At 38.1% G+C, this 288358-nt stretch overlaps 4 protein-coding genes across 7 annotated transcripts in view; 2 read left to right on the top strand and 2 right to left on the bottom strand.

The window, feature by feature from the left end:
* The window catches only part of IGFBP2 (insulin like growth factor binding protein 2), a 61405-nt gene extending 17035 nt beyond the window's left edge, over nucleotides 1-44370 (top strand). Inside the window, exons 2-4 of the mRNA XM_026707876.2 lie at nucleotides 32890-33077; nucleotides 38554-38694; nucleotides 41677-44370. Coding sequence (XP_026563661.1) covers nucleotides 32890-33077; nucleotides 38554-38694; nucleotides 41677-41844 — 497 coding nt within the window. The 3' untranslated portion in view covers nucleotides 41845-44370. The remainder of the gene's footprint in view (nucleotides 1-32889; nucleotides 33078-38553; nucleotides 38695-41676) is intronic.
* Nucleotides 44371-50891: 6521 nt separating this feature from the next.
* RPL37A (ribosomal protein L37a) lies at nucleotides 50892-54029 on the bottom strand. Its single transcript, XM_026707878.2, has 4 exons — nucleotides 53957-54029; nucleotides 52463-52591; nucleotides 51364-51446; nucleotides 50892-51032 (listed from the first exon to the last, which is right to left on the bottom strand). Exons 1-4 carry the CDS (start codon nucleotides 53957-53959, stop codon nucleotides 50969-50971), a joined length of 279 nt encoding a protein of 92 aa, XP_026563663.1. The 5' UTR covers nucleotides 53960-54029; the 3' UTR covers nucleotides 50892-50968.
* A 4560-nt stretch (nucleotides 54030-58589) lies between these two features.
* On the bottom strand, nucleotides 58590-99341 carry SMARCAL1 (SNF2 related chromatin remodeling annealing helicase 1). 3 transcript variants are annotated; one of them, XM_087920514.1, is made up of 18 exons: nucleotides 99154-99341; nucleotides 98539-98662; nucleotides 96348-97331; nucleotides 87502-87552; nucleotides 86609-86869; nucleotides 86330-86380; nucleotides 83854-84037; nucleotides 83596-83746; nucleotides 81844-82002; nucleotides 79862-79927; nucleotides 73417-73557; nucleotides 66975-67193; nucleotides 65228-65298; nucleotides 64090-64192; nucleotides 63480-63662; nucleotides 62336-62436; nucleotides 60751-60850; nucleotides 58590-58961 (listed from the first exon to the last, which is right to left on the bottom strand). In XM_087920514.1, the coding sequence occupies exons 3-18, from the start codon at nucleotides 97285-97287 to the stop codon at nucleotides 58770-58772; spliced, it is 2973 nt and encodes a 990-aa protein (XP_087776640.1). In that variant the 5' UTR covers nucleotides 97288-97331; nucleotides 98539-98662; nucleotides 99154-99341; the 3' UTR covers nucleotides 58590-58769. The 3 variants fall into 3 exon arrangements, with proteins under 3 accessions (XP_087776640.1, XP_026563817.2, XP_026563818.2); XM_026708032.2 differs by having other exon boundaries at nucleotides 96348-97313; XM_026708033.2 differs by lacking the exon at nucleotides 98539-98662 and having other exon boundaries at nucleotides 96348-97313; nucleotides 99154-99340.
* Nucleotides 99342-116854: 17513 nt separating this feature from the next.
* Nucleotides 116855-261278, top strand: MARCHF4 (membrane associated ring-CH-type finger 4). Of its 2 annotated transcripts, none has more exons than XM_026707992.2 (4): nucleotides 116855-119429; nucleotides 229859-230014; nucleotides 237091-237283; nucleotides 260119-261278. In XM_026707992.2, exons 1-4 carry the CDS (start codon nucleotides 118914-118916, stop codon nucleotides 260478-260480), a joined length of 1227 nt encoding a protein of 408 aa, XP_026563777.1. In that variant the 5' UTR covers nucleotides 116855-118913; the 3' UTR covers nucleotides 260481-261278. The 2 variants fall into 2 exon arrangements, with proteins under 2 accessions (XP_026563777.1, XP_087776641.1); XM_087920515.1 differs by having other exon boundaries at nucleotides 229859-230020.
* Nucleotides 261279-288358: the final 27080 nt, after the last annotated feature.

The raw sequence follows: 288358 nt of genomic DNA, 5'->3' as shown, positions 1-288358 counted from the left end.
TTAGAATAAAGAAAAAGTTCTCACCAAACCGGCACACTCTCTCTTTCTGTTGTCTTCCATTTTGGAGCTGTCCCAACTTCGACAGCTTTAATGGCTGCCTCTTTGCCACTGGCAAGAAGAGCTTCTCCTGGATCTACCAGGGACTTTGCAGTATCCCTGGGATCGACAGGATGTGCTCTTCACTTTCACCATCTCTTCAGGATGGTTTAGATCCGATAGGATCATCCAGGAGCAAAGATATCAGCAGCAATCTCAGACCTCCAAGATCGCATGTCGTATCATCGTGATGCCAGCTCCGCCCAAGTTCACCCTTTTCATTCAATAACTCCCCATATCTAACTGTTTGTTCCTTTTTATATATTATTGGATAAGAAAAAGCTTCAATAGTTGATATCCATGTTGGAATTTTTAAATAATATTGTCTTTTTATCCTCTCCCAGCTCAAAAACAATGCCTCACGAATATAATGTCTTCTAAAATACCCCTGTGTTTTAGTTCCCTTATACCAGAGAAAGGCATGCCATCCCAACAGCAAGTCATGGCTTTCTAAAGTCAGTAATCTACTGTTCCTTAGTGTTATCCATTCCTTTACCCACATCAAACTTGTCGCCTGGTAATACAGTTCCCAATTGAGCAAGGCAAACCCTCCTCTCATCTTGTAACAGCTTTAATTTTATTCTTGCTTTTTTACCCTGCCAAATATATTTCAACACAATTCTATTTAAATCTTCAAAAAACTCTTTCCCTAATCAAATAGGAATTGTCTGGAATAAATATAAAACACTAGGCAATATAGTCATCTTAATTGTGGATATTCTCCCAATCAATGATAGTTGCAATTTTTCCCATTTCATCAAGTCTGTTGCAATCTGCTGTTTGAGTTTAACATAGTTATCTTCCTTCAGGGTACTGCATCTTGGTGTAATATAAATCCCTAAGTATTTAACCTTGTTTAATGACCTGTATTTTTAAAGTTTCTTCCAACTCTTTCTTTCATCTTGTTAACATATTCTTTGTTAATACCTTTGTTTTGTCTTTATTTATTCTCAAACCTGCTACTTTTCCACTATTCTTTCTATTCTACTATTTTTTCTATTAATTTGGGTGCTGTTTCCATAAATACCAGGTCATCTGCAAAAGTTTGCAATATATACTCTTTTTTAATTTTCATTCCTTTTATTTCTTTTTCTTCACTGATATTCCTGTTCAACACTTCCAACGTTAACACAAACAGCAGAGGTGACAATGGACAGCCTTGCCTTGTCCCTTTTCTTATATCTATGGATTCTGTTAATTCTCCATTCACCATCACTTTTGCAATTTGTTCATGATATATTGTTTCAATGGCTTGGATAAATTTCTTACCAAAGCCCATTTGTATCAGTTCAGTAAAATAAATTGCCAACTCACATTGTCAAAGGCTTTTTGAGCATCTAGAAACATCAAGGCCATTTGTTTCTCAGGGTGTGCTTCATAATATTCCAGAGTATCTAAAATGATTCTCACATTGTCTTTGATTTGTCTCTTTGGCAGAAATCCATTTTGATCAGTATGAATAAAATTATTTAAGTATATTTTTAGTCTTTCTGCCAAAATTGAAGCAAAGATTTTAGTCTGAGTTCAATAGTCTGAGTTCAATAAAGATATAGGTCTATACTTTTTAACTTGCTGCAGGTCTGTACCTTCCTTCGGTATAAGTGTAATGTATGCTTCTCACCATGGTTTTGGTATTCTTTTCTTCAACCTAACTTCAACAATTCATGACTTCTAGAAGATGAAAATTCAATATTTCCTGAAAAGTCTTATAGAATTCCACTGGCAACCCATCTGGACCTGGAGCTTTCCCAGCATTTTGTTTTTTTAAGGCTTCTGTTAGTTCCATCATTGTTATACTTCTTTCTTACATTGTTTCAATATATTTGGGTATCTGAGGTAAGTTTGCTTTCTGAAGATATTGCTTGATATTTTCTTCTTGAATATTCTCTTGAAAGTATAGTTTTCCATAGTAATCTTGTATAATTTTTTTCTTCTCATTTCCATAACAAACCTGTCCTTCTTTATTTATCAATTGGCTAATTCTTCTTGCTTCTCTTTCCTTTATCAGTTTATAAACTAGCCATCTGCCTGGTTTATTTGCATCTTCAAAGTAATTCTGTTTGACACTTTTAATTTTTTGTGCTAATTCCCCTTTTTCCATTAGTCCCATTTTATGTTTAATTATATCCATTTTATTTTTAATGTCTTTTTTGTGGGGTCTTCTGTAAGTCTTTTTCCAGTGTTTTATAGTCATCCTCTAATGTCTTAAATGTCTTTTTCTGTTTTCTGTTTCTTCTCCTAGTATAATCCATTATCCAGCCACTTGTGTAGGCCTTCAGCATGTCCCAGAGATTGTAAAGATGTATCCTCTTTTCTATTTTCTTTGAAGAAGAAAACAAGTTCTTTCTCTATTTCTGTTTAAAATATTTTTCTCTCAAAATCATATTATTTAGAGTCCATCTAGATCTCTTCTTGTATCCTTTCCAGATAACTGATACTGGATTATGATCTGTGTTTGTTTCTATTTCAATCTGTCGTACATTAGTCAATAATTCTGCTGACATCCATATCATATCTATTCTAGACCAAGATGTGTGTCTATTTGAATAGATAGTATATTGCTTACTTTCCGCATTTCTCTCTCTCCATGAATCTTTTAAAGTAAATTCTTCTGTTATTCGAAGGAAGGATTTTGACAGTATCTTTCTAACTTTCTTTGTTGTTTTCTGTTTTTTATTAGTCCAACCAGTCATTAATTATTCCATTAAAATCACCCAACATACAGATATTAACATAGTCCAAATCAATTATTTTTGTATGTAACTTCCTATAGAATTCTTCTTGTTTATCATTCGCGGCATAAATTGCAATTAAAAGTGTTTTAACACTGTTATCTCCACCATCAAAATCCTTCCATCATCATCTGTATAAATTAATTCTGCCAAAATTGTTTCTTTAATATATAATGCCACACCTCTTTTTTTCGATTGTGCCAGCGATGTAAATAATTTCCCTAATTTTCCTTGTTTTAGTATATATTCATGTTGCTTTTTAATATGTACCTCTTATAAGCAGATTATATCAAATTTTAATTTATCTAATTTGTGAAATACTTTCCTTCTTTTAATAGCCAAATTAAGTCAATTTATGTTAACCGTAATCAATTTTCTGTCATCCATGTTAAGCTTTATAAGAGGGTTTTATTGCTCTAGTAGATCTCAATTCTCGTTGTTCTCTGGGTTCACCACCTACTGCACCTTCTTTTTCTTTTCCAATTACTGCTATACACTCCTCTTGGAATTCAATTAGGAATTCAACTCTTCCTTTCTTTCTTCTTCCTCCTTTTCTCTAAAGTATTCTAAGTAGAATAGCTCAGCTTTTCCAACTATGTCAATTCTGTGTCTTTGTTCCTGCCAAGTGAACAAAAGGAAGAGGGCAGAGCTGGCATTGTGGTGGTTGGATGGGCGGTCTTGATTCTCCAAGATCACCGTCGATATTTCAGCTGCTGGTCAGTCCCCATGGACTTAAACCGTCCCGTAGAGATGGTGATTGACAAGGGCACGTCCTGTTGATCCTAGAGACATCGCAAAGTCCCTGGTTGATCCAGGGAAAGCCCTTTTTGCCAGCAGCAGAGAGGCAGCCTTCCAAGCTGCTGAAGCTGGGACAGCTCCGGAATGGAAAAGATTGGAAGAAAGTGTGTCAGTTTGGTGAGATGAACTTTTACTTATTATTTCTTGGAGAGAACACCCTGAAAAAATGAAAGTGGACTAAAAGTGAAGAGGAAAGAGTTTAAGCAGCGTCATTAATTGTCAAAGTGAAAATTTTGTGGTTTTTTTTCCTTTTTATTGGAATTTTGAACTTGGCAAAGCTGTTTTACTTTAAGCTGGACTGGTACTTTTTAATCTTTTTATTTCTGTTTGTATTTCTTTCTCCTTTTTTAACAATCCTTTTGAAAATTCTTTTTTGATTAAGACACTTCTGCTTGATTTAAGATTTATTTTTCTCCCTTTAAAAAAAAACGGGGGGGGAGGTTTTAATTTTTTTTTCTTTTAGTTCCTGGTTGTAGATTGAGGAGGAGGAAGTGAAAGTGAAGGAAAGTAAGTAGCACTGCCACCCAGAGGCTTGGATACATTGTTTCTTTCTTCTTTCACTAGTTTGTGTTACAATCAAGGACTCTGAGCTGTGTATTGGAAAAGATAGAGATGAGCATGGCAGTTTGTTTATTCAGGTGCTCATTTCTGAACAGATAGCTGGAGTCTGGAGTTGAAGTTGAAAGAAAGAAGATTGAAGTGACCTTGAAAAACTCTGAGCTGATTTATCAAAGAGCCTTGGATATTTGACAGCAAAGGCTTGTTTTATATTAGAATTGCTTTTTTTTACCTTTTGCCTCCCTTTCTCTCCCCCCGACCCCCACTAGTGGGGCTCTCTTTTTCTCTTTAATTCGATTTTAACTTTTTAAACCAGGAACTCGAATGTAAACCTTTTATTTTGGTTTTATTTTTGTTTATTAAGAGGAACATATAGAATATTTTTCTTTTTTCCTTTTTTCTTTTTGATTTTTTTACATCTACCATTGCAAATAATTGGATTAAGGTATACAAGTGCCTGAAGAGTTTCTTTTTTCTTTTTTCCTTTGGAGTGGCAACTGTTTGCCTTCATTTTTGTTTTGTTTTTCCTTTTTCCTCTTTTTTTTCCCCTCTCTCTTTCTTTACAGTTAAGCATTACAAGATGAGTAGAAAGACAACAGCCCTAGCTTCTTCGATACCAAGTCGCTCACCATCTGGAGGACAATGCTCTATACAGACAATATTACAACAGGAAAAACAGAAAGAGAAAGAGAAGGAAGTGACATTACAGATGATCATGCAAGAAATTCAGAAAATTGAGCAAAAAATTGAAAAGACAGATGAGAAAGTGGAAAAAATTCAACAGATGATGAAATATGAAGACAGATTCAAAAAATTGAAGAAGATATACAAAGAGATAAGAAAATTGGAGATATTGATATTTGTTTGAACGATATCAAGAAGGGCAGGAGTGAGTCATTAGGATGGGAAATAGACAAATCAGAATTTTACTGAAGGTTTCAAAATATAGAAGAAGGGAAAGGTGAAAACATATCTGAAATAATGGCAGAAATATTGGCAGAAGCACTGGAAATAACTAAAGAAAAGATGATGGATGGGATGATGAAGTGTTTCGTGTCCACACAAGATATGCAATGAGGAATAGACTACCAAGAGAAGTGCACATCAGATTTACTAAGAAGATTATTAAGACACAGATACTCCAGGTGACGAGAGAGAAAACCCTAAAATATAAAAATAAAGAAATTGTGGTGCTGAAACAGATACCAAGAAGAGTACGAGAGATGAGAAGAGATTATTTATTCTTGACTAAAGAGCTACTTAAAAGAGGAGTAAACTACAGATGGTTGATGCAAGAATGGAGATTTTTGACAGATACCTCAACACTTCAATTCTTCTTCTACTTTTGAATAAATACTCCAGTTCTCTATTCCAGTCATGGGGGACTTCCAGCTATGTGTTATACATATTAAATTATATTTGTTGTTCTGTACTAGAAGCAGAGAATCATTTTTACTTATATTCTGAGTATTGGTGTATAAACAGTTAAGTTCATACAGTGTTATTTGGAAGTGATCTCAGAAGTCATGTCGTCTACCTCCTTGTTTGTTGCAAGACCCAATACAGCATCTTTGACAGAGGTCCATCTGGTCTTTGACTGAAGACTTCTAACAAAGGAGAACTCACCACTTACTGTAGCAACCTGTTCTTAAAATGAGGACGGTCCTTATGTCTAATTTGAGCTTGCTTTCTTACAAGTTCAACCCATTCATTTTGACACTGCCTTCTGAGACAATATAAATTAAATCTAACCCCTCTTCATTTTGGCAACCCTTCCAAGAGTTGTAGATTACTATCATATCTCTCTTTGGTTGTTTCTTCTGTAAGCTAAATATTCACAGATTCTCTAATGGTTTCTGGATCCTTCAACTTTGTGGTAGCCCACTTCTGAACCTGCTCTAGTTTTCCAAATTTAATCTGACCAAGATGAATAAAGAATAGAATTGAACAATTAGATAGAACAGAATATGAAAGAACATTTTTTATTGTAAATCTCCCAGAGTCATTTAGATGAGACAGGTGGTATAAACAATGAGATAGATAGATAGATAGATAGATAGATAGATAGATAGATAGATAGATAGATAGATAGATAGATAGATAGATAGATAGATAGATAGGCGGGCGGGCAGGCGGGCGGGCAGGCAGGCAGGCAGGCAAGTAGACAGATAGATAGGTAGAAGATGATGATATGAGTGGATGGAATAGAATGGAATGGAATGGACAGACACACCCATGATTTGGGTTGATTAAGTACCCTAAGACAGCATTTTCCACTGCAGCAGTTACATCACAAGGCTGTTTATAAGCAAATGTTATTTCTGATTTAATTGTGTGATTTAGGAGGACCACTTTCAGCAGTACTCCAACTTTATATAATGCACGAGTCTAATGCACATTTCCTGGGGTTTAAGTTAAAGGCAGAGTTAAAAATGTTTTTAAACATTTTATAATATGTGTATATTATTTGTGAATCCCTCACCCTATCTGATTGTGAATCTGTCCAATTGAATGGTATGATCCTACCCTGTCCAATTGAATGATACCCTAATGGATTTATAGGAAAACAATCTTTTTTTAATGCATAACTGCTTCTTGTTAGTGGGCCAGATTCAGCCATACTTTGAATAGATTCATGAATAGATTTAAGTCCATCAGATTTTGATGGGTTAATTTTAGACATGACAAAATCTTTATCCAACCTACTGTTTTCTGTACTTGTTAATATGGTAATAAATTAAAATTTCCCACATATTTCCCACTATCTTACTCTTCTCAAACAATTGCTAAATTAAGACATTAATTAAGTAAAGACATTTATTTTACCTGTTACATCCAGGGGAAACTTTCTCTAAATACTTGTGACCATAGCTGCATGTATGTTTTAAAAAACTACTCTCCCATCAGTTCTTAACCAATTCATCTTTTCATTTTTCTCACAATACATGTTAGAACAGGATTTAAGGGTTTAGTCAGTGCTGCATGACTGCCTATGTAGAATGAAGATACAACTGGCGAAGTTTTAGATCATGTGGTTAATTTACAGCAAGGGCAAGTAGCTTCACCTTGCCTTCAGGCTACATCTTACCTTGAAATAGAAAAAAGGCAAACAATATCCACTGTGAATCTGAAGCTGAGAAACATGATTCAGTGTGCAGATATGCCTCTAATGAAATTATTTTTAACTTCTGATAGAACTACTTTAGTAGTTCATGGAGAGTAAAAAAAGCCCAAAGGCAGTTTTAGACAAAATACATATATGCTAAACTTTTGGTCTTCTTATAAATGAATGCCTTATGGTAAGTTTTGGGTTTTACAGTTTCAGCATATAGTATATATTCTCCTTTACAGCATCCATCAATTTTGTTGTTTTCAAATAAGTTAGTGGACTGTGTTTGTTTGTTTGTTTGTTAGATTTATATGGCCGCCCATTCATTCTTAGAGACTCTGGGTGGCTTACAAACAATAAGTCCTTCAAAATTTAATTCTGTGTATCTTAATTCTGAAATGTGTTATCCTACATCCATCACATTCTCAGTTTCCCTAGCTTTATTTACAATTCCCATTAGAAATTACCCAATGGATAGATTAAGGATGGCACTGTTTATGTTAGTATTCTCAATAGGAGAAAGAGGTAGGAGGAGGAACTCAGCCTTCCTAATATTTTTCTTTCTTAACAACCCGGTGGGTTTAATTTCAACTTCCACAATTCAAAAAGCCATGCCAGCTAGAAATTGTATTTAAAGCTATCCAGTTCAATGATCCACCAAATAATTTTCTCATACAAACATTTACAGAAGGATTCCTAAACAAGCTTTCAAATATACAATGCAATATGTCACATCACAAGTCTATTAAATGCCAATTAAGTTGCCTTTTTCTGCTCTTTTGATGAAACTGTCCAGAATCTATTAATTGAGATATATTTATTTTTGTTTTGATAATCTAGGTTTGATTTGAATCAAACTGATGCTTTATATATAAAGCAAAATATGTTGCAGTGTGCTCCATACAATATTTGATAAAATGCATTTAGAGTTGTTCCTTTTCAATGTTATATCTTAAGTTAAGCAAAATAATCCACAACCCAATATGCTGTCCTAGTACTGTGAATTTCAACCATTGATTTGTTGTTGATGTATTTAATTCTGCGAAGAGTTTGCTTAAATTATGAGGTTTTCCTCATCAATCCCCACCCCAGTAGCAATGGGGTGGAAATAGCATGGAAGTAAAGAGAAAAGAAGTAAATGTTTAACTTCCATCTTTGAATAACTTTTTCTTCATGAGGAGAACACAGTAGCAATTCAGCCTAAACTATGGCTGTTTTTCCTTCTTTTGTTATAATCAGCAAAGCTTAGTTTACAGTGATAAAGTTATGAAATCTATTATGATCCCATTAGAAAAGCTGAAAGAGTATAAAGAGCAATTCAGCTTTTATTAGAAATATGTAATACTCTGCGTCTGTGTGTGTATGTGCCCACCACACATGTGCATGCGCACACAAAATGTCCTACAGAACATTCAGCCTAAGAAAAATTGTTGAATACCATATGACTTTAATAGACACAAGTTACAGAACTTTGGCTGGTATCCAATCTCATGCAAGTGGATATCTGGTTGTGCAACCAGAATATCTCTTGTTTTTCATGTATTTTCCAGGAAATCCCTCAGCTCTACAAAGGAGGCATAGAGATATGCAGAGTTGAGAAGCAGGAATCCTTTCTTTCTAAAGGTTTCCATTTTGCTGGTGAAGAAAAAATACTAAATATAGTCCATCATTATGTATTGCTAAATACAGCACATACTATTTGAAGGGAATACAACTTCTTAAAATGCACCTCTCCTAATACACTTTGGAAAGAGGTGCAAAATATGTTTATCAGACTTGCAGATAATACAGAATTGGGTGGGAATGATCATTATTCTACAAATAGAATTCTGAATGAACATTCAAGTAAATAAGTTGAGAATAATAGGACATTTTTAAAAGATAAAAACACCATATATAGAATATGAGATATTTGGTTTGGTAATGGTATCTTTGAATAAGGCTTTAGATTAGTAGGTGTGTGTGTGTGTGTGTGTGTGTGTGTGTGTGTGTGTGTATGATTGTGTATAATAAAGTTTATATGAAGTCATAAAGCAGCTATAGTTGCTTTCCATACTTCTCTCATATTCACCCTTAATAAAAAGTATATTATATATGTGCTCCATAGCTGCTAATTTAACAGCAAGTGATATGACTTACTTCCACATAAGAACATGCAAGTTCAAACAGACAATATTTGATTGATACCTTGACGGTCAAGTTAATTATATAAAGGTGCTTAAGGGTGAAATTTGTTATGTCTATTCTCTCCCTCCTCCTCCTCTTCCTTCTTCTTCTCCTTCTGAATGCCATTTGTTCAAAGATTTGTGCACCAATAAGAGTCCTATTATACACTTAGTTGTGAATAAATGGATAGCTAAACGTTTCCAGACTTATTACCCATCCTGGTGAATTGCACTAAGAAACCTTATACAAAAAATGAAGCATATGCTAGCCTAGCCTTCTTCACAGAATTGTTGTGAACCTAAAGGCTACTATAAGGTGGAATTTCTTGAACAATACCCCATCTTCTTGTAGGGAAAGTGGGATTGAAAAAATGTTACAACTATACAAATAACATTTCCTTGTTTATTGGTGTTTTTGTAGCATCTTCTCTTACTTTGCACTAATATTTAAAGCATCATGCACATGCTTTCATTAGATAAGATTATAACCTTTTGTGTTCAGGTTGTTTATAGTCCCATTTGTGTTGTTTTCCTGTTTGGAATCTTTGTTGGGTAAAATTGTTTCTTTTTACTAGTGGTGAATGATTTAGAGACATGGATGTGATGAGTTTCCCTTGGTTTTGAAAAAAAGATAACGTATTTCCCTTTGTACTAAACAAAATCAGGAAATAATAAAAATAATAATGAGGAAACAAGGATCTCTATTTCCACAAAGGCTCATGAAGTATTGCATTGTGAAACTTATTCAAAAGTACCTTATTAACCCTAAAAAATCCATTTTTCTCTCCACCCCATACACTGATAGTAATTTTCTTCCTTCTTAGTTTCTGTATTCCCTTAATAGCTGTATGCAATATGTCCTTTATAATATGACTGTACATTCTTACTTTCTGCTGAAGATACTTGTGTTCCCAACATATACATAATAGCCTTGAGATGCAGTAAGCAGTGGTTCTGGGGAAATTTGATGAAACTGAACTATTTTCCCTGCCACATCTCTACCATATCAGCATGGAAATGGGGGGAGCTTCTTTTGCCACCACATCTTAGTAAGTCCTGAGAAAGATTTTTCTGCAGTTCCACTGAGACTCTGTAGTGAGGAAAATTATTCCATTGAACTTTATCAATGGAACATTTAAGGACTCACCAAAGTGATGGTGACACAGGAGGTTGCACATATGTGATTATAATTTTAAATTTTAGTCTAAAAATATTGGATAGAAGCTTTTTTCAATTGAAGCACATGCTGTCAGTATCAGCTGTGGTCTGATTGGGACAAGCTAATTTTACTGACAAGCTTCATTTACTGCAGAAATGTGGCATGCATTAACAAAGAATATAAACTAAAGGTGGAATTCTAATTGCAATTCCAAAACAAAGGACTCTTCCTCACAGTCATGTTAATGTGCTTTCCTCCTATCCTTGAATCATAGCATAAAATTTCATTACAAACTCCCTTTAGCATATTGTAACAGTGAGGCTGGGCAGTATTAATTACTACAGGGTTGCTTCAGGACAGGGAGGGTAACTGATTCAAAATACAAAACAGAGAAACTCTTGGGTATATTGAGCCTCTGGGTTTTTCTCTCCTTTCTTCCTTCTGAAGTCAATTTCCCTTGTGAATCAATTTTAACCAGATAAACAGTTTCTTCTCCATCCCCCATTCCACATTTGTATCTATGTTTGAGAAAATCTCAGGTGTTTTTCCTACTTTACAGTATACCCAGTACACACCAGTATACCCAGTACACATAACATGCATGCTTACCAATAGCAAGATTCATGAGTGACAGACCTACTGATCTTTGGGCATTGTCCCTTCCAGTATAAAGAGAGAGAAAGACCTGGTGTCCAGTCTCTCTTTCAGCTGAAGTCAAAATGGAAGTGCAGTACCAAACAACTGAATTGAAGGGGGCATTTTACAGGAGATTGCTAGGCCAATTGGAGTTGAGCAGATTACTGACCATGTCATCTCCAAGCTTATTGCTGAGGTGCCCTAGAAGTTTGTCCTGAGAGAAAAATGGAAACAACACTTCCAATTTAGAATATCTGAAGATAGCTTTAGGCTGCCTGAGCAATAGATTGTGGATAAAATGGAGGTGATGTCCCTCAAAAAATAGTTTAACTAAAGTATCAGAAGCAACTACATGGATATTTCTGCAGTAAGGAAACTAAACATGGAATCCTTGATGCTCTCTGAATCTAAAAAAACAAATTAAGGTTAGTTTCTTTCCCAAGCCCATACAATTTCTCTTCTACACAGATAGCCTCTTATACATGAAGAGCTGCTTTCTACTAGACCAGATTATTTGTCCATGAACTTCCAAATTATTTCTGGTTGCTTTTGGCTTTCCAAAATTTCTGACTGGAATATATGTTTAAGAGGAGTAAATATCATCCAGTGGAATTTAATTCTGAAGGGTTTGGGATTGTACTGTCAGTGCTGATTTTAATGATATTTGGCTTTGACTTCTTCCAAGTTCCCTGCTTTGCCAAAAAGGATTCAAAAAGATTTCCACTACCAGAACTACAGGTTGGAGTCCACAAACATCAACTTAGATGAAAAGAGTGAGAAAAGGATAAATACAGCCAAAAAAGTCAAAAGGTTTAACACATATGGCTGATATAAGTGTAGTTAGAAGCCAGGATGTCCCAGAACTACCTTGAAGCTTCTATGGAGTTCTGAATACAAGTTGGACTAGATGAAGGGAGAAGAGTCTCCTCATGCATTCAGTTTATTAAAAGGCTATTAAGAGGCTATTGTGCCATGACTGTTAAACTTAATATATAGAATGAAATGAATAAGTGTATTGATATAAGGCAACAGGCTTGTATTTACATTTTATTAAGATTCTTGGATACAGAATTTGCTTGCTCTTTTTTTTTCATCTTCCAAAAACCTTTGTGCCTTAATTTTTGCAGAATCTTACATAGAAAAAATATTGAACTAAGTATGTGAAAAAACATACCTACAATGAGGTTGTTATCCATATGATACAAGTTTCTAATAAGATGGAAAAAGTTTGGAGCAGAATAGATTTCTAATCTGGAATGTTAATTGTATTTATTTCTAAACACAGGACAATCAGCTATTTTGTATTGCAAAACAAACTGGAAGTTAACAGCATCATCACCACCATTGTGCAATGCTTCCCTGAACTTTGCACTTTTGTATTTTCTTTTTCTTGCCTGATTATCAAATCTTACAAAATTAACTGAATTTAGGGGTGGGGTTGCATAAAATCATTTGGGGTTAAAGGGCAATAGAAACATTGCTTTGGAAATCACAACAGTTCCTGGGATTGTGAAGTTCTGAGAATACAGAAATTTTGCTTAATCTCAGTAGTTGTTTTGTGGATGACCTTGAGTCTGGTTAATTATTTCATTCAGCATTTATTTTTCTTAGATGGCTGTAGAATAAGCAAACAATAACAACCTCATAGGAGCTGGTGATCTTCATATGAGCCAATTTTTTTTCTGTTGGTATCTCAGATATCACTGTGATATTTGCAATGTTCTTTCAATGGGAATCATAATTACAGAAATGATTTAGAAGTACACATTTTATTAGTAGCTGGATGTACCTTCTATCTATTAAGATTTTCCATGTCTTGCTTTCATTAGTCTCTCCCAATTGCCATGGTTCTAGCTGTGGTCTAAACTGAAAATGAGGTATGTTTCTATATCCAGAATTTACTATAGTGACAGTCTTTTTTTCAAGTTACAGAAAATCCAGGAACATTGGTCCGCCGCCACCCACTACCCACAAATGTACAAATCCAGTATTTCTGAGATGCAAAAATAAAAGGCTTAACTCTTAGGTATATTTGTTGAAACTGACTGCTAAGTTTTGCAAAACTGGCTAAATGCAAACCCTAAGAATTTTGATATTGTCCATGAAAGACACAGCATATACAATGTACAGAATGGAATTTTGTTTTAAAAGGCCAATGTTAGGTCTATGTTTTTATCTTTCATTCATTAAAAAGCTAATTGGTATAGCATTCATCTACCAGTTACGTGTGGTTATTTATATTGTGTTCACATAGCAATAAGATAATATTTTTCTCTTTATGTTTAAGAGTTTACGCTAGCAATTTAGAGCAGATTCTCAAATCATTTATAGCAAACTCTTAACTATTTTTATGGCAAGAACTCTTAAAATTATGTACTATCAGGAACTGGCTGCTATATCATAAAATGTTAAACATAAACCATTGCTGTTTATATTCTATCACCACTGCTTAAGGCTAAGAAATTTAGTCTTCACTGATCAGAAATAAATACTGCCTTGTTTTGCACGGTTACTTATATTCAAAATATTTTTCTACATTTATATGAGATATTTTATAAATTCTCACTCCTTTGATTTTCTGGTAATCTTTAATTAAAATAGAGGGCAATAATTGAAAAGATTATTTTTTTAAAAAAAAATGCTACTTTACATAGACAAGATTCCCCGTCTACAGGTCACTAATAATATGAAGAACTACCAACACAGCACTACATTGGCAACTTTAGGAGAGGAGATACCTCAAACCAGCCATTGGCCATTTCAGACAGATTATTCTTTTTAAAAATTAATATTTTAACTATCTCACACTATAGAAAAATGATAAGTGTAACTTCCTTTCCATTTAAATGGAATAATCTTGAGAATCATAGTGTCTGTTATACATATATATTACAATCGTAATAGTACCATATTATTTGCATAAAGTAATATTTTAATGTAAATCAGCCTTAGAATATGACTAAATCTCTTTTACTAATTCCAGCATACACAGACATGCATATTATGGATATTAGAAATCTAACTATTGTTATTTTCTTCGGGTTTATACCATATAAACTATATGAGCATCAGGAAATGATGTTTTAGGGTTTGACTTCAGGAAGGCCAACTTGCCCAGACAAATCAAAATATTAAATCTGCTTATTGAAAGAATGACTATATACCGGTAGATGCTTTAATTAGGATCTGTGTTTGTAATTCTTTTCTCCTTTGTTTGATAATGGATGAGCCAAGTAAAAGCTTGTATATGATCTATGATTAATTCTGCACTTTCTTTCTTTCTTTCTTTTTCTTTCTTTTGCTATATGAGAAAGAGATGACAGAAAGATTCTTGAGTTGAAAATTGTGCAATTTACTTTAAAGGTTGTCTAGTTTATCCTTCTCAGTTGCTCCTTGTTGCTTTCCAGTTCTGACTTCAATTATCTGCCCGCCTGCCCTTTCATAGTTAAAATCCACTGCAAGAATTAAGCCAGAATTTTCTAGACTGGAAACTTAATTCTAACTGAGTAGTACTTTTTAGTGTCACTATCCACTTCTACATCTAGGAGGAGAAAGGTATGTTGGATATGTTCACTGCCTTGAGTTATTCATAAAAATAATAAAGGTGGGATCCAAATAAATAAAAATTAATTGGACAGTGAGACACTCTTTCTGAATCCCTTTTAAGATAATCAAGGAATTAGCTCATTATGCGTGTTCACCCTGCAAAGAAAAAATATATTATCCAGTAGGGGCGGTAAGGAGAAAAAGTCTTGAAATTTTTAAAAACATTGTTCAACCTGCTATCTGCAAATTTTAGAAGTTACACCCAAACATTTTGGGGTGGCATCAGATTAAGGAGGAATAGTACATGTATGATTGAGCTAGACGGATAGGTAAGAGACAGTTTTTACCTGCTTAAGACACTAGTGATTTTGCACCATTTAGTGCAGACAGCATAGAATTCTTGGCATTTGTTCATGATACCTCTTGATCTCCATGGAGATAAACACAAGATGCTTTCCTAAAGACAACAATAAATGTACAAGATTTCGATAAAGGAAGAATAGATTAATCTTATAGAATCAAAGAGTAGCATGTTCCCTTATTTCAACATTGTGAACTGTACTTTTTTAAATAGAGGCATATTTCCAGTGTGATTGGGACTACATGCTTGACTAGACACAAGTTAAGAATTTTGAATTGCCTGTATCTGACAGACTTGTCATGATTTTTGAGGGATTCAAAATAGTTATCAGATGTATCCTTAACATCTTAATATGAGATCATTTGTGACTTCTCCAGCAATGAGACTGTTGAACAATAGGGTGGGAAAAGACTTCAGACTGAATTTGGTCTTCCCAATTTGCAATAGCGGAGATATCTTCAACTGTAGTATGTTCTAACAGATCAGTGTGGACCAGATGCTTTAACTATTTCAAAGCACTTGTTTTGCTCTCTTATTTGATTGAATCCATAACAGAATTAAAACCCACCGAAAGCTCAAATATGTTTTCAAAGTAGAGAATTATGGTATATCCCACGCATGGATTAAAAAACTGGAATTTCCAATAAAGCCACATCATTTCCTTCCATAAAATGTCAAATGGTATTAACAAATCTGGTATTAACATTGATTCATCAAAAAAGTTGTATTTGGGGTATAATAGACTCACCAGAGAAGATAGTTGAAAGGATGGATATGAAATTTTATGTGCTGATAGTGTAACAAAATATTAAATATTCACTGATCCCTATAATATGGTGATGTGATCATTTAGTATTTTTTTAGAATAGCGTATTAACCTATGTATTTAGATTTATGGGGAAATCTTGAAATGTTAAATATGTTAATATTGAACTATATATCTCCCCAAGCTTTGTAAACTGATAATTTATCAGGAATCATGGTTGCATCAAGTATGAGGGGGACTGAAAGAATCATATTGAGAAATTGGAAATATGTTACTATGCCAAATATCCAAATATTGGAAATGTGTGATCTATCTGTTTTGGAAAAGGCAATATTTTCTCTTAATCAAAAGATGTAACAATGTTTGTTACATAGTAGAGATTTTGTAATACTTTATAATATTTTATACTGGTTATATTTCAGTTGTGTATTTATTAGTAATTCAACTACTATAAATATAAAACATAAGAGAGATTGAGAGCTCTTGCTGTTGTGTTCTCACCTCTGGCAGGACATGAAAGTACAAGAGGAAACAGATGGGCGAGTCTTCTGCAATGTTGGCTATTTTACTCCTTTCCATTTTAAAAAATGCGAACTTTTAATATGTTCAATTTGCAAGAAGTTAGATGGGACAATTTGTACAAATATGACATCTGTTTACTTACCTGCTAAGAATGCATCATATCCCATCTTTAATGAACTCTGTGTTAAAGAAACATGTAATCAATATTGAAATCTTGGCTGCTATGCATGTCTCAGCTCATTTCTTCTTCGTTCATAAAAATGCAGGCAGGAATTTGTAGGCCTAGCAGCTTTGCTGGTGTCTTTTGACAATTGCCGAAACACTTGGCTAGAAAATGACTTGGAGCAGGTAATACACTGGGCTGGTTTGATGGCCTCTTGGATAAATGTCATGGTATGTAGGAATGACCTTGAGGGAGAAGGAAAAGAGATAGTTCTGCCTAGGAAATGATCAGACAAAATAGGCAGGAACCCTCCGTTTTTAATAGCCGGAGGATGAAACTTAGGAAGGTCGCACCCTAATTGATCAGGGGGTTAAAAGTGATTGTAGTATCTTAAGACTTGCAAAGATTCTGTTAAATTTGAGGAAGCTCACAATAAACGTGATAAGGTGGTCAGCAGAGCCTTATTGATAGCAGCTCCTTGGATGTGGAGACATCTTTGAACTGTTCATGGCATTCTGCTTTGAATTAGATCTCGTTTTGTTAATTAAATCCCTCTTTGGTTTATTCATGAGAAAGAGGACTATTTTATTTCTCATCCTTTTGGAGCAGGGGTGTCAAACTCACGTCGTCACAACGGTGTCATGTGCCATATCAGGACTTTTTCCCACTTCACTAAACCAGGCGTGGGCCTGGCCAATGTGTGACACATACAGCCCACAGGGCCAGGAATTTGACAGCCTGTTCTAGAGCAGCCATGCCAATGGAGATTTTCTGCATGGATACTGATAAGAATTGTGGAAAATGCTGAAATACTTTTTGAAAGAAGTGGGAAAACCCTTCTGTGTACAGCCTGTTTTATTGGGAAAAGTAAAGTGATAATTCGTTTTTACTCTTTACTTTTCCTCTTGAGCTCTGACTTTGATGGTCATGCTGGAAAATTTCCGTTGTCATGTTCATGTCCTTGTACAGTACAAGGAAGAATAATAGTTCCTGTAAAATTTATTAGAAGTAATACTGATCAAGAGGTAAAACACAAAGATGAAGATAATTTGAAAATCTTCGTAAAGGAGTCTGCCTTATCTTGGAACCTAAAGACAAATTAAAACCACATGTTTTTATTTTTCAGAGTTTGTTTGAATGACTAGTTGGTCCAAGTCTGTATTACAGATAAATATAAAAATGACACCTAGGAGCTTCTCAGGTGTCCATCCACCATCAATACCCAGATACTGGATCATGCATGTACAGTATATTGGTCACCTGGATTCTATTTCCTCTAATATGTATAAAGTACAATATTTCTGCTTTAAGTTTGAATGATTTTCCCTAAGTAGGCATCTATATGTATGATTTGCAGGTATGGTGTGATTCCTCTTTTTTTTTTTTGACAATGTAAGCATTGTTGGGATGTCTGAAGGAAAGAAATTCCTCAGGTCTCATGTCATCTTTTAAAAAGACCTATTTAATTTTGGTCGGTAGGGGAATAAGAAGCAGAACTACAATGAAGAAGAATCCATAGACAGGCAATTTCACACAATTTTTACCCTGAAAGTACAGAGGCAAAACTTACCTGTATTCAGTATTTGAAAATCAACTATTGCACTTTAAATTAGATCTGTATATCATCAGGAACCGGTGAAGTTATGAAAGTTGTGGAAGTGATATGCATTCTTGAACTCCAATAGGGCAATCACAAAAAAGATTGCTTCTGGACTTAAGTATGCTTGCTTATTCATCAAGTCAAAACTGCAAAAGCAACAGGGAATTAGTATAGAGAATGTGCAAAGGAGATAGTCTCAAGTATCTTGAAAGTCAGTAAGGAATGAGTTAAATAAATATTCTGCTTAGAAGAAATGTTTTTTTTAAAGTTGTTCCATTATGTGCGCATTCGTTTATTTAATTTTATTTATTAACAGCCCCAATCAAAGACCAGAATGGGCGAAGGCAAAACAACAGCGAAACCATAGAAAAATAAATTGTATGAACAGATATGTGTGTATATAAATGTGAAAATTAGTACACATAGCTAATAAAATAGTGCTGAATTTGTGATGAAATAAAAGAAGTTTCCTTATGGTGGGATTCAATGTTATCAATTATATTATAGAGACTAATTGTGCTTTGCTGAACTAAGATTTCCTGAATGAATTATTGTTGGTTGTGTTCTTTCAACATGCCAAATTATAAAACAAATTGCAAAGGTCATATTCAGACAGCATGCTAAGCCAAAATCAAATACATTTTATAATGTATGAACTCAGGCATCTTTTTAATCATAATATTTGGCATCCAGCATAAATAATTCTGATAACGTGTCTTCTCTGGATCTTTCTGGAGCTCATGGCAGAGATCTTTTATACCCCCTAATACCCACTGGAGTAGCTAGTGTTTGAATCTGGGGCAGCATATGTGTCATATCATTGAATTACAAACCCTTCTGACTTTCTACCTTGCAAATTGTAAGGCACATCTTTTACTATGAGCTTTGTCCACACATGTCTGCATTAGTCATTTATGGTTTATTATCTGTATGAAAGAGTGCAATGTATAGTTCACTGCTGATTGACATAATCCCTTGTGACAGCTTGCATACACTTCAGGACAAGAAGAACATGAGGCTGTCAGAACTATTTCTATGACAGCTGATCTCCAACTCATCCAGCTGGTTTTGGTGGGCAGAATAGGGGGAGGGTCATGAAGCACCTAAAGAATAGCTGTGAAGCACTGTCCAAAATTACATTCTAGCTTACAAACCACTCCCCTTGCTGGTTCTCTGTATGGGAATTTCACCTTCAAGAGCTGGTTGGACAAGGTGGTAGTTTACCATCAAAGGAGATCCTGATGGTTTCATATAGGGAATGAATGCAAAATTACTTTGCAACAGGACAAAGAATGCATACTGCCAACCAATGGTGCCCCAACAAGAGTTGTCCTGTTGTGGAGATAGGCAGCATATAAATTTAATAAATAAATTAAATAAATGACATGTTACCTGAAAAATATTTGTAATGATAGTTTTCTGTGTCAAAAAACAAGATTCAAAACACTTGACTAAGTACTAAGGGAGCTGTGCTGATCTGTAGGCAGGTGTGGGGGAAGGGGAGTGGAGACCGATGACAAAATCGTGATACATATTCTTGGACCAGCCACCAGTCTGTCCAGCCTTCCTTCCAAGCCATAGAGTATATGGTACTTGCCTAGATTTCCAGTGTGCAAACACTTAAAAATATTGCTTGGCAAATAGTAGCAAGGTTTCTTCTGTGAAAGTACTGGAGTTCTATTCTCCTGGCTTATTGCTTCATTACACTATTGATAATCAACAATAATGTATTTTGAAATGTAAAAGCAATAACATCACCATTTTAAAAACACATACAAAAAGACATGTTAGATTACTGTATTGAAAGAATCTTGCTATGAAACCCAGTGGAACAGAGATAATGACAGTCCCTTGAGGAACAGTGTGCCAGGTCTAGGGGATGTTGGCCTAAGTTTGGAGTAATGGTGTTTGTTTATTAGTTGATCTTAATGTGATTATTTCATGGTAGTGTACCATGGAAACTGAGTGTTTCAATTTCCCTGTCAGCTGTCTCACCAAATGGAGCCAAGGATAGTTTCTGCTTAGAGCAGGGACGTCATGTGACATATCGGGACTTTTTTTCCCTTCGCTAAACCGGGCGTGGGTGTGGCCAGCACATGACACATCTGGCCCGTGGAGCTTACCAGGCTTGGCATAGCAGTTTAGGTGGTGGCAGGTCTGACATTCCCCTAGCATAGTGTTCTACATTGTTGTAACATACACATATTATTTCTTATCTCAGTGTATTATTTGAATGATATTCTAATACTGTGCAAAAATCTGCCTTACAATTTCTCAGAGGGGTTCTTCTTTCATAGACGAGGAATCTTCTTTATTCTTAGGGAGCATGAGAACACCTTTTGACTTTCTTTTGGTGCTTTTGCTCTTACTGCGTTATTAGGGGCAGCAGGCTTTGCTTTTGGTATTGTTTTCTCCTAGACGTCTTTCTGTCCCTCGTATTTGGCTACTCACAATTCCCAGTCTGAAAAGATGGAGGTGATGGGACAGTAAAAGGAGCTGATATTTAAAGGAAAGGAAGAAAGCCAAGGAAGTACTGAGAGGAAAATTGCACAGTGAAAAGCTGGCCATCTGAAACTTTTTTGCAGCTTACCAAGGTTTTTACTTTCTGATTATTGGACAAGAATTTCACAGTTAATCACTGACTGAGCAAAGGGTGGCCTTAATATTTTTTAGGAATAAGAGTGAAATTGCATGGTAGCATAATAAAGCCAGTCTGATTTAGTGTTTAAAGTGTTGGCCTGGAAATCAGGAGATTGTGAGTTCTAGTTCTGTCTTAGGCCTGAAAGCCAGCTGGATGACTTTGGATCAGTCACACACTTTCAGCTCAATCTACTTAACAGGGTTGCTGTTTTGGGGAAAATAGGAGGAGGAAAGAGTATTAGGTAAATTTGCATCTTAAGTTACTTATACAGTAATAAAGGCAGCTGGGATAAAAATCTAATATATAACAATAATTTCAGTAGCAGAAAAACAATACCCTCTAACAAGCAAGCAACAAAAAACCCCACAACCATTCAATTGTTACTGATTATTTTTTCATCCTCTTAATTTATTTCCATGGCATTTTATTATATTGTCAGAAATTAAAGGATTACCGTTTTGTATTTTGTACCAATTTTGTATTGATGAAGTGATGGAATGACTGCAAGATCATTTTCAAATCAGTAAAAGCATGTTGTGTGACACAGCATGCACAGCTATTTTTAATGCTTCATTGAAGTCAATGTGTATTAAATGAAAAGGACAAATATAGGTGCTCAAACCATATAATGTTGGCAATCTTTTTAAAAAGGAGTCCACAATGTTTGCTCTCTGTTCACATAAATCTTGTTACTTAAAAATAAAGAAGTGCTTATTTTAATAGAAATCTATTGTTGGGTTGAATTCTTAAGTTGAATATTGATATAGCTTTGGTCCCTTAGGAGCTTAGTCACTGCTTTAGTTTAGGTGACCATTCTAGCTGTACAGAGGCAAATTTTGGCATGCAAAATGAAGTTTCAAAACACACTATTTGTTCACTGATTATAAAATCACCTGTCCTGACCAAAGGGCAGTCATGGGTACTTAACATTTAGTAACAGTCATTTATTGCAATTTGTTTGTGTAAAACATGTATGTGGAAAGTGAAATTATTGTGGAAAGTGAAATTACTGTGTTACTGGGAACACAAATGCTCAGTTTAAAAGATGTCATTGAAGCAATGAATGTAGAAATACCCTCCCTCCACAACCCTTCACACACATTAAAATATTACTACATAATTTCTTACATTGAAGAACTATATTGAAAAAAGCTTTTTTGTTCTAATGGAAAATACTTCTTTGACTAGATATAGGATCTCTGGCTTTCTTCTATGCTAGTGACATCTACAATAGTAAAGTGCCATTTTAGTTGGGCTCCACTAGTGATGTTTATATAGTTACCTCCATATAGGTTTCTTTCAAATAATTAGTGGTTCACCCTGGCATCTTCTGGGATGTTTTTTCAACATTATTGTCTACCCAAGTACTAATCAGGCCAACCTTCTAAAACTACATTATTGGATGCTACTCCGGAAAGGTCTCTGGTGCTCAGGACAGGCTTTTAAAGGATGAGTGAAAGTTCTGATATTCAGAAATTATTTGGAGCATCACAGGTAGCTTTCTGAATCTCAGGTACAGAGAGTAAATCTCTCTTTACTTTCTCATAATTTGTGGACATCTTAATATTCAGCCTTTTCTAGAGGTAGAAATTTTAACTCATTCAACTCAGGATTACAGTTACGAAGATGTATTTGGAGCCTGTAGAGCAGAGCTTCACAACTTTGGCAGCCTGAAAATGTGTGGACCTCTGGCTGGCTGGAGAATTCTGGAAGCTGAAATTAATACTTCTTTAAGCTGCCTAAGTTGAGAAACATTGCTATAGAGAGTTAATAATGTTAGTTCATTTGTTTTCCACTCATGTACCTGTATGTTTTGGTACTATGCAATTACTCCAGAAACGGTTCATAGTTGATATATAACCAATGAACCCTGTATCTTGCCAAAAGTTGATGACCTATTTTTTGTTTACAAAGGTTATTATCATATATATAGAGAGGGTTTTTTAAAAAGTTTTAATGGTATTGATTTTTGCAACCCTGAAGCTATTTTGTGTATCCTGATTGGGGGTGGGGAGGAGGAGAGCAAAGAGACAGAGCAAATATTCATCATTCAGCACATCTATTTTTCAGCAAAATCTTAGAGGGGGAATGTCCAAATTAATGTATCTAGCTTCTTGTTCCTCTGAGAAGAAAACTAAACATAATTTTAGCATAATATGTGAACTCTTAACATTACATAACCAAGGTGTAAACAAACAGTGTTGGGAGATAGCTAAATGTGCTATGGAAATGTCTTACATAAATCCCTAATTCTTGCAGAGGTGAAACTCATTAAGGTGGAAGGTTGTGATTCTCCAAACTGGCTTCTAATACTACCAGTCAAAAGACATTGTGTGGAAACTCCTGTTTTCCATTTTAATGGGTTTGTTGTAAAAAGGCCTAGGCGGGGGTGGGGGGGGAGAGACCAAAGAAGTGGTGGTGGGATGACAAGGGAGGTTACAAATGAATGGTGACATCTGTCCTGAGGTAAAATTATATGCAAAGGCAGAGCTATTGCACCATAAAAAAGACTCATCCGGAAGGAGCCCATGTTACTCATGAATTGTAGGTACTATTTATTAGTTGGCATTGAAATCTATTCAACCTCTGACCTTCTGCATATTGCTCACACAAGCAAGGGATGTGCTTAAAAACTGAAAAACCTTTTCTGCCAAAACACAATGCATTTTGAAAATTAGAAATATGTATTTCAGAAACAACAGTATGATTGGAGTAACAACATCCATATTTACTGTATTTATCAATAAAATAGCAAGAGTGTGCAAAAGATACTCTATTGTCAATACCTCAATTTTGCTCATAAATTATAGCTAGATTAAGTGGGCAGAATTTGTATTTTTTCTGACTCCATTTTAAAGTATTCTTACAAATATAAAACTTGCCTCTCAGTTTATATACCACAGCTGTTGTCCATTTATGCATCAATTTCCTTTATAGTTATTTTAATGTTTTAAGTTTTAAGTAAAGTAAATGTATGTTTGCAAAAGCTCATGCTACCAGTAAATATTTTTGCCTTAGTTTTTAATTTACTAAAGCAAAACAAACAATTCTACCTGGGTAAAAATTTTGCTATTATCTGGATATATTTAAGTTATATTTCAGCATATGGAATATTTGTAGAGAAAGAAAGTCAATTATTACAGGAAACATTTTCAGATTTATGTTACCCAAGTTATCACTTGATTATATCTGGAGCACAATGGATAACTGGAGCACAATGCTATACATACAGTAGGTCTACAAAGAAGTATTTTTATTACGGTCATCAAGCAAAACAGCAATCAGAAGCAAATTAAAAAATAAAAATAAAGTAAAAATGAAACAAGATAAAATATCTTGGTGCTATGTGCATCAGTGGACAATTGAAGTCTCCCTAATTTTATAGACAGTACAACAAAATTTAGCTGTGGTCAAGGAGAGTGAATCATATTGATCTAAAACAACTGGACATAAAAAATATAAGAATTTCCTGGGAGATTTACTAGATAAGAAGTAAAAGGTGAGTGCTTGAGCCCCTATGGAGGACTCAGTATAGCAGAACATGAGGCATAGTTTCAACAGTCACTTGTCCACAGAGGCAGTCTCAGTTCATAGGGGACTATTTTGTATCAACTTTCCAAAACTGTTGTAGGGAGAACATTGATGCATGCTAAAATTAGTGTTTAGAATTTGAAAGCAGTTCTGTAGTATATGCTTCTTGCTGGTTTGTAAAAAGGGACTTGACTGTTCAGAAAAAGAATGTTCTTAAGTAGAACAAGACTGGTCCTATTGGGCTTCCAGGTCTCTAATATATTGTTTAAATGCTTTGAATGCATTTAAAGAAATATGGTCAGTGAGATTAATGGATTTACTTCAAGTAAATAGAGGATTATTGCTTTAATAGTATGAGGAAACAACATTGTTTGCATTAATTTACTTGGTCGACATTGAACTGATGCAATAGGATGATTATTATCGGTGTTGGGAAATTAACTGTTTATCTATCTCTAACAATGAACAAGATTCCACTGAATAGCATTTTTGAATTTCATCTTAAATATTTTAATCTTTTATATTCATTGATATTTTAAAACTTGAACTATCCAATTTGAAAGTTCCTTTACTAAGACAAAAGCTACTCAGAAGAATGATAACATGCAGGATAAGGATGATGGTTTCAAGACATGGAGGCATATAACACAGATGTTTTATGTTTTTTCCATTTATTACATCACCTTTCAGCTCTGTTTTAACATCCAGACCACTCTTCCGGGTAAGTACTTTTTTTTTTTTGTCTGCATCATTTTTTTTCCCATGGCATCTTGGCCAGAGTCATTCCCATGTTGGGTAAAAGGAAGAACACTTGAAAGCATTATTTAAGGGTTTAATGGATGAAGACTTGGCCCAGAACCCAAGAATGACTGCGCAAGAGTTTTCAGCCACACAAGAGAGATGTGTGTGAAATTTGAATAGCAGCAATTCCACTTCAACTAGCAGAAACTAACACTGCATCTGAGCATAGAAATATAGTGATATGTAGCTTCAGCAAATGAGAGCTACTAAAGAGATAATTTTTCTGTTTGTACCTTTGGCTGCATTCTTCAACATGACATTTTCAATAACATGCCACCTGCTGAACAACATTGTGTGCATGAGATAAGGCTGCCATGGAGTCATGGATATTTCATGTCTCCTCAAGTTTTTTGTATTCAGAAGACCAGTGTCTGGAGAGCACGCCGAGTCATATCAAAAGTTTCAGCTTACTGTACTTCTGGTTTATAGCTATATATAAAAATTTTTAAAATGTTAACAGTGGGTCTAAAAGAGCAGAATGAACTTTCTTTCATTCCTTTGATTCAGTTGGTTTGCACAAGTACTAGGAATATAGTTATGTGTACATTATCTAAAGTATGTTTTGTGATTTTGTGCCATTCAGTTCTTTCTTTTAAGCTAATGGCAGGCTCTAGATAATTGGAGTTTTTTAAAAAAAAAATTGCAAAAGAATACTGAGCAGGAAATTTAAACAATTGAAATGAGGAAAGGAAAAGAAAGTAGAATTGCTTGTATTCACTGGCTGAAAGACCTTTAGTTTCAGCATCTCCTTTCCTTCCGGAAGCTAATGTTGGTGTGCTTCCAACTGTTAGCAACTTGGATCATGCACTACAGTTATTTGGGGTCTATTTCAGCGTTTAGATGGGACAGGAGGAGTTATTTGAATGGCTGACTCGAGATGTGACAAATGATCACAGCTTAAGCTTTTCATTCCTGCCTGGGGTGGAGTTTACCATAAAAGAAACTAATAAACCTGTCCGGCAGATGGAAATAGAGAAGTTACAAGCTTAGCAGTCTAACCCAGACATGCATATTTTTGAAACAGCTGCAGATGTAGGGATGGTCACAACAGCTGTAACACTGTGTAGCAGAGCAGTTTTCTTATTAACTGAGAGCAGTGGAAACTAATAAACCTGTTAAGAACATTGCTTTATTTCAAGTAGCCAGGAGAAATTTATATGGTAGCTGCAAGTGTTCATACTTCAAGCAGTTTATTCAGTCATTTTGCTGCTTAACATTTGCTATCACTTGGATATACACATCTATAGAGAACTTAATAGTTCCGGATTAGGATCATATTGTGATAGTGAAGGTTTAGAATTTCCATAGTAGTTTATATATCCCTTTACTCTTTCATTCATCCTCAAACATTGTCCCTTGCTTATGTGAAATTTTAAATCAGGTTGACTTGTTGGATTTGGGTTTAATATAACAAAGAACAATTCAGAGTATTAATTTATCTTTTTTTATTAAATTTGATGTGGATTGGCTGAAGAATGTCTCTTACTTTTTTCTTGTTCCCTCCCTTTCTGCATCTCCTTTTTATTATCATATTACTGATGTTCTCCAACAGCACATTCATTTTCTTTCTTTCAGATGGAATAAAACTTCCCATCTTTTAAAGGCTGATCCCTCCCCTTATGTTTTAAACAAAAAGTTTGATTAATTAAATTGGTTGAAAATTGGATGTAGAGTTTGCAAATGCGCAAAAATAAATTGTTCTGAAACCTAAGCATGCCAGGTTTTAAACAGTGCCATATTAAATGGTGTCTCATAGAAACCCTGTGTGCCATTACACATACCATTAGGATACCTTTAAAAAACAACTTTCACACATGGAGGAGGGGTTAATTCTGGAGGTGATCCTGTTGAGATGTCATAGCTGTAACATTTTGCCTTCTGCTGCAGTTTTAATCTGAGTTAATGATCTCAAGCCTATTTCAGCTGGAATGTCTTCCATTGGTACCTTATTAACATTATATCTATTAAATGGGTTAATAAACTTTTATAAAAGAATACATACCAAGTTTGACTATTGAACTGAAAGAGAGAAAAAAGGAGGCTTCTAAAAATAATAAGTGGGATTAATATTTGTTATGGCTTCTCAATGTAAAATATTCCCTTAATTATTTTAGATGAAACTGCTTCTCTGTTAAATATTTGGCTAAATGTTCTCCTGAGCTGTTATTTATTTTTAGGTCTATATTTTATATTTTATCTCTTTCCCGAAGCATTTATTTGGCTTTAGGAAATCAATCATTAGTAGGAACAAGATGTGGTAGTTGTATATCTGCCTGGTAGGGCTCAGCATGAAGGATATTTAGTTAGATATTTACATATCTCAGTCGATGTTTGTTTTGGATGTTTTCCTAACAATGTTGAAGCTTTCTTTGTGCTTGTGGAATCTGTCACTATGTATGATGACACTGGAGTCCATCAGCATCTTTCATCTTTCCATATTTTCTCCTTAAATATTTTTTTATTTAGGACAGAAATTAAGGAATCTGTCTAATAGAGATATATTAAATGGGATTACTAATTCTTTCCTTAGTAGCTGAGATGAGAAATGCCTGAGTAGCAAAATATTGCAGTAGCTAAAATGGCAGAGTTCTCTAGGGATTCAGCACAAGCATGAGAGACCTGAAACTGACATTCTCTGAAGGTAGGTTGTTATTTTTTTTTACCTCTAGAGACCAATGATTGATTCACAATCATTTTGATAACTTAAGTGATGGGAGTGCTGAATATGCACTATCTACAGCCTGATTGGTGATGGTGGTGATTAAGACTGTGATCTCAAAAATTGTTTGTTTATTTTTATTTACTTACTTAAAACATTTATATAGCTGCCTATCTTACAACAAACTCTTGGTGGCTCCTAATCAAAAACTAAAATAACATTAAAAACCCATATTTAAATTATTCAGTCCAAATACCTAAAAACAAAAACTTGGTACCAAGCCAAAGCTTCCAATGTGAATCACCTCGTCTTTTCCCAGTAGTTGAGGGGACAGTCAGATCTTCAGTTCTTTTCAGAAGGTTGCGAGGGGGGGTAGAAGCCTGACAAACTTCAGGGGAAGGGGAATTCCATAGGTCAGGGGCTGGCATGGAAAAGGCACTTTTCCTAGTTCCCATAAGATGGCAATTTTTAAAGGAAGGGGCTAGGAGCATGCCCACCTATCTATCCTGGTAGGATGGGTAGCTATCCTTAGGGAAAGGCAGTACTGCAGATAACCTGGCCCTGTGCCATGTAGGCCTTAAAAGTGATGGTCCACACCTTAAATTGCACCCAGAAAAAAACTGGAAGCCAATGCAGCTCATGCAACAGAGGTATTATTGGAAAAACCTAAGGGCACTCTCCATAGTGCAGGCAGCCACATTCCAGTTGTTCTCTAGGTCTGATATAAATGCAAAATCCCATAAATGGTGAAATGCAATTGATTTCAAATTTTATGGAAGATAAAATTAGAATAACATCACAATAGTTGTTTATGATCTTAGAAAAGGCAAGCTAAGAAAAATAAGACTGAAATGAGAAAAGAAACATAACGCCCTGGGTGGAGTTACTGTTTGGAAAATACAGAATAAAGAAGTGTAATGTGGCTTCAAAGCCAATCACATTTAGACATGTTGGCTTGAAGCCATAGGATTAAAAAGCAAAGACAGACATGTAGATAGCTCTAAAGGGGAGAGTAAAACTCATATTTGATCCTTTTGTGTTTTTATTTTATTTGCTTGATGTGGAGCATTGGCATTTCTTCCCTTAGGGGTTTAGCTTTTTAATGTAAAGGCAAACTTTTGGTTGCAGTACATGTATTTACTTCCCCAAACCTTCAAAAAAAGTCAGTTGGGTGTAACTGAGGTCAGACTGTATTACTGAAGGCATGAAAACCCTTCACTTTTTATTTGTTTTTCCCCAAAGCTGATTGTTTCCTCTCAGAAGCGTAACAGAAGTAACAAAATGACTATTAATATACTTGTAATTTGATTGATTTGATTATGTTCCATTAAATCAATTTCATCATTTAGTAACCACATAGATTTTTCTCCGGGACACTCTGTTCTCAACCAATTCTGCTTGTAACTTAGATGTTTGTAACAGACCTTATGCCAAACCATCCAAAGGAGATTCTTTCTAATCTCCTTTATGGGACGTCTGCAACTAGTTGCACATCACAAAATGAAAATGATAATAATCCACTTTAAAGGTGAACTGAAATAGAACTCCCTTTCATTTTATAGGTGGAGTGGAGGGAACAATAAATTTTAAATGTGGATTTTAAGCACATAGATAGTATGACATGTTTCTGGAAATGTTTGACTGTAGAAAGCTGTTTAAAAAGGCATATATGTGCATACATGCATGTATGCTTACCATGCACTGATTCCACCAGTAAACTTCACCCACCTGTGATCCCTGAATCAGAAAGGGCTGGACATCTCTTCACATAAAATCCTGAAAAACTATTCAATGTTTATAAAGCCATTTCTATGTCAAGGTTAGAATCAAAGTTCTAAAAATCCAAGTAGCTGAAATCCAAATCACAATGTGAGGATACCATGAATTGCATTTAAAACATACTAAGATATTTTCCTGATTTAGGGGGTCTTGCTAAGTAAAGTAAGAATATCATTGTGAAACATGAGTTTCTTCGATTTACTCATTATATTGCGCCAGAGTGGGAATTACAAAAATGTCCACTTGGTGTTTATCTCTCCAAGCAAATGTAAGTTTTTATGTCTCCAGCAGAAATTTAGGAGAGGGTGATGCAGCAATTTTGCCACAACAAGGGCATACACGCAGCTGAGACCTTTATCCTGCGCTATAAGTTGAATAAATGATGAGGATTGCATGACATTGACCTAGAGGAAGGATGGGGAAGAATGAATCAATTGTTCAGCCCCCAATCTGTACCTTCAGCAATGGAAAGAAAGCAAAATGAACAAGTAGGGCAGGCTGCTAAAGCTGGACTTACTCAGGCTGAAGAGGGATTGTCAAGCCACTGTTTCCATGTGCTTTTGAAGGGCTTGAAAGCACTTCCTGGGGAAGGTTACAGCCAAAGGAGGTCACTGGATGCCCATTTGGATCATCCCCTTGCCAGCAGCAGTCCAGGAGAATAAGAGGCTCTCGCTAAGCAACCACGCATCAGAACACACTGTTCATTAGCCTGTTTAGCAATCCTTTCCTTACTCCTACTGTCCTGCTAAAAAGATTGGATAAGGGCAGAAGATAATGTATTGGGGGAGTAGGGTTAATAATGACCCCAATTATCTGAAAGGCTATCCATACTCTTGGATCAGGCTAAAAATCTAGTTTTCCAACCTAGCAGTGATTAAACCACAAATTCTAAAACTAAAACTTGTTGCAACCGACTCCTTTTTGGTTTCAACTGTCACAGTATGCGCTAGTGATGTGTTCTTGACAAAGCTGCTCTGACTTTTAGGGAACTCAACATCCCTTTTATAGTATGGATACTTCAATTACTTTATAATCTGTTGTAAAATTCTCTTGGAATCAGTAGGAAGCTGACAGAGACCAGTTCCCCAGGATTCCTTTTTTCCCCATTTTTCAAAATGGCTACAACCTGGTAAGGATTTCCCAAAAATAATAGAGCAAGTTCTGGCAATGGCTTAGAATACAAACTACCTGGCCTAGACATATGAATTTATTTGAAGTCTTTATCCTATGTTTATGCCATGATCAAGTAGGAATCTCATTCCTTCAACCTTCAGTAACCAAGAATGTTCCATGCCAAAATTGCAAATGTTAGCTATGTAGTAGATGTGTTGTATGATCAATAGCCTGGAATGACAAGAACAGAGCATTTTATTTTTCTAAGAAAGCCAACGTTTGCATAAGGAATTCAAGTTGTCAATCTACTTAGTCATTGGCTTTAAGAATTCTGTAGACACAGAAGGATGTAAGTGTGGTTGATTTAACTCTGTGAGGACTTGATTGGCCAAATATTAAATAAAACAAAACTACAATTTTGTCCTAGCTTTATGGTTTACAGAGCTGTGCCTACTATCAGTCCTATCTCAATACAAGAATTCCAGAATACACTGTCAGTCTCATAGCAAGTATAGTCACTAACAGCAGTAACTCTTTTCTGAGAGGGGGAGTGAGCTTATTAGCTGGTGAAAAAGATGCTACCTCATCACAAAAATAATAGGTAATATGTTTTAAAAAAAACCCTTTGAAATGTATCAAATACAGGCTTACTAATATAGTTCATTTAATGTCCGGTCAAAGTTACAGTGGCACTGAAAAAAGTGACTTATGACCATTTTTCACAGTAATGACTTTTTGAAACTTCCCCATGATCATGTGATCAAAATTCAGATGTTTGGCAAGTGGTTAATACTTATGACCATTGCGGTGTCCCAAGGTTATGTGAATAGCTTTTGCATTCTTTTGGCAAGCAAAGTCAATTGGGAAGCCAGATTCACTTAACAACCGGGTTACTAAACTTATCAACTGCAGTGATTCACTTAACAACTGTGGCAAGGAAGGTTGTAAAATGGGGGCAAACCTCGCTTAACAAATATCTCACTTAACAACAGAAATTTTGGGGTCAAATGTGGTCATAAGTAAAGGACTTGAGTGCAAATTTGATTGACTTCTGTTGCTACCAGACCTATTATATTAACAGTTGCTATGTTGTCAACCAGAGGGTTTTTTTAAAAAAAAAATCATTGTGTTACTGTTAGGATGATGCCAAAAGTTCATGTGTTCTATGGATCAGTTTGTAACCTCAGTGGAATGAAAATCTACACATGCACATGCATACACACACACATATATAATAATATAATATATATATATTATACACACACATACACACACACACACATTATTATGATAGCCTAGTCATTGGGACTTTTCTCCTTGAAGAAATATTCTGTTTCTATTTCACTGTTTCTGTTTTCCAACCTTTTACCTCCTTGAAAGTATGTCAATAAGTTTGGTTATAAAGAATGCAGATCCTTTTATTGCTTTTTTATTTATTTATTTAGCATTATTTATATACAATTACAGGTGCTGTATTTCTTTTTAGATTTTATTATTTTCCCAAAGAGTTTTTATGTGACCATGAAGACAATCTGTCTTGTTCCTTTATTTGTTCACACACACACACACACACACACACACACACACACACACGCTCACTCACACTCCCTTTCACTTTGTTCTGCTTTAAATACAATGATAGTTTGAGAATGATGGGTCAGGAGGTAACTTGGTCCGCTATATCTTAGGAGAAATGGATCCACAACAAGCACCATGTTAAGACCAGGCACTTAACAATTTCTGCGATACTTTTCTTTCTCTTCTTAGTACAGATGGTACATTATATTTTGTGTCTTTAGCTAAATTTCCCCCTGTAATTCAGTCATGCATGGCTTTTGATTTGAAATTAATGCATTATTAAAAACCTTGTCAATTTGTTACAACCAAGCATTTGAAATGGAATGATGAGTTTGTCGCCACAGAAACCTATTTGGCAGCAAGGAATTGTCTCATCAAAAACAGAAACAAACCCTTTATGATTTCCATATAAGGATGAGGATATTTCCTCAAACTATCATAGTTGGTTTTCCCCACCCCACCCACCCCATATTTTAATTAGAGGTAGTGTTCCACAAATGAATCTATAGGAACTTTTTCTGAGGCTGGGTAACTAATGGCTTTTCTTTATTTTAACATATTTCTTTTCTCTGTTAGATAACGAAGAACATCCTGAAGTATCTGTTGTGGAAAACGTTGTAGATGGTGCCTCTACTGTGGTGTTTGGAAGGTTAAAGCCTCCTGTGAAAAATGGCAAGGAAATAGCCATACTTCGTGACAAAACGAATGAGCAGCAAAAGCTGATGACCAAGCATAAGCCTGACATACGTCTACAACCTGTTAGGGTGAGTTGATAAATAGTAATATGAAATTAACTAGTATTACTATGAGGTAGTTTCAAGGATCTAATAGTTCCATTTAAGATTCTAATCTTCTCTGAGTGGCACCGTATAAGATTTGACTGAAGGTTTTTCTAGAATTATGTCCCACTCTTTTCTAATTTAGGGATGCTTGCGTTAAAAGATGGTATGTAATTTTTTACTGAAGATTTTAAGTACAATAGTAAAATCTAAAATAAACTAAAAAATAATAAAAAGAATGAAAGATGCAAAGAAGAAGAAAAAATACAAAAAGCACAAAAAAGAAAGAAAATAATGTAGTAAAGAAATTAATAATATAGTAATTAAAGAAAATATATAAAGAAGTGACTTCCAATTTTGATGACATGTATAAATAATTTTAGTAATTCTTTGCCACCTCATAGTTTACAGCCAATTATATCTTCATTCCATATCTATAAACAAATCCATAAAGCACCATTTTTTCAGTTGTGATGCCAGCAGGAAATCCATTAATATTTACCAGAAATAATAATGTTTTATTTTAACCTTGATCAATTAAGCCAACTTCTTTTAATTCAACTCATCTAAAGCTTTAGTCCATTCAAATAATGTCATAGAATTTGATTTCTTATCATTTTTTCCTCACAAGATTCTTCAAAGCTTTAATAAGCTTATTTTGTAAATCCAACATAAAAAATAAATAAAATATGCAGGTCACTGTTTTGGTTTATGATTTGTATTACCCTTTTAATTTTTGAAACATCATATTTCTTTTGAATATGCAGTGAGGCGATCTTTTCTATATCATTCTCATAGCCTGATCCATTTTTGATGCCATCTCTGCCATCTCTATCTATGGAAGCAAACATCACTATTAATATTGTTGATACTAAATTCTGATTTCGATTTTCAAGAACATCCTTCAGTATTTGAAAATCTTATTCCAAATTTATCTATGTCCTTAATCCCTTTATAACTTTCTAGAATCAGAGTGGTATTTAGCTTTTTGCTGTTTATTTTAATTTTTAAAAATTCTTAAATTTATTATTAATTTTTTCTTTCATTGAAGATGTATGGCAAACTCATCTAGTATTTTTGGACTTATCAATCCAAAAGTCTCTAATACCCATGGTTTAAAAGTAGTTAATTGCCAATTACTGAACATGAATAGAAGAGGAAGATTGTGAACTTACTGTCCTTTGAAAGGCACTAACAGCAACTGTGAGCCAGATAGGTATTTCTGTCGTTTCTGAGTGCTCAAAACCCACCATGGATCACTGATGTGCAGTCTCAGAGTGGAGGGGAGGGGAGAGGAGCAGAACGGAACAGAGCAGAAGAATAGAATAGAATAGAATAGAATAGAATAGAATAGAATAGAATAGAATAGAATAGAATAGAATAGAATAGAATAGAATAGAATAGAATGAGTTGGAACCTTGGAGGGATCTTGGAGGTCTTCTACTCCAACCCCCTTCCTAGGCAGGAAACCCTACACCATTTCAGACAAATGGTTATCCAACATCTTTTTAAAAACTTCCAGTGTTTGAGCATTCACAATTTCTGGAGGCAAGTTGTTCCAACTGTCAGGAAATTTCTCCTTAGTTCTAAGTTGCTTGTCTCCTTGATTATTTCTACCCATTGCTTCTTGTCCTGCCCTCAAGTGCTTTGGAGAATAGCTTGACTCCCTCTTCTTTGTGGCAGTCCCTGAGATATCGGAACATTGCTATCATGTCTCCCCTAGTCCTTCTCTTCATTAGACTTGACATACCCAGTTCCTGCAACCATTTTTCATATGTTTTGGCCTCCAATCCCCTAATCATTTGTGTTGCTCTTCTCTTTACAAGGAGCAACTGATCTTCCCTTGTCCGTGTGTCCACACTTATAACCATTGCAGCATCCCCATGGTCATGTGATCAAAATTTGAACACTTGGCAACTGGTTCATATCTATTCATGGTTGCAGTGACCTGGGGTCATGTGATCCCCTTTTGTGACTTTCTGACAAGCAAAGTCAATGGGGAAGCCAGATTCACTTAACAACCATGCTACTAAGTTAACCACTGCAGTGATTCACTTAGCCACTGTGGCAATAAATAACCAGATCTTTACAGCTATTTTTCACTTAAAAATGGTCTTGTTTAGCAAGAGAAATTTTGGACTCAGTTGTGGCTGAAGGTCAAGGATGGCCTGTATTCTTGGGATTAGGCTAAAAAGTAATTTGGTTGGTAGTGACATATGATGGTAACAATAGAATTAAAAAGTGTTGTTGAATTGGGTGGATAAAATGATGATTAAGTTATAGGTGAGGGTTTTGTTGTGCAATCAGTCTACCTATTTCCCAGAATATTATTGGGCAAGCAGAGAACCAGGTGATTTTTGTCTTTAAGAAAGCTGTAAAGATCTGGCTATTTACCCAGGCATTTTTTTTTTAAGTTTTGGAATCTGAGATAAAATTCTGATCTGTCCATCTCCCATCTCAGCATCCCACTTTTATCTTGTTCAACCGCTGTTTCCCCAGGCATTGAGTCATCAAGGGAATGAGCCCAGCCAGTGTAGGGATGTTGTGACAGTGTCATAGGAAGTGATGTTCCCTGTGAAATTATTGTTTTATCTTTTGTTTTTGTTTGCTGTTGTTTTGAATGCCTACAATTATTGTCTGTAAGCTAGGCTGACATATATATGTTCAATAAATAAAGTAGATAAAAATAAAATATTGACATTCATTTATAGCCGACTTTTCTATCTGTTTACAAGTGTGCATTAACATCACTGGAGCCATATCAAAAGTAATCAGACAGAATAATTGTTTTCACTTCTGATCATCTCTTTTTTTAATTAGATTCTGTTTGTGAACAACAACAACAACAGCAACATATTTTATTATATTATTCAGCTGGTAGCAATAGTTTTTCACCTAGATGCATGTTATTCTTTAAACAAGTTTATGGAGGATATCAGTGAAGAAAGATATGTTCATTTAGATGGCAAAATATGGACTGTACAACTCTAGAATTCTAACCACGTAATGCCTACTGGTTACTGAGATTTTTTGCAGAAAATGATGGATTAAGTGGGTGCTATCAAGTGTCTTAGATGGAGGCTAACCTGTTTTTGATTATCTACCTTTACTGTTAAAAAAAACTTAATATACATGTGCTCTGAAAATTTAATATGCTTTGTAACTCAGCAGAAATTCTATCAGAAACTACAATAGGTCTCTCAATTTGCCTTAATTAGATAAGGTAGGGAATTTTAGAGAAGACTGTCAGGGGGAAAGAGAAAATAATACTTAACAGATCAGAACAGAACATCTCTTTCCATAAATTTGAAGAATTTTGGCATGGCCCAGAAAGATTTTGGCACACGGGATTGTCAATTAGGATTACAGGTGGTGTAGTGTGGTGTAAAGGGATTATTTCTAGTTGTAGATTTTCTCATTCAGCCTTTGCTCTTTTCCCTCAGGTAAAATTGATACCAGCTAGCTGTGCTTTACACCATCCCTTTTGGTTTTGCTATACTAGCAATGCATGAGGTTTTCCCCTCTCTTACTCTGTCGTTCATAGTGCCATATTTAGGCTGGTCTAATTGGCTTCACTGTTTTGTAACTGGCCCAAATCCAGGCAAAGTCTGAGTAGCTGAAGACTATTCAGGATGTTTCTTGGACAGAAACTGACAGGCTCTGAAATTGGTTTTCACAGTCTCTCGAAAGCTTTTGAGGCTTCTGTCTGTGTGTGGGTTAAACAATTGGCATGTGGTGCTTTATTTTCTTGAAAGCTCAAGATGGATTGAAGAATAAGCACTGATAAAACAGGCAAGCTCCGATTATAATTTATTGAAGTGATAGTGGTAGAGTCTTTGCTATATAAAAAAAAACATCTCCTTGCTACCTAAAGATAAAAGAATCATGGCAAATTATTTTCAAGTGATCATGGGAGGTTAAGTAGTTAGTTATTACTCAAATTCAAATATCCATCCATCTAACAAAAGAAACTTGTGAGTGAAGAACAGAGGTAAAGGCATAATACAATTATCAAAATGTGTTTTTAAAAAAACCCAAGTCAAGGCCTCTGTGAAAATCTCAGTAGCAACATATTACACACACCGGTGCCAGAACTTGTTAACATCCTGGCTGACGTGTTTGGTGGAAGAACCCACTAGTTTTACTTCATCAAAGAAACCCAAGCCCACTCTGACAGACCTGGTGGGATGGACAAAACATTAAAGATAAGCAGGCCAACAAGTAATCTTGCCCCATGCCAGGTGGGTTTTTTAAACTGACAGCCAGCACATTGAATTACACCCAGAAACCTGCTGGGAGTAATTGCACTTCCTGTGGTAGCAATGTTATATGAGAGTGCCATGGCATGGTTGATCTTAGCCAGTGGTGGGCAGCTGCCAGTTTGGACCGACTTGCCCATACCAGTAGTTCTGACCACCAGCTGGGCCTGCCCACCCGCCCAGTGGTGGGATTCAATTTTTTTACTACTGGTTCTACGGGCATGGCTTGGTGGGCATGGCAGGGGAAGGATACTGTAAAATCTGCAGTCAGAGGTGGCATTTGCTGGTTCTCCGAACTATTCAAAATTTCTGCTTGCTACCAGTTCTCCAGAACTGGTCAGAACCTGCTGAATACCACCTCTGCACCCGCCCCAGTGCTATCCCATCCTATATATCTGGCTCGCTCATCCCGCCCATGCAGCCCAGCTGCTTTCTGCGCCTCACCCAATCTACTCACCGCAACTGCCACGTGCAGGAAATCTCTGTGTTTTTGCAGCTGTGCACAAGCAAATGGGGCGTGCGCGCACACTCACATTTTTGGTTCTGCACTAGGCGAACCAGTTGTTACAGTATGTGCAGCCCACCTCTGATCTTAGTCAAAGAGAAAGGCTACAAGTGAAATACATCCCACAGGGCACTGTATTAAAAAAAGCTTATATTAAGTGAAAAGAGCTATGGTAATATACTTTTCTGAGGCGGAGGCAGACAGTGGTCACATTTTAAAATTATATCTATATTATTAGATTCAAATCTATAAAGTTATGTTAAGCAAGCATCAACACCATCTCCCCAGCAATCCATATGGCTCTCATTGTGAGGGTGTTCCATAAGTATTTGAAACTTTGGTTTTACTCTCAGGTGTGGCAAGTCCTAGCCAGTATATAGGATTGCATCCTGTTCTCCTTTGAGAGGTATTGGGTTGTTCTGGATGTTCATTATCTTTTCCTTTGGTTTTTATAATTCATTACTTTTAATATATAAACTCCACAGAGTTGTTTGGAGTTGGGCAGCTTCTAAATTGTAATATTTTTTTAAAATAATAATGCAAACTGAGCATACCAATGACAAACCTTGACATACGTATCTCAGAAGCCAAATGCAATTGTAGTCTCTTTCTTAAACAAAAACCCAGAACATGAACTTTGATATGCTCTGAACTTTTCTGTTCTGTTTTCTCTTTCTGCCTTGTTCGTGCATTGCAGACACCCTGTCAACAGGAATTGGACCAGGTTTTGGAACGTATATCAACCATGCGCCTGCCAGATGAACGTGGTCCATTAGAACATCTTTATTCCCTGAACATCCCAAATTGTGATAAGCAAGGACTTTACAATCTCAAACAGGTAAGAAGAGTACTTGGGAGACTGCGGAAAACATAGTAAAAAATTCAATGCATAATTCCACTCTAAGAAGATTCATGTAAAACTGAACACACGATCATGCAGTGGTGTATCATTCAGTTGTTATTGGTGTATTAATAAACAATTATTTTAAATAGAATGAATTTATTATAGACATTCAAAGGAAAATCATAGAAGAGAGAATATTTTCGTACTTGTATTGTTTTCACATCCCCATTGACATGCAATGCCTGCTTTGCATTAAATATTTTAATTTTATGCCCATTGTAGATGTGGTAAACTATTTCTGGAGCCTCGAGGTTTTGCTGCTTCTATGTAATTAGTGAGTTGCCCAGATTAGAGTCTACCTCTTATCTTCTGAGTTGTGATTTTATTGCCTTTTATTTCATTGTCAAGCTTTAAAAAACTGAGTGGAATTAATTAATTTTAAAAATAGCCAAAAAAAAACCCTGTGTAGAACACAAAAATGTTGCTAGTCCACATCTTTGACTGTCTCCATGCTCACTTGGGATTCTTGGAGTAGGAAATTCCACAATATACAGACTTTTCATTCTGCTATTTTCTTAAAGCATTCCTCTTCTGATTTCCCATCAATTTTGGAATCCTATTTTCCTCTTTTTTGTCATCCTTATACACTGGAATCTGAAAAATAGCTAAGGGTCATGACATGGCAGGCATATTTGATTTGTACATTGTACATATTTGTTCTTCATTTAGAAAATTCACCACATTGGTGACACCTTGCTAGATCTCCATATCCAGAAAGAACAATATTATGTCAAATGTTTACTTTTCTCATGAAATTACTGGGGATATCAATACATCAAAAGTAGTGAGTTTGTAAAGGGACAGGTGTTCTTATCATGAGACAGGAACCATGTCCTAATTTTGATTGCTGGCATGAACTATATGGAGATTGTTCAAAAATGCATACTCTGTTTTTTAGAAAATGTTCTTAAAGTCCCTAGGGAGAACATCAGCTACTTGTCAAAAGGACTCTGGATTCTTGAATTTAAATGCCAAGCAAAATATCTTGTTCCTGAGAAAATATAGTTTCTAGATTAAGTCCTAGAGCAGAGGTCCCCAACCCCAGGCCACAGCTTATTAGGAACCAGGCCTTACAAGTGGCAAGTGCATGTGTGCCCTGCCGCTTGTATGGAACCATCCTCCCCCCACTGGTCCATCACATTGGAAAGGTAGGGACCACTACCTTAGAGGAACAAAGGATGGATCCATGTCCACAAATAACCCAGGCAACAAGGTTCCTTGGCAGGATCATAGAGCCAGAATCTTTTTCTCATTTCAGATATCTCTAGGTGCCATTTTCTTGCCATTTTCTAATGATGCATCAATAATCCATCCAGTTTTTCCTTTCTAAAATACATTTTCTTTCCTTACAACCTCCTGTTAGACATACAGAGTATGAACATCAATGTAGGGTGTGGTTTCTTTGATGTAACTTTCTTTTTTGTAAGACAAAGGGCTAGGGTTCCAATGTCTTCAGAGGTCTAATTATTTTGGCAGGCCCACACCCATGGCTGTGGACAATGTCCCTTCAATTGTTTAGTGCCCTGAAGGAACTATTACGTGATTACAAACAGATACATATGGAGTAGGGATTCACTACTTGATCTGCAAAAGAAAATAAGCATTGCTAGAGAGTTTTAATCATATTTGAATTAGAAATACAGAAAAATGCAAGCTGTATGGGCAAGAAGAAGTAGTGTGTGGTTGACTGCTTTGCTCATTTGATTCCCATTGACCATACATTTTCTATCTGGGAGGTGTGATTAATACTGGATCTAGATTCGAATAAATTTTATTTGCAATCAAGCCATTAAGACTGATTTGAACAAATCTTTGATGACTTACTCCTCCAATCCTTAAATCAGAAAGGCAGGGGTGTATTTACAATGTTCTGCTAGTTGATCCAAGCAAAAATGCCCGTTTTTTGCATTATTGACTCTGGAAGGCTCTAACAATTTTTTTTATGGATTAAGTAATCAAACCCGCACTACGGAATTTCTTTATGTTCTCAAATTCAACATACTAATGACATAATTCTGTCATATTAGATGTTCCAACCAATGCATGGCAGAGGATGAAAACAAAGATTACTGAAAAACACAGTAACTCTCATTAATTTATTGTATGAGGACAAGATTTATTGAATTGACTGAAATTATACTACATGCTAAGCCATGAAACCTAGTTTGGAAACAACAATGCTTGGTTCACATAATAAGCTAAGCCATAGTCTGAGAACAATATAAAATACTGTAAGTGGTTGAGTCTCATGGACCTAAAAATATTGTTGCCACCCCCCACTCCAAATATCTGCTTTTCTATCCCTATTCATTTCCCAATGCTCGCTGGGGAATGGCTTTTATAGTTGCTTTGAATAAACATAAATATTACCCATGATGAACTCTATTGAGTGTTGCAAAATCTTGTCAGAATTCACAGTTCTCATTGAAAGCAAAATCTATTATTCTAATTTTACTTCTTGCTGCAAAACATGACATTTTTCTACTATTTTTAAATCAAATAGAAGAAAGTAGTCTCTAATGGATAGAACTAGAATTTCATCAGCATCATTTTCTTAATTACATGTGATTGTGACATGTAATTTAAATAGGAAGTGTCCAAGTTGCAAATTTGGCAGGCTGACTTTTTATTATTACACTGTTAATCTCGGACAAAATGACTGCTTGATCCTCCAAATCTTGTAATAAATCAACTTCTTCCAGTTTGATGTTCTAGTCTATCGAATTGGCTAGCTTTAAACATCCTAAGAAAACAGAATGGTTTGAATAGTTTCACTATTCAGCAGATACTATGGTTGAATAATAAATCCTAGTGATTTTGGAAGAATGAGCAATCATTTGTCATGACTGTCAACTATAGTAGGGTCTATTTAGCCAACTGAATTATCAATTCTTCTGCTTCCCCTCTCTGTTTTAGTGCAAAATGTCAGTGAATGGCCAGCGAGGAGAATGTTGGTGTGTTAATCCCAACACTGGGAAAACCATCTTGGGGTCGCCTACCATCCGTGGAGATCCTGAATGCCACCTCTTCTATGCTGACTATGAGCAGGACGACAGGGGAACACCAGCCTTTCAAGTGCAATAGTTGGACACATTCCTACTGTCTGTCATGTGGCTTGGCCTATTCTCAGTGCTGGATTTTACATGGGTTTTAATGCATTCTGATTTTTTTTCCCCTTCGTGTTGATGTTCCAGCAAATCCCCAGTGATTTTTGGGATAGGGGTGGGGGAAATCTGGGCTATACATTTATCTCAGTTGCTTGCACCATTGGGCAAATACAATAAAGGTGGTGGATAGAAAGGTTTGGTATCTCAGGCGTTCTCTTATCCTGCTCCCAACTCTACCCAAACTCTTCTAAATCACTTTTACTCTTGCCAGAAGGAGCAAAGAAAACAAGGTCAGGACAAAGAGTTAACCTGACCTCTTCACTCATATGTGCTCCTGCTCCCACCAGGCTGAATGAGATAATCCTTACCCTAATTCTTTCTCACCACCCAAGCCAAAGACCAAAGATTGTAAATACTACATTGTGCCTGCTACACAGAGTCCTGCATTCTGTCCATGTTGGTCCCATTTTAGGTGTGTTATAGCTAAAGGACTAAAGAGAATCTTTGCTTAGGGATCAATATTTCTTGGAAGGCATGGCCAGCAAGGAGCTACACACTGCCACCATGTTGTCCTAGAAGGCACTGTATTTAATAGAAGGTTTACAAAAGTGCAAAACCCTGCTACCACCACCCCACCATTAAATGTTAAAACATCAATGTGTAGCCTTATTCACTGAGAATTCAATGCCACGGATTATTATTCAGCATCCTGCTGCCTCTTAGACTTAGACTTCATAACTCTTAAGAAGCAAAAACCCATTTAAAACCCATGAGTAGACCAGTCATTCTCCCTACCCTAAATGACGTAGGTCCAAGATGAGCAGTGCCTGTGTCTCTGTAAGTAAACGACACTAAATATAGTGCTTTGTAAACCTTGAAAGTGGACAGATTATATGTATATGTTCATTGATATGCATACAAGCCTGTATAGAATAATCAAATCTGGGAGCTAGGAGAGATATGGTGTTGAACTTTCAGTTCCCAGTAATGAATTAAGTTTCTCAGATAACCATTTCACCCTCTTGAGTTTGATTTTGCTTCTGGGTGGATCATGGAAATGTTGAAAATAATGAGAAGCAGTTGCATGTATTATGTCTTCTTGTATTATATATGCCAATTTATATTTACTGAATAGTTGCTATTAGTATAATTGTTGAAGACAGGAGGTTTTGTGTATGTTCTTTTTTTTTAATGCCATATATATTGGAGGAGAAAAAAAATGAAACATTTCCATCTTTTTTTTCTGTAAGAACACAGCAGAAAAATGACGTTAGAAAAATGACTGGGCTTCTCTCTGGTAACAGAGTTCTCCTTTGGCCAGCTTGCCATTTCACTGTGTCCTTTTCATGCACACAATGCCTGTTGTTCCATTATGCTTGATGCCTTGAAAGAATCTCCTTCCTTCTCTACCTGCCTCCCCTCCCAAAACTGCAGCACTCCCTCTATGGCATAATGTGAGGCATATAGCCATATTTCCACAATCTCTGGTGAAAATGAGGGGGAAAATTGTGAATTACTGAGAATGTCAGTACCTCAGATCCATAGGCAGGTATATATACACACTTGCTTCAAGAGAGAATATAAAACAAATATCAATGTTTCATGTTGCAAGACAGAAACTGGTAGAGGAAATGAGTTGAAATTTAAATATTAACTTTGATATTTAAATTTAAATCTATTATTATTAAATTTGAATTTAAACAAATATTTTTCCGGAGCAAATTGTAGACGGTGGATTATTCCTAGTAGGAAAGCATATATGCTAAAGAATTAATATGCTTTTGGTGACAAGATTCTGTGAAGAAAAAAAGGCAATGCTGTAAGTGAATGTGATAAAGTAAATCTCAAATTGCACTGGAGAAGTTTTCCCAGCAGGCACAGTACATAAAGGAATAAAACCATTGTGATAACAGATCATTGCAGTGAATGAAAACCATTATTTTCTTATCAGGCAAAACCTTGATTATTTGTGCTTTTTAAACATTTATGTTTGGTATATTCCAAATCCAAATTCATCCAACAAATATTCTTCTCATTGGGAAGAAAATATTTGTTCCTTTTTATTTACTTTCCACTTCCATTCTAGCAATTTAGAAACTAGTATCGGTGCCTTAAAGAGGAATATCACCTACCCCTTAAGTTTATACTCTTAACTGTAGATACTTCTTCAGGAATAAACCTAGAACTATAGTGATAAAAATACTGAAAACACTTCATGTTCTGGGAATATAAATCAACATTTTTGTTTTGTTTTATTTTTCCTGTGGGAGGCATCCAGTTTTCCTACTGCAACATTTAGTAATTAATAATAATTGGTGCTATCTATTTTCTTTCAATACCCATCAAAGAAAAATTCAGATACTTTCCATGTAAATACTGCCATTGGAAGCTGATGCTTACAATTTACTCCTGTTTAGAAATCAGAATGCTGTTTTCTTTATTTTGTTTGATTGCTAAACTGTAAGAAATTTGAAATAAATTAAATGGGATGCCAGAAAAAAAACACGTTGTGATGGTCTGGTTATTTGTAACATGCATACCTGAAGGCTTTTTCCAAGTCTTTTTCTACAACCCACAATTTTTTTCCTTCTCACATATATACACATACAGACACCTGTTTCACCAGTTACCATTGTTTCCTTAATCTTAAAGCACAAAGTACATCTGGTTGTCATTTTTGCGCACCTAAGAGTTTCTGCATCATTGTATAGAAACTTCATCTGTCTGCTGGGATCACTCCACAGCATACAAGGGCCTTCAAACAAAGTAAGTTGGATTGAGCTCCAAACTCTTAAACACTCCTGAACCCATTCAATTCTGACACATCTTTGAGAATTGTAGTACAAAGGTTGCCTTGCTGAGAAAATATCCATTATTCCTTGGAATGCTGCATATTCTTATTTAACAGATTTAAATCCTTCCTCCAGGACTGGCTCTAGACATTGTAGCGCTCTGGGCAAAATCATTTTCTGGTACCCCCTATGATTACTCCATATTTAACCCTCAAGTGGGCATACTGATGTGCAGAGGGCAGTTGCCGCTTTTTGAGGTATAACTTTAATAAGCTGAGTCATGTGATTCATTCAGTTCCTTCGTATCAGATATTGGTCTTGGTTCAGCAATATTACCAACTTCTTTAATTAAAATAATCATTTCTTTTTTTGTGACTTGAACATCCAGTTAAAGGTACTGTTCACTGCCATGATTCAACCAACTTTATGGGTGTTTTTGAAAAGCATAAGAGTTATAAAGCAATAATGAAAGATTTATATTCCTATGAGCAACTTGGTGCCAAGCAATTAATGGCTTCTTGAGTTAAAACCAACAATTTAACTTGTACTCAGAAGCTATCAATAGAAGAGAATATTTGTAGTACAGGGTTGAACTGCGGGGTCGTTGATGCTGTCTGAGCTTAGCTGTTTTCTTGCAAACGTTTCATTGCCAAACTAAACAACACCATTAGTGTTAATAGGGAGTGGGATTTGTTCTCCTTTGATTTATTCACCTGGAAGCTAAATAGAAGCTCATGCTGGCCTGCAAAGGAATAGGATATATATGGTGACCTAGATACTATACTCACAGGTGCTTGAGTAGGATATAGGTCACTGTATTTTACACCAATTGAAGCTTCCAGGTAATCTTTAATGGCAATCTCATGTAGCATGTGTTGCAATAGTCCAATGAAGAGGGCAGATGCCTATTATATTGTAATCAGAGAAAAACATTCCTTGGAATTAAAGGTATCTTGTTTATTTTTTTCTCATCTTTATTATTTTTATAAATAAGTCAATGCAGAAAACTATCTAATGGTCCTCCCTCCATTTAGTTTCCTCACATTAACACTGTGCAATGAACTGGGCCCTGAATAACTTTCCTTTGTGTGTGCTTTATGTCATTCCTAAGTTTCCTAATCAAATCAACTAAATTTCTTTGCTCAAAAAGCCATTTAGAAAGTGTGCTTTGTTGTTTTATCTATTTAAACTTACCATTTCTGAATTAAAGCATTTGTTAATAGATTAAATGTAGATGTATGTGGTCAACTGCTATCTGCTTCCGAACTGGATTTCATGTAGGATTTGTAAGTAATTTAGAATAGGGTTGATTTTGTTCAAAATATATAATGTTACCCATTAAGCTGGGGGGTTTTTTGGACACATTAGAGACTTTTGTAGCAACTCACAAAAAGCCTTCAGTCTTGCAGTTCCTGGGATAATAAACTAGCTCAGGATTTGTGATATTAGTGTTTGGGACCCCTAACTTAACTCTTGCAAAAGTAAACCACATTGGCCAAAAGTATCAACTTCATGATCTCAACAGTGGATTGATTACCCAGCCAGGTTTGATTCTGTTTGGATGGTTTAGTCTTAGGGTCTTTTAATAGACTATAAATATGCCATTATATGAGATTTAAAACACTTTGCTTTAAGGACCCACAATTGCATTAAAAGTTGCGCTACAATAGGCAGAAAAGTAAACCCTGAGTAGTCCAGGTTAGGATTTGTTCAAACCTAGTAAAGGGCGACTGCATTTTACTTTTAAAAGTTAGGTCTGTATGTACATTAAAGTTCTAGGCAAGCCATATATGCCTTTTTCCACGCAGAGGGATGGAAGCAGTGAGCAAAATCTCTAGGTCCTCTTTAGCATCTTCCCAAGAAACTCCCAGCTGCAGTGTTAGAATTCGCATTATATATTATCCATGTTCATGAAACCAGATGCCACACCTGAAAGCAGGGACAGAACTACAGCTAGAGAGAAATGGATTTGGTAGAACTACAGCACCGACATGAGGCCGCTTGCAAAATTGTAGCCTGTTACTGCAACTCAGCATTGCCTTGCATTTTTTCATGTACAATTGATCATTATGAAAACGATACTACTCCGTAACTACCTTCAGTATGCACTACTTACAAAAAAAAATCAAATGTCAACACATTAAACACACAATCCTAATATAATCACAACATAGCACTGTTCATCATCGTAGCAATCATAGTAGACACTTCTGCCTAGTCCTGCCACAATCCCCAAATATATGCCTTAAAAGCATTTTTAGAGCACTATTTTTGAATTCCCAAATTAAAAGTGAGAGCACAATCTTTTTTATTGTTCCTGGTGGGAGGGCATACCACTGGTGGGGAGCTGCTGAAGAAAACACTTCCTTTACACTGTACCTCACAAGGGAGAGTGATTCGTAGCAAGCACCCTCCACAGGCATTTTTTGGCTGGGTAAATGGCTGGCTGGTATTGAGTGGGCTGAGCTCCTGGCCACAACCTCCACCTTTCATTCATGTATGTCAGGAGTGTCAAACTTGCAATGACAATTTTTTGTCACGTGATGTATCGCAACTTTACCCCCCCTTTGATAAACTGGGGGTGGGCATGGCCAGTCTGTGACGCATCCAGTCTGCAGGCCATGAGTTGACACCCTGATGTATGTAATCAGTGTTTGTTACGTAATATATCTAGGGGTTTTTTTATGTAGCAATAGCACTTATATATACTGCTTCATAGAGCTTTACAGCATTCTTGAAGCGGTTGAGTTTAGCATCAGCATATTTCCCCCAACAAACTGGGCCATCATTTTATTGACCTCATAAGAATAGAAGACTGAGTCTATTCCTAACATTTTTATAAATCTTTGTAAGACTAGCTAGCACATTGTCAACATGTATTTATTTTATTTATTGACATTTGTCAAACAAAAGTGAGAACAAGAATACGAGAATAAAAATACAACAGGGACAATAAGCACATTAGTGCACTTAACACTGTTACAGTGAACTTTGGAGCATTGATCATCAGAGATAAGTACACCTAGGTCCATAACAAAGTGAGGGTCATCTGCTAGATCAATGCCACCTAGGTTAAATGCCACCTAGATCAATGTCACCTTGACATGTTTGATTATGTTTACCAATATGTAAGACCGAGCATTTATTAATCAAAATTTAAAGTTGCCAAATAGATGACCAATTCAGACACATAGTCGAGATCACTTTGCAAAACAACAGAATTATCTGTAGAATTGAATAATTTTACATCATCGGCAAAAAGAACACAGTTGCTTTTAAGATGATCATCACATAAATCTTTGATATACAGCAAAAAATCCGTGGGACCTAAAACACTCTTGCAGACCACTGTTAACTGATGTAGGATTAGACAGCATGTCCCTATTTTGACTTTCTGCAGTGTATTAGACAGGAAAGCAGAAATCCATTTGTGCAAAGGTCCAGAAATGCCATAAGATTTTAATTTCAACAGCAGTTTATCATGTACTACTGTATCAAAAGCCTTACAAAAATCAATGTAAATTGCATCAACAGCTTTACCTTGATCAAGACATGTAGTCCAGATGCTTTTACAGTGCAAAAGTTGTAAATTACAGGACGAGTTTTTCCTAAAGCCAAACTGCTTGTTGGCTAACAAATTATTTGTCTGTAAGTGGTGAACAATGGATTGGTTTATAATTGATTCCAAAACTTTGCATGTAACACAACACAAAATTGGTCTATAATTTTCAACTGATCTAGAGCCATCCTTTAAAAAAAATGGTATAACTATAGCTGATGATCATAGATGACTCAGGCAACTAGTTTTAAACAATACTTCAAAACTTGTACACGAAGGTTCAGCTAGGATGGTAGCAAGGTTTTTCAGGAAAAAAGCACATAATCTACATAATCAAAAAAAAAATATTCCGGTCTTTTAAAAGTGAAGCTATTGTTAAAATGGCAACCCAAGGAAGTAATTAGCACTCATTCTCTTGCAGGCCAGGTAAATGTATTTCTTTTGGGGTGCGTGAACTGGATGATTTCAGGTAGCCTGTGGGTTGCTAATCCATGCTAGATCAACAGCTGTAGCTACTATACACAACTGCAGGCTTAAAAAGATATTTTGTTAACAGCATTTTCTCATTAAACATCAGAAATGATTAAGCCTTACATCCTGAAACTATCTACTATGGTGGAAACAAATGCCTTCTATCAGGAAGACTCATAGGTGCTTTTTCAAGAGGCAACTGGACTTTCTGGTTTTTCTTTGAAGACATTTCACTTCTCATCCAAGAAGCTTCTTCAGCTCTGAGCTTCTTGGAGAAGTGAAGTGACTTCAAAGAAAAAACAAAGTCCAGTTCTCTTGAAAAAGCACCTTTGGGACAACCATGACCTGGATGATTGAGAATCTCCATAGATTATCTAACACACTTATCAGTTTAGAAGTTGAGCAAAACTGGAATATGCCTTAATCTTAGAACTGAGCTGACTGTTATTTGAGGATCTTCAGTAGTCAGGGACTATTTGATACTTGTTTTAAGGTCAGATTTCTATAAGAAACCTTTGGGAAAGCATAATGAAACCTGTTTGAGGATTTCTTCCCAGCCCTTTGTACAAGCAGCAGCCACGGAAGGTTTTGCATTTTTTGTTTCTGATCTCCCTTCCTGTTATTGAATCATGTATATACAGTAACCTTCATTTAATATCTACTTGCTCAGTTTGAAGTTGCCACAGCCGTGAACAAGTAATTACTGGGTCCTCATGATTGCAGTTGTTACAGCATCCCATCACAATTTCAATTCAGGCAACTGTTATATCCCAGTCGCATCATCGCCTTTTGTAACCTTTACTGCCAGCTAGCAAGCAGGATCAATGGGGAAGTCAGCAGGCAGTTGGAAACATTGATTGTGCAACTATGGGATGCTGCAACTGCATGGGATTGACCTAATGGCAATTAGTAGTGCCAGAATTCCCAATGTAAGCCACTATAGCCCTGCAACATATGACTGTGTTGCTTAGTGTCACTGTTCACAGCCCTGATTATCACAAGTGAAAACTATCTGTAGTATATGCGTGCACCAGGAAAAGCACAAGATGTATATGGTGTACTTTAGGTTATGTAATCAGTAGAGAGAAACTTAAAAGCAGTGGATAGCATCCAAGCTAGTACTGATCTTTCTTACTATTTTTTTCTCTACATCCTCCTCCCTCCCACAAAACCAAACCCAGCCAATTTTCAATTTTTTTCATGCCCCCAGGCTTTCCCTGCTACATATTTCACTTAATGCTGCTCTTTTGATGATGGGCAAAGTTCTGAGCCATTTTATATAATTTCTTTCCAGCATTCCATTTACTTGGAAAAACAACTGCAGGCCAAATACAAATAGCACTTCTAGATTTTTGCTGAAAACTCAAAATCATCCTTTTGAAACAAGAGACTTCTTTACATACTACACTACCTGTATCCACTTTTCTCCCACTTTCCTCCTTTGTTCCTCAAAATAGCAACATTAAATGAGAAAATCTTTATTCATCTCTCTTCAAAAGCAAATAGTTAATAGGTACCTGTTTCCAAATATAAAGGACTGCAAATTAATGATCCTGAAAATTATAGTCCTTGATTTACAACCACAAGAGTCTAAAATTTGTTAAGTGAGACATTTGTTAAGGGAATTCTACCACCCATTCTACCACCTTTCTTGCCATAGTAGTTAAGGTGTAAAGTTAGTAACACGGTTAAGTGAATTTACTTTCCCCATTTATTTTTTCAGGTTGTAAAAGGACATCACATGACCCTGGGACAAGGCAACTGCCATAAATACAAGTCAGTTGCTAAGTGACTGAATTTTGATCACACGGCCATTGAGATGCTGCAATGGTCATAAATGTGAAAAACAGTCTTAAATCATATATGTGCCATTGTAACCTCGAATGGTCACTAAATGAAGTGTTGTAAGTCAAAAACTATCTGTATTCTGCAGGTATTTCCTCATTCTTTTTGAAAAATTACTTCTAAGGATTCACAGATTATAAATAAAACTGAAGGATCAGTATTAAACATTGATTTCAACATAATAGTTTAATTCAGCATGATGTGAGAGTCCTTAAAATTTTAATTCTGCATTTATATTACTACGACAACATTTATGTGCTGCCTTCCTATTTTTGTATAAATGGATCTGGAATGATGGGAAGGAACGTGTATACTCTAGGCTTGCAGAAAACCAGTACTGACACAACTGCATACAGATACATTTTCACAGCCATGTTTAATTGGGAGATAGTGAGGCATGAGATAAAAGATAGCATTCAAACAAGAACATATTTCTACTGGTCTTTTAACTCCTTCAGTCTTCTAATGGCAGATTTCACTGTCACTGCTGAAGTGGTGCTGGAAGAAACAAAAGTATTTTTATTAGAGCCAAGAATTTGGCCACAATTCAGAAATGTACCTACCATAGAATACTACTACTCATCCCAGAAAGGGGCAAGAGGACTAACCCAACAGTGCCCTTAATCAACTAAAAATAGAATAATTAAAAGTATATACTTCTACCATGGCCCCAAATACCCTCCATCACGTCATTTCAATCCCAATAACCAAAGAAAAATCTATCAATTGCATTTGAGTATTTCCCTCAGTTTATAACAGCATACCCCACCATAGATAACAATGGAACATTCACTCAAAACTTAAGTCTAAACATGTGCTGTTCTCTTACTTGTAGGTCCAAGCTCCACCAGCCACTGTTTTCATACATGAGCCACAATGCCAAATGCCCACTGCTTTCCTCTTCATTTTGGTCTGTAAGAAAAAAATATTTCCCCATTTGGGTAAGTATTCAAACTACATATTCAATTGTTCTAATGCACATTTCCTAACTGCACACATTTATGTTTTAATAAATTGAACCATGTGAACCAACTGGCAATACTTGCATACAGAAGCATGCGTCATATGCCATAGCACATCCCAGAGTGCAGCAAGTAAGTGATAGGAGTCACATAATGACTCCTACCGATGCCTTGGGAGCAAAGAAGTTACCAGGATTACTGCTCCTCTCTTTTAGCAACTATTTTTAAAGCTCTCTTGTAGAACTGCTCCAATAAGAAACACTACAATGCCTTGTTTTTTTATATAGTTCATATGGATCAGTTTTATTAACAAAGCAGAAAGGATTTTGCTAACTCCACTTTGAAGAACGTAAAATTTCCTCAAGCAGATAGCCAATGTAAAAATTCCAAGCACAATAAATGGTATGGCTAAGCAAGCTAGTTCCTACAATATTATGACAGCACCCTACTAAGTTTTAGAAGCATTCTGTACACTGAGCAGAAGACTGAAGGTAAAGACTGACGGTAAAGCATTTTTCCAGATTCTTCCTTTTCCATAGGAATTTTAGTTCTCAATTACCAAGACAAGTCTTAATAAACTGCAGTCCCAAGACATATGGGAGGAACCAATATGAAAGAATGATTTAGATTGAATGGATTAGGTCCAACTCAGACTTCTTTCTTGTAACTGAAATCCCTATATAAAACACAAACTATCCATACATTCTCAAGGTTTTACACAGAAATGGCCTTATTATTTCATTCTGGAGGATTCAGAACATCTTCAAACACCTCAGAGAACTAAAAACTACCCAAACTGTGGCACATTAGTGTAGGCATTTTTAAAAAATCAGTTCCTAAATATCATAAATTTATATCTAAAACAAGTCTCCCAGGAATAACTAATCTCTTTAAAAAGCTAAAAAGACATGGACACCCTCTAATTAAAAACAATATTTTCATACATTTGCTGCTATAGAGTCTTACCTTTCCACAGAAGGAGCATGTATACTTAGCGTGTTGGCTAATTTCAATTTTCTTCACCATCTTCCTGAGGGAAGCTCCATATCGGGTACCATATTTACCTACAATCCCAACCTTCTTAGTACGCTTGGCCTATTACAACAGAGCAACAAAAGTGTCACATTTTTCATTTCTATTACCATCATCTGTTCTCATCAAGGTAAGTACATAGAATGAAAGATGGTGTAAGTGTTATTGCAAGTATGGATTGTAGGAAAAGCCAAGGTCTTCACTTGATCATTAATTTCACAATATAACTGTGCATTTGCATGCCACATTGAATTACAAACTGTTTTTGTTTAATCTGTTCAAACCATAGCTTGTCCGCATGTAAATCTTTTACAAACCAACATTTTCAACTTAATCCACTTCAGAGTTGAGGGGGGGGGAAATGAGGCAAGAACTCAATGTGCAATTTGAAAGAAACAAACAATTACCAAGCTAAGCACATTTAAATATTGGGGGAAACATATCTGACCAGCCTAACTCGATATTTGCTTGCTTCCATCTCAGTAAGTTTAACATAATTTTCATTCAAATCAATATGAGATACTAATCACAGTACTTCACCCAAATAACCAAGAGGCACAGCTAACAGGATAACTTTTTGTTGATTTAAGATGACAAATGCATAATAGCAGTAACATAATTATATAATTTTATTGCATATTAACTATTACATAACAGAATATTCATACTTGCTGCCTCATTACCCAAAATGTACTAAATATTGTATGTCAGTTCAACTATTATCCCTAACTCCAGACCCCAATACAAATTGCTTCTGGATAGTGACTGATCTCTCAGTATTACAAATTAAGACTGGTAGAGGGCTCAGAGTATTTACAAACCTATTTCTTTCTCCCTATAGAAACCTTAAAAAAAAGATTTAAAACTTGATGGAAAATTTATGAGGAAAAAAAGGGGAAGAGCGAAGAAGGATATAACGAACAACAGAATGGCTGCTAAAGCACTTAATCTGTACTTGAAATTGGAAAGCTTCAGCCACAAATAATGAACGATTTTTTTTAAAAAAGTGTTAAGCGGCGGTAATGTCAATAGCAGCTACCTCCTGCAACAAGAGTGCTTTTGCACCAAAATCAACACTTACTTGCATGCGAAGGAAGAAATCAATTACCCCCAAATTAAGTGCTTTCCATTCAAGCGCCGTTTTGCAGAAAGGAGAGAGGAGCAAAGGCGAAAGTTTGATGTTTTAGCGTCTACAGTCCCGCCTGATTCACATACTCAACGCGATTCTCACCGAAGCCGACTCTACCCGGCAGTTTCTGACGAGTCGGCCCCAGGATCATCCCCAAATATTCCTCCAGTATCCCCCGATATCGTTTCCCCATGTATTTCATCCCACATATTCTCAGACGCCGGCCCCGCAAACGCGAGGAACAGGAAAGATGGCAGCGGATGAAAACGAACATAAATACAAAGTGCAATTCCACTCACCATCTTGCTCCTCCAAGGGGCCGCAGAGAGAAAGGAGGAAATGCCTTCTGCGCCTGCGCATTGGCCGAGCCGACACCGGAAGGAAAAGCGCACACACACGTGAACAACGATAGAGTCTGGCTTTTCCTTTGCGGTCCGTTTGATGTTTGGTGGAACTACTTTGGTAGACCGCCTTTTTTTCTTCTTTGATACTTGCAAAAATTAGCCTCCCGTGTTTTCGGTTTTTTTTTTCCACCCCGCAATGCCCTCTTCATGCAAGTGTAATAAAAAGTATTGTTGAAATGCGATTTTTTTTTGTTTTGAAAAAACACGATAGAACACACCGTATTTATTTATAAACAATACTTTTAGTATAGAAAAATGGCTAGGATTGTGCTTATCTTTGTGGACGCCGATACATTTTTCAGAGCCCTGTTTCTTAAACGTTTTGCTTTCTCACTTTTAAAAATTGTAGAGGGCCCCCCAAAGAGCTTTGGCATATACACACACACTGCTCAAAAAAATAAAGGGAACACTTAAACAACACAATGTAACTCCAAGTCAATCACACTTCTGTGAAATCAAACTGTCCACTTAGGTAGCAACACTGATTGACAATCAATTTCACATGCCGCTGTGCAAATGGAATAGACAACTGGTGGAAAGCAAAGGCAGTTAGAAAGACATCCCCAATAAAGGAGTGGTTCTGCAGGTGGTGACCACAGACCACTTCTCCGTTCCTATGCTTTCTGGCTGATGGTTTGGTCACTTTTGAATGCTGGCGGTGCTTTCACTCTAGTGGTAGCATGAGACGAGTCAACAACCCACACAAGTGGCTCAGGTAGTGCAGCTCATCCAGGATGGTATGTCAATTCGAGCTGTGGCAAGGAGGTTTGCTGTGTCTGTAAGTGTAGTGTCCAGAGCATGGAGGCGCTACCAGGAGACAGGCCAGTACATCAGGAGATGTGGAGGAGGCCGTAGGAGGACAACAACCCAGCATCAGAACTGCTACCTCCGCCTTTGTGCAAGGAGGGACAGGAGGAGCACTGCCAGAACCCTGCAAAATGACCTCCAGAGGGCTACAAATGTGCATGTGGCTGCTCAGTCAGAAACAGACTCCATGAGGGTGGTATGAAGGCCTGACGTCCACAGGTGGGGGTTGTGCTTACAGCCCAACACCATGCAGGACGGTTGGCATTTGCCAGAGAACACTAAGATTGGCAAATTTGCCACTGGTGCCCTGTGCTCTTCACAGATGAAAGCAGGTTCACACTGAGCACATGTAACAGACGTGACAGGGTCTGGAGATGCTGTGGAGAACGTTCTGCTGCCTACAACATCCTCCAGCATGACTAGTTTGGCAGTGGATCAGTAATGGTGTCGGGTGGCATTTCTTTATGGGACCGCACAGCCCTCCATATGCTCCCCAGAGGTAGCCTGACCACCATTAGGTACCGAGATGAGATCCTCAGACCCCTTGTGAGACCATATGCTGGTGCGGTTGGCCCAGGGTTCCTCCTAATGCAAGACAATGCTAGACCTCATGTGGCTGGAGTGTCAGCAGTTCTGCAAGACAAAGGCATTGATGCTATGGACTGGCCCACCCGTTCCCCAGACCTGAATCCAATTGAGCACCTCTGGAACATCATGTCTCGCTCCATCCACCAAAGCCACGTTGCACCACAGACTGTCCAGGAGTTGGGAAATGCTTTAGTCCAGGTGTGGGAGGATATCACTCAGGAGTCTATCCGCCACCTCATCAGGAGCATGCCCAGGCATTTTAGGGAGGTCATACAGGCACGTGGAGGCCACACACACTACTGAGCCTCATTTTGACTTGCTTGAAGGACATTACATCAAAGTTGGATCAGCCTGTAGTGTTATTTTCCACTTTAATTTTGAGTGTAAGTCCAAATCCAGACCTCCATGGGTTGCTAAATTTGATTTTCATTGATAACTTTTGTGTGATTTTGTTGTCAGCACATTCAACTATGTAATGAATAACATATTTAATAAGAATATTTCATTCATTCAGATCTAGGATGTCTTATTTTTGTGTTCCCTTTATTTTTTTGAGCAGTGTATTTTATCATGTAAAAATAACAAGCCCATAGATGTCTATAGAGATTCTCAGTCATCCACCCAGTTCATAAAAGAGAAAGTATTATTTCAATGGTGGTACAGCTCAGAATGATTTAAGCCTGTCACTCACAAGCCGAAGCCAAGATGAAGGCAACATCACAAGAGTCACAGCAATTGACTGTGCCAGTAATATTTTATTTTATGCCAAGTTTGTCTGGTTGGGCAAGCGGTCACGTATCTAATTGAAACTATTATAAGATAATAGCAGAGGCGGTCTTGGACTACCAGAATGGGAGCTTTATTACCAGGCAGCGGTGTTGAATTGGATTAAGGATTGGGTTAAATTAAAAGACAAGAGAATCATAACATTAGAAGGACATGACCTCCTGATAGGTTGGCATGCATTTTTGTGGGAAAACAAAAGTAATGTACATACCTATTTCAATCACCACCGAATAAAAGATTCATTGATTACACTGGAAAAATATCAAAGGCAAACACTATATGGAAATCCCATGATGGCTGTCAACCATGGAAGCCATAATCCATCTAAATAGATTAGACCTACGGAAAATGGTAAGCTATGAAGAATTATTAGATAGTCAAGGAAAATTAAAACCAAACCAAGAACTGAAGGAAAATGGAATCATAATCGATTGGTGGTCATATTTGCAAATTCAAAATAAATATAAAAAAGACTTAAAAGATTTTGGATTTGACAAAGGGCAGAACCAATTAGATAAAATATTAATGGGACTGGAACAAAAACTTATAACTAAAATATACAAATATTTATTAGATTTTAAAATGGAAAAGGAAATAGTCAAAAGCACAATGATTGCATGGGCACAGAATTTTGGATACGCTATAGAATTAGAGGAATGGAAGAAAATATGGAACATAAATTATAAGTTAATGGTATCTGCAACATACAAAGAAAATACGTACAAAATGTTTTATAGATGGTATTTAGCTCCAACGAGATTGGCAAAAATCTACCCCAACGTGAGTCCCAAATGTTGGAAATGTAAAAAAGTTGATGGTGCATATTATCATATGTGGTGGTTGTGCCCCAAGGCCAGGACATAATGGATTCAAATAAAAAATTGGTTACAAGAGATCACTGGTTATCAGATTGAGCTCAGACCGGAAACCTTCCCCTTAGGAATCATCAAAGAAAGATTACCGAAAGAAGTAAAATACTTATTGTTACATATTACAACAGCCACCAGAATAGCCTTTGCGCAGGTATGGAAAACACCAAATACCCCTAATGAAGAACTAATAATACACAAAGTAACAGAAAGTGCTGAGATGAATATGTTAACAATGAAGTTGAAAGAAAAAGATGACTCTGAATTCTTTTCAATTTGGAACAATTGGTATAAATGGATAACAAACAGAACTAAGAAGTGAGACAAAAATGTTAATTGAAACAATCCTTAAGAAAGTAAAATAAAATTTTGTAAATTGTATAAAGATATAAGAATAGTAATCATAGTTAAAGCTATTATTTAATAGTAGACAAATGTAATATAATGTATTATGATATTTAAACCCAAAACCTGTATAGATGCCAAGAATGTTGTTGATTCCATGATGATTTACGATGTAACAAAAGAAAATTAATAAAAATATTTTTTAAAAAAATATTTCATTGTATGTAGGGAAAGGATCTAAACTATCAGCTATATATCGGTTTTGGCTAATTGTTCAGTTAAACTCGAGATTTATACCTTTTAAATGAAGTTTTAATTAAGGGCTTAACTGCAAACTTGTGCTCAATTTTCAAAGAAGCCCATTAAAATATGTTTCCCCTTCCGTTCACTCCTGATTCTTCTTGGACTTCGCTTGCACAAGTCCCTACAGTTTTCTTGGCAAGGTTTTTCAGAAGTGATTTGCCATTGCTCCCTTTCTAGGGGTGAGAAAGAGTGAATGGCCCAAGCCATAGAGCTATATTTGAGCCCAAGTCAGGACTAGAATTCACAGCCTTCTGATTTCTAGCCTTAACTATGACTACGAACTGGCTCTTCTATTCAATTTAATATGAATTAATAATAGGAATACTCTTTTTTTCTTGGATGTTTATTAAGAATAATTATTTATTTTTAATTGTATATTTATTTGCTTGATATTTATAATTCTTAATATTAACTTTTTCTCCCATCATATATTCCTTCAAAAAAATTTACGGATCCACTAATTGTTCTGAAAACACCTAAAAAAAATTCACATATTGCTTACTTTACTGAACACCCAATATTTAAAATTTGAACAAAAATCAATCAGTGAAATTATCTGACAAATTGTAGTGTTCAAATTTTGGCCAAATTCCGGTTTGCACTGGCAAAAGATTTTATTTATGTTGATCCTCTGGGGTATCCTGAGGAAAAAAATATTGCTTTAAAGTAAATATTTGGATAGACGATCCAGGAACTTTTGGAACTCTTATGATTAAAGTTTGTTTTTCAATAGTTGATAGGATTAGAATTTCAATCTGAAAATACAGTTACCTGAGATTCAAATTCCATTATGTTACAGCATGCAGAGCTTTGAACTACAAATGACTGAGTAAAATAGAGATTTGTTTTATTATATAAATATGTATATATTCTACATTTAAACATAGTTTATTTGAGAAACCAAATAATTCCCTGATGGCACTGATTTTTTTTCTCTTTAAATAACAATTTAACTAATAAAAATAAGCATAATTATATAATGTTCTATAATACACTTGTATCAATGGAGATTATTGAGTACGCTTTTTTTTGCATGGACTTGCTGAGAAAAAATATCCTGCTCTATTGTTCAATGAGTTTTCCTGCCCAGAATCTTCACATGTCTCCACTGCCTCCCCAAAGAAGGCTTCGTCCATTTCCTCTATATCCTCTGAGAAAATCTTCTGGAAAAGGTCCAACATGGTCTGCTGCTTGGTGTCCTCCTATGGAATTAAAGATAAAGCCTTTGTCAAACTCCTGTTGACTTGTTTCTTTATAACAAAACAGCTCCAATCATCAGTAAAACATAAATTCAGAAAAGTAACACGGAAATGCATAGAGATACCAAAAAACCTCCAGATATTAGAAAGAGAACTGAACCATATATTTATTTCTCCCTGCCATCTGAAAAAAAATAAGAGAGGCACAAGAAACTGGTGGTCATATTCTCAGTAACAAAGGAACACATTTGTCAAAAAGCAATGCAGCCAGTGGGTGCCTTCCTTTGATCCAAACATGGGCCCTAACTTCCCCCAAATAATCCTAATGGTACAGATCATCCTCAACTTAAGACTGGTCGCTTGATGACTCATTTAAAGTTATGACTGACCCAAATTGAGGACTTATGTCACGGATTCAAAGTTCCAATGGGGAGGCTCCCTCTGCAGTCATGCGACCAAACTTAGGCACTGGACATCACGGCCACATTTATGACAGTTTGCAGCAATTCGTGGTCATGTGAACCCCATTTTATGATGGTTTTGCAAAAAATTGGCACTTAATTCCAGTTTTCAGCAAAACTGTGCCGACAGCAAACCACTGCTTTTAATGATTACAGATTTAATTACCACAGCTTTCACTTTATGATTGCTGCAGCTGCTTAACATATGCCACAAAAAAGTTGTAAAATCTTTGCCCTTATGACCTGTGAACATAATGGGCATGCTCCATTACTTCATATGTCAAGGACTACCTGTAACTACCTTTCTAACTAGGATGTATTCTGAGGAAAAGATCAACTCACTGGCATTATACATACAAACTGAGAAGTTTTATTTGAGTAAACTTTACATAGTCCTAGATAGGAGATTAGCTGCTGGAAGTCAAATGAGTGGGTATGGCTAAAGAAAGAACTGAATAGTTCTATTTATAAACATGGATGAGTGTGTTCCTTCTTTCTCTGGAGTACACTTTCTTTCCTGGCCTCTCTCTTCTCTCCTCCTCAAGCATTAGCATGAGCCATGGTGGTGCAATGGTTAGAATGCAGTACTGCAGGCTACTTCTGCTGGCTGCTGACTGCCTGCAATTTGGCAGTTCAAATCTCATCAGGCTCACAGTTGACTCAGCCTTCCATCCTTCTGAGGTGGGTAAAATGAGGAGCCAGATTGTTGGGGGCAATATGCTGACTCTGTAAACTGTTTACAGAGGGCTGTAAAGCACCGTGAAGTGGTATATAAATCTAAGTGCTATATTGCTATTAGGCTGTGGGAAAGAGAGAGAATTCTTAATAGAGGTTTGAATTTATTGCCTGGACAAGTCTTCTGAAATTAGACTGAAGTGCACTTGTGCCCACAGATCTGCAAACCGCTCAGTAAATGGTTAGTGTCTGTAAGCAGACTTTACTTCAAAATTGTCCCGCATCATTTTGGTCACATCAGAAATTTTTACTGTTGTTATTTTAATTACAGCCCTCACATCTCTGTTCTTTCTCCCATAATTAATTTTGCTTCTCTAAAGCTAGATTAGGGAACCAGTGGCCTTCTGGATTTATCCATCAATCATAGCCAGCTCAGGCAAGGATGAAGGATTCTGGGAGAGCCTCGGGTTCCCCAATCCTGCTCTAAAGGGCTGTCATTAATGTCTAAATGTCATACTTATATCTAAATGTCTTAAATACATTTGTATGTATTATAATCCCCATTTGCTTCCTTCTTTTGCTGCTCAAAGTATTACATGTTTTAAGAACTATCATGCATTAAATTGTGAAACATTGTTTGCAATACAGTAGTTTACCTTGCAGGTATAGTAATTTGTAGTTTCCGCTGTCTCAGAGAACTTGACTTCTGATAAACCAGCTTCACCTAACACCCTGATCTTCTTTTCAATCAGTGGCCTATGAAAAATACAGTTGTCAGGATTCTGGCAGTTACCCTAATTATATCATGAGTCTCAAGCCAAACTTCTAAAATTTCAAAAGGATTTATTGGGAGTTAACATGTCTGGCACTGCCTGGGTGTAGCCAACTCTGAGACATATAATTCATTGTCACCCTTGACGCTGGTTTTCCCCTACCCCTGGGTGTATAATAATTCATATTCTCCAATGAGACATATCCATAGCCAAGAGTCATCAATCATGTTCTCCAATTAGAATTTTGTGCACAGAAACTTCAGTCATCTAGCTACTATTTTTGAAAAACTATTTATGGAGTGCACTTTCGCTTTCCAAGCTGCCGCACTGCCCTTTCCCCCTCCCTTGGCAACTCTAAAAAGACCATAGAAATATTTTATGAGTTGACAACAGTAACTTCAATTATCAAAACATACTAAGGGACAGTCCTTCAGTACTTTTTGCATACTGAAAATGGCTATTATAATGAAGCTAATACATCTAGTTACTATTATAATCATGCAGGTCATGAAAACTATTAAAAATTATTTGTTTGTAATAAAACAATAGATGGCATGCATTAGATGTGTTCAATTTTTCTTATGTAATACAATCATTAATACTGGATTGGGACCAGGAGTATTCTAATATCCTCACTCAGCCATAAAACCTGTTGATCGATTTGAGGCAATCTCTAAACTTCAACCTATACTGTCTCACACAGTTGCTTTGAAGATAATATTGGATGGTGGTTCCATCTACATGCCTTAAGTTCCTGAAGCAAAAGTAGCACATAAATGCAGTGCACAACTCTGAAATTTACAGCATATGAATTGCTGAAGAGTGTAAGGTAATTGTTGAGAATTGTCCAGAGTTGCTTATGATGGACAGCCATATAAATCTTGTACATAAATAAATAAAAGTCACAAAACATTTTTGGCAAGAATAGGTCCATCCCTTCTCAACACTCAGGTTTTAAATTCTCTATTCGATGTGTTACAGAGTTAGAATACAGCAGTAGTTTGTATTTATTATCTATCAATAACTCATGGTGGTGAACATACCTAATACTCTTTCCTCTTATTTTGCCTACCACAAACCTGTGCGGTGGACTGAGCTGATAAACAGTGACTGGTCCAAAGTCACCCAGCTGGCTTTCATGCCTAAGGTGGGACTAGAACTCATGATTTCCCAGTTTCTAGCCTGATTCCTTAACAACTAGATCACCTGGCTCTTAGTAACCACATTAAAGCTATTTCAATTTCTGCAATAAAATTCTGCAATTGCATGTTTCTAGAATCCAAGTACTTTATCATTATTTGTCATACTGATAGAGACAGCAAGAGGAAGATCAGGAAACAGCGCTGATGTGCCATTTTATCACAATAGAAGTACTATTGAACTCAAGATTCCTATTGAAGTATTATTTATTTTCTCAGGATCATAAGTCGTAATCTATAGAGGTATAAAAACATTTTATTCTCCCTACCATAAGTAATCATCTGCTGTGCCCTTTGCTACCAAATAATGGATATCCACAGAACTCGTCTGTCCAATTCGGTGTGCCCGATCTTCCGCTTGCATCAAAACCTATATTTAAAAGTAGAATATATAAATTAGAAAAAAACAAAGAAAACTGCTGTGATCAATGAACCAATAAACAATACTACAATACATAATAAACTAGTGATATAATGTATTTGGAATAATGTGATGGTAGTTCCGTTTCAAGTGGGTGACAAAAATATATTTAAAAATAAGAGAACTGGTGGATGGGATTCCTAATGTACCCGTTTTAGAGACAAGATTCAGAGAGTATGTAGCTGTTCTTATAATAATGTTTAAGTGGATTAGTTGATTATTTGGTGTATTCCCATTTATATTAGAAAAATGATTCATTAACCTTCTTCAGACATTGCAAAAATAGATGTTTTACATGCAAGAAAGAGAAGCAGAAACAGATCTTTTCCTCTTTATCTTGTCCTTCTTCCTCTTTCTTCCATATTCAAAGAATCTCTATCAGTGAAGACTAACATGATAATTTCCAGCATATTTTCCATCCTTTAAGTCACATGGGGAGACTCTTAAATTTTTGCTCTTCTCTATGCTAAGGGAAGCAGACTTGGCATGCTTACCACTATTTCCAATGGCCTTTTTTTAATAATAGGAAAGCTTATAAAGGTTCTAACTCTTTTTGACAAGAGACTAACATAAAATAAATCGAAGAGTGTGAGACAAAATAATCCTATACACAATACTTGCCTCCAGGCAATACTTTTCCCTTATGTTTCACCAATGACCATAGCTATGAAGCAATCCTGTTAGAAGGCTAAGATCGGCATAAAAGAATTGGAGTTACTAGTTTATGTAGAAAATTATGTGAAGCAAAATTACTTCTTCTTTGCCAAATTCTTCCTTCTCTATGTGAAATTCAATTCCCTCTAAATTTTCTACTTTAAACAGAATGATGATATTGTTTTAATTTTGAGCTGTTTTATCTTATGTTTTTTTTTTTAAAGTGATAGCTGTACACAGTCATGTATATAAGTTGAGTGGCAATGTAAATTTATTGGATGGATGGATGAATGGAAAACGTATTTTAGCAGGAGCAATATTGGACAAAGTCTTCTTACCCCGGGGTTCCAGAACAATTCAGTAAATACAACCAAGTCGGCAGAAGAGAGGGTAAGGCCCATATTAGCAGCGGTCAAGGAGAGGATGGCCACTGACAGCTTATCAGAGAACTGGAATTCTTGACTGAGAGACTGACGCTCAGCTGAGGGGGTGGAACCATCAATACGAATGAAGCCAATGTTCTGAAAGAGAAGGAGAAGAAACAAAGAGTAACATCACCAAAGTTTGCTTTTTTCTTAGCTCCTGTCCAAAAATGTAAAGATTTGCTCTCACTATGCCAAGCTGAGCTTTTCAGAACCGAGACATTACAAGTTACATTCCTATTCTTATATCTAAGTAAGTTCCATTCGTGTCTCAAGATGTATAAACTCAAGGAAAGAAAGTTTCTGGATGTCCCCACAATTAAATATTAGGCAAAATCTATATATGCTCATTTTCAGTTATTACATCACCTAGTAACCAAAATAATTATAAGCTATTGGACTCAGTTTCATAAATAGAATTAAAACGTGAAGAATTCATGTGTAAAGTAGATTATTTAGACTAGTGATTCCAACCTCCTAACCCTAACCTTGACCTCACTATGGAGTTATGCAGCAGCAATTGTACCTTTTTCTCCAATTCTTCACAGATTGCATCCAAAATTAGCTTGTGATGAGCAAATACCAGAAATTTCTGTCTTCCACTTTCCAATAAATCTAGGATATATTCTCTGCAATTAGGGAGAATAAACATAAATAGTATTGTTTTTGCATACACTTGAGATTTGTGAAATCAAGATAATTTAGACTAGAGCTTTTGGCACCACGAGGCAAAAAAATGGGTCAAAAGCACTAGCTAAAAAACTATTATTTGCCTTCAATCTACACTAAGGTAGTGTTGAACAAAGTCAAACTGAGAGTATGGTCAGGTACCCTATCCTTAAAGCAAAATTTTGTCTCCAAAGCCTTGATCAACAGCTAACTCTGGCCAATTGCTATCGATCTTCCAAAAATTGAAGCAACTACAATACTATGGATACCATCTTTTAAACTCATGAGCAGGCCATGGCAAAATTTAAACAAAGCTTTTATATATAGAATTCACATGGAACTTAGTTACATTTCTATAAAGAATGCACAGAAAATCAGATTTTTAAGATGCCTTGAGGAATTCACCCTTCACAAATACCATATTTATGCCAACAGAGTTTGACATCTTACTATTAGCAGTTCTTGAGGGTACATATAGAAACATTCCTTCACAAAGAGAAGTCTGGGTGCTGCTGGGTCCTGGGCTCACATCTTACTCTATTATGATCTCTACAAAGTTCCCTGTAATAGCTAGCATCTCTTCTTATGCCACTTCCCAAATTCACAACTTGGAAGATTCAAAGCCTATTAGCCATAACTTAGCAAAGCAAAGAAAGACTGAGTACCTTTTGCTCTAAGATAAGGAAACAGTTACTTCAGTTGATTGGTAGTTTATCTTACTGTTGGCAATCTCTACCTAAAAATTTGCCTGATCAAAATGATTAATATTAAGTAAAAATAATGGGAACAATTGGTGTTTGTATCACTGAACACAATTCTAATAAAATTCATCAGACTGTCTCACTACAGATATTTCCATTATAATTCTTAAGTCTTTTAACAGATATTTCTCTAGGATCCAAGCAAACCACGCTTACAGTATGTTGCATCTTTCCATTATAGTCAGGATTGATCTGATAACTAGCTGCATTACACGCCAAAAAAAAGCAACTTACAGGATACAGTGAATTTTGGCTTCTGAAGTCTTGTTGTAGAAGACAATGAGTGCTTCCTTCTGTTCTTGCTTCTGGAAAAATTATTTGAAAAACTCTTTGGTTATACCTACAAACTCAGAGGGTAAGAAAAATTCACAACTTTTTAAAAGTACTTTTTAAAAATCCTATAACCTCTGAATTGCATATTCAACCCAATGCAAATTAATTCTACCCTGACCTAGTCTCCTTTTGGTTTTTACTTTTAGGTGAGTTAGGATTAAGAATGCAAAAAACTAGTGTCATTAAACTGAGAACAAAAAGGCAGAGTTTTTAAAAGGCAAAAATTTATAAACCCAAATTCTTTGCCCCCAAACTAGCACTATTTGCTAAATTTGACAACAGTGAAATTCTGAAAACACTTGGCACCAATTTATTTATTGTTAAATTTATATGCTGCCCATCTCACTATCAAAGAGACTCTAGGAGATTAATTTCTTAGTCCCTAGGAATGGGAAGCTACCAGAAGTTGAAACAGTGATCTGTTTGGAAATCCCTTAGTAACTTCCTTTTTCCCCTATGGCTAATGTCTATCTCATGGCTAATATATAACTTATATATATATAAAATGTATATAAAGTATATATCCCAAGTTTAATGATACATGTATAATGTATCAAAATGTATACATTATTTGGAATAAAATTATTACATATACACAGTTCTATAATTTAACACAGTTTCAACAAAATGAATATCAGTGGATTTCACATCATCTATGTATTATTTATCAGTTTTGCAACTCAAAACATTTTAGAAATCATAAGACTTTGAAACACCAAAGAAGTCCTGGGACCATTAAATAACTCTAATAGGAAAAGAAATCCTTATTTGACTATTTATGAAACTCTTTGATTTTCTTTTATTCTAAAGTAGCGGTGACCAAGCACATGGAGACTTGCAAATAATTTCATTATTTAAGTTTCTTAGGTGCCTTCCTCCCTACCCGTGTGCTTTACCCTAGAATCCATTTGAAGATGCATTCAATGCACAACATGTGAAGTGGGCCTGACTTAAGATTTTCCACCCATGACATTTATCTTCTAGTAGTTGCCTCTCAAACAAAGGCACAGCTTAAACAAAGTTACTCTGCCTCCTCTCCAATCTGCTGAATGGGCAAACCTTCATTAAAACCTGCAGTCAGTGATCTTGCCTCATAACAAACCTACACAAATAGAACCACCTCTCTCACCTGAGAAACACAAGCATATCATGCCAAAGCCTACTTTACGCTAACCTTCATTATGAATCAATACTATGGTTTGAGCTTTCAAACATACCACAGAGAAAACCCAGAATGGATTTGTTTGGTTTTAAAGTGCTCAGCTTTAGAAACTTATTAGATATGTCCTTTCTTCATGGGTTAGTACAATTCTGAGATGTGGCATTCTAGAATTCTAGATTCTAGAATTTGAAAAAATAAATTACAATTATAATTCATTTAGAAGACAAACAAAACAGAACAATCAACCAATGGAACAGCTTGCCTTTAGCAGTTGTGGGAGCTTCATCACTGGAAGCTTTCAAGAAGAGACTGGACTTCCATCTGTCAAAAATGGTGTAGGGTCTGCTTGGGCAGGGGGTTGGGCTAGATAACCCACAAGCTCCCTTCCAACTCTGTTAATCAGTATCTATGTTTTGCACTTTAAAACAGTTATTTTAGCATTCTAATTAAATACCGCCATATTCCAGACTAATATTTTTGACTTACGCTTTTAAAACCCTTTGCCATTTCCTTTGCAGCTGCTGCCAACTCAGCCTTGGTTCTTGAATTAATGCCTTCTGGAGTTACCACTACCATTTTGCGTTGCTTTGCAGGAAGCTGAGAAAGCACATCAGATTTCAGGCGACGGATCATGACTGTTTCTTCTAACAGGAGCTTCAGTTCCCCAAGGTTGGAAGATCCAGAATAATCCCATCCCCAGGGCCCCTGAAATTCATGCAGGACATTAATGTGAGTTGCAATGCAAAGCGAGAACCTTTCCCTCATCAGCACAATAAACATTTTAAAACACCCAACTCAGCCTCTTAGGAACCATTCGCATAAAAACGAAAAAAACAATGAACTTGTGATTTATGGGTTTGATTATTAGGGTAGATTATATAAAGGCAATATGAAGTAAGTTTAGAGAAAGATCAAAATATATCTGTATTTGTAACTGTTGTGAAGAATATAAGTAGCCACTTCCTTATACTTGTTTCTTTCTTGTTTTTTTTCAACTTTTCTTCTTTTCTTGTATTTTTGGCTTTTTTCTTCTTCATATTACTTTGTTAGTTTTTATCTTCTAGTTTAAAACTTCTAAAAAAAATTATATATACCACCCCCCTTTCCTTATTGTAAAGACTTGCATTTTAATTGTAAGAAGAACTTCAGTACTCATTGGTCCTTTATGGCATTCTAAGGATATCAGTCTCTTTTTTGTAGTCCCGTTGACAAGTCTAATTCAAATAAATCTCTGGATAAAAGTAATGGGATTACTGGCTCTTTACAACCAGCAACAACAACAAAAAAGCTTCTTACTTAAAACAAATAGCTGAGGAGAATGAAGGAGGAACAGTTTGTATGCCAGAATCAGGTCACAGATACCTGGGCATCAGCTTAAAGGTACCCAATGCCCCACTGAATGCACCTTCACCACTACACCAAACTGGCTCTCTTCCAGGGGTGGGCTTCAAATTTTTTAACAACCGGTTCTGTGGGCGTGGCTTAGTTGGTGGGCATGGCTTGGTGGTCATGTGACTGGGTAGGCATGGCTCGGTGGTCATGTTATTGGCTGGGCGTGGCCAACTCAATTTCATTCACATCGAGGCACGCAACTCCTCGCCTGGCCTCTCATGACTGTGGGGATATTGCAACAGTTGTAAGTGTGAAAAATCGTCATAAGTCACTTTTTTCAGTGCCATTGTAACTTTGAACTCCACACAAGCAAAGTACCAGCAAAGGAGGGGAAAAAAACTCCAGAGAAGTTCCTGAGACAGGACGTCTAGTCCTGCCAAGAATGTAATAAGGGTTAACGGAGAGGCAGTTTCTGTAAGCAACACCAGAATGTTTCCTTCCTGTCTTCCTTACAGGATTAGGCTAGAATTTTTTTTCTAACAACCAGTTCTCTGAACTGCTTAGAATGTTAACAACCGGTTCTAGCAAATAGGTGCAAACTGGTAGAATCCCACCCCTGCTCTTTTCTAAGAATGTATCTATGGATGTTGACATAATGTCTAGATTCTAATATCCTTAAAACACTACCCCTTTAACTGTGCTTAAAATTTAGCCAAAAATTCAGTAACAATATACCCTTGTCTATTCAGGGTATATAATTCACATATCTTTTTGCTAATATAAGCTAATATAACCACAAACATTTCCATGCCTAGAGAAAGAGGGTTAAATCAATGAACTCTGGTGTTGCAGAAAACTAGTGGAGCAAATTAGCTGCACTGAGCACGCATAGTAATTTCTTCTTAATGTTTTGTTTTTCAGGATGTGCCTTGTAGTATTCCAAGGTGTCCAAGATTACTCTCATATTATCTTTAATTTGTCTCTTTGGCAGAAATCCATTTTGATCAGGATGAATAAAATTATTTAGATATTTTTTAAGTCTTTCTGCCAATATTGAAGCAAAGATTTCATAATCTGCATTTAGTAGAGATATAGGTCTATAGTTCTTAATTTGTAATGGATCAGCCTCCTCTTTTGGAATAAGTGTAATATAGGCTTCTGACCATGATTTAGGTATCTTCTTCTTTAACATAACTTCATTCATAAATTCTAGCAATGGAAGATTCAACGATTCTTGTAATGTTTTGTAAAATTCTGCCGGAAGTCCATCTGAGCCTGGTGTCTTTTCATTGTTTTGCTTCTTGAGTGCTTCAGTTAACTCCATCGTCATTATATTGCTTTCTAATATTGTTTCAATCTCTTTAGGTATCTGAGGTAAATTAGCATTCTGTAAGTACTGTTTAACTCTTTCCTCATCAATATTCTCTTGCATATATAGTTTCCCATAGAAGTCTCAAATGATTTCCTTCTTCTTTTTACTACCATAGCAAACTTGGCCTTGGTCATCTGTTAATTGCAATATTTTCCTTGATTCTTTCTCCTTTCTCAATTTGTATGCTAACCATCTACCTGGTTTGTTTGTGTCTTCAAAGTAGTTCTGTTTAGCACCTCTAATTTTCTGTGCTAATTCTTCTTTTTCTATTTGACCCATTTTATGTTTAACTATATCCATTTTTAGCTTGATGTCCTTTTTCTGTGGCATTTTCTGTAGCTCTTTTTCAAGTCTTTTATACTCATCCTCTAAGGCCTTAGAGGCTAATCTTTTCAGAGTATTTCTTTTCCTTGTATAGTCTATTATCAAGCCTCTAACATATGCCTTCATTGTATCCCATACATTCTGAATTGATGTATCTTCTTTTTTGTTTTCTCTAAAGAAAAAAGCCAATTCTTTCTCCATCCACTGTGTAAAGTCTTTTCCCTTTAAAATAGTATTATTTAACATCCATCTAGATTTTGTCCTTTCCATTTAATTGTCATTGGATTGTGATCCAATGTACTTGTTTCAATATTTATTTCTTGAATATTAGTTATTAATTCTGTTGACATCCATATCATATCTATTCTGGACCATGATAAGTGTCTATCTGAATAGAAGGTGTATTGTTTAGTTTTAGCATTTCTTTCTCTCCATGTATCTTTTAAGTTTATTTCATCTACCATTTTAAAAAAAGATTTAGGGAGAGTCTTTCTGTTTTGCTTTACTGTTTTCTGTGCTGTATAGTCCAATTTATTGTCTACAATTCCATTAAAATCTCCCATCATAACTATATCAGCATAGTCTAGTTCAATTATTTTCATATGTAATTTTTGGTAGAATTCTTCTTGTTTGTCATTCGGAGCATAGATTGCAACCAGGAGTGTTTTCGTATTATTGTCCATTATTTCCACCATTAGTGTTCTTCCGTCATCATTGGTATAAATCAATTTTGCTGGGATGGTCTCTTTAATATATAAAACCACTCCTCTTTTCTTACATTGTGTCAAGGAAGTAAATATTTTCCCTAGTTTTGGCTGTATCAACAATTGTTCATATTGTTTTTTAATATGTACTTCTTGTAGACAAATTATATCAAATTTTAATTTCTCTAATTTATGAAAGGTTTTCCTTCTTTTAACGGCTGAGTTAAGTCCATTTATATTGATTGTAATCAGTTTTTTTCTCTTCCATGGTTATATTTTGTAGTTTGGTTTAGCAGCTCTTGTAGATCTTAGTTCACGTTGTTCTTTGGCTTCCACCTTTCCACCTACTGCACCTTCTTTTTCAATCGCCATTTGGCAATCCTCTTGGAATTCAATTAGTGAGATTTCTTTTTCTGCCTCTTCCCCTTTCCCTCCAAAAAATTCTGTATAAAATAATTCCGCTTTCTCAATTGAGTCAATTCTATGTCTTTGTTCTTGCCATGTGAATATTAAACCTTCTGGAATCAGCCATCTATAGTTCACCTCCTTTTTAAGTAGCATTTTAGTCAGGAATCGGTATTCTCTTCTCATCTCTCTCACTCTCCTGCGTATTTGTTTCAAGACCACAATCTCCTTGTTTTTATATTTCAATGTTTTCTCTTTTGCCACTTGCAATATTTGTGTTTTAATGGCTTTCTTTGTAAATCTAATGTGAACTTCTCTTGGTAAGCTATTTCTCATCGCATATCTTGTGAAAACTCGATAAATCTCATCTATTCCATCCATCATCTTCTCTTCAGTTATTTCCAAAGCTTCAGCCAGTATTTCTATCATTATCTCAGCTAAGTTTTGTCCTTTTTCTTCATCTACGTTTTGGAATCTAAGATAGAATTCTGATCTACCCATCTCCCATCTCAACATACCACTTTTATCTTGTTCAGCCACTGTTAATCTATTATCAATATCTCCAATCTTCTTGTCTCTTTGTTTATCATCTTCTTCAATTTTTTGGAACCTCTCATCATACTTCAACATCATTTGTTGGATGTTCTCCACGTTTTCATCGGTTTTCCCTGTTCTTTGTTCAATGATCTCTGTTCTTTGTTCAATGTTCTCTAGTCTCTTTTCAATATTCTCTGATCTTGCTTGAATATTTTGAATTCCTTGCACAATCATCTGCAGAGTCACTTTTTCTTGTTCTTTTTCTTGCTTTAACATTGTCTGTATTGAACGTTGTCCTCCAGATGGTGGAGAGGAAGAAGTAGAAGTTGAAGAACCAGGAGCTGTACATTTCCTACTCATTTTAAGCAATTCAAAATCTTCAGGTTCTTCTAAACCTTAATCCAATTGTGAAATAACCAATTGTAGTTCAAAATAAAAATAGTAGAAAAACAGAAGCCAAATAGTAATGATAAAAAAAGGGGGGGAGGACAAAATTTCCTCAGGTTCTTGTATACCTTAATCCAATTAGTAGTTAGATGAAGAAAAAGGCTTGAAAAAAGAAAAAGAAAAGGACAAATTCTTCAGGTTCTTTAACACCTTAATCCAATTGAGAGGTCTCAAATAGAAAAGAGTGCATCAAAATAAACCAGAAAGGTAGATGAAAAAGCAAAAATACCAGGAAAGGAGAAAAAAAGGCTATTTCCTTAAAAAAAAAAAGGAAACATTAATACTAAAGCTTTCCCTTTAAAATAAAAAACAAGTGTAGAGATTGGACTTCCAAAGAAAAAAAAGAAAAACAAAGACAAGCTCCAACAAAGGCAAAGATCCAAATAGCTATTGCAAAAAAAAAGAACAACTAGAAAATCCTAGCTAATAATTCTGTGAACCATGCCTTATATGTCTATAAATTACATAGGAAGTTGTTACAGTTAATTTTGGAATGAAACTTTTCTGTAGAGTAAACAAATGAATCTTTATATGAATATGAATGGACAAAGAACTTTGGAAAAACCTGTGGCATTTTATAAAACAAAATGGCAGATTCTTTAGGGATGCTATTAAAGAGTCATTCTGGATAAAAGGAAGATTTTGGACAAAGAATTTAACACTAAAGTCCATAGACAAGATGTACGACAACAGAAGATCAGATTCTCCTAAGGCTTCTCAGCTTTTATAAGACATAAGACATAAAACATAAGAATTTATTTGTCATTACACTCGCAAGCGGGTGCAACGAAATGAGGTGCTCTTCCACAAGTAAAACTGGACAACACCATTGAAAGAAAAATAAAATTAAACACAACAGACCATACAATAATCTCTATACAATTTAAAAATGTAAATATCCCATTACTCTCAGCCATTAAATTCCACAAAAATCTTATGACCCTGCATTCAAACTCAAAACTGCACTTGGATAAAAACTGTTCTTAAATCTAGTCGTCCTTGTTCTTAATACCCTGAATCTCCTTCTTGATGGTAATAGTTCAAAGAGCTGATGTCCCGGATGAGAGGACTCATTCAATATATTAAATATCTTCCTCTTACATCTATTCCTATACCGTTCTTCCAAAGAGGGGAGTGAGCAGCCAATGATGTTTTGGGCCATCTTAATCACCCTCTGAATTGCCTTTTTCTCTGCCACTGTGCAGCTCGAGAACCATACACAGAGACAGTAGGATAATATACTCTCAATTGAACTCCAATAGAAGGTAGTCAGTAGACTCTCAGCCAGTTGTTGTTTCCTAAGAATCCTTAGTAAATACAACCGTTGTTGTGCCTTCTTAATTAAAGCAGCGGTGTTTGCACTCCAGGTCAGGTCATTTGTAATGATGGTCCCGAGATACTTACATTCAACCACCTGTTCCACACGAACTCCCTCTATATACAGTGGCTGAATGTCTGCTCTTTTTTTCCTATAGTCCACTATAACCTCCTTGGTGGTCTTAATGTTAAATAGAAGATTATTATTTTTGCACCAGTGGGATAGCTGTAATACCTCATCCCGATATATCATTTGCTCAAGAAGGACTAAATTTTATTTCCATTAAGAGCTTCATTTTAAAAAAAGCAAGACAATTACAGGTGCATGCATTCTACAGCCAGTTAGTGCTGTACAGTTATTTTCTCTACAGAAAGGAATCTGCAAACCAAATTTGCTAAATCTATATATAGCATGAAATGCTCTCCAGTCTGAAAATTATTCCCAAATAGCCTTTTTTTCCTGGCAGACATGTAAGTATACCTAGATTACCTGTTTAGCATCACAGTAGCGGACCCCAAAATCATGGAACTGAGGGAAGAAGGTTGGTCGGACCACTGCAATCTGCGTGTACAGCTCTGCGGGACGTGACATGGCAGGAGTTCCTGATAATAAAATTACTCGTTTGGCAGCCTGCATGGGAATAATATCAAAAAAGTGAATTATACCAAGCAATGAGGAGGAGGGGAAAACTTTCTTGGTCAGAAATGGTGGATTTAGGTGCCAACTTGCTTTAATCCCACCTCTACTGGCAACTCAACAGGTGGCCGTAGGCAAGGCACTCTTACTCAGATATGGAAGCAATTTGTGCAGAAGAACAGTTTTAAGTTTCTTTGTAGCACTGTACTTTGGACATTCAAATAGCATGCTAGATAGCAGACAAAACAGAGTACTTTACAACATTTTTTCCTGTTAGCTGATGCTTGATTCCAGTTAAATAAAGGGAACCCCAATTGATTAGTGTTATTCTTAGTCCAGCCCTTCCCTGTAGGAGCTTCCCTCTAAAAGGTTTCTGATGAAAAAGGGCACTTGTCAGATCAACAAAAGCAAATCCAAGAAAATGGAAATGGTCTTCTTCTGGTTTTTGAATATTTTTATTCCTGTGTACAGGTAGCCCTCGCTTACTGACTGCCTTGTTCAATAATCATTCAAAGTCACGGTGATGCTGAAAAAATAAATTTACAATTTACATGATCTTCACATGCCTCAATCATGAGCTCACTATTACAGCCCATATGTATTGTCCTGTGCCTGAGCTGTTTTCTCCTCCCTCCCTCCCTTTGCGGAGTGAAGAGGAAAGGTTTACAAAAAAAAGCAAGCAGGCACATGGGGAGTACATCAGTTGTTATAGTGTGCTCAAGGCTGTCACTGCCACTGCATTACTTTCCATGTGTATTCCCGACTATGAATCTGTTTACTCTCTTATAATCCCTTCCGCTCCAATGAATGTAAGTAGGATCAATTGCTAGTTATCCTAGGGCTGAGATAAACATTCCAGAGAGCTGGGGAGTAGAGAAAAGGAAAACACAGCTATGGTCATGTGATTTTCCACCTAGCGACCGCTTTGCTTAATGACAGAACTGCTAGTCCCAATTGTAGACACTACACAAAGATTACCTATATATAAGAAAAAACCTGATTTACTTGTCCTAGGGAGGGGGAAAACAACATGGTGACTTTCTGGTATCTTGGTTTGTAACTCTATCCAGTAGCCAGGCTAATCACAAATGCTGGTAAATGAAGTCCAAAGCACTTACAAAGTTCCTCATTGCTTATCTCATTTATATTGAAATAAGGCAGCCACTGCCAGCAGGTGATGGCATATACTGCACTGAAAGAAGAACTTGGGGGGGGGGGGATTTTAAGCTACATAAATCGACAACAAAAATTAGGAATTGGATAGAATCTTTGTGTTTTTTTTAACCTGTTTTGCAAATAGGTTGGCTATAATATTAGTGGTAAGAGATGGCATAAATACTAGAATATCTTATTTTCACATAACTTTTCTATCAACCTATAGTGAAAGAACTAAATGAAGAGCATACGAAGGACATTTTAAGAAGTAAAACCACCGAAGGTGCAAAAAATGCCCTATTTCCATGCAGTGATTTTAAAAGATTTCCATAGCCTGTGGTTACTATGCTCTTTGCTGTGCTTTGCACCATGGTGATTATTCAAATCCATATTGCACTGGAGCTACAATTATAGCCATCTTCCAGATGCCAATCTCTCCTGCCTTAATCAGCTGCTTGGCTGCTTAAGTCAAGGGTGTTGTAACCAAATAGCTGATAATGATTTTAATACAGACACTTTTTTAAAAAGAAAGACCGATTGGGAGACTGGATCTGGTTTTCATTTCTGTCATAAAAGAGAATAGATACAAAGTTACAGTGTTAACTTTGAAAGAAGCCCAAGGTTAGAATCCAAAATCTATTGTGTCCCATCATCATCACAAGGCATCCAAATTCGACCTGAAACTGAACAGATGCAAAAATAACTGTTTGATTTTTGACAGCAACATATATTCCAACTTTAAACAGAATAAAGAGCATTGAGAGTATATAAAAAGAGTGAACACTTAACCGTAGGTAAGGAAAAAAGAAAGCCATGAGGAGTAGATCTATGAATACATTGGCTAAAAAAAAAATCTGACAGAATCTGCCCTTAAAAATATTAAAGCCCTAATTATCCAATTATAGTGAGTGGTATTCTGATAGATAAAACTGAGCATTAGGTTCTCCAAGTTTCCAGACTAGTAAAGAATACTTTTTGAAGCCCGCACACACGAAAATCAGATTCATGGTAGCTCTTATTTTCAGGGGTAAACGAATGATGCAAACACACTTTCAGAAGCCATATTAACAGTTTCTATAGTCGCATAGCGCAAAGGGTTTATATTTTCCAAAGCCATGCAGAGAAAAACTAATTCAGCAGCCATTGTTTCCTGTATTTCAGTGGATGGATGTTAGTCATTATATACTGGAAAGTTGCATAATATGGCATTTCAGCATTAAAAATAAAACTTAATGTTTTATTAGTATGCATCTTCATACAAATTTAATTCATTGTTTGCCACTGAAAAATTTGAGACTTGTAATTCATCAAACATATTCCATATTCACCACTATTGTAGGTAATTCAACCCACATGATTATAGCTCAATGATAAATGATTACAGAGTAAGAATTTCAGAACTTCTACCACTTCTGTGTACCAATGCAACAGAATCCTATATTCCTCTGGTCTATTTTATACTTTGTCCTAGGAACAAAGGAGGAAGTCAATGCATTGGCTTTAGATATGCCATTAAACAGATTGCATTCAAGAAGGATCACTATTATCTAGAGAATTTTGAGTAGGTATATTTGTGGAGAATGATTTAAAGTTTAACACACTACAGGAAAAATCAGTTACAGAAAGGTTGAATATTAAAAAAAAGAGTTATTTTGGATATCCTGTTGTAAAATGATGATGATGATATCATATCATAGTACATATTAGTCCTTCCCAGTATGTTGTGATACAATTATTGTTGTATATATTATTGTAAATATGCTACCAAGAGTTATTTTTATGTGAATTGGAAGGACATATACTGTTAAGTCTTGAAATAAATAAAATAAAACAGGATACAGAAGTAGAGTCTGAATCTAGATGATCTGGAAGCTACATACCGGTAATTACTTTTGATAGTAACTGTTCTAGAGATAGAAAAGTAGGTAATCTATGCATGGTCTAGATGTGCACTTTAGAGCAGCGGCCGCCAACCGGTGGGCTGAAGCCCACTTGTGGGCTGTAAGAAAATTTTGGTGGGCCGCAGAGAAATCTCACCTCCCCCAAAGCAATTAATCCAGGCTGCACAGAAACACAAGGCTGCGCAGCCCACATGGCCCGCGGGAACCTTCCCCACCCACTCACTCCTTACCCAGCAAACTTGCCTGCTAAATTGCTGTTTTTCCTTTTTCCAACCATCATCTGTTCTGCTGTGCCAGGAGATTTAGATTAGCTAGGAAGCAGGAAATGGTTGGATTTCTTGCTTTCTAGCTAGTCTTTAGCTCTTTGGCTCTGCTTTTAAGCACAGCCGGACCTCCCTTAGGACTGAAGCTTCTATTATTCAGTGCAGACTCATGGCAAACGAATTTGAGAGACTGAGTTAGCTGATGACAGATAGATAGCTCACTGAATGATTCTGTGAGCAACTCAATCTGCTTGCCTGCTTTGCCTGATTTTGGGTAAATGTTGCCCATTTTTTATATAAAAAATTCAATATTTATATAAATATTTATAATATTTACATACAAGCCATGCCCAGCCAGTCACATGACCACCAAGCCACACCCACAAATTAGGCCATGCCCACAGAATCGGTTAGTGGTCCCTGAGATTTAAAATTGTGAGTTTGGTGGTCCCTGAGTTCCAAAAGGTTGGCGACCCCTGCTTTAGAGCATTTGAGCTATTGCCAGCCCCAAACTGTGCAAGTTGTATTTTCAATTATGAGAGTGCATTTATTTATTTTATTCAATTTGGATCCTGTTCAAACTGTTTTTGATTCATATTCCAATTTGGGATATGAAACCAACTCAGGAGATGATATTATACATTCATAACTTTCATATAGCTGCCTAAATTTTTAGCAAGTGAGCATCAATACTTTATCATGGATGAATGAGAAATCTACAGTGGATATGCCAAGAATATTTCTGTTCATAATTGCTTTTGAAACTTATGGAATCTTAGACTTTAAGCCCATGTTTCATACATGGGCCTATTTGAAGTGTCTATATATATCACTGCTCAAAAGTCCTTTCCTTAGCAAATTATATTTAAAATGGATGGTAAAAAACAGCACTTTATCTTAAGAAGTTATCAATGTGTAACTGATACTAAAATTAAGATAAGCTTTAAATGTTACAATGGTGCCAATTTTCCTTTGCTCAATGCAATTTTCATATCAGTTTCAATTTGAAACTTCAACCTCACTTTTTAATCAGGTTTTGATTACATGTCATCATTTTCACATTACTTTTGATACTTATAAAGCCTATATTAAACAGTCCTAGAAGAGGAACGTGGTGTTTTCATTTTAATTGGTGAATAACAACATTGTGAATACTAACATATCAACATTTATAGAAAATAAAGAGGAAAAGATAAAGATCCTCTCAGGTCAAATTTAATTTCTAGTGACTACATAGACACAACAAAGAAAATTTGCTTGCAAACATTTTTATGGACCATAGTAACCCTAATCTTAGCCCTAATACTAACCCTAGTTTCATTTTCATTTGCAATGGAATTTTACCATGTATTTTACTGTGGTCCATAAAAAGTTCTGAACGTAAACCTGTCACTTACCCTAACCCTAACCCTAATCCCAATCTTACTTTCATTTTCATTGGCAGTTTGATTTTCCCATGTATTTTACTGTGCTCCATAGAAAGCTGTCATTTCCCACTTGTGGGATCAGTACTCACCAGTGCTCACAGCTCCACAGATGAAGCTGCCTCTTGCATAAAACCATCTCCACAACACACACATCCCAGGCCAGGCCACCAACTCAGAAAGGCTGGGGAACACTGGTCTAAGGAGATGTAATCCTAGCCCTGGTTTTAACCCTGGTTGAATTTTCATTGGCCATATTTTACAATGGTTCAAAAAAGGTCCAAACAAAAAGCTGTCACTTCCACTTTCCTGACTAAGAATCTATCCTAGACATTACAGCCCTGAGTCTAAGGAGACCTAATCCTAACCCTAATCCTAGGTTCATTTTCATTGCCAATGGAACTTTCACAATAACATTGGAAAGTCCCATGACTAGTTAAAATTAAACAAGGACTAGTATTAGGGTTAGGGTGACGTTTCCTTGGAGTCAGTACTGAAAATTGCCATCAGGGTAAGATTTGCAGAGGTTCCCAAAAAGAAAGAGAGAGAGTGACAGCTTTTCTTTCAGACTTATTTGGTGATCACAGTAAAATGCTTGGCAAAATCCCATTAGCAGTGGACATTAAGCAAGGGCTAGGCTTTGGGTTAGGGTTAGATTTCCTCCGAGTCAGGGCTGAAAACTGACATCTGGTTTGATTCCTGGATGTTCACTATAGAAAGGGAGGATGAGAGACTTTCATTTGGACTTATATGTGGAACATATGGTACTAAAATGCATGGGAAAATCCCACTGCCAGCGAAAATTAAACAGAAGTTAGACTAGGATTAGTGTTAGGGACAGGGTTAGGTTTTCTTGGAACCAGGGATGAAAACTGACTTGGGGTTTACATTCATAGAAGTAAGGGTTTTTTTAGAGAACCTCTTCGAATGTGTCCCTGATGTCAGGTTTCGGCCCTTACTCCAAGGAAATCTAAACCTAACCCTAACTCTAGTTTTATTTTCACTGGCAGTGGGATTTTTCCACCCCCATCTCTCCTTCACACTCAGATTTCTTTTATCAGACTGTGGTCTGTGCTTCTTTCTTCTGTCTGCCAAAGTCATTCTCATACAGTATACCATTACATCATCTATCTAAAACCTTTCCATATCAGATACCTCTGGAAAAAAAAATGCTGTTGTGTTAATCACAACATAAAAACCAGAGCTTAGACCTAAGAGTGCTTGCCCACAAGAAATAACCTTTGATTCTTTTCTTTTGAGCCACAAAGTCACAATGGGCATCTGTAAACAGAAAAGAAAAAAATAAATCTGGTGTTCTATTTATGTTAGTTCACAGGGAGAAAGTATAAGGTAAGGCTTTAGAGTCAAGGCCATTTCACTATATTCTTCAGGACGGATGTTTAAACTCCAACTCTATAACTCCAACTCAACTTGTCTCTGTATTGCTGCTCTTTAATATCTATAGCTTTCTCATAAGTTTCTAACCAACACACACACCAAGGCTTCTGAACACACAGGGCCTAGCTGTCTCTATGTTCACAATTCATATACTCACCTTTAAGAGAGGCATTGCAGTCCGACATCGAGCTGTTTTACTGTTCTTAAGAAAATGGGACTCATCCTGAAATTGGAGAAATGGAAACACAATAAATTTTGAATGGCAGGAAAACTGCTTTGGGGCCTGGTTTTGAATAAATAGTTCTGAAGTATTTTATGTGTTTTGAGCCCAGAAATGGATCAATCTCAATGGGCCCAGCAATACGCTGAATGAAAAACCAACACAAGATGATTTATTGAAATGTAAATTATTGATAACAATCACCAAGTCTATGTTTTCCAATCAACAATCGCAGCCAGACATACATGGGAAGTAGAAGAAAAATCCTTCTAAACGATTACTATTCTTTTGTTATCACAAACTTCCTCTTATATGCAGATAACTGTCAGTCCCCTACTATACCAACCTTTCCAAATGAAGGGGTTAATGAGAAATATCAGAAAGGAGGAAATCTAATTAGGAACCAACTGGTTTGCTGTTAAAGGCTCACCAGGTAGATAATAACCTACCATTTGAGAGCCCCCTTTCAGTAATGAACTCTCTCCTGAGTGCTGTTAGGAGACGGAGCTTCAGGACAAGGAGGAAATTGGAAATGTCTCTGAAAGTATACTCATCTTATCTGCATTTCGGCAAGTAAGCAGCCATGCAGAGAAAGGATAATAGACCCCCCCCTTCAACTCTAAGACGCTGCTTTCTCCAGCTTGATTAGTGATAAGATTATGCTAATAACAAGTCACCAGCAGAGGGAGGATTGAAGACAGAGATGACAGAGCAGAACACCTCGTGGGAGCTAATTCACAGTGAAATACAAACTCGGAACTCTGCAAAATAGTCAGCAAGGACACCATGAAACCATATTTGTTTGTAAGGGGGATTCATACATTGTCCTAATTACAGGTAGTCCTTGGCTAACAACCATTCACTCAGTGACTGTTTGATGTTATTAATAGAGCTGAATGAGGAGAGAGCTGGTCCTCAAAGTTGCAGCCGTTGCAGGGTCCCCACAGTCACATGATCATGATTTGAGTGCATGGCAACCATCCTGCAATTATGATGGTTACAGTGTTCTGTGATCACTATTTATGACTTTCACTGGTGGCTTCCAACAAGTGAAGACAATGGGGAGGACAATAGGAAGTTGCAAATAGTGATTGTGTAATGTTGTGCCTAATAAACCGTACCAGATTAACAACTGCAACAGGGGACTGCTCTAACTGCTGCCATAAGTTGGTGTGGTCATGTGACGTCACACTTTATGACCATGTCGCTTAGCAACGGAGTTCCCAGTCACAACTACCATTGGGGACTACCTATATTTATTCTGTATTAACATGAAGATACTGACCAGGGGAAGGCAATCAGTTTCTAAGAAGTTATTATTTGATTGTAAGACAGAATAATTCCTGTGGCACATCTTGCAAGAATCAGGACACACTTCTAACATGCAAGGTCAACAATACACGAACAGAGTTCATGGTCACCCTTTATCTACAGTAGACTAGAGCACGGGTGTCAAATTCACCGCATCACATTGCCATCATGTGACAAATCTCAATGGTTTTTCCCTTCACGGAGCTGGGGTGGGCGTGGCCTGCTGGTGACACTTCCGGACCGCGGGCCACCAGTTTGACACCCCTGGACTAGAGATAAACTTTTTTATTTCTAAAGATACAAAAAGAGTTGTTTACAGTTAATTTTGTTCAGCAATAAATTTAAGCCTTTTGTCGCAATTATTTACCTGAAATGGTGATTACACAAGAGATCGGAATCTTAACATAAAGCATTAATGTATCCTATGCAAATATTAGGTTGCAGGTAGGTTATCCTAACAGGCCAACAGCTGAGACAAGTTTTAAATCCGGAATGCATTTAAATGCATAAGAAGCAATTGCATGTTATTCCCATTATGCTGAAACAGGTTTCCCACCTCTATCTTTAAGATTCCACCAAAATTAGGTCACCTCCTGAAGGCTACTTACAACAATCACAACTTGGAAGGTGGTTTTGAGCTGTTTCTCAACCTTGCTTAGAAGGTCAAAACTGACAATGTTAATCGGTTTTGCCGAGACTTGGTCTTTGCCTGTTGCTATGACTCTGATGGTATCTGGGCTGAGAGAAGGAAGCCATCTATGGAAAGCCTAAAGAAGTAGGGGAAAAATAAAAGCGAAGATTTTTTTTTCATCTGAATAGCTTAAAGATTATAGCTAATAAAAACCTTGTTATAATTTATATAGCTCACTTTTAAGCCTACAGATTGCTATGCAATTCTTAACTGTATTTACTTTCCACCATACAGAGATCATTGCTTCTTATTGTTTTTTACATTAGGTTTTATCTTTGTAAGTTGCCTGGAGTCACCAAGAGTGACTTAGGCCACCATATAAATTTTCTTATATAAATAAAATAAATACCTGAACCTAGTCAAAATATAAAGTGTAATTGAAAGCAGAAAAAAAAATAGAAATAATAATACACTTGTATTACTTTTCAGGTAGTAAGCTGCTTTTGAGACTTTGTTCCTTGTTTTTCCCACCCATCTAGAAATAAGTATTTCCTTAAAATATCGCATTGTAAAATGCAGACATTTTCACAGAAATGGCCCAATCTGCATCAGGGTTGAAAAGATGTAGTAGGGAGCCCCCACTGCCATAAGACATTCCATGCAAAATGTTCAACCTGATAAGGATGGTCTGCATAACAACACAGTTTGTTTTAATCATGATTCGTTGCACAAGTCACAGTGGTCCTATTTACACACGATACTAAGCCATAAGCCAAGGGTATGTAACTTAACACTTAAGACTTATAAAGCACTTCGCACTACTTTACAGCCCCCGCTGAGCAGTTTACAGAGTCAGCATATTGCCCCCAACAATCTGAGTCCTCATTTTACCAGCCTTGGAAGGATGGAAGGCTGAGTCAACCTTCAGCCAGTCAGGATTGAACTCCTGGCAATGGGCAGAGTTAGCCTGTAATACTGCATTCTAACTACTGCACCACCTCGGCTTCTATAACACGTAACATTTTTCAGATCACTCTTCTAAAAGCAGGTGAGTCCAAAATGCAGAATGGAAAGGTCAGGAATAAAAGAAAAAAAACTCTGAGCTGCTCTTAAAACATACCCCAAAAGGTGAAATAGTTTTCCCCTTACTTTTCAGACATCTATTTCGAAAACCCAAAATAAAATTACTGCCCTTTTCAAATAATTAATGAAAACAAAACAGCAATAAAGGGACAGTCTTCAAGGATAGCACTTTCCTATCAGAGGTGGTATTCAGCAGGTTCTTCTGACCAGTTCTGGAGAACTGGTAGCGGAAATTTTGAGTAGTTCAGGCAAATACCACTTCTGACTAGACCTGCCCCCTCTATTCTCTGCCTCCTGAGTGCCAGCTGATCAGCTGGGTCTTCTTTTGTTGCCCTGCACAGGAGAACGGAGCTGGAAAGCAGGTTAGTGGGGTGGAGAGAAAATGGGGATTTTACAGCATCCTTTCCCTGGACTGGGTGGGAATGGAGATTTTATAGTATCCCACCAAGTAGTACACCCACCAAGCCCTGTCTATCAAGCCACACCACGTTCACCAAGCCACAGAACCAGTAGTAAATAAATTTGGATCCCACCACTGTTTCCTATGGTTTTATCAGATTTGAAGCTAGTGAAAAAAATTCCACCATCTTTCAGAATATAGAAGCTAAGCACCGCTGATAAACAAAGCTCTCCAAATAGAGATTACCTCAGCCCATGTATATCTCACAGAAGAAGGAGCCACCACCAGCAAGGGCCACTCTTTTTGATAATAGGCAGCGATGCAGATTGCCTGGATAGTTTTCCCTAAGCCCATGTCATCTGCAAGGAGCAAACGACCTTCCCTGGAGATAGCAAAACTGTAGGGGATAAAACAAAAAGGCAAGGCTGTTGCTTGTAAGTCCGTCAGGACCAACATGTCCAGCATAGGTTGTGCTTTCTCAAGAGGACTGAGGACTTGACTCACTCTACGCCTTTTCTCTGGAATGGCAGAAGGCTTGTCACAAGTTTAGGATCCACTTCTACAAGGTCTGCTTCCGGGGGATCTGCTGCTTTTGACAGAGATTTCTCAAACTGTGTCACAAAGGCCATTATTACTGGTTTTGGTAATGGTTTCAGCTGAACATCTGGAAGGCTCTTTACTAGTTCCACTGAAAAGAATATAGACAGAACAGATTGGTCAATTTAGAAAATCTATATAGTCACCTATTTTATTTATCAACTCTGGTTAGCTAACAACCTGAGCTTAAAGTTTGCTATAATTTAAGAACTGAAAATCAGCACACAGATTATGTCTGTTCACCTTAATTCCTAGAAACTGATACGTGTGTGTGTGTTTTATGAAGTGTAAGTGTATAGGTGTATAGGTGTAAGTGAATACTCAATTAAGAAAAGATTCCAAATCACTCCAAATTATTTCATGAATAATATTCCTAACTTCAGCAGGGCAGCTACAAATAGGGAAGAAAACACAATTCACCAGGAAGTTACCAAAATATAAGCATTATTTTATGCCGAGCCCTAATTCTAGCAATTCACTTCTAAGCAATGAAAATGTTGCTGCACTGTCTTAGGCCTTTCAATCAATGAACATTTCTCAATCTTTTTTGAAAAAAAAAATGAAAGTCCTAAAATACAGAAACTGAAAAGTAAAAAGTAATTCTGACAATTTACTCAGGAATTCAAACCTGTACTCACTTTGTCCATCATAAGAGCTTTAGTACTGACAGCAAACTACAGGCTGTTTATTTCTCCAAAGTAGCCAGATTAGACCTCCTACTATGAGATAAAATCCTTCATTCCGAAAGCACATAAATATATGAAAGGATTTATATTTGTAATTGTAGGATACATATGCTAAGCATTAAGTATGCTTTCCTTGCTTTGATCTATACTATACTAACAAGACAAATAGCTTGACTTTGCTGAAACAGAGACCCCATAGGGTTGTGCTGCTCAGAAAGTCACACATTAGAATTATACGCTGGCAAACTGCAGCTATTACACTCTTTTTACTGCTTTGAAAAAGAGGAGGAAATAAGAATGTCTCTGTAGCTGGAGTGATTCATTCAGGAGATGTTTTATTTCTTGTTCCAAGTCATCTTTTATCTTAATACAATGAAGCAATTTAGGTAATAGCTAAATGTGCATAGCTGAATATAGAGATGGAATGGAGAGAGGGAGAGGATGGGTGGATAGATAGATAGATAGATAGATAGATAGAGATGAGATACTCATAGTAAAAGGATGTAACATATCCAAGACAATGCATTGAAGCAACCAAAAGAATATCAAACCAATTTCCCATATTCACATCCCTAGCCACAAAGAAAACTGCTTGTTTAAATGGGTGATGTTCATGCAGTTCCTTACTTAAACACAGCAGCGAAAGCAAAGTGTGCACTGGATTTGAACTAATTCTAAATAATTGGGTAGATAACATTTACAAGAAAACAAGGAGAGCCTGAATAGTTTGTTGTGTTTTCTTCCACATCAAAGCAATAGCTTGAATATTTCTATCAAATTCAGCAGTTTGACTGCTCCAGAATATTACTATATTCTATTAATATAATAGAATTAATTAATAACTATTAATCTTCTCATCACTCCTTATCGCCCATCCCCTCCCATTTGTGACTGTATGACGGTAACTTTGTCACTTGTATCCTTACGATTTATATGGACTGTTCCCTAGTATGATTTGATTGCTTATTGTACCCTATGACTATTATTAAGTGTTGTACCTGATGATTCTTGATTCTTGATGAATGTATCTTTTCTTTTATGTACACTGAAAGCATTTGGCCAATAAAGAATTCTATTCTATTTTATTCTATTCTATTCTATTTCTATTCTACCCTACCCTACTCCAAGAAGAAGACTTAGACGAAGAAGGAGAAGGAGAAGGAGAAGGAGAAGGAGAAGGAGAAGGAGAAGAAGAAGAAGAAGAAGAAGATTAGAGCAACTGTGCCAACTTTGGCAGGCAACTGCATTGTTTTCAAGACATGTTTTAAGGTAATACACAGCCTTGCTTCAAACTGAACTGAAAAGAAGAAGAGAAGCAGAACAAACTTTGGAATGACTTCAGAATAAAATTTAGTCAAAATATCCCAATCAAAATCTTCCTACACAGGACTCCTATGTTATAAAAAGTGGCTTTTAAAAATTAACCTATCAATCAGAGTAATTGCTTCCACTGGCATCGTGTGAAAGCTGTAAGCAATCTTTTTCAGCTAAAGAATCAGAGAATTCCAGCAAAATGCATTACTATGTCAGTTATCTCTACTTTAGAGGCAAATGCTAGAAGGTATATTTTGTGATCTGTTTTGTGAATTGACCAGCGTTATGGTACATAGGATGGGTGGCTAGATATGCCATTTTAATCAATAAAATAAACAAGTCTTTCAAAAATATGTGGACACTAAGAAGAGAGCATTTCTTACTTAGTTTTAGGTAATCCTCCAGTAAGAAATTCCATTTTCTGGTCTTCATATCTGCAAGGATCATAGTAAAGAATCTGGGTAAGTATAGGAATGAGCAAACATCAGGCTTCAAAGCAATAAAATGAAACAAAAACCATGAGAAATAACCAGACTTCAAAAAGAGTATCACAAATGCAAACTTAAATTAGAATTTTCATATGGTTTTAATCAATTCTAGTAGTTTTCTAAGTATCAGAAGCAAAGACTAAATCAAGATATAGTAACTACTATCTCAATTACCATAAATCCTGGAATTCACTTGCTTGAACACTCCTACAATGTTGGCAGCATAGCCAATATCTACTTCAAACCGAGAATAGGAAATCAGAACGCATCTTCCTTTGAGGGTTGCTGATGGTTTCTGCCAGCCGGTACATGTCTTCAAGAGGGATCTCAGCTGAGAACTTTGACCAGCAGAAGATGACACTCCACCTCTGGTCATTTTCTCCATTCCTTCCAGGGATGTCAAAGAGACAGAGGGAAATTGCTCTACTGTTTCCACTGGGGATAAAATGCAGATTTCAAAGAAGAGAAAAAGAAAGGCAAAACAGATAATCAGAATAAAACCATCAACTCCCAGGAAGAATGAAAAAGAGAAGGATCAAAGAAACACAAGAGACTTTCAAACGCAGAAGAAAAACAGAACAGGTCTGAGATTACTATCAGTGCCCACCTGAGCCCACTAAGGAAGCTAAGAAAATGTATTACAATCAGTTATTCCTCTCTGAATTCAGCATTGTTTTATTATGTGAATAGCACTTAAAAAAATAAAACTTTACAGCTAGTTGAAGCTTTCCAATATGGCAGAGCCACCTCTTTGAAATATTAAGCTATAACCTGTTTTTTTTTAAATAAGCCTGGTAAATTTCTAATAGGTTAAACAAAATGGTTGAAGTCTTTTTAAATTATCCATTTTTCAAAACTATGGTTCTGTTTCTTTAAAGGTAACTCCTTTACGGAGAAAAATTATTTGTATATATCCTTGAATAAATTTATGAATATAAACTGTTTCCACCACTAATTAAGCAAATAGTATTAATCGTCTCATAGGCTTTTCCAAACCACATTTCTCTGCCGAATTCTTCCGAATTTAGATGATTTCAAAACACAATTCCAACTGACTAATTACTTACTGAGATGGCCATAGTCTTCAAGACTGAAATTCCACATCCTTGTTTCTGGATCTGAAATAAAAGAAAGTTAAAAAATAATAATTTGAAGTCAGGAATATTCTACTATATTTAGAAAGGCTAAAACATACCAAAGAAGGTCAGTTTGGTGTACTAGTTAGGATACCAGGCGAGACATTGGAAGACTGCAAGCTCTTGTCCCACCTTAGACATGAAACCAATGGATGACCTTTTTTTTTTATTAAATTTTTTATTGTTTTTTAACATACAAACACAACAACAAAACATAAAAGCATCAGCTCCCCCATATTTTTATACAAACAGTAAGTCGGTTGGTCCATCAGTTTTGTGCATTCATCTCATAGTCACAATTACAATTACCTTATATAATACTCTTATTATCAATACAAATTTATAAATCATAGTATCACTATTAAAAAAAAAAGAAATTTGACTAAACTTTTATTCGATCATGCCTTTATGAGATAACTATATTTTAAATAATTTATTCTAAAACAAGTCTTATAATCATGCCAATTCTCTCCTAAATAGGGAAAAAAAAAACAGAAAACTATTATATAAATATAGTATCAAACACCAATAAGAAGAAAAGAAAAATAAAATCAATATTATTTCTTATTGTCTAACCTTTATATTTTAGTATTTCATCATTCAACCATTGATAGAAGAGATCCCAAACTATATAAAATTGTTTATCTTCTTGCTCTCTAATTTCAAAAGTCAATCTACTCATCTCAGCACATTCCAATATTTTCTTTACAACTTCTTCTTGCAATGGAATTTTCTCATTTTTCCAATTTTTTGCAAATACAATCCTAGCAGCAGTCAATACATTTACAATCAAATATTTCAACTCTTTACTATAGGTATCTGGTAGGATTCCCAATAAAAAAAACTCCGGTTTCAAGTCTATATGCTTCTTTGTCATTTTTTCCAACCACAAGTGGATTTTAGTCCAATATTTTCTAGCATCCTCACAAGTCCACCACATATGGTAGTATGAACCAGGTTTCTGATGACACTTCCAGCATTTTTCAGATTTGTTCTTGAACATTCTTGCTATCCTTGTCGGGGGAAAATGCCACCTGTAAAACATCTTATACAAATTTTCTTTATAGGCTGTAGACATTGTCATTTTATAATTTTGCAACCATAAATTCTGCCATTTCTCTAAATCAATCCCATATCCAAAATTCCTCCCCCACGCAATCATAGTTTCTTTAACTTGTTCCTCCTCCAGCTTAATTTCCAATAAATAACCATACAGCTTTTTAATCACCTTTTCATCAGTACCCATCAAAATCTTATCTAAATCAGTTTGCTTATCATAAAATCCCTCTGCTTTGGAATCCTCATAGTACTTTGAATGTATTTGCAGATATGAAAACCAATTCATCTGTATACCTTGTTCTTCTAGTTTTTGCATCGATTTAAGTTCACCCTTTTCATCTAGTAATTCCCCATAGCTAACTGTTTGTTCCTTTTTATAGATTATAGGATAAGAGAACGCTTCTATCGTCGATAACCAAACTGGAATTTTCAAATAACACTGTTTTTTTGTCTTCTCCCAATTTAACCACAGAGACTCCCGTATATAATGTCTTCTAAAATACCCCTGTGTTTTGGTTCCCTTGTACCATAAAAAAGCATGCCAGCCCAACAGCAAATCATGACCTTCTAATGTCAACAATCTGGTTTTCCTTAATGTTATCCATTCTTTAACCCACGTCAAATTTGCAGCTTGGTAGTACAACTCCCAATTAGGCAGACCAAACCCTCCTCTAAATCTAGCATCCTGTAAAAGCTTTAACTTTATTCTTGCTTTCTTGCCTTGCCATATATACTTCAAAACAATTTTATTTAAATCCTCAAAGTATTCTTTTCCAAGCCTAATTGGTATTGTTTGAAACAAAAATAAGATTCTGGGTAAAATGTTCATCTTAATTGTTGAAATCCTTCCTATTAGTGACAGTTGTAAGTTTTCCCATTTTTTCAAATCTTGGGCTATCTGTTGTTTAAGTTTAATATAATTGTTCTCCTTCAATGTACTACATCTTGACGTCAAGTATATCCCCAAATACTTAACCTTGTTTGTAACTTGAATTTTTAACAGTTCTGCCAGCTCTTCTCTTTGTTTCAGCAACATATTCTTTGACAAAATCTTTGTTTTATCTTTATTTATTTTCAAACCAGCCACCTCCCCATAGGCCTCTATCTTTTCCAACAGCTTCGAGGCTGTTTCTATAGGATCTTCCAGGATGAAGACTAGGTGATCTGCAAAAGCTTGTAGTTTGAATTCTTCCTTTTTGATTTTCATTCCTTTTATAGTTTTATCTTCTCTGATATTTCTATTCAACACTTCCAAAGTCAATACAAATAACAAAGGCGAAAGAGGACAACCTTGTCTTGTACCTTTTCTTATATTAATAGAATCTGTAAATTCTCCCTCCATCATTACCTTAGCTGTTTGTTCACTATAAATTGCTTCTATTGCTTGAATAAATCTTCTAGCAAAGCCCATCTGTTCCATTAAAAGTACCATAAACCTCCAATTTACATTATCAAATGCCTTTTGAGCATCTAAAAATATCAAAGCCATTTGCTTTTCAGGGTGTGCCTCATAATATTCCAAGGTGTCCAAAATTACTCTCATATTATCTCTAATTTGTCGCTTTGGCAGAAACCCATTTTGATCTGGGTGAATAAAGTTATTCAAATACTTTTTAAGTCTTTCTGCTAATATTGAAGCAAAAATTTTATAATCTGCGTTTAATAAGGAAATCGGTCTATAATTCTTGATTTGAAGTAGATCCGCCTCCTCTTTTGGAATAAGTGTAATATAAGCCTCTGACCATGTTTTAGGAATTATCTTTTTTACCATAACTTCATTCATAACTTCTAACAGTGGAATACACAATAATTCTTGAAAGGTTTTATAAAATTCTATAGGAAATCCATCTGGACCTGGTGCCTTTCCATTATTTTGTTTCTTAAGTGCTTGACTTAACTCCATCATTGTTATATTGCTTTCTAGCATTTCTTCAATCTCTTTAGGTATCTTAGGTAGATTTACATTCTGCAGGTATTGTTTAACTTTCTCCTCATCAATATCTTCTTTCTTATACAAATGTTTATAAAAATCATAAATAATTTCTTTTTTCTCTTTGCTGCCATGACAAGTTTTACCTTGGTCATCTATTAACTGCAGTATTTTCCTCGATTCTTTCTCCTTTCTCAGTTTGTATGCTAGCCATCTACCTGGCTTATTTGCATCCTCGAAATAATTCTGTTTAGCATTCCTAATTTTCTGTGCCAGTTCATCTTTCTCTATTAAGTCCATTTTATGTTTAGTTATATCCAGTTTCAGTTTGACATCTTTTCTGTGTGGTATTTTCTGTAATTCTTTTTCAAGTCTTTTATATTCATCATCCAAGGCTTTAAGAGTTTGCCTTTTCCTAATATTCTTTTTTTCTTGTATAGTCTATTATCAAGCGTCTAGCATAAGCCTTCATTGTGTCCCAAACATTCTGTATTGAAGTGTCTTCTTTTCTATTCTCTTTAAAGAAAAGGGCAATTCTTTCTCCATCCATTGTATAAATTCCTTATCCTTTAAAATAGTATTATTTAATGTCCATCTCGATCTTTTCCTTTGTCCCTTCCATTTAATTGTCAATGGGTTGTGGTCAGCCCAAGTACTTGTTTCAATATTTACTTCTTGAATACTAGACATTAAATCTGTTGAGATCCAAATCATATCCAGTCTGGACCATGATAGATGCCTATTTGAATAAAACGTAAATTGCTTAAGTTTATTATTTCTTTCTCTCCATATGTCTTTTAAAGTTAATTCATCTATCATTTTAAAAAAGGATTTAGGAAGAGTTTTTCTATTATGTTTTACTGCTGTTGCAATATAATCAAGTTTATTATCCACAATTCCATTAAAGTCTCCCATCATAATTGTATTAGCATAATCCAGTTCAGCCATCTTAGTATGTAGTTTTTATAGAATTCTTCCTGTTTATCATTCGGAGCATAAATTGCAGTCAAAAGTATCTTTCTATTATTGTCCATTATTTCTACCATTAATATTCTCCCATCATCATCTGTATAAATCATTTTTGCTGGGATGGCCTCTTTAATATATAAGACCACCCCTCTTTTCTTAGATTGGGTCAAAGAGGTAAACAATTTCCCTAATTTTGGTTGTGATAACAATTGTTCATGTTGCTTTTTAATATGAACTTCTTGTAAGCAAATTATGTCAAACTTTAGTTTCATTAATTTATGGAAAATCTTCCTTCTCTTAGCAGCTGAATTCAGTCCATTTATATTCATTGTAATCAGTTTTTTCTCTTCCATGATTATGTTTTATATTTAGATTTAACCACTCTCGTGGGTCTTGCTTCACGTTGATCTTTAATATCCACTTGTCCACCTACTGCACCTTCTTCTTTTCCAATCTCCGTTTGTTCCTCTTGGGATTCAATTGGTGGAACCTCCTTTCCTGCCCCTTCTTCTCTCCCTCCAAAAACTTCTGCATAAAACAGTTCTGCTTTCTCAATTGAGTCAATTCTATGTCTCTGTTCCTGCCACGTAAACATCAATCCTTCTGGGATCAACCATCTGTAAGACACCTCTTTTTCCAATAACCTTTTGGTCAGGAATCGATATTCTCTTCTCATCTCTCTCACTCTTCTAGGTATTTGTTTTAAAACCAAAATTTCTTTACCTTTGTATTTCAATGTCTTCTCTCTTGCCACTTGTAATACTTGTGTCTTCACAGATTTTTTAATAAATCTAATATGAACTTCTCTGGGTAGGTTATTTCTCATCGGATATCTTGTAAAAACTCGATATATCTCATCTATTCCATCCATCATCTTCTCTTCTGTTATCTCCAGCGCATCCGCCAAGATTCCTACCATTATCGCAGCCAGATCTTGTCCTTTTTCTTCTTCTATATTTTGAAATCTGAGATAAAATTCTGATCTATCCAACTCCCACTTCAACATCTCACTTTTTTCTTGTTCAATCACTGTTAATCTATTATCAATATTTCCAATCTTCTCCTCTCTTTGTTTGCCCCCCTCTTCAACTTTTTGAAGTCTCTCCTCATATTTTCCCATCATCTGTTGGATACTTTCCACTTTTTCCTCCATCCTACCTGTTCTTTGTTCAATAGTATCTATTTTTACCTTAAGATCTTGAATTCCTTGCATAATCATCTGAAAGGATACTCTTTCTTGTTCTTTTTCTTTATCTTGCTTTAACAATGTCTGAATTGAGCGCTGTCCAGATGGTGGGGAGGCAGAAGCAGACATAGAGGCACCGAAGATATAAATTTCTTACTCATTTTAGGTGGTTCCAGCTCTTCAAATTCTTTCAAATTTTAATCCAAAAAAAAGTATGAAGTTATAATCCAAGATAAAAGGGCCAACAATAAAAAAGCCAATAATGAGAGAAAAAGAAGAAAAATTCTTCCTGACCTTAATCCAATTAAGAAAAATAATCCATAAAAGAGAGTAAAATAAGAGTAAAAACCCAGTGATAATAATAATGAACAAGACAAAGCCAAAAAAGAAAAAGGAAAAAAGAAAAAAAGAAAAAAAAAAAAACCAAGAAAAATAAATTTCTTCAAATTCCACACCTTAGTCCAGCCAAAAAAAAAAAACCTCAATTGAAAAAGGAAAATAGTCCACTGATGTACATTAAAAAAAAAAAAACAGGATCCAAATAGAAAGGAGAAAAAATAAAGCAAAATAAATAAAAATAGAATAAAAATAAAGGAAAAATTCAGAGGCTTCCTTTGCAAATAAATCAAACTTAAAAATAAAGACCTTGATGTTAGTGGAGGGGTGTATGGAACTAAAAAAAAGAATTAAAAAAAAGGAATAAGCAACAATATACTGCACTCTATTTAATTGTCCAAGGCTCTAATTATAACTCCCTTCTCTTTCCCACAAGCTTCAAAGCTAAGCCATAAATATCCAGAAAGACACCTGTAATAATATTCAACAAAGTGCTTTCCTCTATCTTATCAGAGGGTGTCCTTGAGAAGAAGAGTTTGTTTTTTCCAGTTCAAGTAAAATATTTCCGAGCCTCTAGTTGGCAGTGTTACAAAGTTTCTTAGTTCTCACTTTCCCCCCTCCTCTCTGAAGAGCATAAAAAAAAAGGGGAAAGGGAAAAGCCGATATGGAATACACAAAAGCAAAAAAAAACAAAATCAAAGGGAACCTCTAGCCTAAAAATGAAAAATCCAGAAGAAGCGTAAAACATATAAATATAAAAAGAAACAGTCCAGTTATCCAGTAAATAACAATAAAGTCCGGAAGCAAAGAAAAAAAAAAAAGTAAATGGATTCTCTCTTTGACGTTTCCCTTAAAAAAACGCCGCTTAGTCAGTTTTGTCAAAATGGATGACCTTATGCCAGTCACCCCCTCTGTGTCATAGGAAGTAGCCAAGGGCAAACCTTTCAAAATCTTGGCAAGAAAGCTGCATGGACTTGTTCAGGTAGTCACGAGGAGTGAATACTGACTCAAAGGAACAATAAAAGTAAGACCCCTGGCATAAGAAATCCTTGAACCAAGATAACTGATTTAATTATAAAGAATGTACAGTTTATACAGCAATAGCACTTAGACTTATATACCACTTTATAGCCCTCTCTAAGCAGTTTACATATTGCCCCCAACAATCTGGCTCCTCATTTCACCCACCTCGGAAGGATGGAAGGCTGAGTCAACCTTGAGCCTGGTGAGATTTGAACTGCCAAATTGCAGGCAGCCAGCAGCCAGCAGTAGCCTGCAGTACTGTACTCTAACCACTGCGCCACCGTGGCTCATAGATCCACCATGTATCAGAGTTGCACAGAGCCAGAGACTAATTCTTATATTTATGAGATCTCTGTAAAGAGATTATTTGAATAAATGTAGATGGTCCTTGGCACATGAATTCACAACTGGTGTGCCAAAGTACAGAAAGTCATCCATGTTCCACATATCAAATATATACTAAGACCAAATATAATATAATGATAAATAAGATCTCTTGTATATGAGACCTTATTTTACTTTATTATATATGGACCTTTAATTATAGTTAAGTTGAATAAAATATTTTTTTAATTCCACATAGCACTCACCATCATAAAAAAATTCAGATATAATAGTGTTTTACACTTTCAAAAAGGATATACATGACAGAAAATGACAACATGCATTTTCATATGAACAGTCTAATTTTATGAGTAGAAGTGCCATTTAGAAAGGACTACTATACTTAGAAATACGCATGTATCTCCTTAGTGGAGATGTCAATGAATCATCATTATGCCAGCTATGTTCTCTGTCAAAGTGTTCCCTCTTGATGGGCAACCCCCAGACCTCTTCACCCCAATCATAATTCTTTGTTAAGAAAGTTGTCCTATTACACCAAAAATATAATTCTATTTTTTTCCTTTTTTTACAGATACCAAGAATGCTAAGCAGAACAGATCTTTAAAAAAAAAAAAAAAAGCTAAAGATACCTCAAGCCTTGGTGATTATAAACAAACACCACGAGTCCATGTACATTTTTTTGGCAACAGTACAGAATTTATTTGCCATCTATTTGGGATGGTTTTTTTTTTATTTCCTAATCCAACCTACAGTCCTGCTTGCTCCCAGGTAGAGTTGCAAGAATAAGAAATAAGATGTGCATAGATATATACATAGATAAATAAATAAAAAGATTGTGCATTAAAACTAATAGCAGTGATATTTCTAATAAAATGGGCATTTTGAAATGGGGGATTCACAGATGTTGGGTATCGTCCCCATTAAGGAATCAGAAATATGCTGTTTAATCTAGCATGAAACTGAATTTAAGAGTTTATTACATCCAACATATGAAGCTGATAGGTACTGCTTCTTCATCACTGCTGTATGGTGCTCATTTACTCAACAAGGTTGTTCAACTTTCATTGTATGGCTGCTTTTCTTCTTTAGCTACTGTTCTACACCTGATGGTGAGTATGGTATAGATAGTCCTTGATTTACCACAATTTGTTAGTAATAAGTTACAACTGAAAAAAAATGACTTATGACCATTTTTTCACACTTAAGACTGTTGCAGCACCCATGGTCACACGATCAAAAGTTGGATACTTGACAACTGGCATGTATTTATGTTGATTTCAATGTTATGATCCCTTTTTGCAACCTTCTGACAAGCACATTCAACGAAGAAGCCAGTTCCACTTAACAACCGTATTACTAACTTAATAACTGCAGGGATTAAATTAACAACTGTGACATGAAAGGCCGTAAAATGATTAGCAACAGAAATGTTGGGCTCAATTGTAATTATAAATCAAGTGTGTGTGGTAAAGGAAGAGTTTGTTTTTTGTGCCTTTAAAGTTTCTATATGCCCTCAAACTATCTCATCCGCAATACGCCATTTTTGGAACCTTTTCAACACAAGTAGCAATAGCACTGAGACTTATATACAACTTCAAAGTGCTTTACAGCCCTCTCTAAGGGTTTGCAGAATCAGCATATTCAACAATCGGGCTCCCCATTTTACTGACCTTGGAAGGATGGAAGGCTGAGCCAATCTTGAGCTGGTCAGGATCAAACTACTGGCAGTTGCCAGAATTATCCTGCAATACTGCATTCTAATCACTGTGTCTCCATGGCCAAAATCAAGATAAAAACTTGATTTTTTAAAAAAGAAAAGGTAAAACCTAAAAATAAAGCTATTTTTGCATGGTTTACAATATTTAGAACAATCTCAATTGGAAAGGTCTTTAAAAACACAGTGAACTGAACAATAAGAGCTACACTTACCATATTTTTTGCTTGGTAAGTTTCTGAATATCTCAATGAGTTCTGTGTTGTATCCAATCTCAACTCTGAATCGACCTTCCGAATGTTTTACACATTTTCCTTTGAGAATTCTGTGATTTTTCTGTGCCGACATCTCAGGTGCATTGCTTGAAACCCTAGAAACAGTAGAATTTTGTTCTCTGCCCCCTTTTACAGGAGCCAAAATAGGTTTTGTACCATAAAATTGCAATGCATTACTCCCTTCCTTCTTGGCACAGTCTAGATTTCTGGTACCTGCCTGTATTGGACAATCCCTTGCAGTGGTTCCACCTGCATCCAGCCATGTTGCCTGTTTAAGGAGATCCTGCTTGCCAACAAATTTGTTCTCAATCCGTACATTCTTAACAGGGTATAAGTTCATATTAGCATCCAAGGTAGTCTGATGCTGTTCTCCAATATTCCGGCCTGCTGCACCACACGTAGGTGACTGCAATGGATCAGAATTACACTGGATTAGCTGAGTTTGTCTGCAAGAACTCTCAGGAGAATGGCAGTGAGAATTGCTCAGAGAGCCTTGCACTGCTGATGAGGGCTTCTTATTGCTATCCAACTGTCTGTATAAATTTGGGCTAGAGGCCACTGAATCACCTTTGTGTTGGCCTCCAGATGAAACAGTTGCCTGCTGATTTGAACTACAGTGATCAGAACGGATCGGATGACTTCTCTGCATTAAATGGCTGCCAGGGCCCTGGAGGTGATGGTTACCAAGGATGGTGTGATAGCTTTGCTTCTTCAAAGGCTGCTGCAAGTTTTTCTGACAGCTTTCAAGATTCTGCATGTCAGAGTGCTTCATAGCAACACCGCCCTGCTGAGCTGCCAGTCGCTCTGCTCTCCTTGCCAAAGCCTTTTGCCTGTTCTCCTCAATCTTCCTTTTCTGCTCTTCGGTAAGCCCAGGTGACATTTTCTGTGGGTGCTCACCGAAAGTTGCTAGAAGTGGAGATGAAACTACAGTAAAAACCAGTTCTTTTAATGAATTAGAGAAACCTTAATTAACTATGTGTTTATAGCATCTATTAAGTGATTCATTGTGTGATAAAATAAAACCAACATTTCTGAAGCAAATAGCACACTTCATTAAATAGACAACGTATGTGGGCAATGCAGCTAGCCACATCTTTAAAGAAGTAGCCTGTCCTTTTTATTAGAAAACGGGAAATACTTCTGAGATGGTGCTTAACACATTTCTTTTCCATTTATTTATTAATTCATTCTTGCAAAAATGTATGAAATGAAACAGAAAAACAAAAAGACATTGAAAATGTAAAATAGATACAAATAAATAACAAGAGGGAAAAGCACCGTATTTTAACTGAATCCACCTTTTTTTTCCTTTTTACAACCCTGTAATCTCTTAATTTGAGGTAGATTTGGGATGATTGAATGAACCTGAACATTTACTAGCCGGATGCCCTTCCTAATGCCTATGTGGAGTTCACAACAGAAGTTTTCTCTTTGCACTCTCAACCTTTCCAAATAGGAAGTGAGCATCTTCACACTAGGCTACCACACTGATCACAACTGAATCCAACAATAAAAACATTTAAGTTGCAATCCTATAATTTATGAAGGGATTTCAGAGACTCTAGTATATTTTAAGTCCCCCCCTCCAAAGACTTAGAGGGAGGCCTCAATTCTAGAATAGGAATGTCAGCAGACCACAAAATCTACCCTGCATGAAAGCTAAAATTAATTTTATTAAGATTGGCTATAATAACCAAATCTTTCATGTCAGATTATGCTGTACTTTCTCCCCCTTCTCATACTCCAGTGAATCTCCACTGCTGGCAACAGGAAGGAACTATTTACTAAATAAGATAAGCTACAATATGGCCTGATATAATGCTCCTTACAACTAAGGATAGTTGTAAGGAACTAAGGAACTCCTTACAACTAAGATAGATAACTAGGTAAATTTGGCTAAAAGCCACAACCCATTTTCTCAAATATGGAATTAAGAAAAAAATTGACTCCAAATCCAAAGGAGGCAAGAATCAACTTTAATTTTTGACATTTTGGCATATAAGAAATTTGCTATAATTGACCTACATATTCTGTTAAGAATCTCAACTGTGTTTCAAAAATTGAACATTTATTGGAATATTAGCAACCCAGGCCACAAAACACAGAAGTATTTGTAAATATTAAAATGTACCTTATGCGAATCTTAAAAGGATGGAAAAAGCTAGCAGTTCTTCAGACGATTTAAAGTGATCTTAGTAAGGCTCAGTCTTTCTTGGAATAGTGCAATCTTTATTTTTTTCCCCTCCAGTATCACCCTGCAAGCCAACAAAGCAGAATAAATTTTGGAACAATATAAGACTTACAATACCAACATGCCAAAGGGAAGAGCCGAGAAGCAATTTCAAGCCACTTTGAAGTGTCAATGGGCTTTGCTAGGTTTTAGCTTTGGTGAACCAGCTACTGTGGCGTTATGGGTTGTGCACAAATCATGGTTTATTCTGCAAAACTTAATTCAAGAGCCGCTACTTAGCTCAATATGCAAATATAATAGCTTATTTTCAGGGTTTTATTTTCAGCGCACTACTTCACGGAAAGTGCAATCCAATTGTACCCAAGAAGACAGCTTATTATCCTGACGACCGAAGCGAAGGCAAAACGATTTAAGACTCTAAAAGTCAACTTTTAAGGGTTTACTCTGGACTTTGCTTGGGTTCCGGTGACTCTTATCTAAAGCATTAATCCCGATTCCCCCCCAACCCGTCCACCCTTTTAAGCAATTAAGCAGCATCCAGCTGCTACTTCCCACCAGAAAGCAGAAGCTGTGCTCCCCGAGAAATATCCGGCAACTCTTCATGAACTCATCTCCAGGAACCATCTCCAGGAACCACCTCCCGGGCTGAAGCCTTTCAAGCCTCCTACTAGCCGTTGACTACAATTCCCAACCGAACCTTAAAGTCACAAATCGCCAACCCCCTTGCGGCGGCGTCCATTAAGAAAAAGCGTCACGGGAAGAAAAAGCCTCAATGCATCATGGGAAATGAAGTTTGGTTTCAGCTCAGGCGCTATGGTGAGCCACGTCCTGATAAAGTTTAGGTACCGAACATGGAGAGAAATTGATCGTTAATCTACGTAGAGAAATCAAGTCAGGACTAAAGTCAGAGTTGGTTCCTGAAAAATCGCATTCAAAGGAGCGACATCTGAGGTTCTTAATCTGCACCACGTTCGTGGAATAAAACCTATTGGATGTCCATTTATTTTGCGTTGTACAACTGAATAACAGTTACAAGGAATAGGGCAAATAATTTGTACAAATATAATATAAATTGTAGAGATGGGGAAGCATTGTGTTTTGCTTTGCTGTTTTTATTTTATGAAAAATGTCTATCACCTTTTGCAAAGGACAAGGCATTAATTATAAAAGTTAACTTTTATAAGTGAAGGAAGGAAGAGATATGAGCCTCCATTTAGCGATCTAATTGTTCACATTTCAACTTAAAATGCTTGACTTAAAAATGCTCATTCTGCACTGTCAGCAAGGCTGTATGTGATGGAAATTTATGTGTTTGGATTATCCTGTGCAGGAGAAATAAAATAATAAATCTGTAGTATATATATTTTATGAATGTGTTTTATCCATAGAATGATGGGTTTTCTCCCACTAAATCAGGGAGAAAACTCAGAGCTTATATCTGACATAGCATATCTGGCAAAGTTTGTTTTTTTTATTTGCAGATAATTACAGTACTATATGAAACTATAACATTCAACCAAGTGAAATCCCACTATATGAACACGAATAGAATAGAATAGAATAGAATAGAATAGAATAGAATAGAATAGAATAGAATAGAAATTCTTTTATTGGCCAAGTGTGATTGGACACACAAGGAATTTGTCTTGGTGCAAATGCTCTCTGTATACATAAAAGAAAAGATACATTCGTCGAGTGTCAAGAATCATAAGGTACAACACTTAATAATAATCATAGGGTACAATAAGCAATCAAATCATACTAGGAAACAGTCCATATAAATCATAAGGATACAAGCGACAAAGTTAACAGTCATACAGTCACAAGTGGGAGGAGATGGGTGATAAGGATTGATGAGAAGATTAATAGTAATAGTGCAGACTTTGTAAATAGTTGGACAGGGTTGAGGGAATTATTTGTTTAGCAGAATGATGGCATTTGGGAAAAAACTGTCTTTGTGTCTAGTTCTGGTGTGTAGTGCTCTATAGCATCGTTTTGAGGGAAGGAGTTGAAACAGTTTATGTCTGGGATGGGAGGGGTCTGTAAATATTTTCACAGCCCTCTTTTTGACTTGTGCAGTATACAGGTCATTGATGGAAGGCAGGCTGGTAGCAATTGCTTTTTTTCTGCAGTCCTAATTATCCTCTGAAGTCTGTGTCTGTCCTGTTGGGTTGTAGAACCAAACCAGACAGTTATAGAGGTGCAGATGATAGACTCAATAATTCCTCTGTAGAAATGTTCAGGAAACAATTATGTTTCAACAAATTCTTAAACTTTATTATACACATGTACCATAATATTTATAATTTTCATTTAGGATAATTTGTATTTAAAATATGATCCTGTATTATATATTTGTAAATGAATCTGTGAAACATATAGTTATCTTTTTAAAAATGTATAGGAGAAAATCCCACAGTTGATTGGAAGGAAATAACCAGCCAGATCCACTACTGAAAGTATCAGACTTTATAATAACCTTTTCTCTACACTCACAAATATGGAGCTTTGGATCATTTTCATCAATAGATGAATGAACAAGTAAATGTTTCAACCATTTGTTTAATTGTGTGTAATTCTTGTGAGAAGAACAGATCATTTTTAAGACAGGTTTATGCAGAAAAATTAAAAATTCAAAAATATTCACAAACTTTTAAGCACTACTGAATTTCATTGAATTTCATACGGTTGATCTTTTCTTTCTTCTTGAAATGACCTAGTCACCCCAAAGTGACACATAATTAGAATTATTCACTTCAGCTTTGGAGAGCTTTTCTTTTCATTCTTCATTAGCTTCCACTTTACATTCTTACACAGTTTAAATTGCTTGCCAAGTGTTAAAATTAGTCTAAATAACATTATTCATTTCCTAGCTGACTTTTCATTGCCCAAAGCAAAAAGTCATGTCAGCTAAGATTTTTTGTTTATTTATGTGTATCCCACCTTTTTTATTTTGACAAATAACTCAAGGCAGCAAACATATCAAACATAGCTTTCTTCTCCTAATTTTGTCGCAAAAACAACCCTGTGTAGTGGATTGGCCCGAGACAGAGAGACTGGCCCAAAGTGAATGTGGCTTCTCCTGTTGATTTTGCTCGTTGGAAACCAACTGAAATCACTATTGCACAACTAGAGGATGCTATAATGCAAGTCAGTAGTCAAGCACCCAAATCCCAATCACGCAACCACAGACATTGTATGATGGGAAGAGGTCATAAATCACATTTTTTGTAGCTATTATAACTTTAAACCATCATGAAATGAATGATTGTAACTTGAGGGCAAGCATATACCTTTTTAAAAATTAGCATTCAGCTAGAAAAAAGAACCGTTCAAACAAGTCCACAGGAATGGTACCAAGCTTTCCCCTTCCTTTTTTTTTGGTCTTACAATGGGGTTAGGGATGCTTTGAGCTTATAGGGAGGGGGGCATCCTAAAAGGGCTGGTTGAATAACCACATTTGCTTACTTTATAGGCCCCATTGATTGGGTTCATGCAACAGCCTTAATTAGAACATTAAGAACAGCCAAAAAACATCATTATGCCTGAACAGGATGTGTGAATTCAATCTATTTGTTTTTTTCCAAGGAAAAGATTATGCCTTCCCTTCAGCTGCTGCCGCATCTTTGAATTGCCAAGGATTAAACCAAAGTCTCCTATGCATGCACGTTCTGAATTCAGGACCCACTCATGCAGTCTATCTGATAGCATTTACATTCACTATATTTCTGTATTCCTGCTAGAGGAGCCAGAGTTACGCCATGCTTTTTATGTGAAATGAGACACTTATCTGCTTCTCTTCTGCACATAGGATATTTTCAGTAATGAGTTTGCATTAACTTAGCTTCCCTGTGTGGTTCAAAGCACATTTTTGTCTTTGTATGCAAAGTAGAGTCTTGCTAACCAGATTGGACCCCACTTAACTTTTGAGGAGGGATTAGTTGAGTGCTTTCACCTGCGGAGTCCATCTAAGATATTTGCTATGATCTCACTAAGATTTTGCTAAGCTAACTCTGTTTTGCCTTCCCTGCCATTCCTTGTTACTAGCCCGTAAGATCAATGTTGCCTACAGCAGATAAAACTCAGTGGGAGTCCAAATCTTTCTACTCACTGGTTTTGGTCTGATATGCTCAGCTTAATTATCACACTCAGGATTTTCCTTAAGAGCATCCTTATCCATTGAAAACACTGAAAATCTTGCTGTGACACAACATGAGCCGGAATCCTGATGGGGTCTCAATGATCAGGAGCCTTCACAGGAGTAACTTTCATGATGACATGCCAGGGGGACGTAGCTGAGAACAAAGCAATCAAGGTTACCTCTCTCCCATTAAGGGAAACTTAAGTGGAACAGAAACTCTCTGGGTTGTTGAAAGTCAGGAGACAGCACAAAGGCCTGAAAGAAATGTTTGTGGTATAACAAATGGAAGACTCAAGAAACAGCATTCTTGAGAGAGTTCATCTCACAGTCAGCCCCTGGATCATCAAATTAGACCATGTTTAATTTGGCAATGGGTACATTCTTTCAAATAGTTGATTTTAAATAATAACCATCTAGAGCAGGGATGTTAAACTCATGGCCCAGGGGCCGGATGCGTCATGCACTGGCTGTGCCCATTCCAATATAGCAAAGAGGGGGGGGGGAATTGTGATAGGTCACATGATGATGTGATGCCACGAGCTTGACACCCCTGATTTAGGAGGATCAGTATATTTATAAAAAGGCTCAGTACCTAAAGAACTATGAGTTTTAATCAGAGTTTGTTGAACACACCTCCAACGTTCAGTTCATATAAGTGTCTAAGCCAGGGGACTTCAAACTTGACAGCTTTAAGACTTGTGGTCTTCAACTCCCAGAATTCCTCCTCCAGTCATGTTAGCTCAGGAATTCTGGGAGTTGAAGCCCACAAGTCTTAAACTTGCCAAGTTTGAAGACCCTTGGTCTAAACTATAACAAACCATGTTATTGTTCAGTATAATGTCTTCAGATAAACATATTAAGCTCATCTGAATAATAGTGTCCCTTTTTCCATCTTACTCCATGCAGCTCTTTAACTAAGGCCAGTGATTTTCATCACTTGGACTGAGAGAAAATGTTTATTTAGGAAAGTGTCCATGAAGGGGATGCAAATCTTTACATCTAGCCTAAGATTTATGGAACTATAGAGCTTTACATACTATTGAAAGGATGGAGGGAGAATTTGCCAGGAAGAATCTGGACCAGTAAGGATGACAGTTGTTAGAACAATAATATTAGAAGCAGCTCATTAATATCTCCTTTTTTGTTGCCCTTTCAAGTTGATCACTCTTCAAATCAGTCTATCTAGAACATTTGCATTTAAAGGAGTTCATCTAATTAAAGTCAGTGGGATTAAAGGAACTTCATTCCAAGCTGTTAGTTATATAACGGTGAAGCAAGCTGTGTTAGCACAATTGAAAGAGAGACCCTCAGCAGGTGGCAGCACTTGCTGATTTTGGTTCATCTGGGAGCTAAGCAGGCTTAACTCCGATTAATACTTGGAAGGGGCTACCTGAGAATTCCACAATTATGATGGAGGACAAAAAATAAATAAATCCAAAAGGCAGCAATTGAAAACCTGTAATGCGGTGAAGTAGAATGCACAGATGCAGTCTCCAGGATTCTGCTCAATTTGAAGGCAACTTTAGCATTGTTCTTTGTTACTACAAATTAACTACTACAGAAATTCATGATACCTGACATTTCTCATCCTATAAATAACATTTATGGGAGTCTCCATATTTTGAAAAATGTAATTTTAGGTGTACATCCAAAAATTACTTCCTACACTAAAGTGTAGCTTATCAATGTTGCAATAGATACACACTTCTTGGATGCAAATAGGTGGGACTCCCACCTATTTGCATCCAAGAAGTGTGCATCTATTGTAACCCTTAGGTAGAACCTTAGGCAGAGCTTCATTGGGTAGAAGATGCAGGACTTCTTGACTGCGGAATCAAAAATCTGAAAACAAAGTGCTGTTGAGTAAAAAAGGACATGGTTGAGTCCCACCAAAGGCTAATGTGACCAGCATGCTGTTACTAACAGGCCAGAGAGATACTTTTTCAAAGTAATGCAAGAAATCAATAGCTCTTCCCTGCTGTTTTTCTCTCAGCAGCAGTGACTGAAAGAGAGATGGCTAATAGATGTTCATAAGCTGATCCTTCATTAATACTCTATTATTAGTCTAATCCTCTTTTGAACTCAGCCAAGGTGGTGAATAACTATTTCCACATCTATACAGTTAGCAAATTATACTTCTGGGAAAATTGCTAACAATACACAAAACCAATTATTCTCCCCCCTCCTCTTGTTCTTCTATATAAAGATGTAGGCAACCTTTGGGAAAGACCACCTAATATTTGGACGAACAAACTCACTGGATTTAGAAGAATTTGGAGTTCCTATTTTAAGCTATGTATTAGAGGCTTAATACATTGTTATCATTAGATTCATACCATGCCTTTATTAATACAACTCAAGGTGATGTACATAGTAAAATGGTGTCTCCAATTTTCCGTACAAGAGAAGCCCTTTAAGGTGGGCTTTGATTAAGATAAAGCTACTGACTCAAAATCACCCAACCAGCCTTCATGCCTGAATATCAGCCTTGTGAGGTAGTCCAGGCAAGAAGCACATCAAGAAAAACTAGCTCTATCTTATTGTAATATTACAATAACAGAAACTTGCAAGGATGAAAGTACATCTCTCCTATCTTGCCTGTATTGTCCAAGAAACAAGAGAGATATTCTTTGCTGCACCCTTCTGTAAGTTCAACTGCCTGTCATGTAACTCAAGGGCATTCTACATATCATTATACTGAAGGAGGGCTATAAGTCTCAGTCTCCTGATTTCTAACTGAGCACCTTAGCCACCACAGGCAACTGATTTCCACTTCATAAGGATAGAAGATCACACTGTGATATGAAGGTGGGACTCAAGGACTGTAAAAAAAAAAAAAGCTTGGAGATAGACACTTTCTGTTATCCATTCTACAACAAAGACTGCTTCCCTTTCCTATAGCCAACATAATGAGTGCGGTGATGTTGGCCCAGGGCCCTGATGTTACAGTATACGTGCAGATGGCTCCCCTTGCCTCAGGTACTTGCAGAGGGATTCAGATCATGAGAGCTCACCAGAAAAGGCACCCAAGATCCTGAGTCATCCGAGAACATGTGGTGTCTTTAGGGAAACACCCAAAAGAACATCTTTGGCTATGTCTAGAAATTTGTATTTCCTCTTACCTATGGTGCACCAGCCTCTCTGGGTAACTTCCTTATTTAATGTGTGTCAGCTTTACTGGGTGGTTTGCTTATATCAGGTCTGCAACATGCAGCTCTGGAGCCACATGCGGCTCTTTCAGCCTTCTGCTGCAGCTCCCTGTTGGCTGATCCCACCACTGGCTGGCCCCTCCCCTCCCCGTCACTCTTCGCCTGGCCTGAGAAGGTAAGGGTGATGGCAGGAGATGGAGACTCGCTCCATATTCCAGAGGAAGTGACTGGGTGGGAGCGAGTGACGTCGAGTTAGCCACACCCACCCAGTCACACTAGTTGTTAAATTATTGGCTCCCATTTTTTTCTTTTCTGTGGGAAACAGGTCTCAATGGCTCTTTGAGTGTTCAAGGTTGCAGACCCTGCCTTATATAATCAAACAGTATAAATATAAAGATTTCTTGTCATTTGGAGCTTCCTTCTCTTTAAAAGGGCCCTGTCTTCGTTCAGCTGAACAAAAGTATAATCTTAAAGGCAATCTCTGGTTCTTTTGTGTATTTTTACCAAAAGTGGCTCATGTGGTTAGAACCCTGGGCTGATGATCAGCAGCCTCATGTTTGAAATCCGTTGCTGCTGTGGGGCCGGCTGAGCTCCATCACACCTTCTAGCTCACACCAATCCAGTGGTTTGAAAGTAGGTGACTGCAAGTAGATAAATGGGTACCATTTCAGTGGGCAATTTCACAGGGATGCAAAAGGAACCCCCCAAATGGGTGTCTCCCAAGCAATGGTGATGTTACCAGCAAATCCTTTCACTACGGAATTATTAGTATTAACCAACATGATGCACATAGCTTTCATGTCTAATGGCCAAACAGGCTGAATGTCAATAGGGAAAGCTGAGTATCCAGGTTTAAAACATGTGCACATCTTTCACACACACAAAATGTTATGTTCCTACTTCAAGCCCTGTAGAAGACACTTGGTCAGTAAAGATCACAGTAGTTCCAACTTAGCGAAGAAACATCTTGCACCTTCCAGATTCATGTATTATTTTTTATCCCTCCATGGTTCAGTGCACTTACATCTCTCCTAGAAAGAGAAAGTCCATCCAAAATTCTTTTAAGTTTTACTTTTCTTTAAACAACTCCATTAAAACAGAGAATTTATAGAGTCCTTGATGTATGTTCAGTGTGAACCACAGGCTGCCATGATAATCTATTACAGACCCAATGGCTAATTATCGCTTTCTAATTACATAGATTGTGGTAGCACTGTTTGGTCAACTTTCAACTATTTGTGTCAAAAAGTGGATTTGGGAATGAAACCAATGTTTCAGTCAGAATTCCATCAAAGAGGCAGGCCCCTCACGGTCCATATTGGGTTGCCAGACCCAATATGCTATTTTCTGATAAGCAGCCTCAGAACAGATTTTGCAACATTTCTTATGTAAAGAATAAGTTGGATTCTTAGGCTGAGAAATTCTGATGGTCTCTCCTTTTTTGTAATGTTTTTATATGAAGGAATCTTTCTTTTATCCATTTTGCACACATGAAGATAGGTGAGTACAGGCTGAAATATTCATATCTAAAACTCCAGCGATAGCCTGGTAACCTCAGCTGCACATATGTACTAACCTTGCATTAACTGAATATTGATTTGCATTAAATGCAACCTGTTATCATTATACAATTTACATAATTCAAGTATTGTCTTATTGGAACATGCATTAACTGTGACACAGCTATATTTATCCTACTGAGATTTCTCCAGATTTAAATATGAACTCTATTTCATTTAAGGCCATAAACTAGCAGGCATCCTGCAATTTAGTGCCAGTACAGGCAGAACACCAACCCTTAGCAGAAGAGACAACAGTTAATTATTCTACCAACTCCATTACAATGTTGCCCAAAGATGAAAGGTTGGCAGCTGAAGTTACTGTCTAGAATTCAAGGCCTTATACAGACTATGAAATTAGTTCATGAGACAACTCTACTGCTTAGAAACCTCCTGAACCTCAGAGAAAATCCTAAATCTGCTTAGGCTTGCAAGCTGTTCTCAAAACTTCCAGAAGACAAATAACCAAAAAGCACATCTTCTTTGTAAACAGACTATCCCAGATAATCTATGGTGCACGCTGTGGTTCATATTAATGCATTCCTGATCTCATCACTGCTAGGTCTCAGTTTCAGAAAACATAGCTTTAAACCCACATCTGTCTTTGACAATGGCATTTCTTCAGAACAGCCAGATAAACAACTCTGCTAATAGTCCACACTTCTGCCAGCCTCAGGAAATATGTGGGGTTTCCTACATTAGATACCCAACAGCATGTCTCATATCAGAGTTTCAGTTAGCTGTTCATTATTTTTTAGATGCCAGAGACCCTCATTCTACTCCTCTCCTTGAAGTGGTTGTCAACCTGCCCTATAGGTGACAAGTCACTGCCTGGCACACTTTGTACTGTAGATTGAACAGGAACAAATCATGATGGATTGTCCCTAGTTTCCTTGAATATTATGGGATGGCAGATCAAATTGAATGACCCCTCATTCTTGGGTTTAATTTGTACCTGTGGCTCAATTCTGATGCAGAAAGCACTGCAGAAAGCAGAAAGAGACAATGGTGCTACAGAATTTCATTGTATATTCTCTTGAAGTCACAACAGAAGGTCTCAGAGGTCATCGCCAAGGGATTTTGCCCATTGATTTCAAACAACACTGAGCCCATAAATATACAGCCTGAATGTTGTGAGAACTTAGCATCTATTTTTAAATTACCCCTCAAGAGTTTCTAATCGTTAATGTCTATCTTCTATCTGTAGGCTGCCTTGCTTGCTCATCCCATTGGGATGAACTGGAAAATTATATTTCCAAGCTCAGCCACCCAAAGGTGACCATATAATACTAGGTAATATTAATAGATTAGCCCTAATGACTCAGTTCTCTTTTCCTGTTGTGGCAGTTATTTTTCCCTTCCCAAAGGGTATTCGGATAGTAGGCTTTATCATTCCAAAGACCCCAGAATCAATATGGCAAATTGTTGATTAATACAGGACAGCTTGCCAGGAGTTTCCACTTCTGAATATTAAATGGTGTGGCAAAACATTTCTGACATTGAGCTCATGGGCTGGAGATCTGAGGATTGAATACAATTGATTTTGGGCTGACTTCACCCAATCTGTTTAATAAAATAGTCACATTTAAAGTTGGACTTTGGCCATATGGTGACCCTCTCTTTCTGCTTCTCCCGAGCTTCAGCCCCTGCTCACTTTGCCGTGGCAATGTTAAGCGTAATGAGGAGAATCAGCCACTAAATTCAATGGACCACAAAGTGGGCGCAGGTGATATAACAATCACTAACTTAAGATGAGTTCTCCCTGCTTTCAGGATTGCCGGTAATCAACCTCAAATCCAATAGTAGCCCTAGCCATGAATAAAGACCTCATAAACACTATCCAGCCCTTATAAATATCCTTCCAACAGGCTAGGAAAGGACCTGCAGGGGTGGTATTCATCAGGTTCTGACCAGTTCTGGAGAACAGGTAGAGGAAATTTTGAATAGTTCGGAGAACCGGCAAATACCACCTCTGACTGGAGATTTTACAGTATCCTTCCCCTGCCACGCCCACCAAGCCACGCCCACAGAACCGTTAGTAAAAAAATTTGAATCCCACCACTGAGGACCTGCTTATATTCCCCAAATCCTTGCTCTGATCAGGATGTATAGGACAGGATTAATGACAGATTTTAAAGCTTATAGACTGAGCAATTGTTTCCATGCCAGAAATCAGTTAATTGTCCAGAAGAAGCTTTATAAAATTTTAATTAAAAGAGTGGGGGGGGGGGGAATCAAAACTTTTACTCAAGCAAATTAAGAGTGAGTTTTCAGGCTGTGGAAGGTAAGAGTACCTTCCTATATTGGAAGCTAATTGCTTGCTTATTGCATGAGGAGAAGCAGTATTTGGAGACTAGGACTCCAGCAGCTAGATGGGAAGAGTTCTTCTGTGGTACAGTATACAGCTTCTCTCTTTCTATTTGCCAATCAGCACATGATATACCACAGACATTTTTCCTTGTACCTACCCTCTGTCCTGGTCTCCCACACATCAATTCTTAAACTAATTAATCAACCAAAAAGCTGGAAAGCCCCAGGTTTTTGACCTAATACCACCAGTTATTAAAGGGAAATATTAATCAATGGGCCCCTGTCTTTTCCTTCCTTTTTCACACATATCAATAACACACTCCAAATGCCAGATGGCTGGATTTGATCTATAACTAAGAATGGCAACAGCACAAGTCCTTGATATTATTATCCAGTTAGCTTATTAAGCATGCCTAATATGCAATATGCTATTTGTCAAGAGTGAGAAATCAGGAAATCCAGGCAGTTCAAATGAATACAAAGGTTTATTGCAAGCTTAAGCTCTCTATAAGAATCTGAACTACTAACAGACAAAGCAAATTGTTGGTAGATGGTGGTAGAATTCAAGGTGGCCTGGACTTAGATTTTTTGTGGGTGTGAAGAGAGTTGAGACTGATGATGCATTTGACCCCTCCCTCAGGCTCAGCCTGGTCATCTCCTATTGCAAAAGCAACAGCAACAGCTCTTATATACTTCAGCACTTCACAGTGCTTTACGGCTGCCTCTAAGCGGTTTACAGAGTCAGCCTATTGCCCCTAACAATCTGGGTCCTCATTTTACTGACCTTGGAAGGATGGAAGGCTGAGTCAGCCTTGAGGCTGGTGAGAGTTTGAACTGACAAATTTCAGGCAGCTGGCAGTCAGTCAACCACTGCAGCTCTCAACTACTTCTTATATTATAAATTATTGGTTTGGCTGGGTTAGAAGAAACTCCTAGCTTATGAGCAAGCAGGATTTAGGGAGACCAGTTCAGCAGTAGATCAGTGTGTCATGTTACTATTTTTTAACAGGGAAATACACATGGGCAATGCCATCTCTTATAAGTTTGTTGATTTAAAATCAGCATTTAGTGCTATTTTATAACCAGCATTTGAGACTAAGCAATAAATTCTGGTGAAAGCTGTGCCGCACAGCTATTGATTGGCAGTTACTGTTTCCAAATTGAATGCTGTCTGAAAATAGTTACCCAAGTTAGATGGGATAGAGCTGGTCATCTTACTGCAGACATAATAGTCCATTAAAGTGTGAAACAGGATTGTAGCTTGGCCCCCATTTTGCTTAACAGCTATGTGAATTTGGTAGTAGCTGCTTAACCAAAATTAATTTCATCCTCCTAAATTTAGTGACAGGCATTGGAAAATATTGCTATAGGCTAAAGATGCATCAGTTATTTTGCTTAGATAACTGGGCCTCAAGAGAAGTCTGAGCCAGATTTCTTAGAAGAAAAGAAGAGTTTACGATCATCCTAAGATCAAAATGATAGTTTTCTTGAAAAGACTCTACAAACACCAACAGCAAATTGCAAATAATAAAACTGAACGATTTCCAGCTTTCTAAAAAATGTTGATGGAATTTTTCAAACCTCTGCAGCTTGATGGGGGCAAATTAGAGCCATTTCTGCCAAAGCTAACAATAGCATCAAATGCTTTTTTTTCTTTCATTGTAAAAGGAAAAGGTTATTTGCCACCATCACATTTTTCAAAACTCAGGGTATATATCTCAGATGCCCTATGTTTCACAGTTGTACACATACAGTGATTTAAAGCCCTCAGATATTGTCCAATTTAGGTCTTTATGAGCATTCTCCCACATCTCATGCTATGTTTCAAATGCCCTAATCCGCATGGAAATTGGCATCATTCCATGGCAAGTGAGAGTCAGCATTTGCGCTTGACTTACTGGCTTAGTATAAGTCCTGTTTTCCCAATGGCTCCCTGGTCTCTTTGATTCTTCATTGGCTTTTCATCAAACTGGAAAGAAAAGAGTCTTAGCTGAGCAGCCTTCCTGTTGTCTTTCTACTTTCTGCTGTTTGTAGGTTTACAGAAAGTTGAAGCCGAAATCCATTGAAGAGTCTTTGACATTGTACAACAGACAGATTTGAATATAGATCATCAACTTTCAGATGTGGAAATCCAATTGGAAATCATTTATACCCATGAACCACTTATACAACTTTGTTTGCCTAGGAAACTGTAGAGCCACCCTTGGGAATGAGGGTGGTGAGTTGTTTCAATGCCCTTACTCTCTGCAATATTTGTACAGAGGTATAGTATGATCCCATTTATGAGAGATGCTGTCTTTTTGGTCAAAATGAATCTAATGCATGTATTTTTCCACTGCCTTTTTAACACCAACATACATGTAAACACACACCTTCTGACAAAACCCGAATGTGCTATGTGGAAGAAGCAGTTTGTTTCCAAATCACAGATCTGATTTCTACAATCACGGGCAGAGTTGCTATATTTCTCTCTGCAGTAATTTCCATAAGAAGGTATAAGATGGCCAAATCTTGAAATAATTATATTATAAAATATTTCTTCTTTTCCCTTTTAGTCTATTATATTTTTCTTTTCTTTTACTTCTGTTTTACTTTATATTTTAAGTTGTTGTATTCTAGTCCGTTTCTCCCTTTATTTTTAAACTTTAATTTTTAGCTTTCCCATTACTTTTATTCTGCTTTTGTTGTATTTAGTTATTGTTTTTGTGCTTTTTTTTAAACCTTACTAGTAATTTACCAAAATTAAATATATTTGAAATACTTCCAGATGGTTTTTTGGCAAAACAACAGTCAAATGAAGATAAGAGTTGGATTTTCAATGTTTCTAACATTCTGAATGATGAAGCATTTCAAATTTTTCAGCATTTTAGCATATAGCACACTTGCAATAAATTAATAGCAAATGTAGTTAGTTAACTGTGCCAAGCAATTGGTGGTGGTGTTTTTAAAATCTATTTAACCATGCATCCGTGCAGAAGCCTCAATGGTTTTCATGGTTTTCCTCATCAAAGCCTACTTATTTTTTTTCTTAAATCACAAAAGAAAATACAAATTCTAAGTGATACTTGAATCCTGTCTGTCTTGTTCAGCTCTCTGTGATATGCATGTTAATGGCACCCATTATACATTAGTTATTGAATTCACTTTGGAAAGCTGCTTCTCATATTGAGAATGTTTGTTCAAAACAGTGTACAACTAATTAAATACAAAATAAACTGATTAAACAGTCAAAGCATTCAAACTTTCCATCGCTCCCAGAATAAAAATGCCACTCATATCCAACACTTAGATAAAGAGTTTCTTGATGAATCCTAGAGATACTCAGATTGGTGCATCCCAAATAATCAAACTTCAAGAGCAAGGCCACATAATATCCAAATGCAGCTGACAGAAATAAAATAAAAAATAAAGCTGATTTGGTCTCATCTTGCTTTACTTATATAAAGAGAATCACATTACTTCGAAAGAGGGTAACAACTATTCTTCTATTTAGCCAAGGGACGGATACATTTTTCTTTAGCCTGTCTTTTAAAGCTTTTTGCTATATTTCTCTGCTCTTGCTTCCTCCCTCCCTCCCTCCCTTCATGCTCTTAATCAAATGAACTTTTGTTCAGTTTTTCTAGTCACAATATTGAAGAGGGTAAACATCTATGAAAGATTTATGACTACCTTTCATCCTCAACTTATTGCCTCTTCTGGATGGACAGGGAGATAATTTGATATATTTGGTTTGGGTAGAATGTTGATTTTATTGATTCTTCATTAACTTGCATCCTTGCACACCCATTGTAAAAACGGCATTGTAAAGCAACTGCATGACATATTTTGTTACCATATTTTTTCATATATGTTTTTCATATATGTGATCAGATCATACATCTATTTTTTCATATATTCTCATCACCAAAATCAGTATCATCGGATTCTGTGATAAGGAAATAAAGTTTAAAAGGACAGCATCTTTCTAACCAAATAAATGCCTTTATTAATGGCCAAAGTATTTCCTGTCTTTAAATGAAAATTATTAAATCATATAAATAAATATTTTTGAAATCTTCTAAATTACAAAATTGAGTCATGTGATTTAGCAGAATCCTAAAGTACTATCACTTACTGGGATTCCACTGTTAGAAATTAAGAAAATATCTTAAATTCTAGCAGTATAATTTTTTTTCAAGTATAATAACATATCCATCAAATAATTTGTAGCAATCTTCATGACAGGAGTGTCAATCTTTTCCTTTTTTGGAAAAAATATTTCTGATGTACTATGAAGCATCACTAGCCAAATCAAGAACAGGGGACACAATCACACAAAAATAAATACAAGATCAATATACTCTCATAGTGGATGCACTAAGCCCTCCTGGCCTCATTAATGTCCACTTATCCCATCCAAGCATAATTTGTGCTCTTTGACAGGACAATAACCTCTATTTTGCCTGAGTGATGAGGCTGACAATTGGTGTGCTACACTTAACATGTTAAACAAGGACAGTTTAAGGACGATGACTGCTAGATTCCTGGATTCTGTTTCCTATCACAGGGCATTAGATACCAGGAGGAAAACAACCATCAATTACTAGTTGCTGTGCTTCATCTGGATTTAAGGGGTACTATATACCCCTTTTTTCCTTTCTACTTCTACAAATGTTTCTGGATCTCATACTGGAGTATGACTGTTTCACCCAGCATGGAATAATAGCATGTTTAATCTCTTGGGCCTTTCAGGTGGTTCTGCTCTCTGGAAATGTCACTGTTAAAATGGAGCTGAAGAATTATGGAGATGTTGCCATCAGTTCACCCCCAAAATATCACAGGCACACTTCTAGTATCCAGTCTTCTATTCTCATAATATTAGAGCTACATTCCCATCTGATTTGCCATAAGATGCACCATTTAAGTATCTTAATGACATGCTTCATTCTCTTTCTGTCCTGGCTATGCCACAACATTCAAGTTACACCCCTTTATATTATTGATGTAAGTGGTGTGCATGAGGCTTAAGATTCAGACCATATTTCTTGTTTCTTTCTACTGAATAAGAGATCACAAAACTGAGCATTTGAAGTTGGACATTTGATTAAAAATCAGCACCCCCATCTAAGGAACAGGAAATGAAAAGAAGAGAAAGTGGGATAGTAGTAAGGCATGGGGAAATAAGATAAGAGTCAGGTTTTGTTGTATTTTAGGATTGTCTCTCAAGCGTCATCACTTGAGACTTTCAAGAAGAGATTGGACTGCCATTTGTCAGAAATGGTGTAGGGTCTCCTGCTTGGGTAGGGGACTGGACTAGACGACCTACAAGGTCCCTTCCAACTCTGATTATGTTATCTGATTACAAGAACCATTTATTTCTTTTTTCTTTTAAATCCATCTTCCTTTATAGGGCTGGACTCTCCCAAAAGTGCAGTAGTCCATTATTTTTAGACACCAGGACCTCTTTCCCACTTCATCCTATATCAGGAGTGTCAAACTCATGGCACCACAGCAGGATCACATGACATATCGGGACTTTTTTCCCTTTCACTAAACCGGGCGTGGATGTGGCTGCGTGTGATGCATCCAGCCCATGGGTCAGGAGTTTGACAGCCCTGCCCTACATCCTTCTTTGGTTAGCTGGGCTATTTCTGGTCAGGGCTTTATGACTCTTGATCACTAAATCTGTGTTCAGCAGCAGCCTTAGAGTGAGGTCACAGATGCAGTGGAAGTATTGCATTGGATGTACCCCATTCTACTTCAGTCCATCTTATTTATTTATTTAGTTTAGTTTGTCAAGCATGTATGAGAAAACAAGTATAAGTACGAACATAACATATAAACATATAAATATAAACAGGTATAAGTATATACATAATACATGAGTATGAATAAATGGGAACAGTAGGACAGGGATGGTAGGCACATTGGTACTCTTATGCACACACTCTAGAACGAGTGCAAAGAAGAGCAACAAAGATGTTTAGGGGACTGGACGCTAAAATGTATGAACGGTTCCATGAACTGGGTATGGCTAGTCTAGTGAAGAGAAGGACCAGGGGAGGCATGGTAGCAATGTTCCAATATTTGAAGGGCTGTCACAGAGAGGAGGGGGGGTCAACCTATTTTCCAAAGCAAACAACCAATGGAACAGCTTACCCTCGGAAGTTGTGGGAGCTTCACTACTGGAAGCTTTCAAGAAGACACTGGACTGCCACCTGTCAGAAATGGTGTAGGGTTTCCTGCTTGGGCGGGGGTGGGTGGGTGTTGGACTAGATGACCAATAAGGTCCCTTCCAACTCTGTTATTCTGTCAAATCAAATATCAGTAAGTAAAGAGCCATGGTGGGCAGTGGTTAGAATGTGGTATTGCTGATCTCCCATATATCCCGAAACCCTAAGAACTGCGGGAGAAGAGCAGCCTTCCCACTCACGCCGCAATCAGTTTTTGCCCAATCGCCTGTTCCTCAAGTTAACCACAGCCAAGTAGTTAGCAGAACTCGTAACTTTCTGAAGACACACGCGTACAAAATGCACACCTTTTACGGATACACGAGTGAGAAAACGATGAGAAACATCATTGCGAAGCCGGAGGCCGAAAGAAGGACTGTAAGTCCCGCCACACGTAAGTTAGCAACAGGCAGAAAGCGGATTTAAAGAGCCGTAAGGCACCGCCGCGGAGAAAACTCCATCCCACATGTAGGCAAATACTTGCCTATATATCCCAAAGGTGCTTCCCCCCACCCCCCCAAGAGGCAACTGGACTCAAGAGGCAACAGAAAGTCCAGTTGCCTCTTAGGTGGAGGAAGCATCTTTGGGACAACCATGACCTGGATCACTCAAAATCTCCGCACACACTTGCCTCTATATTTGCCATCCAAACAAATACTGGCCACCTCTGCCTTCTAACCAAAAAAAAAAAAAAGGACCCGTTCCGTCACGCTATATAAGCAGGCGGAAATGTGAAGTGTAAACAACGTACGTTTAGCTTGGACACGAGCGACTCGCCGAGCGGAGGGTCACTCGGGAAGGTTTGGCCTCTGCGTGGCCCTGCCCCTTCCTTCTGGCTCCGCCTGGGCCGGTTGCGTCAGCTCCCCATAGCTGGAGGTGCTGAGCGAGGAGGGGAGCTGTCCAGAGGCGTTGAGTGCTGAAACCGTGGCCGCTCGGATCAGCGGCGCCCTCTTCCCTCTCTTCCCGTCCCTTCCCCAATTCTTTCCGCCACTGCCGCCAATTTCCCAGGCACATTTTCTATCGGAAAAAAAGATGTTTCTTCCCCGCGCACACCACAAACGGCTTATTGACAGCGATAGCCGGCCGTGGAGATGGCGTGGGGCGGGAGACCAAGCCTGGGTTGCAACTTGAATTTATCCTCCTCCCCTTTCCTTTCCTGTCTTAGCTTTATTTATTTAAGGATTGGACAAGAGGTGGAGGAGGACAAGGAGGCGGAGGCGGAGAAAGAACCGCGTCCCACCCAGCCTCCCTCACTCCCGCCCTTCTTCAACATCCCCATTTGCACCGCAAAACTATCCTTCTTTCCCATTGCATCCCAAGGAGGTAGCAACAGCCACATCATCACGGAAAGCCGGATGGAGAGTTGAGGGAGGCTGCCGACCAAGAGAAGCCAAACTGCCGAGACGGGGAGGGGAGGTAGACAAGCTGCAAGCGAAACACCCCCCCCGCCCCCCGCCACTTCTTTTGTCGCGGAGCTTTGAGTCTGGCGCGTCGTTTTTCTAGCTAACCTTCGCCTTCTTTTTGGCAATCCTCCCTAGCAAAGCGAGGATCCGATCTACGGCTGTTGGTTTGTGTGTTTCCTCCTTTTATTTTAAAGACTTGCAATGGTTGAGCGTCAATGCCATTGAGCGAAAACAAGCATCAGAGAAGGAGGAGGAGGAGGAGGAGAAAGAGGAAGAGGAGGAGGAGGAAGAGGAGGATAGGAGAGAACGAGGCAGATGCAACGGGAGAGAGTTGTTGCGGCGCCTTATTCATCAAAAGGAGATCCCTGCATCTGCTAAATGCACCTTTTCTTCCGCGTCAGCCACAATGGTCTGTAAGGACTGTCACTGCGTTTGATGACGTTCCTGTTTTGTGAAAAGGGGAAAGGAAACATGACAATGTAAGATCTACGTTTCGCTGAATCAATTTCATGCAAAAGGATCTCTTAGATCTCGACGGATGTGTGTTTGTTTCAAACCCAAGGCGGAAAGCAATTATGGAATAACTCAGCTTTAGGTTCCCCCCAATCTCCGGGTTTTGTTTTGTTGGGTTTTTTTTCCCTCCCAGTGGTTGCGTGTGGTCCAGACAGTTCCTCGAACGCGGGAGGTAAAGCAAAATCCAGTCAATCTTGGAATCAAAATTAACCTTCTCTGATACTCACTTCCTTTTAGGACTTTTTCTATTTCTATTCAGAATATTTTAATAAAGTAGTGAATGGAACATCCTATGAGGAATTAAAATTAAGCATGTGTTTCTCCCTCACTTCGTGAAAAATGTGCTTTTTTTCCCATTGGGTCAATGCAATCCAGTTTTGATATTTCTATTCTTAATGATGGCGATAGCAACAGAAACTATTTTTGCATTTTAATAATTATCGTCTCTACTGTTGTTCTAGCAAAAGCACATTTTTAAACGTTCCTACTAAGTTTAAAAACTAGTAATAAGGAGATTATTTGATATGTCAAATACTTTTGAACGAACCGTTTCCTCCCTTCTCTCCGCACTTCCTAGTGACTTGAATTCTCTCTGTCTCTCATCCACTTTCTGCTTCTGGAATTATCAGTCCCCTTCTCGATATTTCTTTGAACGAGCTTACCCAGCACGTAAAGGGTAGAACGCTTGTTCCTATTTTATTTTATTCTTTCTGTTACAAAAATTTCTCGGATTTATTTCTTTTTTTTAAAGGTGGGTGGAAAGGGGACTGAAATTCAATACTTTGCTTTTTAAAAGGGAGAGAGTTGGGAGGAAAAAAGTCATTATCTTTGCCCGCATGCTATGAAATATACAAAAAAAAAAAATCCTGCCAATTTTCCAGTATTATTAGTAAACTAGTCTGTCTCGCTGAGGGGTACGTTGGGAGCCAAGGGAAAGGAAGCGGAAGTGAACCAATTCAGCCCTCTTGTTCTTGTGCGCCCTCTACCGGTCTGCATTTTTCTTGCCCGCGACTGTCTGAAAGAGAGGGCACATGTTAATATCAACTCGCGTGATCGTTTTCTGGTGCTGTTGCTCTGGACTGTTGATTCCCAGACAGATGTTGCACCATCAGGGTCTCCTCAAGTGCCGCTGCCGCATGTTGTTCAATGACTTGAAGGTCTTCCTTCTGCGGAGACCCCCGGCCCCTCCTCCGCCCTCGCCGCTGCCTCTCCCTCCCATGAGTAGAACAGACCAAGCCTTGAGTTTACAGGCGTCTAATAACAACACGCTGAATACGCTATATGGAGGGCGATGGGCACCTCGGAGAGCGCCAACTGACGGGGGTGATGGTGGCGGAGGAGGAGGAGGAGGGGGCATCACGAGCCCTCCCGAAGAAGAGTGGGAAAGCCCTGGGGGAGAGGGGGAGCTTCCCACGACTGTGATGAGCAGCGCTTCCTCCGACGACTTCTGCAAAGGGAAGGCGGAGGATGGGTATTCGCTGGGGAGCAGTTTGGATAGTGGAATGAGAACGCCTCTCTGCAGGATCTGCTTTCAGGGCCCAGAGCAGGTGAGTGTACATATGAAACCAGTGGGGTCCCAGGTAAAGTATGTCTGGTAGGTGTGAACTGGCACCTTCACACCTTTCTGGCTGAACTCTTCTCTCTACTTTCTCTTCCCCTATCCCCACTTCACTTGGGACATCTCCAACTTCATTCCTTCCCAAAGTGCTCTTAAGGTTTTGACATTAAGACACCAACTGGTGGGGATTGCCAAGCTTGTCTGTACTCTAAAGTTTGGGGAGAAAGAACTAGGGAGCAGAATGTTTTCAACTTTTTAAATAGAAAGAACAGGTCCATGGCATAGCAACAAGAAAAGCTCAGGACACCCATGAAGAAATGAAGGAAGGCTGTAACCCCAAGGCCAAGCATTTGTGGGATTGCCTGTATACACAAAGCTAAAATCAAGGAGCTTATAGTAGAAGGGTTCAAGGACCATTTTGATAGGTGATTTGGTAATGGAACTTGTTCTCTGTCACTTCAACTTTTCCATTACACTTCTCCTTCTCCCTCCACTTGGTGTTCTCTTTTAAGTTATGTTAGTCAATGATATCCATTATCCACAACCTTCAAAATGCTGCCAGGGGGTGATAACATATATATTCCTATACAACTGGAGAGTGCTGGATGAAGAAATTAATGCTACAGTAGTTTACAGCAAGTTAAGGGATATACTTCCCTCTGACAGGTCTGGGTGAAAGAAAAGGCCTATTCTTTTGTGGATTTTTTTTGCAAACTGATACCCTTTATTCTAAGAAGTTTTAAATACTCCTTTTTAAAAGTTAATATGCTTGTGTTATCTCTCTAGATCAATGATATAAAAATATCAACTTTATTTCAACTTTGAACTCCCTTGGATACAACCAAGCATTCCAATTTAAGTCCTATTTGTGTTGTTTGCTGTTTTCATGTTGTCTGGATATTTTCATAACTTTTGCTGAACTGATGGGTGTGTATCTTGATGGAGAAAGGCACGGTTTTCTGCTACTCCTAATTGTACTGAAACAATTGCAAACAGCATGCCATTTTATGAGTTGAAAATCTGTCCACAATGAAATGTAATTTTTATAATATTTAACTATAAATTTACATCTCTTGTTCAGTTAATTGTTCAGAATAGAATACCTAATAACTATTTAAATGCTAAAAAAGGAAGCACGGAAAGTCTGCATTTCAACAATAATCAATTCCCCTTTAACTCATATTTGAAGTCTACAGAATAAAATAAAAACAAGGAAATAGCCAAATAAATGTTCCATGAGAAGAAAATTAATGAATTAAATATTAAATTAAAATATTAATATTAAAATATTAATATTAAAATATTAAAATTAAATATTTAGGGGTCACATTTTCAGAAATTATGAATAATTAAGATTGTGCAAAAGAAGCTCCCAATTTTCATATCAGGTATCAGAGCTTACAATCAGAGATCTACAGTCTAGGAAGATTCATATATCTGTGTGATTTGCATTGAATTTCAAAGTGCTCTATGTAGGAGAATTCTTCGTTAGACTATGTACCTTGTTGGCAATGTGGCACATACTTGCATATGAATTCTTGAAATCAATGGAGCCTGTTGTGTCTTGCAGTCATACTTGACTTTCTTTTATTTGTATTAAATGGCAGTCCAATCTCTTCTTGAAAGTCTCAAGTGATGGCGTTCCCACAACTTCCGAGGACAAGCTGTTCCGTTGGTTGATTGTTCTCACTGTCAGAAAGTTTCTCCTTATTTCCAGGTTAAATCTCTCCTTGTTCAGTCTCCATCCATTATTCCTTGTCTGGCCTACAGGCGCTTTAGAAAATAGCTTGACTTCTTCCTCTGTGTGGCAGCCCCTCAAATATTGGAAGACCTCTATCATGTCTCCCCTGGTCCTTCTCTTCACTAGACTAGCCAAGCCCAGTTTGTGCAACCATTCGTTGTAGGTTTTAGCCTACAGTCCCCTGATCATCCTGGTTGCTCTTCTCTGTACTTTTTCTAGAGTCTCAACATCTTTTTTATAATGTGGTGAACAAAACTGGATGCAGTACTCTAGGTGTGTTCTTACTAAGGCTTTATAGAGTGTTATTAGCACTTCCCTTGATCTTGATTGTATCCCTCTGTTAATACAATTTAAGATTGCATCAGCTTTTTTGGCTGCTGCTGCACACTGCTGGCTCATATTTAGCTGGTTTTCCACTAAGACTCCAAGATCCCTCTCACAGTTACTGCTATTGAGCCTGGTTTCACCCAGCCTATATGTGTACTTTTGGTTTTCTTGCCTAAGTGTCGGACTTTACTTTTCTCTACATTGAATTTCATTTTGTTAGATATGGCCCAGTGTTCTAGTCTGTCAAGATCCATCTGGATCTTGAGCCTATCTTCTTGGATGTTAGCTATTCCTGCCAGCTTAGTATCATCTGCAAATTTGATAAGTTCCCCTTCTATTCCATCATCTAAGTCGTTAATGAAGATATTGAAGAGTACTGGGCCTAAGACAGAATCTTGTGGCACCCCACTGCTTACTTCCCTCCATATAGACTTAGACCCATTAAGGACTACTCGTTGAGTACGGTTTGCCAGCTAGTTGTGAATCCATCTAGTGGTGGTGCTATCTATTCCACTTTTTTCTAGCTTACTAAGAAGTAGGTTATGGTCTACTTTATCGAATGCCTTGCTGTAATCTAAATATATTATGTCCACATTATTTTGCTGGTCTACTAATTTAATCACTATGTTGAAGAATGAAATAAGATTGGATTGGCATGATCTGTTCTTAACAAACCCGTGCCGACTGCTAGTTATTACTTTACTTGTTCCTAGATGTTGGCAGATCTGTTTTTTTATTATCTTTTCCCATATTTCCCCGGGTATTGATGTTAGGCTAATTGGTCTGTAGTTCCCTGGGTCTGATTTTTCCCCCTTTTTTGAAGAGGGGAATCACATCAGCTCTTCCAGTCCTCTGGTAGTTCCCCGGTGCTCCAGGATTTTTGAAAGATATGGTGCAGTGGTTCTGAGATGACGTCTGCCAGCTCCTTTAAAACTCTGGGATGTAATCCATCAGGCCCCCGTGATTTGTTTTCATCAAGATCAGACAGGTGTTCTCTTACTATTTTTTTGCTTATTTTAACTTTTATTTCTGGTCTGTTTTTTACAGTTATGTTTTGGGTGGGTTGAGCTATAGTTTCTTTTTGCGTGAAGACGGATGCAAAGAATGAGTTAAGCAGTTCTGCTTTCTCTCTGTTGCCTGTTATTTCCTTGCCATCTTCTCTCTTTAGTGGACTGATTGTTTCCTTGATTTTTTTTCTTGTTATTTATATGTTGGAAGAAACTTTTTTTATTATCTTTGACTTTTGTTGCAAGTCTTTGTTCGTTCTGAGTCTTTGCTATCCTGACTTCGTCTTTGCAGATTCTGGCTATCTGCTGATATTCTTCCTTAGTTGTATGTCCTTCTTTCCATTTTTTGTACTTGTCCTTTTTTTCTTTCAATTTGACAGAGAGATCTTTGCTCAGCCATGCTGGTTTCTTCTTGGATTTCTTGTTTTTCTTTCTCAGTCATATTGTGCTGGTCTGGGCTTCTATGTTCATACTTTTTAGAGTTTCTATGTTCATACCTTTTAGAGTTTCCCAAGATTCTTGAGTTGTTTTCCCCATTAGGATTTTCATCCATGGAATCTTTCCCAAGTTCTCTCTGAGTTTATTGAAATCAACTCTTTTAAAATCCAAGACTCTGGTGTCATTATGTTCTGTTGCTTGTGTTTGTGTTATGTTGAATTCTAGTATGACATGGTCACTCTCATCCAAGGTTCCGTCTTCTTTCTCTTCTTTCTTCTTCTTCTTCTTCTTCTTCTTCTTCTTCTTCTTCTTCTTCTTCTTCTTCTTCTTCTTCTTCTTTCTTCTCTTCTTCTCCTCCTCCTCCTCCTCCTCCTCCTCCTCCTCCTCCTCCTCCTCCTCCTCCTCCTCCTCCTCCTCCTCCTCCTTCTCTGTTTGTAAGAATTAAGTCCAGTATGGCTGTCCCTCTAGTTTCACCCTCTACCTTTTGGACAACTTATTTGATTTCTTACTTGGTGCAGAATTACTTTTCCAATTGATATCAGGATAATTTGAATGGCAACAGCCTGGATTTTCTTCTGTTCTTAGGTAGTATTTCACTCATGGTTGACTGAGTTTCAGTTTTTTGTTAGTAAAGAGTGCCTGTTGAATATTTTATACCACATTTTTAAAATAAAGATATTTTAAAAGTTTTAAAAATCAGCAATGCAGCAATGTAACTTCATAAAATGAATACAATTATTGACAGTCTGAGAAGTTTTTAGCCAGTGCGCTTTGTACATTAGTATCCCAGAATCACCATGAAAGAATTAACTTGTGTTGCAATGACTTTATTCTGTTTAAGCTGATAGATGCACATTGTAGGCTTGCTCTATAAAATACTAACAAGTAGATGGTTCAGCAGGATATTTGTGTATTTAATATATTTTCATATCTTAAAAATGGCAGTGAACTAACTATGCAAGTTTTCCCATATATTTTAATTAGAACAAATTAAAATATATACATGGGTAGTCCCTGACTCACAACCACATTGGGACCACAATTTCTGTGGCTAAAAGAGATAGTTGTTAAATGAGTTGTATTAGATTTTATGACCTTTTCTGCCACAGTCATTAAGTGAATCGTATGGTTGTTAAGCAAATCCAGTTTCTCCATTGACACTGCTTGTTGGTAGTTGGCTGGAAAGATCACAAATGGCAAACACACAAATTTAGGATGCTGCAACTGTCATGAATACATCTTGGTTGCCAAGCATCTTGGTTGCCAAGCCCTCAAATTGTGATCACGAGGCCATGGGAATGCTGTTAAGTGAAAAAACTGGTTGTAAATAACTTTTTCCAGTGCTGTGGTAACTTTGAACGATCGCTAAGCAAATAGTTGTAAGCGGGGAACTAACTACCTTTAGGCAGGTATAGTAGGCAAATATGCAGCAGTAGGCACAATAGTTGATAGATGCCAATGTTACATAAAACAGTTGACTACTAAATCACCCTTTTCTCATCAAGTAGTTACATTTTACAGCAGAATGGGGAATTCACCATTTTTCTGTCATGGCTGAACTACAATTCACACGATCTCAGGCAATAATAAATAATAAATGTAGGAATGCTGAGAATTGTTGTTCAACAGCACCAGAAGGGCCATAGGCTTCCCACCTCTATACAGATTCAGTTGTACAGTGGAATTTTTTTTTAACCCTGGCCAAGTAAGTCTTTTTGTTTCATCAAATCACATCCCATTGCTTTACAAGACAATTTACACATTGACTAATAACCAAATGCAGGTGTTTGGACTAATATGGAAATGAAGAAAACGTTTTCCTGATATTTGTATATAGTATAGTAGTATACTCTGTAATATAAATAAATATATCATATCAAATATATGAAACTCCTTGTCCTTGTACTTTTCCTTACATTGTTTTAATTAAAAAATCAATGGGAAGCTGGGGTGTGGCAAATTTGCTAGTATCATCTTTATTACTAATAATGCTTCCGAGTTTATATTAGCCTCACACTTAGAAAATTAAACTACTGGGTGGCTGCAACCCAGAGTTTTATTTGAAAATGTTACCTCCCCCTTCCACTTTGTAAAAAGATTACAAGATGTGTTAAAAATCATTCAAGGGACTAAAGAAGACTTATAAATGTGTCACTAATCCAAAAAGATTGTTTAACACCCAAACAAGGGAATAATACAGAAGTTCTTGACCAGGGAGCCACAGATCCCTGGAAAGTTCATAGATAAATTTCAGGGGATCCATGAACTTTGATAGGGGTAGGAATCAGCTTTATTTTCACTAACCTTTAGCTGAAATTTGGGTTTTCATTCAAAACCTTTTAGTCTCCAAAAATGATTTCACTATCTAAAATTATAATACCCCTCCTCCCAAAAACGTATTGTCTTGTTATTGAGTCAATGGATTAATAAAGAAGAATATCATGATATTACATATGCTATTTTTTCATATTTTGATAATTATATTTGAGCATAATCAGCTGTCCTTGTACTACAGTCTCTGTCCGTGGATTTTAATATATTTGTAGACTGGAGACCAGGGATGTCAAACTGGATTTCATTAAGGGTTGCATCAGGGTTGTATTTGACCTTGGGGGGCTGGGATGGGTGTGGCCAGGGGGGGCATGGCCAGCTTGATGTCTTTCATGTTGGGGGACCTGTGGTGGCCCAAGCACTCTGCTATCAAAAAAGGGTTCCCGATCTCTGTTTTTAGCTGGGATGGCCTCTTTTAACCCTCTGCCAGTGAAAACTGAGCTTGGGAGGGCCGCGCATGGCCCTTGTGAGCTCCATTTTCGGCTGGGATGAACTCCTGCCTATGCCAGAGAAAACAGAGCTTTGGGAGGGCCCTGTGCGGCCCTTGTGAGCTCAGTTTTTACTGGCAGAGGCACCATGGGCTGGTCCTTCGCTGTTTCCAGGGCAGCCCTGCAGGCCAGATCTAAGCATCCCACAGGCCAGATCCATCCCACAGGCCTTGAGTTTGACACCCCTACTGTAGACTATAGATTTCACCAGTCTGTATAAAGAATTCATGACACGAAACGGTTAAAAGCCAATTTGTTTTAGTGGTTTAGGCACCAATGTAGAATCTGGGAGACTTGGAGTTCTATTCCCACTTTAGACATGAAAACCCACTGGGTAACTTTGGACCACTTTCTCTCTCTTAGCCCAACTCATTCACACAGTTGTTGTCCTAGGTAAAATAGGAGAAGGGAGGATTATGATATGTTAGATATGTTTGCTGCTTTTCTGTCCTGTTTTATTGTATTTATAAATAACTGCCTTGAATTATTTATAAAAATAATAAAGGCAGGACAAAAGATATCTTTAAAAAAAGACCCATTGAGATAGTAGAATGCTGGTATTTAGAAGAGAAATCAATTGCATCTTAAATAGATTGATTCAGAAATTGACGAAAGTCTTCTTGACTAACTTGCTTCAGTGAAAGATGCTTTAACGTGGGGCGTTAGGCAAACTCAATCTTAGGCATAGCAAACATAGCATTTGATAGTAAAGCTCTTCAAGGTGCAGCAGATAAAATTAGCCTGAACTTGAATAGGTTAATCCTATTAATTGTTAATGCAGCAGTAAACAGATTTCTATCAGAAGTTATAGACTTTTTAGTTGGACATAGAATAGATTAAATTTGAGATTTTAGCAGTTTTCTTCCCCACTGTAAGGAATTGATTTGTCATGCTAAATCCTAAATGGTTTCTATAACAAAATGGAAACGTGTTAAACAAAAAAACCTTAATAATGGTGCATCCAAATTTGTAATCATTTGGGGTAGACTGGGCTTTATAGCTGAAAAAAAATCTGAAAAGATCCTGCATTTTGTGTTAAATTATAATTTACGGCTATAATTGAAGACAAGGGGCTTCTTTTGTTTTGTGTAGTTTGTGGGTAAACCCAGGTAAGTTCCCGAAGATACAGCCATATGGCAGAGCTTTGCAGGATTTATGCATGGGCTGAAGAAAGGGAGACAAATTTATTATAGCTCGGTAGCTAAGTACATTGTTTGTATGTGTAGTCTCCATGCAAATCACTAATTAAAAACAATGAATCTAGTAGTCGATCAATGGTGGGTATTCTACCGGTTTGGCCTGGTTCGCCTGAACTGATAGCTCCGAGGATCATCTGTGAGTGAACTGGTTCACTCTGACGATCAGCTGCTGGGCCCTCCTGCCCGCCCCAGCTCTTTATTTACTGGTTTTGAAGCTCAGCTGCTTTGTGTGTCACAGCGGATTGCCGTGCGTCAGCTGTTGAAGACACAGGGAGAGTGCAGGATTGCAGGAGAAGGTTAGTAGCAAACCTTCTGTGCATGCACAAAGCGCGCATTTAACACGTTTGTGCACACAAAGCGCACCCACCAAGCCACACCCACAGAACTGATGGTAATTTGAAACCCACCACTGTAGTTGATGGTTGGAAAGATCTCTGCCTGAAACTGAAGTGGCTGTTACTCAAAGAGACGAGACAATGGAATTTGCACAGACAACTTTGTAGCTTCGTCTCACTGCATACTGAAGTGGCACAGACATTTGCATACATATGCATAGGCATGTAGTTGGTTGGATCTCTGGATTCTTTCTTGAGCATGGGGAAAGATGTGGAGGGTCTCTAAGCCTGTCCATTATAGTTTTGACTATTGTCCTTCTTTCCCTTGATGGGTAAGTGGTGGGTCCTTGCCATCATCAATTTTTGCTGAAAAGAAATTTTCTTCTTAGAAAGACACAGGTAGGTTCTTTTCTCTGACTGCTTCTTGATCTTCTGTAGCTAGCAAAGTGGCTGGGGTGCAGGCAGGCACCGTTCCCCATCAGAATGAGACTACTGAATTTCAGAAGAAGATAACAGGCAGCCCTCAACTTACAACCCCAATTGGGACCAGAATTTCTCTTGCTAAGCAAGGTATTTGTTAAATGAGTTATGCCTGATTTTATGACCGTTTTGCCAGTAGTTCAATAAATCCCCACAGTTGTTCAGTGAACCCTGCTTCCCCCATGGTCTTTGTCTGTTTGAAGTTGGCTGGGCAAGGTCATAAATGATGACCATGTGACCCCAGGATGCTGAAACCTTTGTAAATACATGCTGGTTGCCAAGCACCCAACTTCTGATCACATCATGACTCTGGGGGGTGCTATTATAGTTGTCTGATTATTAAGTCACTTTTTTGAGCACTGTTACAACTTTGAAGGGTCACTAAATGAAAGATTGTAAATCAAGGGCTACCTGTACTAATTATTTATTATAGAGATTGTGACTCAGGAACTAATCGAAGATTGGAGACATTAGGAGAACAGAAAGTAGAAAAGATTCCAATTCCTTAACCTTATAGGCTCACAACTAATCTTCCAGGCTTGAGTTGATTTATTACCTGCTGAAGCCAAGGCTGCAAAGGCATGGTAGAGCTGGTCTCCCCCTTCTATTTCTTAAAACTTACCTGAGAGAGAGGTAAGCTGATTGGTTACTTAGATTTTCAATTTCCTGGACTTTGCTGGGCCCTGCCCTCTATCTAAATTGACAAATTTAGTTTTGATTTATTATCTCTTTTCTATCTGAACCTCATGGAATATTTTCTGTCTCTTCACTACATAAGACAATGACCTCCATAAATAGGAGTCAAGGCAAGAGTCTGCCTATTGGTTCTGATATTAATACCAAGACCTCAATCCTGTCTCTAAATAAGTCATGAAGAGCAAATGCTAACATTCTGACCTTGTACAAAAAAAAAGAGTCAATTCACATTCTCATATACGTTTATACCCGTCACGCTAAGCCATCATGTCATTGTTTAGCTTTGACTTACTACGTGCTGTGAGCCCAAATATTATATTTTAGCAGATATAGTTTTTTGGTTTAACATACTGTACAAACTCAACCAATTGTGTGGTATTCAAGTCAAGCAAGGTTAAGGGATGTGTTAGTCCAGTGACAATGAACTTGGGGCAGTCAATCTCTTTCAGCTTATCCTGTCTCACTAGATTTTTTAATAGGGAAGAGGAAGATAAAAATGGAGTTAGGAAGTCTGCTGAGTTTGTGGTGAAGGGTCATGATCAAGAAAAAACAGACATTCTGAGAATTGCTTGCTATTCTAAATACCCTTGCTTTGTTTCCTTCTTCAGTATGCTTACCTAGGGTTTCTCTCATATCCCTAGATGGCTCGTGCCACTATCCATTCAAAAAAAGGTGGGGAAATTGAATTATACTTTTTCCTCTCTATTTTGGCTAGCTAAGAGGAACTGTCAGAACTTGAAGAACTGCTTGGCTCCCTATGCATTAGTCTCACGTGGTGAACTGCACAGTTTACAGTTTTCAGCATTTTCTCAGATATCACAGATTTGCAGATTTGGATTTTGTTCCCATTCAGTGAGGTTGGCTGTTGAGATCTTCCAGAATATAGATGGGAGGGGTAGGAGAGTTGCTGATTGATAATTGTTTGATGAATGATCAAACTTTCTCCCCATTCTGCTGCTGAAAACATTGGACACCACATCCATGGCTGATACTCCTTTGAATACCGATAAGAGCAATAGAACTGCTGCTGTCACAGTTCTTGTTTAGTAACCCTGCTCTAGCCATGTGCAAATGGTTCCCTGCCAGATGTACATGTCATCCTGTGTAGCCCAACACAACACAAGGATGTTGCCATTTTACATCTTCTATGGAATGGTGGAAATCATTGATGGCTGATCAATGTAAGCACCCCCATCAGAAGTTGCAAGCGTTCAGTTGAAAGTTGGTGCAGCTGTGTGATTTCTGTAAACATTGTTGATCTTGTACAACGCTAAGATTGTGAAGCAATTTGATCGAACTCTTGTTATTCTCTGCCTCCCAAATGGACATGGAAGAAAGTGGACTCAGTGTTTGGGAAAGGACAGGAAAGGAAAGGGGCGGGGGGTGGAAGGAAAGAAGAAAAAGGAAAAGAAATCCTGAACAAAAAGGTTGGTTGTGACTCAGCATTCTTTGTGACTCTAATTTCTTTTTACCTTTATTCAACATGGCTTATGACAGAAAGAGGAACAGGTAATCCTCAACTTACAATCATTTGTTTAATGGCCGTTCAAAGTTACAATGGCACTGAAAAAAACTGATTATTATTATCTTTTTTCAACACTTACGATTTTTGCACACTTAAGATTGTTGTCCCCGTGATCACATAATTAAAATTCAGATACTTGGCAACAGGCATGTATTTATGATGGGTCATGTGTCCTGGGATCATGTGATCAGCTTTGGCAACCTTCTGACAAGCAACGTCAATGGGGGAGCCAGATTCTCTTAATCTGGCTCTTGTTACCAACTTCACAATTGCGATGATTCACTTAAATAAGTCTGGCAAGAAAAGTTGTAAAATCGGACAAAACTCACTTAACACCAGAGGTGGTATTTAGCAGGTTCTGTCTAACCAGTTCTGGAGAGCCGGTAGTGGAAATTTTGAGTAGTTTGGAGAAGCGGCAAATACCGCCTCTGACTGGCCCCGCCCCCATCTATTCTCCTCTTCCCGAGTCCCAGCTGATTGGCTGGGTCTTCTTTTGTTGCCCTGGACAGGAGAACAGAGCTGGAAAGCAGGTTAGTGGGGTGGGGAGGGAATGGAGATTTTGCAGTAGCCTTCCCCCAGGAGTGGGGAGGGAATGGGGAATTTACAGTAATCCTTCCCTGGAGTGGGATAGGAATGGAGATTTTGCAGTATCCTACCCCTGCCATGCCCACCAAGCCATATCCACAGAACCGGTAGTAAAAAAAATTGAATCCCACCACTGCTTAACATCTGTCTTGCTTAGTAAGGAAAAATTTGGACTCAATTGTGGCCATATGTTGAGGATCACCTGTATAGGAAGAGTGGCACAGGGAGGAACCAAAACAAAAAAACAAAAAAAGATGTGCAGACCCCTGCAGCCAGTCTAACCTCAATCTTGCAGGTATTCGCAGCTGCTTTTCCTATTGGCTAATGAGTTACTTAAAAAAGAAGGGCAGCAAAGCCAGAGGAATCAACCAGTTGTTTTGTTTGCATGTGGACAATCAGGACAGCATCATTCAGATTAGATGCAGCAGATGCAGAATGAAAATCAGCAATGGAGCAGCCAATTTCATTTTTAACCTAGTTACACTAAACCATACACTAATTAAATGCCCTGGGTTTGTACAACATGACAAACTGAAATGTGGCTAGCTAATTTGTAGTTCAATGTTTCTACAAAAACAGCCTCTTAATATCCAAGGTGAGCTGAGTTAATTTGGCATAACGAGATAGAAAATCCCACTGGTTTTTTTTCCTAATCCCTGACAGTAAAAATCCAAGAACAACAAATGAAAAAAAGCCAACCATTTATACTTCTATTTCATGGTATCAAAAGCACCTGCCAGTACTAACTGCTTTTGGGGCGTAGTGGTGCAGTGGTTAGAATGCAGTACTGCAGGCTCCTTCTGCTGACTGCCGGCTGCCAGCAGTTCGGCAGTTCGAGTCTCACCAGGCTCAAGGTTAACTCAGCCTTCCATCCTTCTGAGTTTGGTAAAATGAGGACCCAGATTGTTGGGGGCAATACACTGACTCTGTAAACCACTTAGAGAGGTCTGTAAAGCATCGTGAAGCGGTATGTAAGTCTAAATGCTACTGCTATTGCTTTACCTTAAATGATGCTAGTCCTAATTTTACTTTGACAGCAACAAATAGTAGAATAAGATTTTATTAAGTGAATAAGAGTCTTTGAAGATGCTGCACAATCATACATCTGTTGCACTTAGGTCTTTTGGAGGGAGTCTTCTTCATGGTGGTACCTGCTATGTTGTTGGGAGTGGGTACTGAGGACTCCTAATACCACATCTGAAGCTTATCCATGTACAGAAATAGAATGATGATTCGCATGACCAGGAAGTTAACTGAAGATGTATGATTGTTGATGTACAGATTTTTGTGATGATAGTTTCCATACCGATAGCTCAAGCAAAATATCTTTAAAAAATGGAAGTGTACATATACATATAAACTTTCTTTATATAACCTTGTAATCCCTTAATTTGGGATAGAGTCAAGGTGACTGGCTGGGGCTGAATGTTTACTGGCCGGATGCTCTTCCTGACACCACATGGAGTTTGCAGCAGATATATTTTCTCTGCGCCCTGAGAGCAAAATATCTGCTGCTACCTAGGATTGAACTCTCAACCTTCTGAGTGGGAAGTAAGCATTTTCACCACTAGAACACCACGCTCCTCAGTGTACATACTGTATACATCAGAGGTGGTATTCAGTAGGTTCTGACCAGTTCTGGAGAACTGGTAGCAAAAATTTTGAGTAGTTCAGAGAACTGGCAAATCCCACCTCTGACTGGAGATTTTACAGTGTCCTTCCCCTGCCACGCCCACCAAGCCATACCCACAGAACTGGTAGTAAAAAAAATTGAATCCTACCACTGGTATACATATCACTGCATTAAACACACACACACACACACACACATACAGCCTTTTTTGTCCAAGATAAGTGATACCTCATGGAATTTTATTATGCTTTCATGTGTTTAGAAAGTGTGTGTGTGTGTGTGTGTGTGTGTGTGTGTGTATGTATGTAAACTCCACAACAGAAAAAAACATTTTTTAAAGAGAAACTAATCCTCTACTGAAGAGTGAGTACCATTATTTCAACAAGCTTGTCTTCAGAAACTATTCTGTCACCTTAAAACACCGACCTGCATGTTTAAAAAACCTGTCCCAGTCAAATAAAATTATATTAAGACCACAAGTGACTTGGTCAAGCTTTTAAAATCCTAACTAGCCCAGAGTTAACATAGGTATTTCTCCTTGAAGGAATTCTTCATTGCTCTCAGATCAAGGGATGACATTGTATTACAAATGCACAGCTCAAGAGAGCTGTTGCAGCTGAACAGAAATTTAATATTTGTAGATTCAACACTATGGAAACTTCTCCCCAGCGTAGATGTGTAATATAGTTTAATAAGAGCCTTTCGATCGTCTCTGAAATAAAGCAATCATTTTTTGTGTTGACATGGAATGTACTGATCGTAAAGCATGAGCGTGTTCTTAGTTATATGTATTGTGATTTATGTGACAGTTGATGAGTAAGATCTGAAAAACACACAAATTATTTTTTTTTAAAAAACTATAATCTCAAATAAGATGAGATGTTGACAAAGAGATTTAAAGTAAATATCTGTAACTGAAATATAATATTCCATGACATTATATTCCTAATATAAATATACTAACAAAGACTTTGCCACTTTGCCATTTATTAGGTAAACTTTTCTCAACAAAAACAAAAACTGCAAGCTTTTTATTTCTGAAGCTCCTTCAACAAAGAAAAAGCTTCATTATATAACAAGGCTTTACTGTGTTTCCCCCAAAATAAGACCCTATCTTATATATTTTTTGCCACCAAAAAAGGCACCAGGTCTTATTTTCAGGGGAAGTCATCCACTGACTAACCTCACTTGCGTGCGTCGCCCCTGGCCTCCTTTTCGCTGTCAGTTGCCTTCAGGAACTTCTTCTGCAGCCAGCAAGGCTTTCCTGAAGACCTCTGCAACTGATAATAGAGCTCCAGACTGATCCAGAACTTTGTTATCAGCAACATAGGCCTTTAGGAAAGCCTTGCCAGCCTTGCTGGCTGCAGAAGAAATAGGCCAGCAAGGCAGGTGTCAGCTGTGCAAGACCTGGCTGCAACTGTCCAAAGATAAGTAATAGGGCAGCTCTACTCCCCCATCCCCACCCTAGCTTAATTTTTACCCATCCACTCTGGAGTAGGTGGGATCTTAATTAGGGCTTATTTTGGGGGTAGGGCTTATATTGGGCACATATGTAAAATCAAGCTAGGACTTACTTTCAGGGTAGGTCATATTTCCAGGGAAACAGGGTATTCGAAAATAAAGAAAGGTTGGACTTGTTCCTCCTTCCTCCTCCCATTGAAGGATTGATGATTGTAAAGAAAAACATATCTTAAAGAAAGTTGAAAGAAAACACCAGCATTCTTGATTAGAAATGCAAACTTTCAGGGAGGAATTATCTATCCATTGAAAAGGCTGACAGGAAAAGATGTAATTGTGTTTTGATTTTCTTTATGAACCACTCAAATAAGATCTCTGGCTGTTTCTTCCTAATCTGTCTTCTAAAGGAATTATTATATAATGAGACAAGGATTTTGTAGGAATTTTAAGCTTTATGACAGTTGAAAAATATTCAAGACTTGAAGCTACTGACTTGTTTATATCATAAGCTCTGCACATGGGTTTAAAGCTTTTATACGTAAGCCACTGGTTTCAACCAAACTAAAGACAGTGTTGGGTAAAATGAGTAAGGGGGAAAAAAGATCTTTAGTACCCTTGCCTAATGCCAGTTTATAATATTGCTTTGAGTTTTCCTTTCCCTAAGCAGTTAAAAGCTATTATATAACAAAGTGAGTGTAGGGTCAATATCCAAGTAGTGCACCTGTGCTTTAGGAACATTTGGAAATAGGTACCTCAGAAGAGATGGTAATACAAAGTCAGATTCTGTATGTAATGTTTTAAAATAGCTGCATCACTTTCTAGGATCTCATAGCACTTGCAGAAGACGGCGACTTCATTCTGAGGAGAGACGTAGTTGCTTTAAAGAGCTGCAGACTGATTCTGTGCTTGCGCTCCCCTATCTCTTTCTATTTTTCTTTTTAAATATGGCATTTTATTTTAATAGATTTGAAAGCCGGATCAAGATAAATATTTTGAAGAAAGCAAAAGGAAAGTGCAAAAGAATTTATATGCTATTATAAAGTCAAATAAGAATTTTCAAATGATATTTTATTAGTATTACATATAAAAATGATCTTATAGCAATTTGGCACTTCAAAACCATTATAAAAATTAAATAAATAATTAACAAAAACAGCCAGTGTAATAAGAAACATCAAACAGAATGAACAATTGATAAGTTCGGGAATTGTATGATTTCTAATAAGAGATGTAAAATATCCTGTTATTGTGTACAAAGCAAACTGTATCTTTTTAGAGATACAAGGTTTAATGATGTTTAGCTGCCAAGAAAAACTATTCAGTCTTTACAATTTGTTTCATTCTAAAACGAACTATATTCCAGAACTGTTGAACTTTATAACTTTGGGACCAAATATGGAAGAATGGTTTAAACAGATTATTACATTTTTGAATTATGTATTTTGGCTATTTCCATGTTCTGTATTCTTTGGCTTGTTTGCCTTGGTTTCTTAGCCCCAAATAATAACTTATTTATTAGAGTTGTGTATGCTTTGAAAATGATTCAGAAATGCTTGAAATCTCTTCCGATGGGCATGAAAAGATGTTCTACGCTTGTTATGATATCTAAGCATTTTTTTTCCAAACTATTTTCAAACTGTGCATAGCCCATTTATAATTTCTGCAAATCTTGTGGTTTTCCTAATCTGAGGATCATAATGCAGACTTCAAAAGACATTGATATATATATAAAATGTTTGAATATATAAATGTTTGAATATATAAAATCAATATTTTTTCCAAAATAATATACCTAGACTTGAAAGATTTGGTGCTTGTGAACAGTAGAATGCACCCTTTATTAGTCCATCTGCCAATCTCCTTTCTTTCTACATATGTTATATAGCATAAAGCATCTTGTGGAACATTTACCGTTTTGAAGAATTTCCAGCCTAGGCTTTACATATTATCTTCTAGTTCACACAAATATGACGTGAAATAATATTGCTAACCTTTAAAATGCGGTATTTCTTCTGTAATCAACCAACACAGCTACCTCTCTGGAAATATATGAGTAGTTTTTTCACTAAAAATATGATAGATCTATTTGTCTGAAAATGTTTCCCATGAAGCAATTGTAACTGGAGATTCTGAAGAGGTAGTCTCTTTGTGGAAACATTGGTAAGAATAGGCAGTGCATATAGAACTATCACGGATTTTTATAGTCACACAGAATCTGTCACCTGGATGTCAAATGACTTTACGTCACTCTGTTCTGTAACATACAGATATTAAAGACTCAGGACACCCATATGGGATCTTTGCACCAGTTTAGAATCAAGTTCAGTTAGTCCGATTACATGACAAAAGTTCTAATCAGGAGTTTGTTTGTTTATTAAATTTGTATGTTGCCTGTCTCATTGATACAGAGACTCTGGGCAGCTTACAATATAATAAACAGTAAATACATAATACAAGGAAATTAAAATTAGGAGAGTTAAATAGAAAAGCTAAAAACCAAGATGGTGGCCATTTGAGGGCAGGAACCTTCTCTACCACTGTCAACCACCATCAACATAGCACATCCCTGTTGGGGCCCAGGTCAAATGGCAGAATCAAGTTTTGAGGCTTTTCTGGAAGGTCAGAAATGTGGGAGTGGACCTCACCCAGCAGGAGAATATTCCAGAGGGTACGGGCCACAGCAGAGAAGTCTCTTCTGATTCTGGCCAGCCAAAATTCTTTGGCAGACTGGATGCAAAGTAGACTTCTTCTGCAGAAACAAGTGAGGCAGACTAGTCCCAATGGGGTAAGATGGCTTCTCAGAGTTGACTCAGTTTATTGTTGGGTTGGTAGCAATGTCTTTGGAATTGCAATATAGCTGGTCCTTTCACCTGAAATACTACATCTTTGCAAGGCATAGGAATAGTTTCCTACTGGCAAGAAGTCTGGCCTAATCCCACATTTCTTTCACCTGAAATACTACATCTTTGCAAGGCATAGGAATAGTTTCCTACTGGCAAGAAGTCTGGCCTAATCCCACATTTTCTCTTGATTCATCTTCCCACAGAGATTCAGCATCAATAGCTTTCTGAGTATATCAAAGTTGGAAAAAGTTGGCACCACTGCAGGTCCACTTCAAATTGTTTACGGTGATTGTATGGAAGTTTTCTCATTTTTTCCCCAATGCAGGCATTCTGGAGCTTCTGCATTTTGGCAGCAGAATTCATGGGAAAGTTTGATTCATTAATAGCAATGCTATTTGTTGTTATTATTATTATCTTCTCATATTATTGGCTGATATCCATTCTCAAAGCTTTGCCTGCCATGTTGGCAAAGTTTAGCTTGGATTAAAAAAAGAAATTAAGACGCTTTGACAAGTGTAACTCTGTACTCAATAGGTCTGCATCTCATCTGGAAGGAAGCCAAAGAGGTCATCAGAAAAGTAACAAGGAAAAAAAAGAAAAAAAGCTTCCTTCACTTCAGCGGGTGGCAAAATTGCAAATGTAGCAGTGCATAAACTTTCCTTCTACAGTTAATGCCCTCTGGTTGGTTCTCATTTATGTTGAAAGGGCAAGTCCATCAAAGCTGTCTTCAAGTCTGGAAGCCAGCAGAGCATAAAATAGGGATGTCTTCCTATACATTTTGTCAAATTCATACAATACACTTGAGTGTGAAGTCTTTCTTACTCTCGGTCCTGCCCTTTTCTCTTCTCTGGTTTCATCTGAATGGCATTCAAAGACTAAAACAAGAAAAGGACTTGTAAAAATGGAATGTATATTAGCAGGGAATGTCAAACCTCTAATCGTATATACCTGGTTAGGAGCACCAGCGTATCATGGATCTACATGGCACTACATTTAGCGGGAAATATGATCTAAGAATTCAAGTGGGACATGTGGAATAGAAGAGGCCGGCTGAGGAATTCTGGGAATTGAAATCCACAAGTCTTAAAGTTGCCAAGTTTGGAGATTTCTGTTCTAAAGAAAGAGAACAATTTCTATCATTGAGATGTTCCTCTTCTCAACTTTTTTGGAATATACTGAAATTAATGTTGAGTAATACCCATGTTCAATACTATTATCATCACCATCATCACCATCAGTTTCAGCTTTGGAAGCCATATTAGCACCAGAAGCTTCCACGCTGCCACATTCCTGAGCATGGGAAGTTGGGAGGGGGGATTTCATGGAGCATATGTGGTTAGACATAACAGCATTCTTCTTTAAAGTCAAGGTCATGTTATTCCTGCACCTGGCTGAGGAATAGTAGAGGGTATGTCTCAAGTTGGAATGGATGGTGATTGAGGCATGTGATGGGTGCAGGGGGTGGATTTCTAATTTCTTACTTTTTGGAGGAAAACCCGGAACTTTCAGATTCAGGTTTTCCCAGATATGTCAGTGTAACTACTCTAATGAAAGGAAACTTTGAGAAAATGCTTGTCTCTGAGTTTTTAATTGGAGTTATTTTTTTCTGGAACCCTCACAGTCAGTCTAATAATATCCTTAATAGTTCAGAAACTGAAAGTAAATCTGGAAGTGTAAAGTATTATTAAATCTTTGTCACCGACAGATTTCTTGTAATTCCCAGACTGAAAAAAACAACCAAAAAACAGGAAAGCAAGCAGTAAAGAAAACAATAATCCCTCATTATATTGCTTTTTTTAAATCATTCGGCACAATTTTTAAACAAGGCACAGAAGAAACAAAATAGAAATTATGGTGCTTTGTGTGGGTAGTTGTGGCAATTTTTTTTTCTTTTTTTTTCTTTTTTTTTAAACCATTCCCAGGATTTCTAAGGCAACACTTGCAATTTCCCCAAGATCTTGCTTTAGACTGCTTGCTCTCGATTCAAAATAGTAACACATTTAATTCTAGTTGATTGATATTCTTGAGAATCCATGTGGGTGGCATAAGTGATAACTCTGCAAAAGAAGCAAAGTTTGCAAATGTATGCAAAGTTCGCTCTCTCCCAGCCAAGTGACTTATATGGAGGTTTGCTTGGTATTTATGGAATTTACCTATTGGCTTTTGCTAATATTCAAGCTGGGTAGAAGAGAAGAAAAGTAAAAACTGAAAGCTCTGTGAAGATTCAACAGAGACTTCAAGTTTGACATGTGGAGCTGTCTTAGTGGCTGCCAACTTATTACCCATAAGAGACACTTGGGTACAGATGAAGAATTAGGGATTTGGTCCATGTTCCTTTCTTATTTCTTATTCTGCCTACTCTTTGTGTTGATTATGTTCCATCAAGTGTCGATTCTTAGTGACCACACAGATTAGTGCATGATTCTGATCTTCATAGACATCTCTAAGCATTTAAGTATCTCTTCCAAGATCTTCAAGTACTAGCATGTGGTCTATTTCTTGTTGTTGGTTGATCCTAAAGAGCAAACAGTTTGATATCTTCGTTGTTAATTCCAAGACTGGTTACCATCATGACCATGACCATTGTATTATTGTTATTATTACTACTGTTAGAATCATTTTGGTTTATGAGAGCATTAATCTTGGGGTCTCTTGTTTCTTGGCTTTGTTCCCTGGCCATGTGGTTAGAGCAACATTATCCACAAGACCCTCCTCCTGGCAAGATGTAGCTTTCTATATGCTCAGCTCTTCTGTCTACTTGTGTCTTTCCTGTGCGTAAACCTTTCAGTTGTATTACAACAGGGGTGTTAAACTCAATTTCATTGAGGGCCGCATCAGGGTTGTGTTTGACCTCAGGGTGGGAGGCATGGCCAAGGTGGGCATGGCCAGTTCAGTGTCACTCGTGTCGGGGTACCTGAGGCCTGGGTAGGGCTGGGGGGGATGGAATTGCACTTTTGTTAGTAGTTTGTTTTGCTAGCACTCTGCCAATGAAAATGGAGCTCAGCTCCATTTTCACTGCCAGAGGCACCATGGGCCAGTCATTTGCTGTTTCCAGGGTGGCCCCACGGGATCGCAGGCCTTGAGTTTGATACCCCTGTATTACAGTAACAACAACAAAGTTTCACTAAGCCTTGGTTACCTCTCCAAGTGCAGACCCTCAAATCTCTTCCATTCCAATACACTAGGCTAGGTCTTGAGTCTAGGTTCCCACATTAGGCTATCCCATAATTTAATACTAGTTTGTCAAATAAGCCATAGTTGGCTAGTCTTACACAAAATGATGAGCCATTAGCTGTAATTTACAAGGCAGAGTGGTCAGATTCTCATCACATGCAGAGCTCTGGAACATAGTGTAGGTGGGCAACCTTCTGACTATGGGAAAGTCCTTTTTAAACATATATACATATAGTCACCAAAAGTGAGATTTTTTTTTAAAAAATGGCCCATTTTAAGAGTTTTTTAAAAAGTGAAGTGAATGCTCCAAATTGCCCCCCCCCCCAAAAAAAAAGTCTCATAATTTTGGGTCTCACCAGCCATGGCTTCAGCTGCCCCTGTGCAAGGCAAATATGGAGAGACAAAAATATATATAATCCCTAGGATGAAAAAGAAGACCCACCTCTGATATAAATCATGGTGTATGAACCACTTAGTGGGTGGAGGATGATGGGACAGATTTGCAATTAAGCCAAAAGCAAACAAGACATATTAAAGCTAGCATGTTATGTGAATCAGATCAAAGGCTGGTACAGCATGATACCTCCCAATCTTAATCTTTTTAAGCGTGTTTTGTTGCATAGTCCCTTTCATATGAAATCATTTCATATTCATTAAGTTAGGGTCTTGTACTTTTGCTTACAGTCATTTATCAATGCCAGCTTCCCATTTTTAAAAATTCTGTACCCAATTCAAATGCCATGTTTTACGCAATAATTGAAGACTAATCTCTCATGTAGCTATTCTGATCCTGTGTGATAGCAGAGCAGCCCGCTCTTCAGTGATGTCTGCTTGGCAAGGCTGCTGTGCTCACAGCTTTCTTATGCTGGCAGGGTGCACCAGACAGAGAGGAAAAAAGCTAATCCTGATACAGCCGTGGCAAGAGATCCTTGCTGGTGTAAGCCTTAACTCTGTCAGAGAATCATCACCATTGGGAGGGAAGGTGGAGGAGGAAGAAGAGCTTATGTAAGAGGCTTGTCTGAAGGAGGCTGTGGTGCTGTACAAACTGCTGATTTCACTCAGAGATGAAAGTTGTGTGCTGAAATGTGTCCTCAGAAATGCAGAATCATGATGTGGATGCAGTTGCTTTCATCACCTTGGACTTGAATATTGTGTTGATTTTGCGCATTGTACAAGCAAAGCTACTTGTTTACTGCTAGGAGTAAGCTTGATCTTAGATGCAGTTAGTTATGACGTGAACACACAAGAGTTGATAGTTGTAGGATAAACTTGGTTTCTGGAATTCTCTGTCTTATATTGTGCCTTTCTTGAAAGAGATAAATGGGAGACAGAACAATTGTTACTGGCTATGGTATATATAATGTTTCTCTTACAACAGCAAATATCTCTCTCCTCGTAAGAACTTACTAGGCCTAACTACCCCTTCTTTCAAATTAGAACATCTGATTAAAGAAGCCTGGTTTCTTTAAGCAAAATTTACCAAGCTAGTTACAATTGATTGGGTTAACACATTATGATACATTTTGTGTAAAATAAAATGGTTTGGGTTCACACAACACGCCAGACTGAAATATTTTACGCTGCAGGTTAGGATAATCTATGAACGCAGGTCATTTCCATATTGGCAATTTTTATGTGGTCTGAAGTCATCCAACCAATTTTAGCAAAACAATAGTTGGTGATACTATCAAGTGACTAAGTCACAGGTGAGCAACTGGTAGCGTTGACAATGAAGGAGAGGTGCAACATATTGTACTCTACAGGCAAAAAATAAATAAATAGCTGAATGGATTATTTAGCCTGGTAGAGAAAATAATCCAAAACGTCTTTTGTTCCCGAATTTCATATTCTGAAGCAACTTTATATTTAAAAAAATATTATTGGGTATACTTAGTTTTAATTAGTTTGAAAAACAATTAATTTGATAAACAATAAAATATATTATTGCACAAGAATCAGCTATTTGAACTAATGTTTTCAAGGCCAGAATTGAAAAACCATCAAATGATTCATTGTGCAAAGATGCAGAAGAAAAAATAGATTATATACTTAGCTGGAGCAAGAAGATCATATAAACTAATTTTAAACAATGACATAACACAGTTGCCAAAATGATTTACTGGAGTGGAGTAAAAATTATGTACCAGTAATGAAAAATGGATGGGAACTTAGAATTAAAAAACTGAAATGTTAAAAATTATGGAATTTCCAAATAGAGGTTGATAAAATCTTGGTTCATAACACATCAGATATATAGTAACTGTTGTTGAAAAGAAGATAGTGTGGATAATTTATGTGACAATACCAGAGGATATTTTAATAGCAAACAAAGAGTTGGAGAGGATCACAAAGTATGAAGATCTAAAAATCAAAATTGAAAGATTATGGCATAAACCAGCCAAGGTAATCCCAGTAGTTATGACTACACTGGGTGCAATGCCAAGAAAGGTTTGGCACTGCTGTCAAACAACACCTACCTATTCTAAGTCCTTAGAAACAAGATGATAGGCAGATAAAAATGCCAAATCCAGTCTAAACATCTGCAATGAACCATATAATAATTTTTAAAAACCCAGTCTAAACATCTGGTTGCCTGTGCAACAAACCATAATAAGAATATTACTATGTGTGCAGCCATCAATGTAAAATAATTGGACCTTACTGACAAGGTGGAGTCTTTCATCTTAATTTGATACAGAAAGGGGCTGCAGCAAGGTAATAAGTTACACTACCATAGTTTGCAGCACAAGGCAGCCGTCGGGCAGTATTTTTTCACCTTTGGATAAACACAGGCACAACCAAGCTTTAAGCACAGGGGGAAAAAAGATTGATTTTGAGTAGATTATACCCTGAAAATTTGTCAGATTATTGACATCACTCCCAATTTTACCAGTGTGATTACTTGTGATTATAACAGTGTAAATACTTGTGAACTCTAAAAAAGTCCACTCTTTTGGAGAAAAACTCATGTTTCAAAGACAAGAGGTGAGATATATTCCTTTCTCCAAACCATTGCCTAATATCTGGATGAATATTTTAAGATATCATCTCACAATCCATATCTGTAACTATGATCAGAAAATGTCAGAAACAAACAAACCCCAATATGACAATTACAGGGAGAAGGTTAAAAGGTAAAGGTTCCCCTCGCACATATATACAAGTCATTTCTGGCCCTAGGGGGCGGTGCTCATCTCCATTACAAAGCTGAAGAGCCAGTACTGTCTGAAGACGTCTCAGTCATGTGGTCAGCATGACTAAACACCGAAGGAGAACGGAACATTGTTACCTTCCCACCAAAGTGGTCCCTATTCTTCTACTTGCATTTTTACATGCTTTTGAACTGCTGGGTTGGCAGAAGCTGGAACAAATAACGGGAGCTCACCCCATTACGCGGTGCTAGGGATTCAAACCACTGAACTGCCAACCTTTCTGATTGACAAGCTCAGCATCTTAGCCACTGAGCCACTGCAGTGAAGAAGAGAAGGCCTGTCCCTTTAACTTGGGTTACTGGAGTTGAGAATATCTGGAAATCTCTCTTGTATGCAAAATAAACCAATGTACTTTAGCCATATTATTTAATAGCCTCGCTTCCTTTCATATCTTGAGTCAGGGCTAGAAAGAAAAAGCATCGTTGTTCAGTCAGTCAAAAATTAAATTCCTCAAAGGATTAATACCAGAGAAACTTCTAGAAGTGTCTAGAAGTCAAAAACTAAAGCCCTAATTAAAGGTTCAGCAAATCAAGACAAAAAAACCCTACAGTCCAGGAGCCCAAAAATAAATGCTTCAGGTGTAAGTATGATCAAGTTCACATATCATAGACTTCTTTTCTAATAATAAGTTACCCTTCAAGAGAACTCTGTATATTAGAGGGTATAATGACCCCTCCCTTAGTTAGCTGGCATTTTTTCCTTGTTATTTTTAAGTTTATTATAAATGAATGCTTTATAATATTGATTTAGAACAGTACTTCTCAACTTTTTCTTCACCATGGACCCCTCCCCCCCTTTAAGTACCTTTTGTGGCCACAGACCATTGTCACCGACCTCCTTGATTTAACTCAAGATGTACAACATAACATTTCTTCAAGCCTTCGCAGACCTCTGTGGTGACATCCCTAGGGGTCTGGGGACCATAGGTTGAGAACCACTGATTTAGAGTATATGGATATTTATAGTACATAACACTGAGATCTGTAGCTTCTGTTTATATTTTTATTTATTTGCTTCAATTTCTATGCTTTGAAGTCAGAAAATTCTGAGGTGAGCAGCTCATAATAAACCAAGTGCTGAGTTAGGATTAAAATAGTGAAACAATTACAAATGACAAATAACATCCAGCCCAACATGTTTACACTTTAGGGGCAACATGTATTTTTAAAATTATTGTTATTTGTTATTTAATAGAGGACTTCAAATATGCAAAGACATTGATAACAGATTGTTAGAGTTAACATACACTAAGATTTTATGTGGTCTTTAGGACTCAGTAGAGAGTGACACTTTTGTCTTTTACCATCATTTGTGAATCCAGCTGTGAGTTTTCTTTTTTGCTTAAGCCTCCTCCCCAAATCTTTAAATTGGGAGCTGACCAGAGTTGTGTTTTACAAGGAGCAATGAATGAATGAATAAATAAATATTTAAGTAGCTATATTAAACATCTGCTAAACCTTACAGTATTGGTTTTCTTTAAAAAAAAAAAAACCAGATAATCAAATTTAATTCAACCTATTCCCCAAAGCATTTGAGGGCAGTACAACAAGTAATGGATAGAAACTTATCAAAGAGAGATCCAACATAGAACTAAAGAGAAATTTCCTAACAGTCAGAACAAGTGATCGACAGAACAGTTTTTGCCTCCAGAAGTTGTGAATCACTGGAGGATTCTAAGAAGAAATTGGACAGCCTTTTGTCCAGAATGCTTGAGCAGGGGGGTGGTCTAGGAGACCTCTGAGGTCTCTTCCAACTCTGTTATTCCATATTCTACAAAACCAAGGGACAGAGTGAAAAGTTGAACATTTTAATTCCTTTCTTCCTAGTCAGGTCATCCCCTGGTTCCAGCAGCATCCAGAAACTGAAAATAAGGTTTTAAAAACTGTATTCTTCTCCCAATTGTTGCAAAAAATTGATCATTTCTGCTTTAGATTCCCTATTGTGGAATAAATCCCGCATTGTAGTAAGCTACTTTGTTGTCCAATATTGGACAATAATATTTTTGTGTCTTTTTTTTTCTTTTTTCTTTCCTTTATAATCTTCACATAATTAGCATGTAAACCACAACAGATATACCTTTCGAAGTATCTGATTCATCTCTTTCAATAATATTTATTTAAGGATATTTTAGAAAGTTGTGTGCAAAAAGGAACATTTAATGGAAAATTGCTTTTTAGAGGCATTCGGTTTTAAAAAGTATATGTTGTAAAATAATAGTAAACAAAATAATTAGAGCAAGTCATGTAAACATTACATTCAAATTTTGTGACTTTTAAAAAACATCTGTAGAAAATGTGACATAGTAATAATAAATACATATGAGATGTAGACAGGAGAGAAAGAAAGGAAGAATTGAGATTATTATAGTCATTTGTAATATTACAGTCATTTGACCACAGTAATGTTTAGCCACAAAAGAATATATTTATGATAAACATTCAACATATTTTCCTCAGCAAGCCAACCCAGCGATACTTAAAGTTATTCAGCCCTCAAATAGAAGACAGCAGGTAGAACAAGCAGCTGTGAAGAATTTGGTCACCCTCGAGTCATTGCTCTTTTATCGATTTGCTAAAAGATAACCTGTATAAAATTTATTCTCTCTTTCTGGAAGATACCTTAAACTAAGCATTGTAAGCAGGGCATGAGAGTCTCTAAAAAGAGTGGTACACTCTTTTAAGGACGTATGTCAGGCCCAGAATCAAAATTGACAGTTCTTCGAAGCTGAGTTCTTTATTGTTTCACATGGACAAAATCTTGCCAGATTGAAGGTTCCACTAGCTACATACAATATACTCTGTGATATATTAGAGAGGGGCTGAATCCCACCACTGATTCTTCCCCATCCAATTAAAAAAACTACACTTGGTCAAATGTAACTTGAACACACAACAGAAGAAATTATCTTCAGTGTCATCCTGAATATCATCAGGGAGGGACCATCTGAACACTTCTAGGAGATTGTTTCAGTGAGTGGCACAGCTCTGGCTTTTACTTTGCAAAGATGGGAGTTTAAGAATAGTTTCTCCTAAAACCTTTTGTCATTGTTGTGCTCATTCTGCATTTGCCAGGCAATTCTCAATGTATCTTGTTGCCAATCGATAAAAGACTTTGTAGGTCAAAACTAGCTCTTTAAGTTTCACTTGGGAGCCACCGAGAAGTTTGTTTTATACCAATTGTTAATTTACTTCTTGCATATGCAATAATATAGTGCATCAGCCTTGCACTGCTTCTACACTATTATTATGTTTACTTTTTTAAAAAAAAAGGAATATATAATTTCAATTCCAAATTTATAGTTACAAAATCCCTGAAGTCATTAAGGTAATTTCAAAATTTAATAGCTGATTTCTTTTTACCTTCAAACCGTAATGAAACTATTTTGTTGTATTTCCATGTATTGACTCCAACAAATTAAAAAGGCTTGAAAACTCTTAATATTGTAAATTACTGGTGTTGTTTTCACACTGATTGTTTTCAGTTTGAGCATAAAATAATTTTCTGACAAAAGTCAGGCTGTCAAATTGACATTTAGATACTGTATATGTTTCCCCCACCTCAGGAAAGACAAAGTTTTCATTGAATAGTTATTTTTGAGTGGCCCTCGGTTAAAATTCTACATTTGACCAACTAGAAAACTTGTCTTTGGGGTTTATCATAACTTTCCTTAAAAGTCTGCATGGCATTAATTATGGCTCTTTTAGATGTGTCAGCTTTTAAACTTGTAAGATTTGATTCAAAACTATTTGACTGTGCAGAAATTTCCAAACAATTAGTCATTAGGAGCCATGGTGGCACAGTAGTTAGAATTCAGTATTGTAGGCTAATGCTGCTGACTCCTGATTGCCAGCAGTTCAGCAGTTCAGTTCTCACCGGCTCAGGGTTGACTCAACCTTCCATCCTTCCAAGGTTGATAAAATGAGGAGCCAAATTGTTGCAAGCAATATGCTGACTCTGTAAACCACTTAGAGAGGTCTGTAAAGCATTGTGAAGCAGTATGTAAGTCTAAATGCTATTGCTTTACCTTAATTCTATATAACATATAATATATTATAAAGTATATAATTCTAAGTGGTATTGCTATTGCTATGGCTCTTAATCAACTAAAAACTCAATTTTGCCATTATTTCTTATATTGCAGAGATTTTATTGTTTATCTCAGTGCATGTATAGAATTAGATATACAAGTAGTCTTTAGTTAGCAAGCACATTTGTGACCGACAACTCTGTCACTAAGCACCATGACTGCTAAGCAAAACATTACATGACCGCAACAGGCATTCAACTTCATTTGTATGCTTTTGGTAGCTAAGCGAAGCATCATGATTGTCAAGTGAAACATCATGTGACTACAATTTAGGATTTTATTTTCAACCTCTATATCACGGGTGTCAAACTCACCACATCACGTTGATGTCACGTGATGTATCACATATTTTTTCACCTTCGTGGAACTGGGGTGGTCGTGCCTTGCGCGTGACGTATCTGGCCCATGGGCCACCAGTTTGACACCCCTGCTCTATATCAGCGGTCACCAACTGGTGGGCTGCGGCCCACTGGTAGGCCATGAGAAAATTTTGGTGGGCCGCAAAGAAATCTCACCCCCAGAGCACCCCCAAAAAGCAATTAATCCAGGCTGCGCAGAAACACATGGCTGCGCTGCCCACATGGCCTGCAGGAACTCTCCCCGCCCACTCACTCCTTACCCTGTAAACCTGCTTGCTAAATTGCTATTTTTCCTTTTTCTGACCATCATCTGTTCTGCTGTGCCAGGAGATTTAGATTAGCTAGGAAGCAGGAAATGGTTGGATTTCTTGCTTTCTAGCTAGTCTTTAGATCTTCGGCTCAGCACAGCCAAACCTCCCTTAGGACTGAAGGTTTGCTTGCAAGCAAATTCAGTGCAGACTCACGGCAAGCAAATTTGAGAGACTGAGCTAGCTGATGGCAGATAGATAGATCACTGAATGATTCTGTGAGCAACTCAATGTGCCTGCTTTGCCTGATTTTGGGTAAAAGTTGCTCTTTTTTATAAAAAATTCAATATTTATATATTTATATTTACATACAAGCCATGCCCAGCCAGTTACATGACCAAGCTACACCCACAAATTAGGCCACGCCCACAGAAAGTGGTCCCTGGGATCTAAAATTATGAGCTTGGTGGTCCCTGAGGACCAAAAGCTTGGTGACCACTGCTCTATATTAACTCTGCTTGGTGCAAGCCAGATGTGAAGTTCAAAAATGGTGATCACAGGACCATAAAATCTTTCAACAGCAAGCCAGGTGCAAAGAACCCAAAGAACCCAAATGGCGATCACATGTCTGTAGGATGCTATGACAGTTGTAAATGTGGGAATTGGTCACAAAGCTATTTTTTTTCTATTTCAGATGGTCACTAAGTGAGGCAGTAAATATGTGAGGTCTATCTACAGCAAGTTCTTGTCTTCTCCTTTATGCTGACTAAAACTAATCTAGAATCTGTCTAATGAAATTCATTTTAACCTTTGAATCTGCAATTTGCTGGACTCTTAATTGACATAAGATTGAAGATCAATGGAATATACTGTATTTTCTCAAGAAACATTTGGGCGCTTTTAAAATATATTGTTGATGGCATCATCCAGAGCCAATTGCAAATGCTGGTTCAAGCAAGGCTATATGGTGATATCTGGAAGATGTTCAACAAGCCTTTTGTAAAGCAACCGATATTGTACTAGCATCTTCAGAGCAAAGTCTGATGAGATTTTTAACATAAATATTGTTCATCAAAACTGCAGTTTTAAACATTGAATTAAAACCCTGATTATATCCTCAGCTGTTATAGAAATCAACTAGATTCCATAAAAATAAATTTTAGTTCAGCGGCTGAGTCAATTCTAAGCCCTAAAAACATACTTTTTAAGGCTTTATGAATTATGATGAAGTCTTTTGCATTTTTATTTATTCATAGCTTTTTATTATTTGGCAAAAATATAAATTCAACAATATCAAAACTGTGAGGGAAGACAGTAGTCAATATCAATTCCTACTTTTTCTTTTTCAGTTCAAAGGGGTCATCAATATTATAGCTTGAAAACTATATTAAAATATGAATTGTAATGTCTTATTGAAGGCAAGAACACTTTCATCCTTCTGAAACTTTTATTATTGGTAAATGCTCACTTAATAGTAAACAGTAAATGCTCACTTAATAGTTTATGTTTTTCCTTTCCCTCTCTCCCTTCATTAAACTTTTTAAGGCTTTATTATTTGCACCCATCAAATTGTTTATTCATCCACTAAAACAAGTGGACATTTTTGGCCTTTTTATGAACTCAAAATCATCAATGTTGCAATATATTATTATCCAATTTTTCTTCTTAACAACTAACATTTATATCTTCTCTTGAAATATTGTGGGCGGATTTGATACCCACAAAGTGGAATTTTGGGTGAGTTGCTTTTTGTAGTGAGACTTCTGTATTCATCACTATCAATGGTCCATCACTCTATTCTGTAGTGATAAATTGGTTGGTTTCGATTCGATTCGCTTCACTTTAAGAAAATACAAGAGGGTGGGGTGGTCCTTTTGTTTCAAAATCACTAGGATCAACAAAAAGTGTTGTAAATAACCTTTTGTTATCTCCTTGTCCTTCCACAATGCAACTATCTTCCCAGTCCACATTTATTCTGCCAGCCAGTCCATCTTATTTCTCAGCAATAGCTCTCTTATTCATTCTTCTCTTTCCCCTTTCTTCTTCTACATCCCTCCAATAGTTTCCCACCATAGATACCCACAAGGAGCTCCAAGCTTGACAATTTGGTTGCAAATATTTCATCACCATTCGAGGAGACACAACATCCAAACAAAGAACACTTGGACTAATTTGGATCTCATAGGTATTTAAAGGCCTATGACTCAAACGAATAGCATAATTCATTAATCACAGAGTAGGAAATAGCATGTTCTATTAACAGTTGATGATACAAATTTCTCCCAGCACCAATACCTAGGAATGGAACTAAATGCAGTTTTGAAATCTATAAAGGTTGTACACACTACCTCTCTAGTGGAGTTGGCATATTTTCCAGGAAAGTAGTTTAGACTTGGGCATTGATTCAATGTCTTGCCTGTTCAACTTCAAGAGTATTCTCTGTAGCAGCCATTATAAGAATTTTCAATACAGAACCCTGATACAAAGCTTGATTATGGTGTTTAATAGACACTGGTTTTTCAAACTGAAAATGTGTTTTATTTTTAAATTTGAAAAATTTATTCTTTTTAAAAATAAAAAAGCAATATTTTAAAAAAATTAAAATGTATTCTATTTTTAAATTTTAACATTTATTTTATTTATTAAATCAATTTATATGGCTGCCCAGCCAACAGATGGCACAGGGCACCATACACTCTGCACTGTCACACTATCTATTAGAAGCTGGTCAACATTGTGGCATGTGCCTTAACCCATTGGTGCCATTAGTCTTTTTGGTAGATGAAACAGCCACCTGCCCTCCCTTTGCCACCCCTGGAGCCCGATCTGCAAATGGATAACAGAATGGTCCAATAAAAGTCCTTGCAGAAAAAAACGGATGGTGGATGGAGATAGATAGATAGATAGATAGATAGATAGATAGATAGATAGATAGATTTGATTGATTTCTGGTCTGCTGCAAGGACTCATCATTTTAATTAGATTTTAATTAGATTTCAGTGATTTTGGGGAAGATGGTCTCCTCTCCTTCTGGAGCTTTCCTCAGCTTCAGTTGTGGAACAAGTTTATATATCCCTGAAGATGTAACAGAGAGCCATGTGGTAATAGATTTACCCTAGGTTTATCCCAGAAGTTACAGTAAAGATGTAACAGAGAGCCATCTGGTAATAGATTTACCCTAGGTTTATCTCAGAAGTTACAGTAAAGATGTAACAGAGAGCCATCTGGTAATAGATTTACCCTAGGTTTATCCCAGAAGTTACAGTAAAGATGAAGCTAAAATATTCCTTCAAAGTATCTGTTGAACTCCCACAGTGAATGCTGTGTCCGTTGTCTAATGAACCTCTTCTAATCAGATGCCAGAAAACTGCAGAACTTTTCAGCTTAACAGATGAAGCTATTTGTTGCCAATCCTCTTTGGGGATGGTCATCTTTTCCTTTTAATTAAAATTTGATATTGTATTTAAGGATGGGCCTGGTTTTTCCTCCCTCTGTTCCTTACAGATTAATTTTGTTTTCTACCAATTATGATTCCAACCACTTGCATTTGCAGCCTCCTTGAATATTCTCTCAACAGGAGAATGCTAAGTTTTGAATTATAATCTATAATTGCTCAAAAAGCATTTGTGTTGAATCCTGATATGAATTGAGAACTGAAGTTGGTGTAATCTGTGTACAATATTTTTCTGTATAAATGAAGATCGCCTAACCCTCATATGTCTCTTCTCTGACCAGCTAACCCTCATATGTCTCTTCTCTGACCATCATGCTATCATGATCCTAAAGTTAGGATCATGATAGCATGCAGCTTTAAATTCTGAACTACTTGGTTAAACAAATTTTGTGAGACTGACATATCAACGACATTGGCTCTTTACCCAAACTAAAGTATATTTTCTGGTTTTGTCTGATTACCTGAGCAACATGATTATATTCTTTGATTATGTTATATTATATTTGATTATACTCTGTGGTTTCTTCCCCAAACCCCCAAAACTTTAACCTTAGACTGTCTACTATTGACCTCACCCCTTTCCTAAGCGGTCTGTAGGAGGCATGCATAAGTGCACCAACGTGCCTACCAACCCTGTCCTATTGTGTTTTTTTTCTTATATGTATCCATTTCATGTATTCATAACTATGCTTATACTTATACCTGTTATCTTATAATTGCTTGACAAAATAAAATAAATAAAAATAAATAAAATATTCAGTTTATAAGCCATTTAGGCAAGACATAATCCAGCTGTATTACAAAATTCATCTTGAGTTCTGACCTAAAGTGCAGTTACCACATCACAATCTGTTTGTATATTGTTAAGCCAAGCACACAGTTTGATGTCATTTCAGCTGATTAGAGCATTAAGGTCTGCATCTATAAGTACTTCTCAATCAACTCTCGCTATACTTATAGCATATCATTCTGAATTAACCCAAAGCTCTTTCTTATTTATTATTAGTGTCAATGTAAAGATTGACAATGAGGAGTATAGATACCAAAGAATTTAACTTTAATTTGACTAAGTAGCCAGAGCCAAACTGGCTTAAGAGTCTCACAAGCTTGAATATATAATTGAGATAAATGGGTCTAAACCAGTTGTCCCCAACTTTTCTGGCTTTGTGGGCCAGCAGTGGTGGTGGAGGTGGGCAGGGGATGGAGAGATGGTTCTGGTGAGCCCTGGCATTTCATGTGAGCTTCATGTGCAGAGGTGGCATTCAGCTGATTCTGACCAGTTCTGGAGAATGAGTAGCAGAAATTTTGAGTAGTTCAGAGAACCGGTGGTAACCTTCCCCCTGGAGTGGGGTGGGAATGGAGATTTTACAGTATCCTTCCCCTGCCACACCCATCAAGCCACATCCACCAAGCCATGCCATGCCCACAAAGCCATGCCCAGAGAACCAGTAGTAATTTTTTTTTAACCCCACCACTGTTCATGTTCATGCACCACTCATGCCAATAGAGGTGCGTGCACTCTCCACCTGCTTGTGCGGCCCAATTCTAAACAGGATGTGGCCTGGTACCAGGATATGGCCTGGGGGTTGGGACTGACCACATTTAGTTATGCTAGGACTGGCTTTTAGCACATGGGAAATATAACTCTTTAATACCCTAATATCTAAAGAGCCCAGATATGTATGTAATACAATCTGAAATGTAATTTTTAATTATGACTTCATAACATTTTGGATATCAGCTGGCAATATTGGAAGAAAATAATGAAATGCTGCCCATTCCATTGTGTTAGACTTTGGATTAGTTTTTATCCTTCTATAAGCCTCATAAAATGCCTTCGGGTAGGAATAAACTACTGCATAGATTTTCGGCCACCGCTGTGTTTTTTTGGTATACTTGGATTTTCATTAACTAGGGTTTCTTTCCCATAATAGGAACTTTTCCTTCTGCATTCTTCATAATGCATCATTAAGGATTGTGAAGTTTGTAGACATTTCTGCCAGCATCATGGCTTTTGCAACTGTTTACAATGAATTGAATAATTCAATGTATTGAGCAGGAATATCTGCAACAAAAGGGATTTGAGAAAGTCAAAATGGTTACTGTAACCAAAGATTTTTTTTATATGTTTTCAATTTGCATGTGTAAAAAAAATAGGATTCACTGCCATTTTGTTGACTTTTTGGGAGACACACAGATTTCCTTGCTACTCAGTGATATTCTTTGTTTCAATCCTTTGCATGCAGAAGTCTCAAACATTTTTTAAAAAAACCTAATAGTGTAGGCTTGATGTCCAGATATTTTCATCATTAATATTTGATTTTGTGCCGTCATGGTCTGCTCAGTCCAATTTTCTGTTTATGTTGACCAATAAACTGCCAACACAGACTGTATTTTCACAGCACTTTAGATTATGTTGGTTGATTATTTCATGATATGTTTCTAAGCTGGTCTTTCTCGTCCAAACCTATCTTGCTTTATAAGTCTCTTTCTTCTGATTCAAATCCTCCATCCCTACAGTACATGAGAGATTCCTGCCTAAAAGAAACCTGCTTAAAGTATCATTTTATGGTGAGCTTTGGGGAAGAGAAATTCGTTTTGATAAAGGGGAAGAATTGGTTGGTTCTTGCCAGACTGTTCACTCAGTGTGACAAAGCAGGTCACTTCCATAACAATCAGTAGAGCTGAATGGGCAGAAATTAAAAGTTCTTGTGTATCAAGGAGCAAGGAGTTTATCTAGATCAGGGGTCACCAACCTTTTGGACCTCAGGGGCCACCAAACTCATCATTTTAAATCCCGTGGACCAGACACCCTGGGAAAATCCCCAAAAAAGTCTGCAGGAAAATTCCCCACCCCGGTTTCCTACCGATCGATCGTTCTTTATTTGGGATTGCAGGATACCATCTCCAGCTCCATTCTCAGAGAGAGAGAGAGAGAAAGAGAGAGAGAGATTGATTTTGTCTTCATGCAAGGAAAACAGCAGAAGCCTTTCTTTCTCTCCCCCCAAACTCCATCAGAAATGAGTCTTTGCTGGCGCAGCCTCTTGGAGCAGGATGCCTTGCAGGGTCCCAAAGACTCATATCTGGTGGAGTTTGGGGGAGATAAAGAAAGACTTTTGCTGCTTTCCTTGCGTGTACCAAAAGCAGAAGAAGAAAGAAGTGGAAAGAAGCAGCCCGGTGGCCAGGCCAGGCATGTGAGGCAAGTGGGGCAAGTTCCCCCCCTCCGCCCTTTCCCCCCTCTCCTCACTACCTTGTGTTGTGCACAATGCAAGCGATGCAAGCCTTGTGTTCCCGCAGGCCATGTGGGCAGCGCAGCCTTGTGTTCCCATGCAACCTGGATTAATTACTTTGGGGGGATATTTCTCTGCGGACCACCAAAATTTTCTTGTGGACCACCAGTGGCCCCCGGCCCACTGGTTGGCAACCCCTGATCTAGATCAGAGGTCTCCAAATTTGGCAACTTTAAGACTTATGGACTTCAACTCCCTGCATTCTCCAGCCACTATAGCTGACCAATATAAAACATAGCGAACTGCTATTCACTACAGGTAAACCTTGACTTCCAACCACAATTGGGACCAGAATTTTTGTTGCTGAGTAAGATGTTGTTAAGTAAACGACACCCGAACTTTACGACCTTTTTGCCAAGTTGTTAGGTGAACCAGTGCAACTATTAAGTGAATCGTGCAGATTTACTAAATGAACCTAGCTTCCCCTATTGACTTTGCTTGTCAGAAGTCAGCTGGGAAAGGCGCAGAGGGTGATCACATGACCCTGGGATGATGCTGTTGTTGAAAATACGTGCCAGTTGCCAAGCACCCAAATTTTGATCATGTAACTGTGGGGATGCTGCCATGGTTATAAGCGTGAGTCACTTTTTTTGGTGGTGTTATGACTTCAAACAGTTGCTAAACAAATAGTTGTTAAGCCTGTATGTGGATGCAGCCATAGAAACACAGAAGTGGATTGTCACCGATTCCCTCCCTACTACACCTTTCTGGCCTTCTAGCCTATAGCTCTTGAATTTCTTGCTCCTATCGTATCCAACTACTAATCAGGTCCAACCTTGTTTATTTCCAAGCCCAGATCAGGTTGATCAGTGCAGCTACAGCTATTTAAAAAACCCTAATGGATTTCTTCTTTCCCAGTAATGTCTTGGAGAAGCAGGGCTGGTGGATTTCTGGAGGGCTGAGATGATTTTATACTCCCAGATTGTGTCTGGTACAAATGGATTTTTAATATGTTTTCTGATGGGCACTGGCATGTTTACTTGGCAGCCGCCGTGATGGTCAAAATGTGTAGGAAATTGTCATTTTAACATCCCGAAATGCCCTGGATACATCATCACATAGGGCACGTTGGGAAATTCAGATAGATGCACCAGGATCAGGTTTTTATTTTTGGTTTGAGAAAAAGCAGGAAGAAAGTGTTTGTAACAAGCCCAGCTGGAACTACGGGACCTAGAATATTTTATCTTGACTAGATTGGGGTTTTTCCATCTCTTTCTTGATTCCACTTTAAATAGTACAGAAATCAGGAGACAGATAAGTTCTTGAGGTAGAGGGAAATTTCTACACAGGTTGTAGTTTTTAATATGTAGCAAATATTGGTTGTTTGATCTTATATTTGCTGGGCACAATGAGAATATATCTGCTGAATAAAACTCTGCACTGACACAAGAAGGGCATCCAGCCAGTAAACATTCAACTCCAGACTCCAGGCTCCTCCCTGCAAGGTATTATGGAGTTATTAAAAGGAGATGATGACTGTTTGTTTGATCTTATATTGCTTCTGGTTTGCAGGGCTTCGGTGGCGGCAGGAATCCGCAATCATGCGTGGTTTCTGCTGTGCTCGCCACTGGAGTGCCCCGATCCAGCCAGATTTGGGGATATAGTTACCCCGTAGAGGTAACTGAAGACAGGGGAGAACCGGCAGGGGTCCGGGGGAATCGCAACCCCCCTCCTCAGCTGGCTTAACTCCCTTTTCCGAAAGCGGTGGAGCGGCGGTCAGCAATGTCTGCCACAAAGAAGCTCTCATCCGGATAAGAATTGTGCAGGAGGAAGCTGGAAGTGAAAGCTTTTGGCTGACCGGGATAAAAAGCAATAACTAAGGTACCCTGGAATTTAAAATTTGCAAAAGATACATCGCATCCCAGAGACTCGTAAGCGGCGAATGAAAGTTAAAAGGGAAAGTTCTTTTTTTTTACTCTCCTTCCTAACGTTGACAGCGAATAGAGAGAAATCGGAAAAACCCGCTTTGGCATCAATAGGTAACTAAACTGGATAACTAAATGTCAAGGGGATAATAAGGATTTCTGAACATTTAAAAAAATCTTTTTCTGCTGTAAATGGGAAGGGAGAAGAAAAGAATTGGAGCAAAATTTGGAAGGAAGGAGGAGATTGCCTAGAACTTGAAAGAATCATTAAATACTAACAAGACTTCTAAAAGATACATTTTAACTGGAATTTTATAACTAAACAATAACCCCAGAAAGAGAAAGTGAAGAAAAAAGAAAGTGTTAAAAGAAACAGCTTATTTGAATTGTTTGGTGACTTTGGGACTTTTGGAAATTATATTTGAAGGACTAAAAACACTTAGGTGGTTGTTTGGAAAAAAAATTTCTTTTTTCTACAATGGCATCACTTGTGGATGAACTGAAAATTGAATTCAAAAAATACAAAGAGGAACAAGAAGGGAAGGGTTCCCTTGGCTCTCTTTTTCAATTCTTAGAAATGGTGATTTGTACTTATAAGAAACTGACTGTGCAACAAGATGATTGGGACAAAGAAGAAGCCATCTTTGATGAACAAGTAACTTTACTTGGGGAAGAAAGGGGAAAGGAGGAAAAGAAAATGGAAACTTTAAGATCTAAAAAAACAACCAAAAAAGGGAAAAATAAGGTGAAAAGTGGATATAATGTTAGAAAACAACAGAAAGGGGGAATACAGAAAAGGGAAATGGAGGTGGAGAGACAAGGGGGTAAAAAGGGCAGGGAGAACAAGCAAGAGAGGAAGGAAGGGACGAGAAGTTTCAATGGTGTAGAGCAAGATGTAAAGAAACACGATTTATTTAGAGATAATGGGTAAAATCTTAATTGAAAAAGGGATTGTATTGTTATATTTGTATTAGAAATAATGTTAGAAAAATGTGAAACAATATGTGATTAAAAAGTGGGATAAAATATTCAGTGTAATCCAGTGAAATTTTTGTGAACAAAAGGAAGGTAATGAAATAAATGAGAGAATTGAAGTAGGAAGGAATGGGAACATTTTAATGACACAATGTTTTAAAATATAAGTGAAGTGGCGGGGGGGAAATAATTATGGAAAGTTTATAAGTGTTCCCATAAAAGTATCATATTTAAGTGAAAAGTAACGTGCAAAATGTTTAAGATTTAAATGAATTAATATTAATCATATTAATGATAGATTTGAATTGGTATGGATTGTTGTTTTAATTATATTATATATTTATAACTTTTTCTTTTTAAAAAAAATATAATGTGTAACTTTAGAATGTACTAACGCAGAATCCAAATGGAAGTTATGTACTATACTAAGTGTTATAAATTTAGGGGAAAGAGATAAAGGCGTCATACTCCAATTAGTGTACAGGAGAAATTTTGTTTAAAGAGAAAAGATAATAGATAGCTGGCAACAGGACAGACAAAGAATAATAAGCATAATGATCTGAACTGAGATGAGACAAATAAAATAAAACTAAGAAAGTTAAAAGAGGGAAGCTATATAGAAAATGTAAAATGGCAATAAGATATGGAATGGTATATAAAATGAGCATGAATTTGAATTTGTGTCTGTATGAAGAGATGTAACCCGGGATCAAGCTGCTTTCAGAAAAAATGTTTTATGTTTTTATGTTTTGTTTGTGTATTGTTTTTGAAAATCAATAAAATTTGTTTAAAAAAAAAAAAGAAGGGCATCTGGCCAGTAAACACTCAACTCCAGACTCCAGGCTCCTCCCTGCAAGGTATTATGGAGTTATTAAAAGGAGATGATGACTGGTTGTTTGATCTTATATTTGATTGTGCTTTTGTGCCTTTATTTCTATGTATGTGTAATTTTAATCTTTTTAAATGTTTAAAATGTGGACTGTGGAGGCCTTTGTGAGCAAAAAACACAAAACAGAACCCCTCTTATATTATATACAAATAATTTAGGCCCCATTTTATACAATATTCTTCTTCAGGGATGGCCCCTGCACTACAAAAATACCAGGACAAAGCAATAGATTCCAGTGAAAATAGATGGATAGTGCCTTTGCTTTAATAGTTTTTGATTAAATCCTGATTGTTATATTTTATTGGATTTTTTTTTTGCTTTGTTGTACTTCACTCAGAGTCTCTTAAAATTGGTATAAATTTAGTTTAAATAATCTGAAGAGAGAGCAAGAACAAAATTAGTGCAGGATTATCATTGTTCCTAACAGCTCTGTTTTTCTGGTATGCAGTTCCATTCTCTTATTGATAATGTGCTATCAAATTGACTCCTAGAAACCACAATAGACTTTTTTTTTTCCCCAGGGCGATCTGTGCCCAGTCTGGCTCTTCTGGTCTTCCAATGGTGTCCCCATCCCCATTGCAGTCAAGGCCCTCCACCTTGCTGCTTGTGATTCTCTTCTCTCTCCTTCTATCTTACCCAACACCATAGACATCTCAAATTAGACAGGTCTTTGTGTAATGTGTCCAAAAATGATGATCTTGAGCTCAATTAATTGTGCTTTAAATGAGAACTTGAATTCCGTGGTGGGATTCACATTTTTTTTACTATTGGTTTTATGGGGTAGCTTGGTGGGCATGGCATGGCTTGGTGGGCATGGCAGGGGAAGGTTACTGTAAAATGTCCATTCCCTCCCCACTTCTGGGGGAAGATTACTGCAAAATAACCTGCTTTCCTGCTCTGTTTTGCTGTGCAGGGCAGCAAAAGAAGATGCAGCCGATTAGCTGGGACTCAGGAGGCAGAGAATAGATGGGGGCGGAACCAATCAGAGGTGGTATTTTCCAGTTCTCTAAACTACTCAAAATTTCCACTGCCAGTTCTCCAGAACTGGTCAGAACCTGCTGAATACCACCTCTGCTTGATTTGTTTAGTGATCCATTTTTATTGGCTATCAGCAGTATTTTCAGGAGTTAATATAGGCTGAGTCGGAGAGAGGGTTGGTTATGCCTGGTCATTTCATACAGTCTTCTCCAACACCATTTTTTTTTAAAAAAATCACTACTCTTTCTCTCCTGTTTCTTCAAAACTGAAAGTGAGGGTTGACCTGTTGCTGTTATTCTGTAACATTTAGACATGTATTAAATTATTAAAATTTAATTATTATACTATCCCCAGATAACCTTAGCAATGAGCTGTAGCTCTCTTTGGAGATTCCCCCAAGGAATTAAACTTGGTTTACCCAGTGTATTTTTTTAGTTAATAAATAAAATCCTGTTCTAAAGTTAATTTATTTAACAAAAATGGATGCATTCCAGCTTAGGTCTTTACCATGCATAAAACTGGAAAGAACAAAATAACTCCTGAGGATATTTAATCTTGCAGGCACTAGGGTATTGTAAATGAAGGGGGAAAATATATGAAAGAAAATTCTATACAAAATGCTGTTTACTTTGAACTGTCCTGGAGCTGTCAACCTAGAATAACTATGAATAATATGACTATCACAATGGATGCTCTCTGTGTTTTTCATTCAGCTTCTGAATGCCTTCTCAGTGACTTTACATTCAGGGTCATATACCAACCAGTTTCCAGATCTCGGATCATAATTCTGAAAATGTTGGTTTCAAGCACCCCCAAAAAACCCTGCAGGTGTCTTTAAGTTGTAATATTTGGATAGCAAATTTCATCAAAACATTGGGACCTTGGAAAAACAATTATTGTGATTTGGGTTTTATAATGTCTTTGCTTGGCATACAAGCGTCCTCAAGTTATGATCGCAACTGGGACCAGAATTTCTGTTGCTAAGCAAGGCAGTTGTGTCCTATTTTACAACCTTTTGCCATAGTTGTTAAAAAGAATCACTGCCATTGTAAGTGAACCATACCATTAAGCAAATCCAGCTTTTTTCATTGACCTACTGTCAACTTTGAAACGGATCGGGCCTGTCGCAGTCATTTTCTCCCTTTCTCAGTTTGACATACTTTGAGGGAGGAGAAGAGAGCTCTGGAATGTCAAACCATACATCAACAACCTCCTATTCCGTGTGAACCAAGGTCATCCCAACAGGTGCTGGGGGAAGGATGGAAGAGGTTACCAAGGAGACGCCAGAACACCTAATTGGACAGTGTGACTTGTGACAGGGAGGGAAGGAGCTGTCTATTCTTCAATTATACTGAAAGCACAGGAAATAGCCAGAGCTGGTTTTTCGTTTCAAATGTGCCGAAAGGATGTACTCAATAAAGCAGTTCTTTGAGAAAGCAAAGTCTCTGAAGCTACTGAATTGGTTGGGTTCATTACTCAGAACCTTGACACCTACCTTATCAGAAATCGACAGGGAGAGTTGCAAATGGCTGTCACATGATCCTGAGATACTGTAAGTGTCATAAATGCATGCCAGTTGTCAACTGCTTAAATTTTGACCATGGGGAATGCTGCAGTGCTTGTTAAGTGTAGGGACTGGATATAAGTCACTTTTTTCAAAGCCATTGTAACTTCACATGGTTGCTAAATCAATGTTGAAAGACAGGGACTACCTGTATGCTGTTCCATTCATTTTGGACCCACAGCTTTCTTGTCCTGTTCTGTAAGTAAGATTAAAAATATATGTAACAACAAGTAAATCAATGAATGCAAGTTCTCCCTCTTTTTAAATCCACTTCCAATTCTTGATATGTGCCAGGCTAATAATGAGAGTTGAACACGAAGATGGATTATAGATCTTTGATAAGCTCTTCGAGAATGCATGAAAGGTGTTGTCCTTTTTACACACACAATTATTCTTTTGCTTACCCAGAATCAAAACAAATGCAGTTCAGGATTTCAGCAGATATTAAATCAAGATGCAGTTGTATATTTCAGTAAGTTGAACTTTAAGCACTGTTGACTTCAGTAGGGCATAGAACTGTTATCTTAACCCCCACTTCAGAGTAGCATAATTGAGGATGGAGTTGCATAGCCTTAACTCTGTCTATGTGTTAAGCAGTATGTATTTGTAAGATAAGAGCCATTCGAAAGCCAGATGAGCATAATTTTAACCAAGAATTCATTGCAGTGAAAAGCTTCTGAGCCAGCCATAGGGAATTTTGTCATGCTGTCTCCTCCTTGAATTAATTAAAATGATTACAAGTATTGTAGTTTCCTACATGCCAGTTTGGTCCAGTGGTTAAAGCACCAGGCTAGAAAGTAGGAGGGCATGAATTCAAGTCCTGCCTTATCCTTGAAAGCCAGCTGGGTGACTTTAGACCAGTCAATCTCTCTCAGTCCAGCCCACTTCATAGGGTTGATATTGTAGGGAATATAAGAGGAGGAAGGTGTGTTGGATATGTTTGCTGCCTTCAGTTATTTGTAAAAATAATAAAGGTAGGATGCAAATTAAATAAATACAACTAAATATCCCATAACGAAAAGGGTGTCACAGCTACTGTCTCTGTGGTTTCTTCCGCTGTAGTCTAACTTTAAGAGTTTTGTGCATTTGATGTGCCAGGCTTTCTGAAAAAATCTATATAGTTAAGTGATCTTTTGAGAGTGTATTAGTTACATAATCTCTTGATATGTCTTAGGGTCCTAGTATTGAAAGAAGACATTCAGGTTATGAAATCCAACTTCTTGCTTCATGTAAAATCCAGATGAAAGCCTCTCCGGTACAGAACTGTCCATCTCCTGAACACATTCAGTGATGGGAATATACCATCTCTACCAGTATTTTTTCCTATTGCCAAAATGCTCTGACCATAAGAAGTTTTCAATTGGGATCTTTCTTCCCATATTTTAAAAACCGTTATCCATTGCCTTGCAGTCCTATTTCTTTCACACAGTAATGGTCTTCTGCCTTTGATAAAATTGAAACCTTAAAGCAGGGATGTCCAACCTTGGTAACTTTTAAGACTTGTGGACTGCGGCTGGAGAATTCTGGAAGTCGAAAAGTTGCCAAGGTTGGACATTCCTGCTTTAGAGCATATCTTTCTGAGGTTGAGATTTTATAAACATTGTGCTTCAATGAATCCAGGCCTTAATAGATTGACTGCCTGGTAGTTTGGACCAATGGAATTTAGTTTTTTTCCTTAAAAGAGAAGTACCCTGAAATAACTTATACAATTGCTGGATTCTGTACCCAAGCCTTAATACTTTGCCATGTTCACACCCAACATCAGGAGCAGGTACTTTATTTAATTTATGAGATTTTGCTGTATTCTCAGTTTGTATTTGGTTGTTTTAACTTTATTGACCTGATTTTGGACAGTAATAAAATGTTTGTTCATCATAAGGTTAGAATATAAGGATGTAACGAACGTTGAAGATCACATAATCCAACCCTTTGCCTAGTACAGGAAGCTGCTACGATAGCTCCCTTGACAGATGACCAGGAATCTATCAGCTTCTGAGATGGTCTGTTCCATTGCTGAAAAGCTTATTTTGTTAGTGAAGTTTTTTCAGAGTCCAACTGAAATCTACTCCCCCCCCTCCCCCCCCAAGGCTAAATTTATTTAGTCTCTCCTATTTAGCACTTAATTTCCAGAGCCTGGATTATATTTTGGAGGTTTTTCTGAAATTTCTCTGATATGTCTGTATCATTCTTTAAATGCTAAGAGAAAAGCACTTGACAACAAGCTGACATTTGACCAGCATAGAATTGAACAGAATTATTATAACTTTGTATCATTTGGAAATGTTGCTGCTAACAATGTGGCCCAAAATAGGCTGCATCTTTCATTTTCAAGAGAAACAGCTGGAGCCAAATAGCTTGGGAAGAAGGCAATTTTAATCAGGATTGCAGGAGGGAAAGTGAAGATTAAGCCTTATTTTCCGGCATGAGGCAGTCTCAGTGAAGTGGGAGGAAGGCTTCGTGTCAGCCTTTTTATAAAATGAACATGTAATTACTAGCAATTTTGGCCTTTAGTGTAATCATAGGCCCAGTCCTCTCTACACTTGGGCTCTACAGGTTGAATTCACAAATCAGCTTCAATGCTTCCTCCTCATTGCCTCTGTCACAAGTAGAATTATGAAAACTGAAAAATCTCTCCCCTCCCCCTCCCCAGTTTACTGATTGGGAAAACCCTAACAGAACATCAAAACATGAATGTTATTTTCCCTTAAAGCTCTGCCAGTCAATGGAATTTTTAAACACCCTGACCTATTTTTTTAAAAAATCTGTGTAATTATGGTTACCACCAGAATGCAGCACAAGGCCTGTTGGAATTGATCAGACACTGATGGCCTGATGTTATTCTTTGGGGTTCAAGCCTTGGCTAAGAATTGAACTCAGAGACACACACCTGTGTCTCTCTGCTCTGAAGGCTTAAGGCAGGGCTGTCAAACACCCAGCCCGTGGGCTGCCCACGCTCAGTTTAGCGAAGGGGGAAAAAGTCCCAATACGTGATGCCACCTTGACAACATGAGTTTGACACCCCTGGCTTAAGGGGAGGTAGTGGTGCAGTACATGTATATTAATCTTTATAAGTGTTACTCTTAAGGTATTTTCATTAAAAGATTTTATATATAGATAATACGGTAAATACATTCAAAGAAAAATGTAGTAACTGAAAAAAAGAAAGAAAAGGAGAAGTCAAAGCAAAAAGGAGATAAAGAAAACATAAATGTATACATACACATAAGCATACGTAAACCTCATATACAGGTAGTTCTCGACTTACAACAGTTTGTTTAATGTCTCAGTTCTGGTCGTAAGTCGAGCATTACCTGTACATACACATGTACATACAGTTCCCAGTCTTCCTCTCAGCACTTATACATGCAATTCTAATAAAACCCCTCTCTGTAAGATTACATCATAATTCCCTTCCTTCTATAGCCTATTCTCTCTAATCATCAAAACCATAAGTCATAAAATCTTTTTGCACAAAGTCCATAAGAGGTTTCCTCTCATTAATGAATGTCAATAAGGATCTTCCTCTGATCAAAGAGGTCAATTTGACCATCTCAGCAAGTTCTGTCCATTCTAACATTCATTCCTCTACAGTGAGTAATGCCAAACCTTTCCATCTTTGTGCATACAATATTCTCACAGCAGCAATCAACCTATTGAAAAAAAAATCTTTCAAGACTTTTTTTCTAACTATGTATCCCTTAGTCCTAAAAAGAAAGATATAACTTCAACTGAATATTAATCTTTAAAATCTTCTGTATCTATGTATGTATTTCTATCCATTTGAATAGCTTTTTTTACATATCTACTAAGCCTAACGCCAGGGCTCCAACAAATCCACCCTCATTCAAATCAAAAGTCTCTAGCCGCATCTCAGAGAAAAGAGAATTGGTCTTTTTAGCTGCCACCTCATTCATTGGCATCATGACCAATGATACATCGTTTTATAAAAATTACCTTTAAGACCATAACACAATATGAATTTAAAATTGGCCTGAAGGAAGACGTTCTTAGTGGTGGGTTGCCCGGCGATACAAAGCAATGTGTGTTGGAAAGTTACTCAATTTATTTGCCATCCATCTCGTATCCAATGACATTGTGGCTGCTTCATCACTGGAGGTTTTTAAGAAGAGACTGGAAAGTCACTTGTTAGCAATAGTATTAGGTTCTCCTGCTTGAGCAGGAGGGTGGACTAGAAGACCTCCAACATCCCTTCCAGCTTTATTCTGGTTCTGATCTCCTTTAGCATTGACTGATTTGATCCCCTTGCAGTCCAAGTGAGTCTCCCAAATCTTCCCTAGCACCACAATTTGAAAGCATCAATTTTTTTGGTGCTCAGCCTTCCTTATGGTCCATCTCTCACAGCCATACTTTAGTATTGGGAAAAACCATAGCTTTGACTATACAGACCTTTGCCAGCAAGATGGTGACTCTGCTTTTGAATAGGCTGTCTAGGTTTGTTGTAGCTTTTCTCTCAAGGAACAAGTGTCTTTTAATTTGATGGCTGCAGTGATCTTGGAGCCCAAGAAAATGAAATATGTCACTGCTTCATTTTCTTCCTCTTCTATTTGCCAGGAAGTGATGAGACTGGATGCTATGTTCTTTGTTTTTTTTTAAACTAATGCTCCCCAACTGTGTTGGATTATAAACTATATAATCTGCCCCCCATGCAGCCAATGACTATTGCTGTTGGGATGATTAGATTTGTAATCCGGCACTATTTGAGATTGTCAGGGAAGGAAAAATTGACAAAAGACAGTATCTTGCTGAGATTTATCTTGGAGACTGAGTTTATTCCACTCTACCGCTTAAAAGTTACACAGCCATTGTAGGCATCTGTTACATTTGCCATATATACACAATTATCAACAAAACAAAGTGCATAGAAAGATATTTTGCTACCAGTTTATTCTTTTCTATCCACTCGAGTTGGATGTTAGCCTTTATAAAATTGTTTCTTTTTAACATTATTTTAAATATACTCTGTGTATGTCTGTGTATGTGTGTATGTGCAGGGGTGGGCTTCAAATTTTTAGCAAGGGGGTCTCTACCCTAATGACTGGCTGGGTGGGCGTGGCTGGGTGGTCATCTGACTGGGTGGGTGTGGCCAACTCAACATCGCTTCTTTGCCCTAATTACCTAAAAAAAGATAATATACTAAAAAGTTGTTCATTATTTCGTGCGTTTAATACTTAAATAAAAGACTGGGTGAAACCAGGCTTAATAGCAGTGACTGTGAGAAGGATCTTGGAGTCTTAGTGGAGTTTCTGGTCAGTTACGTAATTCTTATTATTTGGGAATTAATCCCCTCGGGGGCTAGTGGCTATGTTATCTGATTTTCTCAATGGCTCTCCCTCGCAAGCTCTGAGTGGATTGTTTATCTAGCTTGCAACACTTTTATGAGGTGTGAAATGCTCTTGGCTGAATGCCCAGAAGTTCAATTAAACCTATTAAGAGCTTTCCCTTGCTGCTTGTCTTTCTGAGATTATTGGGGGCTCTCTGAGCCCTGCAGAGTCTTAGCTAGGAGGTCTCCCAAGCTGAGCCCCCAGCAGCCCACTCCTGTGTATGTGTACACACACACACAAATATATGTGTGTGTGTTTTTTTCCCTGAAGTTTTTGTGGGTATTTATATATATGATATTCAGCTTTGTTCAGGTATTTTCCCACGTCATTATAGTTGTGCTTTTAAAATTGTATTGATGTTTTGGCAGAATCTCATCTGCCATTGTCAGGCTTGTGTATTGGGTTCATCTGTGTGTCAGGCTTTCACAGCCGTTTCTGTTTTAAATTTGGTGCTAACCTCGTGCTTTGTTAGAATGTTTTTTTCTTCATCCTGATTGGTTGGAACCCTAGATATTATCAAAAACAAATACCAACCACCCAAACACCTCATGGACTAGCAGAACACTGCTTAACCAACACATATACAAAGGACAAAGATACAAGCAAATTGAAGGAGCCCCCATGGGATCACCACTGTCACCCGTTATTGCAAACCTGTTCGTGGAAGAATTTGAATCCAGAGCCTTGGCAAATGCAACCCACAAACCCAAACTATGGTTAAGATATATCGATGAAACATTTGTTATTTGGCCCCATGGAAAAGGAAACCTAAACAATTTCCTAACACACCTAAATAGCACACATCCCAAAATCAAATTCACCATGGAAATGGAAACAGACAAACAACTACCATTCCTAGATGTACTAATCTACAAAAAAACAGATGGCACACTAGGACACACCATATACCAGAAGAAAACACACACCAACCACTACCTCAATGCCCAATCCCACCACCACCCAGCACAGACAAACTCCGTGGCCAAAACACTAATTGCCAGAACCAAACACCTGGCAGACAAGACACACTTAAAGACTGAACTATGCACCCTGACCAAATTACTGACAGCCAACGGCTTCAACAAAAGCAAAATCACAGGCCTGATCCACAAAAACACACTGAGACATAACAGAGACCTAGAAGATGAACAGGCCTATGGAACAGCTGTCCTGCCCTACATAAGAGGTACAACAGACAAAATCAGTAAGATACTACACAGGCACCACATCAAGACTGCCTTCAAAACAGACAGAAAAATAGCAGCCATCCTAAGAAACCCCAAAGATAAAATTGACCTGGAAAACCAAGGCATATATGAAGTTCTCTGCTCATCATTCCCTGCCACATACATCGGATAGACCAACAGAAGAATAAGTACCCACCTGGATGAACACAAAAATGCAGTAAAAAAGCTGGAACACACTTCCTCACTAGTCCAACACATGAAAGCCACAGGTCCTAGCATTGACTTCAATGGCACCAAAACCCTAGCCACTATAGAAAACCCCAGCTACAGAATTATCAGAGAAGCCATAGAGATCAAAAAACAACCTGAAAGCATGAATAGAAGAGATGACTCCACCAGACTGTCAATTATCTGGAAGCCTGCACTCACAAACAAAAAAATCTCCACACTACAAGCCAAGCAAACACCTGGGCACAAACAGACCCCCCCACCCCCGCAAGTCGAAAGCACCAGCCTGAAGATGGCAAGTGGGACCTCGTCAAAATGTTGCCAAGATACTCTCACTCTTACACGGGAAAAGACCCAAACACGCCAAGACCTGCATATATATATCTATGTATGTATGTATGTATGTATGTATGTATGTGTATACACACACACATACTCATATATATTCATTCTTAAAAGGGAAAGAGAGAAAAATCCTACATGATATTGGCCAATAATTAGCTTGTTTAACATGGCAGAAAAAATATATTTAAGACTCTTCTCTAATTAGGCTCAGATAGAGCTCAGATAAAGAGGATTGTTTAACAGCTGCCACTGTTTGGGGAAGTGGCTTTGGCTAACCATTTTGTCATCTTCCTTCAAGCACTAATTACCATTCTCAAGAAGGGCAAGTTGTTTACTGATCTAAATATAATGGTGCCATTAGAGAAGGAAGACTGTGGGTTCAAATGATTAATGTAGACCTCAGTTTGAGGTGTTTGCATATATTGAGTATCTTACAACTAATCATGGAAATAAAGAAGTTACATTGTATATTTTGACTCACAATCTGTCACCAGAAGCATTCATTGATTATATACACTAGGTCAGTGATAGCTAACCTTTTCGTCCTCACGTGCTGAACATGCACATGCGTGCCTGCACCCACAATGCAATGTGCGCGCGACCCAACCTCCACCCCCTGCGCATGCACACATGACCCCCATGTATGCAGTGCATCTCTGTGCATGCATGAGCAAACCCCATCACACACCTCCACGTATGCGCATGTATCTCCCACACACGCCCCTCTGCTCACGCATGTGCAGCAGATACCTGACAATCAACTGGCTGGCGGGAGGCGTGCGCTCATGCTCAGTGGACCTGATCTGGGGTGACAGCTCGCATGCCAGCAGAAATGGCTCTGCGTGTCACTTCTGGCACACACACCATAGGTTTGCTATCATGGCACTAGGTCCTTTATTTCTCAGGTAAGAGATAATTTCTTTTAGAAGAGGGATAATACAGAATGCTCAAATCACGATTGTTCCTGGTATATATCAGTAACACTTCTTCACTCCAGATGTGACAGGGCTGGTAGGTGAATAAGGGGAGAAATGCTCCTAAATGCACCCAGATGCCCACATTTGCCAGATAGAAGTTTGTATTAATAAAGCTGAAAATACTTTACATTAAGAAGAACAGACATAATACAGCATGGTTGCTTAGAACATCCCCCTTGAACTGGAGGAACTTTTAGAGTACCGTATAACAGGAGGAAAAAAAAGAAGGCCTCAGCAACTTCCTCCTTTACCCAAGCAGAGCAATAGAGCTGCAGGGCAATTGGGAGGAGATGAGCCAGTAAAAAAGGCTTTGCTGACTATGCACTTAGATCTTCAAGGCTCTTAGGAGGCCCTGTGGTGGTACTTGCTTTGCTGGTTTTTTTTGCCCACTTAATGGCCCAGGATGCAGTTGTTCCCACTTTTTCCTCCACTTTCCCACCCATCCAATGGCAGCTTCCTAACTTCAGTTGGAGAGGAACGTACTGCTAATATGGCTCGTTTTCTTACTTACTTCTTAAATCACAGAGTCTCTTTTGTTCTCTTCTAGCTTTACAGCACTCAATTTTTTCACTGGATCACTTGGTATCTCTATTTATTGTTTCTGTGCTTTTGAGCTCTACTCCCAATGGGGTTTCAAGGTGATTTTTTTCCAAGATTGTTATAGGAACCTGGAGCACTATACTTCTCTGCTCACAACAGAATACCCTAATATCACCAGGCTGTATTTGTATTTATTTGATTATTGTATTTTTATTATTTGATTTATTGTATTTTGTATTTGTATTTGTATTTATTTGATTTGTCAATCGCTTACAAGATACAGGTATAAGAATAAATATAGTTTTGAATACATGAGATAGATACTTATAAGAAAAATAAAAAACAATAGGACAGGGATGGTAGGTACGATTGGTGCGCTTATGCATGCCCCTTACAGGCCTCTTAGGAAGGGGGTGAGGTCAATAGTAGACAGTTTAAGGTTAAAGTTTTGGGGGTTTGGACAACCTTGAACTACGCCGCCTATGGTTAGACTTAAGTGTAGCACACAAAATTATCTGCTACAATGTCCTACCAGTCAATGACTACTTTAGCTTCAACCACAACAATACAAGAGCACACAACAGATTAAAACTCAATGTAAACCACTTCAAATTCGATTGCAGAAAGTACGACTTCAGCAACAGAGTGGTCAATGCCTGGAATGCACTACCTGACTCTGTTGTTACATACTCTAACTCCCACTCCTTTAACCTCAAACTATCCACTATTGACCTCACCCCATTCCTAACAGGTCTGTAAGGGGCGTGCATAAGTGCACCATCATGCCTACCGTCCCTCTCCTATTGTCCCCATTTATTCGTGCCTATTTCCTGTATTCTTTACTCATGTTTATACTTATAACTATTATCTTGTAAGTGATTGACAAATCAAATAAATAAAAAAATAAAAATAAAATGTACTTATGGTGGAGTTAAAAACGGCATGCAGAAGAGAAGCTGTAGCTGTATAGAAGTAGTATATGTAGGAGAAGGAGTGACAGAACTTGAAGGCGGAGTCAAAAGAGAATCTCTATGTAGCCACATGCAGACTTAAGTCCAGCTCCCCTTGAATTCCCTTGACCCTTATCTAACTCCTAGCAGATGCTAACCCTTAGTTCCTGCACTAGTACCAATAAATCAGTTTAATTAGATCTTCCTGTGTGGACCTGATCTTTTGCACCTGATAGTATACCTCATTAGTATTGTAAAGCTACAAGAGAACCAGATGCTCATTTTCAGGTCTTGGCTTTTGCATTGTCAGCATCAGCTTTTATATAAATAAGAACATCAATGTTCTCTCAATTTATTACCCAAAAGTAAAGATGCCTTTCATGGATTGTTACCTTTTAATGCTAGAAGGCCTTGTACATCTCAATGGCCATATGAGCTAAACCATTGGGAATGTATGCTTCTGGAACAGTCATTTATGATGGGCAGATTGTAGTAAAAGGATCAGCTGAAAATAATCTACCAGAGAAAGAAATACGACCTATCATAGCATTTTTGCCAAAACAAAAAACAAAATAAAAATCCCACCTCCAAACAAATGGATTTTTATAGAATAAAGTCAAGAAGATGAACTGCCCTAGGTGGAAGGTTTTTAATGAGATCCTGCAGGAGAGGAATGAGCTAGTATAAAGAGACATCTGCTATGTGGGAGAAAGACTATGAGAAGCGTAGATGAAATAAGGAAGTGCGGAAACATCATATTGACAACAAAGACACAGCCTGTCAAGGTCATGGATTTCCCAGTTGTAACCCATAGCCATGAAAGCTAGACCATCAGAAAGCTTGGACAAAGAAAACAGATGCCTTTGAACACCTCTGACTGGAGAAAATTGTTCAGAATTGCACCAGAAGACCAGATTGTTGAGCATGAGATGAAGGAAAATCAAATTGCTCACTGGAAGAACTAGTTATGAAGTTCTTACATTCATACAAAGCTTACAGATGTTGGACACATAATGGGATAGCAAGGGTTGGAGCGCACACTGATATGTAGAAAAATCAAAGGCAGTTGAAAAATCGTTGTTTGGGGATAGGGTCTCCTGAACAGTGCAAGTCATAGGTTCAGAACTAATCCAAATGACCATGCACTGTTGCAGAGCATCTCCATGCCAGTGGGTGTGGCCTAATTTGTGGGTGTGGCTTGGTGGTCACGTGACTAGCTGGTCATGGCTTCTATGTAAATATTATAAATATTTATATAAATATTGAATTTTTTTTTTTAAAAAAAGAACTTTTACCCAAAATCAGGCAAAGTAGACAAGCAGATTTAGTTGCTCACAGAATTACAGATTCATTCAGAAATCTATCTGCCATCGGCTGGCTCAGTCTCTCAAATTTGCTTGCCGTGAGTCTGCACTGAATGTGCTTGCAAGCAAACCTTCCGTCCTAAGGGAGTTTCTGCTGTGCTTAGCTAGAAAGCAAGAAATCCACCCATTTCCTGCTTCCTAGCTAATCTAAATCTCCCGGCACAGCAGAACAGATGATGGTCAGAGAAAGGAAAAATAGCAACTTAGTAGACAAATTTGCCGGGTAAGGAGTGAGTGGGCGGGGAGGGTTCCCATAGGCCATGTGGGCTGAGCAGGGTTGTGTTTCTGCGCAGCCTGGATTAATTGCTTTGTGGGGGTGTTCTGGGGGTAAAATTTCTCTGTGGCCCACCAAAATTGTCTCATGGCCCACCAGTGGGCCGCAGCCCACCAATTGGCGACCGGATGGCTGAGCCTTTTTGCCTTCCTTTATCTTCTGAAGGAGAAAGTTGTCAGCAAGACTTCTCAGGAATTTCCCATGAGGACCATGCATTTATATCTCCCAACAGATGTTAGAGCAATTAAAATCTCTTATCATTACAACTTCATAACACTTTAAAAAATGTGCAATCTGCTTGTGGACAGCATAATCCATATCTTCTCCATTGGCCTGCTAACAGAAGACACCAGCGATATTATGTTTAATTGTTCTTCCACTTATTTTAACTCAGATGATGATGTTCTCTATGGCATTCCCAAATGCAAACATTCCCAAATATATAAGATTCCCATAAGGTATATTGTATGAGTTATCAAAACTTCTTTGATCTTCTGTACTAAGAGCTCAAGTTCATGTTGCTTATTTTTCCACTTCCCAGTCTGGCCCTAAGATTTCATAGTGTTATTCTATCTAAATGGTCTTCCATTTTAATCCTTCTTAGCATTGGGGGGAGGGCGTGTTAGCTAAAGAAAGTTAGGTGCTGCCACTGGGGAGGGGGGGAAATCAGGCTTGGAGGAGACTTGGGAGGACAAGATGAGACTGAGCAGGGATTAGGAAATGGATCAAAACTGAGTTGAGAAAAAGCAAAGGATCAAGGAGAAGGAGATGATGGGGGAGAAGAATTGTTCTCCTCTCTGTACTTCTAAGCAATTGATGGATGAGGGAGAGAATGAGGGAGGGAGGGGAGGTGAAGGAACAGTGGTTAGAATCTGTGCCTGATCACAAAGAAAAAGCTGGAGTAAGGCATATGCACAGCAACAACTGGAATGAATATTGTCTTCTGAGCTCTACCGCCGTTATGAAAGAAACTCCGACATATTTCTTACAATGTCAACCCAAACAATTGAGCAATGGAAAAAGCTGTCATTAATCAGGTCTTTCTCAACATGCCTCCAACTAATTGATTTAATCGTTGGCTTTAAAAACAAACTAGAGATTGAAGCAAATTAAAGGATTTCTTAACTTGAGATATAATTTCCATACATAAACTATGTGACTTGTCCTTTACCTTTGTGAACTGTACTATCTCAACACTGATACCGTGACTGTTGTTATTAAATACTTTTTCTTTCTGAACAACAACTCTGCTTGGTGCTTTGTTTCTTCAACCGATAATTAGATTGACTAGTAATGATAGATCCTTTATATAATAAGAAACTTTAAAATGTAAGGAAACTTTCAAAAAGTCTTTCAAAAAATCTGCAAGCTGATTTAAAGCGGGAGTGGGGAAATCTATGGTTCCCCCAAATATTGTTGAACTACCAGTCCCAGCAGACCTCAATTGCTAGAAATGTTTGCCAGTGCTGAATCACTTTCCTGTGAGATAGATGGCTATATAAATTAGGAAAGTAGGTAGGTAGGTAAGTAGATAGATAAATAGATGGATAAGATATAGATAGATAGACAGACAGACAGACAGACAGACAGACAGACAGATAGATCTTACTTTGAAGAAACTTAAACTATATATTTTGAAGTATATATTTTCAAACTATGTTAACTAACGGAGAAGCAAAACATTTGGGCTATGTACTTAATTGGGTCATAGCGGTAGGTAGGAAGAATGTCATGTGAACTTCAGGATTAAGTTAACTGGCCTAATCAATTAATCCAGAACTGACTTGGCTTTTGTAGGTATAAGCTCTTCTGAAGCTTAACTATTGTTCCTGATGCTTTGTGTGTAATAATTTATGTATGCAATTTAGTGGCCACCCATTTCTCAATCACTCTGGGCAGCGCACATTTTAAAAAGCAACAGCAATGTCATTAAAAAATTGTAGATGGTTCAGAGACAAACCTATAAACAAAAACTTCAACCAACCCCAAGGTCTGGGACAAAGTTCTAGTGACATCTATCAAAAATAGAGTTTCCAGGGAGGAGGATGAGAAGGAAATAAGAAGGTATATGACCATTCCCTAAGCCTATCAGTAGCAACAGTCTTAATTATGCTACTTCAAGATTTTTTAAAAATATTTTCATAGGGGAAAAAAATGAACCTGTCAGAAGGGGGACAAACGTGGCAGTCTTCTTGGAATGGAAGAAGTCCTATGGTCATTCAATTAATAACTGGGCCATCCCAGTTCATTTCCTACCAAAACTAACTGGAAAGAGAAAAAATGGCTGAGTCATTTTCACTGTGTGAATAATCAGTGAAAATCACACTATTTGTGATTTTTAATTTTGGGGGGTAGTCATTGAAACATCAGGTTAGAAATTGGGAGACTGGGAGTTCTAGTCCCACCTTAGGCACAAGGCCATTTGTGTGATTTTAGGCCAATTACTCTCACCTCTTAGACCAGTTATTCTCACTTACCTCTACAATCTTGTCAAAAAAAAAACCTTCATAAACCTTTGGACAAATTAAATAAAGCTTGATACACTTTAATCTGTAGCAATTCACACTTGTATATAATAAAGATATGGGAAAGCGTTCCATGATTTTTTAATATACAAGAATGTTTTCTAACCATTAAAAATGAGAAGGAAAAGAATTATGGCCTGCCAGCTGCCGGCCCCTCCAGCAGCCAAATCAGATCAGGAGGAGGCGTGGAAGTCAGGGTCAGAATCAAGACAACCTGAGAGCTCTGAGTGGGAAGAGGAAATGGAGCTGGCAGGGAGACAGAGATGGAGATGGAGCCTGGGCCGCCCATCAGCCCTCAGATGGAGAGTCAACAGCCCCCTGGTCTGGAGATGGCTGATGAGGAAGAGGAGGAACAGCTGAGCCCAGTGCCTGATGTGCGGATGCACAGAAGGCAGAGGAGAGGAGAGCAGTGGAAATCCATAGACCGATCCTTGGGAACGAAGAGCCATCTTTGCTAGCAAAGCCCCACCCTAGCTCTGGGCATAAAAGGCAGGGGGCGGAGATGAATAGATGTGGGAGACAACTATTCATCTCCCTGCTGTATACACTTGTTAGCCTGCGGTGAGAGAGAACCTTTTTCCCGGGGCTGCTGACGCTCCTAATAAAGAAATCATTGATTTAACTTCAGAGTGTTTGTTGTGTTTGGGGAGCTGGTTCAGAATAAGAATACTAATCATATTCCTATATCACGTCCATGGTGGAGATGAGTAGTAAGCAATAAGCAAGGTAGACAGGATGCATTTTTCAGATTGCATACATGAGGTGAAGGGAGGTCTTGCCAGTAGCAAAACCAATTTATCTATTTATTTGAAAGAAGGTATATAATTCTATATGACTTGTTATGGGCCAGTCTGATTAATCATATTTGGAACTGGAGGAACAGGGAGTGACGAGTACTGACTTCGCAGGTCCAGAACTGGTAGGCTCTCATATATCTGTAGATAAGACTCAGAAAGAATAGGACTTGTTGTAAGACAGTTTGCAAATCTGGAACAGTCAAGTAATCAGTCCCTTGTTGCAAAAGCATAGCAGTGGGCTGGGTCAGTTATTTCAGAGAACAGTGGGAAAAGATTATTAACTCTTGCACATGCCAAAAGATCCATCAAATGGAACAAGGACGTTCAGTGAGACCCCCGTGAAGCAATACGTCTCCCTCAAAACGAGGAAAATTGGTCTGCTTGAGTCAGGACTATAAAAGAAGACTTTGGTTGGCAAACAACTTTCTAACCTTGGAAATGAGTTTCTGATCGCGTGCAGTTTCTGATTCTCTGACTGAGTGGTAGAAGACTATACTTAGCTCTGATTCCTGCATCTTGGATTTCTCTGTCTGGAACTTCATCTTCTGAAGCAAGCGTATTTGTTTCTTGTATTACTGCACTGTGGTGAGATTTATAGCTACCATAAAGACTTCTGATCCCTTCCACTGGCACAAGACAATATTGCCCTCTGTTATTAGGCTTTGTCCTTGGAGTACATTGCATAGGTCAGGTGTAACTGATTTGGGGTACTTGTATTATTTCATATAGACCGAAAAATTTATAATGCCTAATTGGGATGCTAGTCTAGAGGAAACAGCTGTTATAGGGGATTAATTAGCACATAATGCTAAAGTTGAAGTCACAAGAAAGCTGCTACAATTTTAAAGAACAATATTCCCCGCACATGGGTTCCTAAAATCTTGAAAATTAAACCCCCTGGATGGCTCCTGGGATTAATTTTTTTTAAAAATTTTTTTCCCAAAATCAAAACTAAGCAGAGCGTCTGCTGGTCTAGTGACATCACTCCTCCTTCCTTTGGCCAGGTGTGAGAACGTCCTTTGTTCCCAAGAAAAAATATTTTACTTTGACTACACAAACCCAGCTACCTCTGATCCCCACTCCCTATCCCTCACCCCAATGTGGCAGCACTGAAGTTCCAAGATGGCTTTGCCCAAGTCAGCTTTAGGATTGACACATACATAGACTTCTGTAAAGCCTTTGATTCAGTGGTACACGACAAACTACTCCTAAAAATAAAATCTTATGGTATCTCTGGACACCTGCATAACTGGATAGAAGCATTCCTGTCAAACAGACAACAAATGGTCAAAATTGGGAGCGTCCTATCAAATTCTGTACTTGTCAACAGTGGTGTCCCCCAAGGCAGTGTTCTAGGACCAACTCTCTTCATACTCTACATAAATGACCTCTGTGATCATATTAAGAGCAAATGCGTTCTCTTTGCTGATGATGTAAAGCTACTCAACACCACAAACAACACTGCTCCTTTCAAAAAGACCTTGAGTATATATCAGAATGGTCAAACAAATGGATAAAATACTGGCCAAATAGTCAAGACCTTGTTGATGATCCAAACTCTGTCAAGGATCTTGGAGTACTCATCTCTAATGATCTAAGTGCTAGAGTCCACTGTAACTACATAGCTAAAAAGGCATTAAGAGTTGTTAACCTAATCTTACGTAGCTTTTTCTCTGGTAATATTACACTACTAACTAGAGCATACAAAACATTTGATAGACCAATACTCGAATACAGCTCATCAGTCTGGAACCCACATTATGTATCTGATATTAACACAGTTGAGAAAGTCCAGAAATATTTCACAAGAAGAGTTCTCCACTCCTCTACTTGTTGCAGAATACCTTATGCCACCAGACTTGAAATTCTAGACCTAGAAAAGCTAGAACTATGCCGCCTTTGGTCCAATCTAAGTATAGTAAATAAAAGCATACATTGCAATGTCCTACCTGTCAATGAATACTTCAGCTTCAACCATAACAATACAAGAGCAAACAATAGATACAAACTCAAGGTTAATTGCACCAAACTTGATTGCAGGAAATACGACTTCAGCAACAGAGTGGTCAATGTCTGGAATATTCTATCTGACTCTGTGGTTTCTTCCCCAAACCCCAAAAACTTTAATCTTAGACTTTCTACTATTGACCTCACCCCTTTCCTAAGAGGTTTGTAAGGGGCGTGCATAAGTGCACCAACGTGCCTACCATCCCTATCCTATTGTTTTATTTTATTTTTTTTATATGTATCCATGTATTCATAACTATGTTTTTACTTATACCTATTATCTTGTAAGCAATTGACAAACCAAATAAAATAAATAAGTTTTGATGGGACATCCTTGTTGTGCTTTTTTGAAAAATTAGAAGCTCCTGATGGAAAAAAATCCATATCTTTAGCCATTCCCTTACACAAATTGTAAATAGCCACTCTTCCAAGACAAGACAAAGTTTGTGTTTGGTGCTTGTTGCGTATGCATTTAAAGATTGCATAAAGGAGAGGGATGTGCTAAAAAGGAAAAATAAATGCTACTGAGCAAGGACAAGGACAGTCTTCCTCCCAGTTCTATTTTATATGAGGAAATAACCTACAGCATTTATACAATATACTTACATGTTCCTTCTCCAGGAATAGGTTGCTTAAATCTGTCTAAATAAACAACTTTGTTAGACAAAATTAAGTAACTTTAAATAGCCCTTTGTGCCTTGAAATGATAATGAGATACAGAAATCAACTGGTGGGGTATTTCAAAATCCAGTAAGAAGTTGATGACTGCCTAAAGAACAGCTATAATGGACATTTTAATGTTGACAATCGTAGTGCTGAATATCAGTTCTCCACCTCTAATGTTTCTGATGTAGCCCCTATCCAGGAAAAATTTAAGTTTCCTTAATGAAGATAACCACCAGCAAAATTTAAAGACAAATGCAGGAACTTGTTTCTTGACTACAGTTTCAATTCTGTTCAGTCTACACGACAGTAAGCCTTTAGCCTGTTTTATGTAGATATTCCCCAGATAGCTGCATCTTTGCTTCCCAAGCATGTGCTGCATAATCTATGCATTATTTCCAAACAACAGTAGTCAAACAATTTAACAAGCTATTTTTGTTCTCAGCAGAATTTGTCTTTTCATAGATTTTTTTCTCTCTGCTCCAGGGAGTAAATTATGCATTTTATTCTATTTTTCATTAGGATAGCCGTTATTTGAATTATGCCTGTCAGTAGCAACAAATTTGACTCTCGGCAGCTAAAACAGATATTTTAAAGGAATTATAGATATAGACTAGATACAGACATAGGCATAAACATAGATATAGACATAAATGTGTGTGTGTTTGTGTGTGCACGCACATACACATATACACATTAGATTATTGTCTAATATATATTGTCTAACACATTATTGGTGGAGTTGCTTTGTCAGAGTACTAGACGATGAATCTCTGCCTAAAAACTGGATAATATTCAATGCAGAGGAAACAGACGAAGAGGAGACAAAAGTGAGATAATCAGGAAATCAAGATGTGGTTGTTCTAGCTATTCATATTTTGTTATAGGCAAAACTGCATGAGAAATAAAAGTGAAAATATAATAGCCCTGAGCAGTGGTGGGATTCAAAAATTTTTACTACCGATTCTGTGGGCATGGTGTGGCTAGGTGGACATGGTTTGGTGGGCATGGATACTGTAAAATCTCCATTCCCTCCCCACTACTGGGGGAAGGCTACTGCAAAATCCCATTCCCTCCCCACCCCACTAACCTGCTTTCCAACTCCGTTCTCCTGTGCAGAGCAACAAAAGAAGACCCAGCCGATCAGCTGGGACTTCAAAGGCAGAGAATAGATGGGGGCGGGGCCAGTCAGAAGTGGTATTCTCTGAACTACTCAAAATTTCCACTATTGGTTCTCCAGAACTGGTCAGAACCTGCTGAATACCACTTCTGCCTAGCTCCCAATTCATCTCTGGCCCTGAGGAAATCATCGGCTTGGAAGAAAGATTTGTAAAGGTTTCCCTATCTAGTCATGTCCAACTTTAGGGCATAGTCCTCATTTCATTTCTTAGCTGAAGGAGCCAGTGTTGTCCGAAGATGGTCACATGGTCAGCATGGTCACGTGGCCAGCATGGCCAAAGACATACAGAATGCTGTATTTTCCCACCGAAGTGGTACCTATTAATCTATTTATATTTGCATGGTTTCAAATTGCTAGGTGGGCAGGAGCTGGAGCAAGGAACAGGAGCTCATCCTGTTGCGCGATGGTCAGGTCTCAAATCTGGGCTGTCAGCTTTTCAGCTGATAAACTCAGTGTCTTTAACCACTGAACCATGATGCCCTCAAGAAGGATCTATAAATCAAAGGAATTTGTGACATGCTTTGGAAGATAGACTGAATTTAGGGGCCAGCTTGAGATGCAACAGGATAAAAAAAGTATTGGAAACCATAATGACATAAACAGGATTTAATAATGTTTAGGGTGTACTCACAAATTGTCAACTACCTAGTCTTGAGAAAATGCCTGTCACAATATATATTGCCTCTCCCATAACCTCCATTTATAAGAACCTGAATTTGTGGTGATGTTCCTTGAAATCTATATAACCTCCTAGATCTAAAAGCTGTAATATCTTATTTCAGACTTTTTCGAGTGGCAGTTTTCTGATCAAAGCAGCCTGCAGCAACTCCTGGCCATGTTTATTTTTTAAGAATACAATGGACCTATGTACATAAAGATGATTGATGATGATGATTATTATGATGATGTCCAGTTTTTCAGTTAATTCTGTGGGGTACGAAAGCTGGCAGGTACTAAGGAATATACAGACACCAGATTGTTCTGGGATGTAAGTAAGAATATTTTCAAGGAACAGATCTTCAAACAGTAGGTTGTGCTGGAGACGCAAACATAAACAGTTATGTCTTGGGATATTAGAGCAAAAATAAAAGTGGGGACAATCCAAAGAAGGCTTTAAAGAAGACAAATATGTGGGTGGGCAGGAAGAGGAATTTAAATAGTGGTGTTATATAAGATGATATGAAGTACTTTGGCAGCAGAATGCTGAACAGATGCAAGGAGATAGACATGAGATGATCAAAACCCCAAGAAATGAGGAAACTACATAGAAGTCTATGTAGAATTGGACATAAAGACTTAGAGATTACGTTAAAATTTTCACAAGATCTATTAAAGAGACAGCTAGAAAGTCCAGAATTGCAATTCAGGAGAATCATTCCGAACATAATATTGGGAGACATCTATAGTTGGATTTGATCAAGTCACCCTTATAAAGCAGAAGAGGAGTCACAGGATTTAAAAAGAATCAAGTAAGAGGGAGGATTCACCTAAACCAGGATATATAAAAATGCTACTAGGTTAATTCTATAATATATTGCTTTGCATTTATGATTATTTTATTTGTCTTTTAAAATTACTCTATTCCTATTAATAATGTAGTAGATGTCTTAGACATTGTTTGTAGCCTTGGTGTGTATTATTTCAGCTGTACTCAGGGGTGGGTTGCTACCAGTTGGCACGGGTTCGGGCAAACCGGATGTTAATTTTATATCTGGTTCACCGAACTGGTAGTTGCAATGATTAGCTGGCCCCACTCCCCCCGCCCCGCTCAGGAGTCTCCATGAGGCCCATTTTGGATCTCAGTGCAGGGCCTGCATGGAGACTCAGGGAGGGCAAAAAAACAGGCCTCCCGGAGGCTCTAGGAAGCCAGAAACGAGCCCATTTCCAGCATCCAGAGGGCCTCCAGAGCCCAGGGAGGCCGTTTTTGTCCTCCCCAGGAGTCCAGGGATGGTGAAAAACAGGCCTCCTGGAAGTTTTGGAAGGCCAGAAACGGCCCATTTCTGGCCTCCAGAGGCCCCCGGAGCCCGGGGAGGCCGTTTTTGCTCTCCCAGAGGCTCAAGGAAAGCCTCCAGAGTCTGGGGAGGGTGAAAACACCTCCCTGTCATTGTGCAGGAGGCCAGCTAGGCCACACTCATCATGGCCATGCCCACCCAGCAAACTGGCAGAGAACCGGTTGCTAAATTTTTTGAAGCCCACCCCTGGCTGTCCTTCAACCTTCAGACATTCAGAAATTATTTGTTTGGGAACAAGGCAATCCTCCCTCTCCTTCCTTCCTTCCTTCCTTCCTTCTTTCCTTCTTTCCTCCCTTCCTTCCTGTTAAAGGTTCTGGAGGAGATTGAAGAAAATGTGTCCTATGGAAAGTTAGCAGATTTGTATGTTCAGTCTTCTCTGTAAGTTATTATTCCTTCCAATGATGAAAGCTCACTTTACAGGGATTAGAAAGGAAACAAGCAATCAAGTCTTAAGTTAAGGCAAGGGAGGGGACAGGAGGGGTCAACATAACTCCTTTTTTGTTCCTGATCAAGAGAGCACTTAAGTCCTCATTACCAATTCATGAAGTGAGATTTTTCTTGGATAAATGTCAGGAGATTAAGACTAGCAGATGCTTAGAAATAAAGAGCTATTTGGGGGTTCTGTTTAGCTTTTAACCAAGTGCAGTATCCTGCAAATATTAAGTGTGCTGAGATTACAGAACTGCTCTCTGTAATCTCAGCATATAGAATACTAAGGATCATAGAGAGTTGCGAGCTGAACACACTTAAAATAGGTTTAGCTGACAAACAGACATGATTTGTTGGAGCCAGTAAAAATTATATGAGAACAAGCAACTTGTGACAGCACTATTCAAGACTCTGGGATTTCACTTACCATGATACAAATATGTCTCTACAACATTGTCTTCATTATATTCCAAGCCCATTGGTACTGTTGCAAGAAATGTCCGTCTGGGTTCAATTCCAAGTGGGGAAAAAGACACTGGAAATAGGGAGACTGCTTGGAAGGATGGTTTAATGGAGCAGAACCATTAAGTACGTGATCCTGGTATAGCTAACACATGAAGTGGAGGGTGAGATAGTTATACCCTCTCTTAGGCCTTGCAACAAATGTATCCTATTGGTTGTCAGACTCTGATGGTGTCAGATCCATGTATCTGCCATTCTTCAGTGGAAGAAGAAGGAGGGGGGGAAGTTGGTACAAGTAATCCTTTTTGATGTAACCTGAATGTATTAAATCTTGTATTGAATCTATATAACTTGCACATGATATACAACTGGAGGACTGGATCCAGATGGCTAGAAACTTGTCACCTCTTGGAGAGATAGCAAGAGGAGAAGGGACCATAAAAATTCCAGCTGTGGAAGATAATCCCTGGGAAACTCTTCTAAGATACGTTCCCAGAAAAGGGGAGGGGGGAATTAACACGTTTGTTTTTTGTTTGACAAAATCCACATCAAAATAAGGGGAGGGGCTCTAACTCCCTTTATCTGTTACTATATGCCTGGAAGCATCTTAGACTCTGCTTTGACTAGTACTGGAATCATTTCCTTTCAATAAAGAATTCCTTTTGAAGTGCCTAGCTTTCAGAAGTTCATTCTTTTTCGGTTGAAGAGGAAAAAGTCCATTGCTTACAGATGGGGCTATGCAGTCATAGCTGAGGCTGTCTGTGTCCCAGGCTTGGTTGAATCTTGCTGGGTGATGCAATGAAGGGCAATTTCCTATTGTTGCTGAATGTCTTTGCCCTGAAGGATAATCCCATCATCCTGGAGCTGAGGTCTTTTGTTTTGTAGATAAACTGGCACCAAAATATTTGCTGGGGGCAGGGACCTGGGATCTTTTGTTTCTGTTTCCTTTAAAAATTTTATTTCTCTTTTAGGGGAAATATTCCACCTTTTTAATATTTCCTAGAATATTTCATTCTTCTAAGACGGGTGGGTGCTAACTTTCTACAGTACGACAGGTTTAAAGCTACCTTAACTTGACCGATCTTAAAGCATCTAACAGCCATCCCAAGGTCTTTAAATCTGTTATATTTTTTTCCAGCCATTACACAAGACGAAAACATCATGACTCACACATGTGTGAGGTTAGAGAGCTACCACCAGTACTGTAAGTGTTTTAATTCTGTGGCCCTTACTAGTGTTGGAAGAAATGTCCATCTGGGTTCAGTTACAAGTGGGAAGAAAGTCATTGGAAACATGGACGCTGTTTGGAGAGATAGTTTAATGGTGGACAGACATGGTTTGAGATCCTGAGCAAAATTGAGCACATGGGAGAGAGAGAGAGGGAGGGAGGGAGGGAGGGAGAGAGAAGGAGAGAGAGACCCTCTCTTGGGCTTTGAACTTGCTTCCTGTTCCTGTGAAAGAAATGCATTCTGATTTGTTGTCAGACTCCCATGGGGCCATGGAGGGTAACATTGTAGGTTGTCTTGAGTCCCAGGCTTGGTTGAATTTTGCTGGGTGACGTAATGTCCCCAGGTGGTTTTGCAATGTAGTGAGCCCTGTTGTTAGATGAATAGAGAGCTAGTCCTATCATGTCCTGAGGGCCATGTCCTAATCCCATCACTCTGAAGCTGAAGTGGGGAGGGCAGGGAGCTGCAGGGAGTTGCTTTGCCTTTATAAACATGTTTCTCCTTTTCTCATCCAGGGAAATATAATATTCTGCCTTTTTAATATTTCCTAGAATATTTCATTTTTCTAGGAGAGGGGCGGGTGCTAACTTTCTTACACTAGTTAAAAGCAAGGCAGGAAAATGACATTATTGGAATGAATGGAATGGAACAACCCACCCCCATATTGCCTCTGAATGGAGAGGAGGGAGGAAACCGGAAGGAAATAGGGAAGGAAAAAGAAGGGAGAGAAAAGACTTAAGTAAAAGTCCTGCTTGTAACTCAGTTCCCTATGGTTTCAATCTGGTTTATTCTTTTTAAACCAGCGAAATGTATGAGCGAAATTATGTAAAGGGGCTGTCTGCCAACAAATAGGATGTGAGAGACTTTAGCATGGTGGGTAAAGCTGCAAAAGAAGGATTTAGTTTTTTTTTAAAAGGGCTGAAACTGTCTGAGGACTAGAAGCCAAAATACAACCAGAAAAAAATCCCTGGCATAGAGGCCATTGGATGAAGGCTAGGATTGCTGCTGATTTCTCTAAGCCCCCTTCCTTCTGGTCACATAAACCCAAGCAGATCCTAATGCACCCTGTTTGTGCATCCCAACACACATGGTACATAAAACATCTACAGGCAACCCATGAGAACGAGAAGCGCAACACCCTCAAGCAAAAACAAAGGAAGTCCAGTTGCCTTTTGAAAAAGCACCTCTGAGACAAAAATATAGATGCCTTCCATAGCCAGTGCTACTAAGGGGTTGGGGAGAATTCCAGAAGCCCTGTTCAATATCCTTTTCCTACTTTCCCATTTTATACAGCACTGATCGTGCAGAAACACTGGCACAGGGAAACCTACGATGAGCTCTGCAGCAGGCTCTCCCAGTTCCTCCTGTAGCATCATGATCGGTGCAGGTTTTACCCTGCTGTCAGCTCTCTGCAGAAGAAGAATAGCATAACTGGAGAAACTGCCCGTCTCTGCTCATGCAGAATCAGGGCAGCACCATTTGGCTGCAAGTGAGAACAGATGCCATAAAAGCAGAATAGGGATCAGCAGTTGGGGCAGTCAGTATCTTGCTGGCATCATTTCCTGCCGACTCAAGGATGGATGGCTAGCACTTTTGCTCAGCAGTGAGGGAAAGCCCTTTGTCCTCTCTTCTTCAATGCACTTTCTTCTTGCAGTGAGAAAAAGAAGTCCTGATGGGAAATATATAAAGTAGAAGACAATAATATTTCTTCCTCCATCACCCAAATTCTGTAATGTCTGGACAATTAATGGCACACTAAATACCTTGTCTGGAAACTGCTTCTTTCAGAATCAGAATCAGTGTAGAGCTGGAAGGGACCTTGGAGGTCTTCTAGTCCAACCCCCTGCTCAAGCAGGAGACCCTATACCGTTTCAGACAAGTGACTGTCCAGTGTCTTCTTAAAAACCTCCAGTGATGAAAGCACCCACAACGTCTGAAGGCAAGCTGTTCCACTGGTTAATTGCCCTCACTGTCCAAGAATGATCCGTGCGGGAGAGTTACTTGTATAGAGAGATAAGGGAGAGGCAACCAGGTTGGAAGGGATGAAACAGCTTAATAAGGGTCAGAAAATAATAAAATGAATCAGTCAATTTGGTTTTAATAATGCTATGTGATTTTAAATCAAACATCAGAACAGTAATAACAATAGATCTTTTTTAGGGTATTTAGGCCAGAAAACACTGGCGATGAGTGATGAACAGAAGATATGAGAGCGTGAATTATTGGATTCATATACAATATGGATTGAAAAATAAAAGGGCAAGAATGCAGAAAAACTATTTTGGGAGCAATTCCAAGAGTTAGGAAATAGCTGCTAATAAGAGTCCTTTTTGTAGACGTTTGACACAAAAATGTCAAAACATTTGGGCATTTTGGGCACAGCAGAAAAACTCTGGTTTTAATTATGATTTCAGAAATACAGAAAATAAAAAAGTTTATGCTATGACAGTTGCAATGATGTATAGGGCAGGAATTGTGTTAAGATGTGAGATGCCAAGAGTGTGTTAATTGCAGTGGAATACTCTGTATGTGTGAGAGAGGCTTTAAATTAAAGTTTCCATGCTGTTCCTCTCTCGGTCGATGATGTTAAGGCATTGACAGTTGAAGGAGAGCCAATGAGTGGGTTAGGAATATATTGGAGTCTGATTCTTCAATCCAGGAAGGATCTCACTTCTATCCAAAGGCAGGATTCTATCCACAATCTGGTTTTGGTGCCAGAAAATAAACTGATACAAGTGCAAAGTACAGCATTCTTTTTACCCCCCAATTATCCCCAATTGTAGAAAAATCAAACAGTATAGAGGTCTTGTTTACACACAAAAAGGACACTTAACAAATTTCTTATTTAACGACATAAATGTTGGGCTCATTTGTCATAAGCCAAGGACTACCTGTATTTTGTGGCAATTGTGATGATGTCAAAAAACAGTAGAAAGCTGTTTGGCTTCCATTAATTAGTAACCCCACTTGTTGAAGTGGCATATCATAACATAATAGTATAGCACGCTATTGCATGCAAAAAAAACTTGAGTTCAGATCTTACTATCTCGTATATAATTGGGTGATTAACAAAATTGGCACACCTTTCTCATTCCCACACCATCCGCTATTCCAAAATTTCTTCCTTGCCTGTTTTTTGCGGGGGGAGAACATGGGTTTTCATGGGCTGATTGGTATAAACTGGTTTAATTTAAAGAGATGTCCCTATTCTGCCAGTGCTCCATCTGAGCAGTGATAAAGCCTCAGTAGTCATCAGGTCAGCACTGAAAGTTTCAGATAGCTGCTGGCAAGCAATTCCCCCTTCAAAGCAGGAAGGCAATTGTAATAAAATGTTCTGATCCAGAATCTCTCCATGGTGTGCAAACAGCAGTACTGGGGTGGGGGTGGGGGGAAGTGGGCTCCCCTTTGACCACTATAGAACAGAAGCAAGCGATCTGACCCCTTTTAAATTGGAGTCATGAAGGAATTGTTCTCTGCCACTAGCAAAGTGATTTTAAATGGCCAGCTGGGTGGTCTCACCCAGGGTTGACATTTGCAATTTTTGTGACGCTCTTGTGGCAATGGATTTTCAAGAGCTGCCATTCTAATTGTTTCTTCTATAGTAATGCTGCCAAAAGCAACATTTCTGTAGGGTTTACAATAGATATATTTCCCAGACACAGTGGTAATAAATGTGGTAACTTTTATATATTTTTGCTTTGTTGTTACAGGTTAGAAAGCAGAAAAGTGTGCAATAGCAGAACTCACTTATAGATCCACACACAGAGAGTACGTATTTATCAAAGTAATATTTTACATCAGCCTTTGCAAGCTAGGGAATCATAGAGCCACTGGTGGGATTCAGCCGGTTCGCACTGGTTTAGCAGAACCAATGCCTAATTTTTTGTTGAGTTCGGCGAACCAGTTATGATAAATCTGTGTTTTCCGGAGCATGTCTGGTTTTCATTCAACTTCCTTCCAGGCCGGGAAAAAAAAACCCTCCCCAAAAGACCAAGAGAGGAGTGATGGAATCCAAACGGAGATGCGGCACCTTCGATCATGTCACTCAGGTGAAAACTGTCTTACCTTAGGCTGCAGGGCGGGGCAGGGCACATAAGGCAGCAGCCGAGGGCCAACACACTGGCAGAGCACTAGAGGGTTGAGGAGGGTGCTGAAGTGAGCAAGCATTATTGTGGTACGCCGGCAACCTATGCAGACAGCAGCAGAATCAGACAGTGGGGAAGAATGGGGACCAGTCCAGGAGTCTGGAGAGGACTCAGATGAGGGTCCTGCGTCTGATGTGGAGATGGGGCCAGGACCATCTGGGAGTGGGGTGCTGATTCCAGAACCTCCGGAATCTGGCAGCAGCAAGGCAGAGGAACAGGGGGAGCCTGTTCCTAGTGTGCGTGTGCGCTGAGCTGCTAGAAGACAAGAACAGCTGAGACAAAAGGGGCAACTTGGGAGTAAGGCTGGGAGGTGATCCCATGAGATATAGAGGACAGGCAAAGGTGAAGAAACCTTTGTAGAAAGCAAAGTCGTTCGTTCTATTCGGATTAATCCTTGAAGCTCTGTGTGGATTTAGTACTTTGGTTGGTTTTTTTATAGTTCATTTGGCACTCTAGTTGTTGGCAGCAATTCAAAGGAAAGAAAGGTGGGTGCTTATCTCAAGGAACTATTACAGGCTGGGAACAAACATAATTCCCAGCGTTGAAATAAAACAAGAGTTGTTTTAAATAAGCGTGTGCTTAATTACGGTCTCAGGAAGCCTTGGTCAGAACAAGCTTCCTGCCTGCAGTGCCCATGCTGGCTTCCCCTTCATGTCCAGAGCTGGAATGCCACCGTGTTTAAGTGCTATGTGGTGCTGCAGTGGAGAAATGGAGCGGCCAGTGTGAGGCAAGGAGGAGGAGCAGGGAACGAGTTGTTAAATTATTTGAATCCCACCACTGTCTAGAGCAGAGGTCTCCAAACTTGGCAACTTTAAGACTTGTGGATTTCAACTCCCAGAATTCTGCAGCCAGCTAAATTTGGGGACCCTTGGCCTAGAGTTATAGGTTTCAGTTCCCAGAATTCTTAGTAATGGTTCTGGTGGAACATTCTGGGAGTTGAACTTGACAGAACTTGAGATGGCCAAGCTGGGGAATACTGCATTACAGGTAGTCCTTGGTTAATGGTGGTAATTGGAATTGGAATCTCCATTGCTAAGTGATGCAGTCTTAAAATGTGACCACGTTGCTTACTGATGGCAATCCAAGCAATCCTCACTGCTATCCTTAAATGAGGATCGGAGGTCATTAAGCAAGTCCTGGGTGCTTAGGCAGGTAAGGTGCAGTGCAACTGTGGCAGGGCCATGGGAGGCTGTGATGGGAGGCTGCACAGGTGACCCACAAGCATAGCAGGGCAGTTTTTGAACAGCGGAAGGTGCGAGTAATTTCCCAGGGCAAATTGTGACCTTCCCTGCCAGCTTCACCACTGACTTTGCTTGGAGGAAGCCAGTAGGGAAGGTGGCAAGTAACAATCATGTGAACGTGGGATACTGTAACTGTTATATCTGTGGTTTGGTTGCCAGGTGCCCAGATGGCAATCACATGACCACAAAGATGATGCAATAGCCAGAACTTTGAGAAGTGTTCAGAACAGTTGCCGAGTGAATGGTCAAGACTAACGTAAACCTGATGTAATTTATACTTTCAACCTTCTAAGTTTGGAGCAACATACAATAGACTCTTGTATTAAATGTAATGTTATTAAGAATAAAGAAACATCGGAGCTAGGGGGAAAAAAATCCAAAATATGCTGCTACAATACTGCAATGTTCAAGAGCAGCCTAAAAATTGGAACAAGGTGGGAACAAAATTTTACAGAGAAATAAAAATCTGACAATTTTTTAAAAGAGAAAATAAAGCGGAGGTAGTTTAATTTGTGAGGAAGACATTCCAGAATTAGATATTGCTGCAACAAATATTTGCTAATAAAGTCCCTCAAGGCTACAGTCCAGAAACCTAGGCCAAGGGGCACTCATCGCTACACGCTATACGTGACAACTTTTCTATCTACCAGAAATTAATCTTAAATGGTCACACTCTTCTGTTGTTAAAAGGGAAAAGGTGCCTTAGAATGCTGTTATCGTGCCTTGCGGTATTTAAAAGATTGCATTATATTTTATGCGCTACTCTGTAGACTACCAGGAGTACATGTTAATGAGCAGCAATATAAATGCAGGAAATAAATGTCAAGTAAGAAGCTGTTCAGTTTAAATCTTGGCTCAGCAACTTGGTTTAATGCTTCTTCTTTTTTTTTTTAATAAAGTTTTATTTGGGTTTTCACACATACAAAATACAAGTAAAACATCTTTTTTGAGAATAGCATGGTCCCGGGTTGAACTTCTTTATACAGACAAAAATTCAATTTCATGCTCCTTTTTGTATTCTATTCCATATCTTATACTATTTTACATTTTCTATATAGTTTTTCCCCTCTTTTAATTTTCTCAATTTTATTTTGATTATCTTATCTCAATTCAAATCACTATATTTATATTTTTGTCTGCGCTGTTTCAATTTCATATTATCTTTTCTCATTAAACAAATTTTCTCCTGTAATTACTAATTGGAGTATGACACCTTTATATCTTTTAATTACATCCATTCAACTCTTATTTAAACTTCAATATATGCCGTAAGTTTATGACCTTCAATATAATACATAATACTTAACTTCCAATCGAATTCTGCTTGGTATATTCTTATAATACACACTATATTCTTTAAAAAAAAAGAAAGATTGTAAATATATGTAATTATAAACCCTCATTCCATTCCAGTTCAATTCTATCATTAATAATCATTAAAATCTTAACATCTTTAACACTTCTTTTCAATTAAATATCATACTTCCTTAAAAACACATATAATCTCCATAATTAATTTTTCCCTTATTTCTCTTCACGTATGTTTTATAAATCATTAAATATACATTTTGTTACATTTATTTATTGGCAAGCATCCCACTGAATTACGATAGCTATTTTATCAGACATTTTAATCATACACTATTTCATATTTTCTAAAATTATTTCTGTTTCTAATATAACCATACTATCTTATGTACCTTTGCAGAATCCCCTTTTCCATTAAGTTTTCACCCATTATCTCTAAATAGGCCTGTTTCTCTATATTTTGCTTCTGTCCTTTATAACTTCTTTTCCTTTCTTTCTTCCCTCTCATCTTCTCCCTCCCCTTTTTACCCCCTTGTCTCTCTAATTCTAATTCTCTCTTCTGCATTTCCCTCTTCTCTTGCTTTCTGATTTTATACTTATTTTCCCCTCTATTTTGGGGGGGAGTTGTTTTTCCCAATCTTAAACTTTCCATTATCTTTTCCCCCTTTCCTTTTTTCCCCCATCTAAGATTACTTGTTCATTAAAGATGGCTTCTTCTTTGTCGCAATCTTCTTGTTCTGCAGGCATTTCTTGTTGTTTCTCATAATTCCAAATCTCCATTTCTAAAAACTGAAATACGAAGCCAAAAGAACCTCCCCCTTCTTGTGCATCTTCTTTGTACTTTTTAAGTTCCATTTTCAGTTCTTCTAAAAGTGGAGCCATTTTAAACAGTTTGATTTTAGTCGTTCAAATACAATAACCAATTGATTTTAGTCATTCAAATACAATAACCAAGAATCCAGAAATCATCAAGTAATCCAGATAGTCCCGAGTTATATCTTCTTATTTCTTTTTCGACTTTCTCTTCCTGGGGTTTTTGTTGCAATATTTCAGTTAGAATGTATCTTTTGGAAGTCTTGTTGAGATTTTGCTGTAAGTTCTTTTTTAATTCCAGGCAGTCTCCTCCCTTCCAGATCCTACCCTTTTATTCTTTTTCACTCCTTTCCTATTTTCAAAAGCTTTTAATTATCCAGAAATCTTTATTACCCTTTGACTTTTTATTTTTAGCATTAAATGCCTATTGATGTCAAAGTGGATTTTTTTCCAATTGCTTGCTTAAGTCTCTTAGCTGTCAAATAGGAAAAGTAGAAAACCAAATCTTTTCCCTTTTCTCTCTCCTTCGCAGCTTAAAAATCTTCTTAGGGAACAATGTTATTGTTCTTTAATAGTTTCAATTCCAGGGTACCTTATTTGTTGCTTTTGCTGTTTGACCCGGTCAACCAAAACTTTCTCTTCTTATCTTCCTCCTGCACTTTCTTTTCCGGTCAAGTTCTTTGTGGTGGCCATTTCTGACCACCACCACAACCGCCTTCAGGAAAGGGAGTAATGGCCAGCTGGGGAAGAGAGATGCGGCTCTCCTCAACGCTGCAGGCAGTCTTCCCCCTCTTCACCACCTCTATGGGGTGGCTTAGCCCCAAAACCAGCCGGCTCAGGGCACTCCAGATCGATGCCTCGGAGAGATGAGGTTTCGGTCTGTTGCCGAAGAAGCTCAAACTGGAAATCCCTTAATGCTTCTTTTTAAGGAGAAAGCAGAGCTTTCTTATTTTCCCTTTTTAAACAGAACTTTTTCAAAGGTACAAAGACAGTCCTTGATTTACGTCCACATTTAGGACTGGAATTTCGTCAACAAACAGTGAGGTGGTTAAGCAAGCCATCGCATGATCAGATCTCATTGTATGACTGTTTTTTTTACTACAGTCGTTAACTGAATCACTTTGATTGTTAAGCTAATCATATGGTTATTAAGTGAACCATGCAATCGTTAAACAAATCTGGGGTTCCAATTAACTTTGCTTGTCAGAAGCTATTTTGGATGGTCACAAATGGTGACCACGTGACCAGAAGATGTTGCATTCATCTTAAAGAACATCTTAGAGTGTTCTGTCCTCACTACATGTTAGTCGGTGTGCAGCTCGACATGCAACTAAACCCACCTATCATCCAATAAAACAGACCATATAGGTTGATCTGAATGCTTTATTGAAAGTACAGGATATGGTGAAACTGGAGAAAATAGGAATAGATACAATGAGAATCAAATACAAGATAGGTAGTATTGAGTTACTGCTAAACGTAACAGTTAATAAATGCAAGTAATTTAAATCTCACCAGTGATGCTCTGTGTGTGGGATATGTGTTTGTTCTTGAATGAACATGTGCCACAGATTCAGATGGATTCTTTTTTGTGCTGTGCCTTCTCCAAATGCTAACAGAAATGGGGTCTGGCTTCCCAGCATACTCTTGTTTGAGAGTGCGGGCTGATGGGTAAACGGGTTGGGTCAGCTTCAAACAATATAATTGGTATTTATCTCTCTGGCCACTAGATGGGAATAGAGAACAAAAACAGTATATAAAGATCAATGTTGGGGCGTTTTTGTCCCTCTGGCCAGTAGATGGGGCTAGAGAGCAACAACAGTATATAAAAGTTATATGCTGGAGGATGACAGTGAGCCTGTTGCTAAGCATCAAATTGAAATCAGATACCTTTGGAGGTGGCACAAAAGTCAACTTTGAGAATTGGTTGCCATTCACTGTTTCTGCAGCTGTTGCAACTTCAGGTTGTTGTTAAACGAATGGTCGTAAGTCAAGGACTACCTACACATTTATAGCCTGAAGATGAGTGCAGATTTGCATTGCATGTTCTCATGATTGTTGTGCATAAGTTGATTTGAGATTTCATGTGCTGGATTTTTTGGAAAACAGTATTTAGAGATAAGAAATCTCAGGAAAAGAATGGGTTTCATTTGTAGTTTTGTGTTTCATTGTTCCTCTCTTTTCTTACCAGATGTCCGTCCATAGAAACATGTGTGTTTTGGTGGCTTTTGGGAATTAACTGATTTTCGCTATGGACTGAAAACCAATTATGTATTTTATTTCCTCATTTTCCATGTAATAGGATACCATAGAAAGATTGCTACCATTTTCAGTGCTGGCACACTTTGGAATTGCATATAAAAGACTGTTTGGATCTCATTTAAATAAAAAATTATCAGTCCCATCTGCATAAATTTATTCACCAAGGTCTGCTGAGGAGAGAGTTGAACTGAAGACAGAGATGCCTAGTCTCATTTGTTAGGTACAATTTCTTGTATCTGCAAATAGAAATTAAAAGGCCTCCAAATAATTTTCAGAAGCAATAACCATATCATCCAAAAGAGAATTCAGGTTCTAACAGGACAGGCAGGGCGTATTTCAATCTATGTTGGATTTTTGCCTGCTTAATATATCCAACAGTTATTTTATTGATTTCTTATAAAGAATTTTCATGGTTCTGAAAGTTTCTATCACACTCTTAAATTTCTAGTCATTTTCCTGGCTATTAAACTAATTGAAAACTGCACTTACTACCTCAGAGAGAAAGACAATACCAATTAGTATTCACCTTTCCACATAAATGTAGTCCTTGATTTCCAACCATCTGCTTAGTGACTTTCAAAGTTATGATGGCACTGATGATAAGGACCGAGTTATCGTCAGTCCTTACACTTACAACTGCTGCAGCTGTTCTGACCAAGGCTTCCTGAGACATTAACAAACAGATATTAGTCCCAAAAATCTTTTATTTTATTTCAATGGTTGTGAATTATAGTCATTCGCAGCCCATAATGAGTCTCAAACAGTTTGTAAATAGTCTCACAGAAGTCTGCCAAAGTCCTTCAGGATAAGTCTGATAAGCACACACCTTTATCTTTCTTGAAATGCTGTCAACAATTACATTGCCAATTAGTTGCACAAGACCAAATGGAGCACAAATTCAACATGGAGCTTCAAGTTTCAAACTGACCAGTATGAACAAAGTTGCTTCCTCAGAAGTTTGCTCCTCCTTTATGTCTTATGGGAGGGCCAATTACTTCCAAGCTTTACTCACCCCTTTTGTCTTAACTGCTCTTGCCTTCTGGCAGCTCTGTGCACGTGTGCACTGGTAACAGGCTCCCTCTGTTCCTCTGCCTCACTGCTGTCAGATTCTGGAGGCTCCGGAGTCAGCATATAACTCCCAGATGGCCCTGGCCCCATCTCTGTATCGGACACAGAACCCTCGTCTGAGTCCTCCCCAGACTCCCGGACTGGTCCATGTTCCTCCCCACTGTCCGACTCTGCTGCCATCTCCGCAGGCTGCTGGCAGATCACAACAGCAGCACACACACACCTGGTCATGTGATCAAAGTTGAGGCCCTTGGCAACCAGCATGTATTTATGATGAAGACATGTGATCACCATTTGTGACCTTCTCAGCCAGCTTCCAACAACTAAAGGCAATGAGAGAAGCTCCATTCATTTTAGAGCCGCATGATTCAGTTAAAAACCATGGCAAAAAAGATCATAAAATTAGGTGCAACTCACTTAGCAACAAAAATATCAGTCTCAATTGTGATTTTAAGTTGGCTGCTACCTGTATACAGTATAGTAAAATTACACTGGGTAATCCTTCATAAACTAGCTTCCAAGTGCTACAGAATTTTTGGTAGTAGTCCATAGCATTCTTCTGTCATGTAACCATTCTTTCTCAATCATGGAATTATACTGGGAGTTAGAATAACTATGCTTTCCATTAGCTTTCTCCCTTGATGTTTTCCCCTACCACAGACAATCCATAAAAAGGGAGAAAGGGACTACATGAGAATTCTAATTCACATAGGCTGGATTGATGCCACACTAAATATGGTTTATTGAATAAACAGAGTTATCTGGATATACATAATTATATGATTTACAAGCCACAATGACTATAAAACAATACCAAAGGAGTTATACTGAGGTTTAATGAGCTGTATGAACTGAAATATAGTTGTCTTCCACATTTTTATATGAACAGTTCTGCACAATGAAAGACTGAATGGAGATGTTATATAGAACATAGAATAAAAGTGTTGGAAAGCAAATTGGAGGCTTTCTAATCCAACTCCCTGCTTGAACAAGAGACTGTACACCATTCCAGACAAATGGTTGTCCAACCTCTTCTTGGAAATTTCCAGTGAATGAGTGCCCACAACTTCTGGAGGGAAACCATTCCACTGATTATTTGTTCTTACTGTCAGGAAATTTGTCCTTAATTCTCTCTGGATCTCTCTTTAATAATCTTCCACCCATTATTTCTTGTCCTGCCTTCAGGTGCTTTGGAGAATAAGTTGACTTGTGACATCCCTCAAGTATTAGAAGAATTGTCATATAAATTACTACTTCTAAATACAGTCAAGCAAGCCATATTATCTCCATTATAATTAGAATGACCATTGTGTTGGGAACAATATCTGTCATTATTTTTCTTTCCTTGTGTGGTAGAGCTATAAAGAAAGGCAAAGGTTTATCCTATCCAGTAGTGTCTGACTCTAGGGGCAGTTCTCATCTCTGTTTCTTAGCTGGGGGAGCCAGTGTTATCCTAGGACGTGTGCACAGTCACGTGATTAGCATGATATAACACTGGAGTGCAGAGCATGCAGCGAAACACAGAACGCTGTTACCTTCCCACCAAAGTAGTACCTATTTATCTACTCACATTTTCATGCTTTCGAACTGCTAGGTGGGCAGAGATATACCTTAACCATTTTTTAAAAATTCCTTGGATCCTTTAGAACAGGGGTGTAAACCCCCCAGCCCACAGGCTGGATGCATCATGTGCTGGCCATACCCATCTATGACGACAATGTGATGACACAGGTTTGACACCTCTGCTTTAGAAGAACTGTAAACACTCTTGTTTGAGAGTATTCAACTGATGAAATCCTGAAACTTCAAAGCTGTTTTCTAAGTCTATTGTTGAAAGGCCTATTGTTGAGATTTAGTTGCTTTAGAATTATCCCATAAGGAAATATATACTGTAGGATCTGTAGCACATGTTGGTATGCATTGTGAGCATATGGTGTGTCTAAATGTGCCTGTTTAATACACCTTTGTAAGGAACCTGAAGAACAGATTTGAAGGTGAAAGATTTGTCTATTCAGAACCATTTCACTGTTGCAGCTCACGCTCTCATTTATATAACTAGTTTTATAGCTGTCCATCAATTATTACCATCAGCTCTTGCCTTCCCGGGCTCTAAATTCAAATCAGTTTTAATTTTATTAAATGTATAAGTCACACAAACGTAATTACAACTCTGGCCAGCATATGGCATAGAATTTTTTTTTTTAAATCCACAGAATAAAAAATATAAAACTGATGTCCAGAAAAAACAACCACCATCTCCACAAGAGGCTCATCACCTATTCTAGCTCTGGGAAAGGAGCTCATTTAAATAAAGCCAGCGGTAGGGATTTGATTTGTCTGGGGCATGTCATTCCAGAGGGCAGGTGTGACAACACTTCCTGGATCCCAATAAGTGTCATTGCTTAATTTTATAGGGCAGACAGCAGCTGTGAAGACAGGCAATCCATCAAGTAACCAGGCTGTTTGGTATGAAGGGCTTTATAGATAATAGCCAGCATCTCAAATCACACCAGGAAGCCAACTGTTAACGAAATTAGCATCCAGAGCAGAGATGTTACATGGGCAAACCAAGACATGCTACTGCATTCTGGACCAGTTGCAGATTCCAGATGGTTTTCAAAGTCAGCCCCATGTAGAATTCATCACAGTAATCCACAAAAAAATCCACACATAAAGTGACCATAGCATGAGTTAATGTCTTAAGGCCTTCTTTTAAAATATATTCATAACCTATCCCTGATAGATGGAGGACTCTTTTTTTTTTTTGAAAATTTTATTTGGGTTTTCACAAAAACAAAATACAAATAAAACATCTTTTTTGAAAATAGCATGGTCCCAGGTTATCACTTCTTCATACAGAAACAAAACTCAATTTCATGCTCATTTTTATATTCTATTCCATATCTTATTACCATTTTATATTTTCTACATAGTTTTTCCCCTCTTCTAATTTTCTCAAACTTTGTTTTAATTATCTCAATTCAAATCATTATATTTATATTTTTGTCTGTCCTGTTACAATTTTTTCCCTGTAGTTACCAATTAGAGTATGACACCTTTATATCCTTTAATTTTATCCATTCAAGCTCTTATTTAAGCTTCAATGTATAGCTTTAAGATTATAACATTCAATATAATACATAACTTCCAATTGAATTCTGCTTGGTACATTCTTAAAATAGACACTATATTCTTAAAAAGAAATATATATATATATGTGTGTGTGTGTGTGTGTGTGTGTGTGTGTGTGTGTGTGTAAATAAAACACATTCCATTCCAATTCAATTCCATCATTAATATGCATTAAAATCTTAACATCTTTAACATTTCTTTTCAATTGAATATCATACTTCCTTGGGAACACTTATAAACTTTCCATAGTTAATTCTTTTTTTTCCATATTTCTCACTTATATTTTTATAAATCATTACTAATAATTAAAAATGTTCCCTTTTAATTCTCTCAATCATTTTATTTCATTTATTTATTAACAAACATCCCACTGCATTACAATAAATATTTTATCCATCATCATATTTTCTAAAGTTATTTCTATTTGTGATATAGCAAAGCTATCTTATGTACCTTTGCAGAATCCCTTTTACAATTAAATTTTCACCCATTATCTCTAAACAAACTTATGGTTACAATCCTTATATCTTTTCCCTGTTTCCCCATTTCTTGTTTCTGTCTTTTACAACTTCTTTTCCTTGCCTTCTTCCCCCTCTTCTTCTCCTTCCCCTTTTTACCCCCTCGTCTCTCTACTTCTAACTCTCTCATATGTAATCCCCTCTTCTGTTGCTTTCTAGTATTATACTTACCTTTCAAATTGTTCTTCTTTTTGGTTGTTTTTTCTAATCTTAAACCTTTCACTCTCTTTCCCCCCTTTTCTTTCCCCCCACCATTTAAAATTATTTGATCATTAAAGATGGCTTCTTCTTTGTCCCAATCTTCTTGTTCTGCAAGCGTTTCTTGTTGCTTCTCATAGTTCCAGATCTCCATTTCTAAGAATTGAAACAGAAGCCAAAAGAACTTCTCCCTTCTTGTGTGTCTTCTTTCCATTTTTTAAGTTCCATTTTCAGTTCTTCTAAGAGTGATACCATTTTAAAAACTTTTAAACAACCACCCAGTTAATTTTAGTCATCTAGATGCAAAAACCAAAAAATCACCAAGTAATCCAAATAATCCAAGACTGTTTCTACTTGCTTCTTTTTTCCACTTTCTTTTCCTGGGGTTCTATTATTTTGTTACCAAGTTTCCATTAAAATGTATCTTTGAGGAATCTTGTTAAAATTTCACTAAGTTCCTTTTAATTACAGTTTCATTCCTTAATTCCAGGCAGTCTCCTCCATTTTTCCAAATCGTGCCCTTCTATTCTTTTTTTTCTCCTTTCCAGCTTTTAAAAACTTTTAAATGTCCAGAAATCTTTATTATCCCTTTGACTTTTATTTTCAGCTTAAATGCCTATTAATGTCAAAGTGGATTTATTTTTCAGTTTCTTGCTTAAGTCTCTTAGCTGTCAATATAAGGAAGGGAAGAAAAAAAACCTAATCCTTTCCCTTCTCTCTTTCCTTCGCAGCTTCAAAATCTTCTTTGGGAACAATGTTGTTAAGTTTAAATTCCAGGGTACCTTATTTGTTGCTTTTGCTGTTTGACCCGGTCAACCAAAACTTTCTCTTCTTATCTTCCTCCTGCACATTCTTTTCCGGTCGAGTTCTTCCTTGTGGTGGCCATTTCTGACCACCGCTACAACCACCTTCAGGAAAGGGAGTAATGGCCAGCTGGGGAGGAGAGATGCAGCTCTCCTCAACCCTGCAGGCAGTCTCCCCGCCTCTTCACCAACTCTACGGGGTGGCTTAGCCCCGAAACCAGCCGGCTCGGGGAGCTTCAGTGGCGAGCATGGATCGAAGCCTCGGAGAGACGAGGTTTCGGTCTGTCGCCGAAGAAGCTCAAACCGGAAGTCGATAGATGGAGGACTCTTGACTTTTCCTCTGACATAACCTTCTATCCATAGCTTCCTAATCCTCAGAATAAACTAGCAGGAAGTGTTCTGCGTTTACCACACTTCAATAGGTTATTCTAATACTAAATCACACAAAGATCCCTTAACTATCTTGGACATTGTTAAAAGAGTAGCTACATACAGCACTTTATTGTTAACTATTACATCTTAATATAATGAGTAAAATGTCAAAGTCTAAATATTCTACTAAAACAAATTGTATTACGGATTTCTTCTTCAGCTGAAATATAGCTAGTAGTTTTAAATGCTTTGTTAACACATAAAGGAAGAGCTAAAATCATTATCTCCTAGTCTCCTAGTACATCACATTTCACAATATGCTTTGCAGTAGAAACATAAAATAGATTAAGTTAGAAATTTGCAGGAACAAAATCCATCTTCTTAATACAAGTGAAATTGGCCTTGACATTAGAAAAGTAGAACTGTTAAGCTAGAGGAATAGATCTGGAGTACACTCCAAAATCTAACCTTATTCTCTTTCTAATGTGTCACTGCAAGTTTGTGAAGTTAACCTATCTTCAACCATGTTTTTTGTATTAACACTTCTATGTGAATCTTAGTTTCTCTAAACTATAGACCAGAATTAGTATCAGGATTACTATACTAAGTAATACTTAGCATTACTTCCTACTTTCCAGAAAGATATCCAGGAGCTTTGCATCTTGTGCACAGTGAATGGAATCTAAAGCCACTAATCTTTCTTCCTGGAACTATTAGAAGAATGGCTTGATATTTTTTCTTACAATTTTAAATTCTGTTCATCCGATTTTCAATTATTTTTCTGATTTGTTATCTATTATCTTCTATAAATTGTTCAACCAAGCTTCAGAAGAAGGTTTTCTCTGCTCAAGGAGGGCAGGTATGTGCTACAGCACCAGGTTATGAGTGGCATGTTGAGGATCAACACTAGAAGTGAGTAAGTGAGTAGGCTGAATTGGGAGGTAACTATAATAATCTAAAGGCAATCATTTTCTTAAATTTTCCCCCACATGCTCCAATGCAAAATATATGTTGAAAGAAGATGCTGAGCGGGAGTTGAAATGTTGGGGTCTCCATCTCTATTTCTCTAGGAGAAATAAAGGTTGCTGGTGAACTGCTTGCAGATCCCAGGACATCCTGTTTTCAAACCTGAAATACAAGATTGCATTCTGTAAAATCAGGTTCCTTCTATAAGTTGAGCCATCCCCACTTTTTGATATGCTTTCTGTTTTGTTTCTTTTCTTTGTAGTTCCCATCTTGGTTTAAAGCATAGTTCTATGGATTTCTGCTTACCCTGGTTTTAATTCTAGTGTAATGTGATCCTTCTAAATTTTTGGCTGTAGATAAATGTGCCCATGAAAACATTAACTTTTACCTTTTTAAGTAAAGGAATTAACACCGTCACCCTTCTGTGATGAAATACCCTTGTCAAAAGCATCAATTTGGAGGCAAATATTGGCCAGAAAGAAACAAATGTTAAGAACTCAGAGATACCTCCTCTTTTCTGGGTTTGCTTCTGGAACAATTGGGAGAGAGCAGAGAAAGGTATAGAGAAAGGACAGAGGAAGAAACCGCTGCTGCAGAACATCAGGGAAATAAAGGCTGAGAAATAAATTAGAAACAATCCTGAGGGTACAGGAATATATTCTATCACATCAAGATACTACATTCGTTGAACATTACCAGGAAATAAGACATTGCCACTGAGCTTTGTGAATTTAACCTGAGCCTCTCACTTGTCCAATGTTTTTTGTTTTTATCTTAGGAACTACCTTCCTTTTAAGGAAACCTGTCAGAGGTTTCTAATACTAGAGGTAGGCAGGATCAAATCCAAAATCTATTCATTTCTTCCTCATCTATTCTACTGCTCCTTATTTCCTTATTCTTTCTTTTCCACTGTCTCTCTATGTCGTTCTATCTCTACAACCAGTAAAATGCTTAGGGGGAAAACAGATTGTGGAAGTGAAGATTGCTATAAATCCAATTTGTTTTACTGTCTGATTTGTAGGACAGGCTTTTGTTCCAACAGATTTATGTTCAGAGTATTCATAAAATACCTGAAGGTAAATGGACTGTTCTGTTTAAAGTCAGAAAACAACTTTATTTTTCTAAAAGTATAAAAAGACTTGGACTGCTGACTGTTCTTTGCTTTCTTGGCAAAACAAAACAAACAACTCACTCACTGCTCTCTGTACGAGTTGCTTCTCTTTTACATTTACTTTATTGGTTTTTGAAGGCCACCCAACTCCAAAAACATTCTGAGCATCTGATAATTTTTCAAATTCATAATTTAAATAGTTAAAAACTTAACCACTAGGATTCAATTTTTTTTTTACTACTGATTCTGTGGGCGTGGCTTAGTGGGCATGGCAGGGGAAGGATACTTAAAATCTCCATTCCCTCCCTACTCCTGGGGGAAGGTTATCACCAGTTCTCCAAACTACTCAAAATTTCCGCTACCAGTTCTCCAGAACTGGTCAGAACCTGCTGAATGCCACCTCTGCACTGGACCAAACAGTGACAATAACATTCAGAAAGACTCTATGTTGGGTTCACTAAATATCCAAATCTCTGGCTTGGGTCTCTTATCTGGAGCCCTGTCATCTCCCCTTCTATGATGTCTTTCCAGGCTCTGGTTCTGCTGCCCTTTGATTTTTATTCTTTCTCATCCCACCGGTTTTCATTCCTCTATACTTGACTTCTAGTTATGAAATAAGAATGATTTATAGTAGTATGTCAATGTAAACATACCTACAGCAGAGCTAAGGTAAAATTGATGTCACAAATCTTTTGCAGTCCTTTATGTAAAATAATCTCCTAACCTTTGCCCTTTGTACTTATTTCTGAGACCTTTTCGTTTTTTCACTTTGTCATGGAGGAAGGAGATAGTATTCCTAATCTTTGGAGGGGTGGGGGTGGCAAATGAATTAGAATTGGCACGAAGGTTTGGATTGTTTTTGTGAGAAACCCATGGGTACACACAAGCAATGTAAATTTCCTGCAAAACTGAGAAGATGGCAAATCCATGCTATGAAACTTTTGTCCACATGGCTAAATGTATCTTGTCTAAGGTACAGTATATGGTTGGCAGCTATTGCTATTTCTTGAGAAACTAATTTTCATCTGGAAAAAGAACAACCCAGAAGTAAAGAACACTTCTTGACATAACACTGCATTGGGTGAAAGCCCCACAATCATTAAATAATGGAACAAATCAAGCAAAAATTACCCAAAAAGAAGTAACCTCACCATGCAGTAGCCACACCCTCTCTGTATTTCATGTATTATTTAGCCCCTCATTTCAAGAGAGAAAACCAAACAGGAAAACTCCTCCTCCTCCTCCTCCTCCTCCTCCTCTTCCTCCTCTCCCCATCCCCACCCTTTTAATTTATTATGCATATCTTAGTCTGCTTCAGAGAACTGCATGCTATTTCAATTCAATTATGCTAAGGTTAAGCTTCACCTTGTAGTATCAGCTGCTTAAATTTTGAAGTGGTGGAGTGAATAGGCACATTTGTCTTGCCTCCATTATACTATAGTAAGAGTTTCCTGGGAATAAAACAATTATTGGGGAAAAAAGGAAATGGGTTAGGCCTGTTAGCTTTCCCTTATTCTGGATTCCCTTTTTTATTGCAACTATTATTTCGATAACGTAACTAAAATAAAGAAGAAACAGCTGTCATGCCACTGGTGTTGCTAGAATGGGCAGAAAGGATGAAGAAGGCTCAGAACTGCCTGATGGGAACTCAGGGTTCCACTCCCTGCTTTGAATTAAACTTTCTTCTAATTTTTGAAGAGAAAATTTGATTCTGTTATTCTGATATAAAGGTATTGGGAGCACAGGTGCGCTTTTGTATCTGCATTAGAACTGATGGCAAGAATTTAGTCGTTCATTGAATATTTTGCCTCACAGAGCATCAAATCCTTCCTTGTATTTGCCACTTGCAAGTCGTTCTTGACTTACAACCATTCATTTAGTGACCATTCAAAGTCACAATTGCATTGGAAAATAGTGACTTGCAACCGGTCAGATTTGCTTAACGACTACATAATTCATTTAACAACCACAGTGGTTTGCTTAAAACCCATGGCCAAAAGGTCATAAAATCTGTCACAACTCACTTAACAAACTGCCTTGCTTAGCAATGGAAATTCTGGTCTCAGTTGTGGTCATACGTCATGGACTACCTACACTATGTACAGTGATAACTTTCCACTATCAATAATGTGTGTATTAGTGAACATTTTCTTGTAGTACTATAATCAGAGACATAATATAAAGCTGAATAACAAGAAATTTAAGATGGATAAAAGGAAACTAAATTAGCTAAACCTTTATGCTTATCCAAGGAAAAGTATAGTTTAGGATGTTCTAAGGTGGCTTTTGTGTAGAGAAAGGAAACAAATTGTGACTTTTCTGAGCAAATAAGCAACTTTTTGTCAAGGCTGTAGGAAGGAGGATCTTAACAGGTAACAATTATACCTGACCATACTTGGCTGATTTAGAAATTTATGAAGGTGCAGTGCCAATTAGCATTTAGATGGGAATTGGTTAGGATGTTCAAGATGTCAAGTAGCCTAGGAAGTTGAAAAAGCATCCTAGAAAATGGCAGTGACAAGCTACTTCTGTATCATGCCAAGAAACCATATGAGTATATCCAGATAAGTCATCAAAAGTTGAGCTCAGTTCAAAGAGAATTTTAGTTTTACCTTAGGGAGCAAGAGATCATGAAATCCTTTCATTACAAGCTGTAGTTGACACATAGGCTTTCCCATGTCTCCTTTTTTTAAAAGTGTCTTTCAAAAATATCCCAACGCCATGGTTTCTACTGATACATTAAACAATGTAAAGTTTAGTCCCAAGGTTCAAGATTCAACATGAACGGAATGATTAGCGCACACAAAAAAAGAAAATATTGGAGATAGGATTTTTGTCCTTGAATTTATTCAAATCATAACCAAGCTAGAGCAGATGAAGAGGCTTCTGTAGGCAAGACTGAGATTGTTTCTTGTCTGTGTGGGTTCATGGAAGAGTTTTAGGACAGGACCGATCAATGTGGCATATGGGCTTCCAAACAGAACATATGCCCTGCCTGAGCTGTTAGCCATCTTAGCATTATATTTGCCAGCATGCAGGAAGGAAATTGTCTTCCATACAAGATGGGGTTTGGACAGACTCCTAATGGAACAGCCTGGCATTTGTGCTTTTCCACGGTAATCATTGTGATCCAACAATGACATTCAGTGTGCATTTGTACTTCTCTTGAAACGCCTGCTCAGTCATGCGAAATATTGAACGATTGATATACAATGAGGTGTACACATATACATAATAACAAGCTTTCAGGAAATCCAACTTGGACAGAAGCGGCTGTTCCCATTCAGAGAATTTGACTTCATCTTCTCAATATCTTCTTTTCAATCCTACTCAGTGCATCCTAATTTGCTTTTGCTTCCAGTTTCCACATCCGATGCTCAAAAGATTAATTTCCCATGTAGAAACATGCTTCCTCTATACAGGATAAGGAGCATGCTGCAAAAACCTCTGCTTACTAAAGGGACTACAAATTAGCTTGAAACAATTAATACTTTGTCAGATGAGCTATTGAGCCTTGTGACAGTTGCCTGTTAGAGGTGATACTCAATTTACAACCATTTGTTTACTGACCATTTGTAGGTACAATGGTGTGGAAAAAAGTGGCTTATGATTGGTTTTTGCACTTATGACCATTACAGTGTCCCCACCATCACAAGATCAAAATTCAGGTATTTGGCAATTGGCATATACTAATGATGATTGCAGTGTTCGGGGATCATGTGATTACCTTTTGCAACTTTCCTGGTTGACTTCCGACAAGCTAACTCAATGGGGGAAGCTGGATTTGCTTAACAACTACAGCAAAAAAGGTTGCAAAATCAGGTGTGACTAACTTAACAACTGCCTTGCTTAGCAACAAAAGCCCTTGTCCAAATTGTGAGGATGATCTATACATTCCTTAGATTGTTTCCATTGTTGACACAAAATGATTTTTCCTCTTTCCACAATGCATCTAAACTTCTGCTCACTGATTGCTCTACAGTAGAAAGTATGAAGAAGTATACAGTAAAAGTGGCAAAGAGAGAAGTATTTCTGTGGAAGGATTTTGCTATCTTGGGAAAGAGCAGTGTGGGTTTTCTTATTCTCAGGCTGGCCTTCCATCCATTTTCCCAGAAACACGGCACTGTGGTATTTTCCATGGGTTAATCTGAATCATGCTTAAGAGGCATTCCTGGAATAAGGCAACAAGAAAACATTTCCACATGGTTGCCAAGAAAGCATCCCCAGGAGCTGAGCTCGACTCAAGGGAGACTTTATCCTGTCTTTCTAAGAGGCATTAGACCTGCATTCATGGAAAGAGAAGTAAGAAGTAAAACCTGGACTGCAATAAGTTTGGGTCTCTGTAAAGTAGCTTAATTCATTATAAGTATTGCCTGAATGGAAGCCTTTAGGAATAAGGCATAATGTATCAATTGGCATATTCTTTCTTGATTCTGTAAGGTCATTCTACTCTACAATGATTTTATTCCACCTGCCCAATTTTTTAAAAAATGCATCCAAATAGAAAGAGGGTACATTATTATGGTTAGCATTTTCTGCAACTCTTTGCTGCCAGGTTTAATGGTTGTTTGGATTTCTGTTGTCCAAATACTGAGCCCAAACATTTCTCTACACAACAGCATTTTGGAAGGAAGAAGGGAGCAACTGACGGGAATTCTGCCACTGCTGATGCCACCTTTTCATTCATAGTCATTCCCAAACCAATTGTCACCTTCATAGTAGCAGCAACATGTATGAAAAAACACTATGTGGTGTCCTTGGTCTCTGAGCATGATGGCTTTCTTGGTGCACTGATGATGATGATTACCTAGTTTGGTAATGAAATGTTGGCAAGAAGAATACCAAGGTGAGAGCACCAAGGACCCCATAGTTCATCTCTGAGCTACAAATATTCTCTTCTATAGGTGAAACAGCATGTTCTGGAAATGGAATTCTTGGTCCTGGTAGCTTCCCCTGTGATTGCTGCCAATGCTTCTTGCTTCTTGCTGCTTGTGAAAATAGTAGGGGAAAGACAACAGGCATGTTGCATCTGGGCTGCAAAACCTGAAGAACTTCAATTTTTCTTTCTTTCTCATTATCTCAACCTGTTTTTCCCCTGTTGATTGCTGCCCAACTGGCCAGTAGGGAGGTGATTGATGATGTCATAAAACATTATTTATGCTTTCCTGATATAAAGGTTCTGTGGTGGAATGTAGTCTGGATTCCCATGAGGGAGGGACTGCATTCCAGAGGACAAAAAGGCAGCAAAGCTTAGGCAGTTTGGTCAGGAGAAAGAGAGTTACCAATGTTCCTCCCTTGCTATTCTCACAATATATCCATAATGATGCAAATGGTTGCTTTAGTTTGGCAACATTTATGTCTATACGTGAGGATCAATAAAGGAAGCTGGTCAGAAGTAATTCCACGTGTCTTTCTTGGGGTTGAAGCCTGACAAGTTCATAAGATACCAGACCCTTTCTAGAAAAATTTGGTGGAGAGGTTGTATTTCCCAAATGGGACTTAGTAGCCAGGCATGTGATTGTGTGAAGCTAAAATTAGTGTTAAAATGATGTGATCGTACTAGTGGCGTCTCGCCAAAATATATTCTGGGAACATTTATTAACACTACAGCTCAATAAATTAAAAGACAACTAAGCAATGTTTGAGTATCGACTTACTGCGAACAAGCATCACTTTTACTTTCTAGACTGTATAACTTTATTCAGTGTGCTGCCTTCTAGCCAAATTGGGTTATGACTCCATTCTGGCTGGGCTATTACTTGGAGGAGATCAACTAAGTACTAGGTGGGAGTATCTTTAATCTCAATGTAGACATATTGGTTAAACCAGAAGAAACACAGATGGAAGCCTCTCGATTTTTAATTTGGTAGTGAAAGATTGCCACTGCTTTTTTACATTCAGCCCGAATTGTTGCTCTGCCTGAGGCAGGAGCAAAATGGCATCTATTCTCATGTAATGTTCAAAAGCAACTGGGATGGATAGTCACACAGCTGGATTTTAAAGCAGCAAACTGGATGAGAAATGGCAATATTTTGGCCATATTTCTTTCCTCCATTCCCATGATATCTGAGATGTCTACTTTCTTTGTTTAAAGATAGGTCCAGCCTTGGCTTTGCTCTCCAAGTGGCCCTCCTGCAGAATTCTTGCAAAGAATCATCAAATTATGGAATAATTATCAAGTTTCTTGAAGAGGACTAGGCTTATAACACATAATCTACCAAGCCTCATGCAGGCTTTCCTATCAAATATAGGTACTATAAAAATACAATTTTTCACACTTAACAACCATGGCAGTCTCCCCATGGTCACGTGATCAGAATTCACATGCTTGGCAACTGACTCATATTTATGATTATTTCAGGGTCCTGGAATCAGGTGATCCTCTTTTGGGGCCTTCTGACAAGCAGGCAATGCGGAAGCCAGACTCACTTAATAACCTTGTTACTACCGTAATTTAACAAGGTTAACAATTACTAGCTGTGGTGATTCATTTAACTGTGGCAAGAAAGGTCGTAAAATGGTGCAAAATTCACTTAACACATGTCTCATTTAACAACAGAAATGTTGGGCTAACGTGCTTGTAAGTCAAGGACTACCCGTAATTAGAAATAATGTACAGGATGGTTTTTTTTTTAAAATGTCTGCAATGTGTCTTCATTGTATTTAACTTCTTCATCTTTCTTGCTCACCTCATTTTACTAACTCATTAACATTAATTAAAGAATTCTGACTGGCCGGTTCCTGTTGCCTCCTCCCTGTGGAATATCTTCCCCCCCTCAAGGTGAGATCAGCCTCTCCCCTTCTGAAAAGGAGTTAAACCATGGTTCTGGTACCCTGACAGCCTTCCCTTTGCCTTTTAAGCAGAGATGGTATTCAGCAGGTTCTGACCAGTAAATATCAACTCTGACTGGCCCCGCTCCCAGGGGTGGGACTCAACCAGTGTTACTACCAGTTCAGTGACTATGTTTTGTGTGCACGCGCACCTGGCGCACGCTGTGCATGCGTGTAAAACAACCTTAGGATGTGCTGCCCGGACAGCTGATAAGCGCTGTGCAGAGGTGCACAGGGTTTGAAAAGCCTCTTTTTCCCTGCTTTTTCAAACTCAGCTGTGCAGTGCAAAGCAGCTGAGGTTGAAAAAGCAGGAAATAAAGGTCAGGTAAGAGCCCGGGCGCGTGGGTGGGCCAAACAGCAGCAAACACAGAACTAATTCAGTGTCTGCTGCTCTTCAGAGCTACCAGCTCTATAGAACAGGGCAGAACTGGTAGCATGCCACCCCTGCCCGCTCCCATCTATTCTCTGCCTCCCGAGTCCCATCTGATCTGCTGGGTCTTGTTTTGTTGCCCTGCACAGGAGAACGGAGCTGGAAAGCAGGTTAGTGGGGTGTGGAGGGAATGGAGATTTTGCAGTATCCTTCCCCTGCCACTCCCAAGCCACACTAAGCCACGCCCACAGAACAGGTAGTAAAAGAAATTGAACCCCACCACTGCTTTTAAGCTAATATTTAACAGGGTTTAATAACCCTTGCCTCATTTTAAATTTCATTTTTTTTTATATGCCATTTTTATATTTTAATATTTTATCGTACACCACCAATAAGGGAGTGTACAATAGGGAGAGGGGTGGTTTAAAAAGGTGAAAAGTAAATAAAAATAAAACATACCTGAGAGAATAAGGGTTTCTTTAAACTCTTTTCCCCCCATTTTGAACACTTACTTAGTTGCTGCCCAGCAAGGTTACCAGAGTTCTCTCTGCTCTTGCAAATAAATCCTGCCCTTCAGACATAAAATACAAAGAAAACATAGGGGTTTGGGTTTTTTCCCCCTCACCTTCCAGCCTTCTTCTGATATAAATTACTGCTCAGATGCATTGTGGTGCAGTTGCTTCTCCCTGTTAATATCTTGGATTCAGGCCAACTAGGTCAAGCATGAAAATATGGATAGGTTGCTTTGTAAAATATTTAAGAATACTGAAGGAGCAGTGCCAAATCAGCATTCTTCTTTGCCTGTTTTCCTGTCTCTCACTAAGCTGTTTCCCAACTACCTTCCATGAATTCATTTGTACAGTGCAAACTACTAATGAAGCGATTAGTTCTACCACAATTATACTTAGTGCTGCCCTGTCCTCTGAATGCCCATCTCAAGGTCCAAATAAAGAACCTGCATAAGTGGGAATCCTAATCAAGAAAGGCTTCCGGTAGCATGGAGGAAGTTACGAAGTGGAACAATTGTTGATGCTCAAGGGGCAGCTGAAACTAATAAGGCTTCCTGTATATGATTTTCATATTTATGGAAGGTGTGTCCATTTCTACAGTCCATATCATTTTCTTAGTTGCATTAGATCTGCTGCCACATGGCACTGTCTAGCACTCCTTAATATGTAATGCAGTAGGATTACATGAAAGACATATGTCTCTAGTTCAATTACTTCTTGGACAAAAGATTTGGCTCAATGGTGACATGGAAAATAGTAAGTATTTGAGTCTCTCCAATAATCTTATACAGGCAATCAGGAATGGGATTCTACCAGTTCAACCCAGTTCGATTGAACCAGTAGCTCTGAGGATCTGCTGTGAGCGAACCAGTTCGCTCTGACGATCAGCCTTTGGGCCCACCCACCCACCTGGACTCTAGGCTTTGCTTTATATTCTGTTTTTCAAGCTCAGCTGATTCACACAGCACAGCGGATTGGCGCACATCAGCTGTTTAACACAGAGAGAGTGCTGGAGAAAGTCAGTAGCAAACGCTCTGGGTGCATGCAAAGCACACATTCACCGAACCAGTTGTTACACCAGCTGAATCACACCCCTGCAGGTAATCCTCAACTTACAACCACAATTGAACCAAAAATTTATGATGCTAAGTGAATCATTTATTAAGGGAGCTCTGCCCCATTTTATGAACTTTTTTTGCCAGAGCTGTTAAGTGACTCACTGCAGTAGTAACACAGTTGTTAAGTGAATCTGGCTTCCCCATTGACTTTGCTTGTCAGAATGTCACAAAAGCTGATCCCATGACCCTAGGACGCTGCAATTGTCATAAATATGCATCAGTTGCCAAGGCCTGGATTTTGATCGTGTGACTATGGGGATGGGGATGCGGCTATGGTTGTAAGTGTGAAAAACAGTGATAAGTCACTTTTCTCAATTTCATTGTAATTTTGAACAGTCACTAAATGAACTGTTGTAGCTATATCCCAACATTACAGAAATAGTCAGGGCACAAGACACACTGCTGTTGCAGAAATGTAATGTTATGCTCTCCTCGTGTGTCACAAGTGCAAGGGAAATTTCACAGAATTTAGTTTATGCTTTTTGGTATGAACATGGAAACTGTAATTTTGTAATGTAATAAAATAAAATTTTATGCATGAAATATGTATTGAGGGAGACCTCAGTGGAGAGCAACTTTGATAAAAATTGGGTTGGTGCTTCTCCCTGATTTCCACCATGCTTATTGTCCTTATGTGTTGCCTCTCTTTTTCAACGTCTAAATTCAAAAGTTGAAAATGTTCTGTTCAGTGGTGGGAATTCAAATTTTTTTTACTACTGGATCTGTGGCCATGGCTTGGTGGGCATGGCAGGGGAAGCATACTGTAAAATCTCCAGTAAAATCTCCAGTCAGAGGTGGTATTTGCTGGTTCTCCGAACTACTCAAATATCTGCTACTGGTTCTCCAGAATTGGTCAGAACATGCTGAATACCACCTCTGGTTCTGTTCCTCCCCAACAATTTGTGAGTTTCCATGGAGGGGAAACGATAGGCTACAATGAAGCAACATTTTGCCAGGAAGGCGGGAGCACAAGAGACAGTACACTTTGGAGCTGGATTATGGGAAGAGGAAAAGAGATAGGAATAGGCACTTCCTAGAACCTCCAGGGAATGTCTGTTAGGAAGAGAGTAGTAAGAGTTTAGACTGGCAAGATTCTGTCTGTTGTGTGTAAGCAAATAAATAACTGAACTCTGGCTGAATTGTTCTATGTTGTTCTTGAGCTTAACCTGACACAATGACACATTGTGAGGACTCACATTGTGAGAAACTTCAAGTTTCTCCTGCCAAATGATAGATCCTTATCAAATGATATTAAATGTCAGATATACAAAATAAGCCAATGGAGTCAAGATGGTCAATATTTACAATACCAAAGAGTAGTTCTATTTTACAGAAGACAGATATCTGCTTAAGAGCAGATAGATAGCCCTCTGGCCTTTTCCAGAGGATAATTAAATATAAAGAATTGTGAGAAACAAGAGCCTGGAATCTAGAAGGCAAACATCCCTTGATTTTTTAAAAATATATGTGGCTGCCTGTCTTGTAGAACACAACTTTGGGCAGCTACATCAATAAGAAGTAGCAATAAGAAAATCAAGAGAATTGGGCACCTGACCAAGAATCACCGCAGAAGCATACTATCCTCGGGCTCCAGCTCAAAATTAACATTCCAGTATCACAGGATCTTACCTGCCTCTGTACTAAAATAAATGTTAGAACACATTAGCCCTGGCATGTTATGTTTTCAGAAGCATCCACAAAAAAGCAACCTTTCCAAAGAGGTAATGCTGTATAAGAAGTTGGAATTCAACCAACGCAGAGCAAAACACATCCTGAACTCTCTTCGATAAGGCCATAGAGATAAATTCTAATGACCTGGGAAGAAACATATATATAAAAATTCAATTTACTCTTGCACTGTCAGGAGAAGTACTAAGACCTAAGACATTAACATTTGTTTCTATGGAAGTTTTGTTTAATGGCTTTCAGATTTTTTTTCCTTAGTTGGCTTTTATCAGCACATAAGATATAATTAAAAGGGCATGTCTGCTGTCCCAAAGACACCATCTCAATCCTGACATTTATTCTTAAGACCTCCTAGACCTTAATCTTTTATTGAACTATCAAAACCAGTTTGTTCAAGCAATAATAAAGCAGTGCTGTCTTTTGTGGAATATGATTTATTTACTGCTTGGGCACAAACTTTCATTATGTACTGTTTCTCTAAAATTTTGTTATGCCACTCTTCATTCAGTAGGTTCTAGGTCTATGAAGAACCCATATAAACTGTTAAAGAAAATAATTATATTAAGACTAAAATAAAATAGTCTAAACCAGTGGTGGGATTCAAATTTTTTTACTACCGGTTCTGTGGGTGTGGCTTGGTAGGCGTGGTGTGGCATGGCTTGGTGGACATGATGCAGCTTGGTGGTCATGTCAGGGAAAGGATATTGTAAAATCTCCATTCCCACCCCACCCCACTAACCTGCTTTCCAGCTCCATTCTCCTGTGCAAGGCAACAAAAGAAGACCCAGCCGATCAGCTGGGACTCAGGAGGCAGAGAATAGATGGGGGTGGGGCCAGTGAGAGGTAGTATTTGCCAGTTCACTGAACTACTCAAAATTTCCCCTACTGGTTCTCCAGAACTGGTCAGAATATCCTGAATATCACCTCTGGTCTAAACTATATATTGAAAATTATTATTTTTTTCAAATTATTCCCCCCCCCCCCCGCAAAAGACCAAATACTTCTGAACGAGGTGCTTTAATTACAGGCTCCAGGCACACTTTTTGAAACAAGCTTTCCCATTGCAGGGAGTTAGTACCAAAGGAACCTCTTTGTTGTTAATTTGTACATATTTACCACAAGGAAGGCACCCAGGTAAGAGCCTAAACAAAATATCTTAAAATACCTCTTTGGGGAAAGAAATGGTGATGATCATGGTGGAATGAAGAAGCAAGTAGACTGGCTCTTTGTAATTCCCCTCTGGACAAGGAGGGAACTGGAGATTATCCATAAGTGCTTCAGACTGTTGCTCCTCATCTTCAGACTGCCCCTATAGCAGACTCTAGTAGGGTTTAATGCTCTGGGAGATGAGGGAATACCCGATTTATTCAAACCATAGTCAGCATCTTCAAAAGGACACTGAGTTCACATACTTCTTTTTCTAATAATTTTTGGAAATGCCTTGTTAACTGCTGTTAGGAACAACTGTTAGGAACTTTTGGTTCAACAAATCTGAAAACACAATTTCTTCAATCCTCAGGGAAAGAAGTTTTAAATAGTAGAATAAGAGGGTTTTAAAAATAGTCTTTTATCCAAATAAAAAGCAAAAGGATAATTACAAGTTTGATTTTGGAGAGTTACTAATGAACTAAAGGTCCAGACAGGTTTGAAATAACATTTCTGAATTAATTTTAAGAATCCTTCCCATGGGAAAATACTTTTGTTTTGAATTCTTAAAGCCACAAAATACAATGAATGAATTCTTTATTGGCCAAGTGTGATTAAACACACAAGGAATTTGTCTTGGTGCATATGCTCTCAGTGAACATAAAAAGAAAGATACATTTGTCAAGAATCACAAGGTACAACACTTAATAATAGTCATAGGGTACAAATAACTAATCAAATCATACTAGGAAACAGTCCATATAAATCGTAAGGATACAAGCAGCAAGTGGGAGGAGATGGGTGATAGGAACGATGAGAAGATTAGTAATAATAGTAATGCAGACTTAATAAATAGTTGGACAGTGTTGAGGGAATTATTTGTTTAGCAGAGTGATGGCATTTGGGGAAAAAACTGTTTTTGTGTCTAGTTGTTCTGATGTGCAGTGCTCTATAGTGTCTTTTTGAGGGTAGGAGTTGAAACAATTTGTGTCCAGGATGTGAGGGGTCTATAAATATTTTCACAGCCCTCTTTTTGACTTGTGCAGTATACAGGCCCTCAATGGAAGGCAGGTTAGTAGTAATAGTTTTTTCATGTAACCACAGGATGCTGCAACCAGACATAAATACAAGTTGGTTGCCAAGCACTCAGAATGTGATCATGTGACTATGGTGCCATACTTGTAACTTTGAGGATGGGCCATAACTTATTCCAGGGCCCTTGTAATTTTGAATGGTCATTAAATGACCAATCATAAGTCAAGGTCTACCTGTAAAAAGAAGTAGAAAGAACTAAAGATTACATTTTAAAAAGAAAGTTAATAATATAGAATGGAGCAAAATATTTTAACATTGAACTTTTGAACGGATATTTGAATGGAGAATCCAGAAGTTAATTTTAACCGTCTCTATCTTTATAGAAAGACTTTTTAAAAAATATGTTATGGAAGGCTTTACCGAACAGGACTGAGTCTGATATGAAAGTAGATTTAAAAATGGCAGGCTACATGAGTAATATGGAAAAAGGCTACACTGTATATACAACATATATATTGTCTAATGCCTTAAACAGTTTAATAATTAAAATGGGTATATAAATAACAAACCAAGAGATTGACCTGAATAATTTTTCTATGTTGGATTTACAAAAGAGGCTTTCAGAATTGGGATCTTAAAACATGTATGGCCTTAAATGTAAATCCCAGTATCTTTCATTGGATTCCAAACTAAACAGAACCAATGCAGCTCAACTCTTTTAAAATTGATATGATATGAAAAAAAACTGGCTGTAGTGGTTAAAATGTTAGTACCCATAATCTGCATTGAGATTTTCTTAAGTGCTTCTCAATATAGGCGACTTTAAGATATGTGAACTTCAATTCCCAGAATTCCCCAGCCAATACATCAAACACCTTGAAGTTGCCAAGGTTGAGAAACACTGCTGTAAACAACGGTGAGGGGTCTGAGCTATCTTCAGAAACATAATTTTGTAAAGAATATGGTCAAACTATTTACTACCAAAGAAGCTAGTAGTACCTCTTGCGATCATGTGTTACTTTGATAAGAGTCATTGGGAGTCAGACGACATACGAATTTAATAAATAAAGCATCAACTAAAACTTTACCCAGTCTATTCTAAATTCTGGCTGTGACTCATCCTTTGTATAGGATCACCTACATCACTTGACAAAGAAATAGATCTGAGGGTGCTTATTCTATCAGCGATGCTTATTCTAAAATCTGGTATGACTCCTTTTAGTAGGAGTTTAGGATGGGAGAATTATTGCAAAAATTCTATGAAGTAAATCTTGCAATATTATTTTCTTGAAATGATTATAGGTAGAAATAAAACACCATATCATCTATAGCACCAAAACCCACTCCACAGAATGGGCCAGACAAGGTGCCATGTTTGATACTATCCAATTCCACTGAAAGATCAAGAAAAACTCACATTTCTCCTTTTTTGATTGTCACCCATCAGGGAATCAAGATTTGACAAGATCCAAACAAAGGTTGAATCAGATTGAAATAAATCCAAACAATGTGTTTCATCCATAAAACATTTTGGAGTCTGATACCCTCCTTTCTAATGTCTTGAGAAAAGGAGAATATTTGCAAGTAGTTGATGAGCACTATTATAGGATGGCACTTATTTGGCCTTTCTTCAAAAATCAACCCTTGAATGTGCCCATTCAGGTTTGTATTACGTTTAGTTGTTGCTGTTGCCATTGCTGTTTCAGTCAAGTTTTTGTTGCTGTTGTTGCATCAGGAATTCCTCACTGCTATGAGCTCATTCAACTCCCAAAGTCTGGGTGTTCAGCCAGTCTCTTTCCCTTGATAAGCTGTGCTCCTCTTCATCCAAAGATGATTTTAAAGATGGAATGTTCCACTTCTGTAGCATTTCTTCCTGCCTGGCAAACATTCTCCAGGGCACGTTTCCAACAGCTTCATATAAAATGTTCAGTCATGCCGTGATCCTTTGCCAAGATGGCTTGCCTTGCATTGCAAGATCAGAGGCCTCTTCAGTTCTTCTGCCAGTTTTACAAATTCTCGACTCCCTTCTTCTCCTCCCTCCTGGACTGCATCCTGGCTCACTTTCACTTTGTTGATTCTGAGCCTGAAAATAAAGCCTTTAGTTAGAGTTAGTCCATTAAACCAACAGGACAATGGACTCAGATTGGCAGCTTTCATACCCCTCATTGCACTACTTTAATCAAGGAATAGTAGTAGGAATTATCTCAAATAGTGGACTCCTTGATGCTCTCTGAGCTTGGTTGTTTCCACCAAAAAGAAGATGTATTAGGAACCATCAAGGACTCCACAATTCAATGCTGAGTTCCATATATTCTCTTCTCTTGATCTCAAATATTGATATAGAGGTTTAAAGCAGCTATGCTCACAGGACACAAGTTACTCTCTCACTACATCAGTTTATTCTCCTATTTAAGTGAATAATCCAAGAGGATCATCAGGGAGAAATATTTTACTTATTTGTTATTCATTTGTTTTATTTACTTGCCACCTATCTCACTGTGGGGCTACCCTATGTGGCTTACAATAACAAAAAGAGAGAAGAAAATGAAAGAAGTATAAACAGAAATAAATTAATAGAACAATAAAATAAGCAATGAAAAAGAAAGCAACAAGAATGATCAATATGATAACCAATAATATGGACGGGTGGAGAGTAGAACACAAGGGGGAGGGGGAGGGGGCATCTGCCATCACTCCAGCAACCACAGCCATTGTAGAATTCCACCATTTGGCCCCCAGGCCAACCAGCATTTTGAGGTCTCCCCATAGCCTCCAAAGTAGACTGCAGTCCATCTTTTCCATATTGCTCATCCCCACCTTCCAGAGGTCAGAAGAAAGACTCATGGGTGAAGTCAGGGCAAAACTTCCTTACCTCACTTGATCTGGTCCTTTTTGCCCCAGTCAGGTGGCCCCAAGCAGTGGAGGGATTCAATTTTTTTTACTACCAGTTCTGTGGGTATGGCTTGGTGGGCATGGCAGCGGAAGGATACTGTAAAATCTCCAATCAGAAATGATATTTGCTGATTCTCCAAACTACTCAAAATTTCCGCTACTGATCAGAACCTGCTGAATACCACCTCTGGCCCCAAGGTACATGATTGCTAAAATGGCAATAAATGTGTACTTCTGTATTACTGGGTTAGTTTTCTAAAATGTGTTTCTTTTTGTTTCATTATAACCTTCCCTGAGATCTTTAGAATAGTGGGCGGGTTATATATTAATCCTCACAGTGGAAAAATGATGGGTAGAAAAACTGATGGAGCTTTCAGAGTGGCCAGATTAGCTTTGGTAATCAAAGAAAACAATACACCTAGACTTTGTATTTGAAACAGCAAAAAAGATTGGGATCTGCTTGTAAGATAAGTCTGTTATTATAGAAATAGCTAGTATACTCAGTATGTAGAAGTAACATTTGAGGCTGTACCATACTATATTCATCCTGCTCTGCTGAAAAGAGTTGTAATTAATGCTTTTTTCTTCTTTTCCCCTGTTCCCATTTCCTTACTATCTTTACTTTCATTTGTATTTCATATTATAAACTTTAATGAAAAAATATTTTAAAAAGAATAGTGGTTAGGCTAACTATTTTAAACCCAACAAAATATTCTGCTTCTCTTCCCAGCGTAAGTATGGGTCATTAAATCCAAGCAATGGCCAGAGGTAAGTGTGTATAGTACAATAGCATTATTGAAGCCATCAACCAGCCCTTGAATTAGGGCAACCAGGAAGCCAGAGAAACCAGGATTGAAATCCTCCTGTGGTTGCTCCCAGAGACTCCCATCATAAATTTGCTACTCACCATCGCTCAGCTGAGCAAAGCTCATTTCCCTCCCGTTCTCTTACTCTTGGAATGTGTTAGCAGAAGTGGTGCTACTTTCAAAAGCAGTGAAACAAACCTCACAGTTGTAAAATTTGGATGGAACCACCCAAGCAGCTAGTGCACTGCCACTCGTTCTGTCTTCCTAGATAATTTATTATGAAAGTGGGAACATAAACCAAGCATGAAAGAATATAGACTGGGCTCCCGCTGAGGTTCTTTCACGATCCTTTGTGTTCTATTATCAAGCAGTTTTCCAGCTTTCCACAAAAGAAAGAGGGAAGCATTGAGCTGCTTCATTTGCTTCTTTTTGCATATGGAGAGTTTGGCATCATTAAGATCATTAAGAAGTATCCCTTTCTGAAATTCTCTTTGGCTGGTTTTTTTCAGTGCTCCAACCCCTGTAATGTTTTCCAAAATGCCCATTAGCAAGTGGCTTTCCTTGCTAACAGCTTCCCGTACAAGTAGCTGTAAAGTTCAATTTGGTGAAATTGTAAAAGCATCGCTGATAAGGAGCATATTATAAGGTGCTCGTATGTTGAAAAGCATTAACTTTAGACTTTGAACGTTTAAAATATGCATCAGCGATCCCATTTAAAATGGAACAATTGAAGGCGTGCAGGTTGGAGATATTAAGGCATAGATAGGATTCTCTCACTTTATGCCCTTATGTTCCGCTTTAAACCTCACATAAAGCCAACTCTCATAAAGTGATAGGCACGTGGAAAACCACTGGAAAAAAGGAGGGTTGGGGGGAGTAACTCAAATATATTTGCAAAAGTGCTCATAAAATGTTAGAGCTTTATTCTTAAACCCTCTCAATCAAACATATATTCTTCCTTGTGTCATGTTCTGCATAGAATGAAAGCATTTTCTCAATCTTTTTTTTCTACAGGTAGATTTTTAATGCATGTGGTTATATCAGGCAAAGAGATAAACCACATCATAGAATTAGAAATTATTAGCATCTTTAAGAAATAGATTCAAATACAGTACATACATTGATACAAATGATATTAAAGATTAATATTCTATTGAAGCCAGAACGTTTCTTTTTAAAATTGATGAATAAACTAGAAAAAAAGTCATGGAAGATTATTTCAATATATCATTACAGTGACCGAATTATTACATGGACTTACACTATGGAAGAATTGGTTTATTTATATTTATTTGTATCCTATCTTTATTATTTTTACAAGGTGGCAAATATAGTTAATATTTCTTCTCCCTCCTACTTTCCCACAACAACAACCCTGTGAGGTGGGTTGGGCTGAGAGAAAGGGGCTGGCCCAGAGGTGGTATTCAGCAGGTTCTGAACAGTTCTGGAGAACCAGTAGCAGAAATTTTGAGTAGTTTGGAGAACTGACAAATACCACCTCTGACTGGCCCCATCCCCATCTATTCTCTGCCTCCCGAGTCCCAGCTGATCGGCTGGGTCTTTCGTTGCCCTGCACAGGAGAAAGGAGCTGGAAAGCAGGTTAGTGGGGTGGGGAGGGAATGGGATTTTGCAGTATCCTTCCCCTGCCATGCCCACTAAGCCACCCATCAAGCCATACCCACAGAACCAGTAGTAAAAAAAATTTGAATCCCATCACTGGGCTGGCCCAAAGTCACCCAGCTGACGTTCATGGCCAAGGCAGGAGACATTTTACATAAAAAGGGGGAGAATGAAATTGTGATTTATGGCCTTAATCAGACAGAATCAGATAATAGAAAGAAGACAATCATGATTTGGAGAGAGGTTAAAATATTGTATTTATAATGGCTGTGAAGAATATTGGAAGACTCTTCTTGCTTGCTTTCTGTTTTTCTTTTTTTCTTGCGCCTTTAGCTTTCTCTTTGATTTCTTTAGTTTTCCTTTCTTTTTCTTACTATACATTAGTTTGTATTAGTTTTCATCTTTCTTTTAAAAAAGTATATATTTAAAAAAATAATTTTATCATTCTTTATTATGTTGTGTACAATAGCTTTATCCATGTTTATCCTAAGGTTGAGGATCCTTCTTCAGTTTTGGCATGACATAATATGTCATCTTTCTTTCTAATCTTAGCAGAGTTCCTTTTCTTTTTATGGGGACAGGGGAGCTAGATAAGAGGTTGGTGATAGCTTTTACCCCATCCAACTGCAGCTATTGTAGGTAGGAAAGTAAGTGAGAGACAAGACGCAGAGTGCAATGATAAACGTTTCATCCATTGCATTCAAAATCCACCAAATTGCGGGTGGGGTTAACACAAATTAACACTGCCTGTTAATTTAAAATTTTCACAGCAAATCCACATAAAAAGAAAAACCAAGAATTGGGTAGCGGATGCTAGGTTAAAATGATTTTCTTTAGGAAAACAGTATTCGTGCTATTAAGAGATTGTTAGCATTGGTTGAATAGAGTTCAAGCTTGATGGTGACAAAAACATAGTTATGAAGTGCCTTCTGACAATGAATGAGTTCAGATTCTCCTTCCATCCCCCAAGGCATTGAAGGAACTTGCTGGTGGCTTGATCAAACTTTTTATCTATTAACTTTGAGAAACTCTGGAGAATGAGTAAAATGCTGGATGATTGGAAGATGTATTCCCTATCTTCCAAAACAAAAACAAAAAACCCACACTTGTAGACTTATAGAGCAACCATTCTAATATCAATACCTGAGAAAATGAAAAAATGCTCTATAGACATTTTCAAATTTTAGGTTGGCATGGTCAAAAAAACAAGTCTTATTGCATGTTTTATAGAAATGCACTAATAGGGCAGTGCAGCTTTTCAGGTTCCAAAGAAAGAAAGAACATCAGAGCAGAGGTGGTATTCAGCAGGTTCTGACCAGTTCTGGAGAACCGGTAGCGGAAATGTTGAGTAGTTTGGAGAACTGGCAAATACCACCTCTGACTGGTCCTGCCCCCATCTATTCTCTGTCTTCCGAGCCCCAGACTGCCCTTCACAAGAGAACCGAGCTGGAAAGCAGGTTAGTGAGGTGGGGAGGGAATGCAGTAGCCTTCCCTCAGGAGTGGGATAGGAATGGAGATTTTATAGTATCTTTTCCCTGCCATGCCCACCAAGCCATGCCCACAGAACCAGTAGCAAAAAAATTTGAATCCCACCACTGCATCAGAGCATATAAAAACATGCATCAGTGGTGGGATTCGCATTTTTTTACTACTGGTTCTGTGGGCATGGCTTGTGACAGTTGCCTGTTAGAGGTAATACTCAATTTACAACAATTTGTTTAGTGACCATTTGTAGGTACAATAGTGTGGGAAAAAGTAACTTATGATTGGTTTTTGCACTTACGACCAATGGTGGGATTCAGTTGTTTTTTACAACTGGCTCTGTGGGCGTGGCTTGGTGAGCATGGCAGGGGAAGGATACTGTAAAATCTCCAGTCAGAGGTGGTATTTGCTGGTTGTCTGAACTACTCAAAATTTTCGCTACTGGTTCTCCAGAATAGTACCTCTGATGTAGCTCCTGTGGCAGATTGTTTTAACTTTAAATGCCTTTTCCTGGCAATACACCGCAGCTGATGTATCCTGGAAAAAGACAAAGCTGTTTCAAAAAAAAACTGCTGAGAGGTTCTGTGTGAATGCCTTGCTATTACTAGAATAGCTGCCTCCAACTCTTAAGATTCCATGACAGGTTGATTTCTAGTATAATAAAAATGATCTTAAAATATGCTTAGCTTCAGCAAGTTTTCTGCACCATATACCTTTGATTTTATGGATAAAAATTGTATTTTAGATAAACCATATATGAGGTATGAACTCAGTTATAGTCTCTGTACAGCAAATGAATGTTTCTTTGAAGAAAATTTAGATTAAGTGAAGGATGATCCTTTAGAAAGGCTCTGCAATGAACAAGCAATGATATTAGCTCTCCAGCAAAAAGACTGTCACTTATTTATATTAGTAGAGGCTGATAAAAAATGGCAACTACACTAGGGTCATATTACTCTTGCAATTTCTCACAACTGTCATAGTTCATAGTGGACTTCATCCTGGCTGTCCCTTATCCTAGTCCAGCATGTGCAGAATCCAACAATTTTGTCAGAATTTTTTAAATTTATATTTGTTAAAATAGTGGAATAAAAAAAAAGTCTAGATTAAATAGTGATTATATAGGAAAGCGGGGGAACCCCAACAGAACATAATCAGTAAGAAACTTCTTTCTGATCATTTTTCTTCATCCATCTCTTTGCCCTTTCTTATCTGACTGTTCTCAAGGCAGCATTTCTTCACCCTGTTTCTCCAGGTCTTTCTCAAATACCATTACATCTATTTTTACTTTCCAGAAAACTAGGAAGGGTCTCTTCTGATACCAATAAAGGAGAATATTTATAGCTCAGGGTTGGAGTGGTGTCATGGCCTAGAGGTGGAACTGTCATCTCACAATCAGGAGGTTGTGAGTTTGATCCTAGGTAGAGCCAGATATTTCTTTCTGGGCACAGTAAGAATGTATCTGCCGAACAAAACTCCACATTGGTGACAGGAAGGGCATCCGGCCATTAAACACTCTGCTAGCTCCATTTGGTTGCCCAGACTCTACCCCACAAGGGATTATAGGGACATTAAAAGATGATGATGATTTGTAGCTCAGGACTGAAATGAGGGGTCCTTGATGCCCTCTGACCTTGGTTGATGTTTTGCAGACATTTCATTACACAAACTAGTTAACAACATTGGTGGTACGGCATCATCAGGCATCATTGATGATGTTGCCTAGTTTGGGTATTGAAACAAAACAACAACCAGATCTCTTCTTAGTCACTTCCCGTTTCCCTTTTCCTTCTGTGGTCTGAGATAACTTTTGTGTGATAGCTGTTTAGGTCACACCTCTTCTTCCTGCCTCCCAAAATCATTCTCACAGACCCTTACATTAGGATATGCAGAAGAAATACGTTGTCAAGACATGTTTGTGCTGTGGTGAGATGCAAGTGAGGAAAATCCTGCTTTTATCCCCAAATATCTTCAGCGATGGCACTTTATTAACAAATGGTTATTGGCAGCAGAAAAAGCATTGTGAGAGACCATATTGTTTTATTTTTAGCATAGAAAGCGGCCCATTTCCACTTGCCATTCTTTATAAAGTCAGCATGGATTTTCATACATAGTGGAGATCATTAAAGCTACTCATTACATTTTATTCCTAGCTCAAGGCTTTGTTGCTCCATTCCACCACCACAAATCACAGGTTTTTTTTTTTTTTTGTACTTGAGATAAATCCATCAAACTATTTATCAAAGCTTTGGGCATAAAACTCAGGAACTTTCTCAATTTCAACACATCAATTTCACTATGTTGAAACTGTAAAAAAAAATTACCCTGCCTATCTACACCCCTCTTTATCCACATCAGTATATGGTGCATATTCCTCAGGTTAGGAGGCTTCTTTTGGTTCTAAAACACTGTTGGATTTAGATCACAAAACATTTTATAATGCAACAGAATTATTAAATTTAAATGTGCATAAGCCTCTTTTTTTCTTTGCTGAAATAATTGGAAACTCTCTTGGACCAACCAAAGACATAAGCTCAGTAAGGATTCATGTTCTATTGCAAAGCCTCCAGGTAGGAAAGTTCAAGGGTTTTTTTTAACAGCAAGTTAATCTTTGGACCAGGCTTTGAAATTGGAACAATTATAACATATAACCTGTGAATGTGCAAAAGGTTGTAGAGTGAGCTAGGGAAGCTCTCCGATGCTCAAGAGAGTTTGTGAAAGAGATTTAAGCCCAGGGTTTCGATTCTGGCAAAAGTATTAATATTTTGTTCTGAAGTCAGACATCGATATCTAGTTCTTTAAATGATCTATGAATCATGGCTTTAAAATGGCAGTGCTACCATGGTTGTTTATTGTGCTTTACTGGGAGTTTATTGCAAGCCATTTAAAAGCTTTCAATGAAACAGATCATAAAATGTTGGCCAGTATAGAGACTTACCAAGACTGCTGATGGTTCACATCTCTTAATTGAATTCTGGAGGAAATCCAAATAACCTGAGTTCTGTTTGTACACGTATATAGTTCCATATGCACAGCTGGCATGTACTGGCATCCCATCCTTTGCACTATACCCATTGGAAAGCAATTACCAGCTGCCCATCCAGAGAATGCCAACACCTAGCATGGAGGGGAGGGCATTTGCTAAGCCTATTCTTCCCACAGGTCCACTGGGACCCCTTTCTCTTTTGCCAGTGTATCTGCTGCCAAAACGCAGTGTAAGGATACACCCTTCCCTGCTATGGTGAAAGGTCTTACATTCCATTTGAACTACAGTATAGTTCTTAATTTTAAATGTTCATCCATATACCAGTAATCCTCAAATTACAACAGTTCATTTAGTGACCAGTCAAAGTTACAACAACACTGAAAAATAATCTCTACTTATGACTGTTTTCACAGTTAAAACCTTTGCAGCATCCCCATGATCACGTGATTAAGTACAAAGTACAGAGAAGAGCAACCAGGATGATTAGGGGACTGGAGACTAAAACATATGAAGAACGGTTACAGGAACTGGGCATGGCTAGTCTAATAAAGAGAAGGACCAGGGAAGACATGATAGCAGTCTTCCAATATTTGAGGGGATGCCACAGAGAGGAAGGGGTCAAGCTATTTTCCAAAGCATCCGAAGGCCAGACAAGGATGGATGGAAACTGAACAAGGAGAGATTTAACCTGGAAATAAGGAGAAACTTTCTGACAGTGAGAACAATCAACCATAATGGAACAGCTTGCCCTTGGAAGTTGCGGGAGCGCCATCACTTGAGACCTTCAAGAAGAGATTGGACTGCCATTTGTCAGAAATGATGTAGAGTCTCCTGCTTGGGCGGGGGGTTGGACTGGATGACCTACAAGATCCCTTCCAATTCTGATTATCTGTTATATCTGTGTGCAGAAGAATCTAGGAAGGCAAAACTTTAGAAAGTTCCTCATTTCTTTTCACGGCAGAGTAATCACAACAGCTGAGAAAGTCATGTTGTGCCTTTTCCTTTTGATCTGGTTTATGTTTTCTCCTCACATTCAGGAGATAGATAGTGGTTTTGGGACTGTCTGAACCTTGGCTCAAATCTAAGTTTTGATTCCTTCAGAATTCCTCAAAGTTTCATGTGCATTAATGAGGTTTCTGTTGGGTGAGGCAGCCTGGGCATTGGCTATCTCGGCATGAGATGGGGAAATAAACTGATGCGCAAATTGGTGCACTTAGTCTCAGGTGGCAAGAACCATTCATCACTGAACTGTTGAGTCTATATGACCAGGAATGGCAGAATTTACCCTTTCTCATTATAGCTTGGTTGTAATTTGGAACCTTGCAATGGATACGAATGGCATTTCTTGATGGTGATCTCAGTTGAATGCTGAGCAGCTTTGGCTGGCTTTCTGATCCAGCACCACATTTGCTCTCGCAGGGTTGAAAGGACAACAGAAGATACTAAAAAAATTGCTAGACTTTCCATTGGACTTATATTTTGTCCCCTGGGTAAATCCTGGGGCTATATCCATGAAGCAGCCTTCCTCAAGCATTTGGTCTCTCCTCCTCCCTCTTGCAGTCATATTATGAGTTTTCCACATGCAAGAGATTTTTGGCTATCAAGGTGAAAATGCTTGAGGAAGAGTAAATTGGTTGCCTCTTTTCTCTTTATATCTGTATCTAATATTTGCAAGCAGCCATGTATGCCTTTGGAAAGACAGAGTCTGAGCATTTTAAGTCAGCTAATCAAATAGCCTGGAGGGGTGATAGTTCAGTACCAGAAAATAGCACCCTAATAATATATTTCTCACCAAATTAGCTCTCAGCTGAATTGATTGCCATTATTTATATTCCAGCAGATAATTTGCCGGAGCTGTTGGCTGTGACTGAAGATGGCAAGCCATTCCCTGTTCAGTATGGTTCAGCTCACTGGCCTGAACAGCCTGATGTAGTTAACTGTATAATATCATTCACCAGCTTTCATGTTATACAGAATAAGTGAACCTCTGAAGCAATGTTTCTCAACTTTAGCTCTTTCATTATGCGTGGACTTCAACTCTCAGAATACTCCAGCCAGGACTGCAAAAGTTGAGAAAAACTGCCCTAGATAATTAGTGGGTAAGAGATTAGGCTTTGCTGGCTGTGGTTTTCTAGGAGTTGAAGTCCACACTTCTTAAACTGGTTAAGGTTGAGAAAACTGATCTAGAGAGTTAAGGATAAGGAATTAGGGTGGCCTAAACAGAGGCAGTGATGGCAGTACCAATTGCTTGTAGTAAACAGCCTATAATACCAGAAGCAGAAGGAAATGAACTACTCTTGTATCTCTGGTCTCTCTATCCAATGTCTGGGATCAGCAACAGAATCATCAGTAATCTTTTTAGAAGAATATATGCAGTGTGTTGACCTCCAGAAGATAGCAATAGCACTATATACTGCTTCACAGTACTTTACAGCGCCCTCTAAGCAGTGTACAGAGTCAACCTATTGCCCCAACAATCTGGATCCTCATTTTAGAAGGATGGAAGGCTAAGTCAACCTTGAGCCAGTCAGGATCGAACAGCTGGCAGTGAGCAGAGTTAGCCTGCAATATTGCACTCTAACCATTGTGTCAACAACGAATTCAGTTCCAAGACCAAACAACGCACAAACCAAAAAGTGTGTTAAATGGGGCGGGGGAGTAAAAAGATTACAAAGGGTATTTTAAAGGACTGTGCTTTTTTGTCAATTCGAGAGCAATCAATTATTTGGAGGGGGAAAAAAACTTAGATTTCTGTGTCTAACAATCTTTAGCTGAGTTTGTATTGCCAAGCTTTTTCTCAAGGAACTTGACCCAGCTGATTGTATGAATCCCATAAATAATCTCACATTCTCCAAATTCCAGGAAAATGAAAGTATTGATAATACTCAATTCTTCACAAGTCTAAAACTTTTTTTAAAAACAAATTTTATTCAGTTTTTCACATTAAAAACAAAAATCTCTTTTTAGTGGACAACATATTTCCAGGTCATCAACTTCACATACCAATATGAGATCAATTATACATTCATATATGTATACTTAATTCTATTATTACCTTTTCCATTCCAAATTTTCAGTAAGGAGAGAAACAAACACATTTATTCTAGCCTCTCCTTTCATTAATCTCAATTGAAACATCTTTTTGTTTCATTTCAATTATTTCAAATATAATCCTTCAATATTTATTTTAAAAATAAAGATAAACAATATGTGCTTGTCTAATAATAATAATAAAAATAAAGGTTACCAATGTCTCTCCTTGCTTTTAATAGTCTATATTAACTTATTTAGTTGGTTCTTTAGTCTGTCATATTCCCTTTCCATTACACATTCTTTTTATAAATTCTAGATTAATACAAATTTTAACACTAAAGAAAAAAAAACAAGTATAGGTTTCCCCACTTTTACTGCTTTGCGTGTGACACCTCAATGATTAAAATACACCTTTATTCCCTCATCTTGATTCCCAATAAATGATTATTTTTAAGAAGTTACAATAATAATCATTACATCTTCTCATTTGGATTCCGCAGCATATTTCCCCCCCCTTAATTTTTAATAAGAGTTATCAGTATCTATATTGCCCTATTTTCTAAATACTTTTAATTGCAGAAATATTCTTATTACCCCTTGTCACCCTGCAGAATCCCCTTTTTAATTCATCAACCATTATCTCTGAAAAAACAATTTCTTTTCAACATTTTACTATTTCCATATTTCTTTATTTCATGCACCTGTTTCTTACTGCTTCTCCTCCCCCTCTTTTCCCCATATCTTTTCTCATTCCAGTTTATATCCCCCTCTTTCTTAATATCTTCCTTTCCCCTTTTCTGCTAGGTCTTTCTGCCTTTCCCAACTTCACAGGTATTCCCCCTTCTGATTGCCTTCTTAAATATCAACTTTTAAACCTTTCCTCCTTCCCCACTTCTGTGTAATGTTCTTTGTGTTAATTGTCTGTTTAAAATGTCTTCTCCTTGAGTCGACTCATCCTCCTCTGAAGCTTTTTCTTCTTGTTCTTCAATTGCCATTTCCATTTTTTCTAACACAGGGCAAAGTGATTCGCCTATTTCCTGTAGTAATTCTCTCATATTTTTAAGTTCCATTTTTAATTCCCGAAAAGCATCATTACACACTCTTATATTTTATGATCGTTAACACACACACAAAAACACCTTTACTTTCCTTCTTTCAATTTTCTAAAGTTCTCAATTATTCCAGCCCAGGGTCTATACCAAAAACATCAATCAATCCCACAGTCAGTCTTTCCTTGCTTTTTTCTTTATTCTGGTTCTGCTTTCACTTTCTAAGATTCTTACTTTGTTTCAATATTTCTTTAATGTTATATCCACACAAGTTCATTCAGAAACAGGATGCTTTCCATTTTGTTTGAGCTCAAGTTTTTGTCAATTTTTTTTGTCAAGCTTTTGTCACTCTCGATTATACAAAGTCTTCACCTTTTTCCCCTATTTTTTATTTAGGGTTTTTCGAACCTCAATATTCCAGCACAGTCCAGTCTCCAATTTATAAACTTTATTGTTATTATTTTTTGACAATCTTAAGTCCAGCGTTATTTTATGCCTGTTTATTGCCAAGATATTTTAGTCCAATTTAGTTAAAGTTCCAGCTTCTTCCTTTCCCGGTTCGAAGCCCCGCTTAGCTGTCAAAAATATTTTCTTTTCTTTTTTTTCCTGTCCCTTTGTAATTTCGCTGCTCACTTTTCTTTTCTTAAAAATTCCATGTTACCTTAATCCCGGGGTAATTTTGTTTACTTGTATTGCCCAGTTGTCCCGGTTCAGATGTTATCCACCTCTTTCTTCCCTCCTGCTCAAATCTTAATCCAGCTCCTCTGTGGGGTGGCCATTTTAAACCACCACTGCAGTTGTCTTCGGGGGAAAAAAGACCAAGCCTGGGGGGGAGGGGAGATGCGGCTCCCCTCAACCTGGCTTGCAGCTTCCCCTTACTTCGTCACCCCTCCAAGGCAGCTTCAGCCCCCAATTGTAATAATCGGGGCTCTCCAACGAAAGAGCACGGACCATGGCCACAGAGAGTCACAATCTATGGTCCGTCAGTGAGGAGGCTCTGCCTTCTTCCCACAAGTCTAAAACTTATACGTAACTATGGCAGGCTGTTTCTTCAGTTTGGGCTTAGCATGTTGCCAGAATTCAGTTTGTAAACTATGAATTCGTCTGCTGTGGGAATCCAGTCTCTCAGCATTTTCAGTTTAGCATCATCAAATTGAGATCGGTTGCTATTAATTTCATGGGAAATTTCTTGGCAGCAGTAGAGAAGTGATTTTTTCCATTTCTCCTTCTTGTATTACTTTTCACTTCCCAGTTTAGCCTCCAGCCTTGGCATTGATAGTTAAATCATAGCTTAGTATTAGTTATGAATCTAATTGCTGCCTTTATGCTGTTGGGCCATCACATGGAAAATGTTCGAAGTATGGCCAATTAGGACACTTTTGATCCTTTCAATTTCAAGGTCCCTCATCTTGCATGCTTGCTTTGCAAGGAAAAAGAAACCAAGTATATGTAAGCCTCAACAAAAGAGAAGGGAAGAGGAACAGCGCAGGAAACAACATCATAGTTAGGTTCAAGTGAATATACCTTGGCAATATCATTTCTTCCTACCCATGAGTTTTCCTCTGCCTTCTCCCCCAGCCAAGGAGTGAAATGGGTTTAAGTGATCCCTAGCAGCATTTTCTCCCTTAGTCAAAGATTGACCGACAGCGGCCTCAAAGAGGGAGGTTAAATCTCGTAGGTTTTGTCATCCATTACATTGAAAGGAAATTGCAGGACTGACAGTGAGGAAGAACAGAGGTAGTCTTGGCAGGCTAACAAGCTTAATGCTGGTCTAGTTTCCTCCCATTCAAAGGTGAGTGGTAGCACTTCAGCATGAGAAAAGACCCTTCAGCACACCATTCGTTATGTAAATAAACACAATCATTGTATCTAAAACTGTTTAATGTTGTCCCTTTGAGTCAGTGTTGACTCCTGGTGACACTCTGGACGAGTCCTTGCAGTTTTCCTCAGAGAATTTTGGAAGTGGTTTGCCCTTGCTTGATTCTTAGGGCTGAGAGGGAGTGACTGGCCAAAGGTCACCAAGCTGACTTAATGCTTATAGCAGGTCCAGAACCTGGTCTGTAGCCTGGTGCTTTAACCATTAAACCAAACTGGCTTTCTTATGTATTTATACATTATATATTGTATTCACATATTTACAGTGAATCACCACCTCCATAAGAAGAAAAGTGCCTGGAGGGAGCCATGCCAATAAGGAATTTTCACAAGTGTGTAATGTTCTCTTTCCAGGGTGAGTTGCTGAGTCCATGTCGGTGTGACGGATCAGTGAAGTGTACACATCAACCTTGCCTGATCAAATGGATCAGTGAGAGGGGATGCTGGAGCTGTGAGTTGTGTTACTACAAGTACCACGTCATTGCCATAAGCACAAAGAACCCCCTGCAGGTAAAGGTACTAGAGATTATTCCAAAGTCCCTTCCTTTCCTTGTTTTGACTTTTCTCTGCTTCCTATATTTGCACTGTTGGTTATGCGTGTGTGGCTTTTCATTATACGGTGCCCTTATTTTGGTGAAGAAACGGACCATTCACTTTAGTTATTTTTTAGAAAACGCATCCAGGTGACCAGGGTGAAAAATAAATGGAGATTTCAAAATAAAATATCTTGCCAAACAAACACGAAAAGTTTGCCTCCACAAGATTGTCAGCTGTGGCTTTAACCAGGGGACACATCGTCCACAGTAAAAATTAGATTCTCAGTTGCTAACTTGCACAGGTCTAAAACAGAGCACCTGCTGTTTGCAATGGGAGGGGGAAAAAAAACCCTTTTGGTGCATGTGAAAGTTTCCTTCCATTGTCAGCAGCAGGCCCTGAGGCTGAGATGGTGGGCGGACTGAGTTTTTCTGCACTGCAGCCTGAATCTGCTCATGCTGGTTGAAAGTCTGGATTTTAGGTCCTGCCTCAGGCTTGGGATGATGCCGGATCTGGAAACTGTTCTGTCTGAGCATCAGCAATGATGGGCTGCTGAAGGCCACCGATTGATTGGTTCTTCATCTTTGTCTCCCAAAATGTTGGCAAGAGAAGTAGGGGAAATAGAAGAGGCCATTCTCCTCTTCTATTTCCCCTACTTCAGGAGTTGGCAAGAAAAATAGGAAAAGTGTTCTGAATATTACTGATATGCCTTTTTTCCCATACTAGTAGAGTCCTGATTCTCTTGCTGCCAAAAGCCCAGCAGCTGAGGATTAAAAGGGTTGTCCATTGCAGGTCAATAGGAGCAGGTCAAGCCTCTGCCTTTAAATTCAGGAAGATTCAGCTCATACCAAATACTGTGGCAGAAGTCAAAACATGGCATTTCTGCAGTCAAGCGAGAAAGCACCAATGTGAGCCACATTTGGGATAGATGAGGTGAGCTGAAGGCTGGATCATCTGTTCATATTCTTCAAATCCATTTCATGAAGTATAACCAGTCTGCATTTAGTGGACAATACAGAAGAAACTCTGATTCAGGTCTGGATCTTGGTGAGAGGTAGCAGAAAGAAGGATTAATAACCTAGAATATCCTAGCCACCAGAATATAAAATGAGAGGAAACCTCACTCGCTAGTAGGACTGATTATGTTATCTAGTATGGATATCAGTAGTAATATTCTACCAGTTCGGCCTGGTTCAGGCAAACCAGTAGTAAAAAATAGTACCATTCGACCGAACCAATAGAAAAAAAACAGCTACTCCTTCAGCTGAACCGATATTTTTTTCTTCCCGGCAATCAGCTGTTCCAACGATCAGCTGTGTCCCCTTGCTGTCTTACTGCTTTGCCCAGGAGGCTTCCCTTAGGGCTAGGAGGCCAAAAGGGGCACGTGGGGGGGGGGTACTGTGCACCCCTCCGTGCTCCATTTTTTGCCTCCTGGACCTCAGGGAAGCCTCCTGGGAGCAAAAACGGCCTCCCAAGAGGCTTCCCTGAGGCCCAGGAGGCCAAAAAAAGGGAGTGCGGTGGGGTTGCTGCTGCAAAAAAAAGAAAAGAAGAAGCCATGCCCACCCAGTCACATGGCCACGCCCACCTAGCCACGCCCACAGACACAGTAGCAAAAATATTTGCATCTCACCCCTGATGGATAATGAAACGTCTGCAAGAAAACTACCAAGCTCAGAGAGCACCCAGAAGCCAAAGCTCAACCCTGAACAGCAGATACTCCCTTCTGTTTGTAATAAATAGAGGAATGTGCTTAAACTCCTAATATTTAAGCAAAGTATTAAGCTCTGTGTGCTGATGTTACAGACTTTTTAGCGTTTTGTCTCCAGCTACTGCCAGGTAGCTCACTTAGAAGCCAGCACTGAATTAGTGGAAAGGATACATGCCGTTGTGTTGCACCAGTCAATTTAATTTATGGCAACTGCACAATTTGATCTATTAGAAACTGCAAGTCAGCTAAAATACAGCGACTCCTGAGACATACTCCATTCGGTTTTGAGGCATACAATGTGGAGGCAACTGCCTTCCTGCTTCAAAGTCAGCAATATTATTCCTGTTTAACTTGTTCAGAACACAAATCCCTGCTGAATTCAGAGTTAGTGTATCAGGAACTGGAAACTGTCATTTTTAATGAAAGGAAGCAACCCTCTGCCTCATTTGCAGCATGTTTTTCACAAATTGTATTTGCATCCCACTTTTCTTCTGAAGAGTTGAAAGCAAACATATGTTCGAAGTCACTATTGGGTCATCAAAATAACCCCTGGTGGGTAGGAAGGAGATTCTGTGGCTGTGTGTGGGGTCTCTTCAGTAGATCTCAGCAATTTGAAACCATCTCCCTTATATGTCCTCTGTGTACTAGAGCACATCATCACTCTTGGAGGGAAAATATATACAGGAGCACATAGCTGCATGAGAACTGGTGAAATTGCCAGTAAGGAATATGTCATTTTGAACTAGAATGCCATTAAAGACCTGAATCAATGATCAATAACATACCAACCATCATCACCACCCCCGCACGCCAAAGTCTACAAATAGTCAATAGATGAAATGAATGTGATCTCTTTTCCACAAATAATGTTTATTTTAGTGTTTAATCAACATTTTAATTTACAAGATAAACTAAAACTTCCTTTGTTTCTCCTCACCCCCGGCTTCCCTTAATTCCATAGAATAAACAGTTCTAAATAATTAGTTTTAAAATAGAAAAAGATTTAAAATGTTTTCCCGCTGAGAGAGAAATGTAAGAAAAATAATATTAAAGGATTGTGCTTGATTCCTTTAATCTTGACCTTTCAGGGACTTGTTTAGTACCTCTATAAGTTTGAAAACAGTCTGATGACACTGTCATGAAAGATATCATTTCATCAAATAATTGCCACAGTGGGCACTATTGGTGACAAAACAGAAACAGAAAGATAAATGTAAATAGTGAAGCTAAAAGATTAGGTGCTGGAGTTTCTGCTTCAAGTTCAGCCTGTTTCACAGAAAGATAAACAGTTGAGGCTGAAAATAGATGAAGTTTTTCATTGGATGTGTGTGGTGGCTCTGTGGTTCGGTTTGGGCTTGATATAGTGATTTGAAAAAAATGCCTGATATATCTTGGACTGATTAAAAGTTTCTCTCTTTCTACTCAGAGTTAAATCTAGAACAAACATCGCTTGACTATCTTAGGAGATCCCCAGAAGGTTTAGTTATTTAACTTGGCCCAAACTGTATGAGAAGTCTGGTGGTGGGGATAACAGAAATGGATTTACCAGGAATTTCAGGAGGGCAGCATCTTGAGATCATATTGCTGAAATTTGGCAACCAAACTTCATCAGTGTGATTAATTAATTAATTAATGCACTACCTGACTCTGTAGTTACATCCTCAAACCCTCACTCCTTTAACCTCAAACTATCCACTATTGACCTCACCCCATTCCTAAGAGGTCTGTAAGGGGCGTGCGTAAGTGCACCATCATGCCCCCCGTCCCTGTCCTGTTGTCCCCATTTAATTGTACTTGTTTTCTGTATTCTTACTCATGTTTATACTTATACCTATTATTTTGTAAGTGATTGACAAATCAAATAAATAAAATAAAATAAAAAATTAATAATAATAGATTCACTACCACTAACATTGGTAGTTATTGTACTGATTCCTCTGTCAACAATGTTGAACAAGTCAGCCCGTGGCAATCAAACATGTCTGCCAGGTTATCACACCTCCTTTACATGAACAATATAAAGATGTGTGAAAAAAACACCCTGTGAAATAGTATTGCTACTCAGCACTGTCATATATTCAGCCAAGATATTGCAATGGACAGATGTGTCACAGTGAAAACTGGAGGAATCAAGTTTCCCTCTGGAAATAACATGAAGGTTCTACTTGAAGATGATCGCTACAAATATCGGGGCATCCTTCAAGCTGTGAATATCAAGGAGAAAATTAGAAGTGAATAGATCAAGAGAATGAAGAAGTCCAAAGTCAGGGAAGGAAATATCATCAAGGCAATTAACACCTGGGCAATTTCAGTCATTAGATACACATCTGGATTAATGGACTGGCTCAAGCAGAACTAAAAGCCCTGGATAGGAAGACCAGAAAAATAATGAGAATGAATCATGCCCTTCACCCATGAAGTAATGTTGAGAGAACTACTTACCAAGGCAAATAGGTAGATATGGAATGCTGCAAGTACATCAGATAGTTCAAGAAGAAAAAATGGCTTTGGAAGAATATCAGAGGAGACAGTGAAGAAGATACTCTGAAGCTAGTATACCATGAAGGCATACTCAGTACTTCGGACGTTCTCTATCTTGTCTTCTTGATTAATGCTGGAGTCCTCCCAAAGAGACTTTGTTCTTTGGCTTTCAGAAGTTTTTTGTTTTATAGGAAATAAAATTCCACTTCATGCATTATTTTAGCTGCTTGATTTTTACTCCTTTTCTTTCTTCTTGCTCCCCATATTTTACTGATTGTTATTAGCTGCCCTGAGCAGTGTGTTAGTATTAGAAGGAGAGAATATAAACTTAAGCATTCCTATAAATATACAGGCATCATCAATCTTTCTGAGGGAACAAAATCTGAATGGGTGAAATTTGAAAGAATTGGGTGACTGTTGATGACATCATCTTGAAAGGTTTTTTTAAAAAAACACAGAAAGTCCTTATAACTGTTTTGACATATGAAATAGAATTAAATTGTATTTGCAGCTGAAGTTGCCACATGTGTGAAATACAGTTTGCACATTTCTGATTGGTGGGTGACAGGAATTTGGTGCAGTGTTTTGTTTCTCAGCCCTGCTCATTGCTGGGCAGTGTAATGATGACTTTTGAGAAGAAACTTGCCAAATTACACATAGATTTTATGCATTAAAATGTAGATGATGGGAAGGAAATAAGCACTAGATTGTTTCAATCTATACATGCCATTATTCAAAGATTAGCCTATAAGATGTCAAAATGTTTTTTGTCGTCTTACCAGTATTCTAAACCAGCAAAAATAACAGTAGGGTTTAATATGATCTCAATGCTCTTTTCTAGACTCCACTGGTTAGGGTCAAAATAATACTTGCTTGTATTTTGAAATGTACCAATTCAGTCTCGGAAATTGGTTTTGCCTGAGATATTATAGCAAGCTGTAAACATACCCAGCTTGAGGTAAAAATTAGTTTGGGTTAGCGCAATGCACAATGCTTCCACTTAAAAAACAATTACCCCCTTCTTCCCTACTCCCAGTAAAACCAATTGTATGGGTTCCACAGTGATTTCATAATGTAAGGAAACTTCATAATGTGTCAAGAAATCTTCATTTCCCAGTGGCCTAGTATAGCCATGTAGCACATGAGGCAAAGTATATTGGAAATATTCCTTTTTGCTTCAGTGAGGTAGCCATTTAACTTGGAATGCTCAAACTAAATGAGTATTTTCTAGTGCAAATAGCTATAAAAAAAACCCCTCACCTCTGTGGGACAGGTAATGTTTTTGCATTTCTCTCTGGTGAAACTAATCAAAACATAATCTTAATAAGCGAGCTATCTGTGCATCTGCACGACAGACTAAAAGGCTCATGAAAGAACAAAGGTTATTCCTGGGTCCAAACATGTGCCAAAGAGCCAAAGAATGATTCTGTACTTTCAATATTCCAGAGGAGGAATGAGCAAGGCTTATGGGACAGCTTAGAATGAAGCAACCTAAGAAATGGGATGGGATGGGACAGAACAGAATCAGAGGTGGTATTCAGTAGGTTCTGACCAGTTCTGGAGAACCAGTAGTGGAAATTTTGAGTAGTTCAGAGAACCAGCAAATACCACCTCTGACAAGGTTTTACATTCTTGCCCTGCCATGCCCACCAAGCCACAGCCACAGAACCGGTAGTAAAAAAGTTTGAATCCCACCACTGAACAGAATAGAATAGAATTTTTATTGGCCAAGTCTGAATAGTTAATCTTGAGATTTAACAGAGGAATCTTAACAAAAAGAAAGAGAGAAACTGATCGTTTTCCTCTGCAGATAGAAGATGCACCTTCATTTGTTTGAGATGGGTAGCTATATCAGTTGAAATGCATGAATAAATAAAATGACATTTTCTTCGTTAGCTCATCTATTAACTTCTGTGATATTTAATTCTGAAAAATGAGAAGAAGAAATTTACTTCCTGGGTATGTTGGAGAGATCCCATAGCCCAAACATACCATTAAACGATTCATTAACACAGGGGAAAATAAACATGCCCTTGATTTGGAGTACTAATAAGATAACATTAAAAAAATTTTTATAAATGATTGACTAACAATAATTAAATAAAATAGCAAAAAGCCAACAAAAAGTAGATTATTAGCAGACCAGATTTAAATAGGAAATCCATACAGATATATTATAGATATTTCAGCAAAATTAATTCACAGGTGTTAGCAGACATTTTACCCCTCCTGGCCCAGGAACAGAGTCATGCCTTTAGGGTCTTGCAAAAGCCAACAGACCAGGACTAATCTGATCTCCAGGGATTATCCCAAATGCTATTTTATTTCCTCTAATTTACAATAGATTTGTTTAGTAAAAAATAGTGTCAACCATTGCTTAATGCTGGGACATCAAGGTGACACAAAAGAGGTATGAATACCAAGATATATTAGAATATAATGCAACAAAACCAAAATTAACATTTCATGTTTTATTAGTCTTTTTTTTAAAACTACAGTAATGGAGTTCAACTAATTCCTAACCAACTCTTAAGAAAGCAGCAGGATAGAAATATAGAAAAATGACAGGACAGGGAACACTAATGTTGGAGGGATAACCAGAGCAGGAATTAATACTGACTTTTTCCAGATGCTGTCGCAAATTCAGAATTGCCCTTCCTTCTGAGAACTACTGCATAACAATGAAGTCCATTTTGTTTAAATTGCTGTTACAATCTTGTCCAAAAAATCCATGTGGAAATGTTATTGGATGTTAATTAGCGTGATTTGGTGCCTATGCATCAAGAACTAATTCGATATTTCTCTTTTTTTTTCTTTCTGGCTTGTTTGTTGCTGCCTTCCTGTTCCCTGGGGCTTTACACAGTGGCAGACTATTTCTCTGACCGTCATCGAAAAAGTTCAGATAGCAGCAGCCATCTTGGGTTCCCTTTTCCTTATCGCCAGTATCTCGTGGCTTATCTGGTCAACTTTCAGTCCATCTGCTAAGTGGCAGCGCCAAGACCTGCTCTTCCAGATCTGTTATGGGATGTATGGCTTCATGGACATTGTCTGTATAGGTGGGTGAATGAATCTCTTAAAGTACGGGAAGTAGCCAAAGGAATATTTGACTCTAAACAGTTCCTGGGCGAGAGCAATTGCTACCTATCTTCTTGATAGGGTGTAAAGGAGAAAGTAGAAGCAAAGGTGGTTTCCTTAGAGCTAACTAAAACATGTGGATTAAAATAGACTAACTAACCCCTCTGCTACATGGTAACTCTTCTTGTCAACCATTGTAAGCCATCTAAAACTCTTCCTCAGTATGAGATTAAACCTAACTTTATTAATTCAGAATCAAAGTGGATAGACCCTAGTGGTTGGAATAGCCTATAGTTTCTCTCTTAAACTCCATAAAATAAGGTATAAAATAGTGAAGATTCAAAGCTGTGGTTATTCTCATTTACACTCCTATCTTTATACACAGAAAAGCTTAAATACGTTTGCTTTGGTTGGGGAGAATGTACTTTTTAATTTCTGATGTTTTGGACATCAGACTGTTTATAGAAATCAGAATGAATCCAATAATATTTGACGCTGGGAATCAAAATTCTGTTCTATTCTGCAGGGCTGGTTAAGGAGAGCTTTAATTTTATACTTCAGCACTTTTACAAGTGCAAGTTTTGATATTGTCCTGGATGGTATTAACCAAAACGCAGTCTATTCCGATTCTTAAGATTACTGTATGTCCTCTGTGCAGGAACACTCCTCTCTCTGCTGAGGACATGGTTTTCTGCAAAAGAGAAGTTTAACTCTATGGATGGGTTCACTGGGTTTGTTAACTTTCCTTTTTTATATATGATGGTTAATACCATTTGAATTGAATGACTGACTTCACACATTACAGGTAGTTCTTGACTTATAACCGTAATTGAGCCCAGAATTATGGTCATATTGGGGTGGTCATTAAGCAGATCATCATGTAATCATGTCTGATTTTATTACCTTTTTTGTGACGGTCATTAAGCCAATGCCATGGTCATTAAATGAGTTTGTTTTCCTCAGTGTGTCTTTTTTTTTCAGGAAACCAGAAGTAAACTAGCAAAAAACACTGAAAATTATGTGATGTTGCAATCAGCCAAACTGGTTGCCAAGTGCCCAAAATGCAATCATGTAATTGCTGGGGGAGGCGTGGACCTCAAAACTTTGAAAAAGTGTCTCAAGTAACTCTAGAGATTGTAACTTTGAATGGTTGCTAAGCAATCAGTCATTAAGTGAGGACTACTGTATACCATGGTGAACTGAAACAAAGCACATTTAAGCTAGTATAATTGCATGTGTCTAACCATTTTGTTGCAAACTAATATCTAACAACCATCTTTCTTTTTGGGAGCCTGGAGGTCATGGAATTACTAGCAGTAGCAATAGCACTTAAACTTATATACCTCTCCATAACAGCACTCTCTGGGCAATTTACAATGCCAGCATCTTACAAGGCCACACCTGGAATACTGCATCCAGTTTTGGTCACCACTTTACAAAAAAGATGTTGAGACTCTGGAAAACGTGCAAAGAAGAGCAACTAAGATGATTAAAGGCCTAGAGACTAAAACATATGCAGAACTGTTGCGGAAATTGAGCTTGGCTAGTCTAGAGAAAAGAAGGACTAGTGGTGACACGATAGCAGCATTCCAGTATTTGAGAGGCTGCCACAAAGAGGAGGGGTTAACTTATTTACCAAAGCATCTATAGGCAGCATAGAAGCAATGGATGGAAACTAATCAAGGAGAGAAGCTACCTGGGATTAAGGAGAAACTTCCAAACAGTGAGGACACTTAATCAGTGGAACAGCTTACCTTCAGAAGTTGTGGGTAGTTCATCACTGGAAGTTTTTAAGAAGAGACTGGGCAGCCACTTGTCTCCTGCTTGATCAGGGGGCTGGATTAGAAGACCTCCAAAGTCCCTTCCAGCTCTATTCTGATTGACTGAATTCTCATTTTATGGACCTGGAAAGGATGGCAGGCTGAATCATCTTTGAGCCCTGTCAGGATCGAACTGCGGGCTGTAGGCAGAGTCAGCCTACAATACTGCATTCTAACCACTGCGCCATAGTGTCTCTCCGTTAAGAAGGCTACAGCAAAAGGCAGGGGCAAGTAACACTTTGGGCAAACACAGAATTCCAAGAGACAACATATAAGATTGTATTACCTCCTATTCTCGTGTATAAAAGCTGATTTAGCAAACAGTCGTGTCTTCTTGCAATGGTGGCAAGTGTTTTTCATGGAGGTGAGATTATTATTATTATCAGGCAGGTGCACAGCTGAACTTTTCTCCCTCATCTGCTGCCCACCACAGACTGTTTGAGGTGATGCACCCATTAGGCAACAGGGCAGCCTCATGGAGGAGGAAGAGGAGGAGGAGGTCTTTCCAATGGTTCTTGGGGAATGGAAAGAGGCAAAACTGTAGTGTTTATGTGTTTGATTGCTGATAGGAACACAAAGGAAGTAAGTGGGTAGCTAATGGCTGTCAGGAAGTTACATGATTAACATAACTTTGACAAAGAAGAAAAGGCTGGAAGGAACTGGTTAGCTCATCTGTCAGCAGGAAGTAAACATTCTCCTTTCATCCATGAGTTGGATGCCATAGGAGCAAAATAAGCCAGCACTTAATTGGAGGGGGCAGAAAATAGGTATGTTTTGATTGCATTTAAGAACTGGGTGTGATTTCTTAATTTCCGCTTCATTTGATTGCAACCTTTATGTGTTTTCCAAAGAGCATTGAAAATTGGATCATGCACTAAAGTTTTATCTGGCACAGAGATGCAGTGGAAAGTTGTTCACTGTTGTTGTTTTTTAATTTATCACAAACTGCTTATAGATAAGATAGTATTTTAAGAAAAAAATTGCACCCCGAGATTCTGTTCCATTTATAGTTGCCAGAAAAGGAATCCTCCTAGCAAGGTATTTTAATTTGAAGTTATAGCTCATTGCTTCTGCTTTTAATTCCAGGAAGTATAAAATATGCATGGCTGTTTCTCAAAGGACAAAGGATTTTGGAAATGTGAAATATCAAGGCTAAGTGTTTAGCAGGCTAGCATGCAAAAAATTAATAGCAGTGTTAAAAAAAAAACTGGAAATGTATGCTACTCTCATACTGCCGAGAGCTGGGACATGCATTTCTGAATAGTTTGTTTGTTTTTTTAATCTGAATGATTTATATACAAAAAAAGGAGAAGAATTTGGGAGTTTAGAAAGTCTCAAGCAGTAGGCACAATCTCATTTGGTCAGCAGGACCATTGCTTCATGCCACCATTAGGAAGACCTAGGAAATGATTGTGATGCTGCCTGGGCATATAACAGGTAACCTACCTTCTTAGAGTAGTCTCAAGACATCCAAGAGATGAGATGTAGAATATAAAAGGCTCAGCAGTGACCTCAGGGTGAACATGGGGGTCCAACTGTCTGGCGAAAGCAGCATTGCACTACGGCAAGGGTGTCAAACTCAAGGCCCAGGGGCCAGATCCGGCCTGGGGGGTGCTTAGATCTAAGGCCACCCTAGAAACAGTGAAGGACTGGCCTGCGGTGCCTCTGCCAGTGAAAATGGAGCTCAGGAGGGCCGCACATGGGTCAAAGGGTTGTAGGAGGCTGTCGAAGCCAAAACTAGATCTCAGGAGCCCATTTTCTCTGGTCACAGGCACCCCCAACAGAAGTGACTTAGAGCTGGCCATATCCACCCACCCCAGCTCCCCAAGGTCAAACACAACCCTGATGTGACCCTCAATGAAATCAAGTTTGACACCCCTGCACTATTGCAACCCAAGACCTAGTCCTTTGTGTAGTGATCTTGCACACATGTGAAAAAATGGCAAGCATGAATTACAACACTGCTTTCATGGTATTGACAAAAGCAGACAGAACTGCAAACTCCCATGTGCAGTCTGTTACAACTAGAAAACTCTTTTGACCAACCATACTCAATGTATTGTCCTCAATGGAACTGCATCTACATGGAGGGAAGTATGCAGTGGGGTACCCCAAGGGTCTGTTTTAAGCTCAGTACTCTTCAACATCTTCATCAATGATTTGGATGAGGGGATAGATGGGGAACTCATCAAATTTGCAGACAACACCAAGCTAGCAGGAATAGTCAACACTCCAGAAGACAGGGTTAAGATGAAGAAGGATCTTGACAGACTTGAACATTGGGTGCTATCTAACAAAATGAACTTCAACTGTGAAAAAAGTAAGGTTCTACATTTAGGCAAGAAAAACAAAATGTGCAGATGCAGTCTATATGGTACCTCGCTCAACAGTAGTAACTGTGAGAAGGATCTTGGAGTCCTAGTGGACAACCATTTAAATATGACCCAGCAGTGTGCAGCAGCTGCCAAAAAAGCCAACACAGTTCTAGGCTGCATAATCAGAGGGATAAACTCATGATCACAGGAAGTGTTAATACCACTTTATAATGCCTTAGTAAGGCCACACTTGGAATACTGCATCCAGTTTTGGTCGCCACAATGTAAAAAAGATGTGGAGATTCTAAAAAGAGTGCCGAGAAGAGCAAATGATAAGGGGACTGGAGGCTAAAACATATGAAGAACAGTTGCAGGAACTAGGTATGTCTAGTTTGATGAAAAGAAGGACTAGGGGTGACATGATAATAGTGTTCCAATATCTCAGGGGCTGCCACAAAACACCTGAGGCCAGGACAAGAAGCAATGGGTGGACGGTAATCAAGGAGAGAAGCAACTTAGAACTAAGGAGAAATTTCCTGGCAGTTAGAACCATTAATCAATGGAACAACTTGTCTCTAGAAGTTGTAAATGTTGCAACACTGGACGTTTTTAAGAAGAGATTGTCTGAAATGGTGTAGGGTTTCCTGCCTAGGAAGGGAGTTGGATTAAAAGACCACCAAGGTCCCTTCCAACTCTGTTATTCTATTCTATTCTATTCTATTCTATTCTATTCTATTCTATTCTATTCTTAGCTGCTCACATGCCTACATCATGTACCAGGGGTTATCCTGAGAACCCTGTATGAAAGATGGTTCCCATGTGACAAGCTAACCTTTCTGTTCAGCAAGTTGCACATCCAATTGGGTCCTGTCACTCAAAAGTAGAAAATTATGGAAGTGAACGATTGCCTTGTTGCCTTAGTAATGGAAATAAATGTCTATTCTCTCCAACCACAAGCAGTAACAGATTGGGAAGGAAATGCCTGTAAATACGTTTGGAGCAAATAGTGCATGAAATAGAAAGGTGGGGGTTTTCCCCCCCTCTAAAATGCATCATCTTAAATAACAAAATGTGCAATGAAAAATTGTGGCACATCATGGAACCACCCCAGTTGAGAACCTTTTGTGAAAGAACATTGCCAGATGAGAGCTTACACACTGGCTCGCTCAATTTGTGACACACTTAAGAGGAGATTGTATGGCAAGAAAATTAAGCACAGGCATCTTTTTGGAGGAAGAAGGTATATTGGAATGCAGTTGGTGAAGTTGTAGAGAGCAAAGATCCTTCTCAGTGTAGCCAATTGTCCCTAATGAACAAAGTTGGGAAATAGATCTTCTCTACAAATCATGCCCCTCACAGATATCCTCAGGCAAGTGCTTCTGACAACTGTACCACTACATACCATTTTTAGAGCATATCCATATTTACCATTTAAGTTGCTGTTCTCTAGGCTCATACTGGCTGCAGAAATAACAAAATAACAGAGTTGGAAAGATCCTTGGAGGTCTTCTAGCGCAACCCCCTGCTCAAACAGGAGACCCTACTATTCCAGACAAAATGGCCGCCCAATCTCTTCTTGAAAACCTACAGTGACAGAGCACCGACAATTTCTGGAGGCAAGCTCTTCCACTGATTAATTGTTCTGTCAGGAAATTTCACCTTAGTTCTAGGTTGGTTCTCTCATTCTTCATATGGTTATTTGACCAAGGCCTCTTCCAGAAAGGCTGGGAGGAATATCTACAAAGATCCCTCCACAAGGCTCTCCTATCAGATGGTGCTTGTCTCTCTATCACAATCCTGACAGGTTTCTCTGCTGAACTCTAAGCCATTTTTAAAAATTCCAGTCTGGTCTGAAATACTCTGGTGGCACCTTGCAAGGTATTTAGTCTATGAGCAGCCATACCCTCCCATTGGACTGGTAGTTTCTGTGTGCTCTCTACCTTTCAATGATCAGTTGCTTTCCTCCTTAAGGACAGGTCTTGCTGGTCACAAATATAAAATGCATCTATTTCAGGGGCGTCAAACTCAAGGCCTGGGGGATGGATCCAGCCTGTGGGATGCTTAGATCTGGCCCACAGGGCCACCCTGGAAACAGCAAAAGACTGGCCCGGATTGCCTCTTCCAGGAAAAATGGAGCTTGGGAGGGCTGCAAGCAGACCTCCTGAACTCCGTTTTCCCTGGCAAAGGATTGTGGGTGGCCACTGCAGCCGAAAACGGAGCTGAGGAGTCCATTTTCACGGGCAGAGCACTTGGGACACCACAGGTGCCCCCAACACAAGTGACATCGAGCTAACCACCCCACCTGGACATATTCATCCTGGCTCCCCAAGATCAAACACAACCCTGATGTGGCCCTCAGTGAAATTGAGTTTGACACCCCTGATCTATGTGATATATATACCATGCAACATGTATGTATGTAAAGTTAAATTGAATATATGTGTACCAAGAATCAAAATCCATACACTGTATAGCCAGGGATAACAAACAGCGATACAAATAATACTTTCTTCCTGTTCTGTTCCTTTGTCGTGTTTTTAAACCTCCCCTCTCCTTATGAGGAATGCTCAAATAGCAGATAGCTCTAATTTTTGTCTTGCTAGTAGAAGGGGGCTGATTCAAAATCTGACAGTATTCTTAATGACTTTTTCCCCCTTAGCTTCCTTCTTTCCCCTGTGTTTTCTTTATTAAGAAAAAAGATGTACTGGTGCATTGATTCACTATTTTTCCAGCCATCTGAAGCAGAAGGGTTTCAACTACAGCTCCCAAATAGACCCAGTAATCTAGTCTTCTTTCTACAGCAAAGCAGTCTGTGGATTATTGGTCTTATGAAATGCTTCCAGGAACTAAAGCATGCTGTCCCAAGGGGGAAAGAGCACTCAAGGTGACATAACTCAGTAAAGCATAAGGTGTTTGAGAGTTGGACCATAAATTAACCCTGTAGCTAGGTTGACAAGACTGGAAGATTAATAGAAGACAGAACTTTTCTGCCTTCAGAAACAATTCCCTGCCTCTGGCAATGAAGCAATTAAACAGACCTGACTAGAATAGAACTAAATAAGTTGTCAGGTTGAGCAAATGAGGCAAACCTCATTGACAACTTACTTTGATTAGACAACTTACTTCATCCAGTTGTGGTCACCACAATATATAAAAAAATGGTCTTGAGATTCTGGAAAGTGCAAAAAAGAGCAACAAATATGATTAGGGGACTGGAGACTAAAACATATGAAGAACAGTTGCAGGAATCAGGTATGTGTCTAATCTAGTGAAAAGAAGGACTACGGGAGACATAATAGCAGTATTTCAATATTGAGGGGCTGCTACAAAGAAGAGGGGGTCAACCTATTTTCCAAAGCACGAGAAGGCAAGACAAGGCAACAATGGATGGAAACTAAACAAGGAGAGAAGCAATCTAGAACTAAGGATAATTTTCCGGATAGAACAATTAACCAGTGGAATGACTTGCCTTCAGAAGTTACGGATGCTCCATCACCAGAGGTTTTTTAAAAAAGATATTGGACAACTATTTTTCTGAAATGGTATAGGGTCTTCTCTCAAGCAGGGGGTTGGACTCAAAGATCTCCAAGGTCCCTTCCAATTTTGTTATTCTATGCTATTCTGTGTTTTTCTATGTTATTCCTTTCCTCATATAGACTCATGGAACAGTGAAGACTTGAGATTTCTAATGATGAGATCCCAATGGGTATCAGTTTTGCAGAATGCTACCCTTATGTCTCAAGTCTTGGTTGTTGTCATTGTTTAATTGTTGTAGATTGTTTTAATTAAAAAGCAAGGTAGCCTGCTGGCAAAAAAAACAGCCACTTCAGGAATTATTTTTATTTCCATGATTGCCTTCGGATTGAATCTCAGTCTTATAAGCATTTGTAGAAAATAAGAAGTGCACTGTAAGCTGCTCAGAGTTGCTTTGGATAGTGTGATGGGCAGCATACATATTTAATAAAATAAATAAATAAGAGGAAAATAAGAATGAGGAGTGATAGCAGCCCATGGCTTTGCAAATGTACCCCTTTTCCCAGGAAACAAAAAAAAAGCTTGTGTTTATATTAATATTCTCTCCAATTATAAAATGTGCTTTTCAATCCATCCACCAACACCATATTTTGGGGAAACTATAGGGACATAACCAGGGGTCGGATTCAATTTTTTTAACAACCAGTTCTGTGGGCGTGGCTTAGTTGGTGGGTGTGGCTTGCTGGTCATGTGAAAGTGGGCGTGGCCAATTCAACGATACTCACATCAAGGGGTGCTTCTCCTCACCTGGCCTCTCATGACAGTGGGGATGCTGCAATGGTCGTAAGTGTGAAAAATGGTCATAAGTCACTTTTTTCAGTGCCATTGTAACTTTGAATGGTCACCAGTTTTAGACCAAAACTCAAAAAGGGTATGTAAACTCACGTTTGAATGTCAATCTTTCTAGCTAGCCAAGGAGCCTTGCTGAATGTCACTCATCTTGGTTCCTTGTCATTAAAAGCTTCTTTCTGGCAGCTCTGCTTCATTATTCAATTATTTCTTCCAAGTGCTAACTCCAACAGGAGTATTTCCTCCCAACAGCAGTGGAAAAAGATTAAAACAATCCTTCCCCTTTAAGAAAGTACCAGCAAAGGAAAAAAAACCTCCTTCGGAGACAGTAAGTCTAGGCATACTGCCAAGAATGTAAGAAAGGTGGAAAAAAACAACCGTTTGGCAGAACTGGTAGTAAAAAAATAGCTACCGGTTCAGTCGAACCGGTATTTCTTTTTATTTTTTCCTCCCGATGATCAGCTGTTCTGGTGATCAGCTGTGCCGGGATCCCCCTCACTGTCTTACTGCTTCACCCAGGAGGCTTCCCTGAAGCCCAGGAGGCAAAAAAACAGCCTCCCAGGAGGAGAGCGCGGGGTGGCGGGGGTGCTGCAAAAAGAAAAAGAAGAAGCCATGCTCGCCCAGTCACATGGCCACACCCACCTAGCCACGCTCCCCTAGCCACACCCACAGAGCTGGTAGTAAATAATCTGGCCACTGAAACACACTTCAGCACCAGGAGTGCCTCAAGAGGGTGAGGATGAAAAAGTTAAGCTGGTGGCCAAAACAGCACAATCAAAGTGTTAAAACATGTGTGGCCAGGGTTACACATACCAAAAAAAAGGCAGAGCTTCCACTGTGCTGTGACTTCTTTGTCTCCCTCTGCTGAGGCCTTTCTTCACCCCTGAGAAGGAGAAAGGGTGTTTCTACCAATAGGTTATAGGTAGTCTTCGACTTAAGACCACAATTAACCCTGACATTTCCATTGCTGAGCAAGACAGTAATTAACTGAGTTTTGGCCCATTTTACAACCTTTTTTGCCACAGTTGTTAAGTGAATCACTGCAGTTAAGTGAATCACTCAGCTGTTAAGTGAATCTGGCTTCCCCCATTGACTTTGCATGTCAGAAGGTGATTGGGGAGGTTATAAATGGTGATCACATGACCCCAGGACAGTGCAACTGTCATAAATAAATACCACTCTATAAAGCCTTAGTAAGACCCCATCTAGAATACTACATCCAGTTTTGGTCACGACGCTATAAAAAGGATGTTGAGACTCTAGAAAGAGGGCAGATAAGAGCAACAAAAATGATTGAGGGACCAGAGGTGTAAACATACGATAAATGGTTATAGGAATTGGGCATGGCTAGTCTAGTGAAGAGAAGACCAGGGAAGACATGGCAGCAGTGTTCCGATATTTGAGGGGCTGCCACAGAGAGGAAGGGGTCAAGCTATTTTCTAAAGTGCCTGTAGGCCAGACAAGGAATAATGGATGGAAACTGAACAAGGAGAGATTTAAGCTAGAAATAAGAAGAAACTTTCTGACAGTGAGAGCAATCAACCAGAAGTTGTGGGAGCTTCATCACTGGAAGCTTTCAAGAAGAGACTGGACTGTCATCTGTCAGAAATTGTGTAGGGTCTCCTGCTTGGGTAGATGAACTACAGGGTCTTTTCCAACTCTGTTATTCTTTTATTCAGTTGTCAAGCCCCCAAAGTTTGATCAAGTGTCCATGGGGATGCTGCAACAGTCATGAGAAAAACAGTCATAAATCATTTTTTTCAGTGCCATTGTAACTTTTAATGGTCACTAAACAAATGGTTGTAAAACAAGGACTAGGTGAACTTCCAAAACTGTTTATGTTGATACTCTGCCCCCCCAATTGTTTGACTCATCTTCTGATTTTATTAGGAAGTTCAAAAAAAAAAACCCACCCTTGTTTATTTTTTTTTCTTTGAGGTTTTGAGCCTCACACTTATGATTTTCAGCCCCAGGCATTTCTTTTTTCTTTTCTTAAGACATTTTCTCCCTACTTGCACAGTAAGTAATTTTAATTAAACCAGCATCCATTGCTTTCATATGGCAACAATTCTGCAAAATTACATTTAGCCTTCACATGGGTGTGCTGACTCACTTGCTGGTTTTGGGAAGATTTTTCAATGTTGTCACCTCTTAAAATTTGGCACTCTTATGCTGGTGCCTCCTTGGCCTAAGACTAGAGCCAGCCCTGCTTCAGGGAATGCAGAACAACTCTGCCCTAGGAATGTGCATTTTTTATGGGGAGAAAAAGTTTGGATTTGTGTAAACTGGGCACAGAATCTCTCTGCACATTATTAAAACAACCTTTTTTTCCCTCAGATTTCTGCTTTAAGAAATTGTCTCTTTAAAATTAATGCAACTCTTAAAGCAGCCACATGCCTTGCATGGAAGCTTGGCAAAAGGCGAGCTTCCTTGGAAGTACTTTGCTGGCTCAAAGATCCAAAGCACTTCAGAAAAATGTTCAAATTATGGGCAGCCTACCCTTTCCTCAAAGAGAGATTATTGGTCAACCAGACTTAGGAGGAAGAATTATAGAGTTGCACTGCCTAAGTTGGTTGCCTCACTCTACCTAATGGAAGGGCCAATCCAGAGCAATAATGTTATTGTACATGCAAAAAAACCATCCAGGTTCAGTTGTTAACTTCTCCAGACTAGTCTGGGAAAGAGTCCCATGTGGAGAGCCACTGCCATTCATGGAACTATTCAATTTTGGAATAAAGAATCATCTGTCTCAAGATGGGAATCACAGGCAAAGGATGATCTGAGGGCTGTTCACTGCTGAGTGAAACCAGACTCATGCAATAAATCCCAAAGACATCACTTTCTGACCACAGGGAATAGAAGAAGAGATCGATAGCCAATTAAAACTGATATGTGGCATTTGATCATTTGTGGCTTGATGTGAAGGGTAATTAATGGAAGTGCTGCCTTTTCGACATTTACAACTCAGGTTCTGGATCAAGATTAATGGTGGCTTGGTTGTAACAGTGCTTGCTGGTGAGTGTGCATTGTTTAAAAAGTCCAGGCCTGTGATAAAACTTTAGTGTAGACCCCTTCTAACTTTTATGTGTTATATGTGTAGAATGGTCTGAGAAATAAGATAATAAAATGCCCATGGAGACTATTTTAAAAAATACAGATAAGCTTTAAAGGGTAGGGCTGAATTCCTCTTTATTAAAATAAACTCCAACCACGCCATTCAATCCATGCTGAAATAAAGTGCCCCATTTTGAATTATGTAGAAGGAAATCCACATCCAAAGTTCAAAGGTTACCCTTGAATTTAATCCAAATTCAGTTATTGTGGGATTTTTTAAAAAAAGATTTCAATGATATTGTGATATTGTTTTAGAAGAATTCAAGGGGTGGAAGAAATTGACCGTATATTTTGTAACATAGGAATAATAGGAATCAAGTTATAATGTCTTTGAGCCAAGTGTGGTCTTCACCCAAAATAAGAATGAATCCACTGCTTAAATGAAAAATAACTTGAATGCCAGTTATGAGTTCAGGGTTATGTGAAATACTACTTCATCACATAATTCCTCAAATTTGGTCATAATTGTCACTTAATCAAAATATCACTACCAATATAACTTTCTGCGTTTCCACAGTGACGTATTTATCTATTTTCTCAATTCACTGTCAGCCAAGAATGAATAAATTCTCTAAGAAATGTTCCTCTAGGTTAATATTAGGAAAAAGCCTTCCATTTTAAGAAACAGTCAGTCTGAGAAATATAGAAATGGTTCCAAGAAAATAAAAAGAGTTGGACTGAATCATCTAATCCAGCATCCAATTTTTGACTGTGAAAGGTCTCTGTGAAATTCATGAGCAAGAGAAAGATGTGAAGGCAATAGCATTCCCCTGGAGGTTGCACTTAGTCATAATGATCAGTGAGCATTGATAGAGTCATCCTTTATAGATTGGAGCCCCTAGGCAATTGGTGATCAACACACTCCATGGCAGAGAACTCCATAACTGATACGTAAACAACATGATAAAGGGCTCTTTCTAATGTGTATTGAATGCCTTGCTTGTAATATCTGTCAATTGAACGAGTAAAACGAAGTGTTCGCAAGAACTAAGGTGGCCTAAATTGGCTAAGGGTAGGTTAGGGCAATCTGACTTCAAGCAAATCGGCTTTACTGTTTAAAAGGTTCATTAAAAAAAAGTCCAGCTTTCCTGAAGTCCAGCTAAGTATCAGTATTTGAATAACCTTCATCCAACACAAAAGCCATCTGCCCGTTCGTTTCCATAGCTTTTAGGCACAACTGATGTTTGGATAGGTGACCTTCCTGTCAGTATATAAAATACCAGTTCAACATTCTCACCTTTTCAGAATTTCTCTCATGGTGAGTTCTTTTGGGTGACGCTTTGCATTTGACATTTTAATTGTGATGCAAACATGAATTCCATTGTCAAGTTTCTTGATTTGCATTTTCAGCTAGCAGAATATTGTCATCAGCATGAGTTATTGATTATTCTTCCTCAAATTTTAAAACCATGCTCATCTTGTTCCAATCTGGCATATTGGTTGGGTTGATTATTTATTGATTAGGTGCCATCAACTCCTTTTTTCCCATGTAGATAGATTTTTCTCCATGAAATCTATCCTTAGCCAGCTCTCTCTTGGAAGCTGATTCTTCTCCTTCTCCTCCTTCTCCCTTTTTATCCTCCTCCTCCTCTTCCTCTTGAAACTTTCACATGAGCAGCTCATGATCTGTACCACTATGGGCCTCTGATTGTGACATCTTTGTTGTTGACATCTTTTTTTGTTGTAGTTGAGCTTTTCCACCTCCTTTTACCCATAATATAATTATTCTGATCTCTGGATACTTCATCAGTGTCTGTATATGAAGGCTTTTTTGGGTCAATAGAAATCTATGCTATCACTGAGGAGATCACTGGATGGTAGAAACTGATAAGTCATTGTGTTGCTTCATTTCTGTTTTTCAGGTGATACAGTCCAACTACATTTTCCTCTTTACTATTTCCTACTTTAATAGGGCTACTAGGTGTAGTGGTTAAGGTTCAGGCTAGAAGCCAGGAGACTGTGAGTTCTAGTCCTGCCTTAGGCACAAAGCCAGCTGGGGAACCTTAGGCCAATCACTCTTTCTCAGATCTAGGAAGCAGACAAGGGCAAACCACTACTGAAATCTTGCCAAGAAAACTGCTGGGACTGGTCCAGACAGTTCCCAGGAGACAAAACTGGCTTGAAGGCACCAAAAATAATTCCTACTTTGACATTCCAGCTTTCAGTCATAAGCAGCATATCTTTCTTGCATGTTCTATCCATTTCAGTTTGAACCTCTTATAAAACTCATCAACCAACTCTTCTCTTGCATTAGTGACTGGAACATTAACTTGAATAACTCTTATTTTAAAAGGTTGTCCACAAAGTTTACTAAACAGCATTATACCCAAGTAGTATATTTGGCGTATCTTTCCTGATTATTAAAGTAATGCCAATTCTTCTTTATTTTTCATATCCTGACTAATAAACCCTGTGATCTTCTGACAGGAACTGTGCAATTCCAATCCATTCAAATTCACTGATGCCTAAGAGATTAATGTTATAGTCAATTATTTTCATCTTTTTTCTGTCTTGAGCTTTCCAGTGCTCATACCTTCTCTGTTCCATATTTCCACTCTAATTCTTTCTCTGAATATTCTTTTCCTGCATGGCAATATTGATGACTAGGCATCCAGAAGGCTTTAATTTATCTGCCTCATAAATAGTGTTAGTACTCCAAAAGATCTTCAGCTGCTCCTCAGAAGCATGCTGATTGCTATCCAACCTCAGCAACTCTTAATCTGTCACTATGTCATCAATCACTTTATATTGCTAACCATGTGCTTAAAAATAAAATACAGGAGTGTTTCACTATTGCCTTCCCCTGTCCAGTATGAAATGATATCCTCACAGTTGTCACTTCCAGCATTTTCTGTATTGCTGCTCTCAGACATTGGTGCCTCTTGGCTATAGCTGGACAGCTGGGATGACTTTCACAGGGTCACATTTGCTTTGGGCTTCAGTGGGAGACCACCTGGGCACCCTGGAGCTATAATTTAATGTAGGAAGTTAAATAATATCCAATAATGGTGAATCATTTCCCTTCTGTTGCCACTTCCTAGGTCATATGAGAGTTAACTTGAATTTAGGGAGATAGATGATAGAACAGAGACAGAGGTAGAGATAGAGGTAAAGATAAAGATATGGTAGAGGTAGAGATAGACAGAGGTGGTATTCAGCAGGTTCTGACCAGTTCTGGGGAACCGGTAGCGGAAATTTTGAGTACTTCAGAGAACCAGCAAATACCACCTCTGACTGGAGATTTTACAGTATCCTTCCCCTGCAACACACACCAAGCCACGCCCACAGAACCAGTAGTAAAAAAAAAAAATGAATTCCACCACTGGAGATAGAGATAAAGAAATGATAGAGGTAGAGGATGATAAAAGTGGAGGTAGAGATAAAGAGATGATAGAGGTAAATGTAAAGAGATAGTCTTTGTCTTATGACTACAGTGAAAACCAGAATTTCCATTGCTATGTGATGCAAAATGTGATGTCATCTGACCACATTGCTTAGCAATGGCAATCTGGACATTCCCTCTTGCTGCCACTGGGTGAATAGCAATGGTTGTTTGGTGAGAAACCTGCCCCAATCCAAGTTTCATCCCTCCCAGCCTTCAGCCTCAGTTCTTCCAAAGTAAGGGACTGCCTCCTCTTCAACTCCCTGCAATTGCCTATTTCCTCACCACCTCTGCCCTTTTGACCACCCTGCGCCTTGCCTTCTGGGGCAGTAAAAAGGTCTTAGAAACACACTGCTTTGGGGCTTCTAGCCATGCTGCAGCTCAGAGGCTGCCTGGTGAGTCTGGGGCTGAAAGAAGCTCTTGAGCCATAGCACAGCACAATGTTGCAGCTGCCCCTCAAAGCTTCAGCTGCCCCATCACAGCCCTGCATCATAGTGCAAAGCTGCCATGCCCCAAGAAGCTCCAACAGCCCAAAGCCACAGTATCTGGGAAGTGCCTCACTCTATTCCCAGCCACAGTTGCTTTCCCCACCCTGCACTCCAAGACTTTTGCTGCCCACATTGACTGTTGTCTTCTTCTTGCTCCCACTGCTGATGAAGCACACTCGCCCTGGCCCTCCGTGAGGAAACTCTGTGAGGTCCTGTGAGGAAACCACCAGGTGTAACCTTGTAAAAGAAAGCTTCATGTGGCCAGCAGCTGCCTCATGCTTGGTCAGAAAGGGGGGCAAGAAAATGGTGAAAGTCAGCTAGGGGGGCAGGGGCTGCAGATTGCGGGGGGCAGAAGGGCACAGACGAAGAGGAGGTAGGCAGAGGTAAGAGTGGAAGCAATCCTGCGATTGTGAGTAAGTGTAAGTAGGCTGCCAAGGGCCCAAATTTTGTTCACATGACAGCAGGGATGCTGCGACAGCTATAATTTGGGGAACTGGCCATGAGTCTATTCAGTGCCACCATAATTTCAAACAGTTGCTGAATTAATGGTTGTAAGTCAAAGACCATTTGCAAAATCTGGCTGATAGATAGAAATAATGGAGATGATAGAGATGGAGTTGGATATTTATAACTGAAGCAAAAAATAAAAGACCTGGATGCAATTTCAGTATTAAAAGCCGCAATTAACTTGGTGAAATCTGAGCCCTGTTTTGCTAAAGCTGCTTATTTTGATGTAATCCTGGAACTTCTTGCTAATGACTGTTAAACTGATAGATGTCCTTACTAAATCTTCATCTTTTACAGTTCAAATAGATTGGCATTATTATTTCCATCTTTCTACCAACTTCATTGCTTGTTCCTTTTTAATTTTACAGCTTCCTGAGCTGAGTGCTAGGAAATCAATAAGTAATTTGGATCCTGGCAAAGGAGAAGAAAGTTATGTTTTGCACTTTTAGTAAATATTTTGAAACTTGATTTATCTGGGAAAACAGGCGCTTAGTTCATATACTAACCCATTCATCAACGCTGTATTATAAATTGCATGAAATTCATATAGGCTTGTTTAGAAGGTGAAACAAAGAAACAAACAAAATATTTGTGATAAGCTTTAGGAATAAAATAAATTGAACTTTCAATATCTAACCCATAATCTGCTGAAGCAGATTCTTAAGAATGTGTATTTGAATTTAAATAAGTGAGTTCACAATTTCCTATCAAACTCTGAACTGTTCTTTAGGAATGCTGTCATTAATTTTGAAGATAGAATCTTGCCTCAGTATCAGTATTTGACTCCTGAAATTAATTTTTGAATTCTGGGAACAACTGGTTTGCTAAAATGCATACCTGTAGGATCAGTGGTGGTATTCTACTGGCTCGGTCGAACACCGGCGATGAGAGGCGGAGACCAAACCGGTTCTCTCTACCACTCTGTTGTTGGGCCCATCTGGGCTCCCATACTCCCCTTTATTCCCTGCTTTTGAAGTGCAGCTGCTTTGCGCGGCACAGCAGAGTGCCTCATGGCATCTGCTGAAGTGACTGGGAGAGTGCAGGCTTGCAGGAGGTGAGTTGGAACGCCTCTGCACTTGCACAAATGCCTCTGCGCCTACGCAAAGTGTGTGCACATGCACAAAGCACACCCACCAAGCCACGCCCATCAAACTGGTGGTAAAAAAAATTTGAATCCCACCACTGTGTTGGATCTATTCAGCAGAACGGGAAATGGATAGATGATATCACAGGTCTTTGTGAATTATGGCTTATATTCCTTATCTGGAATACACAATGCCTGATGTATTTAGCAACTGGTATGTTGTTTCTCTTAATGGAAACACTATTGAAATAATACATCTGTCTTTTGCAGAATCGCTTTCCTGTAGATATGAAGCTTACATAAACTGAGTGACCATTCAGAGCAGGCACTGCTTTATAACCTTTAGAAATCCAAAACAGCTAACAAGTTCTCTGTTTTGTTCAAGCCCTACCACCGTGCATCTCTGAAAGTGTTTTGAGTTGTTTGCACATAATGATGTGCATAACCAGCTGTGAACTGGAACTAAAGATGAAATTGAAAGTATAGGAGTAGCACATAGTATATATGGCCACAGCCTCCTGAAGTTGTGTAAAAGGAGTTAAAGTGACATTACTTGTAAAGTTTTGGTAGTTGAACACCAGAAGGAATTAAGGTTATTATTGCTTCTTAGAATGACCGCTGCTACTATTCCTTTGGGTGCTGCTTGCCACGAGTTCAGTTAGTCCCAGCAAATCCCAGCAAACTTTGTTTATTTTGTTTCCTTTGTCTGGAATCCTCACTGTATATCAGACATTAATACAACTTAGCAAGTCCAGAAATATTTTACAAGAAGAGTACTACACTCCTCTGTTCGCAACAGAATACCATACACCACCAGATTTGAGATTCTAGGCTTAGACAACCTTGAACTACGTCAGCTAAGATTGGACTTAAGCATAGTACATAAAATCATGTTACAATGTCTTACCAGTTAATGAATATTTCAGCTTTAACCACAGCAACACAAGAGCACAAAACAGATATAAACTGAATGCAAACCACTCCAAACTTGATTGCAGGAAGTACAATTTCAGCAACAGAGTGGTCAATGTCTGGAACACATTATCTGATTCTGTTGTCACATGCCCATACCCCCACTCCTTTACCCTCAAACTAACCTCTATTGACTTCACCCCATTCCTAAGAGGTCTGTAAGGGGTATGCATAAGTGCACAATTGTGCCTACCGTGTCTGTCCTATTGTCCCCAATTATTAGTTCCTATTTCATGTATTTAAACTTATGTTTATTCTTATTTCTATTATATTGTAAATAAATACAATAAACAAACAAACAATAAATAAATATAGACTGTAGAGTTTCCTGATTTTTGATGTGGAAATATTCAGCACCAGAAAGATTGGACTGCAACTTTCCACACCTTAAGGTAATCCGGCACATCATGAGGGCTTCTGTTTGAGTAAATACACAAAATTTGATTTTAGACATATTTGACTATATATTGTTTAGGTTATTTACAGACCCTGAATTTGGGAAGAAATCTACTATTGTTTCTACACACAGAGAAAGCGTAATTCTGTCTGTTAGTTATATAATCATCCTGTATTCCAAAGGAAAGAGATGGAAGTTAAGAATGTAGATATAACAACATTGGAATTTGTTAAAACAAAACAACATGCAATCATAATCTGACCTGAGGAATTATATTCTGAGGGGGAAAATCTTTTTGGAGGGGGACATTAGTCCAGTGATGAATATCTTTTTTAAAAAACAAATTTTATTGGTTTTTAAAAACAAACATAAACAAACAAAACATAAAAACATAAAACATCTTTTTTGAAAGCAGCTTGATCCTGGGTTACATCTCTTCGTACAGATACAAATTCAAATTCATGCTCATTTTATATACCATTCCATATCTTATTACCATTCTACATTTTCTATATAGCTTCTCCCCTCTTTTAACTTTCTTAATTTTATTTTATTTCGTCTCAATTCAGATCATTATACTTATATTCTTTGTCTGTCCTGTTTCCAGCTGTCTATTACCTTTTTTCATTAAATAAAATTTCTCCTGTAATCACTGATTGGAGTATGACGCCTTTATATCTTTCCCCTAAATTTATAACACTTAGTATAATCCGTAACTTCCATTTGGATTCTGCTTAGTACACTCTAAAGTTACACACTATATTTTAAAAAGAGAAAAAATTATAAATATATAATATAATTAAAACAATAATCCATACCAATTCAAATCTATCGTTAATATTAATATTCATTTAAATCTTAAACATTTTATACATTACTTTTCAAACAAGTATCATACTTCTATGGGAACACTTATAAACTTTCCATAGTTATTTCCCCCCACACACACACACACTTCACTTGTATTTTAAAACATTGTGTCATTAAAATGTTCCCATTCCTTCCTAATTCAATTGCCTCGTTTATTTCATTTCATTTCTTTTGTTCACAAAAGTTTCACTGAATTACACTAAGTATTTTATCCCACTTTGTAATCATACGTTGTTCCAATTTTCTAACATTATTTCTAATACAAATATAACAATACAATCTTATGTACCTTTGCAGAATCACTTTTTCAGTTAAATTTTTACCCATTATCTCTAAATAAGTCCCGTTTCTTTACATCTTGCTCCACACCTTTGTAGCTTCTCTTCCCTTCCTTCCTCCCTTGCTTCTTCTCTCTGCCCTTTTTACCCCCTTGTCTCTCCACCTCCATTTCCCTCTTCCGTGTTCCCCTTTTCTGTTGCTTTCTAACATTATATCCATTTTTAACCTTATTTTTCCCTTTTTGGGTTGTTTTTTTAGATCTTAAAGACTCCATTTTCTTTTTCCCCTTTCCCTTTTCTTCCCTAAGTAAAGTTACTTGTTCATTAAAGATGGCTTCTTCTTAGTCCCAATCTTCTTGTTGCGCAGTCTTTTCTTGTAGTTTCTCGTAGGTACAGATCGCCATTTCTAAGAATTGAAAAACAGAGCCAAAAGAGCCCTTCCCTTCTTGTTCCTCTTCTTTGTATTTTTTGAATCCCATTTGCAGTTCATCCACAAGTGATGCCATTGTAAAAAAATTTTCCAAACAACCACCCAAGTGTTTTTAGTCATTCAAATATAATTTCCAAAAGTCCCAAAGTCACCAAGCAATCCAAATACACAAGCTGTTTCTTTTAACACTTTTTTCTTTTTTCACTTTCTCTTCCTGGGGTTACTGTTTAGTTACAAAGTTCCAGTTAAAATGTATCTTTTAGAAGTCTTGTTAGGATTTAATCAAATTCTTTTAAATTCAGGCAGTCTCCTCCTTCCAAATCCTGGTCTTATTCTTTACCTCTTCCCACTTACAGCAAAGAAAAAAAAGGTTTTTTTAGTGTTCAGAAATCCTTATTATCCCCTTGACATTTAATTATCCAATTTAATTACCTATTGATGCCAAAGCAGGATTTTCCAATTTCTCATTCATCTCTGTTCACTGTCAACATAAGGAAAGAGAGTGAAAGAAAAAAAAACTTTCCCTTTTCACTTTCATTCGCTGCTTCCGAATCTTCTTTGGGACCGATGTTTCTTTTTCTAAAATTTAAATTCCAGGATGCCCTAGTTGTTGCTTCTTATCCCGGTCAGCCAAACTTTCACTTCTTAACTTCCTCCTGCACTTTCTTTTCCGGATGAGTGCTTCTTTGAGGTGGCCATTTCTGACTGCTGCTCTTACCGCCTTCGGGAAAGGGAGTTTAGCCAGCTGGGGAGGAAAGATGCGGCTTCCCTTGACCCTGCTGGGATCTCCCCGCTCTTTGCCACCTCTACAGGGTGGCTTAGCCCCGAAGCCAAATGGCTTGGGACGCACCAGCGGCGAGCCCAGGCAGAAACCGTGCACGATTGTGGATTCCTGCCTGCCGCTGAAGCCCTGCAAACCGGAAGTCTCAGTCCAGTGATGAATATCTAAACTCTTCAAATTAACCATAAGCAAAATCAAGTTTATTTGATCATAAGTGGCATAATCCCTTCTCAGTTTATGCTGGACATTTATAAATATAATGTAAAATGTCATTACCACCTCTGCAGTGTAATATAATTTTCATATTGAGATCACTTCCTGACCTCTCCTATTAGTTCTTTCTCATTACCTTAGTACCTTAGATATGTACAGGGAGGTATTACATTTAGTCTCTCATTTATTCCAGAGGACCTGTTGAGTATGTTTACTCTGTTGAACAATAGTTTTTTCTCTCTTCTTTCTTAATCCATTCTCCCAGTTCTAGTTCAGGCTAGTTAAGCCTTTATGTACATTTTACCAAAGCACATTCTCTATAAATCAAGATAGCTAAAACACGATAAAATATACGCATGTCATCACAAACACCAGCTTTTTAGACTTGCATTCTACAAATATGTATGTCATGGAGCTTGGATTATGACATCATTGTTGTATCACTTCTCTTGTATATAACTATGCAGCAAAGAGGTGTTTCATGACCAACTTTTTAAAAAATAGCTGGGTAGTAAAATAGTAATATGATCTAGAACAATATTTCTGAAAAGATTTATTTTGTATATTGTATACTCACATAGGGACTATGGAATGAAAATCAATTTAAGTCTTTAAGGCTTGCAAGCAGAGGTGGGATTCTGTCCAGCTCTGTAGAACCGGTAGTTCTGAAGAGCAGCAGACATAGAACTGGTTCTATGTCTGCTGCTGTTTTGGCCCACCCGCCTGCCCGGGCTCTTACCTGACCTTTATTTCCTGCCTTTTCAACCTCAGCTGCATTGCGCAGCACAGCTGAGGTTGAAAAAGCAGGAAAAAAGTGCTTTTTCAACCCCTGCGCACTCATGTGCAGCGCTGCTCAGCTGTCCAGGCACCAAGCTGACAATGATTCAGATGTGTGCACACCAATCCTAAATCACCAAACTGGTAATTAGACCGGTCAGATCCCACCCCTGTTTGTAACCCATATATTTCTCTGAAGAAAGCCAGCAAGAGCTGTAATCTGTAACTTGGTGAAGGATAAAAGCAATATTTTTAGAAATTGGAGCAAGTGTGTCCTTCTCTTGGCCCACATTCTTTTGGAATTACCATTATAGCTGCAAAAAGTGATGGCTGAATTTAATATAAACTGGGTTCCCTTTATGTAGAAACATTGTTCTTTTGAATACTGAATGTTGGAGAACACATGCTTTACTTAGAATGCCAGGAGATATTTTGTTGGATGAAGAAGAAGAAAATGATAATATAGAGGGAACTTTATCAGGGCAGTTAGGCAATTAATATGCTTTCAAGGTTCTGCAGTATGCTTTCACTATTTTAATACAAAGAATTAAGACTTTGGTTGCTTCCAGGCAAGGAAGTGCTGGAAGCCACTCCACCTCATTCATGAAATTATATAGAAGAAAGATGATATTGTCTATTATATGTAACCCTACTGTGTTTTGCCACACCCATTCCTTCTTGTTCCTTTTCCCCCAGAGAGCAATGCATCTTTTCCTGCTGAATGCCTTTTGATTGTGAGCATTAGGAAGCTTCCTTTGGGAAGCACTTATGCAACAGACATTAACCAAATAATGACATTGGGAAATTTATGGTCTGAGAAGCTCCTAAGCACAGCTTCCCCTATCTCAACACCTGCCCAAACTTTGGACTTCTATTCTGTCCAGAAAAGCCATTTCTAAGAATTTGTGGAATTAAAAGCTTTTGGAGGGTGCTCAAGTTGGAGAACTTGAGGCTGTGCCCCAGGCTGTGCATGCTGGGGGGAAAACAGCCAGTGAGAAAGGCAGTAGATTCTGAGCCTTCTTCCTTTGTCTTTCTTTACTAACCCATATACTCTTTATCCTGCAGGTCTGATAATACACGAAGGACCCTCGGTTTACCGGATTTTTAAAAGGTGGCAAGCAGTCAATCAACAGTGGAAAGTTCTGAACTATGACAAAACTAAGGATTTGGAGGATCAAAAATCAGGGTCTAGGAGCAATCAACGAAACTCCTCTCAGATCAACCATTCATCCTCCACTAATGGCACAGCCAGCAACTCCGCTGCGGAAGACAGTGTTGCCCGAGGAGCTGGCCATGCCACGGGTACTTTGTCTGATCATCACTGTGCTTATACCATCTTGCATATACTCAGCCATCTGAGGCCTAACGAACAGAGAAGCCATTCTAGCACAAACAGAGAGCTTGTCATGAGAGTCACAACAGTCTAAGCTGAAGTATTTAGGAGGCCTTAATGCAACCGAGTGGGAAAGGAACTCAAAAGCAAGGGGCATGTGGGCTCTCTGCCCTCTCCCCATGCCATCTTCTGAAGTGGCACAAGGAGCACAAGAGGCCTTTCCCCAGCCAAGAGGAGGCAAGGCAGACCAGCCGCTCACCACAAAAAGAGGTTAAAAGTTTGGCTGTGAAACGAAGTGCAATATATACTGCAAACAGTGAACTAAGACCAAGTCCTCAAAAAACGGGGACATGGGGAAGTGGAAAGATTTAATTTGTCATGTATACAGTGGAATAAGTAAGATTTTAAAGAATTGTACACCCAAACACATGCATATAGGAAGACAGAAAGAGGGTATGTCTGGGTATGTTTTTTTAAATGTATTAACCAGAGGTTTAAGTATTCAAATACAGAAATTATTTGTGGCATATGCCAACTTGTGTGCCGCAGGATGTTCAAACTGAAATTGCAATTCATTGATTGCTCTTGTTTTATAAAAGTGAATAATGTTGCCCAGGCTTTTATCACATAGCACATAGCCCTGCTGGTTCTATTTTCCTCTTCAAATAGAATCAGCTAGCAGCGCCCTTTGAAGGGGTGTGAGGAGAAGGGGTGGGAATTCTCCACTTGAACCACAAACATGTAAACAACTGACAAAGCACAAGATACAGATGAATGCTTCATCATGGACATTTGATTTAGAAATTTGTCAAAGTGGGCTTTTCCCCTATCAGATTTTCTACTTGACCTTTCAACCATTTTCTGCAAAGCCAATTCATTTTTTGGCTGTGTGAGTAGTCTTGGTTTTTTTGTCTTGGTTTTATGATTGTCTTGGTTTTTTTCTTTGTTTTTGTTTTTAAAAGGGAAATCTACCTGGCTTTCAGTCTGCAGCCATTTAAGTTATTTTGTAATCTTCTCCATTTAATCATTCATCAAAAATAGTGTACTTAAGAGAAACTGGAGTTCTGATTAATCTACCCTGTGGGCTTAAGCACCCACAGTAGCCCCCTGTTTTCTGGCCTATAGGGGTTTCTAAGTAAACATGCTCAGGATTGCACTGACAAATTAATTTAAGATAGATTTATTCATTGCATTCAGCTTGTTTGTCTTCAACGTAAGGTTATGTATGAACACACACAATGGCCTGATGCAGTGTTTCTCAACTTTAGCAACTTGAAGTTGTATGGACTTCAACTCCCAGAATTCTCAAAGCTATCTGCCAGCCTTCAAATAGCCAAGGTTGAGAAACACGGCTTACTCTATGTGCAGATTAGGCCATAATGTCCTGTTCCACCAGCCATAGCTAAAAATCATGGCATATAGCCTAGGATCGAGGTTCTATGAACTAAGTCAGAGTTTCCTAAGCGCCTTCTCATAACTCTCACTAAGATACAGTTGCCAGACTGTTCTAGGGAAGCCATCCTATTTAAACTGATATCAATGACGTATATTGACAGTTATCTCCTGAGTAAATTGATCAAGATACTCATTTTTCTATATGTACTTTCACAAGTGCCACTACAAGCTGCCTTGAATTATGATAAGTATATACCATCTATGTATGTCTGTATGTATATATGTGTGTGTATGTGTCTGTGTACATGTACACATATACATGTATATGTATATATATACGTAATACACCCAAGTTGATTCATTAGGTTGGCAGTTCCATCGAAGTAAACATGTGAACACTTGGACATATAGTAGCTTGTGACTTGGAAAACTCAATATTTATGTTTCTCAACCTCTCCTCCCCCCAATAAAGAACATAACTGTAGAGTTTGGCCTGAGGAATCCCTTTAATATTGCCTTAGAGCCAGTTTAGATTGCAATACTGACAGGGGAAAAAAAAGGCTGGTTAACACTTCTGAAGAGAATGAATTGAACTGGATAGATTTTAATAGGATGTGGCATTCTTTCGTTGCCCATAAGGATAGTCCGTGCGAAATAGAGGGCAAAGGATATTAAAGATTATCCATTCTAAGCTGACCTCTTTCGCAGGGACCAGTGCAATATCATTTAAGCATGACAGCAATGGCAAGGCTGCTTACAAAATCACACAGTTGAAAGACATCTAAAAGTCTGTCTTGTTTACCTGCTGCTCAAATCAGGAAATAACACCAGGACTTAGGTCCTAAGGTTGCCAGTTCTCATCCTTTGGTCCAAAGAAACCACAGGTAGTCGTCCACGTACAACCACAATTGAGCCTCAAATTTATCTTGCTAAGTGAGAAATTTGCTGAGTTTTGCCCCATTTTTTGACTTTTCTTGCCACATTTGTTAAATGAATCACTGCAGATGTTAAATTAGTAACGAGCTTGTTAAGTGAATCAGGTTTTCCCCATTGACTTCGCTTGTCAGAAGGTTGCAGATGGGAAATCACATGACACGCTGGGACACTGCAAATGTCATAAATGTGAATCGGTGGTCAAGCATCCGAATGTAAATCATATGGCCATAGGGATGCTGCAACCATTGTAAGTGTGAGAAAATGGTCATAAGTCACTTTTTTTCAGTGCAGTTATAACTTCAATTGGTCACTAAATGAACTGTTGTAAGTCGAGGACTACCTGTACGTCTGAAAATGACTGAAAATGTACAGGTATTGTAATAGATCAATTTGTCAAGTGTGAGATTGTCCATAAAGCGATTAACTCATTTGTTGTTGCATTTATAGCTCAGCGTTCTTCTGCCATTAGCAACTGTATTGGCAGCATAATGGCACACATTGGGATGGAATTGTCTCCTTATTTTGTCCAGATAACAATAAATACAAGAGATTGGACTGAGGGCTAGTAATTGGTCCCAACTAGCTTAGTGAACTTTTTGGTCAAGAGAAGATGTTGTCCTACTTTTCCTTGATCCCTGCTATTCCTCAACCACTATGTCACACTGTTACTCCATGGGAGACGATAAGCCATTTTAATATTAGCTAAATGCTATTGCTATTTTAGTTCAGCAGGAATGGGCAGTGATAGTACTGTATATAGATACAGTGTATATTAAGATACCATAAAGAGAGCAAGAGAGGAATCCCATAATTTCAGGCCAGAGCTTTAAAAAAATCTCCACTTTTTTTACTTTGGGGGTATTCACATGTGAAAAGGGCTGTTGCACAGCTGAAAATACAGTTTTCATGCTAATAATTTGTGCTTTCCTGCGGCATCATTCAGCCATTGCTGTGCAATTAGACCACAATATAGAAGAATAATCACCCAGCATCAGATCAAAGAGCTGGGTGGTGCTTTAAGGCAATTGATACACTCATGCTGAATGAAGAACTATGCAACCCTACATTTTGTACAGTGAAGTATGCCTCAAATGAAATGCTATGTCTTTTTGTTAATTTTGTTAACAGTGTTGTTCCAAACTAATAAGGTCATCATATTTCACCTAAAATTAGCCTGTACAGCCTGCTTGTTTGTAGTCATGAGGTGGAACCCTTCCTTGATTTCCTTGGTGATTTGACCACTATGCAACTTGCAGCCCACCAAATGAAGTTAAACGAAGTTCTATCCAAATGGATCAGATGATTACTCAGAGTTTTAAGTTAACATAAGCTGTCCGTTGGCTAGGAGAAAAGGTGGTCAGGAGGTGAATTCTATCACTTGTAAACTATTTTTTCTCACTGTGGAGAAATACATACACAAATTTGGGTGAAATGTTCTGCCTAATTCTCCCTCCCTAAAGAGATATGCCCTACTGGTAGGGAAGAAAAAGCAGGCTTCATTGAACTCAATGGGTTCTGAAGAAAGATGCAAATAATTGTACTCCAAGTATTTGCTGGTCTTATCTAACAAGTCTCAAACTTATTAGAAAAGAACTGTATTGAATTGAAAATAATAGTGGAACTATGGAAAACAGTGAAATACTCTAGGTGCAAATTCTGTAAAATGTGTGAAGGGATTTTTTTTTTTTCTCACTCTGGTTTAAGATAAATCTCTTTGTAAAATAGGATGTTTGTTGCTCTTTTGTTAGTATTTGGCCATCCCTGCAAATATAGGTAGCCTTCGACTTACAACCACAATTCAGACCAAAATTTCTGTTACTAAGCGAGACAATTGTTACATGAATTTTGCTTCATTTTACAACCTGCCTTGCCACAGTTAAGTTAGTAGTATAGCTGTTAAGTGAATTGGGTTTCCACATTGATTTTGCTTGTAAGAAGCTCACAAAAGATGACCACGTAACTCCGGGACACTCCAACTATCATTAATATGAGTCCATTGCCAAGCATTTAAGTTTTGATCACATGACCATGGAAATGCTGCAACGATCTTAGGTGTGCAAAGCAGTCATAAGTTCCTTTTTTCAAAGTTGTTGTAACTTTGAACGATCACTAAATGAACTGTTTTAAGTCGAGGACTACCTGTAGACCAATGGTGGGATTCAAAAATTTTTACTACCGGTTCTATGGGCGTGGCTTGGTGGGCGTGGCAGGGGAAGGATACTGTAAAATATCCAGTCAGAGGTGGTATTTTCTGGTTCTCCAAACTACTCAAAATTTACGCTACCGGTTCTCCAGAACTGCTCAGAACCTGCTGAATATTACCTCTGCTGTAGACATTTTAACAGCAGTTGAAACATCACAAGACTGTGTTGATATGGTGCTTCTTTCAGGATTGCTGTTAAACATCCCGATAACAGTCCGAAACAGTCCAAATGTCAGCCTGGGCCAAGGTAAGAAGGAAAACTATCCCATTAATAAGCAAATGCTTCATTATAACAGCCTTCTTCTGAGGAGCTGGATCTAATATTGCTGAAGATGGATTACTAGCCATTGTAAGTCTGTAATAAACATCCTGATCAAAGTCAGCATTGCACACCAAAGACCGAAAGAAAGCATTGAAAATACCATACCTTGGTACTCGGTGTTAATTCGTTCTGGGAGGTGAGACAGGTACTATACAGGACAAGTCCTAAACAAACCATGTGACTTACCATGTAATCCTTTGTTTTGGCCATGAAACAATCTTCCCACAGGTGTGACGTCCTGTCCACCCTCTGTGGTTATCCCCTTCCTTTAGCAGCAACCTTCCCAGCATCCTGTCCATTCCCCACAGCCATCCCCCTCTTTCTATAGCAGCATGTCAAGTACTAAACAAAGGCCGAGTATTGGGACAACATTTTCACGTCAAAATGCGATGAGAGCCAAATTTGAGGAGTTTTGAAGCAAAGCAGTCAAATACTGAGATACCACTGCATATGAACACCAGTGCACGTCCAGCAATTGTTGAAATCTGTAAGAATACTATGGGGGTGGTGGTGGAATATAATTGTTAGTTTCCATTAAACAGACCTGAAGATGTTTGTCTGTATCTTAGAAGACTATGTCACCAGTCGATGAAGATACTCTACAACACCCCCTACAAAAAAGACAAATTGCCATAATGAAGTATCTTGAATTGATCTCTATTATTAAAGAGTATGAAACTGCTGCCCAAAGTTGTATTTCTTAATTAAGCCCTCTAGCTGAAGTTTCTTGGAAATCTCATCAAAAAATACTTTACAAAATGTTAAATTTACTAAACAAACCACAAACTATTTTCATTTTTATTTGTTCTTGGGATGCATTTTGACAGTTGAGGGAGGAAACAACGGAATGGCAGAAAGCTATTATTGCTAATTCAGGAAGACACTGTATGATTTCAACTGCTTACCACAGAGAAAGCAATTAAATTGGTAGTGGTGTTTTTGCAGAAATGTGCTGTTAAATGCAGCGGTCCATCTAAAGTGGAATCAAAAGGATTTATCCTCTCTTAGCAGTCGATAAAACAGATCCTAAGGACTTCTACTAGCTGCTTAGGGAAATGGATACTGTAGGATACTGATTCTAGCTAATCTTATGGTCACTAATGTCATTAAGCGTAATGAATTCTTTTTTTTTTCCCCATGAAAATAGTAAGAACATCACTTTTTTAAATAAACTATTTTCATCCTTATACACTCTGCCTTTTACTGAGTTCAAATTTGATATTAGAATATAGAATGACTTTAAAAACTCAGCTCAATAGACCATAAAGGAAGTAATTTTCCGCTTCAGAAATAATATCTTAAATATTATCTTAAGTGGCAAGCAAGAGAGAAATATGCTTTTGTACATAATGCCCAGGTCAAAATCCTGTTCAGTTTGATCCAAAGGTACAGCTGAGATGCAATAATAATTCTCTTAGAAGAGTTGCTTTTTTATGCCATTAGAACCACAGATTTACATGATGTTTGTACCAATTATTTCAGAGTTGTCTAAACTTTCTTCAATCTTTGTTACATTGTCTTGGCTGCATTGCAAGCAAAAACAATTATAAAAATTAGAACCATAGACATTTGGATCATAAAATAGCAAGTCTTTAGCCTCCAATAAGTTTTGTCATCTCCAAATGGTAGTAAGGAGGAAGATGATGTCCTAGGATATTGTTCACCTTTAGCCAATTATGGTTTATTCAGTAAACTATAATTAAGTGAATTACTATATGCAAATAATATATGCAAATTGAACTCGCTCCCCACACACATGCAGAATTCTGCTTTCTTTATCAGAGCATGCAATAAAATACCGTCCGACATTGCTTTAGCATGTTGTGCATTGAAGCTATTGTGATTTATAAACCATGGTTCATAGATAAGCATGTGTTGGCAATATAACACTTGCAAAACACACGAACATTTAAATAGTAATATTGATTTATTTCCAGAAATATCTATACAACCCAATCCTAAAACTCTGCAATATAAAATTGAAAAGTGACATTACAATTGTCTTAATTTACCCACAGCTACCAAATCTACTTGATGGATCCTTGGCATACAGTAGCTAAGCACCAAAAGGAAGGCTTTCCACATCTTGAATATGGAAGAGGGGACACCAGGCTCATCTCTTTGGATAGCATTTTCCAAAATGTGGGGAGTATCCTTGAAAATCCACCCTCCTTTTGCTTCATGTCAGGGCTGGGCCTTGAGCAACCTCTCCCATAGGACAAGCAGATTAAATATGGATAAGATAGTCTCTTGCCTTTTAATTGAGGAACTCATGTAACACTTTCTGACAATTTTATGTTGCAGTTCTGCAATTGGAAATAATTATCATCATCATTATCAATTATTAATTTATTGCATGGCACATTCACATCACATTTCAATAAAAACACAAGAGATAAAAATATAAAATCTAAAATGTCATAAACATACATTTAGCTTACATATATAATTTTTGCTTCATTTGTCACAGCCAGGAAATCAGAATGTCTCCATTATCAACTCTGTTTTGGCACTTTGTCTCTATATGTTGGATAGTTTGTTGTTCAGCCCCGCTGTCAGAATCCAGTGATGGTATTTCACCCCACTTATAGAGGGCATATGCACATCTACCATGACTATTTTTCACTGTTGTTCATTTGGTTCAGTGTTGTCCATATTGCATAGGGCTGGTCAAATCCAGGTGGTTTTGCCAAGACGCAAGGCAAACTTTGACCTGGTGGGTGACAGTATTGTTTTCACATATTGTGTATATTAAAATCATCTTCTACAAGTAATTTATTTTTATTTCATATTATTTTTGCAAACGGCAAACATCTTGTCCTTTACTCTGGTATGTCAGGATATTCCCAATTATAGTTTATCAATAAAAGATTCTTGCTATTTTCATATTTGAAATATTTATATTTGGATATATACAGTATGTGCACCTGTCTAATCCATAACACCTATACCCTCACATACCTCCTACGAGATCACTGATAGGTTTTGGCCATTAAAAGAAAAAGAAAAACTAAAATGTATTTTATTTCTGGGTGCTGAAAGTATATTGTTCACAGCTATCTCATTATGGTTTATCCAATAAAGCTTAGTTAAACTAAGCATAGTTTGGTGAAATCTGTGAACCAACTCAAAAAGAAACAGATACTATATGTGTCTAATCTAGACCTGGTTCATATACCACAACTGATTTGTTTGATTTTGGTTTAGCTTCTTATGTGACCCCCAAACAATTCATCATAATCTGTGAACTCAGCTTTATGTGATTTATTAAATAAATTATTGGCTTAGCCCAGGGATCTTCAAACTTGACAGTTTTAAGACTTGTGGACCAACTCCCAGAATTCATCCTCTAGTCATGTTAGCTCAGGAATTCTGGGAGTTGAAGTCCACAAGTCTTAAATTTGCCAAGTTGGAAGACCCTTGGCTTAGCAAGATGCATGAACCCCATCAGAAAAAAAAAAAAACTATGCCTGAGGTAGGACATAATCCATTGCCCATCCAGTTAAAGGTACTGAAAGCATTTCATCATAGCTCACCACTGGGTTTCGATGAGTATGGTATTTCTAGGCAAAGGTCCACCATTGTAATGGATCAGCAAATAAAATATTAAGTTTCACACTCAAATCTATGTCTTTCCTTAAGCAGTACAGAGTGGACCTTGAAATTCAATCACTTTATTTATTTATATCCCTCCTTTGGGGGCATGCTGGATAAGCAGTTAAAGATACTGAGCTTGTCAGGTAGAAAGCTGAAAGCCTGGGTTTGATACCTGACTGCTACACAAAGGGGTGAGCTCCCTTTACTTGCCTCAGCTCCTGCCCACAGTTCCAAAGCATGCAAATGCAAGTAAATTAATATTGGCATATACGAAGATACCAATTTTATGGGAAGGTAACCCCATTCCAGAACCTGAGTGTATAGTCATGTTGGTCATATGACCATAGAAATGTCTTCGGACAACACTGCTCCCCTCGGCTAAGAAATGGAAATGAGCACCTCCCCCCAGAGTCGGACAGAATTGGACAGGGGAAACCTTTACCTTTATCCCTCCTTTATTATTTTTATAAATGAGTCAAGGAGGTGAACATACCCAGTACTCCTATTTCCCCTTATTTTCCTCACAGCAACAGCCCTGTGGGCTGAGAGACTGAGTAACTGGCCCAAATTCACCCTGTTGGTATTCATGCCTAAGGCAGGACTAGAACTTACCTTCTCCTGGTTTCTAACCTGGTGCCTTAACCACTCCTTTACTATGGAGGGAAGGGACAGACTCCATAATCTAGTTTAAAGTTCACATCCTCATTCAGACAAAAGCTCTGTCTGCTCCAGAGGTGGGTATTCAGCAGGTTCTGACCAGTTCTGGAGAACCGGTAGTGGAAACTTTGAGTAGTTCAGAGAACCGGCAAATGCCACCTCTGACTGGAGATTTTACAGTATCCTTCCCCTGCCACACCCACCAGGCCACACCTACCAAATCACACCCACAGAACTGGTAGTAAAATTTTTTGAATCCCACTACTTGTCTGCACTCTTGAACACATTCCCTATGCTGCCTAGTGGGGCATTGTGAGAGTGTGAGAAGACACACCTTCTTGCCAATGACACAGAGACAGTTCCCATAAAATGGAAAATTGATTTCTCAGAAAAGTATTATAAGGATTTAATATTAAATCCTTGAAATACTTTTCTGAGAAATCTATTTCCCATCTTGTGGAACTGGCTCTGGATTAATTGTGAGCAGAAGAGTTAAGAATTCTTCCCTGGCTTCATACGACATGCTATCTCTTGATACCGTTCTGTCTTTTTTGTTTTGTTCAAATGATATATGTCTTCGTGTGCATGTTTTCCTTGCAATGAATTTATGTGCCTCTACTTTACAGGCAGCCTCATCACTTTTGTGCCATCCAACAGGAGCACTCTCCTATAAATATCATACCCTTTGTCTTGTTAAGATGACAAACAGAAGCTTCATGTCAGAGGCTGTGAATCACTGCAAGGGCTTTCAGATGTGTCCAGTTAAATGTCTCTGTAAACATGTATTAACCTTTTAAGAGGACCTAAGTTTGGTATTTCATTTGCATTCTCCAAAATGCTGGAAGTGGTGTTGTGAGAAAAAAAAATCCCCTCCATTCTCGATTTTTCCCTCCATTCTCATTCATTTCTGACGACAGAATTTGCTTTCAAAAACTTTTCAGGGAAATTTGTGAAGGTAGAATCAGATGTCCTTGCATTTATTTGGATATATATGAAAAAAACTCCTCCTTTAGGTGTACATTAATCTTTCAAACTTAGGCTTGAGTTTAATTGCAGGAACTTAAAGACCTGTGTTCTGACAGACTAGCACAATTCAAAATACACTGACAACATCTCCTCTAATGGTGACAAAACGTTTGCAATCAAATTGCCAAGCTCAGAGCTCAAACCAACAGCTTAACTACCAACCTGAGTTACTGATAATCGAATACATTTCAACTTTTGAACTGTTCAGCCTCCTTTGGCTTCCCACAATTCAAATAGACACAACAGAAAATATCATGAAGGACCTCCTCCTTACTGGACCCCTTGTTGGCTGATTTTTCCTTCCCTTAGAGAAATTTGGAGAAGTTATCCAGCTGATTTATCTGCCAGCAAATTTAATAGACAATTTTGAAAGGCCAGATGTCCCCATTTCTGTTGAAATGGTTCATAAACTTTGCATAGACTAATTGCTTCTCCTAACTAAAATAGTGGAAGAGGTGCTAGGGGCAATGTTCACAATTATTCCTCTTCAAGAAGAACTTGAAATCATTGATTCTTTCCAAAGCTGACAGCTAGGAACGATTGTAAGTTTCTTTTTAGCATTTCTGGGATGATAATACAATGCTGGTCTTCTCTTTTGTTGTTTCTGGGGGCACTCTAGAGGATACAAAGGTTTTCAACTTGCCTAAGCAAAAATAGATTACGTATTCTTTCCTCCTATAACACAGCCTGGGGAATAAAACAAAGTGTGTATTATGAACCAAGACAACAGGCAAACATACCCAAAACAAAAGTTCTTTTTCAAGTTTTTCCTTCTCATCCTTCAAAATTTCCTCCTTGCTTTAGCTATTATCCTGAGTTATTGTTTTATAGGAATAAATAGAAAGGGTATGTTAATTTAGATGACTTCCTGTAAAGCAATTGAGCTTTCTTATTTTTGATCAGGAAATTACTTCCATAAATTTAGTATTGGTGACTCTTAAGGAAGTGGATGGGATTTTTGAGCTGTTAGTTTGGCCCCATGTTTCTTGCACCCAGGCCCCATGTTAGTGCCTTAAGGCAGGTGGGGGCATAACCTGTAGTTGGGTCCATGGAGTCACATTTCCCAATTGAACAGTGGTATGTAACTCAGCAGTCTTCTTTACTCACCACTCTTGTTTAAAGAACAATTATTAGCCATGGCTAATGTAAAGAGGGCTTTTGCACAGTTCCATTTGAAGTACCAACTACACCTCTTCTTGGATCAGTTGGCCCTCCAGATAGTCACTCATGGCTTGTCCTTATCACCTCATGGCTTGGCTATTGCAATGTGTTTTACAGGGGCCTGCCCTTGAAGGCCATTCTGAAGCCTCAATTCGTTCAGAATGCAGCAACATGGTGAATCACTGACCATGCCTTGACCATGCCTCAGCATATCCATGTGACACCCTGCTTGTAAGCTGCACTGGTTGCCACTGTGCAGAATACAATTCAAGGTGCTGGTTTAAAGACCCTACATGGTATGGAGCCTTGCTATCCAAAAGACCCACCTATATATTGTGGTTTCTGTTCAGCCAGCAAGTATCAACAGTGTCATCTTTTGAAACTAAGGAAGTATATCTTCTCGGAGATGTCACTTGTCTGATGAAATAAGTTGTCCAATCTGGACAACTCCCTCCCTCACTGCATTCTGGAAGGCATTAAAAAACTGATTTTTCCCCAGATTTGGGGGTTGAGGGGATCGAATCCTTTGGTGGTGGTGTTTGCATATGTCACATATGTTCTGATATAGTTATCTGGAGTTGCCGCTTTATTTCCCTTATTGTCTTTCTATTTACTTATTATGTTTGTGTTTTTTTATATTTTGAGTTACCTAGAGTCAGCCTGGAGTATGGCTGTGTTGAAGTCCAAGTAACAAATAATGAAAAAATAACTCTCAAACAGGAAAAAAAATGTTAGGGGAGCCCAAATCCTGGCAAAGCCCTACAAGTAAGACATTCTCTCTTCACTTCCTTGAGAGATAGAATGGACCTTCAAGGTCTTCAGACCTGAAACTAAACCTTCTCAGCTTCTCCATACAAACACAATCTTTCAGTGCAGGAATGTGCTTGCTTGATTACTCTTTCTAGCTCTTTCCTCCACTCCCCTGCACACACAGGCAAAAGATAAACTTAGAACTCTCTCTCTAAAGTGACCTGTTCATAGTACCAGCAGAAATGAGACCTTAGTTCTGTTATGTCCTATAGCCACCTCTGTTTTCATGTTCAAACAAGGTCTGGATTTGCAGTTCTGAAAAAACAACATTTTGGGACAGAATTTTGTAACCTTCTGAAATTTGAAGGACACCTTGACCATGAAGAACTTGGCCTTGCTTTGTTCAAGGGCTTGTCCTTATCATCCTTTCAAAACAAAGCACCTGTTCCTGAGGAATTCATCAGGCTCAGATCCTTATTCTTCTTTTCAATTGTTTAGGAAATACTGTATAAAAGTAGCATTAGCGAATAAAAGAGAATGATATCATTGCTGAGCTTCCCAACATCCTCAGTTAGGTTGGTTGAAACCTCTTTTTCAGTCCTGTTTGGAAAGCAGCTCTAGACCTGCCTGAAGTTTTTATAAACAGAACTGATAAACTTCAGTTGCTGCTGTAAAGGCTTTGTAGCATTTCCTCTGGATTTGTGGGCTAGAGGGACTCCCACTGGTTGGAATTTCCATCAGAGTTCCAGGCTTACCCACTTCTTCCTGGTGCCTTATTGCCCTGTCCAAGTTTGTTTTGATGGGAAGACTAACACAGTAAGGAAATAATAAGAGTAGAGGATAGGTGCTGGCTGATTCCCCAGTTTTTCTGCTCTCCAATTGGCTGGCTGGAAGCCTATATTATCTATCTCTTTCCTTCAACAGTAGTGAAGACGTTTGAGTGGCAGCCCCAAAGGTATTAGGCTAAGGTCCAGAAGCTGTGCCTGAAGTTGGCAGTGTTGAGAAGCAAGTTGATTTATTTATGCTTCAGCTGTGATATATTTGAAAGAGCAATGGGCGTTTTCTATGACAACATATCAAAACACTGAGCTCGCATGTGGTTTGCAGCCAAGCAGAGAGAAATAAACACAAAACTCTTATCATTTCCAGTTTTGTAAGTTTTACATGATTGGCCATATCCCAGAGAAGAGTTACAAAGAAATTCATCCAACATTGCTAAATGAGTTCTAGTAGCATTATCCATCACTGCTGACACAAAGGATGGTGCTACCACCAAAGGAGAAGACAGGACTCATTGGAAAAGACTCTGATGTTGGGAAAGATTGAAGACAAAAGGAAAAGGGGACAGCAGATGATGAGATGGTTAGATAATGTCATTGATGCAATGAAACAAATTTGGGCAAATTCTGGGAGACAATGGAGGATGGGGAACCTAACATACTATGTCTATGGGATACGACTTAGAGTGACTGAATAACCATAACAATAGTAACAACTGTTGTGAACAGCACCCAGTTGCAAAAGCAGCAACATACAGTAGTATTATTTTTATTTTGCAGTTTATAGTAACTTTAGAATAGAAGAAATCATATCTTTGTTCTGGGTAGAATCTTTTCATAGCAACTGTTCAAATCTTTTGAAATAGATTGGACAAATATCGCATAATATATTGTAAATGTGAAATTTATTTTCCTTCCCCTACGTGGATTGAGTTAAAGTGAGTTTTCCCATCCCAGTTCAGATTAGGAGACACTGATGGACACTATTGGGTCATCCAGTTGGTCAACTCGAGGGAGCATTGCTTGACTCATGGTGTTTTCTGAGATTTATTTCCATTTCCTATTATTAACATTTGCCAGAAATGTTTTTCCCATTGTTTATACTTTCAAAAGCATTACATTTTAAGAATAAACATAACATGTGCAAAGGTATAAAAGAAACAAATCAACACATAATTTTGTAAAAAGCATGAGGATTCCCGTAATAAAAAATATAGGATTTTATTTCTCTTTTGGTCTTTTGTCCAAAAACTTAAAACATTTATATTATTGCAGAATGTTTTTGAAGGTTAAGCAGACTCCCACTAACTTAACATCAGCATTCAAAAATGAGTGTCATTAGAAGGAAAGCTAAAATATTTATTTGCCTTTTCTGATAACCATTTCACTATTTTTGATACTTCTTGAGTATGAAACTCAATTTTGGCTGTTTGATGAATTCAAAAGAAATGAAAGCTGCCATGGCAGATTCTGAAATGGTCTGCTCCATGTCTAGGTCAACTTTTGTCTGTAACTGAACATGAGAATAAGAATTTAACATAAGTATCATATCATCAGTAGTGTAGGTAAGAATATAACAGGAGTGTCATTTGGCTTGCTACTATGACAATTCTGAAGACCTGTAGCTGAGGAGCTAGTTGGAGAAAGGTTTTGCCTTCGTGTTCTACTTGGTATTCCTATCATCATCTGCTTGGAAGAAAGAACACTGGACAAAATAAACATGGTTAACTTTGATAGTATAACGCAGAGCCGAAGTTATCAGACAAGACATAGAAATAAATATGCAGAAGAGTTCTGGCTAATAATAATGTTTGCATTTCCTCTCAGTTAAATCTTTTCATTTATGAGACATTACCCACAAATAGTGGATTAACACAAAGGGTAATCTCAAGCACAAATTAATCACCACATCCACTTTTCTTCATATCTCTGTTTCTGTTACTAATAGAATAGATAGACCAGGATGGAGAACTTCATCAACAGTTTCTTCATGGAAGAAATTGTTTCTTTACTGATACTTTCCTCCTTCACCCCATTTTTCTATTCCCCTTTTAGTATTGATTTTCACATGTATTCACTCTCTCTGTGGCTTGTCCTGATGGTGAATCACATAAATAAGAAATTGCTTGCAAGGTTGAGAGACAGATTTCTGAGGTTATTTGCCCATTTTTGACTACAACACCCAGTATGAGTCCTGCCGTACACTTTTCACTCTGATGTTATCTGCATTGTGCTGATACCAATGTTGTGCTCTCATGGCAGCTTCCCAGAGGCTTTTTTGCTTACCTTTGACAAATAGGTAACCAAGTCTCGTTGATGCCACACTCAGGCATTTATCTTTCTACAATCAGTAGAATTTTATATCTCATACACAATTAATTCTGATGTTTAAATCTGATGTTAATTAATTCATTAATGTCAGATTAGGTGACCCCAAATTCTTAACAAATTTTCAGGACAAGATAAAGTCAACCAACAAGAATTTTATGATACTTTTGCAAAAGCAGGCAATTCTGAATCCCTCTCTGGTGAGTTGGAGTCAGAAGAGCAAGGCACTTCCTTTTTCAATACCATTTATAGTGAATGTCCTTTTGAACTTGAGGTTCAAGTATTCTATCGAAACAGGAAACCTTACAGCAAGCAGTCAGGTAGGAAATATTTGTGGTTACATGTTTTTCATCTTAAACAAGTGTTTAAACATAACTGTTATGAGCAAGCATTTTAGCAAAGAAGGAACTCTCCTGATTATCCAATCCAACCCCCGCCCCCTTGTTATACACAATATAAATTATTTAAAAGAATTCAAAATAATATTTCTTTGATCCACATCCTTCAATTAACAACCACATTTTAATTCCTGGAAGAACATAAACAAAGGTCACACTAAGAAAAATGTCGCAGCATTTTATATACTAATGACTAATTTTAATTTGTGCATTCAAGAAAAAAATGTATAAGTCAGAGTAGATGTAGCTTTCCAGATAGCCGTGAGACAACAGAAGAGGGCTCATATAAATTGGCTGCTGTATTATCACCCCAAATAAGCTACTTGAAAAAGTGACTCAAATCTTTATTAACCATGTGAATTTATTGCTTTCCTGTCAGGCTTCTGATTCAAGAATGAGAAAAGCATAATTGATATTTTGGCCTGTGTGAAGGTTCTTTTCTAATATATGAAAAAAAAAAAAAAAAGAACAGAGCAACATTTCCCCCCCTCGTCTCTGTGAAGTTACACTGTGAAATTGTTGGATAGCAACAGTCGAGAAGAGGGCTCAAGTGGAGAATTAGTCTGGGCTCGTTATGTAAACACAAGAGAGCAATGCCTGTGTCAAGAACGAACGGCTTTGCTTCTGCAAACCTTATCGCCATGCCATCTGCCATTGAACTGGGGCAGGGATGGGATTCAAATTTTTTAACAACTGATTCTGTGGGTGTGGATAGGTGGGCATGGCCATGTGACTGGGTGGACATGGCTTTTTTTTTTTTTTTTTGCAGCAAAATCCCCCGGGTTTTTTTTTGCCTTCTGGGCCTTGGGAAGCCTCCTGGGGGGGCATTTTGCTCCCAGAAGGCTTCCCTGGGGCCCAGGAAAGCAAAAAACAGAACCTGGAGGGGCATGCAGCACCCCCCACATTCTGTTTTGGGGCCTCCTGGGCCTCAGGGAAGCCTCCTGGGTGAAGCAGTAAGACAGTGAGGGGGATCCCGGCACAGTTGAGCATCAGAATAACTGATCGTTGGGAGGGGGAGAAATACCTTAAGAAGTGACTGGGCAGGGGAGGACACAGTCAGCGAAGTCGTGCATGCGTGATAAGGACTGACTGGGCAGGGAGGGGCGGGGCGGGTGGAGAGGGGTAGGGTGGGACCAGCCAAGGGCACGATTTGCCAGTTCTCCAAACTGCTCAGAATCATAATAACCAGTTATATAGAATCAGTCCAAACCAGTAGAATCTCACCCCTGAACTGGGGGAAGGGAAGGGTGGAATGGAGTGCTGAGAAGTTGTGCATGGATCATGAGAGACTGGAAACCATCAAGGCCACCACCAGGGGTGGGATTTTACCAGTTCGCACCTATTTGCTAGAACCGGTTGTTAAGCAGTTCGGAAAACTGGTTGTTAGAAGAAATTATGGCCTAATCCTGTAAGGAAGGCAGGAAGGAAACATTCTGGTGTGGCTTACAGAAACTGCCTCTCTGTTAATCCTTATTACGTTCTTGGCAGGACTAGACTTCCTGTCTCAGGAACTTCTCTGGAGTTTTTTTCCCCTCCTTTGCTGGTACTTTGCTTGTGTGGAGTGACCATTTAAAGTTACAATGGCACTGAAAAAAGTGACATGACCGGTTTTCACACTTACGACTGTTGCAGCATCCCCTCAGTCATAAGACGCCAGGAGAGGAGATGCGTGCCTCGATGTGAAGTGATATTGAGTTGGCCATGCCAAGTCAATAATGTGACCACCAAGTCACACCCACCAACTAAGCCATGTCCACAGAACCGGTTGTTAAAAATTTTGAATCCCACCCCTGGCCACCACTGTAGGTGCTCTGGGGAGAAAGGGAAAATATTGTTTAACTGGATAACCATTTGTGAGGGAAAACCAGAGCTGGTTTTGATTCTTCAGTATCAAAATGGAGTATCCAATAAACTTTTGGGAATTCAAAGCTCCTGAGAGTGTTTACTTATTTTGGTTTCAATAGTCAGACAGTTGGCAGTCTCTCTCTCTCTCTTTCACACACACACACACACACACACACACACACACACCCCTTTGGACCTTATCTAGGTCTTTCCAAAGTGAAAGCTGCTGATTTGAGGAGATTCCTATATTATACATGGAAAATAATAAAGTACAGTAGTTAGTTTGAACTCTACACTCGTGGGACTGGTTGCTTATGCATGACAGAAATCTATTTTCCTTACTTGTTTTTTTTTGCAATTCCTGCTCATTTAAAATCTGATTTTTGTTAATATGCATCAGTTACAAAGGAGTTTGGAGAACTGCCTTTGGTGACAATGTTGCCAGGGTTTATACAAATAGATATGGCGATAATAGCTGTCTAATCTAAGAAAGGATCATTGGTTCATACAGAAGTTTTATTTTGCATTTGTTTATTAAATTGCCTCTTATTATCATGCCTTTCTCCACTTCCCTAATTATTGACTCAAAATCAGGAGAAATGAGTCTTCATAGTGACTTGAAGTTATTGCACGACAGAATTGTTCTCTACCTCTTTTTGGTGGCATTTAACAGATAAAATTATTTTCTACAAAAAAAATAGACTGATTGGACTCCAGGATTTTGCAATAAAAGGAGCCACAAGGAATACACTGTATTTTTTAAATATAATGGGAGATTCTCACGCAACATTTTGATAGTTTTAGGTACAATTTCCCCAAAGACATGTATTCTGTATATCCAAGGATTTTTTTTTCTCTTGCACCTAACCAAAGCCTTAATGTACTCTGTAATTTCTTCTGTTCTGCTTGTGGTCATGTCTCCACGTTGTGTCCAAAATCTTGTCTCCAGCTTACATACAAAATAATGATTCTTAAGTCAACCTTAAGTCCACAAATGTACTAGTGCTTTCTCTTTTCTCACAATATCCAAGGACAACCTCAAAGCAGCTTTAATACCTTGGAGGGAAATTATGGCAAAGCAAAAAGGCAATAAAGGTAGGATAGTGATCCAAGCTATTGGGGGCTATAGTGGCTCACATGGTAAGACGCTGGGTCTGCGCACGCTGAGGTTGGCAGCAAATAAACTGCGTAGGGACAAGAATGGAGCCTCCCTAATTGCTTATTGGCATTCAGGTGTCTTGTGGGTAAAGATAACACCGCCTGGAAAAAATCCTTTTGCAGAGGCAGGCAGCCACCTTGGTGATCCCTGGCTAATATGTGCCATATACTAAAAAACAAAAGGGATCCAAAATATTTGCTGTTAAAGATAAGAATATCTTCAGCAATGATCCCCTCAGATTGAGCAAGTTTATATGGCTGTGATGGCGAACCTATAGCATGCGAGCCACAGCCAAACCTACCTGCACTGCACATTTGTGCGCTTCCCAGATGATTTCCACCCTGTTTGAGGCCTTTTTCAGCCTCCCAGAGGCTCGAGGGAAGCCTCTGCAGCCTTTGCAGGCCGAAAAACAGGCCTGTTTCATCACTTCCTATATTTCTGGAAATATTGGAAGTGATGAAACGGGCCCATTTTTTGGTCTCCAAAAACTGCAGAGGCTTCCCTTGAGCATCTGGGAGGCCAAAAAAAGCCTCAAATGGGCCGGAAATCAGCTGGGAGGGCCAGAAATCAGCTGGGAAGCGAATAGTGCAGGTAAGGAGGCGGCATGGGGGGGATCGTGCACACATGCACAGGGTGGCCAGCACACATTGTCTTTGGGGTACTGGCGCGCATGCATAATTTTTGGCCCAGGAGCCCATACTGGTTAGCCACCACTATTATATGACATTAAAAACCCTCCTCATTTAACTTTTACTATAGAGGTGAAACTATAGTGATATGGGAGGGATAAAGTGAGGCATAAAAATGAATGATGACCTTTAAGAGCTGTCACTGTATAAGTGAGCAGGATAATGAATGAGTTAATTACACTAGCATTTAAGATCCTTGAAATTCATTTGCTGTTGTAATTAATTAATCTTCTAACTTAGGAAAGAGGAACCTGATGTAGAAGTGCTTAACTGCAAGAGATTGCATGATGTCTACGGGCTTCCTTGCTTAGCAGAGTTGGCAAAAAGGAGACTGGAGATACTCAGAGCTGCAGCAGCATTGCCAATGCAATATTTGCATTAAGTAATCTGTGTCTATATGGCTGGCCTATTAACCATATTTTGCAGGCAATCAAACTGCATGGAAATCAGTCCATGAATAGAAGAGCCTTAACCACTCCTTAATTAGCTCTTTGGTTTATATGGGCATTTCAGGGGAAGAGAGCTTTCTATCTCAGATGATTGGGGAAAGGTGGTTCTCTACCTGTATAATCTGCAAAGTGAAGCAATGGCTCCCCTATATGATTGCTCAGCTTGAGCATTGCCCAAGGGTGACAATCAGAATAGAGCTGGAAAGGATCATGGAGGTCTCCAACCCCTGCTCAAGCAGAAAACCCTATACCCTTTCAGATAGGTAGCTGTCCAGTTTCTTCTTAAAAACTTTCAGTGATGGAGCATCCACAACTTCTGAAGGCAAGTGGGTTAATTGTCTTCACTGTTAAGAAGTTTCTCCTTAATTCCAGGTTGCTTCTCTCCTTGATTAATTTCCAACCATTGTTTCTTCTCTTGCCGTCTAATGCTTTGGGAGATTGCTTTCATGCTAGCAAGGTGTTGGATGCAGTGATATATATCTGCTTTCCATATTTTTTTTTTTCATTCTAGCGGCACCCTTATCTAATTCGCTCAAAGGCAACATTGTAGAATATGGAAGAACCCTTGTGGAAGCTCTTAACCATCATATTATTTTCTTACCTTGATGCTGGAGCGAGTGGAGTAGAGAATCAATAAGAGCATATGCTGGAAAGAAGAAACATGTGAAATGCTTGTTTGGTCTACGGGCATCTTCATTTTGACACTGCAATTTTGTAAATATTTTATTCATTTATTAGATTTATGTGTTGCCCGTCTAGTGTTATCTAGGGGCAACTGTGTGGATTACAAACACTAAAACATTAAAATGATAAAAAAATAACAAAACAAGTACATAAAGTATAAATGTTACGTAAATTTCTATACATAACTCTAACTTTGTGCATGCATACATACTAATATTGCAAACACAGATTAACATAAGAACATTCTGCCTACAAGGAAATTGAGTGGCTATTGCTTTCCTGATATACAAAGATGGGAAGGCACAGCAGCAGAAGAATTACTCTGTAGGAGGGCATAGGAGCCTTGCAGTCTAGACTGAATACCTTGGAAGTTGTGGCCAAAGCATCTCAGTTTGAACATATTTTCTTAAGACAGCTTACGTCAAGCCAGCATGAGCACAGGATAGCAGCCGTTTAAATGGTAAGTGTGGATATGCCCTTCCAAGGGATAAACAAAATTGAGCATGGCTATTTGTATAAATGAATTTCATCTTTTGCTTTTTCCACAATCCCAGTCCAAATTGAATGGCTGCCTCCCTTTCTGTGGCTCTGTCGTAAACCCACGGGTAATTTTAATCATCATTAACTTTAAATAAACTACATCATTCCTTTTCAGGAAATGAGTTGTGGAACTTAGCTTTGTTCTCAGTCTCTTATGTATTTTAGCATTTGGATTTAATTAAGGGCACAGTTCAAAAATGCAAGTAGCTTTATACTTAAGGCTCCTTTTTGTTGATATTAAATGAGAGTAGACTTCAATATTATTCATTCAACCAAATGGACGTCAAGGAACTCAATGTAAAGTGAGAGGATGAAAAAGTAATGTCATACAAATCAGGAATTTGCCAAAGCCTTATCTACCAATGAATCTTTGCCATCACAAAAAGAGCCAATGGGTGTTTTTTTAAGTCATGGGAACCATGTGTTCATCTACAATAGGGGTAATCAACCTTTTTATACCTACAGCCCACTTTGGTATCTCTGTTAGTAGTAAAGTTTTCTCTAACCACCTACTGGTTCCACAGTAATGGTGATTTATAACGGAGGGGACAAAACCCTTACCGCCCACCATGAAAGCTGGAACGCCCACTAGTGGGCAGTAGGGACCAGGTTGACTACCACTGATCTACATAGAGTCTCCATCAATCAGCCTATTTCATAATTCATGTGGCTTAATTTCCACCTCTCTCCCATGATGGTTTTTATATGGAAAAATCAAAGGATGGAATGAATGCAAGACAGGATAAAAATAGAAATAAATAATTTGGAAATGTCAATGAAAAACAAAAGGTTTATGCTAGAGTTTCTAAATTCTCCAGAACAATTTGAAATCATCAGAGCGTTATGATGATATAAGAACAGCAGTTAGTGGGGTGGCATTTCTTTCAAAAATTCCTACCAAATTGAAGGAAAATTAAATAGAGCTGCCAGAAAAAAACACAATTCTTGCAAATGGTCTCTCTTACTGTTTATCAGTTTTGCTTTTGACACAAAAGTGAAATGGCTGAAATCAGGTAGCCTCCAAATGCAATCATCAACTAGAAAAATCAATGAACATCTTTATGAAAACCAGTTTTTAAAGGAAAGGGTTCAAATGGGGATGCAAGCACAGAAAATGGGATAGTCTCTTTTGCATTGAACTTTATGCTGAATCTGAGTGCTGAATGTCCATCTTTGGCAACTTTAAGACTTGTGGACTTCAATTGCCAGTATTCCCCACCCAGCATGCTAGCCATACTTCAATCTCAATGAAGTTAATCTTGGGATCTCACTGTTGGACCAAAACATTTAGATCAGAACTGCCTTCATATTCCAACTTTTCCACTTAAGTAAGTTGCAAGGTGTGAGGTCTATTGAGGAGTTGACTTGAAAGTTGTTTGTGAACCATGATGAAAGTGCTTCCAGAACAGGGTTATGATGGCTGGAAGTTCATTCAGACTTTTTGTAAATTGGAGGTAGATCTTCAATGCTTCTTTTTGAGATGACTGGCAAAAAGGGAAAGGAACACACTATTACGTGTATTTTTGTGTCCTGGTTTTCTAAAGAGAACTCCAAGAGAAGGATTTACAGCAATTGATTATTTTTCCCCCATCTGACTGCTGAGGGTGGAGGCACTGCATTAAATAAACGCCTTAGCTTTCTTGGCCTAACTTATGGACCCAGTTTGATGGCTATGTTATTGTTTTTATTTGCTAATTTGAAATACTGAGAGCAAAGAGTGAAAATCCTGATTTGCTTTGAAGTACTGCTAGTTTTTGGTTCTAGGACAACAAAAATTCCCAGGATCCTAATGAAAAAGAGAGGGAAGAGAGGAAAAAACCCACAAATATTGCTGCCTGGCCCTTTGATGTGTGGCATGTGTGGAAGAGAAAGAAAACATAAACTTGTTTGTTCCTTTGGGCTATTGAGGATAGCTGGGCAGCAGGTGGATGAGATAGGAGATCCCTCAAAGGAGAAAAAGAGAACCACAGGGTTTCAAGACGAAAAATTAGAAATAAATCAGCTTAGTTTTTCAAAACTCCTGACACCAGGGAACCAGTGACTCGAAGTTTTGTTTCATATTAGCTCAGAACATATGGAAATATCTTGAAATTTTGAATGTTTAAAATAATAGCCATTTGGAAGTACCAAACTTTGTCTGAACTATGAATTTCCATTTGTTTTCTTCAGTCATGGCTATCCAAGACAAATTAGCATGGTTCTTATGTAGGATAATGATATCTTAACACAAAAGATAAGAGTACTGTACAAGCTCTGTCAAAGTCATCAAATCAAGTTTCAGCAATCCTGCTGCTTTCACTAACTTTCTCCTTGTCATAATCATAAGGATTACATTATTGATAAAAGGCCTTGCAGAGCAACCCCTAGGTTTCGTGTACATAAGGCAAAGGCTGTGATAATGATGTAGGGTTACAGGGAGGGACAACATTAAACAGGTCTGCAGAATTTTGGAACTTGAAAGTTGAATGCAACCAACTAGCCTTGCACATGGTGATACTGCTATATGCTGCAAAACAAAATGTCAACTTGCAAAGCATTCCTGGACTCTTTTCAAGTTGCCATGGGGAAAGGGGGGGAACCCTGAAGGAAATCAAAAAGAAAAAAAACAGAAGTACATTCCACACATACCTCAACAAGGCCTCTCCCAGTTGGAGGGCCGTGGTCTCTAAAGTCCATGAAAGTCTTCAGTTGTAGAATGTGATTTATGACACACCAGCCATGAAGATGCTCTGGTTGGAGAATGAGATTATGACACACCCAGGGGGGAGGGGGAAAACAGGGCATAGGTGCACCATACATTACGTGGGACAAAGCTGGCTTCATTAGAATAAGTGCCGAAATGTTGCTCCTAATAAATACTTGAATTTCTTTTGAAGTTTGGCTCGAGGCTCATGATTTGATTAGGGCTTCCATGGGAACCCTGACACAAGAAGCATTTTGCAAATTTCAGTATAGTACTGCCAGTTTAATATGGTGGATCCTCCCTTGTGTGGCCTGCCCTGGAACATCAAGCATACCACTGACGCTTTTCTTCTCCTGCCAGTGTCTTTAATTCTTCCAAGTAATTCTAAGAACTAAGGGCAAATGATCAAATAACTAGCTTTTGTTATCTGGCCAGTCTTAGCCTGATCTTGGAAACACTCCTGTTTTTCTTCCACTTTAAGTTTGCAAGCAGCTGAAATACTCAATCATTGGTTCATAGAGTTAGTCAGGCAAGTAATTCTCCTAGCTAAAATTTCTTCAAGAAAGGGTCACGAATGAAATTAAAGCCAGTCAGCTGCTCTTTGTAATTCTCATCTCTCTGAGCGATATCCCATATTTAGCATGATTTCATCCTTGCAGTTTATATCCTCTCTTTCTGCCTACAGAAGGCAGAAAAGCAGCAATTTTAAAAAAGAACAATTAAAATCTCATAAAAATACTACTAAAATCACCCAGTCTAAAAAAGCTTGACTAAAGAGAAAGAAATTGATTACTTTTGTGGAAGCAGACAAAGTATGCTGAGTACAATTCCCCAGCTTGGGAGCAGGAACAAGACACTTTCTGTCTCTTTCCACCCAGCACAAGGCCTTTTGAAAACAAAGTCTTTTTAAATTCCCACATAGATTCAGTTCAAAACAGTTAATCCTTAACATAGTTTGACTCCAAACTGCTCAAGGTTTTAAAGCATAAAATGTACGTCTTGAATTGTGTCCAGAAGACAACCAGTACAGGTCTTTCCAAATAGGAAAAAAATGCTGTTAATATAATGCATTCGGCTTCATTGGATTTACTCCCCCTGACAGATCAAGAAGATTTGCAGCACAAAGACCAACTCTGGATTAGAATTTCTCTAGGCTGAAATCAGTTTTTGAGAGAGAACATTTCCATTTTATTTTCTTACAAACCCAGCAAGCTAGGTAGTAGATTTCTCCAGTCTGAATTCTTCCAGAAGTGGTCAGTCCTAATACCTTATGGTTGAGAAAAGCCAGCTTTAAGACATGTGAGTGCTGGACTGTATAGGGAGCTGTTCAGCATTTCACCCTACAGTAAATAGGATGAAGGTAAACCATTGACACCAAAATGACTCCAGGCTTCCAGTCACTTTTATCAGCCCAAAAAAGAACATGAGAATTTGTCGACTCTGAAACAGATCAATCCTGTGGCAGCCATCTTCTGTTTCTCAAGTTGCCACACAACTCGGGAAGGGGGAGAGACGAGTGGAACGCGAACTAGCCTAAACAACCTACTATCTCATGGGAACCAAAGTCACTTTCAATAGGTGACGGCCAGAGATTAAGACTGGGCGCCAAGGAGACACCAGAACACCTTACTGGACAATGTGGACTGTGACACAAGGGGAAGAAGAATCTCTAACATTTAATTATACTGAAGCATCGGGAAATAAACTAGAGCTGGTTTTAAGATCATCCATGCCGAAATGATGTACTCAATAAAGCAGTTGAGGAAATGGAAAGTCTCAGAGTGCTGACTTGTTTGGGTTCATTAGTCAGAAATTTTACAGAATTACTATGAAATGGGTAGATTCCCTTGGTTTTGTTTTTCCCTTCACTGCCATTTGTCAGAAATGGTGTAAGGTCTCCTGCTTGGGTGGGGGTGAGTGGGTTGGACTAGATAACCTACAAGATACCTTCCAACTCTTAATCTTACAGATTAGTTTTACAGATTAATAAATAGTGCTTGCAAGAGTGAAAACCAAACACCATCACTTTCCTTAAACATGACAAAGGGATTGGATTGTGCAATTATCTGAGATGCAGGATTTGGGCATGTTTCAATAGCAGATGTGGCAGATTATAGGTGCAGAAGTGCCCAGTACCTATGACCTTTCAGCCAAGTTATTTCTGAACACAGCTCTGGTGTTTAGCTAAAAGAGTACTCTATAGGTTTGTGCTCTTCAGCAAAAGTGTCCAAAAATAGCCTGGGGAAGGGTGATGGCAGCTCAAAATTGCCATGGAAAGCAGTTCCCAGTGACAGAGGGGCCTATCTGCAGCAGGCTAAAAATAGCCAATAGGAGTTGGATAGATCCAACTGTGTTATCAACCTCATCATTTTCCTTCTAGTCCACATCCATGGCAAACATTGTATTGGGAGAAGAGGAACAACTAGACCTGACTTTACATTGCCTCCATTGATAACTGGGAATGTGATGAAGACAATCATTTAAAAATATTTAGCAAGACACCTCCATGTATGTGCAAAAGGATGTGAGAATGACCCCAATAATGGATAGAGCAAAATGTTTCAGGAGAGAAATTAATGCTTTTGTTGAACTCTCCTTACTATATGTGCTGAACAAGAAAATAAGATTAACTGTTCTCTTTTCAGGCCCTCACATTTTAATTTCAGTTTGGGCTGAGTCCTGAGAAGAGAACCCAAAATGTTTCTGGATGGCAATGCCAGCCATTGCTGTTCACGTTTCCCTCCCTACAGAATCAGAATCCACTTCAATTGCTGCCGAGAAGATTGCTCAGAAGGCTTGCCAATAAATAAAACAAATAAATAAAAAGGCAATAGCAAACAATAAACATAAGAGCAAATTTCCAGCCCTTCCTTTCACCTAGAGAAGACATGGGCCCATGCAAAAAATTTGCAGCTCATCCATAACAAAGAACTCAAGGCTGGGGATGTTTGCTCCTGCCGTCTGCTTTATAGCTTAAAATATTAGGTATTAAAATGGGCAAGTTGTTCAAACACCATTACTGACACTGCTGTTAACCCAAATAACAAATGTCTTCCTTTGAGAAACCTCGTAAAAACAGAGAATCCAATTTAAAAGCATTTCTGCCGCTTGTTCAGAATGTGAGAGGCGATTTCCTTACAACCATATGCCATGGCCCGAGCTTGCTGAATGTGAGATAAGCATGACAATTTCCAAGTTCTATTGGTAAATATCTATTATGCATTTCTTCTCCGGGTGTTAGTTGCCCCATTGCCCAGCCAATAATACAATTCCAGGGCTTTCAGGATGCTGTTGAATGGAGTGAAGCCCAGTGTGTAAACGACTAACATTTCTTCACTCTAAACACAGCAGCAGATATGTCAGTGGTTCTACCTCTAGCTATAATAAGAAATTATTTTCAAGGCTTTAAGCATGTGTGTTTGTTCAAGTGCCAACAGAGAAATATATGGGAAAACAACAGGCTCCAAATGGTGGCACGATGCTCTGTCTCTCTCCGTAGCATCATGTCCTGAATGCAGAATTGGCCCTATATTGAAATATTTGAAATAAATAGTTAAGACAACAGAGTGTTGAGAAGGATGAGCAAGAAAAAATGTGATAGGAAAAGCACTCCTATAAATAGGTGACACCCGTCAAAGTGTCTATACATTTAAAGGTGCCGTGTAGGACACGTTGGTTTGTCTACTGTCAGAACATAGTTACAAGAAGCACATAAAAGGCAGAATGTTAGTACTGAATTGTTGTCAATTCATCAAGGCCAGGGAGAAAAAGCTATTATTTTTGCTTAGTACCAATCTATAGGCTATTCCATATTCCTTTTATCCCAATGGAAGCAGAGGTTGTATTCAGATGGTTCTGACCAGTTCTGGAGAACCAGTAGCGGAAATTTTGAGCAGTTCGGAGAACCGGCAAATACCACCTCTGACTGGAGATTTTACAGTATCCTTCCCCTGCCACGCCCAACAAGCCACGCCCACAGAACCGGTAGTAAAAAAATTGAATCCCACCATTGGCCACATCCCCATAGTTATGTAATCAAAATCCAGGCATTTGGCAATTGGCATGTATCTCTTAAGATGGTTGCAGCTATCTAGGGTCCTGTGATTGCCATTGTGCAACCCTCCCAGCTGGCTTCCAACAAGCACAGTCAACAGGGGAAGATGGATTCACTTAATGATCACCTGATTCATTTAACAACTGCAATGATTCACTTAACAAATGACTGGTAAGTGATTTATGGCAAAAAGAGTCATTTTTCTTACACGAGGGGCGGCAAATAAATTTAGCAAATAAATTTTAAAAAGGTTGTAATATTGGACATGACCCGCTTAGCTTCCTTGCTTAGCAACAGAAATTCTGGTCCCAGTTGTG

The sequence above is a fragment of the Pseudonaja textilis genome, chromosome 1 (assembly GCF_049901715.1).
Source record: "Pseudonaja textilis isolate UNSWEBS1 chromosome 1, rPseTex1.2, whole genome shotgun sequence".
NCBI lineage: Eukaryota > Metazoa > Chordata > Lepidosauria > Squamata > Elapidae > Pseudonaja > Pseudonaja textilis.
Note: the sequence above shows the minus strand (reverse complement) of the source record. Positions and strands in the feature narration are given on the sequence as shown.

What these genes read in the sequence shown, in the direction of transcription:
- RPL37A (XM_026707878.2), bottom strand. An exon ending in CATGCTCCTTCTGTGGAAAG is followed by an intron (nt 51,447 to 52,462) that starts GTAAGACTCTAT and finishes TTTTTCTTACAG; the next exon opens with ACCAAAATGAAGAGGAAAGC. An exon ending in GGTGGAGCTTGGACCTACAA is followed by an intron (nt 51,033 to 51,363) that starts GTAAGAGAACAG and finishes TGTTTCTTCCAG; the next exon opens with CACCACTTCAGCAGTGACAG.
- SMARCAL1 (XM_087920514.1), bottom strand. Translation starts at nt 97,287, where the DNA reads ATGTCACCTGGGCTTACCGAAGAGCAGAAAAGGAAGATTGAGGAGAAC. An exon ending in TGAGATATACATGGGCTGAG is followed by an intron (nt 82,003 to 83,595) that starts GTAATCTCTATT and finishes CTACTTCTTTAG; the next exon opens with GCTTTCCATAGATGGCTTCC. An exon ending in TGGCAAAGGGTTTTAAAAGC is followed by an intron (nt 65,299 to 66,974) that starts GTAAGTCAAAAA and finishes TAATTTTTCCAG; the next exon opens with AAGCAAGAACAGAAGGAAGC.
- MARCHF4 (XM_087920515.1), top strand. Translation starts at nt 118,914, where the DNA reads ATGTTAATATCAACTCGCGTGATCGTTTTCTGGTGCTGTTGCTCTGGA. An exon ending in AGAACCCCCTGCAGGTAAAG is followed by an intron (nt 230,021 to 237,090) that starts GTACTAGAGATT and finishes GGCTTTACACAG; the next exon opens with TGGCAGACTATTTCTCTGAC. An exon ending in CATGGACATTGTCTGTATAG is followed by an intron (nt 237,284 to 260,118) that starts GTGGGTGAATGA and finishes TTTATCCTGCAG; the next exon opens with GTCTGATAATACACGAAGGA.